This window comes from Microtus pennsylvanicus, chromosome 11, assembly GCF_037038515.1.
Source record: "Microtus pennsylvanicus isolate mMicPen1 chromosome 11, mMicPen1.hap1, whole genome shotgun sequence".
NCBI classification, from domain to species: Eukaryota; Metazoa; Chordata; class Mammalia; order Rodentia; family Cricetidae; genus Microtus; species Microtus pennsylvanicus.
The window spans coordinates 997,938-1,250,266 of record NC_134589.1 but is presented as its reverse complement, the minus strand read 5'-3'; the positions used below and the strand labels follow the sequence as shown (position 1 = coordinate 1,250,266).

At 50.7% G+C, this 252,329-nt stretch overlaps 8 protein-coding genes across 27 annotated transcripts; 3 read left to right on the top strand and 5 right to left on the bottom strand.

Annotated features, from left to right (window-relative positions):
- The first annotated feature begins 26,026 nt into the window (after positions 1–26,026).
- Positions 26,027–27,873, top strand: LOC142831744 (carbonyl reductase [NADPH] 2-like). 3 transcript variants are annotated; one of them, XM_075942126.1, is made up of 9 exons: positions 26,027–26,078; positions 26,468–26,565; positions 26,669–26,823; positions 26,907–26,949; positions 27,046–27,108; positions 27,151–27,160; positions 27,223–27,314; positions 27,545–27,662; positions 27,753–27,873. In XM_075942126.1, exons 1-9 carry the CDS (start codon positions 26,027–26,029, stop codon positions 27,854–27,856), a joined length of 735 nt encoding a protein of 244 aa, XP_075798241.1. In that variant the 3' UTR covers positions 27,857–27,873. The 3 variants fall into 3 exon arrangements, with proteins under 3 accessions (XP_075798241.1, XP_075798240.1, XP_075798239.1); XM_075942125.1 differs by lacking the exon at positions 27,151–27,160 and having other exon boundaries at positions 27,046–27,145; positions 27,250–27,314; XM_075942124.1 differs by lacking the exon at positions 27,151–27,160 and having other exon boundaries at positions 27,046–27,145.
- A 9,673-nt stretch (positions 27,874–37,546) lies between these two features.
- On the bottom strand, positions 37,547–40,824 carry Rfng (RFNG O-fucosylpeptide 3-beta-N-acetylglucosaminyltransferase). Of its 4 annotated transcripts, none has more exons than XM_075989783.1 (8): positions 40,473–40,824; positions 40,018–40,066; positions 39,599–39,701; positions 39,346–39,499; positions 38,971–39,059; positions 38,724–38,889; positions 38,354–38,439; positions 37,547–38,264 (listed from the first exon to the last, which is right to left on the bottom strand). In XM_075989783.1, exons 1-8 carry the CDS (start codon positions 40,728–40,730, stop codon positions 38,183–38,185), a joined length of 987 nt encoding a protein of 328 aa, XP_075845898.1. In that variant the 5' UTR covers positions 40,731–40,824; the 3' UTR covers positions 37,547–38,182. The 4 variants fall into 4 exon arrangements, with proteins under 4 accessions (XP_075845898.1, XP_075845897.1, XP_075845899.1 ...); XM_075989782.1 differs by having other exon boundaries at positions 37,867–38,156; XM_075989784.1 differs by lacking the exon at positions 38,354–38,439 and having other exon boundaries at positions 37,923–38,156.
- Gps1 (G protein pathway suppressor 1) lies at positions 40,803–45,638 on the top strand. Of its 8 annotated transcripts, none has more exons than XM_075989777.1 (14): positions 40,803–40,913; positions 41,582–41,674; positions 42,139–42,320; positions 42,804–42,968; positions 43,054–43,189; positions 43,272–43,349; positions 43,523–43,583; positions 43,930–44,015; positions 44,228–44,322; positions 44,410–44,515; positions 44,590–44,670; positions 44,815–44,952; positions 45,028–45,162; positions 45,230–45,638. In XM_075989777.1, the coding sequence occupies exons 1-14, from the start codon at positions 40,881–40,883 to the stop codon at positions 45,302–45,304; spliced, it is 1,464 nt and encodes a 487-aa protein (XP_075845892.1). In that variant the 5' UTR covers positions 40,803–40,880; the 3' UTR covers positions 45,305–45,638. The 8 variants fall into 8 exon arrangements, with proteins under 8 accessions (XP_075845892.1, XP_075845889.1, XP_075845893.1 ...); XM_075989774.1 differs by having other exon boundaries at positions 42,792–42,968; XM_075989778.1 differs by having other exon boundaries at positions 43,526–43,583; positions 45,230–45,441.
- A 202-nt stretch (positions 45,639–45,840) lies between these two features.
- Positions 45,841–51,837, bottom strand: Dus1l (dihydrouridine synthase 1 like). 2 transcript variants are annotated; one of them, XM_075989780.1, is made up of 15 exons: positions 51,773–51,837; positions 51,404–51,434; positions 50,962–51,208; positions 50,360–50,468; positions 50,186–50,236; positions 49,725–49,837; positions 48,993–49,079; positions 48,675–48,774; positions 48,426–48,570; positions 48,135–48,231; positions 47,964–48,052; positions 47,372–47,517; positions 46,449–46,486; positions 46,264–46,339; positions 45,841–46,169 (listed from the first exon to the last, which is right to left on the bottom strand). In XM_075989780.1, the coding sequence occupies exons 2-15, from the start codon at positions 51,409–51,411 to the stop codon at positions 46,030–46,032; spliced, it is 1,446 nt and encodes a 481-aa protein (XP_075845895.1). In that variant the 5' UTR covers positions 51,412–51,434; positions 51,773–51,837; the 3' UTR covers positions 45,841–46,029. The 2 variants fall into 2 exon arrangements, with proteins under 2 accessions (XP_075845895.1, XP_075845896.1); XM_075989781.1 differs by lacking the exon at positions 51,773–51,837 and having other exon boundaries at positions 51,404–51,766.
- Positions 51,838–65,290: 13,453 nt separating this feature from the next.
- Fasn (fatty acid synthase) lies at positions 65,291–83,226 on the bottom strand. Its single transcript, XM_075989770.1, has 43 exons — positions 83,024–83,226; positions 81,709–81,844; positions 81,086–81,238; positions 79,913–80,086; positions 79,514–79,714; positions 79,227–79,349; positions 79,020–79,135; positions 78,795–78,929; positions 77,838–78,300; positions 77,536–77,723; positions 77,128–77,317; positions 76,528–76,622; positions 76,227–76,361; positions 75,946–76,149; positions 75,721–75,836; positions 75,374–75,546; positions 75,108–75,299; positions 74,959–75,039; positions 74,688–74,867; positions 74,388–74,567; positions 74,110–74,313; positions 73,693–73,979; positions 72,951–73,337; positions 72,698–72,862; positions 72,497–72,615; positions 72,262–72,416; positions 71,950–72,153; positions 71,634–71,784; positions 71,373–71,551; positions 71,179–71,298; positions 70,949–71,071; positions 70,644–70,867; positions 70,000–70,201; positions 69,741–69,892; positions 69,554–69,645; positions 69,252–69,403; positions 68,925–69,170; positions 68,512–68,700; positions 67,938–68,165; positions 67,637–67,857; positions 67,417–67,515; positions 67,010–67,261; positions 65,291–66,929 (listed from the first exon to the last, which is right to left on the bottom strand). Exons 2-43 carry the CDS (start codon positions 81,833–81,835, stop codon positions 66,792–66,794), a joined length of 7,515 nt encoding a protein of 2,504 aa, XP_075845885.1. The 5' UTR covers positions 81,836–81,844; positions 83,024–83,226; the 3' UTR covers positions 65,291–66,791.
- Positions 83,227–86,300: 3,074 nt separating this feature from the next.
- Ccdc57 (coiled-coil domain containing 57) lies at positions 86,301–185,606 on the bottom strand. Of its 2 annotated transcripts, XM_075989767.1 has the most exons (19): positions 185,431–185,606; positions 175,121–175,535; positions 173,165–173,273; positions 157,670–157,771; positions 157,391–157,548; positions 157,185–157,259; positions 155,778–155,978; positions 152,656–152,814; positions 149,726–149,888; positions 149,085–149,219; positions 139,619–139,832; positions 138,894–139,046; positions 135,861–135,961; positions 132,844–133,017; positions 127,894–128,107; positions 121,716–121,828; positions 114,679–114,810; positions 113,992–114,208; positions 86,301–86,642 (listed from the first exon to the last, which is right to left on the bottom strand). In XM_075989767.1, the coding sequence occupies exons 2-19, from the start codon at positions 175,525–175,527 to the stop codon at positions 86,434–86,436; spliced, it is 3,036 nt and encodes a 1,011-aa protein (XP_075845882.1). In that variant the 5' UTR covers positions 175,528–175,535; positions 185,431–185,606; the 3' UTR covers positions 86,301–86,433. The 2 variants fall into 2 exon arrangements, with proteins under 2 accessions (XP_075845882.1, XP_075845883.1); XM_075989768.1 differs by lacking the exon at positions 185,431–185,606 and having other exon boundaries at positions 86,302–86,642; positions 175,121–175,847.
- Positions 185,607–198,710: 13,104 nt separating this feature from the next.
- Slc16a3 (solute carrier family 16 member 3) lies at positions 198,711–208,507 on the top strand. 5 transcript variants are annotated; one of them, XM_075989760.1, is made up of 6 exons: positions 198,711–199,078; positions 204,473–204,560; positions 205,468–205,717; positions 205,826–205,969; positions 206,232–206,999; positions 207,651–208,507. In XM_075989760.1, exons 3-6 carry the CDS (start codon positions 205,495–205,497, stop codon positions 207,920–207,922), a joined length of 1,407 nt encoding a protein of 468 aa, XP_075845875.1. In that variant the 5' UTR covers positions 198,711–199,078; positions 204,473–204,560; positions 205,468–205,494; the 3' UTR covers positions 207,923–208,507. The 5 variants fall into 5 exon arrangements, with proteins under 5 accessions (XP_075845875.1, XP_075845876.1, XP_075845877.1 ...); XM_075989761.1 differs by having other exon boundaries at positions 198,712–199,078; positions 204,473–204,521; XM_075989759.1 differs by lacking the exon at positions 198,711–199,078 and adding an exon at positions 199,510–199,614 and having other exon boundaries at positions 204,473–204,521.
- Positions 208,508–211,404: 2,897 nt separating this feature from the next.
- On the bottom strand, positions 211,405–240,066 carry Csnk1d (casein kinase 1 delta). Of its 2 annotated transcripts, XM_075989764.1 has the most exons (10): positions 239,668–240,066; positions 232,899–233,009; positions 223,427–223,575; positions 222,550–222,778; positions 221,934–222,104; positions 221,183–221,331; positions 218,745–218,916; positions 217,345–217,484; positions 214,480–214,542; positions 211,405–213,432 (listed from the first exon to the last, which is right to left on the bottom strand). In XM_075989764.1, exons 1-9 carry the CDS (start codon positions 239,741–239,743, stop codon positions 214,510–214,512), a joined length of 1,230 nt encoding a protein of 409 aa, XP_075845879.1. In that variant the 5' UTR covers positions 239,744–240,066; the 3' UTR covers positions 211,405–213,432; positions 214,480–214,509. The 2 variants fall into 2 exon arrangements, with proteins under 2 accessions (XP_075845879.1, XP_075845878.1); XM_075989763.1 differs by lacking the exon at positions 214,480–214,542.
- Between the last annotated feature and the right edge of the window lie 12,263 nt (positions 240,067–252,329).

The following is a 252,329-nucleotide window of genomic DNA, read 5'->3' as shown; positions in this document are numbered from 1 at the left end:
ATGGATCTTCACGGGGCACCACGCAGTTTACTCTGTGTGCTCCTCATTGACTTTGTGGCCTCGCATCCTACAGTCTCCCCCCAACACCCGTGGTCCTTCCACCCAGAGTGCTAGCCATTGGGGACGGCCTGGGAGGTCCCTTGCTGTTGAAATATGAGCAGCAGGGCTGCGTCCCCAGCACCCAGCCACCCACATGGCTAGCTCTAGCTTATGCCCCAAAATAATTACACGGAAACTGTATTCTTTTAAACACCGCTTGGTCCATTATATCTAGCCTTTTCTTGGCTAACTCTCGCACCTGGACTAGCCCATTTCTTATAATCTGTGTAGCCCACGAGCTGGCTTACCAGGAATGATCTTAACCTGCATCTGCCTGGAGTGGGAGAATCATGGTGACTCCTCGACTCAGCTTCTCTCTCCCAGCATTCTGTTCTGTTTACTCCTCCCACCTATGTTTTAACCTATGAGGGCCAAGCAGTTTCTTTATTGCTTAACCAATGAAATCAACAGATTGATATATGACACTCCCACATCACCTTTCTGGCCCCTGCAGAGCTGGCTCAGGCTGTGGGTAAGTTGTGTAGCTCCTCCAAGTCCTTTCAGCACTGAGCTAACCAGGCATAGTGTCCTACCCTGGCTTCCACGGATGAGGCTTCCGTGGAGGGTAGGATGTACCGTGACAAGCCTGGGGCCGCCCTGGAGAGGGGACACCGTGCACCCCTGTGTGTGCACCTGTGAACAGTAGGAAGAGCTCTCAGAAGGGGCAGGGAAGTGGGGTAACAGGTGTGCTGCAGATAGTCCAGCCAGCAGGCAAACAAGCAGATCCCCAGGGTCAGTGGAACTTCTGGGCGTGATGTGTATGTAGAGGTATGATCCCTCCTGAATACATGAATGAGCTATATCTGGACAAAGGACAAAATCCTTCTAGAAGCTTCTAAGCCTCTCCCTCAAATTCCTTCTTTGGACCAAAAAAAAAAAAATCATTCTTTGGGGCTCTGTAGGGGGAAGTTCTTCCTGCTCCCAAGACATAAGAGAGAGCCCTTGACAAAACACCTTGAAACTAGAATCTTGGTTCACAAGGAAATACATCAGCCAGGTTTAGACCAAGCTGAATCGGAGTGGTTTTGAGAGGGAAAGGGAGGGAGCCTCCAGGCACCTGTGTGGACAAGCTAAAGTTCCCACTGCTAAGCTTAGGGTCTGGAAAAGGACAACGTGGGGTAGGACAGAGGTCCCAGTTAGTATCCAGGCTTGTCCTGGGTATGACATACTGCAGGAGGGTCAACACACACAGGGAGCAGAATCCTGGGTTCCCGTTACTCACCAAGCTGAATCGTGTGTGTGTGTGTGTGTGTGCGTGTGTGCGTGTGTGCGTGAGTGCATGTTGGAAATACAAAATCAGAGCTGAGTATGGTACTTAGAAGTCAGAGGTAGGCAGATCTCTGTGTTTGAAGCCCAGACTTCCAAGTGAGTTCCAGGCATCTAGGGCTGCATAGAGAGACCTTGTCTCAAAGCAACAACAACCGCTTAAAAACAACAACAAACAACAAAAAAGAAAATACAAATCCAAAGATGGGCCTTCAGTCAGCTTCTGCTTCCTGGTCAGCTGTGGTCCCCTCATATCCCAAGGTTCCCTGGTCTGTGGGTGGTCCCCTGTTCTTAGCCCAGACAGATGGGCATCCAGGCCCGGAGCTGAGCTAACCCTGGAGTCTTTAGGAGTGGCAGCAGGCAGAAGCAAGGCAAAGGCCTTTGCCCTGGGATGGACACTATGTATTGGGAGCATAGCACGGAGGTCCTTGTGCCCACAGATCTCCAGAGAAGCCAGGAATGGTAAGCACATAGGATTTTCTTTCCATTAGGAAAGATGAAAAACCTGTTCTTCCATCCAGAGAGCTGAGAGTCGGAAGTGATGAGCTGCCTGGTGGTCTGTGTCATTTGTTGGGCCAGGCCATATCAAGGTCCCACAGCCAGGACCAGAGGTGGCTAATAGCCCAAATGATCTCTACGCTCTCTGTATGATGAGAGCAGCCCAGATCCTTCCCTAGACCCTTGAGCTAACACAGGTAACCTATCTCCAGAACCCACCTTCTTGGAAGAAATGACATGGACCCTGAGTAGAGTTCCAATGTAATTACACTTCCTTGTGCAATGGGATCGTATTACACAAGTAAATTTTTATAAACTATGTTGGGCTTAGATACATTGGGATTAAACGGCCCTTTACTGGACCTCTGGAAGTTGGACCCAGGTTGACAAAATCGATCTTCACTGGGTTTTTACTCCTATCTCTTCGTATATAGGACACCTGCAGGATTCCTCTCAACCCAGGGTCACCCAAGGTTGTATCTTACTATTATTGCTTGGACATTAATGGTCTTCTTAGGACAGCTAACTGCTCCTGCTGGCTCCTGTACACTTCTTATTACATGATTAGATTATGAAAGGACTCACGAACAACAAAGAACTTTCTAAACTTGAACCTTCCCAAAAATCTAAGCTCTTTTGAGTTGGGCAGAGCAGGATCTGGTGGAGAGGCTTATGTAAGGAGATACAGCTGGGAAAACCCTACGCGGGCATTCTCCAGATTAAGAAATGGACAGGCAAAGCTGCGGTCAGGCTATAGTGTATGAGAGAAGAAATAAAATTTACAAACAGGAAGACAGGTAAGTTCCAGGACAGAGAAGAAGGGAGGATATCAAATTTCCAGTCCCAGAGAAGTTCCCACTTCTGACTCTGTCCTCTTCAGGGTGGGATGAAGAGGGAATCCCAGTTTGTGGGCCCCTGTGAAGCAGAGCTGAGGCCCGGCTGCTGGACCCCGTGTCCGTGAGGGGGTTCTCTCCTCTGCAGACTCAGTCACTATGTTGTTAGCTCCCTGCTTGCTTCCTAACACAGCTCCTACACTCTGTCGGCGTCTGACGTCCCAACACAAACACTTTTCCCTCTCTGGACTGGCGTGGAGGTGCAGGAATAATTGAGACACGGTTCACACAGCAACATCGGGAGGGAGATTCCTGAGTTCATATCCTGAAGAATTCCTCCTGCGAAAAAAAAAAAAAAAAAAAGAATTCCTCCTGCTTTATTCTCCAAACAGCCTTATATATCAAAACATAAACTGAGGGGGGGAATACATTAGCGTTCTGTCTCCTAGGTAACCAGGTGACTATATTTTAGTCACGTCCACAACTACCTGTCTGCTCTGTATGATAGCTGGCACATAGGTTTGAATTAACATCTCTATCAGGCATCCTCCGATAGAGAAACCCTGTCTTGAAAAACCAAAAAAAAAAAAAAAATGGTCACCAAAAGAACACATAATCCAATAAAAAAAATGGAGTACAGACCTAAACAGAGAACTCTTTAAGGAAATGTTCAACATCTTTAGTCATCAGAGAAATGCAAATCAAAACAACTCTGAGATTCCATCTTACACCTGTAAGAATGGCCAAAATCAAAAACACTGATGACAACTTATGCTGGAGAGGTTGTGGGGAAAAGGGAACACTCCTGTATTGCTGGGGGGAATGCAAGCTGGTACGGCCCCTTTGGATGTCAGTGTAGCAATTTCTCAGAAAATTAGGAAAGAACCTTCCTCAAGACCCAGTAACACCACTTTTGGGTATATATCCAAAGGATGCTCAATTGTGCCACAAGGACATGTGCTCAACTATGTTCATAGCAGCTTTGTTTGTCATAGCCAGAACCTGGAAACAACCTAAATGCCCCTCAACCGAAGAATGGATGAGGAAAATGTGGTACATTTACACAATGGAGTACTATACAGCAGAAAAAAAAGCAACATCTTGAATTTTGCAGGGAAATGGATGGAGCTAGAAAACATTATTTTGAGTGAGGTAATGATGGAGGAGGGTCATCTTTCTATCTGTTGATTTCATTGGTTAAGCAATAAAGAAACTGCTTGGCCCTCATAGGTTAAAACATAGGTGGGTGGAGTAAACAGAACAGAATGCTGGGAGAAAGAAGCTGAGTCAAGGAGTCGCCATGATTCTCCTACCGGACACAGACGCAGGTTAAGATCTTCCCTGGTAAGACACCTCGTGGTGTTACAGGGATATTAGAAATGGGTTAGATCGATATGTAAGAGCGAGCCAATAAGAGGCCAGGCAGTGTTTAAAAGAATACAGTTTCCGTGTAATTATTTCAGGGCATAAGCTAGCCATGTGGGCGGCTGGGTGGCGGGAACACAGCCCTGCCGCTCCGATTACAACAAGGTAACCCAAACACAGAAAGACAATTATCACCTGTACTCACTCATAGGTGGTTTTTATTTTTATTTATTTACTTATTTTTCTTTTTTTAAAATTTTATTTATTATGTATACAGTGTTCTGGGCACCAGATCTCATAGATGGGTGTGAGCCATCATGTGGTTGCTGGGAATTGAACTCAGGACCTCTGGCACAGCAGTCAGTGCTCTTAACCACTGAGCCATCTCTCCAGCCCTCATAGGTGGTTTTTAAACATAAAGCAAAGAAAGCCAGCCTACAAACCACAATCCCAGAGAATTTAGACAACAATGAGGACACTAAGAGAGACATACATGGATCTAATATACATGGGAAGTAGAAAGTATAAAAAGACAAGATCTCCTGAGTAAATTGGGAGCATGGGGACCATGGGGGAGGTTTGAAGGGGGGAGGGGAGAGGAAGGGAAGGGAGGAGAGAAAAATGTAGAGCTCAATAAAAATCAATAAAAAAAAGATGGATTTAATTCTAACACAGTAAAGCTATGTATAATAAGAACAATTATCAGGTAAGAATTACATTCACAATTGTTGTCCATTTGTATTTGGCAATTTTGGAGAAAATACTTAAACTTATCTTGGTGAGTTCAAAGTTCTGTACCTAATTTATTTCTATCATAACTAAGAAAACAGCTCTCTAGTCTTCAACTTCATCAAAGACCCCGGGAGGATAGAATATCACCTGAATAAACAGGAAGTACAGAGCAAACAAACTTCCAAAACTAAAACAACAGACCCAAGATTCCTCTGCAACATTTGGGGCATCCGTCTTTGTCCTACAGGCCTAGAATGTCTGGCAGACTCTTCTGTGAAGCAGGAATCTTTGAAGGACTGTCCTACCCTGTCTTTGGAAAGTCCAGCAGTCACTTTTCTTTGACTGCTTTGGTTTCGTTTGGACAGCAGACTGTCAGCAGTCGAGGTAAGGGCAATTTCTTGCCCAAACGGCTAACTTTGCCATAAAGAAAGCAGACGCCATATGGAGGTTCTTTGATGTCCATTATCCTTTTTTTTTTTTAAAGTAAATTGGTGATGCCAGGAGCAGATGTGTTTCATTATCATGAAAAACCTTGTATTATTAGAACATTTTAAATGTCATATGCTGTAGGTCTTTGAAGTATTTGAAGATGACCTATCTAGCTAAAATATATTTCTTTTTTTCTTTTTTTGTCTAAAATATATTTCTGTAAGACTTTGAAAGCATACCTGCTGAGCAGTGGTGGTGCACATCTTTAATCCTAGCACTTGGGAGGCAGAGGCAGGCGGATCTCTGTGAGTTTGAGACCAACCTGGTCTGCAAGAACTAGTTCCAGGACTGGCTCCAAAGCTACAGAGAAACCCTGTCTCGAAAAAAGGAAAAGAAAGAAAGAGAGAGAGAGAGAGAGAGAGAGAGAGAGAGAGAGAGAGAAAGCAAGAAAGCATACCTAACTTGACTACAAGTTTGATAGTTATAGATGGCTATTTTTGGTTTTGTTTCTTTAGATTTATTTATTAAGTACAGCGTTCTGCCTGCACCTCACTCTCCTACAGGTCAGAAGAGGGCACCAGATCTCATTACAGATGGTTGTGAACAACCTTGTGATTGCTGGGAATTGAACTCAGGACCTCTGGAAGACCAGCAAGTGCTCTTAACCTCCTAGCCATCTCTCAAGCCCCTGATAACTAACTAGTAACCTGTATTTATTATGCTAAATAGCTTTCAAAGACTAAAACACTGCGTAACCTTTTAAAATGAGCTGCATAGCTACAATACCTTAGACAAGAGTAGAAACATGTATAAAGTAGTGAAACAAAAATAGCCTTAGATGTGTATCAGTATACAAAAATTCATACCAATGTTAAATATCTGAGGCTGGTGGCTGTTTAGAAGTGGACTCGACAATCCACCCTTTTACCCCATCATTCCTGTACCCTATCCCCCTTTTCCTTCAGAAAGAGACCCCTGTTTAGTGTTCTCCCGACCATGACCAGGAACAATTTGTAACCAACCCCCTAAACAATGACAAACATCTATAACCCGTCGAATGACCAAAAGCCACCCCCCCCACCTCTTGGGAATGTGTGTGTGTATTATTTGTTGTCCAGTGCAGTGGGAAAGCACAAAGCTTCCCTGAAGTCCTGGCTGTAGTTGTCTGTGAGGCTGGACCAGTTCAGCCAGCAGCCTTGACTCTGTTCCAGGTGTAGAACTTTAAGGAAGCTATACAGAGGCACTCTGAGAGGCTGGGTCACCTGGGCCACCTGTTTTCAAGGTGTCTGGTCCCCCTGCTCTCAAGTCACATAAACTTTCAAGGTAACATACATATCTGCATTAACACAAGTGTGGACTGTGCCTTGTACACAAGCCAGCCAAAGATGATTCCTAGTTTTATGGTTGAGCAGATAAAATATACATCACGACGTTGCCTGTCTTGCAGGGTTTTTTTGTTTGTTTGTTTGTTTTTGCTTTTGTTTTTTGGTTTCCTCCTCATGCCTATAGCCAAAATACTCAGGAGGTCTCCCCTGCTCAAATCTGATCTCTATTAATCTGGAAGGAAACCTCTACAGGAAGGTGGGACTTGAACTCACGATCTCCCTCCACAGGGAGGTGGGACTCAAATCCACAATCTCCCTCCACAGGGTCCAGAAGACGTTCTCAGGGTCCTCCGCCCTCTCCGCTTATCCGCTGATGATTTCAGCAACCCGCGTGGGACTCTAACCAGCGTGGGACTCTAACCCACTTTGCCTCTGACCTCAACCGCTCACCCTGGATCACATCACACAGTCAGTGTGCTTCAGAAGAGAAAGTGCCAACACAAAGACAGAGGCGGAGACAAAGACAAAGAGACCGACTGGCCTGTTTGAAACCCCTTGGGTCAAGCTCTGGGGGTCTTAGGATATCCAGGACGAGCCCCCAAATGTTAGGTCTGTGTCACGGGACCCCCAAACAAGACCACCACAGAGCCGTTATCCAACGCAAACACACTAGGGTTTATTGATTACAACTTAGCTTACTCTCTCACTTTGTTTTGTTTTTCTGGTTTTTCAAGAGAGGGTTTCTCTGTGGAACAGTTCTAGCTGTTCTGGAACTCGCTCAGTAGATAAGGCTGGCCTCGAACTCACAGAGATCCGCCTGCCTGTGCCTCCCGAGTGCTGGTATTAAAGGTGTGCGCCACCACTGCCTGGTACCTTACTCTCTCTTTTAAGACTTTATTATTTTAAACTATTTATATTTTTCTATAACTGTCATTTTTTAAATGCATGGGCAGCCCGTACATGGCGGCTCTGTTGAACTTGTCCATATTGGGTTTCATGGTCTAAGTTGATGAGGACAACTGACCAGGTCTCTGCCTATACCCATTTTTGAAGCCTACACACATTTTGAAACACAGTTACCTAACCTGTTTTACTGCGTCTTTGTAACCTTTTCTGTCTGCTTGAGCAAAACCTTAAGCTGGCCATATGACTTAGTAATGGCGCACTGGCGGTCCAAGCAAGCAGGGAGCTGTGGGGAGATGTGTCTCTGTACCACAGTGAGCAAGACAGACACAAGACTAGGAGGCCACGTTTGGTTCTGTTTTTAGAACTTTTTTGGTTCTCCAAGACAAAGTTTCTCTATATAACAGTTCTGGCTGTCCTGGAACTTACTCTGTAGACCAGGCTGGACTTGAACGCTGGAATTAAAGGCATGCACCACCACTGCCTGGCCTTTAGACCCTTTTTTTTTTAAAAGCTTTCTTGGGTCTTATGTGAATATTTATAGGTGGATTTTTCTGTGCCACCAACCAACTCCAAATCACTACACAGATACTAATTAATTATAAAAGCTCTCAGCCAAGAGCTTAGGCTTGTTTCTAACTAGCTCTTATAACTTATATTAGCCCATATCTTTTTGTCTACGTTATTTTACATGGGCCGGTTGCCTTTACTTTGTAATGCCCATTGCCGCCTCCTCTGCATCTGGCTGGTGACTTCCCCTTTCTTCTTCCCAGCATCCTGTGTGTCTGAAAATCCTGCCTAGCTATTGGCCGTTTAGCTTTTTATTAAACCAATCAGAATGGCACATGTCACGGTGTACAAAAAGATTATTCCACAATATTTGTGTGGCACAGATAACAGAAACCCAGAGATAGATACTGGGGTTCAAGCAGATGATCAGAAAAGCAAAACAGCCAAGCCACTAGAGAAGTCTTATGTCCACCAAGGCTGGGCGACTGCAGACTGAGCCCTGAGCCTCTGCCTCCTCTTGGTTTATATTCCCCTTTAGTGCTGAGATTAAAGGTGTGAGCCACCACCACCTGGATCTGTTTCTGCATTGATCTTGTGTACCCCGGAGTGGTCTTGAACCCACAGAGATCTATCTGTGTCTGTCTCCCAAATCCTGGGGTTAAAGGTGTGTGAAATCACTGCCAGGCCTCTAGTGGCTTAGTTTTACCCTCTGATCTTCAGGCAAACCTTATTTATTAAAATATAAATAAAATGTCACTGTACACGTATTTCTATGTAAAGCGTTTGCCTTTCTGAGTTTCATGTATAAAAACAATGTAACGCACCATCTTGTAGCCCCAGTTATGGGGAAGCAGACAAAGTCTCTGGTGTGGTGGTTTGGATGTAATTGGCTCCTATAATCTCATAGGGATAGCACTATTAGAAGGTGTGGATTTTTTTTTTTTGGAGTGGGTATGGCCTTGTCAGAGGAAGCGTGTCACTGTGGGGATGGTGTTTGAAGTTTCTATGTTCGGGACACCACCCAGTACCCAGTCAACTTCCTGATGCCTGCAAGAGAGGATTCAGCTTCTATGACAGCTGCTTAGCTTCCTGCACATCCTCATGCCCCCGCTGTGACAGTAACGGACAGACCTCTGGACTGTAAGAGAGCCTCTACAATTAAATGCTTTTCTTATAAGAGTTGCTGTGGCCTGGGTCTGGAGAGATGGCTCAGAGCTTAAGAACTCTGACTGCTCAGAGCTTAAGAACTCTGACTGCTTCTTCTTCCAGAGGCCCTGAGTTCAATTCCAAGCAACCACATGGTGGCTCACAACCTCCTGGATTGAGATCTGGTGCCCTCTTCTGTTCCTCAGGGACATACGCTGGCAGAACACTGTATATATATGAAATAAACCTTTAAAAAAAAAGTTGCGGGGGGCTGGAGAGATGGCTCAGTGGTTAAGAGCATTGCCTGCTCTTCCAAAGGTCCTGAGTTCAATTCCCAGCAACCACATGGTGGCTCACAACCATCTGTAACGAGGTCTGGCGCCCTCTTCTGGCCTGCAGGCATACAGACAGAACATTGTATAAATAAATAAATAAATAAATAAATAAATAAATATAAAAAAAAAGTTGCGGTAGTCATGGTGTCTCTTCACTACAATAGAAACCCTAACTAAGACAGAAGTTGGTACCAGGGACTGGGGTATTGCTGTGAAAGGCCTGGCCATGTTTGTGTTTGGAGGAATTTGGACTTTGGGACTTTGAGTTAGCAAAGCAGTGGAATGCTTTAAGCACTGCCTAATGGGCCATAGCAGTAGGATCGTTGAAGCCAGGTGCTAAGAGTTATTTGAACTATAGGGGGCTGGATTAAGAGGTTTCAGAGGAGAAGAATCTTAATATGTTGCCTAAAGATCATTCTTGTGATATTGTGGTGAAGAAAGTGGCTGCCTCTTGCCCTTGCACAAAGAGTCTGCCTGAGGCTAAAGTGAAGAGTTTTGGATTAATTCTCTTGGCAGAGGAAATCTCAAAACAGCCTAGTCTAGACTGTTGTGTGGTTACTGATGTTAAATCTAATGAAGATATATAAATATGAATGAAAAGGAGCAAGATAAGCAAGGAAAAATATTTGGGGGAGAAAAAGAGCACAAGAAACTGGAATGGAGCTAAATTTTGTGTTTAAGGAGATAAACAGGGGGCTGGAGAGATGGCTCAGAGGTTAAGAGCAGGGGCTGCTCTTCCAGAGGTCCTGAGTTCAATTCCCAGCAACCACATGGTGGCTCACAACCATCTGTAATGAGATCTGGCGCCCTCCTCTGGCGTGTGGGCATACATCAAGGCAGAATGTTGTATACATAATAAATAAATAAATCTTTGGGGGAAAAAGGAGATAAACAGATTAAGAAATTAAGAAATGGAATAAAGAGAGTGGTGACCTCTGGCAAGAGTCAACCTTTGAAAAGGAACTAAAGAAAAGTTTAGAGCTGGGTGTGGTGGGGCACACCTTTAATCCCAGCACTAGGAAGGCAGAAGTTGGCAGATCTGAGTTTGAGGCCAGCTTGATCTACAGAGCAAGTTTCAGGATAGCCAAGATTAGTCAGCGAAGGACAGAAATCTGGACATGTTAACTGAACAAGGGGGCCACATTCCAGTCTCAGTAAGCAGCGAACTCAGCAACTTCGGTCACACGGTTCTGGCTTTAGAGTTAAGGGTAGAAGAAACAGGCTAGGGAATTTGTCTCCATGCCTAAAGAAAGCCAGTGGCTGAGGCCGTTATGTGTCAGGATGTCTCCAAATGGAGGCCGAGTAGCAACGTCATTTCCGGAAGCTGTGAAGTTAAAGCCTGGATTTCCTTGGAGAACCCACGATGTTAGAGATGCCAGAGTCGTGGACACCTGCTGCAGAGTGTCTGACAGGAGTGGAACCAGCCCAAGAGAAAGAAGTGTGTAGGTGGGGTTTTCTGTCTAGACTGCTGATGAGTTCTGTCCCCACCAGACGCTCAATAAATCACAGACTTGTCATCAACTATAAATGCTTGGACAATGGCTTGGACTTGTCTCCGACCTCCTCCTCCTCCTCCTCCTCTTCCTCCTCCTTGTTTTGAGACAGGGTTTCTCTGTGTAGCTTTGGAGCCTATCCTGGAACTCACTCTGTAGACCAGGCTGACCTCAGACTTACAGAGATCCGCCTGCCTCTGTCACGCGAGTGCTGGGATTAAAGGTGTGAGCCACCACCGCCCGGCTCCAGATAGCTCTTACAACTTAAATTAACCTTTTTGTTTTGTTTTGTTTTTTGTTTTTTTTTTTCCTGCCCTTTTGTATCAGACAGGCTACTGTTTTTTCTTTTTTTTTGGTTTTTCGAGACAGGGTTTCTCTGTGGCTTTGGAGCCTGTCCTGGAACTAGCTCTGTAGACCAGGCTGGTCTCGAACTCACAGAGATCCGCCTGCCTCTGCCTCCCGTGTGCTGGGATTAAAGGTGTGCGCCACCACCGCCCGGCCTTTTTTTTCTTTTTTGAGACAGGGTTTGGCTGTAGTTTTTCTTTTCTTTTCTTTTTTATTTTTTTTATTTTTTTTTAAATTTTTTTAGAGCCTGTTGAAAGACCCGGATAAATTCAGACCCCTCTAGCAGAAAGAGTAGAGAAAAAAAAAATCTAGCAGGGAGAGAAGAACCAAAAATCTAGGTTAGCCGGTTCAGTGACTGTTCCAGGAACTAGCTGACCATAAAGTTAGATTACAATCTTGAGAATAATCTTGAGAAACAGGGAGATAACCCCTGTGATTATCACTGGTATTTTCGGAATTTTCCAATGACGCCCTCCCTATCCCCCTTTGGATTACTGGGTTGTGGTTTCTGCCCTTAAATACCCCTTCTCCCAGCTACTTGGGGTTGAATTCTCTACCCCTGTGTGGGAAATGAGTTTTGGCCCCAGTGCTCTGGTTCCTGTCCTGTCAATAAACCTCCTGTGATTGCAACAAGGACGGTCTCTCGTGAGTTCCTGGGAGGTCGGGTTATCCCGAGACTTGAGTGAGAGCCTCCCCACTCCAGGGGTCTTTCACTGTCCTGGAACTAGCTCTTGTAGACCAGGCTGGCCTTGAATTCACAGAGATCTGCCTGCCTCTGCCTCCCAAGTGCTGAGCTTAAAGGGGTGCACCACCACCACCAGGCTAAATTAACCCATTTTTATTAATGAAAGGTTTCTGCACCCTGATGAACCTCTCCACCAACACAGTAATCCAAATCAGACCAAATCAGACCAAATTAGAAAAGCCCAGGATTAATGCATACAAATGCTCCCAGATGACTTTCCAGCCCCCAGAATGGAGACAGGAAAGGAAGACTGGGAAACCAATGTTTGGTCTTTGGGGAGCAGTTTAAATACCCTGTGTGGATGGTCTTGAGCATCTCTGGGAAAGGGTTATCATTTGATGGGTTTTCTCAGGGGTGGAATCTGGACTGAGGCAGCTCTAGGGGAGGGGGCTTTGGTGGAGTCTCTACCCAAACAATCCATGTACCAGGTTACCTTATCTATGAACTTCCGGTGTTGATGCTTACAGTCTGGCTCAAGACTCCTCTGATTCTGCCCTCCTTCCCAGCATTCTCTCGGCACCAAACATGCTGCCTAGCTATTGGTCAGTCAGCTTTTTATTAACAATGAGAACAACACATCTTCACGGTGTCAGAAGTGCGTTGCAGTCTAGAAAGCTGGAAGAAGCTGGAGCTCTGGAGAGCATTTTGACATCAGACACGGAGATGCAGAGTTTAGAGTTTGCCCACCTGGTTTTCAGTCTTGCTTTGGTCCAGTATTTCCTTGCTATGATCCCATCCCTATGTTTTGGAATAGTAATGTATATCCTGTGCCATTGTATGTTGGAAGTATGTGATCTGTTTTTTTAATTTTGATTTTATAGAAGATTACAGTTAAGAGATTGCTTGAATCTCAGAAGAGACTTTGGACTTTAAAACACTGTTGAGACTGTGACAGACTGTAGAGACTTTTGAAGCTGGACTAAATGCATTTTTGTTTTTTTGAGACAGGGTTTCTCTGTAGCTTTGGTACCTGTCCTGGAACTAGCTCTGTAGACCAGGCTGTCCTCGGATTCTCTACCTCCCAAGTGCTGGGATTAAAGGCGTGCAGCACCACTGCCCAGGTGGACTAAATGTATTTTGTATTATGATATTGTTACAACCTTATGGGAGTCAGGGAGTAGAATGTAGTAGTTTGAATGCAATTGGCCCCCATAAGCTCAGAGGAAGTGGCACTATTAGGAGATGTGGCCTTGTTGGAGGAAGTGGGTCACTGTGGGGGTGGGGATTTAAGGTTTCCTATGCTCAGGATCAGCCCAGTGTCTCAGTAGACTTCCCTTCCCGTTGCCTAGGACATGTAGGACTCTCCGCTGCTAACCCAGCACCATGTCTGCCTGCGTGTCCCCATGGCCCCCCACAGTGATGATAATGGTCTGAACCTCTGGTGAAGTGAGCCTGTACAGTTAAGAGTTGCTGTGGACGTGGTGTCTTTTCATAGCAATGAAGGCTCTAAGCCTAGCTGATCTGATGTTCACCAGCAGAGACCCTGCCTGGAAACACAAGGCAAATGGCTCCCGAGGAATGATACCCAAGGTTGACCTCTGACCTCTACATGTCTCCACACATGCATGTGTACCTACAAATACAAGAGCAGGCACACACAGATACATACGAGCACACAAATGCAAACCATATGATAAGTGCAAGAATCGTTGCCATTTTATAGTTCATCTTTTCTGCTTTTACATTAATCATCAATTAACGTGTGTGCACATACATGTGCATGTATGCACACAGTGCCCATGTGCCTCTGCACACACGTGAGAGTGTCCGAGGACACCATGTGTGGTCTAGGGATAGCGCTCAGGCCTTCGGGCTTGGTCAAGTGAGCCTCCTCACTTCCTCAGATACACTGAGGATCCTTCCCCTTCCCCCACCATGACCACCTTCTGTCTGTGTCCTTTACAGCAACCGGTGTGTCTTGGCCTTACTGGGACTAGCCGGCTATGGCTTTTCCCAACAGATTTGAACCCAGCCTGAACCTCTGACCATCCCTAGGTCATGACACTGAGATCCTGGTGTGACCCTGAGCCAGAATTCCCTACTCTCTCACAGAGGTACCATCCCCAAACACCTCCCTGGATCAACCAGGTGACTCATGGTTTCCCCTGGTCATCTGATGGATGAGCTCACGCTCTATGTCCTATAAAACCTGTGTCACACACACCGGGGCTTAATTCTTCTTTCCTTGTGATCTCAAAGCCATTCCGTCTTGGGAGAGCGTGGGACGCCCCCGTGAACCCTACCCTGCCGTGACCACCAGAAGGAATATTGACTTACCATTCAGTGTCGTTGCTAGGGAACACACACACACACACACCTCAGCAGGCTCTCATCCAAGGACTCTATTCTTTACAAGGAGAAGATCACTGCTTCACTGACTTTCCAGAGGTGGACCCAGCCCCAGGTGCTGGAAGGACTTGGAACAGCAACCACTCTCTTCTGCCCCTAGACAGCGGCTCTGTCTGTGCTGCAGCGCCCCCTGCTGTCCGAGTGCCTGGCGTTCCTGGAGCTGAGCCTGAGCCTGTGAGGTTCCTGGTGCATCAGCCGCTGCGCCAATTTTTCTACACTCTGGACATCCGCACTACCGTTGAGGGAAGTGAGTTTTCAAATCGTCCGCGAATAGCGGGAAAGGGCCAATTAGGACCTCCTCGCTCAGCACCACTGGCCTCCCATCCCCAGCCTGACATGTCTGTTCCACTCCTCTGATCGGAGAACCTGCCAGGTGACCAGGCAGGTGCAGAAGTCTGGGAAATATTCTTCAAAAACATGGTGTGAGCCAGGCGGTGGTGGTGCACGCCTTTAATCCCAGCACTTGGAAGGCAAAGGCAGGCGGATCTCTGTGAGTTCGAGGCCAGCCTGGTCTAAAAGAGCTAGTTCCAGGACAGGCTCTAAAGCTACACAGAGAAACCCTGTCTCAAAAAAACAAAACAAAACCAAAATCAAATAGGTGGGAAATGCCAATCCAAGTATACCTTGTTAGTTTTTTTCTTTTGTTGCTGTTGTTTTTGTTTGTTTGCTTGTTTGTTTTTGGTGACTTGTGTGAGACAGCTAAACCTCCCAGCACATTCAAAATTTAACTTTCATGTATAATATCTCAAGATGTGTGATTACATATCAACCATATGCCCATCATATCTATTATTGGTAATTTGTAAACTAAGATGAAGAGAAAACCATTTTACTGACGTCTTGCTTCTCAGAGGCAATTGCAGGACAGCAGTGCAGTCTCCCCCTAACGCTTGGCCTTTCCTACAAGCCCAGCTGCCACCGTGCCCCAAACGACAATCACACATGGGTCTATTGTCTGCCTACCCTCTCTCTCAGAACGGCCATGGGACCCTCAGAGCATCCAGCCCTCCCCCGACCAGTTGTATGCAGTTCTGCCCCAATGACAAGGGACTTGGGGTAACCTTGGGAGAGGAGCTAGATGACCAGGGAGGGGGCTCCCTCTAAGCTTCCTGGGGAAGCCATTATTCCTGCTGGGCACAGGCCTTCCAGTGTGGTTACTTTAAGGCCAAGCGCCCTGTGCTTCTGGTGGGAGACCCTCAAGCATTGCACTGTAAATCTAATAATCCCATTGGCTCCCTTAGGCGAGCTGGGTGGAGTCTCACTCTGTTTGTCAGCTAGGACCTTAGGAGTTAGGTGTTATAGATGACTCCCCAGGGAAGGGATTTGAGCAACGCCAGCTAACCAGCCATCCCGGCAGTGTGCACAACCCTGCACTGCCATCGTGACAGAGGTCATGCCGAACCTGTGTGGAGGGTCTCAGTTCCCATTCGGTCATAGCCACTCTGTCATTAGGCTGGGGCGGAAAGATGACTCAGCCCTTCCAAAAGTCCTAAGGTCAATTCCCAGCAACCACATGGTGGTTCACAACTGTCTATAATGAGATCTGGTGCCCTCTTGAGGAAGAGACCTATCCGGTCAGTTACCCCCATCAAACTTAGACCATGAAACCCAATATGGACAAGTTTAACAGAACTGCCATATATGGGCTGCCCATGTATGCTTCAGCATTGCCAGGGCATAAATTTCAATTTCATTCTGTCATTAGCCTGGTGAAAAATCCTTCCTCTTGGGACTTCCCCTCCTACCCCTGCAGCGGAGAAGCAGGACTTGAAGAAGCAGGTGTAGGGTTTCTGGAATGCTCAAAGACTAGTTAGGAAGTGAGAAGAAGTCACCAAAGATCACAGATGTATCCTTGGAAGCTTCCAGGACACCCCCTACTCTGTGGCTCTCTTGCTGCCTTGGGGTCTACCAGCACCTACTTACAAGATTCCCTGGCTACTCTCGCTGTGCCAGCCGGAGTCCCGGTTGTCCGTCTCTGGGTGCTACCGCTGCTTCTGAAGTGGAGAGACCAGCCTTTAGTCTTCCTTCTGCTGTGCTCCACTGCAGCTAGCCAGACATCAGCGACTCCAGTCTGAGATGATTACAGTCTCTTCCCAGAATATCTAAGCTCCGTGAGTGACTGGATCAAAGCAGAAAATGACTGGTTAGAAAAGCCAGTAATCCTAACCGAAAACCAGACAAGAGTTCACAAAGAAACACCAAGGTTTTACAGCTTCCTCTCTGAATCAGAAACAAAATATTCAAGGAGCCCTGGAAGACTTTGTAGTCTTGTAGTCTCTGTCTGTCTGTCTGTGTCTGTCTGTCTCTCTCTCTCATACACACACACACACTCGACTCACATACATACACACACACACACTCGACTCACATACATACACACTCACACACACAAATACATACACACACTCACACAATACACACACACTCACACACACAAATACATACACACACTCACATACACACTCACACACACACACACACACACACTCACACACACACAGTCAGAGAAGGGCCAGCTATGTAGGTGGAGCTTTAGGATCTCCCAATAGCAATTTTCCTTCTTTTCCAGCTGAGTTTGCAAGTGCGGCTGGAAACTCAGGAAGCCAGGGGACTCAGCCAGCACTCACACGGCCGAGGAACGAATGCAGAAAAGAACAAGGTTATCTCACTGTGCATCCTAAAGAATCCAAAAGTGGGTCTGGGGAGGTAGCTCAGTGGGTAGGAAGCTTGCTGTGCAAACATGACTTCAGCATGGACTTCCGGCATCCGTGTCAGGAGAACAGTACACATCTCTGACCTGAACTCTGGGGACAAAGACAGGAAGAACCGGGGGCTCACTGAGCAGCTGGTCTAGCTGAAACGGCAAGCTCCAGTTCACTGGGAGAACCTATCCCAAAAAACAGCATGGAGGATGTCTTAGTATTCTATTGCTGTGAAGAGACACCATGACCAAGGTAGCTCATAGAGGAAGACATTTAATTTGTGGCTTATGGTTCCAGAGAGGAAGTAGAATCCATGACTGCCATGTCTGGACGCAGGTAGGCATGGTACTGGAGCCGTAACTGAAAACGTTACATCCTTCATCCACAAACAGCAGGCAGAGAGAGACACTAGGCCTATCAAGGGCTTTTGAAACCTCAAAGCCCACCTCAAGTGACACACCTCCTCCAAAAAGGCCACACCTCCTAACCCTGTCCAAACTGTTCCATTAATTGGGGACCAAGCATTCAAACAGATGAGCCAATGGGAACCACTCTCCTTCAAACCAACACAGAGGGGCTGGGGAGAAGACTCACTGTGAAGAGGACCAGAGTTCGGATCCCACTAGGGGCAGTTTCCAAAAGCCTGTATCTCTAGCTCCAAGGGACTTAATGCCCTCTTCTGGCTTTTGTGGGAACCTGCACACACACACATAAATAAAAATAAATCTTATAAGGTGGAGAGGCCGAGTGGCAGTGGTGGCGCACGCCTTTAATCCCAGCACTCGGGAGGCAGAGGCTGGCGGGTCTCTGTGAGTTCGAGACCAGCCTGGTCTACAGAGTGAGTTCCAGGACTGGTTCCAAAGCTACAGAGAAACCCTGTCTCAAAAAAAGAAAGAAAGAAAGAAAGAAAGAAAGAAAGAGAGAGAGAGAGAGAGAGAGAGAGAGAGAGGAAGGAAGGAAGGAAGGAAGGAAGGAAGGAAGGAAGGAAGGAAGAAAGAAAGAAAGAAAAAGAAAAGAAAAAACAAACAAAGGTAAGGTGGGGAGGATGCAAAGATCTCAGTGCTGGGGGCACAGAGGTCTGCACCCACAGATCACTATGGAAACCAGGAATCTTAAACACACAGGTATCTATCTCTCATTGGAGGAGATAAAATACGTGATTTCCCTCCCAGAAGGCTGGGAGTGTATTTGTTATCGACCTGGTGACCTTTTTGCTATCTGTGGAGGCAGACCTCACTCTAATTCCCCCTCTTCCCTCCCTAGACTGTCACCTGTCCTTAGAGGAGACATCACGTCTCTCTATGCTGTCAGTCAGAGACCACACTAGATTTTCGACCTTTAGCTACAGAGCCCACTCTGAAGGTCACGTGTGCTCTTTGTGAGAGTCTCTGTGTAGTCACACTGTGAGAGCCTCTGTGTAGTCACACTGTGAGTCTGTGTAGTCACACTGTGAGTCTGTGTAGTCACACCTCTCTGTGTAGTCACACCTCTCTGTGTAGTCACACCTCTCTACGTAGTCACACCTCTCTGTGTAGTCACACTGTGAGAGTCTCTGTGTAGTCACACCTCTCTGTGTAGTCACACTGTGAGAGTCTCTGTGTAGTCACACCTCTCTGTGTAGTCACACTTCTCTGTGTAGTCACACCTCTCTGTGTAGTCACACCTCTCTGTGTAGTCACACTGTGAGAGTCTCTGTGTAGTCACACCTCTCTGTGTAGTCACACTGTGAGAGTCTCTGTGTAGTCACACCTCTCTGTGTAGTCACACTTCTCTGTGTAGTCACACCTCTCTGTGTAGTCACACCTCTCTACGTAGTCACACCTCTCTACGTAGCCACACCTCTCTGTGTAGTCACACCTCTCTGTGTAGTCACACCTCTCTGTGTAGTCACACCTCTCTGTGTAGTCACACCTCTCTGTGTAGTCACACCTCTCTGTGTAGTCACACTTCTCCGTGTAGTCACACCTCTCCGTGTAGTCACTCCTCTCTACGTAGCCACACCTTAAGCTTCATTGTGCACCTACAACTGGACTGATTGGACCAATTGTTGCCCAGAAACCTTTCCCCAAATTGTCCTGTGCTTTAAATACGCTGACAACGAACACCCCACCAAATTATACTTCCTGAAGTCTGACCCAGGTTGACCAAGTCTGTTTGCACCGAGTTTTCCTTCTTCAAGGGGTTTGCTTCCCTGCCTGGATACCTACAGGGAGTCCCTCATCTCAGTAGTTAAGGGCACACTGGCTGCTCTTCCAGAAGACCTGGGTTTGATTCCCAGAACCCACACAGCAGCTAACAACCCTCCCGTGCACAGACATACATGCAGACAAAACACTCCACACATAAACTAAATCTCAGGGTGGTGCATACCTTTAATCCCAGCACTCAGGAGGCAGAGGCAGGTGAATCTCAGTTAGTTCGAGGCTAGCCTGGTCTACAGAGTGAGTTCCAGGACAGGCTCCAAAGCTGAGAAATCCTGTCTTAAAAAAATAAACAAACAAACAATAATAACAATATAATATATAAATAAGCCCAAGGAACCAGGATGCTCTGCTGGCACCTGGCCATTTTGATAGATCTTGCACCAGGCTCCCCACCACCACCGGTAGCCACAAGTGTTCAACTTGGGAATGGCAGCAGAGGAAGCAAGTCTTACTCAGAGACTGTCCCATATCACTGGACACAGTTCCCACCTCACAGACTAGGCTGTCAAGATCTTCTCATGGCCTGCTTATGAACTAGCTACTTGAAATGGAGCCTGGATGTTGTTAATCCAGTATCTGGAGGGGAGATCAAGGCTAAACGTAGGAATGCTCCCTACCCTACCCAGTCCCATACCCCCTGAGGCCCTAGGCTGTTGTCTTACCTCTGCCCACACTGGGCAGTGGTGGCACACACCTTTAACTCCAGGATGCAAGAGGCAGAGGAAGGCAGATCTCTGTGAGTTTGAGGTCAGCCTGGTCTACAGAGCGAGTTCTAGGACAAGCTCCAAAGCTACACAGAGAAACCCTGTCTCCAAAAACAAAAACAATTACTTGTGCCCACAAAAGAAACCTCAAGGTGTTAGGAATCCAGGGCAGAGTTTGCAAAACACACCTCGAACTCACAGAGCTCTGTCTGCCTCTGCCGCTGCCTCCTGAGTGCTGGGATTAAAGTCATATACCACCACTGCTCAGTGGCCATTCAGATTTTTATTAAACCAATCACAATGACACATCTTCATTGTGTACAAAAAGATTCTCCCACAGTTCTGTCTCCTAGGAGCTGCGGTCACGGGTGGGAACCACCACAAGTCTGTGCCTGTGTGGGTGCTGAAGGGACACTGCCCACTCAAGTGTGTGGCTCAGGCAGCCCTTGTCCCTCTCACCCTTCCCTCTGCCCTGCTGAAAACCATTAGATTAGGGGCTGGAGAGATGGCTCAGCGGTTAAGAGCACTGATTGTTCTTCCAGAGTTCCTGAGTTCAATTCCCAGCAACCACATAGTGATTCATAACTACCTATAATAAGATCTGGTGCCAACTTCTGGCCTACAGGGACACATGCAGGCAGAACATTGTATACATAATAAATAAATAAATTAATTAATTAAAAAACATTAGATTACTGAAGGGTACAAGACTAAGAATATAAAAGTGTAGATTCCAGAAATAAAAATGTAGAACTAAAGAAATATAAAGTTGGGGGCTGGAGAGATGGCTCAGGGGTTAAGAGCATTGCCTGGTCTTTCAAAGGTCCTGAGTTCAATTCCCAGCAACTGCATGGTGGCTCACAACCATCTGTAATGAGATCTGATGCCCTTTTCTGGCCTGCAGGCATCTCTCCAGCCCCAACATGGGCATTTTAATTCAGTCTAATCTGATTTGATTGGAGTTCTTTGTGCCAGAGAAGCTACTCTTATTAAGATTAAACCAAAAAAACAGCCTTACAGAATTCATCTCTGGCTGTGGTCTCAGCAAGCTGATAAGCTTTTTGTGCCCCATGGAGATTTTTTATTTTATTTTTTTGTTTTAATTTTTTCCTGGAATCTAGTTTCTGGAATAAAGTCTGGTTTATTAGACTTTGGTGGTCTGTCCCCATCTTTGTGAGACCCCTCTGGACCCAACAATTACCTTCCTAAATCTAGCCACCAACATCTCCTCCTGGCCACTTCCTCCTCCTGAGGCTGACTACCAAAGTCCAGAAATCAAAAGCCCCCTTTGGCTCACCCAATTAACATGCCCAACTAAAATCAACACCTCATCCTAGCACAGGGTTCCCCCTTTACTTTTTTGTTTGTTTGTTTGTTTGTTTGGTGGTTGGTTGGTTTTTTTCTTTTCTTTTTTTTTCCCGTGATATTTATTGAGTTCTACATTTTTCTCTGCTCCCCTCCCTGCCTCTCCCCTTCCCCCTTCAACCCTCCCCCAAGGTCCCCATGCTCCCAATTTATTCAGGAGATCTTGTCTTTTTATACTTTCTACTTCCCATGTATATTAGATCCATGTATGTTTCTCTTAGTGTCCTCATTGTTGTCTAAATTCTCTGGGATTGTGGTTTGTAGGCTGGCTTTCTTTGCTTTATGTTTAAAAACCACCTATGAGGGCTGGAGAGATGGCTCAGTGGTTAAGAGCACTGACTGCTGTGCCAGAGGTCCTGAGTTCAATTCCCAGCAACCACATGATGGCTCACACCCATCTATGAGATCTGGTGCCCAGAACACTGTATACATAATAAATAAAATTTAAAAAAAGAAAAATAAATAAATAAAAATAAAAACTACCTATGAGTGAGTACAGGTGATAATTGTCTTTCTGTGTTTGGGTTACCTTGTTGTAATCGGAGAGGCAGGGCTGTGTCCCCACCACCCAGCCACCCACATGGCTAGCTTATGCCCTGAAATAATTACACGGAAACTGTATTCTTTTAAACACTGCCTGGCCTCTTATTGGCTAGCTCTTACATATCGATCTAACCCATTTCTAATATCCCTGTAACACCACGAGGTGTCTTACCAGGGAAGATCTTAACCTGCGTCTGTGTCTGGTAGGAGAATCATGGCTACTCCTTGACTCAGCTTCTTTCTCCCAGCATTCTGTTCTGTTTACTCCACCCACCTATGTTTTAAGCTATGAGGGCCAAGCAGTTTCTTTATTGCTTAACCAATGAAATCAACAGATAGAAAGATGACCCTCCTCCATCATTACCTCACTCAAAATAATGTTTTCTAGCTCCATCCATTTCCCTGCAAAATTCAAGATGTTGCTTTTTTCTGCTGTATAGTACCCCATTGTGTAAATGTACCACATTTTCCTTTATCCATTCTTCAGCTGAGGGGCATTTAGGCTGTTTCCAGGTTCTTGTTATGACAAACAAAGCTGCTATGAAGTTTGTTTTTTGAGAAAGGGTTTCTCTGTGTAACAGTTATGGTTGTCCTGGAACTCACTTTGTAGACCAGGCTGGCCTTGAACTCACAGAGATTCTCCTGCCTCTGCCTCCAGAATGCTTCCCTTTAATTTTATAAACCGCCATTTGCCATGGGCCACGTTTGTCTCCTCTCTATCCAGAGGCCTGTAGCTTACACACTTCTTCCACTCACTCCGGATAGGAAGCCTGCAACAGACCAATGTACAGATACTGCTATAGTCCGATTCTGTGAGCCCTGTGTTTTATTGGGGTTACTTACAGACATATAGCTGAGGAGTTACACAGGAGCAGCAGTGACTCAAAGACTGGGAAGCTGGAGCACACTGTGCACCCCGCAGGCAACTTCACAGGCAGTCAGTTGGTCTAAGCCTCTTCCAGACAACCAAATGGCTGGTCTGGTTTCAGAACCTTGGCGTGGCTGAGAGTGACCCAGTTTTTTGGGGTTTTTTGGTTTTGTGTTTTGGGTTTTTTTGTTTTGTTTTGTTTTGTTTTTGTTACTCTGGCAGGAGGATCTTAGTGAATCTGGTTATTTTCAGGGACTTCCTGAAGCTATTTTGAACTGTTTGCCTTTCTGTTTAAGGAGTTTCCCTGAAGGACGCTTTTTATGTTTTGTTCGTTTGGTTGGTTGGTTGGTTGGGTTTTCCAGACAGGGTTTCTCTGTGTAGATTTGGAGCCTGTCCTGGAACTCACTCTGTAGACCAGGCTGGTCTCAAACTCACAGAGATCCGCCCGCCTCTACCTCCCGAGTGCTGGGATTAAAGGTGTGCGTCACCACCGCCAGCGCGGGTGGAATGTTAATATTGAAGGAAACTATTTTACAACACTTGCCCACATAACGCAGGAGTTAGGGCTCAGCGTGTGACTCTGGAAATCTTCAGAGCACACAGGTGGCAGAGGTAAGGCGAGAGCTATGGAGAGTGGAGATAGTTTCACCCTGAAGAAATGCCCCCCAAAGGGCTAGGCTAGCGGAGGACTACAGCTACAAAACCCAGGCGAGGACGCCCCCTTTCTGTGGGCATCAGCCATTCTCTCTGCAGCTCGGGGTTGTGGAGATAGGCTCAGAGGCAGGGACTCACATCTACCGGGTCCTTGATAAACCACTGTCTGATGCCCAACTGGCCGGCAATAGAGATTAGCAACAAACCCTGAAAGACCACCCTTTTCCCAGGGGATCCAGGAGTAACCCCATGGAAGGTTGATCACAATCAGCTGCTTTCATCATAGAAGGGGGAAAGTAGATCAGGCGAGACCCCTGCATTCAGCACCACTGAAGGTTGGCTGTAGGACTCGGGTGACTTGCTCCAGCTCGGATCAAGGACACAGTCAGTGAGCAGGTATGATCTGTCCCTGGATGTGGTGAGGAAACTCTACCAGGCAGCAGCAAATCTGGTGTCAACCTGTGTGTGCCCTGGGACAGACTCTCTGGCATGGCGCTGGCCCCCAGCTTCTCACGGTGTCTGTTGTCCCCCGGAGCCCCAGGACAATCACGGAACACCAGTGTGGAGGGATACTTGGTGGAAGGGTACTATTGCTATCCCTGCGCTAGTGAGGCTTCCTCAGCCTTCTCTGAGGGAGTCACACCCAAATCATGCCAGGGACCCTGAAATACACTAGAAAAAGAGCACCTGAAATACAGCTGACATCTTTAGAGTCACAAGGTCTCGGGGCTGAACCTGGCTGAGGAAGGGAGAGGCAGCAGGCAGGAGTCTGAGCTCACCTCTCCCTGGGGCTGTCCCTGAGATGGTCTGTGCGCCTGAGCCCCCTGCCTGGTGCAGATGCCATGTGACCATGACTTCCTGGACTGACCTACTTGTTCCTTGATCCCTGGTACACAAGACAGGAGAGCCTCCGGTGGAACTGAGGTGAACATAAACCCTCTGATTGTTTCTTCAAACTGTATCCCGAAAGAGCCACCTGTCTACTCTGAGAAGTAGAGACCCACAGAGGGACTCAGGGGTCACTACTGGGGCAGGAAACCCCAGAATCCATGCTTAGATTCGCAAGAGTCACCCCTCAGGGGACAGAAGGTGCCTCTGTGTGGTCACTACGGGCAGAGTCCCAGGCTAGTAGGGGCAGCAGAGGAAGGAGAGGTAAGAAGGACCCCACTGTCCTCACAGGACAGACAACAGGCACAGTGGGGTCCTTGGGCTGCTGGGCATTTGGGTTCAGTGCCCACGGTCTTCTTGCTCCAAGCAGGCATCTAAGTCACTTGCTGCAGCTAGATCAGGCCACTACCCTCATTTATAACAATAAGAAAGAACATTACAAGCTGGTGCTTCTGTCCAGACCAGGCGAATCCCAAACGCAGAATTTTCACTTCCCTAGGCTGAGTGTGGCTCAGCAGGCGTCTTGACCATTTGTGCTCCAGGGCCCTGGGTTCAAGATTAAGTGCTGGAATGCTGAAAACACAAATTAATTAATTAAACACAAATCCTGTCCCCAGTCTGCCACCTTCTCTCCCACTACATCGCTGTGTCAGGCCCTCTCACACGCACGTGTGTGCATGTGTGTGTGTGTGCGCGTGTGTGCATGTGTAGTGTGTGTGTGTGCGCGTGTGTGCATGTGTGGTATGTGTGTGTACGTGTGTGCATGTGTAGTGTGTGTGCGTGTGAGCATGTGTAGTGTGTGTGCGTGTGCATGTGTGTGGGGTGTGCGTGCATGCATGGTGTGTGTGAGCATGTGTAGTGTGTGTGTGTGCGTGTGAGCATGTGTAGTGTGTGTGTGTGCATGTGTAGTGTGTGTGTGTGTGTGAGCATGTGTAGTGTGTGTGTGCATGTGTAGTGTGTGTGTGTACGTGTGAGCATGTGTAGTGTGTGTGCGTGTGCATGTGGGGGGGTGTGCGTGCATGCATGGTGTGTGTGCGTGTGTGAGCATGTGTAGTGTGCGTGTGAGCATGTGTAGTGTGTGTGTACGTGTGTGCATGTGTAGTATGTGTGTGTGTACGTGTGTGCATGTGTAGTGTGTGTGCGCGTGTGAGCATGTGTGGTGTGTGTGGTGCGTGTGCATGTGGGGGGGTGTGCGTGAATGCATGGTGTGTGTGTGTGCGTGTGAGCATGTGTGGTGTGTGTGTGTGCGTGTAAGCGTGTGTGGTGTGTGTGGTGCGTGTGCATGTGGGGGGGGTGCGTGCATGCATGGTGTGTGTGTGTGCGTGTGAGCATGTGTGGTGTGTGTGTGTGCGTGTGAGCGTGTGTGGTGTGTGTGGTGCGTGTGCATGTGGGGGGGGTGCGTGCATGCATGGTGTGTGTGTGTGTGTGTGCGTGTGAGCGTGTGTGGTGTGTGTGGTGCGTGTGCATGTGGGGGGGTGTGCGTGCATGCATGGTGTGTGTGTGTGCGTGTATGGTGTGTGTGTGCATACATGTGTGTGTGTGGACTCTTTTCCCACGATGTTGTCAGGCCTTCTGCACGTGTGCACATACTCCTTTCCGTTGCTTCCTCAAGCCCCACAGGGAACAGGTCATCTGCCCCTAACCCCAACCCTGTCCCATCTTCCAGTTCAATCTTGACAACTTCAGCCCCTCCCCTTGCAGGAGGACACCGTGGATGTCAGCAGCATGAAGCTGAATTTCAAAGGCCTGCGGGCCCTGGTGACAGGGGCAGGGAAAGGTGAGTGGGAGAGGAAAGGGGCCCGAAGGTGACCTTGTCACAGCCCAATCCTACCGACCCTGACTCTCACTTCACCCAGGACGGCTTCTGTCGCCTGGCTGGAGACCCACTGCCCACAGGGATAGAATAGAATGCCACTCGGCTCCAAGGCAGCCCTCTAGATCCAGGCTGGGCAGATGGGCACCAGAAATATCCTTCTCTGGGATCATCAGGAGGGTACTGCCTTGGTGCCCCCTTCAGCATGGTACTAGTCAGTCTGACCTCTGCTCAGGGATAGTCCCGTCTAATCCTGGCTTATAACCTTTTGGCCAGCACCCTCTCTCCGCTGGCTGCAGGGACACGGGAGCAACAGACCCCGGGTGTGACCAGGCCACTCTCCATCCTTACAGGGATTGGGCGTGACACCGTGAAGGCCCTGCACGCCTCGGGAGCCAAAGTGGTGGCCGTGACACGCACCAGTGCAGACCTGGTCAGCCTCGCCAAAGAGGTGAGCATACAGCCCTGCCTGGCCTGGGCCTGCTCCCCACCCTCAGGGATACATCAGAAGCTGACAGGGACAATGCCTCAGTCACCAACTATGTCTCCCACAGTGTCCGGGCATAGAGCCCGTGTGTGTGGACCTGGGTGACTGGGAGGCCACGGAGAAGGCGCTGGGCGGTATTGGCCCCGTGGACCTGCTGGTGAACAATGCAGCCGTGGCGCTGGTACAGCCTTTCATAGAGTCTACCAAGGAGGTTTTTGACAGGTGGGCACTTGGGAGGCATGGGCAGGCTGGGGAGGGTTGTGGAAGTTGGGTGGTGCGGGAAGACGTTGTTCCTCTCCTGCCAGGTCCTTCAAGGTGAATGTGCGCTCTGTGTTGCAGGTGTCCCAGGTGAGATGGTAGAAGTTCTGTGACCCGGGGATGAGCACCTGAGGAGGGTGGGATGGCATAGGGCACAGTGAGCTACCCCTACCTCTTGGCTTCCAGATTGTAGCCAAGGGCATGATTAGCCGTGGAGTGCCAGGGTCCATTGTCAACGTCTCCAGCATGGTGGCCTATGTCACCTTCCCTGGCCTGGCCACCTATAGTGAGTGCACCATTCGTTGTGGTAGGAGGAGGAGGAGGTTCTGGGTGGGTCTCTCAGGAGGAGGCTGAATGATTAAGGGGTTCTCAGCACCCACACATTCACAGGTTCCACCAAGGGAGCAATAACCATGTTGACCAAAGCCATGGCCATGGAGCTGGGGCCACACAAGGTAGGCACAGGAGCCTGGGTGTAGTCAGATGATGGGCACCTGGGGCAGGGCTGGGGGTTGAGGGTGAGGATGGGGTGGGGCTCGCAGCCTGCACACCGCTCTGAGCAGCAGGGTCAGTGCTCAGCTGCGCAGAGTGAAACACTCTCATCAGGCTTGTGCTGGGCAAGTCCTGAGAGTGTGGGTAGGGCTAGCTCATTGGCTGTGCCACCAACTGTGGCTTCTGGCCCCAGATCCGGGTAAACTCCGTAAACCCCACTGTGGTGCTGACTGATATGGGCAAGAAAGTCTCTGCAAACCCTGACTTTTCCAAGAAGCTCAAGGAGCGCCACCCGCTGAGGAAGTTCGCAGGTCAGCTGGGGGCGTGGGTGAGGGAATCAGGGTTGGCTCCCAGCAGTCAGGTGAGCAAGCAGAAGCCCTGACTGCTCTGTTCTCCTGCAGAGGTGGAGGATGTCGTCAACAGCATCCTCTTCCTGCTCAGCGACAGCAGCGCCTCGACCAGTGGCTCTGGCATCCTGGTGGACGCTGGGTACCTGGCTTCCTAGACTGCCCGGATGCAGTGGATCCCTGAGGGCCTCTCCAGCCCCACCCTCACACCAGGAGGCCACCGCCTTCAACCCACCCCATGTCCGTCCCCAATTTTAGACTCCAGGATCCCCACTTCCACACCAGCTGGGCTGGGCTAATTTGCCTCAATAAATGATCATTGTATCCCAAACTGTGAAAGCTCGTACCCGAGACACGGGAGTGGTTGCCTTGCAAGGCCAATTTGTGGATTGTCACACGGCAGTGTCTTGTGCCGTCTGTCCCTGATTCCCCCTGTTGGATCCAGCTGCTGCCCTGTGTCTGCCCCTCACCTCATGGTCTGTGGTGGCCCTGTCTGACCTGGGATTGGGATCGAGGACAGTTGGCTTTTAAAAAGGAGGGTATAGTCAAACAAGACCGCCTTCTGTCATGGTTATTGGCTGAATGGAAGTGGGCGTGACAGAAGCGGCCCCCTAGCACCAGGGTGCAGTTTCTCAGAGTGCACTGGACTGATCCAGCTATGGAGAGTTAGCTGAATCTACTTATATTTTTTTAAGATTTATTTATTTATTATGTATACAGTATTCTCAGTATTCTGTCTGTGTGTATGCCTGCAGGCCAGAAGAGGGCACCAGATCTCATTACAGATGGTTGTGAGCCACCATGCGGTTGCTGGGAATTGAATTCAGGACCTTTGGAAGAGCAGGCAATGCTCTTAACCGCTGAGCCATCTCTCCAGCCCGTATCTACTTATTTAACCCTTGTGACACAAGCTAGAGTCATTAGAGAGGAGGGAGCCTCAACTGAGAAATGCCTCCATAAGAACCAGCTGTAAGGCATTTTCCAAATTGACGGTCAATGTGGAAGGCCCAAGCCATGTGGTTGGTGCCATCCGGGGCTGGTGGTCCTGTATTCTGTGTGAAAGAAAGCAGGCTGAGCCAGATGGTGGTGGCACATGTCTTTAATCTCAGCACTTGGGAGGTAGAGGTGTTAATCCCACCGATGGAGAATAAGACCACTACCACAGTTTAAAGTCAAATTTGGAGCAAGCTTTAATTAATTCTGGCCCGGTGAATGGGCTCTGGCCAGGTCCATACCCAAGTTCCTGGGAAATGGCCTACAATAATGGTTTGCAGAGGTTTAAGAAGGAAAACCCATAATTCATTGCTTTTCCCATCAGGTTCAATCAGGGGCAAGCACACAGCCTGATGTACCTCCAGCCTATATCCAATCACGGGCAAGCATACATCCTGATGTACTTCAGCCTACATCCAATCAGGGGCAAGCATACCGCCTGATGTATCGCCTGCCTGTGTGTGATCTAGCACATCCGGTGTAGATGGGTCAAACAAACTTGTTTAGGGAGTGAAAACGTGGCTCGTTATCTCCATAAACAGTAGCCTCCAGTATCTCAGGAACTGTTTGTCTTGGGCAAGGGGCTGCAGATCAGAGGCATTTTTGTTTCATGGGTCTCATAGGCGTAGTAATTAAAATTCTATATGTAACTTTGGCTCTCACAGAGGCAGGTGTATCTCTGGAATTTCAGTTACACAGAGAAACCCTGTCTCAAAACAACAACAACAACGACCAAAACCAGGCTGTGTAGGCCATGGGTCAACAAACCAGTAATCAGTCATCCCTGGCCTCTGAATCAGTTCCTTCCTCCAAGTTCCTGTCCTGCTTGAATTCTTGTCCTGATTTCCTTTGATTATGGACAGTGATGTGGAAGTGTAAGCCAAACAAACCCTTTCCTCCCCAAGTTGCTTTGTGGTGTTTCTTTTTTCTTTCCTTCCTTCCTTTTTGTTTCAAGACAGGGTTTCTCTGTGTATCAGCCCTGGCTGTCCTGGAATTCACTCTCTAGACCAGGCTGGCCTCGAACTCACACAGATCCATCTGCCTCTGCCTCCCGAGTACTGGGATTAAAGGCTTGTGCCACCACCGTCCTGGCAAAAGTGTGCTCTTTCAATCCCTGTGCTAGGGCAGTGGAGACAGGCAGATCCCTGGGGGCTCAGTGGCCAGCCTTTAGCCTAATGGTGATTTCCAAGCCAATAGGAGCCCTGCTCTCAAATGAAGTGGGTGGTATTGCTGAAGATGGCCGACCCAGGGCTCTTCATGCCCACAGTTATGCATCTGCACACGTGCTTCACATGCACACACACAAAATTAAAAAACCAAAGAGAGGGCTAGAGACGCTACTCCATAGGTAGAACGCGTTTGTCAAATCCCCGGGTTTGTATAAAAGGAGTCTTGTGATGAAATCCTGGGATCCCTGCTCTTGAAGTGGAGGCAAAAGGATCAGGAGTTCAACTACACAGCAAGTTCAAAGTCATACTGGGCTGTGTAAGAGCCTGTGTCAAAAATAAGCAAACACGGGGGCTAGAGAGATGCTTCAATGGTTAAGAGTACTGGCTACTCTTCCAGAGGACCTGAGTTCCATTCCCAGCGCCCACACGGCAGCTCACAATCTTCTGTATTGCCAGTTCCAGAGGATCTGACACTCTTATGCAGACATACATACAGGCAAAACACCACTGCACATGAAACAGAAAATAAATCATTAAAAGAAATAAGCAAACACATGTGATAGCACTCACCTTTAACCACAGCATTCAGGGAAGCAGAGGCAAGTGGATCTCTGTGAGTTCAAGGCCACTCAGGTCTTCATAGCAAGCTTCTTTAAATATTTTGTAGCCATTTGGTAACCTGCAACTCAGAGTTGTTACCTATGACTAAAGTAATAAGGTAAAACCTTGCTTGCCTACAGCCAGGCCATCAAAGGAAGTTGAAATTACTTGTAAATTGTAGCAAACCAAAGTAGCTTGTGAGTTTTCCTTTACATAATACATTCTGACATTGTGGAAAGACGCAAGTGTATCCTATTTCTGACATACTGTGTTCATAACACCTGGTCAGAGTAAAGCAGGTTAAACCAGCCTGAAAGATGCCACCCAACATGCCCTGAGTCAACTAAACATGCCCACACGCAGTCCCCTGGGCCAACTAAACATGCCCACATGCTGTCCCCTGGGTCAACTAAACATGCCCACACGCTGTCCCCTGGGTCAGCTAAACATGCTCACACAGTGCACCTTCTGAGCAAGTTGCTGGAGTTCCTGCCAAGCCAGGACCAGGTGTCTTTTTCTTACGTGGCTCCCTACAAGATTACTGCTTGTCATGAAGCTTCTGGCGTCCCTAATGCCTCCCCTAATACCCTAGTCACCTAGAGTCACTGGAATGGGCTGGAAGAGCGTGCAGCTAGATCTCTCAATGAGACAGCTGCCACCGGATTGCCAGCTCCCGTCAAGCCCACTGCTATAGACAGACAGGCAGTTATGCCCTGATGAGTGGAAAGGGTAACACCAATCCAGAGAACCAGCTTAGGCCCTGGAACCCTCACTGGGGCAGGGAGGGAGAAATAGAAGTGACAAAGGCATGGACACAGGAAACCAGGGACCAGGTGGTCTGCACTCAGCGACAGAAAGGCCACAGTGCCCCCCCCATCTCAGTGTGTTTATGACACATGGTTGAACAAGGGAGATGGACTTACTGTATACCACTGAATGAGGAGCCAGGGCTAGCTGACCTCCATAGGAGAGCAGACTTAAGGTCGTCCAGTGTGGGTGCAGAAAACTACACTGAATGTTTTCTGCAAACACTGTCACCTTCCAGTCAGACCAGAGGCAGCAGAGGAAGGCTCCGCCTGCCCTCAGACCAAGGGCGAGGCTTTGCCACTCCCACAGGACTGAGGCAGTGGTGGTCCTTGATGCGTCCACGCCAACAAAACATTCGCTAAGGACTTCACGCATCCCTACAGTTCCTTGAGTCATAGGTTCGCAACAAGAGGACCAATCGGCTGGAGTTCTCCCTTGGAGGCACCTTGATAGCGCATTCAACATTTCCTAGGGCTCTTAGAGTAAAAACGGAGATCTGACAACACCCAGCCCCTTAAGGTACCTTGAGCCGTCTTACTTTCTGGATTTCAAGTTTCCTATCTAAAAACAAACATAGAGGCAGAATGTTGTATACACAATAAATAAATAAATCTTTAAAAAAATAAATAAAATAAAGTAAAATAAAATAAATGGCCTAGGTTTAAAATAGTGTGAAAAGCCCACACAGCAAAGAAATAAAGAACAAGCCATGGTCCCTACAAAATTTCAAGTTTCCCTGCCAGGGGTGGGAGAGATAGCTCAGTGGTTAAGAGCACTGACTGCTCTTGTAGACCTGAGTTCAATTCCCAGCACCCACTTGGTGATTCACAACCATCTGTAACTCCAGTTCCAGGGGATCCGATGCCCTCTTCTGGCCTCTGTAGGCACTGCATGAATGTGATGTACAGAGTAAACTTACCCTTACACAAAAATAAAAATAAAACTCATTTACCTGCAAAAACCAAATGGCCTAATCATAGAATATTCCAGAAGACCTCAAAGAAACAATAAAAGCAAGGTCCAACATGCTCTGTTGGGAAAAGGGCTAGTGGAGATCTTTCTCTCAGGCCTAGGAGGGCAGGCGCTAGTCTTTGCCTGGAGATTTGGCTGGGGTGGCCTTCAAAGGCATGCTTTCTCCTGCCCTGGGTCATAAAGGTTTGTTACTGGAGTTTCCAGGCAGACGCCTGGCCCTGGAAATCCCAACAGGCCAGGCTTGTGTGTCCCCAGTGCATTAAAGAGAAGAGAAATCATGAAGCGGGGGGGGGGGGTTAATCAATGTGGCCACACTGGGGAAAGAAAGGGTTTAGTGGGCTCTGAGCCCGCTGTCTGGGTACTGATGTGAGGCATAGGGTTGAACACGGAAAGTTGTAGCCAGGAGTCCAACAAGCAGTCTGGCCTGGGTGGGTCTGGTTCTCCAAGGTCGTCTAGCCTTGCCTCACAGAAAACTGCAGGTTTAGGAGCCTTTGGGGGGCTCAAAATCAATAGGAAGATGTCTAAAGGAGAAAGACGAAAACAGATGCAAAGATGTCAGGTTTTCCATCACTGTGTGGGGTCCAAGAGATTTAGAAAAAGCAGTGTAGAAGATATTGTTCAAGAAATTTTATTGGGGGCTGGAGAGATGGCTCAGTGGTTAAGAGCACTGACTGCTCTTCCAGAGGTCCTGAGTTCAATTCCCAGCAACCACATGGTGGCTCAGAACCATCTGTAATGAGACCTGGCGCCCCCTTCTGGCATGTGGGCACACAGGGAAGGAATGCTATACACATAATAAATAAATCTTTAAAAAAAATTAAAAAAAAAGAAATTTTATTAAGCCAGGCAGTGGTGGCTCTCACCTTCAATCCCAGCACTTAGGAGACAGAGACAGGTGGATCTCTGTGAATTTGAAGCCAGCCTGGGCTACAGAACTTGTTCCAGGACAGCCAGGACTACACAGAGAAACCCCCTCCCCCCCCAAAAAAATTACATTTTTATTGATTTTGTCTGCATGTATGTGTGCAAGTTTGCCGTATGGCATGCGGAGACTAAAGAACAACCTTTTGGGAGTTGGCTCCAATATGTGGGCCCCGGGACTAAATTCAGGTTATGTAACCTGATGGCAAGCACCTTTTTATCCACTAAGCCACCTCACCAGTCCTTTACTAACGTCAAGTAACCCTGAGGACTCCCTAACTTCTAAACATCACTACTCCATTCTTCCTGTGTCCTGAACAACCACCAGACCCGTTGGCCTTGCTGTGACTAGCCGGCTATGGCTTTCCCCTGCATACCTGAATTTAGACCGTGACACTGAGATCCTGGTGTGACCCTGAGCCAGAATTCCCTACTCTCTCACACAGGTGTCATCCCCAAACACCTCCCTGGATCAACCAGGTGACTCATGGTTTCCCCTGGTCATCTGATGGATGAGCTCACGCTCTATGTCCTATAAAACCTGTGCTACACACACCTGGGGCTTAATTCTTCTTTCCTTGTGATCTCAAGTCACCCATCTTGAGAGAGCGTGGGGCACCCCCGTGAACCCTAGTGCCATGACCACCAGAAGGAATATTGACTTACCATTCAATGTCGTTGCTAGGGGACACACACACACACACCTCAACAGGCTCTCATCCAACGACTCTTTTATTCTTTACAAAGGAGAAGATCACTGCTTCGCTGACTTCCTAGAGGTGGACCCAGCCCCAGGTGCTGGAAGGACTTGGGACAGCAACCACTCTCTTCTGCCCCCAGTCAGCGGCTCTGTCTGTACTGCAGCGCCGCCTGCTGTCCGTGTGCCTGGCGTTCCGGGAGCTGAGCTTGTGAGGTTCCCGGTGCTTCAGCAACCAACCTTCAAGCTCGTCCCTAGGTGCCCTTGCTGCCCATCTTCACACTCCACCCCTGCTCCTGAGGTGTATGCGCCCCTTTAGTCTTCCTTGCATGATGTTCCACTGTTGCTTACAGACCACCAGGGGCTCAAGTCTGAGACTCAAGTCTCTTCCCAGAACAGCTGAGCTGCAGGAATGACCAGATCAGAGTAAAAAATGACTAAAATCTGCAGCCACAGCCAAAAACTGGACATTAGTGCATGGCTAGTCACCCAAGAGAAACACAAAAATGTTGTGCAGAGCCTTCAGCTTGACCAAGAGTGAGAGAATTGACAGTCACACCTCCTTGACAACCCAGCTCAGAGCTCAGCTTCTCCAGAGGAGAGGAACCTTACCCTCTTTCTGTCTGTTTTACAAGTTTCCGTCAGGATTAACTCGGCCTGTTGCAGCACCCTCCCTGAGAGCTGTGGAGATGTGGAGCTCATGGTAGCTCCGGGTCTCTTGCTCTTTGAGTAAAAACCAAACATCTAGGGCTGGAGAGATGGCTCAGAGGTTAAGAGCACTGGCTGCTCTTCCAGAGGTCCTGAGTTCAATTCCCAGCAACCACATGGTGGCTCACAACCATCTGTAATGAGATCTGGTGCCCTCTTCTGGTGTCCAGGCATACATGCAGGCAGAACTCTATACTCATAATAAATAAATCTTTAAAAAAAAAAATCCAAGGAGCCTTGGAAGGCTTCCTGGCCCCAATGTCAATCACACAAATATCAGAAATATCAGAGACTAGCCAGCTGTGTTGATGGAACCTCAGGCCTTTCCAAAGACTTTCCCCAAGAAGTAGAGAAAGGCAAGCTTTTGAGAGCCGCTGGAGGCTATGTGAGCCAGAGGGACGCAACCAGCGCTGTCACAACTTAGGAACTAATGTGAAAAAGAACACCTCTCACTACACATCCTAAAGTGGGGCTGGGGAGATGGCTCAGTGAGTCGTGTCCTTGTACAAATATGGCCTTAGCTTGGATCCCTAGCATCCAGGTAAAAAGTTGAGCAAGGAGGCAGCAGACATCTGTCACCCAAGCCTGGGGAAGGAGCAAGAGGATCATGGAAGGAGGGAGGAGGGAGGAGGGAAGAAGAAGGGTGTTGACTCTCTGACATCCAGTCTAGCTGAAACGGTAAGTTTCATTTTCACTGAGAGACCCTGTCTCAAAATAGTGTGGAGATCAATTGAAGATGACTGTCAACCACCTCAGACCTCTAGATGAACACAAATATGCAGAGGTGAACACACTCACAGAGACAGAGAGGTCTGTCTTATACATACACACACGCGGCGTGTGCGCACGCGCGCGCACACACACACACACACACCAACAAACCGGAAACTGTGAACTGTGGACAGGAAAACATGACATAGCTATATCCAGAAGGTCATGCATTTGGAAAATATCAGTTGTGTACTTGGATGGTCTCAAATTCATTAGGAAGTTTTGACTCCTAATCCTCTTCCTCTACATACTGAGTGCTGAGATTATAGGTACTCACCGCCACACCCAGACTGATTTTTCTTCTCTTTTGAGATCAAGTTTTTCTGTGTATCAGCCCTAGATGTCTTGAAACTCACTCTGTAGACCAGGCTGGCCTCGAACTTAAAGAGATTTGCCTGCCTCTGCCTCCTGAGTGCTAGGATTATAAGTGTGTACCACCACCACCCAGTTAAGAGGGCATTTATTAATCTGCTTTCTCCTCATGATCTAGAGATCCCAGGATGGGGTGGGAGCTGCTCTTTCACAGATATAGTGGGCTATGTGATGCTTAGGTCACGGGATCAGCCTTGGCAGGTGGAGGTACTGGGGATACAACCACATAGTCTTTATCCTTAAGTAAGCTGCATTAACTCTGGAAAGGCCCTGGCAGTCCCAATCTGGTCGGCTCTGGGTGGTTACCACCCTTGCAGTCTACAAACACCCCTCCTGTTGGTGTAGACTGCTCTTGTCCTTGGTCCTTGCAATCCAGACACTGTGTTTACTGGTGGAGCCCCTGAGAGAATACACTGCAGGCTAAGGAGGAAATCAGAGGAGGCTTCCGAACTCCAGGTGCTGGGTGGGGTGGTGACTTGCCACGTGCCCACATTAGGGTCCCAGGCAGGTGACTAGGTCATAGCTGCGTTGGCGGATACAAGGGACACCTTTCCTCCCTCATATCTCTATGTTGCTGAGGACTCTGCAGCAGCTTCCACGCTCCATCCTCCATGCTTCAAGCTCATCCATCCGACTGTGTGCCTGTCTCTCAGCCTCAGCTCCCACGCTCCATGCTTCTAGCTCATCCCGTTCAACTATTTCCCAGCCTCAGTCTTTGGCCTTCTACCAGGAACCCGACTGTGCAGAACCAGAGCTTTTCCCTGGAACCCAGCAGGCTAAGGACCCCAAAGCCTATAGGGTTTGACCCAAGATGGAGTTTCCTCTTCCTTGTGTGTATGACTGTTCATGTGTAGCCTACCCCCAGGTGCCATTCTGTGTGTACACGCCTGTTCTTCATGTGCAGCCTACCCTCAGGTGCGACACATCTTGTTTTATTCTCTCTCTCTTTGGTTGTTTGAGACAGGGTTTCCTTGTGTAGCCCTGGCTGTCCTGGAACCAGCTCTGTAGATCAAGTTGGCCTCAAATTCACAGAGATCTGGCTGCCTCTGCCTCCCGAGTGCTGGGTCTAAAGGCGTGTGCCACCACCGCCCGGCTTGTTTTCTCTTAATGTGGGTTTTGTGGCCCAAATCCATATCCTCAGGTTTTCAGGGTAAGCCCTGCAGTGACCGCACCATCTGCTAGCCCCCGGTGTCTTAATGCTGGAGCCAGATCTGCATAGCGCAGTCTGGTCTTGAATTCTCCATCTTCCAGAGCTGAGATTACTGGCTTGCACCACCATGCAGGGCTCTGAGGTGAGTTTCACTTCTGGTGAGCACAACCCAGTCACGACTTACTACTTCCTGCCCTTCACACACACAAGCCCCTCCAGTGACACCGGGAAGCCGTAAGCCCATCTCAGGTTGAAATCATATGCACCAGCACACACAAGCGCACGTGGGCCAGGGACCACCGATCACATCTCTATGCACCAGCACACACAAGCGCACGTGGGCCAGGGTCCAGACCCTCTCTCAGCCACGTTCACACAAACACTACCCATGTGCCTATGTACCCAGGCACAACCACGCACACAGCAGCTATGCCTATGCTCTCCCATATCACCAGCGTACCCCACGCACAAAACGCATAACTGCCATGCTCACGTATGTGTACCGGTGGTTCCATCCCATGTGTTGAGAAGACCACTCTCTAGTCCTGTTTGGCCTCACAGTATGGAGGGTTAAGGAGGTGGCTGGTGCTGTAGGAGCAGGCCTTCCTGGAGGAATAAGCGGTTGTGTGAACATCTGCAGAGCCAAGCTGCCAGGTGTCCAGCTCGCTTACTACAAGAGGAGTCAAACTAGGAACGTCACAGAAGCCTTTACTCAATACTGCAGTTGCTTCCCGCGGGACACCCCTGTAAAAGGTGCTAGGGCTGCATCTTGCTCCTGAGGGGCCAGAGGAAAGGCTCTGGCTGTTGATTTCTGGGAAGCTCAGGAAAGAAACCCCTAAACCTCCAGTTAGAGGAAGAACATCTCCTGGTGGTGATGGGAGGCCAGGGATTGAGGTAACAATGAACAGCAGCGTGGTTGGGAAGCAGGGCCTTGGGCTGACCTTAAGCATCCAGCGGCCAGGTAGTCTGCACATTCTGGGTTTGGATGGCGGCTCTGTGAGCAACCCAGGAAGAGTCTGTGGCCAGGCCTGGAGCCCACCCTTTCACGACTAGCCCACCAGGCACCATCTTAAGCTGCAGTTGTGGGAGGTCGGGGACCCGTCCCCTCCTGGGCCTTCGGGCTGGGCCAGCAGCATCCGTACACAGCTCGGCGGCATTACTTTTCTTGTTGCTCTTGGATGATCTCCGCACGCACAGTCCAGCTGTCCTCACGATCCCGAGGAACCTTGTGTCCCAACTGGAAGAAGGATTGTGGGAGGCCTTCGAGCAGTTTCGTCTTCTGCTGCCGATTCCAAGGCCTGAGGGAGCCACCAGGGGTCATCAGTTACTGAAAAGCTACCTCACCCCTGTTCTTCATAGGGCACCAGTGGGTGTCTGGGTAGAGAAGGCAGTGCACAGACTGGAACCTGCCAGGGGAAGAAGTGAGGTCAGCTCTGCTGGGCAGGGGGCTGACACCAGAGCCCTCCGGGGCTGAAATACCCCGGTGCCCACTCACCGTGTAGGGTCCTGCTGTATACTGAAACCTCCGGCTACGTTCACCACATTACGTGGGTTCTCAGGACCCCCATAGCTCAGGGTGACCTGGGAGGGGGATCGGGGAGATTGGGGGGTCAGTTCTTCCTCTTGGGTACTTTACCTGCTAAAGTAGAGGCTTGGAGAAGCAAGACAGTGGCCCTTCATAAAGAAGCCCCTCTGAGACTTGCCATGAGCTTCTGCTCCTGAGGGCCTGTCCCAGGGCTCACTCCCCAGGGACAAGGACACCCTGCGGCTAGCCCTCTCCTGAGCTCTACATGACTGGAAGACCCCCTGGGAGAGAGGCTGGGTCCCCATAGGAGTGGACTAAGACCCAGGCTTGGGTGTCTCACCTGCTGCAGAACGGCATCGGACGGCAGTCTCTGCAGGTTCTCCAGGTGGGAATGGAAGAGGGGGCTGTGGCGCAGACGGGCGCCCAGAAGCCCCTCCACAATGTAGCCTACCGTGCAGTCATCAGGGAGCCGTACCCGCTCGGCTGTGCTCATGAAGCTGCCTAGGCTGGAGGGTTAGGGTTAGTCAGCACCTAGTATCCCTTACTCTCCCCAAGCCAGGCCGCTGGGCTCCCAGCCTCCCACTTACCTGGCCCATGGACTCATTTTGAGAGCAAGACCTCTGCTCAGGCAGAACCCAGCCCCACCAGTAGCAAACCAGAACTTCACTGTGTTTGACTGGAAAAAGGGAAAGCTCGGTCAAGGCTGCCCAGGAGAGGGCTCCTCACCGTCAACCCTCCGGCTGAGTCGTGTCATCCTGGGCCACCGTACAGGAGAGTCTGCAGAGGGCACAGGTCCGAACAAGTCACCGTGGTCTCTGGACCCTTGTTTATCACTATGCTTGGTCTGCTAGCTCCAAGGGCCTGGAACTAGGCCACCCGGCCCATGCCTGTCTTAGCCCAGTCTCAGCTCCTGCAGCTTTCGCTAGGTCAACCTGGGGGAGGATGCTGGCCCCAGCACTCACGGCGCCACCACCCTGGACTCTCTCGGTGGCCTCGATGGGGTGGTCCAAACTAGGTCGCCCCAGGTAGACGTCCTGGTTGGAAGAGAAGGTGGAAAGCAGGTGCAGCAGGCTTTCGGGGTTCACGTAGTTGTCGTCATCCACGTGGCAGAACCATCTGCAGGTGGAGGGAGAGGTCTATGCACTGAGGCCCCCCGTTTGGGTGAGAGCCTCCAGCACGCTCAGCCCTGGGTTCTCTGAGGGGTGAGGTACTTACTTCCGTCCGGATTCAATGAACTTATCGTATTCCACCGACATTTTACAGCACAGAGCTTGGCGCGTGCGCACGGCCGAGCAATTGGTGTTGATCAGGCGGCCACCTGCACGGTTGGAAATGGGAAATTTCAGGGTTGACTTTCAGCTTGCCTCCTGGTTTAGACTGCAGCCCAACCACACTTAGAACAGCCCAGGTGGGAACAGGTGACTGCCGACGGGGCTTCCTCAAGGAAAATGGGTGCCAGGGACGGGGTGAGGAGCTGATGGCCCGAAGGATGGGCACTGGAAGGTGGACTGGCTATGGATGGGCATCCCATCCCGGCTCTGCCCTCCACTAGCTCTGAGAACCCAGCCAGGTGCCTGACACAGGAACACAATTGCCCCTGTAGCTACAACTCAGTCCAGGGGGGGGCATCTCACCTGCCAGCAGCTGGAGCTCAGGGTCCTCTCCATCAGTGAAGATGAACGTCTGAAGGAGAAAACACCATGAGGCACCAGAGGACCCAGTGAGTAGGTCTGGGAGCAGGCGCGGGGACCCCGGGACCAGAGGTGCGGGGAGGGGGCCGGCCTGGGACCAGAGGTGCGGGCAGGGGGTTCCAGCCAGGGACCAGAGGTGCGGGCAGGGGGTTCCAGCCAGGGACCAGAGGTGCGGGCAGGGGGATCCAGCCCGGGACCAGAGGGGGAGGGGAGGAGAGGGAGGTCCATCCCGGGACCAGAGGTGCGGGCAGGGGGGTCCAGCCAGGGACCAGAGGTGCGGGGAGGGGGGCCACCCCGGGACAGAGGTGCGGGCAGAGAGTTCAGCCCGGGAGCAGGGGTGCGGGCAGGGGAGTCCAGCCCGGGACCCCGGACCCGCGAGGCAGGGGCGGGGTGCGCACCTGCCGCGGGGCTCGTGAGATCCAGGTGCGCAGCAGCAGCCGCAGGCGCGGGCTGTGGTTCTTCCGAGTGGTCTTGACTGCGATGAAGATATCGTCGGGCTGCAGGCGGGAGACCTCGAGAGACAGACCGGGAGTCGGGATCCGGCCGGGGTCCGGTGCGGGCGCGCGGGGCAGGGGCAGCGGCAGCAGCAGCAAGACAGCCAGGACCGCGGCCAGCGCGAGGCAGGCCCGGCACAGCAGACCCCGCACACGGTTCATACGCTCGCCCCGGCCCGGGCGCTGGGCGCCCGCCTGAGAGTGAGGCGGCCCCTTTAAGAGCGACCAGCGCCCCGCCCAGAGCCGCGACCCGGAACTGACGGCCGCGCCGCCCCGGAAGTGAACGTCGCTCTGCGGCGCCGGGGGTGGAAGATGCCGCTGCCGGTTCAGGTGTTTAACCTGCAGGTAGGGGTTGGCGGCTGCGCTCGCCGCGCGGCTGTGCGGCCCGAGTCGGGCTCGGTGGGCGGGGCTCGCGGCGGGCGGGGCGGGGCTCGCGGCGCAGGCCTGGGCGCGCGAGCCCCGCCAGCCTCGCGGGCCGCCCTGGGCTCCGGCCCCCGCCCCGCCCCCGCCTCGCGCGCCAACGCTTCTCCGTGCGGGCGCTGGCGGCCCGGGAGCGGTCAGGATGCGGGGCAGCCCGGCGCCCAGCTCCGCGTCGTCGTCGGCGTCCGACCTGAGCCGCAGCCCTGCGCACAGCAGGTCGGACTTGCGGCCCGGGACGTCGGGCGACTACAGCCTGAGCGCCAGTCTCTCGGCCTGCACGCTGCTCTCCGAGGTACCGGGCGCCCTGCCTGCGGGAGGCGGCCCTCGGCGTCGCCCGAGGCCCTGGCGCCTCTTCCGCACCGTGGCCGGCCTGCTGTGGCTCTCCTGACCTCTGCAGAGAGGGTGTCAGTCAGTTTTATTATCTGTGGCCTGGAGGCTTCATAATCTGTCAGAGAACTGTGACCCACACCAGTGTGGGAGAGCAGAGGGGGGCGCTTGGCCACCAATGCCCGAGGGAGCCCAGGGCAGTTGTGCCTTAGGACGTCCCTGCTCTCCCCGGTGCTGTGTGTCAGGGAGCTTTTTCTGTATTGCAGGGGGCTGTGGAACCTATGCAGATTGATGTCGATCCCCAGGAAGACCCCCAGAACGCACCTGATGTCAACTACGTGGTGGAGAACCCCACCTTGGTACGGATCTTTGTGCGGGGAGGACTACCGTCACTTGGGTCTGTTGAGGGGTCCAATCAGACTCTCCACTGTAGTGGATAGTTTTGGGAGATGGCAACGCCTAGCAGCCACTTTAATGAGATCTTTCGGAGCCACGAAACTGGGTTTTCATGTGCCCGCCTGTGTTAGCTTCTCAGGCAGTTTTAAGACTCGGCACCGTCTTAGTGGGAACACCTCCGTTAAAGTCTGTTTCTAGCCAACACACTTTTTTTATCTGTTCTCACCCCAACTTCCATCACTTGGCGGGTGTGCCTGTGTTCCTGCTTTCCAGTGCAGAGCTGGACCCGAAGGTCCTTAATCCACACCAGTGGCCTCTTCCCAGAATCTGGGACAGCAGTCAGTTCTGTAGGCCTAAGGGAAGGTTTGGTATCCGTGCTCAGGCTGTCAGGTCCTTGCTTACCTACTCCCCCATCCCCCCCCCCCAGGACCTGGAGCAGTATGCAGCCAGCTACAGCGGCCTGATGCGCATTGAGCGGCTGCAGTTCATTGCTGACCGGTGTCCTCCACTGCGGGTCGAGGCCTTGAAAATGGCCCTGTCCTTCGTACAGAGGACCTTCAATGTGGATATGTATGAAGAGATCCACCGGAAGCTCTCTGAGGCTACCAGGTAAGGCCCTGGAGGGGGCAAGTGACCACCACATTCTGTGCCCGTCATGCCCAGCATCCTACCTGTGGTGTAGCAGTACCCTGCACACGTTAAGTCCTGTGGTGTAGCAGTACCCTGTAGTTAAGTCCTGTGGCAGGGAGGTGGTAGCAGGCCCTGTTCTCTCTCTCCTGGCTTCCTTTGCCTGTGTGTACACAGCTAGGATCCTAATTCTTCAGAACCTGGTGTAGCTGTCCTTCTCTTACCCCCGAAAAAAAAAAGGGGGGGGGGGTCAAAACCCTTTATCCTCCATTAAAACTTCCCTATCTGACTATGGGCTCCTAGGTCAGGAAATGTCTCTGTAAAGGGCCCCTGGTGCGGGTGGGCTTCTTTGGGTGGGGCAAAACAAAGGCCTCTTGAAGACCAGCCTGTGGCTTGTTATGTCTTCTCCCCTTCCTCCCTGGTTCTTGTGGTTGTCGCTGTCCTCATGGCTAGGTTATCCTTCAGGGAGCTGCAGAACGCACCTGATGCCGTTCCTGAGAGTGGAGTAGAGCCCCCACCCCTGGATACAGCCTGGGTGGAGGCCACTCGGAAGAAGGCCCTGTTGAAACTGGAGAAGCTGGACACAGACTTGAAGAATTACAAGGGCAACTCCATCAAAGAGAGCATCAGGTGCGGCCTGCTCTGGGCAGGGGAGGCTGTGCAGCTGGGCCTGGCTGGCTCCTCTACCAGTATCCACTCACTCCCGGGCCTATAGGCGCGGCCATGACGACCTGGGTGATCACTACCTGGACTGCGGGGACCTCAGCAATGCCCTCAAATGTTACTCACGAGCCCGGGATTACTGTACCAGTGCTAAGCATGTCATCAACATGTGCCTCAACGTCATCAAGGTGACCTAGGGGACAGTGGGTAGGCATGGAGGGCCCGGAGAGGCCACCAGACTTAGCTTGGCCTTGCCTACTCATCTGCCAGGTCAGTGTCTACTTGCAAAATTGGTCTCATGTGTTAAGCTATGTCAGCAAGGCTGAGTCTACTCCAGAGATTGCTGAGGTAAGATCCACCACCATGGGGCCCCCTGGTAGCCCCCATACCCATTCCTAGCCTCAACCTCCGTTTGAGTTTGCTCTTGACCCTTCCCTGGGTAGGCTGGGGGACAGGGAGCAGAGCCCCTTGAACAAGGAGGGCAGGGTAGGGCCTCTCATATTTGCTGCCTTCCCCTGTAGCAGCGTGGAGAGCGGGACAGCCAGACCCAGGCCATCCTCACCAAGCTCAAGTGTGCTGCAGGTGAGGCTTCCGGCCACCTCAAGCCCTTGTAACCTTGGGGAAATAGCTAGAGGTACAGTACTGGCAGGCTCCAGGGCTTCCGTGTGTGTCTGTGTTCAGGCAGAGAAGCCGGTGGGGTGTGGGAAAGTAGATGAGCTGGTTTCCAAGCCTGGCTGTATGTTACGGCATTTGAGGCTTTCCTGCAGACATACTTACAGGAATGTCTCCAGTTAGATGCTGTTACTAACAAACTGAGGGATACTGAGGGCAGGAGGCCAGTGGGCTGTCCACTGATGACCAGTCTCTTAGGGCTCCAGTAGCCTCCTCTAATAGCCTGTCTTCACTGTCTCCTGCCTGGTCCCTCTAGGCCTGGCTGAGCTGGCTGCACGAAAGTATAAGCAAGCTGCGAAGTGCTTCCTTCTGGCTTCTTTTGATCACTGCGACTTCCCAGAGGTGAGGAGGCACATGTAGGACTCTTGAGCTTGTCCAGGTCCATAAGAGGAAGTGAGGGCTCATGGATTGAGGTAACCTCTCCTGAATGAGGTCTAAGCATGTCTGAGTGGGTAGTAGGAAGGCCAGGCCCCAGCTCTGGGCTTCCTCCTTGGTGTGTGCACCCGTGACCCAGGACCCTAGGTCTCTGGCCTCACCTCCCCTTCTGCCTTCAGCTGCTGTCCCCCAGCAATGTGGCTGTCTATGGTGGCCTGTGTGCCTTAGCCACTTTTGACCGTCAGGAGCTGCAACGCAATGTCATCTCCAGCAGGTAATTTGGGTGGTGGCTCCTACCTCCTGTTCCTGCCCAGGGTCAGGCCCTTAGTCCCTTCTTAGCTGAGCACTCTGGTATCCTCAGCTCCTTCAAGCTGTTCCTGGAGCTGGAGCCACAGGTCAGAGACATCATCTTCAAATTCTATGAGTCCAAGTACGCCTCATGCCTGAAGATGTTGGACGAGATGAAGGTAGGAGACAGGAACAGTTGCACTGTGACTGGGCTAGCCTGTGCCTCAGGTCACTGACCAGTTCTCCTCTGCAGGACAACCTGCTCTTGGACATGTACCTGGCCCCCCATGTCCGGACGCTGTATACCCAGATTCGCAACCGGGCTCTCATCCAAGTAAGTGGGGGAGGGGAGTGGCAGTTAGAGGCTGTGTGGGGTGCAGACACTGGGGACAGTGGACAGCTTGTGGCAGTCAGAGGCTGTGTGGGGTGGGGTGCAGACACTGGGGACAGTGGACAGCTTGTGGCCTCCATCCTGTAGTATTTCAGCCCCTATGTGTCAGCTGATATGCACAAGATGGCTGCAGCCTTCAACACAACAGTTGCGGCTCTGGAGGATGAGCTAACACAGCTCATCCTGGAAGGGCTCATTAATGCCCGCATCGATTCACACAGCAAGGTACGTAGTTAGGGCTGGGATTGCTGGGGGCGTGACCTGCTGGGCCATTCTGAACTTCCTCTCCTACTTGTACAGATATTGTATGCTCGAGATGTGGATCAGCGCAGCACCACCTTTGAGAAGTCCCTGCTGATGGGCAAGGAGTTCCAGCGACGTGCCAAGGCCATGATTCTGAGGGCAGCTGTGCTGCGCAACCAGATCCATGTCAAGGTGAGCAGCTGGGGTGAGGAACGGGCAGCACTCACACAGCTTCCACTGACCCCTCTGTCCACTGCAGTCTCCGCCTAGAGAAGGGAGCCAAGGGGAGCTGACGCCAGCCAACAGCCAGTCACGGATGAGCACCAACATGTGAAAGGCATCCCGACCTGCAGAGACCGGTCCGCACTCCTGCCCAGCCCATGGAAGCAGCACCTGGGCCTCTTGCCTGCTTTCCTCAGAGGAGGCTCCAGATTATGTGTGGTTCATTAGAGCAGCCTGGCCGCTTGGATGCCAGTTCACTGGCCTTCCACTCTGAGGTTCTCTCTGCTGTGGTAGGCAAGCTGCCCACTATGGTCACTCAGGCCTGACTCTAGGTTTCTGTCCAGTGAAACAGACTGTGCAATGCCCAGGTAGGGGACCCCGAAACCCTCCTGTCCATGTAGTTCTGACTGCAGCCGTGTAGCCATTAAAGTACAGATTGATCACTGCCCCAGGCTCTGCTCCTCTCTGCTTTGGAAGATCTCACCCAGGGCAATCCCCTGGATGTTCTGACCACTCAGGAAAGGCAGGGCATGCCCACTCATTTCACACTGCTTTCCTGGCTCCCAAGGTCCGCTGAGCCAGAAGAGCAGCCTCCTTGGGTGTGGGCTGGAAGCAGCAGCCATTGGCCAGTATTAGATCTCTGCAAACGAATCTCTGAAATGGTTTATTGTTCAGTCCTGGAAACAGGTTGTGGGAAAGGGGCAAGTTCAGCCAAGGTGCCTGAAGACACCAACTGTCCTTCTGTGTCAAGTAGGAGATTCCCTGAGTAAAGGCATTTCCTTAAGAGTGTCTAGGCTTCAGTGGCTGTCCTGGAGTAGAGAGGGCCCTTGCTGGCTCTCAGGCCAGGGCACTACCCATGACTTCGGAGAAACCACCTGGTGTTCCGGGCCTCCCCTGCTGAGGTTCCTGCAGCCCAGGCTGGGTCTCTTTCCAGGCCAGAGACTTCTCTAATTTGGTCTTAAAAAGCAGTCCATGGCCTGACAGGGAGAACAAGAGGAGAATGATTGTCAGGAAGCCAAGGTTCCCACTGCTGTGGGGGTGGGTGGGCTGGTGCAGCAGGCGTCTGCTCACCTGGGCAATCTGCTGTCTCTCTGAATGCTCGCTTCTTACAGCAGCCACGGCACAGGTTAAACACACATCTGTTGCCCTGTGTACGAGAAAGCTGGTGAACTGAGGCCAACACCCATGCCTAGACCCCAGCAACATCCATGGGGACTGCCCTGCCCACCTGCACAGCAACAGAAGAGCCAGCTCACCTTTGGATTTCCACACTGGTCACACTTTGCATATTTAGCTGAAAATAAGGAGGAGCTGTTTGAATGAGATGAGTATGAGGCAAGCCAGGGTGACTGGCTGCCACCTCTACAAGTCTTGCTGTGACCGATTGGTAAGGATGGAGGATGTGGCTAGTTATGACAGGAGATGGTGGACACAGGAGAGTGAGCATGGTCTCAACTGGGAACAAACAGGAAGCAGATGGGCTGCCCATTCAGTCCCAAGTGTTCCAAAGCCCTAAGGTCTGTTAGCATGTCACCCAGTGAGAGAAAGTACAGCCAGGTACGGTGGCTCACGCCTGTAATCCTAGCACGTGGACTGCTGCTGAGGAGGAGTCAGTGTGGACTACACCGTGAGATCCAGGGCAGCCTGGGTTACAGCCTGAGACATATCCCAAGGTCCCTCCTGCAAATTCCCCAGGCTTGCAAAGCTACCAGCTGCCACCAGACTGCTGAACCCCTAAGGAGCAGCTGAGTGTGAGAGCCCAAGTTGCTGAAATGGCCAGGGCACAGAGGACAATGCACTGGACTGAGACCTCAAAGCTGCACACCTAGGAACCATAAGAGAGGTTAGCCACCTTCAGCTCCATCTATTTGGATCAAGATTGAGCAAGCCAAGAATAGCCTTAGTAACCCAAAGCCCTGACACAGGCAAACTCCTCTGTGGTCACCTGAACAGCACCTAGGTAAGGAGTTTGTACAGTGGCCTTGTCTGATACATCACACACAGATGAGATTTAAAAGCTTTCACATGTTCTTAGTGTCAAACCCCAAGTCTGGTCTGGGCACAGGACAAACGTCCCTAGGCATCTGTTTCTGAACCCGGGCTCCTACCTCCAGTTAAGACAAAGACAAGGGGACTGACAGTCAACCAGTTAACCTGGCCTGAACAGAGCCGCACTCACGTTTCAGGGAAGGGTCAAAGGTCTTGTGAGGGTTCCTCAGCTGCTTCTTCAGCTTGTTCTTGGACAAGCCATCTAGGCTGCCCTCTTCCTCCTCCAGAGCCCGCTTACTGCGGCCACCACTATTCTCCTTGCTCCCTTCCCTGGGCCTGAAAGGAGAGGGCACACCAACAAGATACGGTCAGTTCACTGCTGCCAAGTTGGGCCGATCTCAGGTGTGGTCCCGGGCAAAGGGGGCTGTATAGGACACAGGACACACGTGCAGCCCACACAATACAGGGGGTAAATCTAAAGTTCAGGGGCCCAAGGTTCGTACCACTGAGCCCAGGCAGGCTGTGATCACAGATCAGCCTGCCCAACTTTGGAAATTCCAGCCCCAGGGTCCACCCAGTAACCCCAAGGACAAAGTCACAGAGAACCAAAGGATCTTGGGTAAGTACCCAAAGCACTTTCTCCACACAAAGCCTCTCCTCTCCCTCCACTCAGAACAGGGACTTGCCTTAGTGACAATGGGCACCTGTGTGTGTATTCACACTGCAGGCTGGCGTAGCTCACCCCCGTGTTTGTATTCACACTGCAGGCTGGCGTAGCTTACCCAGGCCTGATGTAGGGCTGGCAGATCCAGTGGAAGGCAGGTAAGTTGCCAGGTGGCCTCACTCCTTCTTGCTGCCTGGACATGTCCTCCTGCAAAGGCCCAAGACGCGTCAAAGACCTAAGCTGCTGGCCCACGACAGAGCTTGCTGGGCTCCCACAGCCCTGCACCTGCCTGACACCGAAGCTTTAGTGCCTGGCTCACAGCAGCCACGCCCTCCAAGGTCTTCACTTTGGCCAGCTCCTCTCGAAGTTGCTGATGAACCTGCAGCCTGAGGAAGATGCCTGTCATTCAGTCACCACCTGAGCCATGACCAACTTCTTCCCACCCAGGTTCTGGCCTCCCTCACTGCCAAGCCAGCAGCCTCAGCAGACTTGGTTGTCTTGGGGAGAGCACAGAGCACTCCAGAGGACTGACATTGCTTAGAAAGACTGACTATCAACTCCTATCCAAGGAGCAACTCACGTGTGGTGCCACAGCTTGAACAGATGGGCCCGGACGTAGGACAGTGGGCAAGGGTGTTGCTGCACAATGTCCAGGTACTCCTCAGCCAGCTCCCACACGGCAGGGCTCCGGCCCTCAAAGAGGGCAGGGTTGTGCAGGTTGCCCTCTGGGAAGTGGGGAGGGAGGAAGGCCTGGTCAGGTCACAGGCTAGCTATAAGGGAGCAGGCAGGACAGTGAACACTGTTCACTAAACGGCCATCCATTGCTCACCTGCAGTCATGACCCCTTGCACACCCGTGTCCTGGATACACTGCTCCACATCCTGCAGGCACCGGATATTCCCATTTGCAAACACAGGGATTCCCACGGCCTTCCTGTGGGGGGCAGGGAGAGAAGCCTGACCCTATACCACACCAGGGCAGTGCTTAGCAGGAGGGACAGAGACCAGCCACCAAGTTCCACCCTGTTGAGACACCTTGCCTGCTATGGTATTGCTGCCTTCCCTCCTAGACATAGGACACCAGGTAAAGCTGAACACACCAAGGTGTGGAGCTAGGACAATGACTGTACCCAAACTACTGTATCCACTTGCCTGACTGCCTTGATGTGCTCCCAGGAGGCTGTCCCTGCCATGGGCCCCTTCTGCTCCTTGGTGCGCCCATGTACAGTCAGGAGCTAGGACAGATCAACACATGGTTCAGCATTCTCTAGGCCAAGGTCCCAAACCAATCACAAAGGACCTGCTTAAGTTCCTCAGCTTTCCATCCAGGAAAGAAAAATGGCCATCCGGGCCAGATCTATCCCTGGACCCCAGGGTCTTGAGAGCCCCGCCCCATGAAGGAGCCCCAGGCTGCTGAGGGGTGGCTCCCGCTCTTCCAGAAGCTACATGTCTCAGAGCACACTTGACCAGGCTCAACATGGAGGGCTGGGAAGAGTACCAAGTCTAATGCCCTGTGGCTTACGCCTAGTCTTCCAGAGAGGATGGACACTGAGCTCACCTAAGAAGGCCATGGCTGATGTCTGGAGGGCCTGAGACACGGTAGTAAACCCAATGTTACTCCCCATAGTCAACACCCTGGAGCTGGGATGGCAGTTTTAGAGGCTCTGAGACCAAGGTAGCGGGTCTTAAAAAAAATGGGGTCAGGGGGGACCCACTGTTAAGCCCACAGAAAATGACTTGGACACACCCTCCACCCAAAGCTGCAGGAGGATCAAGAGCCACCTCTGGTCTTGGAAGGTTGTCAGGGAGAGACAGTGTGGATGTGAGCCCAGACTGCCTGCTGAATCCCAGCAACCACCCCTGGGAGCCACGGCCCTCACCTGACAGCCGGCCTTCTCCAGCATCTGGGCATACCTCACCGTCCTGTCAATCTCAGGGAAGACACGGATTTTGCACGTGACAGGAACAGAGAGTCTCTCATGAGCCAACAGAACTGAGAAAGAAAGGTGGTTTCTAAGGGAACCATGGTTCTATTCCAAGGTGGAAAAGTCCCTATATGCCAGGCCCACAGAACCATACTAGCTTTTCCCAAAAGCAGATCTAGGGGCATATTCTTGGCCTTTTCCTGTCTTCACATGTGATGTCGGCCTGTGCTGGTTTCCAGTGAGAAGTAGCACCCAACAGACCTAGCTGTCCCCATGGGGCTGTGGGAGATAAAGGAAGCCCTAGAGGGATGACCGTCGTCCTGGCCTGAGCCCCAGCCAAGACGTGTGTGATTATGAGCCCTGTCAGAACGTTCCGGGGCTGCTCCAGCTGACATGGTGGTGCGCAGCCAACTTACCCATTCTCTGAAGCAGATCCCACTCCTCCTGCAGAAAGGCGCCATAGTGACCTGCGGAGGAGAAGGGTGGCCCGGTGTCACTCTCGGACCCACTGTCACGAACCCACACAGAGCCTCCACCTGAACAAGCCTGGCCCGGACAGGTGTCAACACAGGACTGTGGAGTGACCTCACCTCGCTTGGCTATCATCTGTGGGCAGCCCAAATTCAGGTCGATGGCATCACAGTAATCTTGTGCCAGGAGACCCGCCTGGACAAACACCTCTGGGTCATTGGCACAGAACTGAAGAAGACATGAAAGTCATCCATGGTCACATCAGGCTAAGACTCTCTGCCTAGGCCTCCCTGCCCTGTGAGGAGCCCCATGGCGACCCCATTTACAATACGATAAAGCGGGGAGCATCTCGTTCCACTAGGAACGTGAGTTATTACATGTATGTTACACGGATGTGTAACAGCAGCCAAGGGCACAGAGTTCCACAGAACTGATAGCTCTGAGACAGAAGGGCACCAAGACCGAAAGGAAGTATCACGGTGACAACGGGGCTTCAAGTCCCTCACATCATCCAAGCCGTCCCTTCACCAGGGCGCAGGCTGGCTCCCAGGAAAGAGCCCAGTCTTGGGAAAGTTCACTCAGCAGCTGTGTGTCAATACAGGAATGCAGCCTCCCCCTGCCCCGCAACCCTCAACCTGGGTACGAAAGCTTGGAGACGCTGTCCTCATATACAGGGTCTAGAACTCGGCTGCTACCTGGTAGCCATGGTCCCTCTGCCCACCTGCACAATGAGAGGCCTGTCCTCAGGGCACACTTCACAGTACAGGTTCTCCTTCCGGTAGTTAGCATCTCTGACGAAGACCTGGGCATGCAGCATAGGGGTGTAGCATAGCTGGGCTCCATGGCGGCGGCTCAGCAGTCTCCAAGCCAGCTCACTCTGGTCCACCATGGGTGCCACCACATGTCGAGCACCTCCCAGGGTGCGGCTCCAAAATTCAAAACCCTGAAGTTTGGGCATCCTCTCCACACTAAGGGCAGAAGGGGACCAGGCTCATTTTAGCCATAGTATGTATACCACCATACCAGGGAGGGTACAAGGTTCATCTGAAAGGAGCTGACCACACACACACGGTGCAGATACCACACGATGGTGACAGGAGAGGCGTCAGCAGGCACAGGATCGAGCCGCCCCCACCCCAGCCGTGACCCTGCCCGGACCTTACCCCCTCATTTGCTGCTGGATTAAATGCCAGCCTGGTGGAACGGGTGTAGAGGATAAACAGGTCAGTGCCGGAACAACGGATCTGCGCCCCTGCGGGTGGGACCTGGCCAGGCGAGATCCCGGATCTCGGGCAGTGAGAGCAACGAGCACATCAGCCCACCGGGCCCCCTTCCTCGTCTGGCCTAGAGCCTCCTTCTCTGACCCGGTCCCTTGGGCTGGGCAGGGGGCCGAGGCTGCCACCGAACGACGGCGAAGGGCTCGGATTAGGACGACTTCCCGCACTGTTGGGGCCGGCCGCGGCTCCAGAAGGCCTGTGGCTGCGGGCACGCTCCAAAGAAAGGGACACAGGGCCCCGGAGCCTCCACCTTACCCGCAGCGCCGCCACGAGGACCCGCAGGAACGCGGCGAGAGCCGCACAGCACCTTAGCTCAGACTCAGCGCACCGCTACCGGAAGTGTCGGTGCCGGAAGCGCACCGTCAGGATCTCCGCGCGGTCTACGGTGCAACGGCGAACAAAATCCTCGGAAACGGCGGCTCGGCGCCGAGGGGACCGGCCTTGTAGAAACTGGAGCTGACCAGGTACAGACTGCGCACGCCCGGAGCCACGTAGCGCTTTCTAATTATCCCTGGGAAGCCGTTCCTCCCACCTCTTCTCCCTCTCCACCACGCCTTCCCAGAGCAGCTTAGTTCTTCAGACACAAGATGTAAATTCAGTATAATACACAATAGTTCAGATCCTGGATAGGAATGGCTATCAAAAAACAAAAAACAAACAAACAACAACAAAAAAAAACAGACTGTCAAATTCCAAACCGGGACAAAGGGCTAAGATACCTATCAAAACGGACCTAGCCTCGGGTTCTCCTAGCGTCCACAAGTCACTTCCTCTTACAGGATAGGACTGGTACACTCGACCCCTACCCTGGACTCTACAGCCCAGGGGCTGGGCTTCCTTTAGGTAACCAGAAACTTCCTAGAGCAAAGGAACAAACACTCAGTGGTCTGGTCACTCAGTTCTCAGGCTAATGTTGGTCTGTTTGTTTGTTTATTTATTTATTTATTTCTCCTCATCATCATCTTGAGACAAGGTGTCACTGTGCAACCACGGCTGGTCTGGGACTTGCTATCTGTGTGTGCACCTTAACTCTCAAGGGTCAGTTCTCTCTCTCCTTCTGCTTGTGGATCCCAGAAAACTAACTTAGGTGGTCAGGCTTAGTGACTGGGGAGCTATTGAGTCTCCTTGTTAACCCACTATTTTATTTTATTTTCTTGCTTTTCCAGACAGGGTTTCTCTGAGTAGCTTTGGTGTCTTGGAACTCACTCTGTAGACCAGGCTGGCCTATTAAAGGCATGATCACCACTGCCTGGTGCAATAGCTTCCTTTTATTTTTATTTTTTTTTAAATATTTATTTATTATGTATACAATATTCTGTCTGTGTGTATGTCTGCAGGCCAGAAGAGGGCACCAGACCTCATTCTAGATGGTTGTGAGCCACCATGTGGTTGCTGGGAATTGAACTCAGGACCTTTGGAAGAGCAGGCAATGCTCTTAACCACTGAGCCATCTCTCCAGCCCCTCCTTTTATTTTTTTTTTTTTATTTATTTTTATTTTTATTTTTTTGGTTTTTCGAGACAGGGTTTCTCTGTAGCTTTGGAGCCTGTCCTGGAACTAGGTCTTGTAGACCAGGCTGGCCTCGAACTCACAGAGATCCGCCTGCCTCTGCCTCCCAAGTGCTGGGATTAAAGGCGTGCGCCACCACCGCCTGGCTAATAGCTTCCTTTTAATCAGAATATTTGGTCAGTTTGTATTTAACTCTGCAGTGACAGAAGTGAGTCTTTCTGCTTGTTTTCAACGTGTCTCCTCTGCGTGGTGTCCTGTGTTGCTTCTTTCCTGCAACAGACTGAAGGAGGAAAATAAAGAGCAGACACAGCTGTTTTTGTTGTTGTTTGAGACAGGGTTTCTTTTTTAAAAAATATTTACTTATTCACTATGTATACAATATTCTGTCTGTATGCCTGAAGGCCAGAAGAGGGTGCCAGACCTCTTTACAGATGGTTGTGAGCCACCATGTGGTTGCTGGGAATTGAACTCAGGACCTTTGGAAGAGCAGGCAATGCTCTTAACCACTGAGCCATCTCTCCAGCCCCCAAGACAGGGTTTCTTTGTAGCCTTGAAGCCTGTTCTGGAACTAGCTCTTGTAGACCAGGCTGGCCTCAAGCTCACAGAAATCCACCTACTTCTGCCTCCCACGTGCTGGGATTAAAGACGTGTGCCACTACCGCCCGGCACACTATGTTTTTGATAGATAAAAATGAACTTCAATATAAAAGAATTAGGTCAGGCATGTGGTTCATGTCTGTAATCTCAACAGTTGAGAGGTGGAGTTTGCCACAAGTTCAATGCTGGGCTAGGTGATGACACAGTAAACAGTTAATTGTCACTTGACACACCTAGAATGACCCATGGAGGGAGTCAATAAAGGATTGTCCAAAGGTTATCAAGATGGCTCAGTGGTTAAGAGCCCTGGCTGCTCTTGTAGAGGACCGAGTTTCCATTCCCTCTGCCTCCATGGTGGTGGCGCATAACCAACTACCCTGAACTCCCGTTCCAGGGATCCAAAGCCCACTTCTGGCCTCCGTGGGCATCAGTCATGCCTACGTTGCGCAATCATGCAGTCAAAACACTTATGAAGTTTTTAAAATTAAAGTTTTTTTTTAAAAAGGTTGTCTAGATTGGGTTGGCCTGTGAGCAAGCCTGTGGGGAATTATCTTGATTGGTAGGAAGCCTTACCTCCTGTGTGTAAATTGGCACGGGATCCCGGGCTGTGTAAGAGTGGAGGAAGCAAGCTGAACACCAACACCGGCACACATGTGTTGGAGGAAGACCGCTTGTTCATCATGGCCACCCAGAACCGAAATAACCACACAGAAACTGTATATTTAAAACACTGCTTGGCCCATTAGTTCTAGCTTCTTACTGGCTAACTCTTACATCTTAATTTAACCCATATCCATTAATCTGTGCATCACCACGAGGTCGTAGCTTACCAGCAAAGTTTCAGCACGTCTGGCTCCGGCTGCGGCTCCATGGCTTCTCTCTAACTCCTCCTTCTTTCTCCCAGCATTCACTTTAGTTTTCCCCACCTAGCTCTTTCTGCCTTGCTCTGCTATAGGCTCAAAGCAGTCTTTTATTCACCAATGGTATCCACAACATACAGAGGGGAATCCCACATCACCTCCCCTTTTCTGTTTAAATAAAAAAGGAAGGTTTTAACTTTAACATAGTAAAATTACATATAACAAAACAGGTATCAAGCAAGAATTACAGTTACAATATTTATATCTACTTTATCTTTTATCATAACTAAGGAAAACTATAACTATAAATTCTTCAACTCTATCAAAGACCCCAGAAGGATACAATATTACCTACGTTAACAGGAAGTGTATTGTAAGCAACTTGCAAAACTCTAGAAATGACAGAGACATCTCACTGCCTGGACAGTCACCCAGAGTTCTTCTGTACCATTGGGGCATCTATCTTCAGCCTACAGGCCCAAGAATCTAGCAGATTTTTCCATGAAGCAGGAAATTTCAGTCACTTTCTTCTGTGTCCTGCACACATGTGTCAACTCATGGCTCTCAGCTTTGACTGTGGATGTAATATAATTAATTGCTTTAAGTTCCTGTTGTTTTGACTTCTCCAAAGTAATAGACTATTACCTGGAATTGTGAACCAATTATGACAGTCATGGCAGTTTGAATGTAATTGGCCCCCATAATCTCATAGGGAGTGGCACTATTAGGAGGTATGGCTTTGTTGGAGTGGGTATGGCCTTGTTAGAGGAAGTGTGTCATTTTGGACATGGGCTTTGAGGTTTCCTAAACTCAGGATCCCTCCCAGTGTCTCAGTCGACTTCCTGTTGCCTGCAAGATGTAGGGTTCTATGTCTGCATGCCGCCACGCTCCCCACCATGATGATGATGGACTGAACCTCTGAAACTGTAAGTGAGGCACCCCAATTAAATGTTTTCCTTATAAGAGTTGCCACGGTTGGGCCGGGTGGTGGTGGCACAATTCTTTAATCCCAGCACTTTGGCAGATCTTTCTGAGTTTGAAGTTAGCCTGGTGTACAAGACCTAGTTCCAGGACAGCCAGGGCTGTTACACAGAGAAACTCTGTCTCTAAAAACAAAACAAAAACAAACAAACAAACAAACAAAAAGAGTTGCCGTGGTCATGATATCTCTTCATGGCAATAAAAACTCTAAGACAACAGTAAGTTTTTTCTTCTTTTTTTTTTAATTTATTTTTTTCATTGAGAAAAGAAAGAAAAAAAAAAACAAGTTTCCACCTCCTCCCAGACTCCCATTTCCCTCCCCTTCTTCCCACCCTTCTCCCCCTCCTCCCACCCTTTTCCCCCTCCTCCCACTCCTCTCCCCCTCCCTCTCCAGTCCAAAGAGCAGTCAGGGTTCCCTGCCCTGTGGTAAGTCCTAGGTCCTCCCCCCTCTGTCCATATCTAGGAAGGTGAACATCCAAACTGGCTAGGCTCCCACAAAGCCAGCACAATGCGTAGGATCAAAACCTCGTGCCATTGTCCTTGGCTTCTCATCAGCCCTCATTGTTCGCCATGTTCAGAGAGTCCAGTTTAAAAACAACAGTATCCCAGCACTCGGGAGGCAGAGGTAGGCGGATCTCTGTGAGTTTGAGGCCAGCTTGGTCTACAAGAGCTAGTTCCAGGACAGGCTCCAAAGACTACAAAGAAATCCTGTCTCAAAAAAAAAAGGCAGAGGTAGGCGGATCTCTGTGAGTTTGAGGCCAGCTTGGTCTACAAGAGCTAGTTCCAGGACAGGCTCCAAAGACTACAAAGAAATCCTGTCTCAAAAAAAAAAAGTTTTTTTTTTAAATTTGTAGTGTTGCTTTACTTTATTTCCTCTATTGGACTCGTACTACTACTTCCTCTGATTTTTTTAAAAGATTTATTTATTGTATATACAGTGTTCTGTCTGCATATATGTCTGCACACCAGAAGGGGGCAACAGATCTCATTACAGATGGTTGTGAGCCACCATGTGGTTGCTGGGAATTTAACTCAGGACTTGTGGAAGAGCAGCCAGTGCTCTTAAGCCATTGTGCACTGAGCCATCTCTCCAGCCCCCCTTTATTCCATTTCTTTTGTTGTTGTTGTTTGTTTTTTTCGAGACAGGGTTTCTCTGTGGCTTTGGAGCCTGTCCTGGAAGTAGCTCTGTAGACCAGGCTGGTCTCGAACTCACAGAGATCCGCCTGCCTCTGCCTCCCGAGTGCTGGGATTAAAGGCGTGCGCCACCATCGCCCGGCTTTATTCCATTTCTTAATCTGTTTATCTCCCTGAACACAGGATTCGGCTCTGTTCCACTTCCTGGTGCCCTTTTCTCAATCTGCACATTTTATATTTTTATTTGCTCAGCTTCTTCCTTTTCACTATAAATCTTCATCAGAGTTACCACTAATAAATACATGACAGAATCTATGCTAGGCTGTTTTGAGATTTCCTCTGCCAACAGACATAATCCCAAACTCTTCACTTTAGCCTCAGGCCGACTCTTTGGACAGGAGCAAAAGGCAGCGCTTTCTTCACCAAAATATCACAGGAATGATCTCTAGGTAACATACTAAAATTCCCCCCCCCCTAAGAGGAGCAGCCTCCCCATAGTTCAAATCACCCTAAGCACTACTGTCTCCCACTGGTATGGCCCATTAAACAGTGCTTAAATCATTCCACTGGTTTCCTAAGTACCAAAGTCTAAATTCCTCCAAACACAAACATGGTCAGGCCTTTCACAGCAATACCCCAGTCCCTGGTGCCAACTTCTGTCTTAGTTATGGCTTCTGTTATTGTGAGGAGACACCATGACCACAGCAACTCTTATAAAGGGAAATATTTATTGGGTGGCTTGCTTAGATAAGTCCAGAGGTTCACTCTGTAGGGCCCAGCCATGACAACCTCAATAGAGGTCTGAGATTCAGTAGTTTATCCTAAGGCAATACCTGGTTTCAAGAAAGACCACAAACTGAGACCACCCAGGCACCACCCAGGAACAGGTCATCCAAAAGAAATTCCTAACGTTCCAACTGTTGTACACAGGAAACCTGATGTCCCTTAGTCCAGCACACCCAACCCCCTTTTACCAAGACACCCCTAGACAAATGTCAGCCAATCAGAGGTCCTGAATCTTAGACATCCCTCACCCCCACCTCTGCTATTATAAAAAAAACCCTGTTGGACACTTGGAGGGTCCAAGTTTGAATTTGAATAAGAATAAAGGCTGGGCAGTGGTGGTGCACGCCTTTAATCCCAGCAGAGGCAGAGGCAGAGGCAGGAGGATCTCTGAGTTCAAGGCCAGCCTGGGCTACAAAGCAAGTTGCAGGAAGCGGTTACCCAGAGAAACTCTGTCTCGGAAAGAAAGAAGGAAGGAAGGAAGGAAGGAAGGAAGGAAGGAAGGAAGGAAGGAAGGAAAGAAAGAAAGAAAGAAAGAAAGAAAGAAAGAAAGAAAGAAAGAAGGCTCTTTGCTTTTACATACAGGATTCAGTCTCCTTGTTGGTTTTTTGGGGGCTCTGCAATCTGGACATAACAGGCCGTGATCATCATGGTGGGACATAGTTGTGTGCAGGCAGACATGGTGCTGGAAAAGAAACTGAGAGACCTACATCTTACAGGCAACAGGAAGTGGGCTGCAGGCAACAGGAAGTGGGCTGTCTCACTGGGCGTGACTTGAGCATAGTTGAGACCTCAAAGCCCACCTCCACTCTTCCACAACAAGGCCACACCTCCTGATGGTGCCACTCCCTTTGGGGTGGCACTTCTGCCACCCTGCTCTTCCAGGGGTCCTGGTTTCAGTTCCCAGCACACACAAGGCAGTTTACAAATGTCTATAAGAGTAGTCCCATAGCTGGGCGGTGGTGGTGCACGCCTTTAATCCCAGCACTAGGGAGGCAGAGGCAGGTGGATCTCTGGGAGTTCGAGGCCAGCCTGGTCTACAAGAGCTAGTTCCAGGACCGGCACCAAAGCTACAGAGAAACCCTGTCTCGACCCCCCCCCCCAAAAAAAGAGCTGGGCAGTGGGCGTTACACACCTTTAATCCCAGCATTCAAAAGGCAAAAGCTAGGGGTCTCTGAGTTTGAGAACAGCCTGGTCTACAGAGTGAGTTCCAGGACAGCCAGGGCTACCCAGAGAAACAAACAAACCAAACAAAACCAAAAATGAAAAACAAGGTGCACATCCCTGACATTTATCCAGCGCTCCTCATCCTTCCTACAGATCTAAGCTTCTACCTGTTTTAACTGCTCCTTGGGCTAAAGTCATCAGTTAGTCCTTATCGGTCGGATCTGAGCATCTGCAAGGCCCTCACTTTTGTTTATTTGTAAATCTCTGAAACTCTATCATCTCACCGAAAAAGGAAAAAATAAAGAAGGCAAAGAAAACAAGGTTAAAGAAAGCAGTAACTTTCTTTCTTTCTTTCTGTCTGTCTGTCTGTCTTCTTTCTTTCTTTTCTAGACAGGGTTTCTCTGTGACTTTTCTGGTGCCTGTCCTGGAGCTAGCTCTTGTAGACCAGGCTCTCTGTGAGAGCCTCCTGCCTCTGCCTCCCAAGTTCTGGGATTAAAGGTGAGCACCACCACTTCCAGGCTACGTGTAGCTTTCTTTGGTGCCTGTCCTGGAACTTGCTGTGTAGACCCTGCTCCCGCACGGCCTCTACTGCCCAGCTCTGTTTTCTTTTTCTTAACAGGGTCTTGAACCAGGTTCCTGCAGATTGGCCTTGAGCCAGGTTTCTAGCTAAGGACCTGAGGATGACCTTGAATTCCTGCTCCCCCCCTTCCCCACAAGAGGTAGTTTATCCTGTGCTGGGAATCAAACCCCAGGCTTCGCGTGTGCTGGGCAAGCACTCTACCAGCTGAGCCATTTCCACAGCCCCTTTCTACTCCTCCCTTGTTCTTTAAGCGACAGCCCACGTTTCTAGAGTTTGTTGACGACTTGGGTTGGAATTTCTTTCTGCTTTGTTTCCTGGGGTCCCTTTATCTGAGCTAGGGCGTTCCCTGCCCTTAGGCTGGCCTGCCCCCTAGTGGAGCCTTCCAGCACTGTTGGTCAGCGGAGGCAGCGCGCGGGCCAGCCCTGCAACTTACAGATCTGGCATCTGGGAAGGGACAGCCTGTGACCGTGACCCTCACTCACCTCTCTTGGCAGGGATCCACTACCTTACCGTAAGCCTGGGCAAAGACACCGAGAGTAGATTCCTCTTCCTGCCGCTCTGGAGCTGGACTTCCGACCTCCAAAGGGGATTTGGTGAGGAAGGACCCCGGGAAGCAGTCTGCAACGCAGCACACAGAGCTGGGTGGAGAGCCTTTGGTAGCCTGTGTGGTAACCCTAGGCTGGTCCTGGAGGAGGAGCCTGTCCTTAGCTGCACCCATCATGTGGGCAGAGGGGGACGGGGCCAAGACAAGTGCCCCAAACTCACTGCTGCTGCCAGGATTTGGTAGATTTTCCTGAATACTGTTTTCCCTTTGGCCGAGAGTCCTCAGAACAACTTCCAGGACTTTCAATGACTTTCTGGAGACTTTTCACCAGAAAAGGCCGCTTTTCTGGGAGCAGTCCTCTGAACCCTTCCGGCCACCAGGAGCACGGGACCCTTTTAGTTCAGTGTGACTCACACGATGCTCAGGTTCTGCCAATGTGTTCCTGCTTTGTTCCGTTTTATTCTCTCTCTCTCTCTCTCTCTCTCTCTCTCTCTCTCTCTCTCTCTCTCTCTCTCTCTCTCTCTCTCTCTCTCTCTCTCTCTCTTCCTTGGACAGGGTCTCCTTAGCTGGTCTGAAATTTTATGTGTAAACCAGGCTGGCTTCAGACTCACAGAACTCACTTGCCTCTGCCTCCCAAGTGCTGGAATAAAAGGGCATGGGTAGCATGTGCCGTCATGCCTGGAAAAGAAATCTTAAAAAACAGCTGAACCAAACAGCATATTCTGAAGAATACCCCTCCACCACATTTTCCCTCTTCCTTCCTTTCTAACACACAAAGCAGCATTACTGTTAGACCCACATATATTGTTATAACCATATCGACTCATGGTCTTCCTGCTTCAGCTAGCTGCATGCTAGGATTACAGATGCGCTCCACCGTCCTGGGATTGATTGCCTGTCTCTCCCAGTTGTTGTCTTGAAGCTCACGTCAGGTTTCCTTGCTCACGGCCCTCCTTTGCACACACGGACATTCGTTCTGTCAGTCATCCAGGGGAGATGGTTAGGTCATGTCCACTATTTTGTGATTTGACACAGTGTTAGTGTGTGTGTGTGTGTGTGTGTGTGTGTAGGCGTAGTCAGGCCACTTTCCAGGAAACTTGAACACAGAGGTCGTTTTTCTGTGTGCGGCCACCTCTCCCCCAGACCCTTTGTTCTGTGTGCATTTCCCACTGGCGCTGCTTTGGTGCCGGTTCCCCTGCAGCCCCCACAGCACGGCGAGGAGGCCAAGTCTGCAGTTGTACGAGCCATCCTTGTTGTGACTATCAATCTTTATTTCCCTCATAATGAGAGGCTGAGCATCTTTTACTATGTTTAGAGGTCTACCCAACTATTATTTTGTTTATAAATCCCCCCTTAAACGGCTTCACGGAGGGATAATTAGTGCTTTGGAAGTATGGGTAAAGTGACAATTACACATCTATAGATACCCATATACACAGCCGAAACTGTTACAGTGAGATCATGAAAGTGTGTATCGCCACCCCCAGTTTCCCTGTGACCCCCCCAACCCCCTTTATCCATGACACTCCCGTTGCTACTGACATGTGTGCTTTCCTAGGGCTTTATACGCACAGGAGTGTCTCAAGTCTTTGCTCATTCTTTCCAGGGCTCAGTCATGGATATTCTGAAGTATTCATATTATGGGATGTCCTGAAATGCGTCTCTCCATTCCCCTGCTTGTGAGTCTGGAGTGGTTTCTGATTCAATCTGTTGCTATGGATGTTCTTGTCAAATCTTTATACGGACGTAGGGTGATTCATGTGCCCGGAGCAGGACAGCAGAGCCTACGTTAGATGCACATTAAATTGGTTTTTTGAAAGTGGCTTCAGATTCCCTCTGCAGCCAAGTACAGACAGCCTTGGACCTCTGATCCCTGGCCTCTTACACTCAATGAGTAGAGGGTTACAGGTACACACCACCACACCTGGACTCCTGTGTGCCAAGGAAAAGGTTTATTTGGCTCAGTCACATCCACCATGAGCCAAGGGAACTCAGGGCAGGAACCCAAACCGAAACTGGGAGTCAGGAACTGAAGCCGAGGCCATGGAGGAACACTGTTTGCTGCCAGGGTGCAGCCCTGAGCTATGGCCACACATCTGTCTGTGCCTTCTTTGGTGGCTGCTGTGGGCTTTGCATACAAATTAAAAGCACCTAGTCCCCGAGTCACTTCACCCATCCCAGTGAGGCCTGCACACCATTTCCTTTATTTATTTATTTATTTAGGTTTTTTGAGACAAGGTTTCACTGTGTAGTCCTGGAACTCACTCTGTACACCAGGCTGGCCTCGAACTCATAGAGATCTGCCTGCCTCTGCCTCCTGGGTGCTAGGATTAAAGGCGTGCGCCACCACCATGTCTTTAATTTATGTGCATTGGCATTTTGCCTGCATGTATGTCTATGGGAGGATGCCAAATCCCCCGGAACTGGAGTTACAGATGGTTGTGAGCTGCCATGTGGGTGCTGGGAATTGAACTCAGGACCTCCGGAAGAGGAGTTAGTGTTCTAACCACTGAGCCATCTTCTCAGACCATTTCTTCTTTTTTAAATTTAGCTTTATTTTATGTATGTGACTGCTTTGCCTGAACATGCATGTGTACCATACGTGTGACAAGATTTACGGAGTTCGAAAGAGGCCACAGGATCCTCTGGAGTTGGAGTTAAGGATGGTTGTGAACCACTGTGTAGGTGCTGGGAACTGAACCCATATCCTCTGGAAGAGCCATAAGTGCTTTTAACCACTGAGTCATTGCTGCAGCCCCTAGCAGGTTCAGATTGAGGCGATTTCCATCATTTTATTTATTTGTTTATTCATTCATTTACTACTACTAATGCGTTTTTGAGACAGGGTTTCTCTGTAGCCCTGGCTGTCCTGGAGCTCACTTTGTAGACCAGGCTGGCCTCAAACTCAGAGATCCCGCCTGCCTCTGCTTCCTGAGTGCTGGGATTAAAGGCGTGCGCCACCACCACCTGCCTTTACTATTGGCTTTTTGAGACAGGGTCTCTATTATACAGCTCTGGCTGTCCTGGAGCTTGCTGTGTGGGCCAGGCTGTACTGAGCTCAGAGACCCACTTGTCTTTCCCTCCCAAGTGCTGGGATCAGGGGCATGCACTACCACAACCAGCTTAGTTTTTGAGGCAAAGTCTCATAGCTGAGAATGATGGAGTCGCCACTCAATGCTGGTTGGGGTTACAGGTGTGAGCTGCCAGGCACAGCTTGGGCAGTGTTGGCGCTACTGTTATTGCACCTTCCGCTAAGTTTTTTTCTTCTTCTTCAGTAGTGGGTCTCTCGTGTCTAAAATTCATTCTGTGTCCTCTTTCTTTGCGGAGACTATCTTTACTGCCTTAATAAAAAAACAGCTATGTTCTTTACTGTTTACTGCAGCATAATTCTCATTGCTGGGGTTACAGGTGCATTCTACCCAGCTTAAGCCTCCCTCCTCTTCCCCTCCTCCCCTCCCTGACTTTCTAATAACGGAGTCACTTCGGTGTCTATATCCCCTCGTGGTTTTGCTCTTCCCACTCATGTCAACAATTTTCTGGTTCTCATGTCTTGATTAAACCTTGCTGTTCAGTGTTACTGGGCTGAGTCATATTCAACCCCTCAGTTTGGTTGGTCCGTCTCCTACCAGGACAGAAAGGTAAAAGACCTGGCTGCTGTTGCCTCAAGGGATCTTCCTTTTTCTTCAGATCAGGGCATGGAGGGGTCGCAGTGAATGTCTCTGGCACCCCCTCCCCCAGCCTTTCTGACACCACTAGAGGGAAGGCGGTGGGGCTCCCTACGGTTACGGTTTGCTATGCTAGCTCTCCTGGCCAGAGGCCCAGATTGCCTACCTTCCTGCTCTCTTTTTCTGAGGTTGGAACTCAGGGCCTCGGAAATTCTGGGCAAGCCCTCTACCAATTGACCCACACTCCCAAATCCGTTGAACACGCATGTAGCTGAGGTTCTCGTTGAGCTGGTAGCAGCAATCTTCTTGCCTCAAGTGTTCAGGTCGCAGTTGTACACTACATGCCCTGGAGACCTTTATGGGATTGGGGCATCTAGTCTGTGCCCTTAGACTCTCCAAGCTCCTCCTATCTCGTTCCCTGGACATTAAAGGAAACACACATTCAACAGTGGCTCTCGTATTTAGGACTTAGTATTTGGTTTTATTTCCACGCCCACGCTCAACAGATACCATGTACTATGTGTAAACTCTCAGCTCTGGGGTGACGGGGAGCACCACTCAGTCCATCTTCCCACCGCTCAGGTTTTTGCTTCTTGTTGGATTTTGAGCAGTTTGACTGTGATAGACCGTAGCATACGACCTGTTTGCTTCCTGAACCTGCAAGTTTGAAAGTGAACCCCCACCCCGCTTTTCCAGTTCTAAGGATTGAAAGCAGGGCCTTGTGCACATTAGACAAAGACCACTTTTTCCTCTCAAGCTGCGCCCCTGCCCTCTTACTCTGGGACTCCACATTACCCACAAGGTCCTATCTCTTCCTGGGCTCTGTTCACTATTTAATAACAATAATAAAGATTTCTCTCTCTCCCCGGGTTCTCAGAGTCCCTTCTCTTGCTTACATACTTTTCTATTCTGAACACCTGAAGTTACCAACTTACTTCTGTTGGTTGGTATCCTAAGTTGGTGTCTATTCTGGGTGTCTTGATAGGGTGATCTTGTGACCTTGTCTCCCCGTCCACCCCCCACTCCGCCCTGCCCCAGGTAGGTTTGTGTGTAGCCCCGGCTGTCCAGGCTAGTTTTGAACTCTGCGATTAAAGGTGTGCCATCATTGCCAGGCATCCCCCTGCTTCTTATCTAGAGCCCAGTCTGGCCTTGGCCTGCTGGGGGCACAGGTACCCAATGCTCCAGAGTCTTGCTGAGATTTGTAGGGAGCAGTTTAGTTAGAAGCTTTGACCCTTAGGCCAAGAGGTGGCGTGAATGCCTTTAATTCCAGAACTCAGGAGGCAGAGAGAGGCGGGTCTCTGTGAGTTTGATGCCAGCCTGGTCTATAAAGTGAATCCCAGAACTGCCAGAGCTGTTAAGAGAAACCATCTTCAAAAACCAAAAAGAAATTTTGAGCCTTATGGTCTTGGGGCTTTTGTTCATTCTTTTAGATTTAGTTTTATGTATGTTAACGTCTTGTTTGCATGTATGTCTATGGACTGTGTGTGTGACACCCTCCAGAGGGTGAGATCCCTTGGGACCTCAGTCACCAATGGCTGTAAACTGGCCAAGGTTGCTGGGAACCTGATCTGGTTCCTCTGCAAAATCAGCCAGAGTTCTTGCCCCTTGAAGCCATCTCTACTGCTCAAGTGCACAAGGTAAACTCACACCACTAGAGCAGGGGTTGCAGACGATTATTTCTGACCGATGGCAGGACTCAGTGCCAAGCCACGAAGCCAGATGTTAAATTTTGCCCTCTACCATCTCTCAAGACGCCTGTGAATAGCGACTGCTCTTGAATTTTTTTCCCACTTATTTTAGTATTGTTCCACTTGACACGCATGGTCAGAGGGCTATTAGTTTTTCCTACTTTTATGTGGGTTCCAGGGATAAAACTCGGGTCACGGAGCATGACTCTACCCGCTGAGGGGCACCACCAGACCCAGCACTGCTGAAATCACATGGAAGACAGAGCAGGAGTCTCAAGATTTTATTGCTGGTCACAAAATGGACTTATACAACACCACGTGAGTCCCTAAAGGTCCCACGGCAGGGTGAGGGAGGCAGGCCTTTCTGGGCTGGTGTAGAAATCCATTCCTTTGTCTAACCAGACACTAAAGACAACACAGAGCTTTTAAGGAACGTTCTAGGGTGAATGAGAGCTAACCAGATGCTTATCAGTCTTGGGCTAACCACCGACTGGGACGAGACCCCTTCTGAGCACCCTATTTGCACCCCCACTGGGAGGTTCTCCAGGCTGGCCAGGGTGCAGCTGTATGCAGCCACCTGTGGACAGACGCTGAAGATACCACTGCTGAGTCTCTGCTGGACACAGGTTTAGGGGCCTTGACCCCCAAAAGGCTGCCTTACAAGATCCACCATGGCTTATCCCCAAGCCCATACATACAAGCTAGCTGCCCTCTGGGCCCATGAGGCTGTGCCTACATTCCCCAGGGACCTTAGAGACCTCAACTTTTCTGTGTTATCCTCTGTTCTGGCCATGTCACCTGTTTCTCACACCAGCCAAGTGCTGCTGAGGTTTTGCTCTAGTGTCTGGTTTGGCACCAATTGAGCTGATGCCCAGAGCGACGTGAAGGTGGAGATATTCTGCTCACACCGCAGCTCGCGGTCTCCAGCGGCCCCACGGCTGCTCCCTCTAGGGTGTGGTGCTGAACCTGAAGCCCAGGGCAGGGACTGCACAGAGGGAGCAGAGCCAGTGCTCACACGTGGTTTAATGTGGGAAGGGCACAGCATCAAGAGCAGCACTTTTACCATTGGTGTAAAAATCAGTCCAGACGTGGTGCTTTACACTGACAGTCGCAATAAATTCAAAACCCAAGTAGCAATTTGAATCTTTTCTTGGAAAACAAAGTCAGTGTCCGGTGCGGTCCGCAGGGTCAGCATGGCCCTGCATCATGGGTGCAGCCGGGGTACTGGGGGCCAAAGGCTATGGGCTACAGTGTCTGCTGGGGTCCTCATCCTCCAGGAACCAGCCCTCTCCATACCCTGCCCCGCAGTGGGCAGGGCCAGGATAAAAAGGGGCTCCAGCCAGCAGCCTGTGTGTAGTGGGTCTGGAAACCTCACCAGAAATTTGCCCCACATGGCTTCTGCCATTTTAAGGGGTTCTAGAATGAGCAATGGGGGTCTTTCCCAGCAATGCAATAAATATGAGAATTTATGGAGAAACAGCCAGCGTGGCAGAGGCCACAAGGCAGAAAAGGCTCAGTTTGGCTTCTGCACGTCTCCACTGACTCTTCACAGACCAGGGTGTCTCCAAGTCAGTGGCTCTGGGAACCCCACTGGGTAGCTGGGACACGTGATGGTCCTGTTTCTAGCAGCCACCAAGGGAGGGGGTGGTGCTGGGCCACTGGGAGCAGGGGGTCCCACCAGCAGGACCCTCCCAGTCCCTGCATTTAGGGTGTGGTGGGGATTGGAGCATCTCTGATGGCGGGTGTGGAGCGTGGCTTCATGTAGGTCTAGCCCTCCCGCACACTCACTCGAGGCTCAGCCAGGGAGCTGTGGATGATGTTGATGATGGACTCCAGGCCGCTGCCCTCCAGCAGCGTGCGGTGGTCTCCCTCGATGATGTGTACAGAAACCTTCCCGTCGCACACCTGCAAATGTGGACATCTCACTGTGACGCCACCAGCCGGTGTGCCTCTGCAGATGCGTCTGCCTCACCCGCCCCACTCACCTGAGAGAGGTTGTAGTCGGCACCCAGGTCCTCACCGTAAGTACCGCCTGTCTTGGCACGCAACAGTGTCACATTGCCATGGTACTTGGCCTTGGGTTTATACTGATCGGCTGCCCGCAGCTTGTAGTAGAAGGACAGGGCAGCAAAGCTTAGCTCACGGCGGTCCAGGCTGTGGTGGCTTTTGGTGATGAGGTCAACAGCAGCAGTCACCCGGTCCTCCAGGCTTTTCAGTGGTAGCAGGGCCTCTAGCATCTGGAGGGAACAGTTCTGAGTATCGGGGTGGGACTAGTGTGCCCCGCCTTCCACTGGGGAGACAGGGATCTAAAGAAGCACCCCATCTCTCTGGTCCATGTCCTTCTCAGCTCCAGCCTGCCTTTCCTGCCCACTCCAGGTGTCTCCTGACCTACCTTGTTATGCTCTGCATCAATGAACTGCTTTATGAAGAAGCATATGGCCTCAGCCTCGGCCTCGGCCTCACAGCCTGGGGTCATCTTTGCCCGATAGCTCTGTCACGGGAGGAGACAGTGCTGCACCAAGTGTCAAAGTGACCAGGACCCTCCCGGAAGAAATGCGTTCACATCCAAGACACAGGCGGCAGCACTTAGGACCAGTTGGCCCAGCTCTTACCTGGGTGTAGGCCAGCACGAAGGTGTGTGAGCCGTCAAACAGGAAGAGGCTGTTGTGGGTGGGGGCTGAGCCCTGCTGGGCCTGCAGCTGAGAACACATCTCAAAGGCTACACAGGCCCCGAAGGAGTACCCAGCCACTCGGTAGGGCCCCTCGGGCTGCACCTGCTTGATGCAGTCGATGTAGTAAGCAGCCAGGTTCGGGATGCTGTCCAGAGGAGCCGCTGCAAGACAGCACAGGGCTCAACACTTAGTGGGGAATGGAGTCCCCAGGCACGAGCGCCGCCCAGCACATGTGCGGTACCTTGGGTGCACTGCAGGCCGTAGGTGGGCATGCTGAGCTTGGCAGCCAGGTTGTGGAACACAGTGGTAGAGCCTTCAATGGGGTGCACCAGGAACAGAGGCCGCTCAGAGCTCTGCACCGAATTGAGCCGAGTGAGGGTTGGGCCCTCGGGGTTCACAAGCAGGGTGCTCAGGTTCAGCTGGATCTGCTTCAGGGCCGAGTCATTCTTGGACTTGGGGGCTGTCACCTCTGTAAGGACAGAGTATGATATAGGCTAGCCTTGGTATGTGGGTTCTGGTACTACACATGTACTAAGCAAACACTCTTTGGTTTTTTGTTTGTTTGTTTTTTCAAGACAGGGTTTCTCTATAGTTTTGGAGCCTGCCTGTCCTGGCACTCACTCTGTAGACCAGGTTGGCCTTGAACTCACAGAGCTCCAGCTGCCTCTGCCTCCCTAGTGCTGGGATTAAAGACGAGCGCCACCACCGCCCAGCTCCAAGTGCTCTTTGGAGAAAGGATGGTACTGTTGCCCGGGTGCTGGAAGCTCAGACGGGACACACGAAGACCCTCTCATAACCTGCTGCCGGGTACGCACCACTCGCTGAGTCAGTCTTGGAGGACAGTTCTTGCAGCTTCCGAAGCGTGAGTTGCCGCACTTCACGCATGGGCAGCACCAGGTCATGTTCACGTTCCAGGATCTGGCGTACTTCTACACCCATGAGTGAGTCCAGGCCGAGATCTGCCAGCGAGCTGTCCATGTTAATACCCGCCAGGTCTCGGATGCCTGCCAAAGGGGATTTTTTATTTAGAAGGGGAGGGGGATGAGGACAACCTGGACATGGGAACCAGGCACAGGCTGGGAGTGCTGGCCTAGAACAAATCTGATTTTCTCTATAAACAAACATCACTGTGGTCATAGCTCCCCGGGCCACGTAACCCTGTCCTCTGCTTCTATAGATGGGGAAGCTAAGGCTCGGAGAGCTAGGCGGGTTCCTGAAGCTGGCTCACCTAGGATGTGTGCTATGGCCTTCACCAGATCTCGTTGGGCATCGCCATCACCGTGGGCCACAGCTTTCTTCTCAGCCAACACAAAACTACTCAGGACCGCATACGGCTGGTTCAGGAAGAGGTCCAGCACCTCCATGCAAGAGGCAATACGCTGTGGCAGTGTGCCACCAATGACGGTGTCATTGGTACCCATCGCTTCCAGGACGATGCCCACATCACCGATGGCACCCCACTGTACGGCAAGGCCTGTGAGCAAGGGAGGCAGTGGGTGAGGAGCTTTGCGGAACGTGTGACGTCACAGCATGGGTGGGCTGGGCAGAGGCCCACCTGGGAGGCCATCGTGCTGGCGCTGCTCGCATATACGCTCCATGGCAGAGTTGGCGAAGCCATAGTTGGTTTGTCCAGCATTACCACGTCCACAGCTTACAGAGGAGAAGGCCACAAAGTAGTCCAGCTCAGGGCAGGCTTCCCGGGTTGCCCTGTGGGTGGGTGTTCGTATCACTTTATCATGCCCATAACCTCTCCAAGGCAGTCCAGAGAAGGCCACAGGTGGCACAGATTTGCTCCCCCCAGACTCCCAGGCCCGGGGGGGACCAATGCAGGTGGGACCAAATGGAGGTACTGCCTACCTGTCAAGGTTCAGGGTACCATTGTATTTGGGCTTGTTGACATCCTGGAAAAGCTCTGGCGTCTGGTTCTCTAGCATAGCGTCTCTCAGGACCTGGGAGAAAAGGTTTTAGTGCTTGCTGCAGCTCTGGGGTTCTACCCTGGGTCTTAGGCTTTGGAGGTATCTGGAGCCCAGGATGCCTTTCTCACCATGGCCAGGTTGAAGACACCTCCAACAGGCCCAAGCTTTGTGGCTTCAGTGATGAGAGCACGGGCCCCCTCCAGTGAGCTGGCATTGCTTGTTGACACTAGCACGTGTATGCCCTGGCGCCTCCACTCTCGAACCTGCTTGGCTTGGTAGCCTGTGGGACACAGGGCTGTGAGGCTGCACCGGAGGAGAGGGAGTGGCCTACAGCCCCTCCCAGAACACCTTCCACCAAAGGGGCCCCAGGTGCCCCTATTTCCTTACCTGTGCGGATTCCAGACCGGGAAGTTAGCACAAGCCTCTGGGCCCCCCGGAGCACAAGCCACCGGGCCAGCTCCAGGCCAAAGCCACCTAAGCCACCAGTGATGATGTAACTCTTGTGGGCTGGGCAGAAGGTCTTGGCGATAGCAGAAATCAGGGTGGGCTGAGCCCCTGGGAGCACAGCCTCTGGCTCCTCCTCCCGCACCTGCAGATAGAGAGCGGTGGCTCAAATCAACCCAAGGACCAGTGAGATGAGGAGCAATGGTGTGGGAGTCCTTCTGTATACGTGGTGCTCATAGTCGCTAAGGAATAGAGCTGCTTTGGCCTATGGGAGGGCAGAATATAACCAGGCTTGAAGAGTAGGTGGAGCCAAAGAGAAGCCATGAGAAGGAAGCTGCTGGAACCTTAGCAGTAGGCAAACAGCCTCACGGTGGTACACAGACGAACAGAAACGGGTTAATTTAAGATGTCAGAGTTACTTAATGGGACTGGAGAGACGGCTCAGTGGTTAGAAGCACTGGCTGCTCTTAGGTGTCCTTTGTCTCTACATACGTGCTGTGGCATGCAAATATCATACAGAAGTGAGAGGAATCAGAAAAACTAAATTCTGCCAGCCAAAGCCAGCGCGGGTACCCAGGGCTGCCTACCTGGACAACGACTTTGCCAATGTGTCTCCCCTGAGCCATGTAGCGGAAGGCATCCTCCACCTGGTTCTTGGGGAACACTGTGCACTTGAGGGGTTTCACCACCCCATCCCGGATGCCAGCCTGCAGCAGGGCTGCCACCTCCCGCCAGGTCTCATTGTTCTCCTCAAAAAGTGCGTCCAGCAGGATCCCGTGGAAAGTGACATTCTTCAAGAAGATGGCCATGCCTGAACGGGAGAGTCACGGTCACCGGTGGAGACCCCGGTGACCCCACACTAGCCCCCACCCCTGCCCCCAGGACTACTAACCCAGGGGGTGGTTGTTGGAAAGATCAAATTTGCCAATCTCTAGGAAGCGGCCATGCTGAGCGAGGCACCGGACACTGGCCTGGAGCTTCTCTTCTGCCAGGGAGTTGAGTACCAGGTCGACCCCTAGGGTGATAAACACAGATTCTCTGGGTCATGCGGGCTCAATCAGTCCAGAGGGCTAGACTGAATGCGTGAACCACTCCCTGGCAATGGCCCAGGTGGGCACCTACCTTTGCCTCCAGTGTGCAGTAACACATGCTGCTCGAATGACGTGTCTCGTGAATTAGCAAAGCTGGTGTCATCGAGCTGAGGGAACCTGGCCTGGAGGTAGGCTCGCTTCTCAGCTGAGCCTGTGGGGAGAGAGGCTCTGGTGAGCCTGGATCACAGAGCTCAAGGTCTGGGGTTCTAGGGGCAGGGCCCTTACCCACAGTGGTGAAGACTCGGCAGCCCAGACTGAGGGCGATGGAGATGGCGGCCTGGCCCACCCCACCGGAGCCAGAGTGGATGAGCACAGTTTCTCCGCGCTGCACACGCCCTCGCACCACCAGGGAGTAGTAGGCAGTGGTGTAGACGACGGGCACAGAGGCGGCCTCCTCCAGGGTCCTGAGGACACAGCACAGGATCACCTCAGCCTGGCCACCAACTCTAAGATCATGTCACCCCCAGCTGCAGCCGGCCCACTTACCAGCCGGAGGGCACTTCCCAGAGGAAGTCCGGTGACAGCAGGACGGAGGTGGCCAGGCCCTCTGCGGGCACCAGCCCCATCACACGCCGGCCACTCCTATCACGGCCTGAGAACTCCATGCCCAGCATGCAGTCCCGGTTGGCCCATTTACCTGCAGGGAGACAGAGGGGAGGCGCATGCAGTGCTAAGGGTCCCCTCTTTGGGTTGTCCAGGGTATGGGGGTGCAAGTGTAGGCGGCCCTGGTGTGGGGAGCCCTTTCCTCCCCAGGACTTCTCCCTGGGTTGCACATGCACTACCCCTAGCCACTCAGCCGCACCTGGGATGGCATCTGGGGACAGCTTGCCCGTGGCGAGCATGATGTCGCGGAAGTTGAGTGAGGCATAGTAGACAGTACAGAGCTGTGCTCCTGGGCTGGCGGGCTGGGCATGTTTCAGGGGAGAGCAGACCCAGCGAATAGAGGCAAGGTCTCCTCGGGTAAGGACGTTTATGAAGGCATGTGATGTCTGCTCCTCGGGCTTGTCTGAAGACAAAAGGAAGCAAGAATGTCACAGGGCCTACCTGGCCGGGCTCTTTGTCCCCCACCTCTTCCTTGGCCTGGTAAGTGCAGGGCAGGCAGCGATGGGCTCACCCTTCTCTAACAGGAAGTGGCGGAAGGCACCCCAGGCCCCATCACGGTACACGTTCATCACCAGGTCAGTCTCTAGCACCTTCCGCAGCTCTGGAGAGCCAGGGTCCAGCTTGGGGGTATGAGACGTGCTGCTGAGGTTGGACAGCAGGATGCACCTGTGGGAGGAAAGGAAGGACAATCAAGGGTGGGTGGGAGGGCGTGAGGGCATGTGGGAACCTCTCAGGGTCTCTCCTACCGAATCCGGTGTCCACCAGGCTCTTTGCGGAGACAGTTCACCAAGCCTACAACACCTGAGGTGGGGCAATCCATGGCTGTGAGCCACACAGGTTGGGAGGATGATGTAGCCAGAATGCTCTGCAGGACAAAGAAGGGTCAGCCTCCAGGAGGGTCCCATGCCAGGGAGGGCAAGGAAAGGTACCCAGCCCCAGGACCTGACCTTCAGAGAGTCCACCCACTGGAAGCTGGTATCTTCCACAGGCAGGAAGAGGGGGTTGTCCTGCGGCGTAGCTCGGCGGTATAGGAAGAGTGCAGTACCATAGAATGACTTCTTAAGGGCCACTAGGTGCAGCCCCTTCTTTGAGAACAGGCTCTCCCACTCTTCCTGTGTGACGGCATGAGGTCTGACGTAAGTGCTGAGCTGGTCGGGCTGTACTCAGCCCTCACCTGCCCTGCACACCCAGCAGCAGTACCTGGCTTAGGAGGCTGGGCCCAGGCTGCACCGCAGAGGGGAGGCTGGCCAAGATCTCCCCAAGAGAATGACCTCTGAGCACCGTGTGCATTAGCAGGAAACCACCTTCCTTGAGGGCATCCACCATGTTGCTCAGGGCCGAGGCTGGGTTGGCCAGCCTGGCCACTGCACAGTTGCAAACCAGAAGGTCAAATGCACCCAGGCTGCTGGGAGCAGGATCCTCAGGGTTCCATTGGCCCTGAGCAACATCACACTGCTGCAGCTTGGCCTGAATATCCTGTAGGGCCTGGGGGTGCTGGTCGGTGGCTGTATATTCCAGTTGTAGCATAGGCTGGGTGTTGAGCAGTGCCGGGATGTAGGAATACAAGTGACCTTCTCCTGCCAGCACCTGGGGTGGGGGAACATCTTAGATCTGCTGCCTTTAGGAAACAGCAAAAACCTGGGGGCTGGGTAGGCATCCCTGGGCCTGTGGTAACGCCAGCTAGGAGGCTCTTTCTACCCTCCAAGCCTGTCAACGAGGTCCCATCTTGGAGCCCAAGGCATCCAAAAATTCTTTTTTTTTTTTTGAATTTTTTTTCAGGAATTCTTTCCTAGAAGCTTTCCTTCTGGTATGACGTTCCTGGGCTGGTAGGGGTGATTTCGAAGACCACAGAAAGCAGCTGCACCATGACTGCCTGCTTTCAGGTCTGAGATCACCCTGGATCCATGCATATATACGGCCTGTCTACCCTTCTGGCACCCACCTCTACCACCTTCATCTTGAGGCTAGGCAAGTTCTCCAGGGCTGTGTCGATGCAGGCCTTGAGTGCCTGGGAGTTAAGGAGACCACTGATCAAAGGGTCTTCTGGCAGCAGGAACCTTTCTTGAGCCAGCGCCTCGCCCAGCTCCAGCTGCAGATTCCCATTGAGCTGCAGCTGGCAGGCAGCTGCTAGCAGCCGAGACAGTCCATGCTGTGATGGGTCCTCCAGCCCAGGTGCTGCCATCTTCAGTCCTTGCTGGGTGGCCTTGGTCTGCAGAGCCTGGGCCAGACCTGAGAGGGAGAAAGGTCTGTTTTCCAAGGCCTCCAGCCAACTTCAGGACCCATTCCCCAGCTTGTCCTTTGGCCAGAGGACGAAGGGATGCAGCAGAATGCTGTGCCTAGACATGGAGAGCGGCCTTACCCTTACACAGCTGCAGCTCCCTCTGTAGGGCAGGGCTCTCAGACAGGCACCCAGCCTCCACGTGGGGCGTGAAAACGAACTTCTCCAAGGTGGGAACCAGCTGTTCCTGCTGCCGCCGTGGGGCTGCTGTTGTGTGTATCCTTGACATGTGGACCCCACCAGACACCGTGCTGCCCAGACAGAGGCTCGTCGTCACATCGGCCACTATGGAGACACACTGGTCAGCATCGGCAGTGCCCAGCAAGGACACAGATGCACAGAGTGAGGGTCAGAGCTACCTTGAGTCTCCCCCTCCAGCGTGTACACCTTCTGCAGGTGGGTTGCGGGGTCAATGTGGATGGACGTCACTCGGGTAGGTAGCCGCAGACTCTGCTGACTGTCACCCAGAATGGAGATCTGTAGCATGGTGTCCAGGAAGGTCACCCAGTTGTCTTTCCAGAGCAGCTTGCCCTGTTCGCCTGTAGCAGAGGGGCCGGGTCAGGACTCCAGATAGCACCTGCTCCAGGGGCCTCTACTTCCCCCCAGTGGGAGGAGATGGTCCTGGCAATTGTGCTCAGACTCTGGATGCTCCTGCCCACCTTTAAGGCTGGCCTCAAAGATGCCCTGGAAGTGAGGGCCATAATCATATCCACGCAGCCTCAACTCCTTGTACACTTCTGTCTGGGTCAAGCGGGAGGCAGGGGCAGACTCAGGGGCGTTCAGGTCTGCAGGGTGGTCGAAGAGCTTGGAGTCAGGGTCTTCCCACTGGTACACTTTTCCTGTAGGAGACGGAACAGCAGGAGGACCTGAGCACAGGGCTGGCTGGGATCGGGATCCCAGGCCCCACAGGTCCAGCCAGGTCCCACTTACCACTCACTATCAGGTTGCTATTGTCAGACACTTCAAAGGCATGGGAGGCTTCTAGCAGCCGCACCTCCAGAGACACAGTCCCTGCAGAGAAGAAAGGTCAGAGCAGAGTCCTCAACATCCCAGCGGCCCCTGCTGAGGGTGTCTCTTACCTGTCTTGGGCAATATGGTGGCCTGATGAAGGGTGACATCCTCAAACACCACGGGAGTCTCTTCTAAGGACAGGCCCAGGCTGCGGGCCAGTGTCTTCCACACCAGGCACAGGTAGCCAGTGGCAGGGAAGATGACCCGGCTATCGATGCAGTGGTCGACCAGGTAGTGGTCAGGAGACTCAGGACCGGCATCTGTAAGGGACAGAGACCTCAGCACTGGCCAGTGTGCCTGGGAAGGAACCTCCCCACCATGAGACCCAGCTCACCAATGTTGTAGACTGTAGCAGAGGAGGAACTGGAGCCATTGGGGAAGTCTTCAGCAGCTGGGACATCCCAGGTCTGACTGTGGTCCCACTTTATGTGAGGGGAGATCAGAGGAGTCCCTCGGGGTGCCGGAAACTCCACAGGCGGGAACAGGGCATTAGGGTTGACATCGATGCTGGTGGAGAGAGCCGAGTGACACACCTGCCCCAGGTCTGAGACACTTGTGGCTCCATTTGTTTCAAGATCCCAAGATGGCCAAACAGGGCCAGAACTGTGCGAGGCCCACAGTAACCCCTCTCATGGAGGGTGGAATGGGCCCCCAGGAGCAGCAGGGAGCAGGGGAACCTACCCTGTGAGGTGCACCTTGCCAAGGTTGGTGAGGAAGAACTCCAGGTTATCTTTATGGTCCCTCTTCATCAAGGGGATGATGGTGCAGCTAGGCTTCACGCCCCGCTTCAGGACAGCCTGTGCATGGCAAAGGAGGGCTGGGCTCTGACCTCCTGCACACCACACTCATCCTCTCCAGTGACTGGCAGGCTGCTGCGCCCCTTCCCCGGGCAGACCCCGTGCTCACCTGCAGCAGTGCATGGGGAGCAATCTCCAGCAGCACAGCATTCTCGGGGACATGCCACAGTGCTTCCTGGAAGAGCACGGGGCTCACCAAGTTGTTGACGTTGTACTCAGCAGAAGATGTGCGGGCCAGGCTGCTCTGCCACTGGGCCTCAGGAATGGAGGTGCTGAGCCAGCGAGCTGAGCGTGGCCGTGGTTCCCGGATCACCTGAACACAGGAGCTTGGTTAACAAGCGGAGTCAAGTTACCACACCCTTAGGTCCACATATGTGGCCAGGCACTCACCTTCTTAAGAGCCTGCAGCAGCATGGGAGCAATGCCTTCCATGAAGTAGGAGTGGAAGGCAAGGCCACCTGTCCGCACCTCCTTGGCAAACACACCCTCTTGCTTCAGCTGCTCCACGAACTCACTCACTGCAGCCTGCAGGCAGCAAAGCCAGCGGTCAGAGGGGTCTGAGCAGGCTGTCCCTTGTCAGAAACAGTAGGGATGGGGACAGGTACAGCTCACCACTGGGCCCTTTAGCCTCCCGTGTAGGGCCAGGGCAAAAAGCAGGGGAGAGAAGTCCTGCTATGGTTGCAGGGCCCACCTGAGGTCCAGAGATGGTCACAGTGTCCTCAGAGTTGTGACAGGCAGGCACCACACCAGGGGGGCAGCGCTGTTTACATTCCTCCCAGGACAAACCTGCAATCAAGAGTGGCTGGCCTCAGAGCGGGTCCCCACCCATACCCTGAACCAGGATTCTGCCATGAGCACCACCTGGGGCCAAGGGTGTTGTGGAATGAGATGACAAATGACAGCCTCAGAACTGGCCTTCCCAGGGCACTTTCACCCTCCGCTGCGTCTGATCTCAAGAGGAGGTGTCATTATGGAGTTAGCATGGGAAAGGGGCCAGGTCTCACCTCAGAAATGACCCTTGGGGGGTGTCAGGGGTAAGTAATGGAGGAGCTGGGCAATGACCACCTAGGGTCAAGTAAGTAGCTCTCTGCCCCTCATCTCCCGTCTTGCTCAGGTCTGTGGGCTCAGAAGAACTGAAGCCTCCTGTGAATACAACCCGAGCAGAGTGGCCTGTCCCCTTGTAACCGCACTTCTTCCTCCAAGGCGGCAGCTCATTGTTTTGAAGAACCCAGAACTTTGCCCTTTCAAGAAGATCCCGGTGTCTGAGGTGGGGCCCCGAGAGGATACCTACCAACAGCTGCCATGGACCCAGCTGGGAGGTGGGCGTCCTTGATGCACTGGCCTCTCCAGTAGGCAGCAAGCACAGCCTCCCTCTGGGAGAGACAGCCATCGGCATAGCCACAGGCAACTTCTCCCAGCGAGTGCCCAATGATGCCATCAGGTTTCAGCCCCACAGAGGTCAGCAGGTCTATGAGAGCAATCTGGGGGTTGGAGACACAGGTCACGTCACTCACACAGCCCTGGGACCACTAGCCTCTCTCTGATGTCAGGACTCCTGGGAAGCCCTACTCTTCCCCAGGCTTGCTCTGCCCAGGGAAGCATACATGTTGGTGCGCACATCCTGGACTGTGTGATCCCGGAGAGTATAGCTCCTTGCTTCTGAGTGTCCCAGGACCCCACCATTATGCTGGTGACCTACCTGGATGGCAGTGAGGCTCACAAAGGCGTGCACGATGTCATCGAAGGTGCTCTCATCTGTGCTCAGCAGCAGGTCGGACACTTTTACTCCCAATGGTTTCACAGCCTCATCAGAACGCAGAATAGACTCGCGGAAGCTGTCCAGGCGCATGAGGCTCAGCCCCATCCCGCGCCATTGCGTGCCCATCCCTGTCCCAGAAAGCTTATCAGGGCCACAGCATGGAACCCTACCAGCCTTGCCCTCAGGGAAAGGTAGCCACCCCCCCCTCCGAGGGTTAGCCTGGGAGCAAAGGGCAGGCTCACCTGAGCAGATGAACCAGAGTGGGCGGCTGCTGGTGGGCACTTGCTGCACTTCCTGGACGTCTCCCTCAACGCCCAGCACCGTATAACCCCTGAAGGGCATGGCTGCTGTAGGGGTGGCTGCAATGTCATTGAGCATGCTCACAAAGGCCAAATCCTGGCTGTGCTGGCGGCCTTGTTCCAGCAGGCCTTGCACCGCCTCTACAGTTCGTCCACTAGCGTGCAGCAAACGGGGAAGAGCAGCATGTGGGGCAGGAACAGGGGCCTGCCGTGTGTTGGGCTGGAGGATGATGTGGACGTTGGAACCTCCAAAGCCAAAAGAGTTGATGCCCACATTGCCACCACGGACAGGCAGGGGCCTATCCACCACCTGCAGCCGCCCATCAAGAAGGGCTGGGATTTCAGGGTTGGGGTTGTGGAAATGCAGGTTGGGGGCCCAAACCCTATGTTCCAGGGATAGCAGCACCTGCAGCCAGAACACATGTTAGTTAGGGGGGAGCAGACCCCAGCCAAGTGTGCCTACCCACCTCCCTAAAACACACCCCCTCCCCAGTCAGGAGCAGCCCCAGAAGGCATGGAAGTTCAGAGGTGGGTCTTGCAGAAAACTGTACATGTCTCCCAATATAGAAACGGGCTGAAGGTCCCTACAAACGGACAGGCAGGTGTGAGGGTCACCCATCAGGAAAGGGCACACGCCGGAGCATTTGCCGGCTCACTCCTCCTTTGCCATCACAGAACAAGGCGTTCTGCTGAACCTGGCTGCCCAGATGCGTCCTCAGAACTGCCCATCCTTTTCGCAGGCAAGGGTTTCCTCTGTCCAGAAGACCACAGGGTAGCCCCGTCCTGCCTGCCTTCTCGGCCACGGTGCAGGCAGGAACCCACAGGTAGGTAAGTGGTGGTCACAGTACACAGCTACCCACATATCGGAGACTTCTGACTCACAGAGCCCAGCCTGCTCACCTTAGCCAGGGCTGCAAGTCCTGAGGCAGGCTCAGGGTGCCCCATGTTGGATTTGGTGGATCCGATTAACAGAGGGCCCTGGCGGGAGGCACACAGGGCTCGCACAATGCTATTCAGCTCCTGGGGGTCACCCACCTGCAAGGGACACAAGGAGGTTAAGGCTGCAGCCAGGAATCGCTCTAGTAAAGGTGCAGGGGTCAGGTACGGGCTAGAAAGGGCTGTCACCTTGGTGCCCGTGCCATGGGCTTCAATGTACTCAAGGGACTCGGGGGCCAGGCCGGCTGGCCGATACAACGACTGGATGAGCTGTTCCTGGGCTTCTCCAGAGGGGAATGTCACACCTGGTGCAGACGGGGTAATGGAGGTATGAAGCCTTGCACACTCCACCTCTGCATTCTTGAGACCCATGCTCTCTTTGCCCTCTGTGCCCACCTTGCTCCTTGCAGCCATCTGTGTTGGTGCCAGCATTCAGTACAGTGGCATAGACCCGCCGGGCCAGGGACTTCTTAGTCAGCAGAACCGCCACCACAGCCTCAGAGCGACAATATCCATTCCCTAGGGCAGATCAACATCTAAGCCAGGCAGGTACTCTGGGACGATGGTGTGTGTGTGTGTACACTCACACCCCATATGCCTCAGCGGGAGTCAGGATGCCATACTCTGTGTACAGACTGGAACCCTGCATAGGAAGCCTAAAGACCACCCCATGCCAACCTCACCTGAGTCATCAAAGGACTTGCAGGTACCCTCTGGGCTGAGCATGCCCAGCTTCATGAACTGTACAGAGGTGTTGGGTTTCAGCAGCAAGTTGATGCCACCCACAAGGGCAGCAGGGCATTCCCCACTACGGATGGCATGATAGGCATTCTGTAGTGCCAGCAGGCTGGAGGAGCAGGCTGTGTCCAGGGCAATGCTGGGCCCTGCGAGCAAGGGCATAAAGCAGGTGTTGGTACCCCAAGGCGGACACTGGCCTACCCAGATCTCGAGCACCCCTCTCAGCTTTCCTCAAGAACAAGGAAGCCTGAACCCCAAAGGGTTGCCAGGATGGATGGACACATGCAGGTGAGGCCTATGCCAGGGCTGGTCTGTCCACCCACCAGGGCTGGGAGAAAACCAACCTTTGAAGTCGAAGAAGAAGGAGAGCCGATTGGCCATCATGGCTCGCTGGCAGCCCACCATGCTGTAGCCCAGGAGTGTCTCAGGATCTCTGCTCAGGGCCTCCGATGCCTCGGAACCACTCACACCCACCCAGACACCAGTGTTTGTTCCTCGGAGCGAGGCTGGGTTGATGCCTGCCGGGGGCAGCAGTAAGGCTCAGGTTTGGCCACACAGGTTTGGGTGAGAGGGGTACTATCAGGGGAAACAGTGGGCCTCTAAGGTCTGGGTCAGTCTGCAACCACAGGAGGGACAGAGGACACCATTGTCCCAAAGGCAACTCCTTTGGCCTCTGGTGTCACTGGTGGGTCCCAAGGGCCCGTTAGCCAATGAGTTCTCTAGGGCCAAGGGCAGCCTGCCACAGGACAGGCTGAGATAAGGAGATACAGGCAGACAAAGGCCAAGTGTCCAAGCTGGGAAAGTAAACCCCCAGAGAGCTGTGCCCAGCCTTTGATAGGGCATGGGTAGCCAGACAGGCCCAGTTAGGAACCTCCATGTTCACCATGGAGGCTACCAGGGTCCTGCACCCCCTGATCTTAGACTGTACGCCAGGGTGGCTGCATATCACGTGGAGGGCTAGTTAGCTCCTACCAACCTGAAGCTCACTCTTCCCACCACGACACCAACCCACAATGGCTGCCCACTGTGGGGTCTTCTAGGCCTAGGAAGGAACACGTCCATGTCCCAAGCAGTGGGATCCAGATCTCTGTCTCCACAAGAGACAGCCTGTTGGGCAGGACTGTTGCCAAAGCTGGAGGCCAATCCCCTGCAGAACTACCTGCTGTAAGCCCCGCCCTCAGCTCCAGAGCAGCCAGAGATCAGGGAGTGAGGAAACTGGGGTAACAGGGCGCGCCTGGGACACCACTGGTGTACAGTTGTGAAACTGTGACCTACCCAAGGCCCCCGCCTCCTGAGCCACTGGCCCTAGATCAGGGCTGGGGACAAAGCCAGAGGCCTATGCCAGGCTTTCTTGATATCTCAAAGCCAAGAAGATACTATTGTTATATTTCCTCTTCCTTTCCACAGAGCTGGGGATGAGACCCAGGTTCCTGTGAACACTGGACAAGTGCTCCACCACCGAGCTACCCCCTCAGCCCTCATGTTCTCCGAAGGGCAGGAGCACCCCAGTGACCCACCTGCGTCCACAATAGCCTCATAGCTGACTTCCAACAGCAGCCGGAGCTGGGGGTCCATTGTGTGAGCCTGCTTGGGGTGGACCCCAAAGAAGGAGGCGTCGAACTTGGACAGGTCCTTCAGCTTTCCAGACCGCCTGGGCAGACCATAGAGCCCTGTGGAACATCACAGCCCCTGAAGCCAGGGAACAAGGAGCTCCTTCTTGGGGAAGGCTCCAATAAAGAAGCAAACCAACCTCACTGTGAACGAGAGGTCCCAAAACACCTGCCAGAGCTGAGGTTGGCGACCACCCCGTCACCTCCATCCTGACGGGATACCCGCTGCTGATACGGTTGGCCAGGCCAGCCTCACAATGCTGACTCACACCTGTCCATCAGGTAGAGCCACTCTTGGGCTCTATGTTAGAGCCCGATGGGTGTGAGGAGTCAAATCAGCATCTTAAGACACCGGCAGCTGGCTCAGAGTACAGGCTGCAGAAGGGACTTTCAGAAGGACCCAAGCAAGTCATCTGTCCTTTTTCTTCTGACTGGTTCTCAACCTCACAACTATACAGGAATCTCAACGGGCGAGCACTGTCTCCAGGAAATGCCTTGGCAATTGACTCCCGATCCTAGGGGACACTCACCAGCCTTCCATCGCCTGTCATCGTCTGTGACCATGTCCACACCGCCAATGAGGTTGGCCCAGAATTCCTGCAGGTTCTCTGACTCAGGCAACTTGCCCGACATGCCGGCTATCACCACCTCCTCCATGGCTCTTTTCTGTGGGGAAGGTAGCATGGTGGGCCCCACACAGTCATTCCCAGCCACGGCCACAATGTAGCCATCGTTGCTCAATTGGTTAAGATGGACCCTGATCCACAGGTAGCATCCTGAGTGTCCTGCACTGACTTTCTGAGAGCCACGGCTCAGAAAGCCCCTAGCAGTACCCAGCCTGGATGAGCCGAGTGCTCAGGGCTCTGAGCACCGAGAAATCTACTTCTAAGGTTTTGATCCCTTCCTTTCGCACCGACATAACATGGCCTGACCCTACCATGCCTCGCTGGAGTTACATGGGACCATATGACCTCCAGGCAGTGCCTACTGGGTACTGGTCAAATCAGGAACTTGCAAAGTGAGATGGGTCTGGAACGCTGGCAACCATGCTCTCACTTCAAGCCACGGGGAAGCCGGCGCTTCCCTCTCCAGGTGGGGATGGAGACTAGGTTCTGCTCAGAGCCAGCAAGGACGCCAGGCTTGCTGAGGATTCAGAAGGAACAGGCCCGACTACTATGGAGTGCCCAGGTCTGGCGGGGCAGAGGCAAACACAGCCCCTGCCCATGGACCCAGCAAGATCCGACCTGGAGTACTAACTACTCCCCGCTAGGTGCGGAGCAGGGACAGTCCAAGCCTCTCGCCACCTGGCCGAACACCTTACAATAACCTGGCGGAGGCAGCAGCAGGGGCTGCATGAGGTCCTCGGGTCCCAGGACCCAAGGCCCAGGACAGTCCAGGCCTTGCAGCCGTAGGTCTAACGTGGAGGCTTCCGCGCCACCCTGCCGGCGAGGCCTGGATAGTCCGGTGACTTCCGCTGAGGCCCCTGAGGCCTCGTGCGCACCCAGACCCTGCATCTGGCCTCTCCGAGCTGGCCTCTCCGAGCTGGCGCCCACGTCCCACTGCCGCGGGCGAAGGCCCCGGCCCCATCCACGCGGCGCCCAGCCTCCTGCACCGGGGCTGGCGCGGGGCCCACGTGACAGCGGCCCGCCGCGCTGGCCCTCCGCACACCCCTCCCGCGCCCCTCTCGGCCGCACCGCACCGAGCATCCGGGTGGCTGGCCGTCGGAGGGGAGCGGCGGCGCTTTTGTGAACGCAAGAATACCGGGGATCGGCGCCCGCCCGTCCTCCCGCAGGAGCCACGGCACTCCCGGCCTGCCGCCCCGGACCCCGGAACGGAGCCGCGTACCTGACTGGGCTCTGGAGGCAGACGACGAGCGCGGAGCGCGACAGGCGAACTAGATGGGGACGCCGCTGCCGTCTCTCTGGCTCCCTCTAGGCCGCGCCGGCGCTATTTAAACCGCGGCCATCCCCGCGCGGCCACGCCACATGGGCTGACAGCTTGGCTGCGCCGCCCAGGCCAATGAGCGTCGGGGCTGCGCCCCGGGACCCGGCGCGCCGCCGCCGGTGGGGTGATGCCCGCGCGCGCCGCCCCCAGCCGGGACCCTGCGCGGGCGCGCGCCGCCGCCGAAGGAGCGCGCGGCCCCCACCCGCTTCCGTCCCCCGCCCCCGGCCTCGCGCAGGCCACGCGGGCCCGGGCCCGACGCCCTCATCTCTCCCGCCCTCCCCACCCCCGGGGCCGGGCCAGGTGTGCACGGTGCGCGCGCGCGGCGTGGAACGGGCGTGCTTGGTCACATTGGGGACTGCGCGGAAGACACCGGGGCCACGCGGGGCCACGGGCCCGTGTCGCCACCGACTTCACGCCGCGATCGTAGCGCGCGCGGAGCTGAGGGGCGTGGCCTGCTCCACATCGAGACCAATGGGTTGCCGAGGCCGTCCGAGACGGCCCAATGGCGGCGCGCGGGTGGGCGTTGCTAGGCAATAGGGTGACGGGCCGGGAGCGGCGGCGAGGCGCTTCGCGGGCCCCCGCGCAAGCGCGGTCGTTGACCCTGGCGGAGGGCGCCTCCGGCGGGGTTACTACCGGTCATCGTGGCTCAGCTTTCTCGGACACCCTCTTGGTGGCCACCTTGGAGACCAGGATGCGGGCAGGGACGGGTAGAGTGAGCAGGATCAGGAATACTGACAGACTGCATGCCGCGGTCTCCGGAGTCCGCGCACGGTCCAGGCGCGGCCATCTGGCGAGCGGGATACCACCCCTCCCCCGCACGGTGGGAACAAAGGAGCTGCTGAGTGCCTCCCTGAGATCCTCGTTTCCGGGACCCTCTCCCTCTCTCCCTCCCTCAAATTCCTCTTTTGAAAGGGTTAGCAAGTTTGGGGGCGGAAGATGACAAACCCACCGACCAAAAAGAGACGAATTGCTCAGGGGGCCGCCGGAGCGCCCAGAGAGGTGGCTCCCTTCCCTGCTGTCCTTCCCCTTTAGGCCCTGGTCACCAAAGAGACACCTCCTTATGGGGCAGTGCTTTTTGTTTTTTGGCGGCGGGGCGGGGGTGGTGGTGGTGGTGGTAGTGGTCTAGGCTTTTTCAGACACCAAGCCTAGATGCGAACGGGTGCCAGAGCTTCAGCCTTGTTTGTCAACCCTGGTTTCTAGCTTCCCCAACTTGATTGTCCACCCAGGCTGTCTGCGGAAGGTCAGCCTACAGGACTGGCAGGTGTGTTCTGCCCGCATGCTGGCTTGCCCCCAAGTTCTCCAGCCACTGCCCCCATGTCTTTAAGGCCCATTTTATGCCTCGCTGTTGGCATCTTCCGCTGTCGTGTGTATTCTATAGAGACCCAGGTTCCGTACCTGCACCGCCCCCATTCAAAGGTCTTCACTTTGGTGTTCGTTTGGGTGTCTCGGTTTTCGGGCCAGTTCAAAACGCTTGTGCCTGTGCCAGCCAGAGCTGCCCAACTCCACCTCCTGGTGCTGGTCATCAGGAAGTGGTCAGCAGAGGTCTGCAGCTCTCAGGGATTCAGGTGGAGGGGTTGTAACCAGGAGAGGGTGAATGCAGGGTCTGGGCCTGTCCATTGTAGGGTGCTGAGGTCAGAGCAGACATCTGCTCCTCTCCCTCTATCCCTCCATGCATGTTGCAGGGCTACATCTCACATACGTGTGGCCTAACCAGCAACGTGCAGCTGGCCTGTGAAGGAGCCACATCAGGATGGCCTTCCATTGCCCCTGCTGATCCTGGAAGCACAGTGTGCCCAGGTGGGCTGTTGTTGGTACATCCCATGGCTCTTGGTGTATGCACCTGCAGAGAAGCCTACTACAAACACAAGAATGATGTGCAGATCTCTGCTACCTAGGCCTGAGGTTCTCTCGTGACACCCAAGACCACATAACTCATGTGGGCTTTCCTGTGATGTTTGTCTGGTCCAGACAGAGAGTAATCACTGTTAGTATTTTTTTAAAGATTTATTTACTTATTTAATCACAAGGGTGTTTTGCCGGTCTATACTTTGTGTGAGGGTTTCAGATCCCCTGGAACTGGAGTTACAAGCATTGTGAGCTGCATGTGGGTGCTGGGAATTTAACTCAGGACTTTTGGAAGAGCAACCAATGCTCTTAACCACTGAGCCATCTCTCAGTATTTTATACATGTGCAAAATGAAGCTGCAAGATTCTCAAGACTAGGGGCTGGAGAGATGGCTCAGAGGTTAAGAGCATTGTCTGCTCTTCCAAAGGTCCTGAGTTCAATTCCCAGCAACCACGTGGTGGCTCACAACCATCTGTAATGGGGCCTGGTGCCCTCTTCTGGCCTGCAGGCAAACACACAAACAGAATATTGTATACATAATAAATAAATAAATATTAAAAAAAAAGATTCTCAAGACTAGTCATTGTCACAAAGAAACCTAGACCCGGGAGAGACCTGCACTCCGAAAGCCCTCCACATCTGTCTTGGAGGAAACCCAGCAAGGCCAAGCCAAAGCCATCCTTAAGTTCTACTTGGGGCCGGGCGATGGTGGCGCACGCCTTTAATCCCAGCACTTGGGAGGCAGAGGCAGGCGGATCTCTGCGAGTTCGAGACCAGCCTGGTCTACAGAGCTAGTTCCAGGAGAGGCTCCAAAGCCACAGAGAAACCCTGTCTCGAAAAACCAAAAAAAAAAAAAAAAAAGTTCTACTTGGGGCAGGAATTGGCCCTAAGACAGTTCAAGTCAAGGCAGGTCTCATGATGAGGTTTTCAGAAGGGCATATGGAGGCCGGGCGGTGGTGGTGCACGCCTTTAATCCCAGCACTCGGGAGGCAGAGGCAGGCGGATCTCTGTCAGTTCGAGACCAGCCTGGTCTACAGAGCTAGTTCCAGGAGAGGCTCCAAAGCCACAGAGAAACCCTGTCTCAAAAAAAAAAAAAAAAAAAAAGAAGGGCATATGGATATGTTCCTGCGGTACTTAGGGTGATGGGGCCCCCACCAGGCTCGTACTGGGAGGACCTCTCACACAATGTTCTTTGAGAACATACTTCGTAGGTAGCTACTCTACTCTCCCCCGCCAGGTTCTAGAGAACGACACGGTCAGTGTGCAGTGGCTGTCAGTGGCCATGTAGGCAGGTGGCAGTGGGACAAGATCGACAACTTTGCAGGCCAGGCAGAAGGAGGAAGGTTTTAATGGCTTGGTGGCATCAGGAAGGCCATCATTGGGAGGCTGTCTGTGCTCACAGCCGCCTGCGTGCTCCAAGCACCGAGGCAGAAGCACTCTTGGGTCCCCTGCAGGAGGTTGAGGCTTAGTCCTTGAGGTTATAGTTGCGGATCCTGGGATGCCGCGGCTGCTGGCAGTTTGTAGGTTTAGCTAGACGAGACTTGCTGGGTCTGGGATGTGTGGCTTTAGGCTGTGCTTCCATCTTTAGCCCTTTGACAGCAAAGGGGTTTGGCATGGTGACAGGGCTCTGGTCGACCTTCTGGAGACAGCTGGCTCCTGGAGATGCTGGGCACTCTGTAGGGAAGAGGCAGAAAAAGTGCAGGTCAGGGGCATAGGAAGCGGGGGCGTGCGTGCGTGCATGTGTACCCAGAGCTGGTCATACACCTGTGAGGACTCAATCTGTTTCCTCCCCCCATAATGACCTAGCCCTAGCTAGTGGCAGCAATTGTGTTGGATCCTGACTGGGGTGCAGTTTAAGAGGTCTTTGTGGGCATGGGCTCCATATATTCTTGGCAGATCCTGGGCCTGCCTCTCCCCCCAGCACACAGAAACAAAACAACAAAAACATCCTGACCTGCTGTGTCCATTTCCTAAGGGGATGGGGCAGGGGGCCCCACCTCCCGTTCATGACAGATCACCCCATGGAGAGTCCAGTCAGTTGACCCGTGTCAGGACCTGAGTAGATAGGGGGTGTTCATGAACACTTCCAACATTCGTGACAGAGCCAGGCCAGGGACCTGGGAGCTGCACTGTGCAGGTAAACACAGCATCCCTGCTGTGCCCACTTACGCCATGGTATAGCGAGCATTTTCCTGCTGCTGCCAGCACCCAGACTTAACGGGCAAGCCACATCTAGGCCTCGTAGGTGACCATCTGTATTTGACCTTTTCTGTCTTTTGAGTCTTTGACACTAAAAGTGCATTTCTTGCCAGGTGGTGGTGGCACACACCTTTAATCCCAGCACTTGGGAGGCAGAGGCAGGCATATTTCTGTGAGTTCGAGGCCAGCCTGGTCAACAAGTTCCAGGATAGGCTCCAAAACTACAGAGAAACCCTGTCTCAAAAACTCATAAAAAAAACCCCACAAAACCCCCCAGCATTTCTTTTGTGAGACATTATTTCACTTCCCTAAAGACCTGTCCTTTCTCTCTGGCGGCCTGGCCCAGCAGACAGGAAACTTCTGGTTTACTTGGAGCTGGGGCTTTTGCATTTGGGGGAGCGGGGAAGATAGGGTTTCTCTGTAGTTTTGGAGCCTGTCCTGGAACTCGCTCTCACAGACCAGGCTGGCCTCGAACTCACAGAGATCCGCCTGCTTCTGCCTCCTGAGTGCTGGGATTAAAGGCGTGTGCTGCCACCGCAAGCTGGGACTTTTGCATTTTTATACTTTTTTTCTTTTTAGGCAGGCTCTTACTGTGTAGCCCTGGTTTACCTGGAACTCACTATGTAAACTGCCTGGCCTAGAAATTGGGTATCCAGCCAGCCAGGTGGCGGTGGCTCACGCCTTTAATCCCAGTAATCAGGAGGCAGAGACAGGCAGATCTCTGTGAGTTCAAGGCTGGCCTGGTCTACAGAGTGAGTTCCAGGACAGGCCCCAAAGCTACAGAGAAACCAAGTCTTAAAAAACAAAACAAAACAAAAAAATTGGAATCCACCTGCCCCTGCCCCCCAAATGCAGAGATTAAAAGCAGGCAGCACCATGCGCTTGGCATTTTATAACAGTCTAGTGGTTTGGGGACCTAACCCCACTGCTTGCCAGCCTTGCAGGCAGGGAGGTGATAGGCACGGTTTGCTCAGCATTGATGAGTTCACCTCTCTGACCCCCATGGACCTGGCACATGCTGAATGGGTATTGAGTAGGTAAGAGTCAGTTCAGCCACACAGTGCCCAGTTTAATCCACTGTGCAGTGGGCAGGGGCTTCAGGGAAGTGACAGGCAGATGAGCCGCCCTCTACTCTGCATTCGTTTCTGCTTTGGTGTGTGTGTGTGTCTTTTTCTTGTGTCTGTCTCTTAAAATAGGGTCTTGCTTTGTAATCCAGGCTGGCTTTAAGCTCACAACAATCCTCCTGCTTCAGCTTTTTGAGGGCTGGGGTTACAGATAGGTCATACTATGTCCAATTTTCTGAGGAAACTTTTTTGTTTTGTTTTTCAAAACCAGGTTTTTCTGTGTAGCCCTGGCTGTCCTGGAACTCACTCTGTAGACCAGGCTGGCCTCAAACTCACAGAGATCTGCACGCCTGCCTCTGCCTCCTGAGTGCTGGGATTAAAGGTGTGCACCACCATCCAGCTTGAGGAAACTTTGGAACACCTAGAACCAGCAACCTCATTAGGGCCTTTTCTGTTCTAGCTCCTGATGAACCAGGCTCTGCTACCTGACTCAGGAGCCTTCTGGGAGCCTGAGCACTGCTGCTGTGTCTGGTTCTCCAAACCCAGATACACAGATGCTCCCACCCCATCTGTCTCCCAGTCACTAGCTGCCATGTCACCTGGTGAGTCTCCCAGAAGACATCATGGAGGTACAGGAATCACAGACAGGGCTTCATGCTAGAGCCTCTTGCTGCCTCTACCTTTGCAGGGTTGGCCAAGGAAGGAAGCAGCCCAGCCCAGCTAGGGGTCACAGTGGAGCTGTGCACGGCTCATGCCGGTGTCACTGAGAGCTGAGCAGACCCAGAGCTAGGAGGGTTGACTTGAACTGTTCTGCACAGGTCTGCTTAGAAGAAGAACAGAACACTCTGCTTTTCAGAGTCCTCTCTGTGGGAGGGGAGGAGGTACCTGGCCTAACTCCCAGGCTTCCGGGGCTGGGGGCCCCAGCCTGCTACTCTGTAGGGGAGGCATGACAGTAGGTAGCATGTCCAGCCTGTCTGAGGCCCTAGTGCCTGTGACCAGAGGTTGATTCCATCTGTGCTGACCAGTAACTTGCCTGTAAAACCCACTCTGCCTCTCTGGGATTCTACTTCTTTACCTGGGCAGCTAAGTAGACACCAGGGAGAAATCTGGATGGAGACTGCCAGGCAGAGTCCCCTGCTCATCAGCCTCCTGATAGATCTGTCTCTGCCTGGCACTTGCTTGCTGAAAGTTCTAGTTTGTGGCTCTTAATTGAGGGAGCGGAGTTGGAGCCTTACGAATCCGTGTGTGGGGTCACTGCAGCTCATGGCATGTCACCAGTGAACACTGGATCCTGGGGTCTGGGGGGGGGACCGCTGACCGTGTTTGGACTGGAGATGGGCTTGGCTCTGTCTGCACTGGGGCACCGAGATGTCTGACTACCAAGGGGCAGTACTTTCTGAGCCTCAGCTCTGGCCCCAGCAGCCATCTTCAAAGCTACTATCCCAGCTGCTTGGCTCCAGGATGTCATGTGACCTCCCAGCTCTATGGTTGCCCTGATGTGGCTTTCCAAAGGACAGGACTCAGTGAGGTCTCCAGAACCTGTCTTGGGGCTGAGGAGGGCTTGCCCTGGGCCCTGACTGCAGCCCAGGACTCAGTCCAAGCTGTGTTCCTGGGCCCAGTTGACAATTCCAGTTTGTCCTGAGCTTGGCTGCTCCAGCCAGCTTGACTTTAGGGGTTAACCAGCCCTCACTGCGACCTCTCCTGTCCCCATGGGACCTGTGTGCACCCCAGATCTCTTTTTTCAACATGAGCTCCTCTTTCCATCCTGCTTATCGATCAGGTCGCATTACACCCTCTGGCCCTTCGAACGCTCGGAGGCTCCCTACCACAGTTTGGCCTGCACGGGTGAATACAGCCGGCGTTCCCATTCCTGTCCCAGACCCCTGCCTCATGCCTCACCATGGGGAACCCAACGCTGCATGGCCAGCACTTGGGCTCCGTTCACAGGACTGCTGACCACCATGTCCCCTGAGCTCTGTACAGCAGAAGAGCAAGGACCTCAGCTAAAGCCACTGCCATGGAGTTCAGGAAATGGAGCCTGGGTGGTGTGGTCCCACCATCCCTCCTGAAGGTTACTTTGCCAGGCGTGGACACTGGGCCTCTCTTTCTTGCTGTTCTGCCTACAGCAAGCCATCGTATAGGGAACACCTACAGAGAGTGGCTGTGCCTACCAAGTACTTGCCTATATAACAACCTGTTCTGATTCTAATTCTGCCTCTGCAGGGGGTGGGGGACAGGACTTTCTGCCTCTGCAGGGGGTGGGGGACAGGACTGAGGACAGCAGTGACAGCTGCAGGAGGAGCTGTACTGTGAGATGGCCTGAGAACTGGCTTGGGAAGACACAATAGTGTGGGCAGAGAGCGAGAGAGAGAGAGAGAGGTGGGGAGGTGTCTGGGCATCTGTGAACCTGCTTCAGGACCCTCACGTGTGGAATTCCATGTGTGTTCAGGTGCTGTGTAGCTCAGATTTCTCTGCAGATGGCTGACTTGATGAAATGACAGGAACTTTTGCAGGGTCTATCAACTTGAGACTCCTGAGCATCTTAGGCTATGTCAGAGCAGGTCAAGGCTGGTGAGGGACTGTGAGGCCCTCGGTGATGGCTACACTGTGGGCACCTCAGGGTTGTGGCATCTCCAGGCTGCTGTGTCTTAGCTTTTCTCTGCTTTCCTGGCCCAGGACAGCTGAATGTGGCAATCTTCCCCTCATCTACCAGTGTGGCCTTATGGGGAGAGGCTGTGCTGGCCACGTTGACACAGGCTGCCCAGCTTGCTCAAGACATTATGGGCGTCTGGCCAGGTCAAAGGCCTCCTCTGAAATCATTCTCTGCAGTTCTGGCCAATGACCCTTTGGACCCCATGAGCTGATTTCTGTCCCCCCAGGAAGGAGAGGCAGAAGGATGACATGCCTGTAGCACATGCAGGGAGGGTACACTCACCCAGGCAGCAGGCCTGAGGGCCAGGGCCAGAGGCACAGGCTGTGCTCTGGGACCTGGGAATGCCTCTGCCACCCTTTCAGCCCCCAGCTTTGGCATGCCACTCTGTGAAGGATGGACGGGAGACCTACTTCCAAGACGGAACGTGGGGGGCACCTCAGGGAGAGGCCAGCTTTATCCAGCCTAATGCAAAACGTCCTGGGTCCACAGGACCAGTGGACAGGATTGCTTTGCAGTTTCCAGGACAAACGGGCTTTGCCGAGCTGGGGGAGGGGTGCTCAGGGACTGTATGAAGGTAGCCATTGTTCAGTGTTATGCTTCTCTGGTTTAGGGATGCAGGATCAGTACTACAGATTAGTGAGCCAGTGTCTACACTGAGGTGAGGGTCCTCCTGGGAGCACTGAGGCTCCCTCCACACCAGTGAGTGCTCGTGATGTTTCAAGGACAGGCAGGATAGCTACAGGGCCTGAGTCACCGTGAGGAGAGGGGAGGTTTCTGGATCCACAGGCTGGGCCCCTGCGTCAGTCTCAAAGATAGGAATTCACATCACAAGATGAATAGGTGTTCCCAGGCAGTGGCCTCTCCCTCCCTTCCTCTGTACCTTCTTAAGTCAGGCGCACACTGGCTTAGGGGCACTCGATGCTTCCACGTGTTTGGGTTTTTGTTTGTTTGTTTGTTTTGTTTGTGTGTGTTTTCTGAGACAAATTTTCTCTGTTTATGTAACAGTCCAGGCTGTCTTGGAACTCGCTTTGTAGATCAGGCTGGCCTCGAATTTACAGAGATCCACCTGCCTCTGCCTCCCTAGTGCTGGGATTAAAGGCATGTGCTGTGTGTTTTGTTTTTTCTTTCTTTCTTTCTTTTTTTTTTTTTTTTTTTTTTTTTGCTTTTTCGAGACAGGGTTTCTCTGTGGCTTTGGAGCCTGTCCTGGAACTAGCTCTGTAGACCAGGCTGGTCTCGAACTCACAGAGATCCGCCTGCCTCTGCCTCCCGAGTGCTGGGATTAAAGGCGTGCGCCACCATTGCCCGGCTTGTTTTGTTTTTTCGAGACAGGGTTTCTCTGTGTAGCCATGGCCATCCTGGATGACCAGGCTGGCCTCAGACTCACAGAGATTCATCTACCTCTGCCTCCTGAGTGCTGGGATTGGAGGCGTGCGCCACGAAACTGGCTCATGCTCTCCATGCTGGAGGCCAGAGGCCACTGTCCTCAGAGCCGGGTCAGATTCCTTGACTGTGGCTCTTGGGGAGCACAGGCCACTGGGGCCTCTGGTCACTAGGACACTGCAGGGAGGTGGCATCTGCTGGGTTCCAAATGTCTGACCCCCATCTGTCTCCACCCCACTATAGGTGGCAGCAGGGTCCATGAACTTTGCAGATTATTTATAGTTTAAGCCATAGAATGAAGTTTGCTGTCAGCCTGTTACTGGTGTTCCATTTTAGACAAAAGTCAACGGTGCCACAGTGTACACGGTGTCAAGTCTTTCAAGAACACAAGAAACAACACTCAGAAACACCAACTCCTCAATTCTCAGTGACAAGCCTGACAGGGAACGTGGCCTTCTAGATGCATCTCAGTGACAATGACTTGGACAGGGAACTTGCTATTAGGCCCTTTAGATCGATGAGTGAAATGATTTCTATCGAGAAATTTATGGACTGCCAGGGTACCCAGCTAGTTACCCGAGAGCTAGCTCCTGTTGCCTGGGCTGTGAGGAAGTCAGGAAGCAGGTAGGTGCCTGGTTGTGTGTGTGTGTGCGTGTCTGCGTGGTGTGTGTGTGTGGTGTGTGTGTGTGGTGTGTGTGGTGTGTGTGTGTGGTGTGTGTGTGTGTGGTGTGTGTGGTGTGTGTGTGTGGTGTGTGTGTGTGTGTGTGTGGTGTATGTGTGTGTGTGTGGTGTGTGTGTGTGTGGTGTATGTGTGTGTGGTGTGTGTGTGTGTAGTGTGTGTGTGTGGTGTGTGTGCGGTGTGTGTGTGGTGTGTGTGTGTGGTGTGTGTGGTGTATGTGTGTGTGTGGTGTGTGTGGTGTGTGTGTGTGGTGTGTGTGTGTGGTGTGTGTGTGTGGTGTGTGTGCGGTGTGTGTGTGTGGTGTGTGTGGTGTATGTGTGTGTGGTGTGTGTGTGTAGTGTGTGTGTGTGGTGTGTGTGCGGTGTGTGTGTGTGGTGTGTATGGTGTGTGTGTGTGTGGTGTGTGTGTGGTGTGTGTGTGTGGTGTGTATGGTATGTGTGTGTGTGGTGTGTGTGTGGTGTGTGTGTGTGGTGTATGTGTGTGTGGTGTGTGTGTGTGTAGTGTGTGTGTGTGGTGTGTGTGCGGTGTGTGTGTGTGGTGTGTATGGTGTGTGTGTGTGTGGTGTGTGTGTGGTGTGTGTGTGTGGTGTGTGTGGTGTGTGTGGTGTATGTGTGTGGTGTGTGTGTGTGGTGTGTGTGTGTGGTGTGTGTGTGGTGTGTGTGGTGTGTGTGTGTGGTGTGTGTGTGTGTGTGTGTGGTGTGTGTGTGTGGTGTGTGTGTGTGGTGTGTGTGTGTGGTGTGTGTGTGTGGTGTGTGTGCGGTGTGTGTGTGTGGTGTGTATGGTGTGTGTGTGTGTGGTGTATGTGTGTGTGGTGTATGTGTGTGTGGTGTGTGTGTGTGGTGTGTGTGTGTGTGGTGTGTGTGTGTGTGGTGTGTGTGTGGTGTGTGTGTGTGGTGTGTATGGTATGTGTGTGTGTGGTGTGTGTGTGTGTGTGTGTGTGTGGTGTGGTGTGTGTGTGTGTGTGTGTGTGTGTGGTGTGTGTGGTGTGTGTGGTGTGTGTGTGTGGTGTGTGTGGTGTGTGTGTGTGTGGTGTGTGTGTGTGTGTGTGGGTGTGTGTGTGTGGTGTGTGTGGTGTGTGGTGTGTGTGTGTGGTGTGTGTGTGTGGTGTGTGTGTGTGGTGTGTGTGTGGTGTGTGTGGTGTATGTGTGTGTGGTGTGTGTGGTGTATGTGTGTGGTGTGTGTGTGTGGTGTGTGTGTGTGGTGTGTGTGTGTGGTGTGTGTGTGTGGTGTGTGTGCGGTGTGTGTGTGTGGTGTGTATGGTGTGTGTGTGTGTGGTGTATGTGTGTGTGGTGTATGTGTGTGTGGTGTGTGTGTGTGGTGTGTGTGTGTGGTGTGTGTGTGTGGTGTGTGTGTGTGTGGTGTGTGTGTGTGTGGTGTGTGTGTGGTGTGTGTGTGTAGGGAGACAGTGGGAAGGAGATGTGCACTCCTCGCTCCTCCAGTGCTGACTCCAGGGCGCAGTTTTCAAGGGTAAGGATGAAGGGCAGCACTGTTGACCTGGGGTCAGACTCAACCCAAACTCTCCTGCATCTTCGTTTTGAATTGTAAACAGAACTTTTCAGGTACTACAGGTATATAGGTTCTTATAGGTGGAGGGAGGCCGGGCGGTGGTGGTGCATGCCCTTAATCCCAGCACTCGGGAGGCAGAGGCAGGTGGATCTCTGTGAGTTCGAGGCCAACCTGGTCTACAAGAGCTAGTTCCAGGACAGCTCCATGCCTACCGAGAAACCCTGTCTTGAAAAAGAAACCCAAAAAAACAAAACAAAGCAAAAAATGTGGAGAGAGAATTCTCATTTACGTTTTTTTTTTTTTTTGTCCTGGCTGTCCTGAAATCCACAGCTCTTGAGCTCACTGAGATCCACCTGCCTCGAGTGCTGAGATTAAAGATGAGCTCCACACCAGAACTGTCTCAGAGGCACTTCTAGAGCAGGGAGCAGTCAGGTGTGATGGTGCACACGTTTGAACCCAGCACTGGACAGGCAGAGATAGGAGGATCTCTGAGTTCCTGGCCTGCCAGAGTTACATGGTGAGACCCTGTCTTTTTGTTTTTTGTGACAGGGTTTTTCTGTATAGCCCTGGCTGTCCTGGAAGTCAGAGATCTGCCTGCTGCCGCCTCCTAACTGCTGTGAGTAAAGTCGTGGCCACCACCACCTGGCAGAGAGATCCCAGAGAAAGAAATGTCAGGAAATAGTCAAGTCTTACCTTCTCCAAATTATCTGTAAGATTAGAAAAGGACTGAGAGCTGGCCTGATGACACATACCTGTAACTCAAGAACTTGGGAGGCAGAAGTAGTAGGGTCATGAGTTCAAGCCCAGCCTGGCTTAGATAGTCTTAACTCAAAAATCCAAAAATAGCTGGGAAGTGGTGGTGTACCCCTTAAATCCCAGCACTCAGGAAGCAGAGGCAGGTGGATCTCTGTGAGTTCAAGGCTAGTCTGGTCTACAGAGCGAGTTCCAGGACTAAACTCCATAGCTATTGAGAAACCCTGTCTCGGAAAAACAAAAATTCAAAATTGGAGGACTGAGAAATGGCTCAATGGGTAAAAGTGCTAGTTGTATAAGTCTGCAACCCGAGTCCAATCCCCAGAGCCCATGTGAAGGGGGGAGCTAACTCCACCAAGTTGTCCACGTGGGTGAGGGGTATGCAAGCTCTGTGCCCCCAGACACACACATACACATACCACCACCACCACAATAATAAATACATGAACCAGTACAACTGTACATAGGTAAAAAAACAAACCAAACAACAGAAAAACAGGCATGGTGGTGCCTGCCATAATCACAGCCCTGTGGAGGTGGAGGTAGGAAGTTGCGAGTTCAAGGTCATGGCTATACAGCAAGCTCAAGACCATCTTGGGGGGTATGAGAACCTGCCTCAAAACCATAAAACATATACAGGCAAAAACAAACAAAAAAACCAAATCAATACTAAGAGCATATCACAGCAGAGTCAAGTTCACAGCGGCCTCACACCAGGTCTGCAGCGGCTTCGACCCTCACTTGAGCGTAAAGTGCTGGGCAAGGTTTAAGACCTGTCTGTGATGACATAGCTCTATAAACCAGGGCTATAAAGTACCATTTTACAGTGCTGGGGGCAGAACTCAGGCTTTGTGCATGCTGAGCACACACTCTGGCCCAGCTAGGAGAAACGCTCAGCTGATAAAGGTCCCATTGAGAAGCAGACAGCAATCATCACATTTAGAAACTTCAGCCTAATCCCCTTCGTTTAGGACACAACACAACTACTGTGGCCACCCCTGTTACCATGGTGTTCGGAGGCCCAGCCAGCTCTGCAAGAAAAGGAAAAGGAGTGTATGGATTGGAAGGAAGACATCATCATCCACTCAGGAGAAAGACTCAAAGCCAGATTGTAAAGGCCTATTCAGGGGCTGGGCAGGCGCTCCACCCACACTCCAGAACCTCTCTGCAGCAGTTGTAGGAAGAACAGGCCTGCCACCACCTTGCAATAAAATTTTCCTGGCACAGCCCCAGGTGTAGCGTCCGGGCCTGGATGGGAACACACCTCAGGGCCGGGTACCTGCTCACCAATCTAGGAAGCTAATTCTGATGCTTGCTTTATACCCTGGTTTTTAAAGTTCAAGTTCCCATTTTTTTCAAGCTGAATCTCCAGACCAGTTTTTCACTTAAGCTGTTCTGGGGGGGAGGGGGCTTAGGATCCTCCACTGGCTCTGTCCACAGGGCTCTACTAAACTCCCAGGATGCTGGGGCTCCTAGCCTGCTCGTCTGCAATAATGACCTCCCTTGGTGTCCCTAAGTGCCACAAAGGAAAACAATTAAGAAATCTCTAGTGGCTTGATGAGAATTATAAGCATCCTGTTAGGATCTGCAGTGGCCACCAAACAACGCACTCGGCAGGATAAGGCACTTCCTACACAGACTTGTCTGGATTTTGTCTGCGGTGGTGAGCCATCTCTCAGGCCCCTTAAGTCATTTTTATTAAGGAGTAATTAACATACAATAGTGGGCATCTTTCTAGAACTTCCTGGCAATTAATCTACTTTTTTTTTTTTTTTTTTTTTTTTTTTTGGTTTTTCGAGACAAGGTTTCTCCAGAGCTTTGGAGCCTGTCCTGGAACTAGCTCTTGTAGACCAGGCTGGCCTCGAACTCCCAGAGATCTGCCCGCCTCTGCCTCCCGAGTGCTGGGATTAAAGGCATGCACCACCACCGCCTGGCCCCAATTTATCTATTTTGTAAAGTACGTATTCAAACACTTCAGTAAGTTTTGTTTTCCTTTTTCTTGAGCCAGAGTTTCATGTGTCCCAGGGTGGCCTCACACTTGTGATTCTGAATTTCTGATCCTCCTGCCTCTCTCTCCTGAGTGCTGGGATTATAGGTGTGTACCATCACTCTCCCTTTACCTAGTACTGGGGATTGATTTTTTTTTTTTTTTGGTTTTTCGAGACAGGGTTTCTCTGTGGTTTTGGAGCCTCTCCTGGAACTAGCTCTTGTAGAGACCAGGCTGGTCTTGAATTCAGAGATCCTTCTGCCTCTGCCTCCCGAGTGCTGGGATTAAAGGTGTGCACCACCACCGCCCGGCTGTTTTTGTTTTTTGTTTGTTTGTTTGTTTGGAGTACTGGGCATTGAATCCAGGACTTTGTGTATGCTAGGGCAAGCACTCTACCAACTGAGCTATTTATCCAAATCCCTTTTTATCAATTCAGATGTTCCAGATATGAGTCTAATATGTTTTTGTTTGTTTACCTGTTTTGAGACAGGCTCTCACTGAGTAGCCAAAGCTGGCTTCCAATTTGTGATTCTTCTGCCTCAGCCTCTTGAGTGCTGGGAGTACAATGTACGCTGCCAGGCCTGGTGACTTTATTTGCAGTGTTGGGGATTAAACTGGGGCCTTCCAGGGCAGATGTAATGGCTCAATGGCTAAAAGTACTTGTTGCTCTCGCAGAAGATTGGATTCACTTCCAAGCACCCATTTGGTAATTCAAAACCCTAACTCCAGTTCAGGGGAATCCAATGCCTTCTGTCTCCCGAAGGCACCAGGCACACGTATGATGCATTCACATGCAGGTAAAACACTCTCACATAGAAATAAATCTAAAAATAAAAAATTAACTGGGGCCTTCGACAGCAGATGAGTGTGCTGTCCCTGAGCACACACACACACACACACACACACACACACACACACACACACCCCGCCGGCCTTTTTAGTCTGTTTTTGTTTTAGAGACCGGGTCTCCCTAGTAGTAGCTCTGGCTGGTCTAGAACTCCCTATGCACACAAGCTGGCCTCAGACTCACAGATCTCCCTGTCTTGCTTCCCAGGTGATGGAGTTAGAGGTGTGTGCTACCATGCCTGGCATTCTCCTTTGTTCTTGATGTGTTCCTGGGAGTGGACCATGTGATGCTGGAATAGCAGTGCTTCCCGCCGGGCGTGGTGACTCTGGGGAAGCAGAGGCAGGTACAAGTCCCCCTCTCGTCCCCTCTCTTGCTTGTTATGTGGTACGTTTGCCAGTGTAGGTAGGTGGAGGGATATGGGGATCAGGCTACCACCAAAAGGTGGCAGTTACAGGTTCTTCCTAGGGGCCTTCTCAACTTGCTGAATTGTTTGGTTTTGAGAGAGTGTCTCTGTTGCCCCAGCCAGCCTAGAACTAAAGTCTCTCCCACTGTCTCAGCCTCCTCGATGCCAAAATTACAGGGCTGAGAAATCAGACCCTGGTTGAATTTATTGTTTTTTAATTAATTAAAATTTAAACATTTAAAAAAATCTTCATGTGTATTTGCATGAGTTTATGTGCATCACACGCACGCGGAGGTCAGAGGGTTCTGCATCCTGGCACTAGAGTGGAATTACAGGCAGCTGTGAGCTGTCGTGTGGGGGCTGGGAACCCAGTCTCAGGCCTGTGTAAGAACAGTCAGTGCTCTTAACCACCGAGCCATCTCTCCAGCCAGCTGTGTTTCAGTGATCAGATTATCACCATCATATTATCACTATTGTTGTGCGGGCATTTGTATACATGTGTGTGACTCCAAGTGCACACATGTTCTCTCTCTCTCTCTCTCTCTCTCTCTCTCTCTCTCTCTCTCTCTCTCTCTCCGTTTGTTTTGGTTTTTGAGACAGGATTTCTGTGAGGCCTGGCTGTACCTGCCTCTGCCTCCAGAGTGTTGGAATTAAAGCCTTACCACCACTCCTGAGACGTTCTTACCATCGCGGGCTTGGGCCATCAGGCTAGTGGGGCAGGCACTTGTTTTACTTGCTGCCCCAACTTGAAGTTTTGAATGGCTGTTGTTTTCAGACCACGGCTCACAGGGATTACATGTGCCACAACGCCCCATTGATTTTTTTTTTTTTTTTTTGTTTCAGACAAAATCTCACCATGAACTCTGCCTGTCATGGAACTTACTCTGTAGACCAGGCTGGCCTCAAACTCACAGAGATCTACCTGCCTCTGTCTCCTGAATGCTGGATTTTTTTCCTTTTTGGGTGGTGGTTCAAAACAGGGCTTCACTGTGTAGCCCTGGCTGTCCTGGAACTCGCTATATAGACCAGGCTGGTCTCAAATTCAAAGAGTCACCCGTCTCTGCCTCCCAAATGCTAGAAAGGACGCATTACAATTGACTGCACATTTAAAAAAAAAATCATGAACATTTGTGACTTTTTTTTTTTTTACATCTAAGCTTTCAGGAAAATGTTTACGACAAGGCTAGTGTGGTGGTTCACACACTTAATGCCAGCACCAGAGTCAGAGGCAGGGAGATCTCTGTGAGTTTCAGGTAAGCTGAGTCTACACAGTGAGGTTCAGGACAGCCAGGGCAAACCACGTCTCAAAAAAGAAAGGAAGGAAGAAAGGAAGGAAGGACGGAAGGGAGGGAGGACGAACAAATGAGAGGCTGGGTTTGGTGGCTTACACTGTAATTTCAGCACCTGAGAGGCGGAGATACAGGAGGATTACAAGTCAAAATCAAATTAAAAGAGAGAGGCAATGTGGTTGGGCAGGGGTGAGCGTTGAGTTGGAAAGATCCTCACCTTCCATCTGATTCCCTCAGTACTGGGCACAGGGTCACTGTAATTCAAACCTCCAACACATCCGGCTGTGGGTGACATCACAACTCCTGGTCAGCCCCCTACGGCTTCCACCTCAACTACTTCCCTGCCCATGGGCCTGGGAGGAAAGCCCATGCAGGTTCATGGACCTTACCTGTTTTCTTTGATGGCGGTGTCTGAATATCACCTCCATCGGGAAGGTAGCTGAGACCTGGATTCTCTTTACAGATTCTTCATGCGTTTTACAAAAGTCTTGTTTCCGTGTATTCATGAATACAGTCAATTCGATTGAGAAAATTCTGCCTTTGGCCTCTTGGTCAGCTTTACAAGCAAAATGCGTGTAGGCTCCGGTGCAAACACTGGAGTCAGCATGGCTGCGGTACCCAAACTCAGCCACACGTCTTGTGGCATCATGGCATTGTGAGTGCTTTGGTCTTTGTCCCTATTTCCTGGTGCATAATTGCTAACATCATAATGGAGTCATGCCTTAGTATCCACAGGGGCTCAGCTCTAGGCCAACTCCCTCCCCCACACTAATATATGCCCTAGTCCCCATACAGAATGTCCATGTGTTTGCCTGGAAGTCTTGAATAAGCCCACTGACTCTAAATCAGCTCTCTTGAGTTCATATAATCTCTTTCTTTTCTGAGACAGGGTTTCTCTATGTAACCCTGACTGTCCTGGATGGAACTCGCTCTGTAGACCAGGCTGACCTCAGACTCAGAGATCAGCCTGCCTCTGCCTCCTGTGTGCTGGGATTAAAGGTGTGCGCCACCACCATCGGCTCCATAATTTCTCATACAATATAATGTTCTCCCAATAAATACCTGCTGTACTGTATTACTGGAGATGATAGAAAAAGGTATGTACATGTTTAATAAAATTCAGCTTTAAAAAGCAACTTTTGCTTTATGGTGGTGGTGCAGGCCTTTAATCCCAGCACTTGGGAGGCAGAGGCAGGAGGATCCCTGTGAGTTCCAGGCCAGCCTGGTCTACAGAGAGAGTTCTAGGACAGCCAGGGCAGCATGGAGAAATCCTGTCTCTAAAAAACGAAAAAATAAAGAAAAAAGAGAGAAAGAAAGTATTAAGGTGTGGTGTATGGTCCCCGGAGATAAAGCTTGGGAAGTTGTTGTAGCTCAGCATGGTGGCTCACACCTGTTTTTGCTTCAGCACTTTGGAGGCCAAGACAGGAAGACTACTGCCTAAATTGGAATTACGGGCCTTAGCTAAAAAGGTTATTTCAGTTACTTTCCTTGCTGGGGATGTAGCTCAGTGGTCGTACCTGCCTATAGTGTACATGATCCTGGGCTCAATCCGCTCAGCACTGCAGAATTAACTGACTAGATAAAATGACTTTCTTTGTAAGGTTGACCTTGGCAGCTAGAATGGTGGGAAAGTAGCTGATTACATAGCACTGGCTTGCTTCAGGAAGGCTGTTTGGAGGAAGGATTAGGGCTGAAAGTGGCCTGTTTGGGAATTATTTGGGAAATAGGTCTGGGAGGCGAGGTAAACATCTTGGCTTTACGTTGGACAGGGACCGTGGCCTCAGCAATTCCATGTTGACATTTAGCTTGGTCTGCAGGACCCATGGCGAACCCCAGAAGTGCCCTGTTATTTCTGCACACCTGCTTTGCCACTGGGTCCCGAATCACCACCAGTTGGGGCAAGGAGCCGTTTCCTCCGTCTTGGGCTATCGCTTCTGGGCTCCTTTTTTCCCTCCAGAGATTTTATTTTTATGTGTGTTTTGTCTGCACGTATGTAGACACACCAGGTGTGCTGTGCTCTATTTTTGGAAGCACACCCAGGACTGCTGTGCCCTGCCTGCCTCACAGACAATTTCATCTGGAACACTCCTTGTTGAGATGTCTACTTTACCTTAATCCTTCCACAGAAAAATTAGCCTAAAGCAGCTGTGTTAGCCGGTCAGTTATTTTTCCATTGCAGGATTCTTGGTTTTCTTTTTTGTTTGTTTTTGGAGACAGGGTTTCTCTACGGAACAGTTTTGGCTTTGTAGACCAGGCAGACCTTGAACTCGCTGAGATCTGCCTGCTTCTGCCTCCCAAGTGCTGTGATTATAGGCGTAGACCACCACCATAAAGCAAAAGTTGCTTTTTAAAGATGAATTTGTATTAAACATGCCACCACCACCCAACCTGATTCTCGGCTTTCTTAATCTGTCTTTAGTTTTTTTTTTTTTTAAAGAGAGGTGTGTGTATATATGTGTGTGTGTGTGTGTGTGTGTGTGTGTGTGTGTGTAGGGGTCTCAGTGGTGTGGTGACCTACTTCTGTGATCTCAGCAGACAGGAGGGAGAGTTCAAGGTCACCCTGGGCTGTTTTAGACCCAGTCTTAGAAAAAAAACTGGGTGTGGTGGCGCACACCTTTAGCCCTAGAGCATTTGAGACGTAGAGGCAGGTGGATGTCTGTGAGTTCAAGGCCAGTCTGGTCTACAAAGCCAGTTCCAGAACAGGCTTGATGGGGCTGGAGAGAGGACTCAGTGGTTGAGAGCACTGGATTCTCTTCCAGAAGACTCAAGCTCTATCCTCAGCTCACAACTGTCTCTGACTGTAGTCCAGAGTGTATATGCTCTTTTCTGGCCTCAGACATACATGTAGGCAGAACATCCATGTGTACAAAATATACGTGCTTCCTGTGCTGGTCAGCAACTTCTTGGTTCATTTGACCCACCTGCCTTGTTCTCAGGAGTAGCTGTGACTACACAGGTGTGTGTCACCGCCATGATGTGTAGACTCCTGAGAACTGGACATAACTGAATCTGGGCTCTTTACTCCCAGTTAGTTAACAGAGTGTTGTTTTTTTTTGTTTGTTTGTTTGTTTTTTTTTGAGACAGGGTTTCTCTGTGGCTTTGGAGCCTGTCCAGGAACTAGCTCTGTAGACCAGGCTGGTCTCGAATTCACAGAGATCCGCCTGCCTCTGCCTCCCAAGTGCTGGGATTAAAGGCATGCGCCACCATCGCCTGGCAACAGAGTGTTTTGATCATGACATTAGATATACTTTATTGCGTGAGGTTGGAGATTATTCTCTTACACATGCCAGGCAAGACTTTTTTTTGCTTGTTTTTCTTTTCTTTCTTTCTTTTTTTTTCTGTGTAGCCTTAGCCATTCTGGAACTCTTACCTTGGCTTCCCACATACTAGGATGACACACGTGTGTCTCCGTGCTTACTTATGCGGTGTTGGCATGGATGGAACCAGGGACTCTAGGTAAGCACTCCTATCAAGTGAATGTCCTCAGCCCCCTGATGTTCTAACACTGAGCTACATTCAGGCCACAGTGGCTTCTGTCTGTCTGTCTGTCTGTCTGTCTGTCTGTCTGTCTATCTATCTATCTATCTATCTATCTATCTATATCTATATAATTTGATTTTTTTCCTTCAGAGGCTCTAGCTGTCGTGGAACACATTCTTTTCTTTTTTTCTTTTTCTTTTTTTTTTTTTTTTGAGACAGGGCTTTTTTGTCCTGGAACTTGCTCTGCAGACCAGGCTGGCCTTGAACTCACAGAGGTCCGCCTGCCTCTGCCTGTGGGGTTAAAGGACTGCACCACCTCACCTAGCTGGGCATTTTTTTGCATCACTGAACTTCCCTTCTGTTTCTCAGAGAAGCCTGGGCTGCCATCTAGGCACCTGAAGAACTCCTGCAGCGGCTCCTGCCGTGCCACATTCCCTGGGAATGTCCCTTGCGTTGTCTGGAGCCTGAGCACCCCACCCTGGCAGAGTTCTGGAGACTTCTTTTTATTAGCATTTTTTCTTCTTCCTCCCCTTAACTCTTCTTTAGGTCTCTCTCCCTGCTTCTTGAGGTCTCAGCTATATACCCTATGCTGACTTAAAATGTTTTTTGGGGGGGTCGTTGGGACAGAGTCCCACATGTGGTCCTGGCTGACCTCGATCCTGTGGCGTCCTCTTGCACTCTGGACAAACAGAGCCCTGGGCAGGCCCGACAGGGCTCCACCACCCAGGGAGCCTTCAGCCCCCAGCCTCACGTGTGGATGTGTTGTAGGGTATTGAGGGCTCTTGTCTGCATAGTTCCTCTCTTTCTTTAGACTTGGCCTCAACCGCCACCCTTCCCTGCCTCTCCAAGTTCCGTTCTCCATCTCCTCAGCCTGTACCGCCTGCTCACCACTGTTCCTTGCAGCCCAAAGTGGCCTCCATTCAGATGACCTGGTGACCTGGAATTGGCCTCTGCCCCTCTACCCAGGGTGCTGGCAGTGATGCCCATCCTCCTATCTGCACACAGCTGCTTGGTATCTCGGCGAATCTGGTTCTTATCACCACAGCTTGCTAAGCAGGAGTGAGTGCCAGACATTCTATGGCCCTAGAATAAATACCACTAAAAAGCAAGCCGATGTGATTATTTCTAAACGTATTTGCTTTGTTTCAGAAGTGACTTCAACATGTTGCTTTCCTGAGTGGCTATCATCATTTCCTCATAACCATTTCAAAAAAACCAACAGATCTCTGAGGCACTGAGCCTCAGCATTGTGGAGTCTCCTTCGCCCTGAAGGAATTCAGCGCAGGCAGCAAACAGGCTGCTCGTTCGCTTCAGGATCTGCACGGTTTGCTTGATTCATTTTTTCTAAAGCATTTCCCCCCCCCTTTTTTTTTTTTATAAAAAAATACTTTTATTGTATGTGAGATTGTGTTGGAACCCCTGCAACTGGAGTCCTGACAACTGTAAGCCGCTATGTGGGTGTCTGGACTCAAACTCGGGTCCTCTGGAAGAACAGCCAGTACTCGTAACTACGGAGCCACCTCTCCGGCGCTTGCACTGGTTCTGCAGAGGCAGATCCGAGACGCGGTGGGGTATGCACAGGCCTCAGAGAAGTGTCACTGGCAGAAGGCTCCCATCCAGGAGCAGGGACCAGGCTACAGGCAGAGATGCCAAGAAACAGGGAGGAGCCTTGGTCTCTTGGCTGTGGAGCAAGGCCTCTGTGAGGGTGGGCCGGGGGACATGACCCACGTCTGCACAGGGCTCTCTGCCCTCCCAGAGCTGTTCCCAGGCTCTTCTTGGTCTGTATAGCTCATCCTGGCTACCAGGCCGTATGTCCACCTTCCCTGGGTTACTGAGACCTAGGGGACTCTGTCCATTCTCCTGTGTGAGGAGCAGGCGGGAAAGGAACGCGGTGTTCTGGATTGGCTTACACAGTCATGCGCTGTTCTTGGAGGCCCCGTCCCCAGCTCTTCACTTGGGTTTCCTTATCACAAATATGCATCACACCAGTGCATTACCGTCTCCCACGAGGACGTCTTGGCTGCTCTCCTGAGCTCTCCTGTGTTTCACAAGAGACACCAAGCGCCTGTGGAGGCCAGACAGTGGCAGGTCTGGTAACAGGGACTCCAGGTTAAGAAGCGTCAGAGGAGGGCAGGTTGGGGCTAAGACTAACAGATCAGGAAAGCATCATCCTGACAGCCACACCAGCATCCTGAGGCTAGCCTGTTTGCCTGATAGGGTTAGAGCAGAGACTGCCCCGTCTTCGCTTTCCTTTAGGCCTTTTCATTACTTTCCTCCCTGCTTCCTCTTTCTTTTCTCTCCTGTCTCCCCTCCTTCCCTTCCTTCAACAACTTTTATCTTTCGTGTGTGTGTGTGTTGCCCACCTGTATAACATATGTACCACGTGCATGCCTGGTGCCCATGGAGGTCAGAAGAAGGTGTCAGAGTGTTGGAGTTTCTGGAACTGGAGTTATGGATGGTTGTGAGCCATCATATGGGAGCTGGAATTGACCTCAAGTCCTCTGCAAAGCAACAAGTGCCTTTAACCACTGACCCATCTCTCCAGTGCCTGCCTCTGCCTCCCAAAGTGCTGGGATCAAAGGCGTGGGCCACTGTGCCTGGCTATAGCCACTACTCTTAACCGCTGAGTCATCTTGCCAGTGCTCCAGGCAGGCCGGTTTCCATTGACAGTGAGAAGGAGGCCAGCCTGGCTGCAGGAGTGTGCTGCTTCCCAAAAACTTCTGGGATTAGCCTGTAAATGGTTTAACTCATGAAGTGCTAATGTTCAAACATGAACATTTTAATTTAATTAAGTTTTTAAGTTTAAAAAAAAAAGATTTATTTGTATAGATATTCTTCCCTGCATGTTAAGTGTGTGCACTGGATGTACGTCCGGTCAGAAAAGGGTGTCGGATGCCCTGGAACTGAAGTTAGAGACGGTTGTGAGCAGTGGCGTGAGTGTTGGGTTGGGAATCAAATCCAGGTCTTTGGTAAAAGAAACAGGGTTGGGTTTTTTTTTTTTTTTTTTCTAAGCTATCTCTCCAGCCCTCCCCCCCACCCCCACTTCTTTGGCTTTGTGGTGGCTGCACAATTGTCTTAGCAAGCATATGAAGGTTGGAGGTCAATCTGTGGTAGTTCTTTTCTTACCAAGTCCCAGGGACCAGATTCTAGTTGTTAGGTTTGGCAGCAAGCACCTTCATCCACTAAGTCATCTTGTCAACGTGTTACATTATTTTATTTAGTTAGGGTTTTGTTTTGTTTTCCGAGACAGGGTTTCTCTGTGTAGCCCTGGCTGCCCTAAAACTTGCTCTGCAGACCAGGCTGGTTTCAAACTCAGAGAGATCCACCTGCCTCTGCCTCTTGAGTGCTGGATTACAGTATCTTAATTTTTATTGTATTTTATTGATGTTTTGCCTGTACGTCTGTGTGAGGGTGCTGGATTCTGGAGTTACAGACAGTGGTGAGCTGCCATGTGGGTGCTGGGAATTGAACTTGGGTCCCCTGGAAGAACAGTCAGTGCTCTTAACGGCTGAGCCATCTTTCCAGCCTCAATATCTTAATTTTCTTTTGAGACAGGACCTCTCTGTTATGTAGCTCTGGCTGTTCTGGAACTCCATGTGTAAACCCGACTGGCTCCAAACTACAGAGAGCTTAGCTACCCCCCTCAGCCTCCCAAGTGCTTGGTAAAGGTGTGTGCCTAATTAGGAACTAAGGGTTCCTAATGTTTGAGACGAGGTCTCTCACTGAGTCTGGAGCATCCTGTTTCAGCTAGACTGACTTGCTTATGCCCAAGATCTGCCATGACAGGTACATGTTGCCCATCCCCACCCCCGGCTTATTTGGGTACTGGATCTGAACTCAGGTCCTCACGTTTGATCTGCAAGCACGTTCACCCACAAAGGTATCTCCTCAGGTCCCAGAAATAACTGTTTTACAACTGGCACACACCTCTAATCCCAGCACTCCAGAGGCAGGTAGGTAGATCTTTGAGTTCAAGGCCAGCATGGTCTACTGAGCAGAGTGAGTTCCAGGAAGGCCAGGGCTTACACAGAGAAGAAAAACAAACAAAAGAACTGTTTTGTTTTTGTTCTCAAGGTGAACATTTTAAAGAAATGTCTAGTTTCTCTGGAAACAGAAGCTTATTGGGTCCACAGAGCCAGGGAGGAGCCACTGTGGGTGTGCCCAGGCCCAGCCCAGTGCCCTCTTCCTGACTGCTCCCCTCTCCCCCGCTCTCCTTCCCTGCTGGAAACACTCAGGCCTGGAGTGCTCTCCTGGTGAGGCCTGAGGTGGAGGGTCTGGGACAGGGCAGCTCTACAACAGGCCAGACAAGGAGCAGTTGTTGAGTTCTTTTTGTTTTTTCCTCCTGGATCTCTAAGAGAAGCTTGGTGAAAGAGTGGCCACTGTTACTGTTAGCGTCTGCACAGACGCTGAGCTGTGTAAGTAGGATTTAAGAAATGGCTTTGAACTACAGGGTATTTTATCTTAATAATTCAAATGACAAACCATTTTTTTTCTTTTGCTTTTAGACTCAAGAATGTAGCCCAGGCTAGTTTTGAATTCACTGCGTAGCCCAGGCTGGCCTTGAATTCATGATGATCCTCTTCCCTCAGCCTACCAAGGGCGAGAATTATAGGCCTGTTCCATGAGAATGAGCTAAAAAAAATCACAACATTTTAAAGAAATAAACCAAGCCTCCCATTGCGCTGCATGATGTCCAGCCATTAGCTTGATGAGAGGAGCAGACCAACTGCAGGAGCCCGCGCTGACGGGGAGGGGCTGGGCTAGGCCCAACTAGTACCCACATTCCTCGGCGCTTCCACGCCCATGACCCTCTGGCCTTGGGACAACCTTAGCCCTCCTGCTACACCACCCTTCGCGCCCAGTTCTGGTTGGGTCTGTGTTTTCTGGAGCTTGGGAGATCTGCCTGCAGTCAGAAGCATTGGGCAGCTATCCGGTGACTGTGATCTGGCCTCAGTTTTCACTTGAAAATGGGGACATGGTATCTGCACACCCTGCACACCTCAAACCAAGAACTTGCCTGGTACTGAGGGTCAGGCCACTCCCTCCTGGGACCCCCTCAATCCCTGGCTCCTGCAGGTACAAACCTTTGGCCCTGCCTCTTGCCTTCCAACGCCTGTCCCTTTCCTATTAGAAGGTTCCTGTCTAGAGCACCTGTCTACCTTCCCAATTGCCCTCTGTGGCACAAATCCACATTAAACCCAACCATGAAGCTTCATCACTGCTGGGAGGGGCGGTGCCCACCTTTAATCTCAACACTCTGGAGGCAGAGGTAGGTTGATTTTTTAGTAAATTCAAGGCCAGCCTGGACTATCTTGTACGTGGTTCTGGGTCAGTCAGTGCTATGAAGTCATACCCTATCTTAAAAGCAAGCAAACAAAAAACTAAACCAGCAACAAACTGAACAACAACAAAACAAGTGATTGCTAATTAAGGAGCTGGAAGCAGGAGGACCAGAAGTTCAAAAGTCATTTTACGCTACACAGAGTTTGAAGCAAGCCTGAACTACAGGAAACTCTGTTTTAAAAACAAAACAAACTGCCAGGCGGTGGTGACGCACGCTGTGATCCCAGCACTCGGGAGGCAGAGGCAGGCGGATTTCTGTGAGTTTGAGGCCAGCTCAGACTAAGGAGTGAGTTCCAAGATAGGCTCCAAAGCTACAGAGAAACTCTGTCTCGAACCCCACCCCCAAAAACTGTAGACTAAAACCAAAAATGAAGTATCAATTTTCATTTATCGGACTGAGAAAAAGACATGGGACAAAGTCCAGGGTGCTGGATGGAGAGAGAGTGGCTTTCCACCCTGCAGGCAACTGTAGGCACAGGGCCAGGTTTTTTCAGAACAATTTGGTAACATTTCAAACCACTCACACCTTTGACCCAGCTATTTCCCGTCTAGATAATTGTCCAACCGTGGGCTCCCACGAGCACAAGGACACACACCACACCACCGCATCTAGTGCGGAAGACGACGTAGGGGGGACCTTGAGACAAAGGAGCTTCGCAGTGCTGTGGACCACTGAAAAGATCTGCTAGCCTGTATACTGTGAAAAGACCTTCAGAGACAATAAAGAAGCAGGCTGCCTAGGGCTACGTGCTGTAGGAAGGAAAAGGGCAAAGGCGTGTGTTTAAGGATGGTGCACCTGGCCCTGGCAGCTGGGTAGGTGGAAGGGAACTAGGCAGTGGGCGATTGGAGCCAGGCAGAGGAGGCTGGTGCTCCAGCTGAGCCTGCACAGGCTGTTTTTCGACTCAGGGAGGTGGAAGGCACAAGACAGTTGTCACTGGAGCCCCTCTCTTCTGGGGATGCAGTCTGTCCTTGGACATGTCTGCCACTTGCATACCTGGGTCAGACACCAGGGAGGCTGGACTGTACTAATTCTTGGGGAAAACATTTGGAGGCACCACTAGCTGCTCTTCAGTAAGGCAGACTGCCTCAGATCTGAGCTTTGGGAATAGGTCCTCTGGATGGGGGAGGTTTTTCTGAAGCCTCTGGCTGGGACCTGTGATCTTCAGAAGTATCTGGCCAGGTGAACAGATGGAGCAGCTGTTTTGGCCTTTGTTGGGATGCATAAGGAACCCTCCCAGTTTGATCTTTATGCTTATGTTTGGTGTTGCCGATAACCCAGGCAAGTGTCTGCCAATGGGCTAGTCTGCTCTGAAAGAGTCCCACAGTGTTGCCGGGGCTGAAGTAGATATCCCCATCTCAGAACTGTGAACAAGTTCTGTTCTGGTTTTTCCTTGTTGTGTTAGTGTCTTCTACTCCCAGTGGGTGCGTGCGTGCGTGAGTGCGTGCGTATGTGTGTGTGTGTGTGTGTGTGTGTGTGTGTGTGTGTGTGCGCCTTGCGCAGGGGAGGGGAGCCTCTGTCGCTGCTATGCCGTAACCTTGCATCATCTGTCTTAATGCTTAATGTGTGGAAGGCTGCAGCAGGCTGACTCCTTCCCCAGGCATTTCCTTGCAGTGGAACTTGAAAATCCACTTGTTTGGCTTCGAGAGAAAGTCTGTCCATATTTCAGTTAGGATTACACCAAAGGTTTCTTCACTATGGGGAACACCGCTGCCCTGATCATATTTAATACTTTCATCTAGGAAGAACATGTACTTTTAAAGCCTTACTTTTCTTTTCTGTTTTCCTTCCTTGAACAGGGTCTTGCTATGCACTCAGTCTGTCTTGAAACCTTTTTTTCTCCTGCTCCAGGCTACTGGAGTTGTAGGCGGCACCACCAAGAGGGGCAAGCCTTCGCTGGCGGGAGGTGTGCTGGGGATGCGTGGAGAACTTCCTGCGTCAGCCATCAGTCTTCCTTCCTGAAACTCTCTCTACCCTCCTGCCCTGCACCAGGCTGCAGCCCCCCTCCTCCCCCATCAACTCTTTATCCTGCATACTGGCTGCTTGGTATTAGGAGTCCAGCATCCAGTGCAAAGCCTCAGGTGTCCCCACCCTTGGGGACATTGCTGAAGAGATAGAAGGGACTCAATATAAATATGAGGAAGAGAACAAGGCCTGGGGTGGGGCAGTGCTAGGGTGGGCGTGAGGGACTCCAGCAGTGGGAAAGCCGACTTGTGTCTGCTGTGGGCGCTGGGCTCATGGGCTAAGCAGTAGCACAGGGAGCAGGAGAACGGGATCCAGTCATTGGGCCAGCACTGCTCAGACAGCCTTGAGGCTTCTGCAAGAGTGAAGGTGAGAGAGGAAACCTAGCTTGCGGGTGGGTAGGTGTGTGTGTGGGATAGAAGTCAGGGTGTGTGGGGGGATAGAAGTCAGGGTATGTGGGGGGGATAGAAGTCAGGGTATGTGGAGGGGATAGAAGTCAGGGTATGTGGGGGGGATAGAAGTCAGGGTATGTGGGGGGGATAGAAGTCAGGGTATGTGGGGGGGATAGAAGTCAGGGTATGTGGAGGGGATAGAAGCCTGCACAGGCTTCTGCTTCACCCCTCCCTGAGCTGCGGCCTCCTGACTGCTCTTCCGAGTTGTCCATACCACTCTCTGCTGAAGCCACTCAGCCAGAAGACTAAAGTCCTCATCCCACTGAGACCCCCCTTCAAGCCAGCAGTGATGTACACCAGGCAAAACTCAGGGGTTGTGGGCATAATGGCTCGTGTTTATAATCCTAGCACCGAGGGGCAGAGGCAGGAAGACTGGGGCAAGTTTCAGGCTAACCAGGGCTACAGGGTCACTTCTCACTTCTCTATGTGATCCTTGATGCACCTGTGGGGCTGACCACTTCCTCACTCTTTACAGCAACCAAGGTGTGGTTCCCGTAATTCTTGTAATCCTAGCACCTGGGATATCACTGGAAATTCAGGGCCAGACAGAAACACCAGTGAGACACAGTCTCAAAAACACAAAACAAAATAAAACAAACAACAAAAACATTAAGCGCACGTAATATACATAGTTGAAAGGACAATAAAAACAAGATAATTTAAGTAATCTAGTTTAAGGAACAGGGTTACTGCCACTTGCTTCTGTAAGTTTTGCACACACCAGCCGTGTCTGCTGCCTGTCAGGACTCTGTGTGGCTCTTCTGCTTTTGTGCTGAGATGCACAGATGAGGAGGGACAGATGTGTGGTTGCCAAACCACACACATTTGTATTTGGGTAACTATGAGCTTATTTCAGGTGAGAGGCAGCTGGTGGTGACGTTGCTCAGGCTTTGTCATTCTGTCACTGAGCGCACTCCCACCCTTCCCCAGGGCAGCGGGCCTGTCTGTGCGGCCTCTCAGCTCCCCGTGGTGAGAAGTCTGGTTACTCTGTCCACTGCTACCTCATTCAAAAGGACGCCCTGGTGCTGGAGAGATGGCTCAGCAGGTAAGTGCTTTTCAAGAGGACCTGGGTTCAGTTCCCAGCACCCACTTTGGGCATCTTATAACCTTCTTGTAGCTTCAGTTCCAAGGGGATCCAATGCCTCTGGCCTCCTGGGTACCTGCACTCACCCAGACCCATACCCACCTCCTTTGGTGCTGGTAGCATTATAACTTTCTGGGTGTGGGTTTCAATATTCTGTGTGTGATTTGCTAGGCTTCCTGAGAGCCCTTTCTTCCTTGGTCCTTCTTTCTTGGATCTATTTTCTTGTTTTGTTTCTTGAATGGAGTCTCACTGTGTAGCCTTGGCTGTTCTGGAACTTCCTTTGTAGGCTAGGCTGGCCTTGAGTTCTCAGAGATCTTTCTGTTTCTGCCTCCTAAGTCTGAGTGCTGGGACATTTATTTACATCATCTTATTTGTACTGGCAAAGGACTGGAAATGACTGAAAAACAATTGTGAGAACACACCAGAACATAATTATCCAGTGGAGCAGACTGTGACCAGGGCTCACACCAGATGGACACCAGACTCATTCTCTGTCACTGCTGTGGGACCCTTCAGCCAACAGCCTTTAAGATACTGATCCACTTCAAGGAAGACCCCCTGAGAAATCTCCAGTAGGAACAGATGGCCCAGATGTCAGAGTTCTATATCCAGAACAGATTCAAGACTGCTGCCTGAGATGATCAAGACTCACAGGATACTACAGTCAGGACTTGATGATAATTATAAATTTTCTTTAAGTCCCCATAAGATTATCATCACCCCCAATCAGCAGGAAGTAGCTTGGAATACTACGTCCACATTTCCCAAAAATGGACTATGGATATTTTCCTTTGTTTAGAATGTTGGTTACAAGTTTTTATGGATAATGGTCAGGAGAAAAGCTAAACAAAGAATATTAGATTCAGAGTTCTTGTTCCTTAAAAAAAGGAGGGGAGGGAGTGCTGTGGAACAATGGTTTGTAGCCTGTCAATTGTATTTTAATAAAACACTGATTGGCCAGCAGCCAGGCAGGAAGTATAGGTGGGACAACCAGACAGGAAGTAGAGGCAGGTTAATGAGAACAGGAGAATTCTGGGAAGAGGAAATCTTGGTGTGCCACAGAACAAGCAAGATGTAACTGCCTCTTTGAAAAAGGTACCAAGCCACGTGGCAAACATAGACAAGAATAATGGACTAATATAAGTTTTAAGAGTTAATAAGAAGCCTGAGCTAATGGGCCAATCAGTTTATAGTTGATCCACTCTGGACGTGGTCTCATGTATTATCAATGCAGATGAAAAGCGTGCATGGGCCTCTTGGAAGCTGGATTCGGTTCCAGTTCTCAGGGCATGCAGAGAACTGCTATTGCCCCCTTTCTGTGAGTTTATCCCCAGATAAATAAACCTTTGCTATACTCCCTTTTGGGCGATTGTGGAACTCTTATACCCCAACATGATGTCACTGACTATGACTTTTTTTTCCCTTTTTGAGTCAGGGTCTCTCTATGTAGCCCTGGCTGTCCTGGAACTCACTCTGTAGAGCAGACTGGCCTCAAACTCACTGAGCTCTGTCTGCTTCTGCCTCCTGAGTACTGGGAATGAAGGTGTGCACAACCATGCCAGGCTTTTTGTTCATTTTGTCTGGCTTAGATTTTGAAATCACTTTTCCTCCCTCCACCCTTTTTGCTTGGTGTCATCTCAAATAGTTCCCCCAAAGAGAGCCTTTAGAGAAGTTTTCCTAATAATTTCACCGCGACCATCGCTGGCTCTTCTAGAGAAGCAGAGCACTCTCTCCTAAGGAGCCCTGGGGACACGGCGTGCGACATGATTCCTGACCAGCAGGGCTCTATGATCATGGTGTGGGACACTCTGGCTCCCCACAAGAACTAAGGTATGCGGGCCTAGGAGATCGAAAGGGCGGAGAGAAGTCACTTGAGAACATGGCGGCCTGCTGTTCCCGCTCCCTTTGGTACCCACTCTGTTAGTCAGGAAGCAGCTCTCCTACCTGCTGCAGCTGAATCGTCCTGAGAGGGGACTCCCGAAAGGCTGGATCCCAGGTCCAACAGCTTCCAGGTGTCCTGCAGGGAACTGCTGGCCAGCGAAGATGACCTGTGGTGGTCACTTTCCTCGGGGACTTCGTGAGCCTGTGCTGGCAGCTTTGGGGACCTGTTTTCTTTCTGATGCGCTGACTTCCAGGTCTCTGTGGGGACTCTGTGCTGTCTCTGTGAAAGTTAGGAGGACAGTTGTCTTTGATAGCTACCCTCTCTTCAGCCCTGGGAAGTTCATAAAGGAGACCAGGACCCTCCTCAAGATGGGGATGGGTCCCTGGAAGGCAGCTGAGTGTCTGAAGCCCAAGTGAGTCCAGGATAGAGGTGTGGGGACAGAACCTTGAAGGCGGTAGTTCCTACCAGAATGTGAAGGGCGGGGTAAATGTACAAGGGCTGTCCTGGTGTCTGTCCCTCCCTTGCCCCGTCACTCTGCAATGAAGTACCCAGTGGGAAATCCATGGCAGACACACAGGGGTGAGACCTTTCCTAAGGTGCACAGAGTCTTCAAGTTCCCACAATTTCCACACTCGAGTGTGTGGGGACACCAAGCTCAGTCATATCCCAATACCCACAGAAACCTATGATTACACTCCAGCTCCCATAAACACCCCCAGAAAACACCGCACCCCAGAATGTGGCTGTACCTGAGCAGGCCTTGGTGCCATGCCCGCCTGGGAGCCTCGTGTGGTGCTGCTTTTGCTGACCGCGTGGGCGGAGTGTTTTTGATCTTTCCCTGAGTATCCAGAAACACATTTTCTCTTGGTGTGCCTGGGGTCCTGCCATGAAAAGTCAAGAGAAATTCAGGAACTGATATCTTTGCATAGGAGCTTCCCCACGAGATTAGGAAGAAACATTCCCCAAACCCTGGGACTAGGGACTCTTCATTTGGTGACGGCCCTGCTTGTTTTACTACGTAGAACAAATTTAGTCAGCTTCCTCCAGTTGACCTAAGTGCTTCTCACACTTAGGGAAGGAAGCTGTGAATTCCAAGCAGAAGTCTCTTCCCCAAGACCAGGGCAGTCTGGTCCCTGACTGGATAACTCTGCCCATCACACAGTCTGAGTGTTTGCTTCCATCCACGCTCTGCAGACAAGTCAACGGGAAAAGGGGGGGGGGGCATCAAGGAGAACCACATACATGGTGTGAAAGGAATTGTGGAAGAAAACAGGAAGGAAAAAGCGGCTGGGCCTTTGTAGAGCTCAGAGCAGTGGGCACCGGCTGTCTCCAGCGGACACAGTAGTGAGCACACCCAGCCCACACACTCTTGGGCTTAACTTAGAGCTCTGGCTGGCAGTGGTTCTGAGCTCCATCACTGACCTCTGCTTTCCTATAATGAGCATAGGTGTTTTGTCTGCGTGTGTGCTCATGCCTAGTGTGCACAGAGGCCAGAAGAGGGCATGAGATTCCCTGTGACTGGAGTTACAGATGGCTGTGAGCTGCCATGTGGGTGCTGGGAATCAAACCTAAGAGACCGGGAAGAGGGGTCAGAGCTCCTAACACTGAGTCATCTCTCCAGCTGTCTTTCGCTTGTTTCTTTCTTTCTTGTTTTCTTCTTCATTTTAAGGCAGGGCTTCAGTATATGGCCCAAGCTGGCTTTAAATCTCCACCCTCTTGCCACAGCCTCCAGTGTTGGTAAGAACCACTGTGCCCGGCTTCTTGTCTAGAGTTTTAAATTATTTCAGTATGTGTAATAAGCAAATGTAGTTTTACATGAGAAGTCGTCAGATAACAGGCGTGTCTTATTGCCATGGACGGCAGCCTTGTTTACTGAGTCTGACAATACCTGTTTGCAGTTTGAGCACTGACTGACTAGCGCAAGTGATTGAGAATTCCCACCCGGTTAGGGTGAAAACTGGCCATTGCAGACGGCCTTTGGTAGGTCAGGAGCAGGAGCGCACTTGGGAGCGTGTGCGTGCCTGTGTGGTCATGGAAGGTCTGGAGGAGGTGGTGGGACAGGGAGCAGCGCCCTTCTGCTCTGAGCCAGGCCTCCTTTCTGGGCTCAGCCACCCTTCTCAATGCTTCCTTTATGGTTTCCTCCACGGGGAGCGTGGTCTACTGGGGAAACACCTGTGCCTGCCCTACTTTCTTCGGCCAGTCCAGCTCAGTTTCTTCTTGGACCAAACAGCTGACCTCCGCTGCTCGGCTCTTCTCCCCAGGCCTCTTTCATGGGTGGCCTTGCTCTGTCCTTGCTCTGTGCTTTGTGTGTGTGGCCTCGGGCTGGCCGCAGGTGTGAACGAGAAGGACCACCTCCAGCTTGTCCCCCGGCCCTGCTTCCCCACCCAGCTGCTCAGGCCTAAGCCTTGATGATTTTTTTTTTGATGTCCCAATATTCTTTTTTACCTTTTAGCTATGCCCTTGCCCCTACCATGCCGCACAGGCTCAGCAGCCTCCCCAGTGGTGGTCAGCATGTCACTCCCTGACCCAGAGCTGGCTCTTCCCACCAGGCTGGGAATAAACTTAGAATCCACATCACCCCAGGGCAAAACCATCACTATTCTTTTAACTTATTTTAAGTGAACTGAAAAGACAAATTGCAGATTCCTTCTGGGAGGACACAATTTGCAGTCATTCAACAAATATGAATCAGTACTGAGATTGCAAAAAAACCCCAGCTGGTCCTGACTGGTGGCCTGTAATCCTAGCACTTTAGGAGCCCAGGCAGGAGGACTGCAAGACTGTCTCCACTATGCACACACAGCTCCAAGGTATAGGTTTGCTGGAACTGGATTAGCTTGTGGGAAGGACGAGGTGGAATGAACATTCCTGGGGCAGAGACACAAGACCTCGGCTCTTAGAAGACCTCCTACCCCCAACCTCAGCTAAAGGTGGGAGTGAACGGTGCTGGACACTGGAAGGCCCAAGGATGGATAGCTTGCAGGTCATGATGCTGTTCTGGGTAAAAGCTGCAGACAGAACTTCTTGTTTGTTTGAGACAGGGTCTTACTATGCAGCCTTGAATGGCCTGAAACGCACAGGCTGGCCTCCAACTCACAGCAATCTGACAGTTTCTGCCTCCTAAATGCTGGGAGTAAAGGTGCGCGCCACCACACCAGAAGAAGGTACTTCTTTGAGTGATGGAAAAATCTCCATCAGGGCAAAGGATTAAAATGGCTGGAGTTGACCTTTTAACGTTAGGGTAGGAACCCAGGGCCTCAGGCACACGCTACACGAGTGCTCTACAACTGAGCTACACCCCAATCCTTGACCATAACCACTACGTCTGGCTGTAAGAAAATTTAAAAGTTGGGTGTGGCAGAGCAGGCCTTTAATCCCAGCACTTGGGAGGTAAAGGCAGACAGAGCTTTGTGAGGCCAGCCCGGTCTAAATTGTTCCAGGCCCTTCTCAGCTACAGAGAAACTTTGTCTCAAAAAAAAAATTATAAGAAGGTTTTAAAGATTTATTTTTATTTGTGTGTCTGTACTTATGGGTGCATATGCCCTGTGTGCATGGGCACTGGACCCTGTGCTGCGCAGTTTTCTGCCACCGTTACACAAGCTAGAGCCATCTGGGAAGAGGGAGCGCGGCTGAGAAAATGCCTCTATTAGACTGGCCTATAGAAAACACCTCCATTAGTCCGGCCTCTAGAAAACGCCTCCATTAGACTGGCCTGTAGGAAATGCCTCCATTAGACTGGCCTGTAGGAAACGCCTCCATTAGACTGGCCTGTAGAAACGGCTGAGGGTTTCTTTTCTTTAATTAATGGTTGATACGGGGGGGGGGGCAGCCCACTGTGGAGAGCACCACCTCTGACAGAAGAACGTGAAAGAACACTGAGTAAGGTCTGGGAACAAACTAAACAATCAGCGTTTCTCCACAGCCTCTGCTTTAGTTTCTTTTTTCTTCCTTCCTTTCTTCCTTCCTTCCTTTCCTTTCTTTCTTTTTTTTTATTTTTTATCTTTTGTTTTCGGAGACAGGGTTTCTGTGTGTAGATAGGCAGTCCTGGAACTTGCTCTGCAGACCAACCTGGCCTCAGACTCACTGAGATCCACCTGCATCTGCCTCCCGAGTCCTGGGTTTAAAGGTGTGCGCCACCACTGCCCTGCTCCCTTCTGCAGTTTCTAGCTCCAGGTTACCGCTCCAATTTCCTTCTTTCGTGAAAGACTGTGATTGAGACATGAAAGTCAAATAAACCTTTTCCTCTCCAACTTACTTTCTGTCATGGTTTATCACAGCAATAGAAAGCAAACTGGCAGGACTTAGTGCCAGGACAGTGCTATTGCTGTAACAGACCTCGCCATGTTGCTTTGAGATAACTGTGGAAGGGGTTTGGAACTTTGGGCTGGAAAAGCCTTTGAGTTCTCAGAGCTTAAGGAGCTGCTGTGGGAACTTGGGAGGTAGGCATGCTCAGAGCAATGACAGAGGTTTGGAAATCTGAGAGTCCTTCAAAGACTACCAGGGACATTCATGCAATTCTTTGAATTAAGAATCTCTGTTTTTTCTTTAGTTGGGGCTTAGGATCAGCTGTGACTAAGAAGAGATCAGTGCCTCTGAGGTAAAACCTTTGCTTTATTTATTTTATTTATTCTGGCTCAGCTGTGATGAAGAGACCAGGACCAGGCAGTGGTCCCGTCCCTGCACTCAGGTGGCAGAGGCAGGCAGATCTCTGACTTCAAGGCCAGCCTGGTCTACAGGGCTACATGGAGAAACCTGATCTTTTGGGAAATTGTTTCCTATGGGTTAGCACACAGACGCGATGGCTCAGGCTCAGTGGCTGGCAGGAAACTTGGTAATGTGTAAAAATCTTCCACATAGGACTGGTTTGGGCAGCACGAAGCTGCAGGATTAAAGGGGTCATAGAGTGTTGAGGAGGCTTGACCCTGTGAGAGGGCGGGGAAGCCATTGGTGAATTGCTGCCTCAAAAGCAATGAAAGCTTTAGGGCTGGAGCTGTCAGAGGAGCCGCTGAGGCCTGATGACCTGAAACAGGCCAGAAAAGGTCACTATCAGAGATGCAGGGGCTGTGGGATGGCCGCAGGGAGCAGGCAGCTAAGCGCAGCCATTCCGACTTCAGACTCCAATTTACATGTAGGGCGAAATAAAGTTCAGGATCCGAAGCCCTAGGAGAGCTGAGAACTCTCCGGTGGCCCACTGCCTCCTCCTTAAACCACAGAAATAATTGTTATGCACCTTCAGTTCTCTAGAAACATCATGGCTGTTCCTAACAACAGAAGGAACAAATCAGTCTGGTTGGCTGGACTGAAAGGCTTGCATTGTGTGGCGGTTGACAATAGTGGAAGGCATAGAGAAAGCCCCTAACCTTTGACTCCCGATTGGTGAAAAATGTAACTGTAACTTGGCAACAAGTATCTGTGATTTTTGTGCTTATGAACCCCTCTTCTGCCCCTGCTTGGGGCTCAGGAAAAACAAGGCTTCCCCGATTGATCAGTGACCCCACTTATGTGGTGATTTGTTAGAATCTTTGGAACCCCTCTTGTGGCTCACAATGGAGTGGGTGTAACCTGAGCACCAAGACAGCAGTGGGCGGACTGGAGCCGCCTGAGCCTATGGACCAGCTAGTGTGACAGACAGGGCAGAGCTGGGGAACTTCCCAAGCCTTTTAAAGCCCGTCAGGTTATGAGTGGACCCCAGACATTGGCCTCAATCACTGGCACTGCTGAAATTCGGTTTTGCTTTGCTCTGACTGTGAACCCAGGTTCTTCACTCTTGGAGTAAGAGTATTTTCTTTTTAATTGTTTTTATTGAGCTATATATTTTTCTCTGCTCCCCTCCCTGTCTCCAACCTCCCCACCTCCCCTCTCCCATGGTCCCCATGCTCCCAATTTACTCAGGAGATCTTGTCTTTTTCTACTTGCCATGTAAATTAAATCCATGTATGTCTCTCTTAGGGTGCTCGTTGCTCATTGTTGTCTAGGTTTTCTGGGATTGTGAATTGTAGACTTTTTTTTTCTTTATATCTAAAAGCCACTTATAAATGAGTACATATGATATTTGTCTTTCTAGATCAAAAAGAAAGTACTTAACTTGTTTTTTTTATTTTACAGGATCCCATAGTTGATAGACTTTGAATTTTTAAAAGAAAAATTTGAACTTTTAGTGTTTAAAATTTTGTTTTTCAAGATAGGGTTTCTCTATGTAACAGCTGTGGTTGTCCTGGAGCTCACTGTGTAGATCAGCAAGCCTTCAATTCAGAAAGCTGACACGGGATTCCCCTCTGTATGCCATGAATACCATTGGTTAATAAAGAAGCTGATCTGGGCCTGTGATAGGGTAGAGCAGAGCTAGGTGGGGAAAACGAAACTGAATGCTGGGAGAAAGAAGGCGGAGTTAAGCTATGGAGCTGCTGCCACAGACAGACATGTTGGAACCTTGCCCCCCTCATGGTAAAATATAAAATAATGGAAAATGGTTAAATTAAGATGTAGGAGTTAGCCAATAAGAAGTTAGAGCTAATGGTACAAGCATTCTGTGTGGTTATTTCGGGGCTGGGCAGCTGGGAAACAAACAAGTGGTCTCCTACTACAGAGAGCCACCTGCCTCTGCCTCTGCCTCCTGAGTGATGGGATTAAAGACTAAAGATGTTCTCTACAAGCCTAGCTGAAGCATTTACATTTTAAACACTGAGACTTGTTTTTTTTTTTTTTTTTTTGAGACAGGGTTTCCCCGTAGCTTATTTTGGTTCCTGTCCTGGAACTAGCTCTTGTAGACCAGGCTGGCCTCGAACTCACAGAGATCCGCCTGCCTCTGCCTCCCTAGTGCTGGTATTAAAGGCGTGCATCACTACCGTGTCTGGTATCAGTTTCTGCCTCTGGGTTTCTGCCTTGACTTCTCTTCATGATGGATATGATTGGGTAAACCAATTAAACGCTTTTCTCCCCAAGTTGCTTTGGTTTCAATAGAAAGCAAGCTAAGATAGATCCCCTGGAGCTGTGGTTACCGAGGCTATAAGCTGCCTGACACAGGCACAGGGAGACAAACTGAGATTGTCTGGAAGGCAACATAACTCCCAAGTAATCTCTCCAGTCCCAAGACATTTTTATTAAAAATTAAATTTAAAAATTTATATTGAGCCAGGCAGTGGTGCAGTTTGAGGCCAGCCTGGTCTACAAGAGCTAGTTCCAGGACAGTCAGAACTATTACACAGAGAAACCACGTCTCGAAATAAACTAAATAAAATTATATTGGTAAAGATGAAAAATATAGTAACAGCCAGGCAGTGTGGGTGGTGCACACCTTTAATCCCAGCACTCAGGAGGCAGTGGCCATCCTGGTCTAGAGAACAAATCCAAGGCTGCTACAAAGAGAAACCCTGTCTTGAAAAACAAAGAAACAAACCAACAAAACAAAGTAAAAATATGATAGCCATATGGGTAAAGCTATAGTACATCATATGTATGATTAATTGTTTAAAGCCATAAACAAATCCAGGAGCCAGGGACGGTCGGGCACTTCTGTAATTCCTGTTCTTAGGAGGCTGAGCAGGAGACCCGGGGTTCAAGATAGCCTGGGCTACACAGTGAGACTCTGTCTCCAAAAAGCAAAACAAATAAAAAGCAAAGGACCTGGAAGAGTGTGAGCGTGATGCTACCAGCACCACGGGGGGCGCTGGAGACGAGGCTCTCCCTGTGTCTTCTGCAGTTTGTCTAACGGGAACCTATACCCACCACGGTGGGCGCTGGAGACGAGGCTCTCCCTGTGTCTTCTGCAGTTTGTCTAAGAAGTTACCTGAGCTGTTGAGTGTGGCTGCAGCTGTCCCAAAGGTAGGCCACGGTCCAAAGGCACCTCACGGGGGTCCCGGGACTCAGAGGTGGGAGGAAGTGGGCAAGGAGTCAGTTTCCCTGGAAACAGGAACAGGAAAGGGTTGTTCCCCATGCACATCATACAGGATTTCTTGAACACAAGAACAGCAAACGACTTTTCAAAACCAAAGCAATTTCTGCTTTCGAGAACTGGGGAGTACAGGTGAAGTGTGAGAGGTGCCACACCACCCAGCAGAGCCCAGCAACACACGCGGTTTCCCAGCCTAATCCTAACCTGCAGACAGCTGCACAGATAGCAGGAGGGATTCATTTTTACCAACAGTCACTAAAATTGGCCTCGGGGCAGTGCATCAAAGTACATATCTGCCTATACAGGACACACATGCACACACACATATACACACCACACACACACCACACATATACACCACACATATACACCACACATACACACACCACACCCCCCAACACCACACACATACACACCACACACTCCTCCCCCCACACCACACACTCACACACACATACACACCACACATACACACCACACACTCACACACACATACATACACCACACATACACACACCACACCCCCAACACCACACACATACACACCACACACTCCTCCCCCCACACCACACACTCACACACACATACACACCACATACACACCACACACTCACACACACACACATACACCACACATACACACACCACACCCCCAACACCACACACATACACAGCACACACACACTCCTCCCCCCACACCACACACTCACACATACACACCACACATACACACACACATACACACCACACTCACACATACACACCACACACACACACATACACACCACACATACACACACACATACATACACACCACACACACATGCACCACACATACACACATATACACCACACATACACACACCACACCCTCAACACCACACACATACACAGCACACACACTCCTCCCCCCACACTACACACTCACACGCACAACAGACCACACCCCCAGGAGTCCCTGATGCTCTGGATGCTGAGGAGGAGGCCAGCCTGGACAACACAGCAAATCCCCCTTTTTAAAAAAATGGGGGTGGATGGGGCTAGAGAGAGAGCTCAGCTGTTTGGAGCACTTGTTGCTCTTAAGGAGGCCCTGTGTTTGGGTCCCAGCACCCACACAGTGGCTCACAACCATGTATAACACCCTCTTTTGGCCTCCTCTGGCACCAGGAACATATATGGTACAGAGACATAAATGCAGCCTGAACACTCATACATATAAAATAAAATTAGAACCTAAAAGAGAGGGAAAAAATTAATGTGCATTAACTTAAAGCTAGGGCTGTAACAGATGGTTCTGTGCTCTTTCACGGAGGAATGATCTTAAAAGCAAAAGAACAATTTGATTTATTCATTTAACTTGATTTGTTTTAGGTTAACCTAAACAACTTGGAGGTCTCTTTGTTTTTTTTTTTTTAAGCAGGTCTTGCTCTGTAGGCCAGGGTGACCCAGAGTTATCCATCTCCTGTGGCCTCCCATGTGCCGTGACACCCAATCTCACATAAGGACAATGGTTACCAGAGACACCTGGAACTTCCTCTGTGTAGACCAGGCTGGCCTTGAACTCACAGAAGAAGAAGTAAAGCAAAGGAATGAAGATGAGGTGGCAGCTGATGGCCCCCCAGGAACTCAATAGCCACTCTAGAAGGCCCTGGAAAGTGACAGAAACACACACCCTACCACGGCGAGGTACACAGGGACAAGAAAGAAAGAGGAACAGCATTTAAAGGAACAAAGGCTGGAGTTTGTGTTTTTTCATCTTTCATGTGTGTACACATGGTTTTATCTTATGTGTGTAAAGATTATTTATGTGTGTGTGGAAATGCACGCATCTGTCCAAGGATGACCTCAGAAATTATTCTTTTATTGCCGGGCGGTGGTGGCGCACGCCTTTAATCCCAGCACTCGGGAGGCAGAGGCAGGTGGGTCTCTGTGAGTTCGAGACCAGCCTGGTCTACAAGAGCTAGTTCCAGGACAGGAACCAAAAGCTACAGAGAAACCCTGTCTCGAAAAATCAAAAAAAAAAATTATTCTTTTATTTTATTTTTAAATTTATTTATTTATCTATTTATTTATTATGTATCCAATATTCTGTCTGTGTGTATGTCTGCAGGCCAGAAGAGGGCACCAGACCTCATTACAGATGGTTGTGAGCCACCATGTGGTTGCTGGGAATTGAACTCAGCACCTTTGGAAGAGCAGGCAATGCTCTTAACCACTGAGCCATCTCTCCAGCCCCTCAGAAATTATTCTTGATGGCCCATCGACCTTATTCCTTGAGGCAGAGTTCACTGACACAGCCAAGCTCCATAGCTAGCTTGTTCTGGGGATTCCCTGTCTCTGGCCACCACATCCACTGGAACTGGGGATTCAAGTCCCAGTCCTCGTGCTTACTCACCAAGTACATAACCACGGAGCCGTTCCTAGTTCCTGTGGCTAGGTTTCCAAGAGGATGGAAAACAAACAAATCAATGTATCCCAAGATCAAAAACACATGGACTTTTATCAAGACAAACCAAACAGCCCCAGCTGCACGGAGCAACATAGAAGGGGAAGACAACAGACAGCAGTGGCCAGTGGTGTGCGGCAGACCCTTCTCCAAGGAGGACCAGACTGTGCCTGTTTAGGAGATGTGAGAAACTTCTCTAAAAAAGGTTGCAGGAACCAGGTTTGGCTTATTTATCTGTGACTCCAGCACGAGAGAGGCTGAGGCAGAAGGATTTTGGCCTGGGCTACACAGTGAGACCCTGCCTCAAAAGCAAAACCAAACACCGAAAGTTCTAGGTCCAGCTCAGCCGTGGTTCTGGACAGCAGCTGAGCCAGGATCCCTTTCAGACATGGAGACTGAGGAAGGCTCTGCCCACAAGGTTTTGCTAAAGCAAGAGCTAAAAGAAAAGCCTCAGAGGCTGAAATGCAAGTCTGGTTTCCTCCAAAGGAGGCAGCTGCTTTAGTGGAGTCTGCAGAGGCCAAGTGAAGAAGGCTGCCCCAGGGTCAGAAGATACACAGCAGCAGGACACAGGGTTTGTAACAGTTCATTCAAGTGGTCCATGTGGTGAGATTCTGTGCTGAGGCTATTTCTTCATAATTAGTGTATTTCTGCAGTAGGCTTCCGAATGCCATTGTAATCACTAACCACGTAGATCTGACAGCGTGTGCAGGCGTGTGTTAGGGAGCAGAACCACACCTATGTAACCACAGGGAAAAGCTAGCTGAGGCCCCATTACCGTCACTAAACTTTTTGACTATGGCTGGTCTTGAACTCCTGACCTTCCTGCCTGGGCCTTCTGAGTGCTGGGATCATAGGCATCACTGCCGCCAGCATGGAAGGCTTTCCCCAGATCATTCATGATGAATCACATTTTCATCAGCAGGGCTGGGGATGTAGCTCAGAGGCAGATTGCTTGACTGGCATGCACAAGGCCTGGGCTTGATACCTAGTAGATAAATCAGAAGTATAATAAAAATATAACAAAATAGAATGGGGAAAACCCCACAAAAACTGAAGATACACACGTAAAACAATGAGATGCTTTACTTATCCTGATTTCCTACTTTTTATGGGGCTGTGGTCAAAGGGGGATTCTAATTCTCTCCAGAGGAGTGGAGAGAGCAGGCTGTGGCAGACAGACACTAAGCTGCTGCCAGACAAGGAGAAACCCAGACGCCACCAACAGGCCACCGGAAGAAGGAAGAAATAAATGATACCATTGTTCCATCTCTTCTAGGAATCGGCTTGCTAAGGACTCCATGGGCACAGCATGCCCTGCTGGGAGGAAAAGCAGGCTGTGTACATCGTGTGCCTGTTAAGTCTTGGGATGAGGATGTGAGCTGAGCGTAAACAGACGTGGTGTGCACATGGACTGGTAGGGCAAACATACAGCAAACATACAACACATAACAGAGACAAAGAGGGGCTGACATCTTCAACAACATACAACACATACATACAACACATAACAGGAGACATACATACAACACATAACAGAGACAAAGAGGGGCTGGCATCTTCAACAACATACAACACATAACAGGAGACATACATACAACACATAACAGAGACAAAGAGGGGCTGGCATCTTCAACAACATACAACACATAACAGGAGACATACATACAACACATGACATACATACAACACATAACAGGAGACAAAGAGGGGCTGGCATCTTCAACAACATACAACACATAACAGGAGACATACATACAACACATGACATACATACAACACATAACAGGAGACAAAGGGGCTGGCATCTTCAACAACATACAACACATAACAGGAGACATACATACAACACATGACATACATACAACACATAACAGAGACAAAGAGGGGCTGGCATCTTCAACAACATACAACACATAACATACAACACATAACAGGAGACATACATACAACACATGACATACATACAACACATAACAGAGACAAAGAGGGGCTGGCATCTTTGCCAAGATGTAGACTAGCTCATTTAGGTTTTCTTATAATTTTTGTTTTGTGTTTTTTTTAAATTTAGATTTATGTATTTATTTTATTTATGTGTATGAGTGGTTTGCTGCATGTATGCACACACATGCCTGGTGCAAAGGGATCAGAAGAGGGTATTAGACTAAAGTTATAGATGGTTGTGAGCCATCCGGTGGGGGCTAGAAGCAAACCCAGGTTCTCTGCAAGAGCAACAAGTGCTCTAAATGCTGAGTCATCGCTCTAATCCCTTGACTCAGTTTTTTATGTAAGGGTCTCACCCTGTAGCACAGTCTGGTCTTACTCACCATGTTCCTGAATTAGTCTGCTTTGTGCTGGATTAAAACACTAGCTACCAGGTCTAGGGATGTACCGTAGTGCAGTGATTGCCCAGCATGTGTGAAGCCCTGGGTTTGATCCTCAGCTCATAGAAACTTGAGTGTGTTAGTGCAAGCTGGTAACCCAACTCAGTACCTGGGAGGTGGAGGTGGAGGCTGAGAAGTTCAAGTCATTCTTGACTACATAGAGAGTTCTTTTGAAGCCAACCTGAGCTATATGAGACCTTGTCTCAAAAAAAATAAATAAATAAAACAAACAAACAAAAACCCAAGGGATTTTAGAGATGGCTCAGCAGTTAAGAGCACTGGCTGCTCTTTCAGAGGACCCAACTTCAACTCCAAGTACCCACATGGCAGCTCACAATTGTCTGTAATTCCAGGTCTAGGGGATCTGACATCCTCACACAGACATACATGCAGGCAAAACACCAATGCACATAAAAACTGTATCTTCAAACAAACAAACAAGCGAACAAAGGCAGACGTCACAGACATTTCTAGAGGCCGGGAACACTGCTGGGCAGACACAGGGGAGAGAGTAGGAGGGAAAGGAGCCCCGTGTATCTGCTTTGCCTGGCCTGTAGTGACAGGCCTATATTTATAAACATTTATATATCTGTATTCCCAGGGCTGTGCTCCTTGGCTGATCTTGGCCTGGACTCTGCAGCGGGTACTGGGATCTGCACTTCAAACTCTGCTAGCTACTGAGTCACCTCTCTAGACCGTGTTTGGTTTTAAGATAGGTTCTCACACCACAGCCCAGGCTGCCTGGAATTTGTGGTCCTTCTGCTTCAGTCTTTGGAGTGCTGGGATCATAGGCATGAGCCACTCTCCCCGGCTGTTTTACATTTAAAACAAACAAGCGAAAAATCCTGGGACTCAAGTATGGCTTGGTTTTTTGTAGGAAATCAACCGAGTGTCTGTAGACCTGGGGACACCCGCAGAGGGCTGGCCTGGGGCCGCTTGGTGCTTGCCTCACAGGACCTCAGCTGCTCCGTGGCTGTTCCTTCCAGATGTGGCCAGAGCAGTGGGTCAAGGGACACCCAGTGCTGAGATGAAGCCCTGCCCTGTGCCTGAGGCGTCTGGTTGGCTCTGGTCCACCACCAGTGGCCACTGTGAAGCCTGCCTGCAGCCCTCCCTCTGGCCCCAGGCTTGTGGCAAGCAAGCCAGGAAGCTTTTTCTTTTGGCCTCCGTGGCAGAACCATGGCTCCAGCTTCCCCTCTCCATTGGCATGACCCCAGTGTGGCCTGGCCCACCAGCCTTGCCCAGGTACCTTTAGGGAGGCCCTGCTCTGCTCGGAGTCTGTTCCCCATTTCCAGGAGCTGCTCCTTCTCGAGGCTGAGGCTGAGTATCTTCTTAGCTGCGACCTTCAGCTTCCTTTGCAGATGTCGCACGGATACGGACTGTGGAGGCTGAGCCCCTTCCTGGGGGAGACTAGGGAACTCCGTCTGGTCCTTTGTGACCATGGGTCTCCAGTTAGTCAGGCCCTGTACACAAAACCCAACCAAGAGACAGTCCTGAGGAGAGCCTGCTGGACATCACACAGGCTGGGAGATGGTGAAGTAGCCCACTGTATGGCCCACCGAGCGGCCCACCTGCCCTCTCGGAATCACCATGGCTGGGGGCTCGCTGGTGCCACCTTACAAAGGAAAGTCAGTAGAGTGAGGACTCCCATGCTTTAACTGAGTTGGGAGTTGGGAACAGCATCTAGGTTTCAGTGAGCTACTTCTCTCCCAGGGGGAGGGTTGCATAGTTCTCAGCCTCCCCACCCCCTGCAAGCCCACAGCATTCTTTTTCCCATCAGCTCCTGCTGAGCTTTGTGTCTTTCAAGTGGAGACAATGAGAACTTATACTCAACCAGCACAGGGCCCTGCTCTGGAGGAAAGAAGGCCCCGTCAGCCTCCAGCAACACCCAGACCTGGGAAGCCTGAACCCTGTGTGGACACAGGAACCTGTGGCCAAGCTACTTCTCACTGCTATGGGCCCCATCTGTGTCTGCCCTCTGACCTGTGCTGACTGGACCTTCCCAATGTCCTCCTCCCCTGTTGCCCAAGTGCTGGCATGCCCTTCCTTCTCCTCTGGCTCACCCCTTCTCCACCTGCCTGTTAGAGTCCCCTTTACCACCCCATGGGTCGGCTGTGGTCTCCCTTCCCGGAGAAGGTACAGGAGGAAGCAAAGGCTGCTGGAGAGGAGGTCAAGCAGACATGAGCCCTTTGGAACCATGTGTCCCTCACTCAGCCCAGCCTGGACTTGGGGCCAACCCACACACCACAGAAATACAGTCACAACATTAAGGGGATACAGGCATGGGAGAACCAGGTTCTGAGATGGCCACCTAGTCTTGACAGTTATGAGACGTCATGATGATCAGCTGCTATTCTGAGTGCTAGAGCTCCATGTCCCGGAACATCCTGCACGCCCTGCTCTGGTTTCCCGGTCCTTGCCAGGGCTGGCATGTGTTTGTGCCCTCTGGGTGCTACTGTTCCTCAGGTAGCCTGGAGTGTGTGGGTGATTGCACCTGTAGGTGACTGCATTCAGGTGCTTCTGGCAGATGCTGCAGGCCACAGGGGACTGAGGGGCTGGCAGAAAGACCCAGCAGAGGGGTCAGAGAAGGTTCTGTGGACCTTCAGGACCAAGATAGGTAAGCAGAACACGGTGCTCCCAGAGTGTGCTGTTCTAGGCCCAGGCATCCCACACCTCAAGTGGCCTTCAGAACACAGAGGATTTCAGGTCTGGAGAGGGGGAGGCTGGGGCTCTACCTTGCAGGGGCTAGTCTAGTAGGAGGTTCCTGTCACTTCGAAGGTCGGGTGCTCTATAAAATACAAAGCTTGTCAGAAAGTGACAGCCCTGGTAAGGCGCAGCCCCTGATGTTCCCTGGGTCTAGAGCCCTTGTGTGTGACCACACAGGAGGCTCAGTGTGGCCTTGTTCCTGAGAGCACACTTGCCTGGAGGATATGGAATGATTTCCCTGGGCGCAGCTGTTAATAATTTTTATTTGGGCCAGGTATGGTGGCACATGTCTTTAATCCCAGAACTCAGGAGGCAGAGAGGCAAGTGGATCACTATGAGTTCAAGGCCAGCCTATTCCACATAGAAAATTCCAGGACAGCCAGGGTTACACAGAGAAACCTTGTCTTGAAAAACCAATCCACAAAATAAGTATTTTACAACATGAGACACATTCAGAGATGTCTTTGACCCACAGCACTCAAGTAAACACCATGGCAACCCACTCCTTGGCACTTGTCCCAGGGCTGCGGACCCCACCCTGCCATCCATGACACTATCTTGGTATGGTGACAATCTGGACAGTACAGAAATCTGCAGAAATGTCTTTATGAGATTTGCCAAGGACTAGACTGAAGCTCTTCAGGAGGCTGTGGTCAATGCCAGTGGACTCCATGGGTCACAGAGGCTCCTTCCCAGGCCAAGGCCAAAGCTTCCAGCAGCTAACACTCCCTCCAGCACAGGAGAGGAAGACATGGGAGTGGAAATGAGTTGATGAAGGTGGCAGACGTGGGAGCAGGAGATACCCGGGCCTAAGCCCTGACTACACAGCGGGCCTGGCCAAGGTCAGGCATGGAGGACCATGGCATCCTTCACAGGTACCCATGTGCACAGTGTCACAAAGAGTGGACAGCTTCACAGGCTCTTTGGTTGGGCAAGGGAAAGAAGACTACCCTTCCCCGTTTGTTTTTTGAGATAGGGTTTCACTTTGTAGCCCTGGCTGTCCTGGAACTCTCTCTGTAGACCAGGCTGGCCTTGAACTCACAGAGATCTGCCTGCCTCTGCCTCCCAAGTGCTGGAGTTAAAGATGTGTGCCACCACTGCCAGTTTAAGACTAGCCTTTGATAGAAGCTGAAAGGACAGTTGTCTCAGGCTCCTGCCTTGGGAACTGCCACTGCCCTGCTCACTACCCACCCAGCTCTCTGCACATAAGCTCTTCCTGAAGAATGGAGGGTGGGGGGAGACAGTGTGCCACACACTGCGGTTCTGCACGTCCCAGTGTGCTCTTCTGCTACACACTGCAGTTCTGCACGTCCCAGGAAAGATTGGGGTACACTGATGATCCTGGTGGACCTCCCCTGGCCTTCTGAGCATGTCCCTCCAAGTGGACTCCTGTCCAGAGCCCGGGACCCCCGGAGTATGAATGTGCAAGGATTTGCCCATAGCTGGAAGGTTCCCTGGTCGTCATTTGTATTCGATGGCACTGACATCTAAGTGTCCAGAGGAGCTAAACCCCAAAAGTGCATCTTGGGTGTTCCACTTAGGCGCAAATGCTAGTGTCCTGGTGCTGATGTTGGTTAAGATGGGTGTCCTTAGGTTTCTCCAGTGAGTTTTTCACCTTGTGATCAAGGTCAGCTGGACACTGTGGCTGGAGACTGGGGCGCCGTGGTTCTCAGCAAGCCGCTGCCTCGAGTTTCACATCCGCACTCCATGGCCTTGTCTGCTGTGTCTACGCACTGATGTTCTGGTAGAGGGCCCACTTCACGTTTTCTTTATAAAGATTGTCTTGTTGTACCTGTACCTGTACAAAGTTTGTCTGTCTGGGGTGCTGTGTGTGTACGCACGGTGTGCACATTGCAGAGGACAACTGTGGAAGCTGGTTCTCTCCTGCCATGCGGTTCCAGACTGAGCTCGGGTCCTCAGGCTTGGCAGCAAGGGCCTCTACTGATGAGATCCTTTCTGGCCTCCATTTCTTCATGTACCTGCCCACTTGGCCAAGATCACTTGAGGATTTCCTATGAACTGGTGGACTGTAGTCTTTCCTGGCTGAGACGGTCAGTTGGAACCCTTCACAGCTAGCATCTGTATTGCCCTAATATATCTATTTGGAACTGGCGTTGTTCCCCTGATCCTGGGACTGGAACAGGCGATTCTGGGTCAACCTCGGGACACGGGGAACGGGCACGTGCATATCCTCTCCATTTATCTATACATCGGCAAGGATACCTGAGGACATCGTTGACTAGGTTCCAGCTTCCCTTGGAAGCACTGACTTCCTGGCCTCTCCTGCACACACACCTAACATCTGGTCCAGGTCGGGGACAGGCTGTGGCAGCGGCTGTCACTTGGGGTCTTGTCCAGCAGGGGGGCCCAAGCTTCCTTGCTTCCTGAGCTTCACGACCTCACCGTGTGCCAAAACCATAGGTATGAAGACCCAACAGGAACGGGGAAGCCCGGTAACTGCTTTACACGCTGGGCCCTGGGCCTGCTGCCTTAACTTAGTCTGCCACTATTTACATTCAGTGTGTATTATTCAGTGCTGACCTACCTGTTCTCCCTGGACTGATGGATTGTGGAGAAGTCTGGGGGCTTGGGGAGGCCTAGGAGCAGAAGCCCTTAGGGACTAGCACTGCTCAGTACTTCAGTCCTGTGCTGGAGCCTCAGGCTCCCTCAGCTCCCAACCCTGCTCTGTTTCTTTCTCTGTTCCCAGAGGCTATCGACTGTGTTCCTGTTCTTGTAATGTGGTGTCAAAAGGGCACACACTGTCTTCAGCTTCTCAGCTGAATGCCTTAAGACCTCTGGTGATTAAAGTCACCACTGACAACCACAGTGGCCATGGGCCACTATAGGTCAGCACAGGTAGTCAAAGGTGACCGTAAGTCATCATTGTCACTGCAGGTCAGTTGGCAGAGAGTCATATCACAGGTCATTCACTGCAGATTACAGCAGGTCAGGGCAGGGGCAGAAGGTCACCACAAGCCAGTACACATCGCCCCAATTACTGCAGGACTGATGGAGTCTCATGGGCACAGTTGGGAAAGTAGGGATGTCACCCTCCTACCCATGGTTCCACTGGGGCCTTCAATGGGAAGGGTGGGCTCTGTCAGAGGATTCCAGGGGGTCTCTGTGCTGGTCACAGTACCGACCAGATGCCGAGTGCCCTGGGGCCCCTCCTCTCACAGGCAGGCAGGCCAGGTCTGTGCACCGTGCCTTCTTAGCCATCAGCCCAAACCTGTTTATGGAGAGAAATGCATTCTCTGCAGGAAGCCAAAGAGAGCATGGGCTCCAATCCAGCAGTAGTATGTCAAGTCAGAAATGAGCAGAGGTGTGAGTAGGCTCACAGAGGAAAACAGCGGAGGAGAAGAGGAGGCGTCTGCTTAGTCATTTCTCAACACCACCCTCTGGCCTCACAGATCAGGAATCCAGCCTGTGCCAGCAAGCATGTGACAGCCAGGATGGAAGGAAATGGGGGCACTCATCCATGTCCAGCACCCACCTCTCTCTGTAGCTGCTCCCTGAGAGAAGGCTCTCCTTGGGGCTGGGGCGTCTTGAGATGCTTCCGTAGCTCAGCCACCTGCTTCTGCAGCTCCAAAACCTCCAGGTGCACCTGGTCCACTTCACTGGGGAGCTCGTGCAGGACAGTGACCGACTCCAGGGGTTTCTGCCACAGCTAGGCAATCAGTTCAGAAGGCAATGTTAGGAAGGGGTGGGGGCCTGTCCTAGGAAGGTGCAGGGGTGGAGCAGGGTCAGTGACCGGTTTCTGCTCTGGCTGGACGTGATGATCTGCAAACCTGCCCTGTGTGCTGCACTTCTGTGCAGTTGATGCTAGACACCAAAGCTCACTGGCAAGCATGTGAGAGAAAGCGGGTTACCATCCTCTCCCGAGCCCTAGTTCCCACCACAAGGACAGATGGCAGGCGGATCCCTGAGAGATCAAGCCCAGCCTGGCCTACATAGTAAGTTTCAGGACAGCCAGGGTTCTGTAGTGAGACCAAGAAGGAGATGAGAGGGAAGTGAGCATGATGGGAAGCTACGAAAGGCAGTGCCGGGCTAGGAACGCGATTCAGCTGATAGCGCTAGCCTAGCACACATGAAGCCCTGGGCTCAATTGCCAACACCGCATAAGCAGGGTGTAGTGGTACATGTCTGTAGTTCTGGTACTTGAGAAGTAGAGGCAGAAAGACCAGAAATTCCAGGTCATTCTCAGTAAGTGTGAGGCCAGTTTGGGTTACAAGAGAACCTATTTTTTAAAAAAATAAACAAATAAAAGACAGTGAGAGAAGTGGCTGTGGTGGAAGGGGGGGTTCAGGAGGAGCGGCTGCCGTCCACGGGTACCACAGAGGTGGACGTGGGTACAGGAGGAGCAGCTGCCGTCCACGGGTACCACAGAGGTGGACGTGGGTTCAGGAGGAGCGGCTGCCGTCCACGGGTACCACAGAGGTGGACGTGAGTTCATGAGGAGCGGCTGCCATCCACGGGTACCACAGAGGTGGACGTGGGTACAGGAGGAGCGGCTGCCGTCCACGGGTACCACAGAGGTGGACGTGGGTACAGGAGGAGCAGCTGCCGTCCACGGGTACCACAGAGGTGGACGTGAGTTCATGAGGAGCGGCTGCCGTCCACGGGTACCACAAAGGTGGACGTGGGTACAGGAGGAGCGGCTGCCGTCCACGGGTACCACAGAGGTGGACGTGGGTACAGGAGGAGCGGCTGCCGTCCACGGGTACCACAGAGGTGGACGTGGGTACAGGAGGAGCGGCTGCCGTCCACGGGTACCACAGAGGTGGACGTGAGTTCATGAGGAGCGGCTGCCGTCCACGGGTACCACAGAGGTGGACGTGGGTACAGGAGGAGCGGCTGCCGTCCACGGGTACCACAGAGGTGGACGTGGGTACAGGAGGAGCAGCTGCCGTCCACGGGTACCACAGAGGTGGATGTGGGTACAGGAGGAGCGGCTGCCGTCCACGGGTACCACAGAGGTGGATGTGGGTACAGGAGGAGCAGCTGCCGTCCACGGGTACGTTAGCAGCAGCAGGATGACTGTGAGGATCCATCCTGAACCTTTAGCACCACAACACCAGCACATGCAAGGCCCTAATGTGGCCTGGGCCAGGTAGGAGGAGATCCAGGCAGATGGGAAAACACACTTCTTTGTATTCTGGCTTCCCAGGCTAGGTGAAGGGAATTAAAATAATGCTTCTGTTCCAGGGATGCCTAAAGTTAACTCTGTGTGACTATCTTGTTTGGACAGTCACATACACACAGAAGAGGTGACCATTAGATAAACAGACACTGTTAAATAAAAATGCAAACACTTGAAGGTAAACCTGTTTTATTTAGACAGCGTCTCACTCTGCAGCCCTGCCTCTCCTGGAACTCACTGTGTAAATCAGGCTGGCCTTAAACTCACAGAGATTCACCTGTCACTGCCTCTTGAGAGCTAGGATTAGAGGCGTGTGCCATCATACTTGACTGGAGGTAAATATTTTACCCAGCTTATTCTAACTGTCTCTAATTATCAAAGTGAAATTAAAATGCTTTAAATTAAATTATTTTTTAATAGTTTATTTAACTTTATTTTATGTGCTGTTAAGTTGGGAGCAGAGCCCTAGTCCTGGCCTGGGAGTTGCATTGGTTTGGACTCCAAATCCCAGCATGCCAGGTCCTGACTCTCCCCCAGGGAGGGGTCAGGACCACTCCCACAGGGTATTTAAGGCGGCTCCCAGAGGAGAAACACGTGGTTTTCGGGTCTGCTTGGGCTCCCTGCTTTTCTGTCTCCCTGCCATGCACTTGGCCACCCGAGAGCGTCTTACTTAATAAAACGATGGGCATTTTGATTTGGTTTGATTTGACCTAATTGGATTTCTTGCGCCAGCAGAGCTGCCCTTTTCTTATTATTTTTACTTAACAGTGCATTGATGTGAAGGTATCAGATCCTCTGGAACAACAGTTACAGATGGTTGTGCGCTGCCATGTGGGTGCTGGAAATTGAACCTGGGTCCTCTAGAAGAGCAGCCAGTGCTCTTAACAGCTGCTCTTTCTCTCCAGACCCTAAATTAAATTCTTATTTCTTGTCTACAGCATTGAAATGTGTGTGTGTGTGTGTGTGTGTGTGTAAGTGGGTTTACATGTGTGTGCATTTGTGGTTGTTATTGTTGCTGCTGTTTTGAGATAGGGTCTCATGTATCCCAGGCAGGCCTCTAACTCTCTGTAGCCATGGATGACCTAGAATTTTTGATCCTCCTGCCTCTATGTTATGAGTGTTGGGACTACAGACACTTAGCACCATATCAGGCTTACCTGCGAACAATCCATAGCCACCCATGAGATAAACCAGCGACTGCACAGCACAGTCCTTTGTTCTGAAGGAAAGAGAAGTTGGGAAGACACCCAAAACACCTAAGGTCAATGAGGTCACTCCTGGCACCTCTCAGAAGCTGCACCTGTGTCCAAATCTGGACTGTTCCTCAGTAGGAATGCTTGCACAACCTGAGTGTTAAGAGCTAGTCTCACCTTCTTTTTGAGCTGTGTCACCAGCAGGTTCAAGAGATGCACTCTGTCTCCGAGTTTTCTGAGTGCTAACGCGACAGATGCCTGGCCTGTTAAAGCTGCTCCTGCAGAGGAGAACACTTGCAGTCAGCTCAGATCTCAGAAACAAAAGCAGTCTCCCTGGGGAGCTGAGCCTCCTTTCCCACAGAGGCTTACTGAAGCTTCTAACTGACTTCAAGGTAAATACGCCCATCCCTGAATCAAAGGGCTGGGTCCCCACAAAGACCAGAGATGCAGGGAGTATGTAGTACATCCTTAGAGCGAGAGGAGGACTAAGGGATGAAATCAGCCTGACCATGTCACAATGACTTTCCCTAAAATCCAGGACCATTTGTTTGGAATGGGCCGGGGGGGGGGGGGGAGTTGCAAAGAAGTAACACTTATATTCCAAGCTGTTTCGAGCAGAACGGTAAAGCGGCTTTAAGGAATTTATGTAAATCTGTCTTTCAAGGCAGCTCACAGCTCCTAGGCCTGGTGACTCAGGAGTCAATCTGCAGAGTGAGTTCAAGGCCAGCCTAAGCTACTTAGTGAGAATGTTTCAAAAATAAAAACCTGGCTGTGGGGGTGGGGGTGCTGGAGAGATGGCTCCGGGATTATGAGCAGTGGCTGCTCTTCCAGAGGACCAAGGTTTGGTTCCCAGCACCCATATGGCAGTTCACAATCATCTGTGACTTCAGTTCCAGAGACTCTGACACCCTTTCCTGGCTCCTGCAGTCACCAGGCACACTGTGGTACAGATACACACATGAAGGCAAAATACCCATACATGTGAAAAAAAAAAAGCCCCTCCGAAAATCAAACTGGCTGCGGTTAGGGCTCAGGGGCAGAGAGCTGGCCAGTGTGTGCCAGGCTCTAGGTTCCATTTCTAGCACTGCATAAGAAATGAAAAAGCACATTTATAGCATTAGGTGCATATCTTAGAAATAAAAGATCAACACATGAATCTAGAAGAAAGACAGAATAAAATTAACATTAAATACTGAGGAAATAGAAATAACGTGTCCTCTAATATCAACAAAACCAATGATCAGCTTTTGTAAAGGTAATAAGCGAAGAAATAAATAACTACACACTCTCTAGTAGGACACCAAGAGAACAGAAATGTTCAGTATGATGCACGGTGAAAACTCTATGGACATTGAAGACTCAGGAGAGACTGTGCAGTTATATGGTCTCAGCTACGCAGAAAGCTGAGGCAGGAGGATCACAGTCTCAAAGAAGAAAATGAACAAAACATATAGGATAAGAAACTTCATCGCAGAAGTTTGAAAACTTGAGGAAATGGATAATTTCTTAGTATAATGTAACAAATATATATAGAAAGAAAATATGGCCATGTGGTAGTGGCGCAGGTCTTTAATCCCAGGTCAGCCTGGTCTACAGAGTGAGTTCCAGGTCAGATAGGGCTACACAGAGAAGTCCTGCCTCAAAAATCAAACAAAACAAAACAATGGCCAGGCGGTGGTGGTGCACGCCTTTAATCCCAGCACTCGGGAGGCAGAGGCAGGTGGATCTCTGTGAGTTCGAGACCAGCCTGGTCTACAAGAGCTAGTTCCAGGACAGGCTCCAAAGCTACAGAGAAACCCTGTCTCAAAAAAAAAAAAATGTATGTGAAGAGTCCCTTAACTACGAATAAACAAATCAAGTTTCAAATCTTCCCGTAAGAAAAACTCTGGGGCCTGGTGATTTCAAAGTTGAATTCTACAAACAGTTTAAGAAAGACTTATCTGGTCACTCCTATCTCTCCGGCCAGAGCAGTCCTGGTTCTAAACTGTGACCCAATCGTTGCAAACAGGAATGAGATGACAAGCCTGTCTTACTTCTGACCCCAACTCTGGCCGTTCTCCATGAAACGCTGGCAAGCCAGGTGCAGCAGCCATCAGGAAGCTGCACCAGTTTCTGGGTTCCTTCCTGGGAAAGGGTGGTGTGACAGGACAGAGGGGCACCCACACTATCTGCTCTCTATCACCACCCAGCACACAGACGACTCTGGGAGGTGAAGCTGACCCACAGAAGCTTCTATCCGTCCTTGCTCAGGTACCAGGGGAATGCACCCTGTACCCACGTCCCCTCCTTCTTACTAAAGAATGGAGAGAAGGCCCAAGGCAAGCCTGTTCCAGGAAAGATGCCTGTCCTCCTGCCCCACGGCCACAGCACTCCACACCAAGGACAGAACACTCCTGGGAAGGGCCTGTGGACAGAAGTCTGTGGAGAGCCCCGAGGGGCCCAGGGACATCAGACAGCTAGCACTTGGCAGTGTGAGCGCTGTTCAGAACTCCAGGGTCTCTCCGAGGCCATAACTGGCCACCACCATCTGTTTACGGCCAGTCTGGAGTATTTCATCGTAGACGTTTGATGCTAATGTCCCTCATAGGCTAAGATATTTGAATACCTGGTCCCCAGTCGAGGGCACCGTTTCCATGCAGGTTTAGGATACGTGACCCTTTCTCGGTTGCCGCACCCGTCTGCGGCCTCAGCCTCGTCTGTACAGTCTCTAAACTCTGCAACTGCAGCCAGAACAAATGCTTTCTGCTGTAAGGCCCAGTTCTTGGGGTCCTGTCACGGCAGCAGAAGAGCAATGGATACATTCACCGTGACAGCCAGGGCAGACGAGGATTCCAAAGGCCCGGGGAAAAAAGATGTCCATGCTCTCCAATGCACTAGGGACAGAATGTGCCCGACAGCCTCTAGGATGGCCAAACAGGGAGAGGCTGCCCTGCAAACTGCACGGAGGGCGAACGGCAGAAGCACTGTGAAGTCCGGCATTGTCCACCGACACACAAGATAGGCCAAATGCGCATGCGCACTTCATTCCACTTACACGAGGAAACAGCTCTCACCTAACACGGGGACTTCGAGGGACCCCTGGTTCTGGAGACGGGGTGTCTGAAGATGATGAACACTGTGGAGCTAGGCATGCATTTGTAAGATCTGCCTCAGGGATTCACCTTAATTTCACACAGTGAGCACAGGGTTTGGGTAGCCAGGGGCTCTCACCAGCTGCTTCTGCGGAGCTGTGGGCACCAGGCTGTGGGTCGGCAGTGGGCAAAGCCACCGTCACTGGCTCTCCGACACCTCGCTGCTGCTCTTCCAGGGCTTTCAGCTTGTGCTTTAGGTTCTGCATTTCTGCTTCAAGCGCCAGAACATAATCTGCCGAGACACCAGGGAACACGGCACACGCTCACCGGCACACTCTCGTCACTGGCCTATAGTTTCGGCTGCAGGGCTTGAAGGCAGCCTCCGACCCTGCCCTCTCTTGCCCCAACTCTCAGCCTAGCCCCTGTATCCTCCAGGAAGGTTCTGGGGCCAGGAGGAAGAACTTGCCTGTCTTCCATTGGCTTTGGCCATAGAGGGCACAACTCCCACACCAGGGATCAGACCCTTGGAAGCAGCCATGGTGCCTGCTAGGAACTAGGCAAAGGTGGGACTGCCAGCTCAGATCCACCTCAGGATGCTCCTCTTGCGGAAGGTCTGGCCCCCAGCCTTGCCCCCAGCCTCATTCTGCCCAGTCTGATGGCTTCCCAGGTCCATCAGATATGTGCCCTGCACTTTCTCCTCCATGTCACCAAAGAAACACTGTTTCTCTTGGAGGACCAGCAAGTGCCCAGTTTTGCAGTGGTTTACGAGAGGGTGGCTACTGTGAGAGACTGGGGTGAGAAGCTTGTCTGGGGCTCCCGCTCTCACCACACCACCCACCCCTCCTTACAGCTACATTCTCTCACCTGGAGGGGCCGGATCTCCTCCAGCCTGGGGATCAGGGCTTGGCTCCGAGCACTCTTCCGGTTGAGCAGAAGGAAGATGGCCGCTCAGCATTTCCATCTCTCGCCTCATCTGTGCAACAGCGTTCCGCAGACCCGCATTCTGCTCCTGCAGCCTCTGGATCTCACTAGATGGAGACTCTTTCCTCATTTCTCCTTCCTGCTGCTGTGGAGGTACCTGCCAACCACACACACCCAAGGAGAATAGTTACGGACACAAAAGAGGAGGTTCTCTGCTTAAATCCAGCTTGGAGCCAGGCTACTCCACACCTGTCCTCTAGACACTGTCCTCTGAGTGTAACGGCCACCATCTTTATCAGAGAAGCTGTTATTTGCAAGAGCCCCTCTCCCCCGCCAAGATCAGGCTTGCCGACCGCTGACACCCCACAGGTGGGAATGGTGGCTCACTGGGCTTCCCCGACATTCTGGCCCCCACTCCTGCATTCCCCACCCACCACTATGCGATCTGGCCTTCACTACTCATGGTCTAGAAGTGTGTCAGGGTATATATGGACCGTGGAAGGTTAACTGAAGGGAAGGGGTCCATCTGTACAGCTATGGGAAGTCAGTGGCCACACTGGGGCAAAACTGGTACTAAGAAAGCCATGGCTTTCCCTGTGTTCATGGAAGTAGCTCATTCATGATCTGTGTGTAAGCCCCGCAAACTCTTTGGTTTCCCAGGTTGGGTCAATAGAACTGTACTTTAATTTGTCATCAAGCCTAAACAGTGGGGGTAGATGGTTGGTTCCCACGACACAATGATCCTCCTCACCCACAGGCACGTGCCTCGAGAGGCATCGGTTCGTGATGCACCATGATAGAGTCTTTCAGTAGCTGGAGTCACAGGGGCTAGGGAGGAGGGAGGGGTTGAGGAAACTCTGGAGGTGGATGGTGGTCCAGTCTCATGCCCGTGTTCAGTGCGCCAAAGGCTTTAAGGGGTTTATGCAGCTTTCATACAGCACAGAGCACATCTGAGGCGGAGCGTGGGAACTATGCACGCAGCAGAAAGCATCCAAAAAGGATCAGATTTTAGAGCTCCTGGGCCTGGGGAAACACGAGGTGCAGCAAACCGACACCCAGAACAAGAAGGGAAAGAGATGAATTTGGCCAGAGGTATTTCAAAGTCCCCCTCAGTGCAAACTGAAACTCAAGAGTGACCTGTTAGCAGCTTCTCTGGTCATAAGCCAGGCAAGACCTGGCACAGGTGGTCCTAGCTGGTCTTTTGAGGAAGAGACATGAATGTGTCTAACAGCACATCTTTAATATATATATTTATTTTCATGTTACATGCATGACTGACTGCAAATATATATGCATATACATACATACATACATACATATATATCACAAATACACTACTTCTGTGCCAGAAGAGGGTGCTGGATACCTGGAACTGAAGTTACAGACGGTTGTAAGCTGCCATATGGTGCTGGGAACTGAATCTGGGTCCTCTGTAAGAGCAGCAAGAGCAAAAAGAGCTCTTGACTGCTGAGCCATCTCTCCAGTCTCCCTCAACCCCACCCAACCGCAGCATTTTAACTGTGCTTGTGAACAATCTAACACCCTGGTAGGAAATGATCCCAAAATGGGCAGGCCTCCCATGTATGTCAGTCAGCCGCGGCATATCGAGTTGAGTTGCAGTAAGATTTGGAGGAGGAAAGGGTAGGAGGAGGGGGAAAAAGGGAGGAGGGAAGAGGAAACAGATCAGGCTGGAAAAAATTAATAAATAATAAAAAAGAAATTAAAAAAGAAAATGAGGGGGCTGGAGAGATGGCTCGGCGGTTGAGAGCATTGCTTGCTCTTCCAAAGGTCCTGAGTTCAATTCCCAGCAACCACATGGTGGCTCACAACCATCTGTAATGAGATCTGGTGCCCTCTTCTGGCCTTCAGGCATACACACAGATAGAATATTGTATACATAACAAATAAATAAATAAATATTTTAAAAAAAAGAAATAAAAAAGAAAATGATTCAGGAAACTAAGGCATGTCATGTCTCCATTTAGATTGTGTTTCTGAGAATCTCTATGCAGCGGAAATATTTGTGGTAGAATTTAAGGAAAAGATGAACTTCCTAGTAAAATGCTCAGCTCTGCCCCCTCCAGCTACAGGTCCCCCACCCATGCTCAGCCCACTCCATCCCCTGTCTGTCTGCCTACCCCCAAGCGCGTGGCGTGGATTTCCGGCAAAAGTACCGCCCTCCAGGGACAAGTGCAGACTTCCCGAGGCTGAGAGACTGAGCTGGGTGTGCTCTAACCCTGTGTGACCTCAAGCACTGTGCTGCTAACTACAGCCACCCCCACTTAAAAATTACATTCTCTGTGTGTGTTTGTGTGCATTTATACACACGCCATAGCCTGCATATGGAAGTCAGAGGAAAACCTGAGAAAGGTGATCCTCTCCTCCCACAGTGGGTCTTGGGGATCAAACTCAGGCCTCCACGCCGACCAGCAAGCACCCTCACCCAGGGAACCGTCTCACCGGCCCAACTGCAGCCTTTGAAGTTGCTGTCAGCTCTCTGACTCCTAGAACAGAACTTTTAACCCTGGTCCTGGCTCACCAAGGCTTTTCTTCAGTCAGGCTGACTGGATGTGTGGCCCATGGCTCCTCTTAGGCCAGCTCAGCTCTCAGCAGCACTCAGTCTCTTCTTTATTGACTGTGGAGACCCCTTTTCTCTGGGAAGCAGAGACACACTACAAGAGCCTGGTCACCTCTGTGTCACCTCACATCTGCGACACCGGGTTGGCTAAGAGCCTGTTCGGGCTTCAGGCTGGCTGCATCGCTCCCTCTTGGGGTCCCCAAGGTGACAACTCTGGAGCACAAGGGCCACCCTTTGATCTGCTGCTCCTGGCGGGGCCTGCAGAGGGCCCTGCTCTGTAATACTCAGCAGCATCTCCAGTCCTGACGTTTGCAGCTCGCCAGTCAAGGCAGGCTGGAAAGCCTTCATTCAGTCCAAACTTATGTAATGCTGCCAGTCAGGAGCTGGTGAGCGCTCTCCATGCTGAGCTCTGGTCCATCACTCCACTCCACTCCAAAGTTGTGCCTGAGTTTGTGCATGCATTCAGATTCTGGAAACTGTCGTGGTCACTTTGGCTAATGGGACCTCAGCCAGATACTCTGTCCAAGATCAAGGGTGCACTTAAGGGGTGGGTGGGTGTGGATTGTTCCTGACTACAGAGCACACTTCTAAAGTTTATTGTTTACTTAACAAAGAAACTAGCCAACTGATAGCCCTTGCTGACCTGCTTAGCTGGTACTTGGAGACAAATGTCTTTTTTTGATTGCCAGCCTAGGGGAAAAGTACAAGAAAGTTTCCAGTAAGGGACCATTGATGAAAATAAGCACCCTTTTCTTGTCATTTTCTAGAGCTTTCCTGTGTTCATACTGGGGAGCACTTCATATATGATTTCATGAAAGTCTGTGGGATAAGAGGTCATGGCTACCAAAGATATCCACTCCCTCACTGTCTCCTTCCTCCTCCTTTTTCCAAGACAGGGTTTCTCTGCGTAACAGCCCTAGCTGTCCTGGAACTTGCTCTGTAGACCAGGCTAGCCCCAAACTCACAGAGATCCACCTGCCTCTGCCTCCCAAGTGCTGGGATTAAAGGCGTGTGCTAACATGGCACGGTTTTGAATGGCGTTCTCTTAATTAGTGATTGAGAGGGGAGGGCTTAGCCCATTATGGGTGGGGACACGTCTGGGCTGGTGGTCCTGGGTTCTATAAGAAAGCAGACTGAGCAAGCTAAAGGGAGTAAGCCAGTTAAGTTGCAACCCTCCATGGCCTCTGCATCAGCTCCTGCCTCCAGGTCCTGCCCTGTTCGAGTTCCTGCCCTGACTTCCTTCAGTGATGGACTACGATGTAGAAGCATAAGCCAAACCCTTTTTCCCCCAACTTGGGTCTGGCCATGGTGTTTGATCACAGCAATAGTAACCTTACCTAGGACAGAAACCGGTACCAGGATGAGATATCACTGTGACAGACCTGACATTGTGTTTTGGGGAGGGTTGTGGAAGGACTTTGGAACTTTGGGCTAGAAAAGCCATTGAGTGTTGAGAGCTCAGCGGGCTGTTCTGTAGAGCTGGGAAGACGAGAGAGGAGAATGTTGGGAGCAGTGCAGACCACGGAGGCCTGGCCTGTGGGAGTTTAAAGACTCTGCTGGGCCATTTGTTATTCTAATTAAGAGGCAGTGTTTCTGGTCAGCTGGGGTTGAAGAACTGGGATGATTAAGAGGAGACCAGCACCTTTGCTTCACAACTGATGGGATAATTGATGCTGGTCACCTGATGCTGAGAACTGAGAGGTTAAGAAGAGACCAGCATCGCTAAGGTGAAACCTGGGAAGTGTTTCCTGAGGCCACAGAGAAGCTGTGTTCCAGAGTCAGCCAAGGTTGTACCTTGTGCTGGCGGCCTGATGTGGTCATGTGTGAGTGTCACCGAGGTGTGACTGGATGGCAGGCATGGAGGGGACAGAGAGCAGCTGAGGTGAGGCTGAAGGTGAGGCCCCAGCAGCAGTCAGTGGCCCAAGACTAAAGGGGTCACGCCACGAAGACTGCAGCCCAGGTGCAGCAGAAGGTTCAGGAGTTTAGAGATGTCAGAACCATGGGACGACCACAGTAGCAATGGAGCGGAGCCTGCCCCAGCTTAGAATACAAGTTGTGTGTGGAGCAGAGGGTGGGGCTGGAGAAGCGACCCAAACCCATAGTTGTGAGGCTTTGGACTTTTTTTTTAGACTTTGGATTTTAAATGAGGCTTGGGATTTTTAAACAGGCTGAACTCTTTTTTTAAAAGATTTATTTTAATTGTGTGTATGTATGTGTGTATCTGTGAACAAAGCCGTACAGGTATGTTAGTGCCTGTGCTCTCTGGGGCCAGAGATAACAGATCCCCTGAAAACGGGAGTTATAGGTAGGTGCTGGGAATTGAACTTGGGTCCTCTGTAAGATCAGGATGTGCTCTAACCACTGAGCTATCGCTCCAGCCCCAGGCTGAACTTTGCTTTGTTTTTGTTTTTCAAGACAGGGTTTCTCTAGCTTTGGAACCTGTCCTGGAAGTAGCTCTGTAGACCAAGCTGGCCTCGAACTCACAGGGATCTGCCTGTCTTCTGAGTGCTGGGATTAAAGACGTGCACCACCACCGCCCAACCAGGCTGAACTTTTAAAGTGTTTGAATTTGTAAGACTAGCGGACTTTTATACATATACACATACATATACATACTTATATGTGATGTTTATATTAATGTTTGATTTTGGGGATGAACAAGGAAAGGTTAGGTTTGTGGCTTAGCAGTGATGTGTTTGTGTGTCAAGCTGGCAAGGGATAGTTGTGCTGGGCAGTTTTATGTCAGCCTGACACAGACTAGAGTCATCAGGGAGGAGAGAACCTCAATTGAGAAAATGCCTCCATAAGGTCAGGCTGTAGATACACCTGTAGGGCATTTCCTCAGTGATTGATGGGAGGTCCTGGGTTCTATAAGAAAGTAGGTTGAAGCTGGGTGGTGGTGGTGGCATGTGCCTTTAATCCCAGCACTTGGGAAACAGATGGATCTCTGAGTTTGAGGCCAGCCTGGTCTACAGAGTGAGTTTCAGGACAGCCAGGGCTACACAGAGAAAACTGTGACTCAAAAAAACAAAACAAACAAAAGTCCTGAAAGAGTGTCATCCTAAGAGCAGCCTTATCTTCAGATGGGCACGATTAGGAGAGCCCGATGGGGCCTGCCGGAGGACTAGCCCAGGCTTGGCTCTACAGAGTCTGCGGGAGTTCCTCACAACTTCAGGACAGACGTCCATGAACTAGGTCCAAACGGATTTATCCTCTCCTGCTATGCAGGCCCACGCCTGACACTGCGCTTCCTGTAAATGCCTGCAGAGATCTGTGCCAGGCCACGTCAGGCCACGTCAGGCCACGTCGGCCTCTGATGTGTGCTCCTGGTGCTCCTGGTGCTCCTGGTTGTAAGTCTGTCACTCCAGTCTCTGGTGTCCCTGGTTGTAAGTCTGTCACTCCAGTCTCTGGTGTCCCTGGTTGTAAGTCTGTCACTCCAGTCTCTGGTGCTCCTGGTTCTAAGTCTGTCACTCCAGTCTCTGGTGTCCCTGGTTGTAAGTCTGTCACTCCAGTCTCTGGTGTCCCTGGTTGTAAGTCTGTCACTCCAGTCTCTGGTGCTCCTGGTTCTAAGTCTGTCACTCCAGTCTCTGGTGTCCCTGGTTGTAAGTCTGTCACTCCAGTCTCTGGTGTCCCTGGTTGTAAGTCTGTCACTCCAGTCTCTGGTGCTCCTGGTTCTAAGTCTGTCACTCCAGTCTCTGGTGTCCCTGGTTGTAAGTCTGTCACTCCAGTCTCTGGTGTCCCTGGTTGTAAGTCTGTCACTCCAGTCTCTGGTGTCCCTGGTTGTAAGTCTGTCACTCCAGTCTCTGGTGCTCCTGGTTCTAAGTCTGTCACTCCAGTCTCTGGTGCTCCTGGTTCTAAGTCTGTCACTCCAGTCTCTGGTGCTCCTGGTTCTAAGTCTGTCACTCCAGTCTCTGGTGTCCCTGGTTGTAAGTCTGTCACTCCAGTCTCTGGTGCTCCTGGTTCTAAGTCTGTCACTCCAGTCTCTGCCATCACATGGCCACCCTGTGCATCTGTGTGTCCTCTAAGGCTGTCTTACATCCCAGAGTACAAACAACCAGCCAGGCTCCCGTGGCTCCCATGGCTGGACGATTCCCACGCAGCAGGGGTGGGGTCCTCACAGATGCACTCTGGCTTTGTGTGCTAAGAGTCAACGTGGGGAAGAAACTGTTCCTGGGCTCTGTGTGCCCCGCAGAATGACTGTGGGGATGAGTGTGTGCAGGGACGGATTACCATTATTTGTGGTATTGGGAATCAAATCTGGGGCCTGGATCATGCGAGGAAAGTGCTCTCTGTGTCCTTGCCTAGTAGCATTTTTTTTCATTTGTTTTTGATAGAGAGCCTATGTAGTCCATGCTGGCCTTGAACTCACGATTTTCTTCCCTCAGTTGCCTGAGTGCTAAAATCACAGCACGTGCCACACACCTGCCTAAATTTTAAATACTGTGTGTGTCCATGTGTCTTGCTTGCTGGTGTGTACAGGTGTGCCCATGTGTTTTACATGCTGGTGTATACAGGTGTGCCCATGTGTATTACATGCTGGTGTGTACAGGTGTGCCCATGTGTCTTACATGCTGGTGTGTACAGGTGTGCCCATGTGTCTTACATGCTGGTGTGTACAGCTGTGCCCATGTGTATTACATGCTGGTGTGTACAGGTGTGCCCATGTGTCTTACATGCTGGTGTGTACAGGTGTGCCCATGTGTATTACATGCTGGTGTATACAGCTGTGCCCATGTGTCTTACATGCTGGTGTATACAGCTGTGCCCATGTGTCTTACATGCTGGTGTATACAGCTGTGCCCATGTGTCTTACATGCTGGTGTGTACAGCTGTGCCCATGTGTCTTACATGCTGTGTGTACAGGTGTGCCCATGTGTCTTACATGCTGGTGTGTACAGGTGTGCCCATGTGTATTACATGCTGTGTGTACAGGTGTGCCCATGTGTCTTACATGCTGGTGTGTACAGGTGTGCCCATGTGTCTTACAGGCTGGTGTGTACAGGTGTGCCCATGTGTCTTACATGCTGGTGTGTACAGGTGTGCCCATGTGTCTTACAGGCTGGTGTGTACAGGTGTGCCCATGTGTCTTACATGCTGGTGTGTATAGGTGTGCCCATGTGTCTTACATGCTGGTGTGTACAGGTGTGCCCATGTGTATTACATGCTGTGTGTACAGGTGTGCCCATGTGTCTTACATGCTGGTGTGTACAGGTGTGCCCATGTGTCTTACAGGCTGGTGTGTACAGGTGTGCCCATGTGTATTACATGCTGGTGTGTACAGGTGTGCCCATGTGTCTTACATGCTGGTGTGTACAGGTGTGCCCATGTGTATTACATGCTGTGTGTACAGGTGTGCCCATGTGTCTTACATGCTGGTGTATACAGGTGTGCCCATGTGTCTTACATGCTGGTGTGTACAGGTGTGCCCATGTGTATTACATGCTGGTGTATACAGGTGTGCCCATGTGTCTTACATGCTGGTGTGTACAGCTGTGCCCATGTGTATTACATGCTGGTGTGTACAGGTGTGCCCATGTGTCTTACATGCTGGTGTGTACAGCTGTGCCCATGTGTATTACATGCTGGTGTGTACAGGTGTGCCCATGTGTCTTACATGCTGGTGTGTACAGGTGTGCCCATGTGTATTACATGCTGGTGTGTACAGGTGTGCCCATGTGTCTTACATGCTGGTGTGTACAGGTGTGCCCATGTGTATTACATGCTGGTGTGTACAGGTGTGCCCATGTGTCATCGTGTGGAGTCCAGGAGCAGCACTGGATGACTCTGTAGATTTAGGTCCCCGTGGTCACACGGCAAGCACTTTGCCAGCCGAACTGTAACCCTATCCCTTCAAATATTCTTATGTTGGAGGTGGATGGGGTTTGAGGCAGGGTCTCAATATATAACTCTGGTTGTCCTGGAACTCACTATGTAGACCAGGCTGGTCCCAAACTCACAGTTCTTCTGGGATTAAAGGGAGGAACTTTAATTCTTTACCATGCCCAGTCCTTGAAATATCTGTAACTATGGCCAAGCCCCATTGCATGCGACAGAGGGAATCCTGCCCACCTGGTCCTTCATGGCAACAGACGCAATAGGCAGAGAAACGAATCAATGAGGACTATTGGGTAAGGAGGTAGAACCAAGGGAAGTGTGTAGGGACTTTATAGGGTGGAAAATACTTGCCGGAAGTGGACATGGTACAGTCTCTCATCAATCTCACTGCTCAGGGTGCTATGACCTTCACTTCACCACACTGAGGGGTGAGGACACCTCAAAAAAAAAAACCCAGCAAGGGAAACAAAACCATCTGCAGGCCTGGGAAAATGCTATTTTCTGCCTCTCTCCATCTAAGGCTGCAAGTCCAGAAGTCTGAGTGAGGTCCTCAAAACCCACATAAAAGTGGAAGGGGAGAACCAACTCCACAAGTTGCCCTCTGACCTTCGGATGCTTGTCGTGGCTCCTCCAACAACAATAATAAATAAAGATAAAGTTAAGAGACGGAGTTAGCAAATTAATGGTCTCGGGAGGTAAAGTCTGAGCATTTAACTATGAGCGGTTCTGAAGACTCAACAGTGACTTGACACTGCCCCCTAGTGTCGAGTGGCGCCTTTGGATGTAGGGGTGGAGCCTCGAGGGCTAAAGAGCAGGGAACTCCTCGCACTGGAACGCCCACTAATGCTGTAAAGCTCTGGACTTGCCCTCGTTGGGGCAACTGCCATTGAGAGGGGCTGGACCGAGAAAGTCCTAGCCGACCTAGTAGACACGGAAGTCTCTTCCGCAGCTGTGGACGGAGGGAAGGAAGGCTTTTCAAGCCAGCAGGGGGCTCACCTGTGCCTCCTGTCCGGGGACTAGCCCGTGTGTCCGCAGAGTCTCCACGGCCTGGTCTCGTTCCAGTGACACAGCCTTCAGCAACGTCTCCTGCTGACGCAGCGCCTTCTCTGTCTCCTGGAGCTTAGCAGCAACCTGGGGAAACGTCCATCAGTGGGCGGAGACCAGCACCCTCCTGCTAGAGAGTGGACAGCAGGAGCAAATGCACAGCCACAAGACAAGATTTACAAGCAGCACTTGGAGCGCTAGGGCCACCTAGTGGTGGGGCAGGACTTTCTGTTCAGCCATGGTACCAAGTTTGCCCTGGTCAGCACTCTCAAAACCATGCCACAGCTAAAGGAAACAGCTCATACAGTGAATACATGTGGAGATAGGGCAGAGACTTATTTGTACTCAGATTGGCCTTGAACTTGGGATCCTCCCTCTTCCCCAACCCCAGCAGCTGGGATTACAAGGCCCCATCACTGCACCAGTGTGGCTGTGACTCACTGCTATAAATTAACTGGTATTTAAGGCTTTGTGTTTTCTGAGTTAAAAAATAATATGGCAAGGGCCACACCCATCTTCTACAGTACTGCATAGACGCCACACCATCTTCTTCAGTACTGCATGGTTGCCACACCCAGAACTAGCCAACGCACCTGGTCTCTGGCCTTGGTCAGCCCTTGGATCAAAGTCTCTGACTTCTGGATCTGGTCTCTCTCAACATCATCGCAACGGCGCTGCCAGTCTAGACCCAGCTGCACCTGGTCGCGCTCCAGGCTCTGTTCCCTTTCCACTGCCAGGGACAGTTGCTGCTTGTACCTATAGACACAGTCCAATGTCCCAAGTTGTGAAATATTTTAAGAGGTGTTACATTTGTTTATGCTGTGGAACATTTGTTTTAATGATGCAAAGATGTGTTACATTATTTTATGTTGCATTTGTTTAACTCTGTGAATCTGTGTTACTCTGCCTATCTAAAACACCTGATTGGTCTAATAAAAAGCTGAATGGTCAGTAGCTAGACAGGAGAGAGGATAGGTGGGGCTGACAGGCAGAGAAGATAAAGAAGAGGAAAAATCTGGGAAAAGGAGATGGAGGAGCAAGAAAAGGAGGAGGGACTCCTGGGGCCGGCCACCCCGCTACCAGCAAGCCACGAAGTAAGAAGTAAAGAAAGATATGCAGAATTAGAGAAAGGTGAAAGTCCAGAGGCAAAAGGTAGATGGGATAATTTAAGTTAAGGAAAGCTGGTTAGAAATAAGTTAAGGCTAGGCATTCATAAGAAAGAATAAACCTCTATGTGTATTTATCTGAGAGCTGGGAGGCAGGTCCCTCAAAGAGCAAAGAACAAAGAGCAAAAAAAATCAAACTACACCATGTTAACTTTCTTTCCTGAGGTCTCTTCAACATGAAGAGCAAAGGCAGAATGCAGGATGAGGGGCTGACATGATGCTCTTCCGTGTCCTTCCCATCTCAAGTGTAGCTTGTGCTGAGGTACGGGGAGAAGCTCGCCTATGGGAGACCTGGAGGAACACTAGCACCTGGGGACAGGTGAACATAATGGGCAGATATCAAAATTCTCCAAATGCTGGAGAAAACGGTGCTGGAGGGAGGTGGCCACACTCAGCAGAGAGAACCAGTGTGCAAGCAGGGAACTGAAGGTGTCACAGCTAAACCAGGACTGTACTGTAAAAATCCCCTGAACAGAGAAAATTGGAGCATGTGCCACTGGAACACGAAAGCTGAAAGAGCAGGAGGAGCCGAGGGTCCATGTTAGACAGCAGTGAGGACAAAGGGGGCAAAGGGGCCTGGCTATACTGGTACAGAACCCAGCACGACCAGAGAGCAGCCGGCACAACCCTAAATGCAGCCGCACTCGACATCTGAGCTAAAGACAGAGCTGAGAGGGAGCCATGCCTAAGCACAGTTATTCTCTAACTGACAGATCCAGTGGGCAGATCACAAGGACATGGGAGACAAGAACACTGTTAGCCACAAGAGTGGTACAGGTGACATTTTCAGAGCCCAGACTGCAACAAGAGCATGCTTTATCCTTTAGGGCTACTTAGCCAGCCATCAGGGCAGAGCGCATTCCAAAGCCACGAAACAGATCGCAGAGGAAATCAATTGTGCAAGGTGCATTCCACATGCACGGCCAGGTTAGGTCAGAATCGCGGACAAATGGAACCTGGGACTAGAACATCTCCTGGCCTGAGAAGAACATACAAGGAGACTCTGTATTTCTGCTGAGCAGACCAGGATTCATTGGGTGTGGCTAAGCTGTGTTTGAAAAGAAACTTATACCACGAATCGTATCTGATGGAAGGAAGGATGCTCAGAGTAAATCATTGTGGCTTCGCTGTCAGGATCAACCAGAACAAATAACCAGATCCAAAGGAAATAGAAGAAAGTAGTAGTAGAACTGAAAACAGTTGAAAAAAAAATCAAATCAAAAAGCTGGTTCTTCACAAAGATTTGAAGATCGATAGACCCGATAAGCCTGTAGTGAGGCTGGTTGGGAGTAAAGGGAAGGCCCTAAAATGCCCAGTGCGTGAGCAAGAGGGGCACACACAGCAAGGTAACAGGAGCCAGGGATGTGCGACAGTGAGATGAAGTGGACAGACAGACACAAAGAACAAAATGAACAGAAAAAGTATCAGAGAGGAAAAAAATCTTTAAAAAAAAGAGAGAGAGAGAGAGAAAGAAAAAAGAGGCAGCTAGTTGGGTGGTGGTGCACACCTTTAATCCCAGCACTCAGGAGGCAGACGCAGGCGGATCTCTGTGAGTTCGAGGCCAGCCTGGTCTTGAGAGCGAGTTTCCGACATCTGGAACTGTTGTCACAGAGAAACCCTGCCTTGAAACCTGTCCCCCTTCCAGAAAATAAAAGGCAGCTACAAACTCAAGCATCACAAGACTACTGAGTATCAAAAAGAATCCTAACCTCAGTGATGAAGACACCAGAGTCAAAAGTCACACTTACACTTAGACGCCCAGTCCGGGCGGTCAGCATATGGGAGTGGGGGCAGTGGGGGCTGCAGACCTGCGGGGGTCTGGGTTAGAGGGTAGGGTGCACGTGTCTGGTTATCCAGATCCGTCTCGTGGACAGGGCTTTACATCTGCCTGAGTCCTTACAGTGAACAGGGAACACATTTTTAAATTTAAATGTATTTTCTTTCTTTCTTTCTTTCTTTCTTTCTTTCTTTCTTTCTTTCTTTCTTTCTTTCTTTCTTTCTCTTTTCTTTTTTTTTTTTGAGACAGGGTCTCTCTATGTAGCCTTGGATGTCCCAGAATGCTGTGCTGTCATTCAACTCATGAAAGTCTGCCTGCCTCTGCTTCCAGAGTGCTGGGGTCAAAGCTAAAACACAAGCATGTTGAAGGCAGAGGAAGTGGCCACTCCTCAGCACCCACCATCCCTTTGGCTGCTTTCCTTGAAGCCTGAGATTCTTCATCTCAAAGGTGTCTGGGCATGCCCTCTTGGCTAGGATGTCTGCTCTCATGACCACCACAATCTGCTTACGTCTCTTTTACTGATCCTCCCAAGTTTCTTTCCCTGCAGTTCCAATCCTGAGGACCTGCCTTGGGACAGTACCTGTCTATGTCCTTCTGGAACCTGGCCACCTGTGCCTTGAGCTTCCCCTCTTCTTCCTGTAGCATCTGGACCTGAAGGTCTTTGGAGACAGCCTCCTTGGACATCTGAGTGATCTGGGCATCCCAGGCAGCTTTCAAAGCTGCCGCGTCTTCATGAAGTCTGCACGGGAAGAAGTGTGTGAATCCAGCTAGGTTCCCTTATACTCCCTGAGCTTCTATATAGACTAGGAGGAATGCACACATAGCTGCCCAGTCCACGCAGAAAAGCCACAGCATGGTTCTACTCAGTAAGAAACATCTAGCAGTCAACCACGTGAATGTTAACACCATTGACTATAGAGGGTTAAATTACGCAGAGTGGAGAGCTGATCGGCACCCACAGCCTATGGGACTGAGGATTGAGGAAGTGCCCAGCACAGCCCCCAACACATTTTAGTGGCAAGCACAAGTAGATTCCAGAGGCTGCTCATTAGCTCGGTAGTAAGTGTTGGTGGGACATTTTCCTCGGGAACACAGGCCCTCTTTAGGGAAGGCATTGTGCTGATCTAAGCAAGACCATCCCTCCTCAGAGGGACAACTCTGTTCCTGTCACAGGATTCACCAGGGATCACATCCCTGAGCACAGACCTCTTGAGCCAAGCAGACTGTGAGTAGCAGCTGCTTGCCATGCAGCTGCTCCAGAGTGAGGCCGCCCTCGATCACGGAACCCTGCATCGGTATTTCAAACCTGGTCTGTGCCAACATCTCTACACATTTTGGGAGTCTGGCTGTCTGTGCTGGTTATCTGGTACCGAGCAGACGGACCTAGAAATGCATACCTTGTCACATCTTGCCAACATCCCCAGCACCAGCACAGACACAGCTGGCCAGTGACCTGTGTCCACTGTAGCCTCCTCTTCACACTCTACCTCACTCCCCAAGCACTCGGCCCAGATTGGGTGCCAGGCTATGACTGCCACACCCTTACATGGAGACCAGTAGACACTGACCATTCCAAGTGAAGCAGGCGGGTCACCACTAAACCCATTTTTATCCTAATCCTACGTGTTTACCCAGGGGTCCTCGAGCAAACCCACTGAGCAGAAAATCTGCTAAGCTCTGAGGTTGTCACTGAACGCCAGTGCGTGCTCCGGATAGAGATGAGAATGGTATCTGAACTCCCAGAAGTGAGAACAGTGCCCTGTCTGCGTAGTAATAACTCTTAATAAGCAAAAAATACTTAGAGATAGAAACTAAAAGATAGTTAAAACTGGGTGTGGCGTATAATTCCAGCACTTGGGAGGCTAAGGCAGGAGGATTATGAATTCCAGGCTATCCAGTACTATATATGTGTGTATGTATATATATGGGTGAGACCCTCTCTCCAAACAAAGACAAACACATGTAGTTTAAGGCTTCAAGAGGAGGCAGGAAGCAGCCAGGCTCCATGAGGTCCCAGCGTTGCAGCTACACTGATAGGGGGAAATGCAACAGCAATGATACAGCACCCCACACCCACAGCGCGCTGGGGCATCGCTGGCTCATCGAGATGGCTGCCTTGGCTCTTACCTCACTGATCGATCAAGAGCACGCTGGACTTAACCAAGTAACGTGGAACGAGCATTTTAAAGTACAACATAAATTTGTTTTTTGTTTTCGTTTTGTTTTGTTTTTGAGATAGAGCTTCTCTATGTAGCCCTGGGCATCCTGGAACTCTGTAGATTAGGCTGACCTTGAACTCACAGAGATCCACCTGCCTCTGCTCCCTGTGTGTTAGGATTACAGTGTGTGCCACTATCATCTGGCCAATTTATAATTTCTTATTTTTCTGTTTTGTGTATGGGTATTTTGTCTGCATGTGAGTGCTGAGGGTTGAACTCAGATCCCCTGGAGGAGTGGTTAGCACTCTTAACCACTGAGCCATCTTGCTAGCCCATGTGGAATAAACTTTAATTTCCTGAAACATCGTAGTTCTAAGATCTACTTCTTCCCCTAACAGAAATGTAATTTGGCAGTCATTTTCTGTTAGAAAAAAAAAAGATTGAAATACCCCCGTCGCAAAGACACACCCAGCTGCTAAGTCTGAGAGCATGACGTCAGTGTTTCTACTGAACACGGTGTCCCCATGGCCATTTCCTCACCACCCAGGATGGGGGCGCAGGGCTGCACGCCCAGCGCTGTTACGACAGTCTCCCAGCTGACGAGGCACAGGTGGAGCAGATTGCCCAAACACTCTGGCCTGGATTGGATACTGAAGCACTGGGAAGCCCGAGGGAGGAGAGCAGAGGTCTCCCACACAGGCAAAACAAATGTAAAACCCAGAGCTGTGTGGTCCTCAAATTCCAGTTCTGTTCATATCCACAAGAGTTGAAAGCGAAGTCTATAAGGGAGGTTGGCCTGCCCGTGCAGACAGCAGACAATAGGCCAGAGGTTGACCCTGGGTGACGCCCCCCAGGAGGTCTCTCAATGGGACCTGTGGCTCAATATTATGAGAGGCTAGCTGGCCCATGAGTCCCCCACTTCTGGCGATGGATGGTTTGACACAATCACAGTGATTTAAAAGAGAGTGGCAATCTACAAACGTGGGTGAACGCACCTTGGGGACTCGAGTCTCTGTGACAGGCCAGTCACAGAAGGGCCAGTGTCATACGATTACAGCATGTGCTGTTCCTAGGGTAGCAGATTCACAGAGAAAGCAGACTGGAGGCCACTGGGAGGCTAGGGAAGGGGGAAGCCAGCGCCGAATGGGAACAGTCCCGCCAATGACTGGCATCCGACATGGTGGCACACACTTGCAGTCCCAGCACTTGGGAGGTGGACGCACAAGGATTATAAATTCAAGGCCAACTAAGGTTATAGGGCAAGTTCTGGACCAACTTTGCTCAAATGAGACCTTGTCTTAGAAAAAGCAAAAACTAAAGACAAACTTTGTTATGTATACTTTACCACAAATAATCATAAATATAAAAACTACATAATTAAAAAGAAAACATTAAGAGAAATGGTTAGAAAAATTAGCCAGAAAGTTCCAAAGTCCCTCCCACCTATTGCATGCAATTTTCCTTGGTCTAAAATGGCCCATGCCTGGCCAGGGCACAGGCACGCAGGGCTGTTGGGCCAGGCAGGCCAGAGGGAGTGGCTCACTTGTCAATAAGGGCATTCTTTTCTTTGGCATCATCAGCTCGCGTCCACTCGGCCCTGCGCAGTTGCCCCTCCAGGGTTTCGCAGTGGGCTTGCAGCTGCAGCACCCTGGCCTCCAGCGCTCGCAGCTGCTCTGCATGGGCGCTCTTCACTGCTGCCAGCACTGCATCTTTCTTCCTGGCTTCACGGTCAAGCTCTTCGTGTCTGGAACACAGGGAAGGGCCCCACCAGGGTTCACTCAGTGCCCTGGAGTCTGCAAAGTGTCTGCCATCTGTTCTCACACTACAGGATCCCCGACAGGATGCCGGCTTTACAGGAGTGACTTGGGGGTGAGCTTGCTCTTCCTATGTAAGCAGCTATTCTCAGATGCCAGGCTCCTGGATGCTTCCCAAAGCTCACAAGACAGACACCAAAACAGTTCACAAAGCACTCTTAGCTCACCACCGAGACCATGACCAGCCCATGGAGGGCACAGGAGCACTCTCAGCTCATCACTAGGGAGGTGTGTTATCGCTACAGTTACTGTGTTTCCTTTGGAAGAGAAAGTAAATGATTCTTGCCCTGGGGGCTAAAACCCTAGAGCTGGAGCTTCCAGCTGAGCTCACTCATGGGGCCTCTCACCCCATCCCCAACCCACTCCATGGAGCTACCTTGTTGACTGTGCTGTTCCAGCACCTCCTGAACCCCACAATAGCCTGGAGGAGGGGCAATGTTTCAATGGCCCTGCTGAAGTCCCCACCTTGAGCCAACACACCACCTACTTCCTGGGTGTCCCAGGAAGCACCTGCTGCAGTTGGCTGGGTCCCAACCTACTCTGGTCACAGGCTATGTCAGCAGGAAAAAGAGAGCTCAGAGAATCTACATCCATGAGAATAAGAGGTGACTGCATCAACATGGTAAAGTTTGGGGCTACAGTCTAAAATTTATAGTTAATAAAACATTCAAGTTTTAAATGTTAACTTTCAATTTTTTAAATATTTATTTACTGGTGGGCATTGTGTGAAGTCACGTGTGTGAAGTCAGTTCTCTTCTTTAACCGCATGGATTCCAGAGAGGGAACTCTGGCCACTCGCTCGCTATGGTGGCAAAGATTTTATGTACAGAGGAAGCTCACTCACCCATAAAAGTTAACTTTTAACTAAGGCTATACTTTTTAAAAGCGTGTTTTGGCACTGGAGATTAGATCCAGAATTTCAGGCATGCTAAGCTTGTGCTTTACCAATGACCTGGAGTCCTGGCCCTTAAAGAATTTTAAATTTTGAGATGTTGAAAGTCTAACCCTCTCTGAGGAAGTAGAGCATGGAGCCAAAGCATCACGTGAGCACAGGCTACCCGTCACAGGGCCCTTGTCGTCAGTGACTACAACCCAGACTCTCTCCCAGAGCTCCCCACCCAGGCACAAATACTCACTTCCTCCTGACGGTGTCCTCGGCTCTCTTACTGGCCAGCTGTACAGAGTGAAGCTTCTCCTCCAAGTCCTTTATCCTGAACAAAAACTGTATCAGTAAAGAGCAGTTACAGAAGAAGCCGAAGCAAAGAGCTGGCATAGCTAGGAAGGCAGGGCCACCAGGCTCTAGCCCTGATGGCCACAGTGCCCGGGAGGAGAACCCACGTACCGACCATCCTTCACGGCCTCCAGATTCTGGAACTCCAGGGCACGGCCCTGTAGCCTCCTCTCCAACTCGATGTGCTCTGCCTCTGCCTTCTGCAGACTCTCTGTGGCCTGCGCCCCAGCTTCTCTCAGAGCCTGCAGCTCTTTGTTCAGTAGCTTCACCTAGGAAAGTACGGGGGAGCAGCTGTGGGAGGATGCTGAGGTGCTCGCAGCTCAGATCAAAGCTGGCAACAGTGAACTGGAGAGCTAGAAAGCCCGCCAAAGCCCAGACAGGGACGGTTACCTTGAGCTCATGGGCCAAGACCACATTGCTCAAGTCGTCTGCCCTCAGCTGGAACTCGTGCTCCCGTCTCTGCATCTCAGATTCAAACTCCAGCAGCAGCTCCTGTGAGTGGGGAGTGAAGGAGGGCAGCGACCTGAGACACCTCGGGTCAGGCTTGAGACCACGGTCCGGCGTGAGCCGCAGTGCCTTTACAGCACATACAAAGTTTGTTCTGCACGCATGATAGTTACCTACAGAAAACAAAGGCTTCGTACCACCATTCTTCAATATGTATCCTTATAGACCTTTGGTTTTTATTACGTAAGAATGCTTAATTTTAAAAGTTTCTGTCTGTCCGGGAAGTAGTGGCGCACGCCTGAGGCAGGCGGATCTCTGTGAGTTTGAGGCCAGGACAGTCAGAGCTGTTTCTCACACACACATTTTGCTTGTGTGTATGTCATTTGCCTGCATGTATGTCTGCACTACAAGTGTGCCTGGTGCCCTTGGAGGCCAGAAGATGGCATTAGATTCCCTAGAACTGGAGTTACAGTTGGTTGTGAGCTGCCACATGGATGCTGGGAATTGAACCTGGGACTTCTGCTCTAAACCACCAAAACATTTCTCCAGACCACAGACAAACTTCTATCACTTTGTACTATATTTAAGTAAAGCAATCTTCTCATCATTGATATCAAAATATCAACCAGCTCTGAAAAAAACTTGAAGATGCTTGATGTTCTAAGTATCAAGTAGTCAGCCAAGATTTCACCATTTTTGTAAAAATAAACAAGCACATCCAATTTATTAGTAGGCAAATTTGCTTTCTTTGTTAATAAATGGTCAAATTAAATGTAAACTAAAGTTTTCTTTGTCTTTGTTTTTGATAGGGTCTTACTGTGTAGCACTGCCTGGCCTGGAACTTACTATGTAATTAAAATTTTTTAAATATGTGCGAGTGTTTTGCCTGCATGTATGTCTGCACACTGCATGAGTGTCTAGGGCTTGCTTGCATCAGATCCAATGGAACTGGAGTTACAGTTTTTAGCCCCCACGTGGGTGCTGAGAATTGGACCCAGCTCCTCTGGAAGAGCAGCCAGAGCTCTTCATCGCTGAGCCATCTCTCCAGCCCCAGTAACTTGCTGTTTAGACCAGACTGGCCTTGGATTCAGAGATCCACCTGCCTGTGCTCTCAGGTGCTAGGGCTAAAGGTGCGCACCACCATGCCTGGCACCACCATGCCTGGCGCCCAAAGACTGTTTTATTTCTCCACATTTATCCACTTAAATGTGTGTGTCTGCATGTGTGCACACTGTGGGGAGGTCAGAGGACAACTTGCTGGAGTCGGCTCTCTGCTTCTACCACGTGAGTTCTAGGGACAGAAATCAGGTTGGCAGGCTTGGCAGCAAGTGCTTTTACTCAATGAACCATCTTGCCAGCCAAGAAAGATTTTAAATTAACTTTATCTATGATTTATTACCAGTAACTGTGTGATTTACATTTCTATTTTATATACATATACTAATATATATCAAGCTACATAAAAATTTCTCAGGTAAGTGGGGCAGTGGTGGTGCACACCTTTTAATCCCAGCACTTGAGAGGCAGAGACAGACAGATCTCTGATTTCGAGGCCAGCCTGGTCTACAAGAGCTAGTTCCAGTACAGGCTCTAAACCCATCTCAAAAAACAAAACAGAAAAAAGGAACCTCTCTCTTCTAAGGGAGAAGCGGCTCATGGGTGCCACCCTCAAAGGGGCTGGTGTAGCTCCCTCAGTTGGGTCAGAATGCGGGCTGCACAGTCACCTCAATCAGGGCAGCACACACAAGCGGGCTGCACAGTCACCGCAATCAGGGCAGCACACACAAGCGGGCTGCACAGTCACCGCAATCAGGGCAGCACACACAAGCGGGCTGCACAGTCACCGCAATCAGGGCAGCACACACATGCGGGCTGCACAGTCACCTCAATCAGGGCAGCACACACAAGCGGGCTGCACAGTCACCTCAATCAGGGCAGCACACACAAGCGGGCTGCACAGTCACCTCAATCAGGGCAGCACACACAAGCGGGCTGCACAGTCACCGCAATCAGGGCAGCACACACATGCGGACTGCACAGTCACCGCCGTCAGGGCAGCACACACATGCGGACTGTACAGTCACTGCCATCACCGCCGTCAGGGTAGCACACACATGCGGGCTGTACAGTCACCGCAACCAGGGCAGCACACACATGCGGGCTGCACAGTCACCGCAACCAGGGCAGCACACACATGCGGGCTGCACAGTCACCGCCGTCAGGGCAGCACACACAAGCGGGCTGCACAGTCACCTCAATCAGGGCAGCACACACAAGCGGGCTGCACAGTCACCGCAATCAGGGCAGCACACACATGCGGGCTGCACAGTCACCTCAATCAGGGCAGCACACACAAGCGGGCTGCACAGTCACCTCAATCAGGGCAGCACACACAAGCGGGCTGCACAGTCACCTCAATCAGGGCAGCACACACAAGCGGGCTGCACAGTCACCGCAATCAGGGCAGCACACACATGCGGGCTGCACAGTCACCTCAATCAGGGCAGCACACACAAGCGGGCTGCACAGTCACCTCAATCAGGGCAGCACACACAAGCGGGCTGCACAGTCACCGCAATCAGGGCAGCACACACATGCGGACTGCACAGTCACCGCCGTCAGGGCAGCACACACATGCGGACTGTACAGTCACTGCCATCACCGCCGTCAGGGTAGCACACACATGCGGGCTGTACAGTCACCGCAACCAGGGCAGCACACACATGCGGGCTGCACAGTCACCGCCGTCAGGGCAGCACACACATGCGGACTGCACAGTCACCGCCGTCAGGGCAGCACACACATGCGGGCTGCACAGTCACCGCAATCAGGGCAGCACACACATGCGGACTGCACAGTCACCGCCGTCAGGGCAGCACACACATGCGGACTGTACAGTCACTGCCATCACCGCCGTCAGGGTAGCACACACATGCGGGCTGTACAGTCACCGCAACCAGGGCAGCACACACATGCGGGCTGCACAGTCACCGCAACCAGGGCAGCACACACATGCGGGCTGCACAGTCACCGCAACCAGGGCAGCACACACATGCGGGCTGCACAGTCACCGCAACCAGGGCAGCACACACATGCGGGCTGCACAGTCACCGCCGTCAGGGCAGCACACACATGCGGGCTGCACAGTCACCGCAATCAGGGTTGCACACACATGCGGGCTCCACAGTCACCGCAATCAGGGCAGCACACACATGCGGACTGCACAGTCACCGCCGTCAGGGTAGCACACACATGCGGGCTGTACAGTCACCGCCGTCAGGGCAGCACACACATGCGGACTGTACAGTCACCGCCGTCAGGGCAGCACACACATGCGGACTGCACAGTCACCGCCGTCACCGCCGTCAGGGCAGCACACACATGTGGACTGCACAGTCACCGCCGTCAGGGCAGCACACACATGCGGACTGTACAGTCACCGCCGTCAGGGCAGCATACACATGCGGACTGCACAGTCACCGCAATCAGGGCAGCACACACATGCGGACTGTACAGTCACCGCCGTCAGGGCAGCACACACATGCGGACTGCACAGTCACCGCAATCAGGGCAGCACACATATGCGGACTGCACAGTCACCGCTGTCAGGGTAGCACACACATGCGGACTGCACAGTCACCGCAATCAGGGCAGCACACACATACGGACTGCACAGTCACTGCCGTCACCGCCGTCAGGGTAGCACACACATGCGGGCTGTACAGTCACCGCCGTCAGGGCAGCACACACATGCGGACTGTACAGTCACCGCCATCAGGGTAGCATACACATGCGGGCTGCACAGTCACCGCAATCAGGGCAGCACACACATGTGGGCTGCACAGTCACCGCCGTCACCGCCGTCACCGCCGTCAGGGCAGCACACACATGCAGACTGCACAGTCACCGCCGTCAGGGCAGCACACACATGCGGGCTGCACAGTCACCGCCGTGACCGCCGTCAGGGCAGCACACACATGCAGGCTGTACAGTCACCGCCGTCAGGGCAGCCCACACATGCGGACTGCACAGTCACCGCCGTCACCGCCGTCAGGGCAGCACACACATGCGGACTGCACAGTCACCGCCGTCAGGGCAGCACACACATGCGGACTGCACAGTCACCGCCGTCAGGGCAGCACACACATGCGGACTGCACAGTCACCGCCGTCAGGGTAGCACACACATGCGGACTGCACAGTCACCGCAATCAGGGCAGCGCACACATGCGGGCTCCACAGTCACCGCAATCAGGGCAGCACACACATGTGGGCTGCACAGTCACCGCCGTCAGGGCAGCACACACATGCGGACTGTATAGTCACCGCCGTCAGGGCAGCACACACATGCGGACTGCACAGTCACCGCCGTCAGGGCAGCACACACATGCGGACTGCACAGTCACCGCCGTCAGGGCAGCACACACATGCGGACTGCACAGTCACCGCCGTCAGGGTAGCACACACATGCGGACTGCACAGTCACCGCAATCAGGGCAGCGCACACATGCGGGCTCCACAGTCACCGCCGTCAGGGCAGCACACACATGCGGGCTGCACAGTCACCGCCGTCACCGCCGTCAGGGCAGCACACACATGCGGACTGTACAGTCACCGCCGTCAGGGCAGCACACACATGCGGACTGTACAGTCACCGCCGTCAGGGCAGCACACACATGCGGACTGTACAGTCACCGCCGTCAGGGTAGCACACACATGCGGGCTGTACAGTCACCGCCGTCATGGTAGCACACACATGCGGACTGCACAGTCACCGCCGTGTGGGTAGCACACACATGCGGATTGCACAGTCACCGCCGTCAGGGCAGCACACACATGAGGACTGTACAGTCACCGCCGTCAGGGCAGCACACACATGCGGACTGCACAGTCACCGCCGTCAGGGCAGCACACACATGCGGACTGCACAGTCACCGCAATCAGGGCAGCGCACACATGCGGGCTCCACAGTCACCGCCGTCAGGGTAGCACACACATGCGGGCTGCACAGTCACCGCCGTCAGGGCAGCACACACATGCGGACTGCACAGTCACCGCCGTCAGGGCAGCACACACATGCGGACTGCACAGTCACCGCCGTCAGGGTAGCACACACATGTGGACTGCACAGTCACCGCCGTCAGGGTAGCACACATATGCGGACTGCACAGTCACCGCCGTCAGGGTAGCACACACATGCGGGCTGCACAGTCACCGCCGTCACCGCCGTCACCGCCGTCAGGGTAGCACACACATGCGGACTGTACAGTCACCGCCGTCAGGGTAGCACACACATGCGGACTGCACAGTCACCGCCGTCAGGGCAGCACACATATGCGGACTGTACAGTCACCGCCGTCAGGGCAGCACACACATGCGGACTGCACAGTCACCGCCGTCAGGGTAGCACACACATGCGGACTGTACAGTCACCGCCGTCAGGGTAGCACACACATTACGCACATCTTCTCGTTTCTCTGACATGGAGAGGGCAGCCATGGGGTCCTTGGCTGATGAGGGTGTTCACTGGCCTAATCTCTCTACTACCTAGTGTCAGTCATCCTTCACCTCATTCTTGGAGCCCTTGGGAGGACTGAGTGCTCAGGAATGTGTGAGCCCCTTTGGACCTGGGCCCTGCCCTGCCCACCACCAGACTGGCCCTGAAAGCAGGGCTGAGGGGGCACAGACGCAGCTGTGAGGGAGCTGCCCCCCTCCCAGTCCTGTGGAGCACACCGTCCAGCCCGGGCAGACAGGCCCCATACAAATGTGTGCACCATGAATTCTGCCCCTGCTGCTCACGTACCTGTTTAGGAAGCTGTAGAAAGCATGACTGAAAAATCACATTTCAGGTTTTCAGTCCCTTGAAAGGTAAATATGAAATATGAACGGTCACATGAGCAACCTTACTGGAATCAGAATACTACAATCATTATTATAAATTACAGAATCATGGGGTTATAGCTTAGTGGTAGGATGCTTGCCTGTCATGTATGATGCCCTGGATTCTGTTCCAAGCATAGAAACAAACAAAAAAGGAAGGAAGGAAGGAAGGAAAGAAGGAAGGAAGGAAGAAAGGAAAGAAGGAAGAAGGGAGAGAAAGGGGGTGAGAGAGGGGGTGGAGGGAAAGAGGGAGGGAAAGGTGGGAGGTGAGTTGGTGGAATATACCCGTAACCCCCGAACTTGGGAGGCAAAGACAGACAAGTTCTAGTCAGCCTGGGCTACACGGTAGGAACCTCTCTCAAAAGATCCACACCAAAACCAGCCAACTAATCAATGGCAGCAAATCCACAAATCATGAAACATTGTTGTTTTTTTTTTTTCTGAACAAAGCCCACAAGGGAAGTTCTGCAGGCTGTGGCTACCAGAGAACAGGGATCCACACTACTACACGAGCCAGTGCTGCCACCTTCTGGTCCTGCTGGTCAGCCAACATGACAAGTCACTGTCCTCCTGGTGCCCTTGTCTCAACAACTAGCGGTCACCCTGTGTGCTCAGACCAAACCGAGGCGTCCCTGGCAACCGCCTCTTCATCAGCCACGTCAGAAGTCCCACAGGCTCCTCTCTAAGCATATCAAAAGCTGGCCTGTTCTCATCCGCTAGGGCCTACTGTCCAGGCATGTCCCATCAGCCTGCTGACGACTTCTCCCACTTCTGGACCAGAGATCCTCAATCTTGTCAGTGCTCTGCACAGAAGCCCAGGGCTCCCCATGCTGCTCCCGTTCCTGCAAGGCCCTGCAGGCCAACATTCATTCCTCACATGAACATGAACTCTAGTTTTTAGGTATCCCTGTGCACACAGGCAGGTGCTTGTCCTCCTCCTGATGATTCCCCCACCCCGCCCCCAATGCTTAATGGCCCTTCTTGACCGCTCACTCTACCTGAAAGCGAATCCAACCAAACCCCACACCTGACCCTCCTGTTTCACCACATCCACGCTGGGAAGGCTAGGATCTTGCTCAGGTTAACTGCTCCAAGGATGTTCTTTGCTCTGTGAGGGCAGGCAATCTAGGTATGCCAGGTATTCATGCCTGACCCAGAGTCTAGAGAGCTACCAGCATGTAGCATGCATTCAAAAACATTTCAGCAATGAATGGGTAAATTTCCTCCAATGTCTTGTGACCCTGTGACTAACCGACAAGAAGGAAGATTTTCTTTGCGCACAGTATGTGATGAAGGTGAGCAGGCCAGTTCCCAGCCATCAGTTTGTTTCATTTTATAAGAGAAAAACCATTGTTTTTAATCTCAATTTTTTAATTGATATTTATTGAGCCCTCCCTACTTCAATCCTCCCCCAAGGTCCCCATGCTCCCAATTTACTCAGGAGATCTTGTCTTTTTCTACTTTCTATCTCCCATGTGGATTAGATCTATGTAAGTCTCTCTTAGTGTTCGCATTGTTGTCTAAGTTTTCTGGAATTGTGGTTTGTAAGCTGGCTTTCTTTGCTTTATGTTTAAAAAACACCTATGAGGGGCTGGAGAGATGGCTCAGAGGTTAAGAGCATTGCCTGCTCTTCCAAAGGTCCTGAGTTCAATTCCCAGCAACCACATGGTGGCTCACAACCATCTGTAATGGGTTCTGGTGCCCTCTTCTGGCCTGCAGGCATACACACAGACAGAATAGTGTATACATAATAAATAAATATTAAAAAAAATAAAAATAAATAAATAACACCTATGAGTGAGTACATGTGATAATTGTCTTTCTGTGTCTGGGTTACCTCACTCAAAAAATGTTTTCTAGCTTCATCCATTTTCCTGCAAAATTCAAGATGTCATTATTTTTTTCTGCTGTGTAGTACTCCATTGTATAAATACACCACCACATTTTCCTTAACCATTCTTTGGTCAAGGGGCATTTAGGTTGTTTCCAGGTTCTGGCTATGACAAACAAAGCTGCTATGAACATAGCTGAGCACATGTCCTTGTGGCACAATTGAGCATCCTTTGGGTATATACCCAAAAGTGGTATTACTGGGTCTTGAGGAAGGCTATTTCCTAATTTTCTGAAAAATCGCCACATTGACATCCAAAGGAGTTGTACTAGCTTGCACTCCCGCCAGCAATGCAGAAGTGTTCCCTTTTCCCCACAACCTCTCCAGCATAAGTTGTCATCAGTGTTTTTGATCTTGGCTATTCTTACAGGTGTAAGATGGAATCTCAGAGTTGTTTTGATTTGCATTTCTCTGATGACTAAGGATGTTGAATATTTCCTTAAGTGTCTTTCAGCCATTTAGATTTCTCTGTTGACAGTTCTCTGTTTTAGGTCTGTACTCCATTTTTTTAATTGGATTATGTGTTCTTTTGGTGTCCAATTTCTTGAGTTCTTTGTATATTTTGGAGATCAGACCTATGTCTGATGTGGGGTTAGTGAAGATCTTTTCCCATTCTGTAGGCTGTAGTTTTGTCTTGTTGACTGTGTCCTTTGCTTTACAGAAGCTTTTCAGTTTCTGGAGGTCCCATTTACTAATTGTTTCTCTCAGTATCTATGCTGCTGGGGTTATACTTAGGAAGTGGTTCCCTGTGCCAATGTGTTCAAGTGTACTTCCCACTTTCTCTTCTATAAGGTTCAGTGTGGCTGGCTTTATGTTGAGGTCTTTGATCCATTTGGACTTGAGTTTCGTGCATGGTGATAGATATGGGTCTATTTTCATTCTTCTACATGTTGATATCCAGTTACGCCAGCAGAGGAAAACCACTGTTTTACTGAATCAGTTCAACTGACAAGGCTGCCCAACACGTGAGACTGTGGCCTGACCTCTCCTCACAGCTACCTCCAGTGCCAAGACTGCTCCAGGCCACACCAGGCTGGGCCGACTATTCCAGCCCACACTGGGCAGACAATCCCAATTCTCTTGCAGCAGATATGCCGGTTTCTTCTTCCTGAGATAGGGATGCCACTGGAGACAACAGAACCCATGCTCCCCGATGTCGAAAGGACCACGCGTACATTCTGCTGAGTCTGTGCAAACCAACTACTTACCAGACCTTCCTGCTGAAGCCCTTCTTGACTAAAGCCCCTCTCATACTACTTTTGTGGCTCTGGTACCATCAAAAAATGGGTCATTTCTTGCACATCATGGCTGTTTAGCTATTTTTGGTGGTTGTTGACTTTCTGAGTCTGAGTCTCATTCTGTAGCCCAAGTTGGCCCAGGAACTCATGGTGACCCTCCTGCCTGTCTCCCAAGAATTAAGACTGCCAGCTCGAACCATCACATCTGGCACAATTAGTCTTTTCTTTTTTTTCTTGTTAGTTTTTTCAGACAGTTTCTCTGTGTATCCCTGGCTGTCCTAGAACTCACTCTGTAGACTAGGCTGGCTTTGAGCTCACAGAGATCCTCCTGCCTCTGCTTCCCGAGTGCAGGGATTACAGGCATGTACCACCACCACCCAGCCAATTAGTCTTTACTTGGACACATATTTCTGGCTCTGACTTAATGTGTAAGACTCCTGGCTGTTTCGGAAGTCAAACCCTCCCACAATGGACAAAGTTCTTGGTCCCTAAAAGAAGTGCACTGGGGGCCATTCCTAGTAGATGACAAGGAAGTCCTGAGTCTTGGCGCATCCTGAGTATTCACCCCCAGAGGCAGTGAAGAGCGACAGTGGACTCCACTTCCAGGTTGAAGGTCTCGAGAATTGCTCTTTTCAGTGCCCAGGACACAGCTGATTCTCTGCAGGTGCCCATATACCTCTACATATCTTGCCAAAGGCACCCTTAGCCAGGGGTTAAGAAATGTGGTGGTTTGAATGAAAATGACCCCCATAGGCTCTTATATTTGAGTATTTAGTTCTTACCTAGTTGATGCAACTGTTTGGGAAGGATTAGGAGGTGTGGCCTTGTTGGAGGAGGTGTCACTGGGGGTGGGTTTTGATCCCAGTCTTTCCTTCTCTGCCTAGTGCTTGTGGATTAAATGTGAGCTCTCAGCCACTGCTCCAGCACCAAGCCTGCTTGCTACCGTGCTTCCCACCATGATGATCATGGTCTCACCCTCTGAAAATGTAAGCAGGGCCCCAATGAAATGCTTTCTTTTGTAAGTTGCCTTGGTCAGTGTCTTTTCACAACAGAAATGTAACAAAGGCCAGAAACAAACAGATCAAAACGGCTTTCACAGTCCCACACTCTGGGAAAGGGCGGATGTGGAGGCAGCAAGGCTGACTTCTGGCTTCACTTCTCCAGTGTCTTAAACACAATTCTAGGGGAGCACACCCGAGTCTGTGTTCTGTACACTGTGGACGATGCTATTATGTGAAAGGCCCAGCTTCTAACAGAAGTGGAGGAGACCCTGTCCACCATCATGGACACAGTAGCAGCACCACTGAACGTGGACTCTGTGTGTAAATCCTCAGGCTATGCTCTCCCTCATCCCAGCTTGCTGAGGCTCTGGGTGGTACAGGCTGGCCTGGAATCACAGAAATTCGCCTACCTCTGCTGACATTAAAGTTGTGCACCACTAAGCCTGGCTTCTAGATCCTTTTTGTGAGAAAATTTTTGGTCAGCCACTGGGTCTTGGTATAAACTGAACACCTTGGCCATAAGCCCTCAATTTACCATGTGACTCCAGCTGGTTCATCATCTGATCCACTAAGCTATCGTTTGGTATTTGCTGCAATACACCATAAGGAAAACAAGGAAAACTGTAATCTGCAGGACTGGACGTAAGCAGACCCAAGATCACAAAGGCTCCTGCTCTCACTCCTGCAGCTGGGCCTTCTCCTCCCAGCCTCCATGGCCTGGGGCCCTGAACAAGCAGTTCACACGGGAAGATAAGACAGGCACCACCTGAGGGTGCAAGGCTGTGACACACAGGCCCGCCCTAGAACATTCCTGAAGGACAATCGCTCTTCTTAGCAGGCAGAACTTTGGGCAATGAACCCAATGATACATTTATTTTGAAAGAAACAAAAATGGACAAATATGCAATTATATACTGATTCCTGTGCTGTAGCCAATGGCTTGTCTGGACGGTTGGCTCCTTGGAAGGACTTGAATACTGGAGAGAAAGACAACCGAGGAAGTATGTGGACGGCTCTCTGTGACCTCAGCAGAGGGTTTCAGTGATCTGCTCTGCAGACAGTCAACAACCCCAATCTCCTTCTTCTCGTCCTCCTTCCTCAGTTACCCCTGTAATTGCCCAATGGATTCATGAACAATGTGGCCATGGTGGCAGGGATGGAGGTTATGCAAGGCTTCAGTAACACAGACTTCTCACTTAGCAAGGCTGATCTGGCTGCTGCTCCTGCTAAGTGCCCATCTGCCAGCAACAAACCCAAGACTGAGCTACAATATGGCAGCAGTCCCTGGATGACCAGCCTGAGGCCTGGGGGCAGGTTGGGGACACCGAATTGCTGCATCATCACATCCTTATGGGAACAGACACTTGTTCTGAGTGTGGCTTTCCCAGCATGGAATGCGTCTAATCAGTACTGCGCTGTATGGACCACAGGACGGAATGCGTCCATCAGTACTGCGCTGTATGGACCACAGCATGGAATGTGTCCATCAGTACTGCGCTGTATGGACCACAGGACGGAATGCGTCCATCAGTACTGCGCTGTATGGACCACAGCATGGACTGTGTCCATCAGTACTGCGCTGTATGGACCACAGCATGGAATGCGTCCATCAGTACTGCGCTGTATGGACCACAGCATGGAATGCGTCCATCAGTACTGCGCTGTATGGACCACAGGATGGACTGTGTCCATCAGTACTGCGCTGTATGGACCACAGGATGGAATGTGTCCATCAGTACTGCGCTGTATGGACCAGAGCATGGAATGTGTCCATCAGTACTGCGCTGTATGGACCACAGCATGGAATGCGTCCATCAGTACTGCGCTGTATGGACCAGAGCATGGACTGTGTCCATCAGTACTGCGCTGTATGGACCAGAGCATGGACTGTGTCCATCAGTACTGCGCTGTATGGACCAGAGCATGGACTGTGTCCATCAGTACTGCGCTGTATGGACCACAGCATGGAATGCGTCCATCAGTACTGCGCTGTATGGACCAGAGCATGGACTGTGTCCATCAGTACTGCGCTGTATGGACCACAGCATGGAATGCGTCCATCAGTACTGCGCTGTATGGACCACAGCATGGACTGTGTCCATCAGTACTGCGCTGTATGGACCAGAGCATGGACTGCGTCCATCAGTACTGCGCTGTATGGACCAGAGCATGGACTGTGTCCATCAGTACTGCGCTGTATGGACCAGAGCATGGACTGTGTCCATCAGTACTGCGCTGTATGGACCACAGCATGGAATGCGTCCATCAGTACTGCGCTGTATGGACCAGAGCATGGACTGTGTCCATCAGTACTGCGCTGTATGGACCAGAGCATGGACTGTGTCCATCAGTACTGCGCTGTATGGACCACAGCATGGAATGCGTCCATCAGTACTGCGCTGTATGGACCACAGCATGGAATGCGTCCATCAGTACTGCGCTGTATGGACCAGAGCATGCCTCATCCACAGGAAGGGTATTCCACAGAGCATGGCTTTTGAGCAAGGACTCACTCAGTAGGCTTATGACTGTTAGATTAATGGGTCTTACCATGGTCTCATCATCATGAGAGCTGGCTTGACTAAGCAGTGAAATGGCCTTTTGAGATTAAATCACAGTACCAGGTGGGTGGCATTAGGTTTCTGGGCTGAAACAAGGTTGTCTAGAAAGTTGAGTCTACTCTGAATTGGAATTCGAAAACCATGGAGACCAGTCATGGGCCCAGGAATTGAGGGGTGGAATTAAGAATTGCATTACTATCACATCTAGTTTCCAGGACACTCTGCTCTGCTGTCCTAGAAGCCTTGATTTCGGGGAGGGGAACTCTTCCATCAGGACCACTACAATGGCCCCACTGGGCAGCTCAGATACTGTCTGTCATTTGGGGCCCTCAAGCCTGTAGGTCAGCAGGTTAGGGAAGAAGCTATGGTGTTGACTGAGGTGAGCACCCTACACTACCAAGGAGGACTGGATGATCAAGCCACAGTGGAGGTTAGGAAGATCCGGGGGCATCTCTAACCACAATGGAGGTTAGGAAGATCTAGGGACATCTCTAGTAACATTCTCTGATTACAGTCAGTGGAGCCAGATATGGTAGAATATTAAGTATTAATTTCCTTTTTTAAAAAATACAAGAAATGACATTTTATTTTTAAATTCAAATATATTTTTAGTGAAAACACATGTCCCTTTACTGAGCACTTACAGACTCTTATGTTCTGTATAAAATGACAAAAGTTTAGCCAGGAGGTGGTGGTGCACACCTTTAATCCCAGCACTCAGGAGGCAGAAGCAGGCGGATCTCTATAAATTTGAGGCCAGCCTGGTCTACAAAGCAAGTTCTCAGACAGCTAGAACTAAACTGAGAAACTGCCTCGAAAAATTGTTTATGCTCTTCTAGAGCAGAATCTACTGCTGTTCTCCACTTGTTTTGGGTTTTGGTTTTGATTTTTCGAGACAAAGTCTCATTGTGTAGCCCTGGCTGTCCTGGAATTCATTCTGTAGACCAGGCTGGCCTCTAACTCACAGAGATCCTCCTGTTTCTGCCTCCGGAGTGCTGGGGTTGCCCTGGCCTCCACTTGTTTTCGCAGGAAACTGAGGAATGACATCTTCAAGGTTGCTCAAAACAAAGATTTCTAACCGAGGGAGAGCTATCGAGCTGTCGCAGTTAAAGCAGAAGTCTGTCATTGTTGTTTCTAAAGTCACTACTTCCTCTTCTCCCTCCAAAGCCACCACTTTACCTCCCCTGCTCTTCCTGGACTCCACCTGCCACTGCCTCTAGCAGGGCCTTTCTCACATGGAGAATAAGACGGAAATCTCTGCAGTGGCACCAAATTTTAGGGGTCTATACAAAACTGCTGTCATTTTTAAAAAGTAAGCTATCTTTAAGTTTTCTAACAATTTAACTGAAAAAGAAATCAGAGTTTTTTCCATTTGTCCTTTGTTTTCTACATAAACAGAAGTGTTGAAATAAGGCACCTTGAGCTTCAGAGAAGGCTCAGTGATTGCGAGCCCTGGCTGCTCTTCCAGGGGACCAGGGTTTGATTCCCTGCAACCACGCAGTGGTTCACAAACATCTGTAATGGCGGTTGAAGGCCCGTGCCCTCTTCTGGCCTCTGTGGGCACACAGGTGGTCCAAAACACTCATACACATAAGATTTTTAAAAAAGAAAAAAGAAGCCAGGTGGCGACGGCACACGCCTTTAATCCCAGCACTCGGGATGCAGAGGTAGATGAATCTCTGTGAGTTTGAGCCAGCCTGGTCTACAAGAGCAAGTTCCAGGACTCCAAAGCTCCAGAGAAACCCTGAGCAAAAAACCAAAACCCCAAAACAAACAAACAAACAGAAAGAAAAAAAGAAAAGGCACCTTATTTTGTCTTCTACTCTTCTGTCAGATAACATAACATTGGCTATGTATCACCAAATCCAGATTAAAGTGCTAAAGTTATGGACATCAGAAGAATGAGCACCAATTAAAATGTCACCTGGGCGAGGTGGTGCAGGCACTGGGAAGGCTGGGGCAGAATCGCAGTTGCAAATTTGAGGTAAGAGTGGGCTGCAGAACGAGGCCTTGTCTTCTCGTTTGGTTTTTGTTTTTCTTCAGACAGGGTTTCTCTGTGTAACAGCCTAGAACTCACTCTGTAGACCAGGCTGGTCTCAGACTCACAGAGATCCGCCTGCCTCTGCCTCCCACTCGACTGCAAGGTCTTGTCTTGAAAACAGATCAACATTTGTGTCCTTTCGTACTTGGGAAGAGGGGCACAGCTGTTGTTACACTGACCTTCCTGACATCTTTGGTGCTTTAGAGTAATGGGGGGATGTATACTGGGCTACAATGACGAGGGTGGGTTTGTGACGGTCAGCTTTATGGGTCAACTTTACTGGCCTAAAGGCTTTCCAGCTAGTTGGTAAACATTATTCCTGGGTATGTCTGTGAGCAATTTCCAAACAAGCAGGGCATCTGAATCACCAGACCAACTAAAGAAGACTCAAGTCTCCCCAGTGCAGGTGGTGTCAGCCAATCCGATGAAAACCCAAAAAACAGGAATGCTCTTTCTTTCTGAGTCCTAACTTCATCTTCTCCTGCCCTTACAGGGTGTGGCCCCAGTTTCTTAGGCCTCTGGGTTCAAGTTCCAGGTTCTCTAGCCTACGTGGTAAATTGCGGGGTGGCCTCCAAGACCTCCAAGGTCAAGTCACATAATAAATGTTTATGTATCTCCATTTCCCTGGAGACTTCTGACTGGTGCGTGAGAGAAGAGTACACGGCAGTGACTTCCAGGGAATTCAGACACAGCTCACAGCATCCAGCAGACCCCTATGCTTCTATGTCTCCTAAGATAATACCCTCAATGAACACCTCAGCACCCGATTTCACACTAGCTGGCAAGGCATGCCGCTAAGGAAGAACCAACCCCCAACAAGGTTCTACCTGTCTTTGAAGAGCAAGTTCACCGTCGAGTTCCCTCAGTTTTCTCTCCAGCTTCCACTTCAGATTCTCATACTGCTCCTGCTGCTGGTCGATTTCATTCCTCCTGCCACTGTGGCGATCAGACATGGTATTCAGAGAGCCATACTGAGTGTTCATACGCATGCACGCTTATACTCTGAATGTATACCCTGCTGGGTGCGCTACACATGGAGCTGCCTGCAGCAGGGGCTTGTAACAGGCCTCCAAGAAGTAGAACTTTTCCTGACCTGAATCTGCTGCCGCCCCTAAATGGAGTGTCCAATTGTGCAGCAGAAAACACAACACAGAACCCCAAACTGATGGACTAACAAGAACCAGGAAAGGGCCAGGAACACACCTTTAATCCTAACCCTCAGGAGGAAGGTCAGGCAGAGCTCTGAGTTCAAGGCCAACCCTGGTCACAAAGTGAATTCCAGGACAGCCAGAGCTAAGTAGTGAGACTCTGAGGGGAGGGCGAGAGTTCAGCATCAAACTGCACCACATTTAGAAAATCAAATAGAAACAGAAAATCTCAGCAAAGAAAGAAGCAACAAAGAATCAAATAGAAACTTGATAATTAAAAAGTACAATGACTCTCAGGTCACCGCCCCTCGAGCCTTTAATCAGGATCCCAGCATTCCAGAGGCAGAGGAAGGAGCCTTTGTGATTTCAAGGCCAGCCTGGTCTATGTAGTGAGGCCCCATTTCAAAACAACAAAAAAGATTTAAGAAGTCCAATAACCTAAACAAAAGGCTCAAATTCTGGGCATGATATCACAATAATTTGACAAAGGAGGGAATGGTGAACTGGTACAGACATTAGACACTACACAACTGAACACAGAGAAAATAAACTAAAAACAACAAAGGGAGCCCCAAGGATTTGAGGAGTAGTGACAACTGATACTTGTTGAGCCCCCGGGTTTCAGGACAGGAGGCAAGGGCAGGGGCCTGACAAAGTATCTGCATATGACTGAAAGGTTTCAGGTTTGTAGAAGAAGGGAAAAGACAGAGTCACAAAAAGACACAAAGTAGCTTTAAACTGTGGGCAGAGGTCGGTGACATCCTCAGGAGCCCTTCCTGACTGCAGATGGCAGGTGCTGCCGGCCTCCAGGTCTGACACAACATCTCTGCCACTAGTAGGTGGAACTCGAGGAATGTATTGCGGAAATTTAGCAGACCAGGAGCCTCCACCAACTCTAAAGGTAAGAATGCCACGGATAGCACCTGACATGCTGGGGCAGTGATGCATGCCTTCAATCCCAGCACTCTGGAGGCAGAGGCAGGTGGATCGTTGTGAGTTTGTGGCCACCTTGGTCTACAGAGTGAGTTCCAGGACAGCCAGTGAGATCTTGTCTAAAATACAAAGAAATCTTGGACTGAGATCTAAGGGAAAAAAAATCATAATATTACCAAGTGTCGAGTGGAACATGCATCACTCACTGGGCACCAGAAAAAATCATCGTAGGGGTAAACTAGTTTTAAAAACCACTTCCATACAAGCAGTAGGGATAAATCCTGGTGCCACTGCCAGTGGCCCTGCAGTCTGCCCTAGCCATGCAACACACCTTATTCAGCCTAGAAGTAGTAGGGAGGGCCTTGGGCCTTCCTCAAAGCATGTGCCTTACCCTCTCTGAGGAGTGGATGTGGGTGGGGATGGGAGGAGGGGAGGGAGTGGGAACTGAGATTGGTGTGTAAAATGAAAAAGATAGTTTGTTTTCTTTTTTCAAAAATAACAATAGCAAAACTCCCCAATAGTAGCTCAAAAATTATATTCAAAGTATCTTATTTGTCCCCACATAATCTTGGAAAACTGCTTCATGGACCACAGGGACATTTCCTTTTACTGAACAGGAGGCCCAGGGTGAGGGCACAGTGGGAGTGGGTGGCTGCCAGCCTGTCAGGAGAAGACTCCAGGACCCTGACATGTGATGCTCACCTGCGGACACGCTCCAGCTCCAAGTGATGCTCCTGCAACGTCCGCTCATGCTGACGCTGCAACTCCTCCACGTGCCTGGCCTCCCTGGAGAGTGCCTGCTTCAGCTTGGCCACCTCTATCTTCAGCTCACTGGCCTCTGCTTGCTGGGCCTCCTCCCGCCTGCGGGCCTGGGTGAATTCAATGTCGTAGCGCTCCAGCTCACGGTCCCGCTCCTCCAGCACTTGAAGGTTGTACACGAAATCCTCCTGCAGGCGCTGCAGCTGCCCTCGTGTCTCCTCCAGATGTTTCTGCGTCATCTGTAGAGCTGTCTCCTGCAGCTGGGCGCGATGGGCCTGCAGAGCTCGCCACTCCTCCTCCTTGCGAGCCAGCAGCTCACTCAGTTCCCGATCTGAACACGGTGGCAGCATGGCGGTGGCTACAGCAGAGACGGCAACAAGGAGCCACCGTCAGGGGCTGTAACTTCCTTCCCCGGTGCCACCTCAGGCTCTCTACCATGGGGGGCATGGTCACCCCCAGCTTTAATGTCAGGGAGGTTCAGAACCATGAGGCAGCACCAAGCCTGAGGCCTCCAGGGTTCACATGTCCCTCATCATGGGCTGCTCCTTTCTGAAGCTCACTCTACAGCAGGAGAACCAGGGAAGGCAGAAGAAGGGAAAAGGGGAACCATGACTTGAACACCTCCAGGAGTTATGTTCTGTCAAGCAGCTTTGTGTAGCTCTTACTCCATCTGCACATTAGACATTGAGGTGGCCATATAAGCAAAAAGGTCTTGGAGAGAGCAGGGATACAAGGAACAAACCTAACATAATAAAGGCAATATACAGCAAGCCAACAGCCAACATCAAACTAAATAGAGAGAAACTCCCAATGATCCCAGTGAACTCAGGAACAAGACAAGGTTGTCCACTCTCTCCATATCTATTCAATATAGTTCTTGAGGTCCTAGCTAGAGCAATAAGACACCAAAGGGATATCAAGGGGATACAAATAGGGAAAGAAGAAGTCAAACTCTCACTATTTGGTGATGATATGATAGTTTACATAAGCGAACCCAAAAATTCTACCAAGGAACTTATACAACTCATAAACACTTTCAGTAATGTAGCAGGATACAAGATTAACTCAAAAAAAATCAAGAGCCCTCCTGTACACAGATAATAAATGGGCTGAGAAAGAAATCAGAGAAATATCACCCTTCACAATAGCCACAAATGCTGTGGGAGGTCCTCTATGTGTTGCTTTTATTGGCTAATGAATAAAGAACTGATTTGAGCCTATGGCAGGGAAGAAGAGAACTAGTGGGGCGGGAGGGGGGACTAAGCTAAATGCTGGGAGGAAGAAGGGCTGAGTCAGAGAGATGCCATGGAGCCGAGACATGCTGAAACTTTGCCGGTAAGCCACTGCCATGTGTCGATACACAGATTAATGGACATGGGTTATACTAAGATGTAAGAGTTAGCCAATAAGAAGTTAGAGCTAATGGGCCAAGCGTGATTTAATTAATGCAGTTTCTGTGTGGTTATTTCAGTTCTGGGCAGCCGGGACGAACAAGCAGCTGCTGCTACACACGAATAGTATAAAATATCTCGGAGTAACTCTAACCAAACAAGTGGAAGACCTGTGTGACAAGAACTTTAAATCTTTGAAGAAAAAATTGAAAAAGGCACCAGGAAATGGAAAGATCTCCCATGCTCAGGCTGGAGAGATGGCTCAGCGGTTAAGAACATTGCCTGCTCTTCCAAAGGTCCTGAGTTCAATTCCCAGCAACCACATGGTGGCTCACAACTGTCTGTAATGAGATCTGGTGCCCTCTTCTGGCCTGCAGACAGAGTACTGAAAATACTGTATACATAATAAAGAAATAAATCAAAAAAAAAATCTCCCATGCTCTTGGTTAGGTAGAAATAACATAGTAAAAATGGCAATCTTACCAAAAGCAATCTACAGATTCAATGCAATGCCCATCAAAATCCCAGCAAAATTTTTCACAGACCTTGAAAGAACAGTACTCAACTTCATATGGAAAAGCAAAAAACCCAAGATAGCCAAAGCAATCCTGTACAATAAAAGAACTTAGGAGGCATCACAATCCCTGACTTCAAACTCTACTACAGAGCTACAGTACTGAAAACAGCCTGGTACTGGCATGAGAACAGACAGGAGGACCAATGGAACCGAATAGAAGACCTGAATATTAGTCCTGACACCTATGAACACCTGATTTTTGACAAAGAAGCAAAACATATAAAATGGAAAAAAAGAAAGCATATTTAACAAATGGTGCTGGCATAATTGAATATCAACATGTAGAAGAATGAAAATAGATCCATATCTATCACCATGCACAAAACTCAAGTCCAAATGGATCAAAGACCTCAACATAAAGCCAGCCACACTGAATTTCATAGAAGAGAAAATTGGCACAGGAGACCATTTCCTAAATTTAACCCCAGTAGCACAGACACAGAGAAACAATAAATGGGACCTCCTGAAAGTGAAAAGCTTCTATAAAGCCAAGGACATGGTCAACAAGACAAAAACGACAGCCTACAGAATGGAAAAAGATCTTTACCAACACCACATCAGACAGAGGTCTGATATCCAAAATACACAAAGAACTCAAGAAATTGGTCATCAAAAGAACAAATGATTCAATAAAAAATGGGGTACAGACCTAAACAGAGAACTCTCAACAGAGAAATCTAAAATGGCTGAAAGACACTTAAGGAAATGCTCAACATCCTTAGTCATCAGAGAAATGCAAATCAAAACAACTCTGAGATTCCATCTTACACCTGTAAGAATGGCCAGAATCAAAAACAATGATGACAACTTACGCTAGAGAGGTTGTGGGGAAAAGGGAAGACTTATGCATTGCTGGTGGGACTGCAAGTTGGTACAACCCCTTTGGATGTCAGTGTGGCGATTTCTCAGAAAATTAAGAAACAACCTTCCTAGCCGGGCAGTGGTGGCTCATGCCTTTAATCCCAGCACTTGGGAGGCAGAGGCAGGCGGATCTCTGTGAGTTCGAGACCAGCCTGGTCTACAAGAGCTAGTTCCAGGACAGGCTCCAAAACCACAGAGAAACCCTGTCTTGAAAAAAAAAAAAGAAAGAAACAACCTTCCTCAAGACCCAGTAATACCACTTTTGGGTATATACCCAAAGGATGCTCAATTGTGCCACAAGGACATGTGCTCAACTATGTTCATGGCAGCTTTGTTTGTCATAGCCAGAACCTGGAAACAACCTAAATGCCCCTCAGCTGAAGAATGGTTAAGGAAAATGTGGTACATTTACACAATGGAATACTACACAGCAGAAAAAAAATAACGACATCTTGAATTTTGCAGGAAAATGGGGGGAGCTAGAAAACATCACTTTGAGTGAGGTAACCCAGACACAGAAAGACAATTATCACATGTACTCACTCATAGGTGGTTTTTAAACATAGAGCAAAGAAAACCATCCTACAATTCACAATCCCAGAGAACCTAGACAACAATGAGGACACCAAGAGAGACTTAAATAGATACAATCTACATGGAAAGTAGAAAAAGACAAGATCTCCTGAGTAAATTGGGAGCATGGGGACCTTGTGGGAGGGTTGAAGGAAAGGGGAGAGGCAGGGAGGGGAGCAGAGAAAAATGTAGAGCTCAATAAAAATCAATAAAATTAAAAAAACAAATTGAAATGGGTAAGTAGCCAAGCCAGGCCTGAGACTGGCACCTGATTCTTTGCACCATTTTACCCCTGCAGCCAGGACTCAGCCTCCTGGAAGAGTTACCTCATGAGAAGTTCATTCTTTTACTGCCAAGCTATCATGAACTGTTATTTTTATAAATAACAGAAATCAGAAATAAATGTTATAAAAATAAAAATTAGAAAACAAAATACAATATATAAGTCCCATGGACTTTGAGATGGAGTTTTACTAGATTGCCCACATTGGCTTTGAACTCTCAATCCTTTGCGTTAGCCTCCTAAACAGCAAGGGTGAGTGCCACCGTGCCTAGATAAAGCCTGAATTTTTAAAAACATTAGATCCAACACTATAAAACTACTTTTTCAAATAGCTGGTACGTCTTTAAACACCTCTTGCTGGGGACTGAGGACTGAGGACCAGGGACTGGCCCCAGAGGGCAGGGACCGCAGTGACCGCAAACACCGGAAAAGCCTGTTTCTTATTGAGGCACAGTGCAGACTGTTCCTGGTCTAATGCCCTGCCGTCAGCACTCAGCAGAGGAGGGTTCTTCTCTGGACACAGTCAGTCTGAGGTTACTCACAGGGAAGTACTAAGGCCAACAACGCCGGGCGTCATCACCTTGGCCCCACGTCCAAGGGTGTGAAAGCAGCGGCAGGAGAGGCCTTGTCACCTTTGGGAGGCAAAGATGTCCGACTGTCGCCCTCTTCCAGTGGTGCTTTCCCGGGGCGCATGGAGGCGCCTAGCAGTTATATTTGTGTATCGCTGTCACCTCAAAGAAGGCAGCTGTCTGACTCTCTGCAAGTGGGTCTTCTTTAGGAGGAGAAAACACGCTGCCCCAGGTCACCTCAACTCACTGTCTTATATATATTTACACAGAAGGTGAAAAATGACAGTCAACACACTGAGAGAGAGCCCAAAGTGAAGAACATGTAGGTTGCTTCACTTCTACTCAAATCAACAACAAGCAAGAAACCACAGACATAAAACTCAAAAAACAGGGACAGGAGGACCACAGGGGTTTGCTTTTGTGTTGTGCTGTGTGTGTGGTGGAGGGAAGGGCATGGGGTATGTGTGGAGGGTGTGGTGCTGTGAAGGTGTGTGTGTTGTGTGTGGTATAATGTGGGTGAGTGAGTTCGTGTGTCACGGTGTGCTGTGTTACCTGTTTACATCAACTCCCGAGAGCCCCTAAGCCAGCAGCTGCTCTTTATTTAAGCAAGAATACTACTTGGAGAAAATTTCATTCATAAAGTTACTGATAGCAAAAACTAGTTACAGTTGGGCTGGAGAGAGGGTTCAGTGGTGAAGAGGATTTGCTGCTCTTGCGGAGGGCTTGATTCCTTTCCCAGCACCCACAGGGCAGCTCACAAGCTGTAACTCCAGGTCCAGGGGCTTTGATGTTTTCCTCTGGGGTCTACAGGCTCCTTTGTTATCCATGTCCACAAGCACACACACAGACATAAAATTAAATACAGATTTCAAGTGTGGTCACAATCATCTGGACTAAAGAGCCAACAGTGTTTCACTGGCTGGTGGCCGCAGCTTTGTGGCAGGTCTTCCTGTAAGTTCCAAACACCTAGAGCAGGGCCTGGCAGGTAGTGAACCAGGCAGTACCTGCCAGGAGCTTTGGCCACACAGCAACTCTACAACTCCAGCCCCATCCTGCTGCTCCACACAGAGGCTCCTATCAGCGCCTAGGTGACAAGCATGGCAAAGCCTCTCAAGGCTGGTCATGGGGAACCCCAACTCTTTAGGGGTCCAAGCATGAGCTGTACACTGGCTGTACAAAGTCCCTGGTCCTAGTGCTCCCCAGGTGACTGTTACTGTAGGTCCCAGAGCTCCAAGTGTCTGGACTGGGGTTTTTGGAGCAGATGACAAACAGGCAGCCTTACTCACCCAAGTGCACAGCTGGCACGAGACCCAGCTTCCCATCAGATCACAGCAGCCTGGCCTCTCGGAGCTGCCACGCAGCATCCTTCTCCAGAGCTCAGGAGATCCCTCTGCCTGGCTGAGTGCTATCCACTCCACAGCTCTGCTGGCTCCTGCAGCCCTCTCACCAACAGGCCTGACTCCTCACCTCAGCTGCCTCACGGTCCGGCCACCATGCCGTCCCAGCCACAACATACTGCACCTTCAAACTGTGAGCCAAACAACCCCTCTTTCCTTAAACTGCTTATGCCAGAGTAATGAGAAAAGCAACCAACATGCACCTTTGGACACCAGAAAATCACTTTAAAATGCCTAAGTAGGGTTGCTTGCTCCACTAGAGCACAGGGTGCCCCACGGCAACCAGCTACCGTTTGCCTCTTCGGTCACGGGCTACAGAACTTCAGGTTGCTACTCTTCCAACATGGGAACCTGATTGTGTGATACTATTCTATTTAACATCTGCTGTGGCCCCTGGACATTCTCAAAAAATAAGTTTCAGTTCTTGGGGCTGCACACAGAGACCTGTGGGTTGGAGCCGGTTGGCACGGCCTGCTGCAGCGCTCTCTGATGATGGCCTGCTGCAGCGCTCTCTGATGGCCTGCTGCAGCACTCTCTGACGGCCTGCTGCAGCACTCTCTGACGGCCTGCTGCAGCACTCTCTGACGGCCTGCTGCAGCGCTCTCTAATGGCCTGCTGCAGCGCTATCTGACGGCCTGCTGCAGCGCTCTCTGATGGCCTGCTGCAGCGCTCTCTGACGGCCTGCTGCAGCGCTCTCTGACGGCCTGCTGCAGCACTCTCTGATGGCCTGCTGCAGCGCTCTCTGACGGCCTGCTGCAGCGCTCTCTGATGATGGCCTGCTGCAGCGCTCTCTGACGGCCTGCTGCAGCACTCTGACGGCCTGCTGCAGCGCTCTCTGATGATAGCCTGCTGCAGCGCTCTCTGATGATGGCCTGCTGCAGCGCTCTCTGACGGCCTGCTGCAGCGCTCTCTGATGATGGCCTGCTGCAGCGCTCTCTGACGGCCTGCTGCAGCGCTCTCTGACGGCCTGCTGCAGCGCTCTCTGACGGTCTGCTGCAGCGCTCTCTGAGGGCCTGCTGCAGCGCTCTCTGATGGCCTGCTGCAGCGCTCTCTGATGATGGCCTGCTGCAGCGCTCTCTGATGATGGCCTGCTGCAGCGCTCTCTGATGGCCTGCTGCAGCACTCTCTGATGCTGCAGCACTCTCTGACGGCCTGCTGCAGCACTCTCTGACGGCCTGCTGCAGCACTCTCTGAGGGCCTGCTGCAGCACTCTCTGACGGCCTGCTGCAGCGCTCTCTGATGGCCTGCTGCAGCGCTCTCTGAGGGCCTGTTGCAGCGCTCTCTGACGGCCTGCTGCAGCACTCTCTGGACTTCTAGCTGCTTCCAGAAGGCCAGAGGGCTGATCCTTTTGTCTCTGGGTGTACATGCTATTCTTTGCTGAGGATTTTCTTACTGCTAGGTCTTCAAAACTCAGCAGGTCACCGTCTATGAAGCTTCTGTCCACCAAGCCAGGTAGGTGGTATTTATCCCTGTCATTTCTTCTTTGTTCTCCTAACCAGGTAGATAGTGTGGTGCCCTGTGCTCTACAGTAAAATGGGGTCTCCCTGCATAGACAGCAACACAGTAAGCAGAGAACAAAATGATGTAACCCCCAGCTAAGAAATGCAGGAGTAATGGAAAGAGAAAAATATTTGGCAAATATCACAAAATTATTTCAGGTCTGAGGCTGCCAGGGGCAGAAGTCACCATGTCTTAGCACGCAGGCGCTCTGACTCCACTGGAGGTCAATGTAAGTGCCAACTCTCTATCAGTTTCAAACCAGGCCTTGTGGCTTCAGAAAAAAGAATCCTAAGTGAAATAACTAGAAATACCAGAGTGCCTAAGGAGGGATAAGAGACACAGAAAAGCCACCGGATCACTTAATTAGACTGCTGCCTAGCCCAATCGTCATCAGAGAGGCTTCATCCTGTAACTGACAGAAACAGATACAGACTCACCCACAGCCGAATATTAGGTGGAACTTGAGAAATCCCCACAGAAGAGAGGGAGAAAGGGTTATAGGAGCCAGAGGGGTCAAGGACACCACAAGAAAACCCACAGAATCAACTCACCAGGGCTCACAGAAGCTCCAAGAGACTGAACCGACAACCAGGGAGTCTGCATGGGACTGAGCTAGGCCCTCTGCATATGCTACAGTTGTGTAGCTTGGTCCTCTTGTGGGACTCCTAACAGTGGGAACAAGGGCTGTCTCCAACTCTTTTATTGGCTTTTGGGACCCTACTCTTCCTATTGGGTTGCATGCCCAGCCCCAATACACAGGGAGGTGCTTAGTCTTACTGCAACTTGATAGGCTGTGTTTTATTGATACTCATGGGAGACCTGACACTTCCTAAACAGAAATAGAGGGGGAGTAGATAGTAAAATGGGAATAGGGGGGACGTTGGGGTGAGGGATTGGGAGGGGAGGTGGGAGGAGAAACTGCAGCCAGGATGTAAAATAAACAAACAAATAAATAAATACAATTATTTAGAAATGTGGCTGGGAAATCTGCAGCTTTCTGCAGAAAGTAGAATTCTTCCCCTCCCTCCAGACAGAGTTTCTCTGTGTAGCTTTGGAGCCTGTCCTAGAAAGAAATTGGAAGTCTTTTTTTTTTTTTTCTGGTTTTTCGAGACAGGGTTTCTCTGTGGTTTTGGAGCCTGTCCTGGAAGTAGCTCTTGTAGACCAGGCTGGTCTCGAACTCACAGAGATCCACCTGCCTCTGCCTCCCAAGTGCTGGGATTAAAGGCGTGCGCCACCACCGCCCGGCGAAATTGGAAGTCTTGAAGGTAAAGTATATCAAAGTGAGAAAGAAAAACAGCACAAACCAGCCTCTGCAAGCCAAGATCACAGAGAAAAGCAAAACTATTTCCAAAAGCTGCTACACATGCGTGGTGGTCTGAATAAGAATGGCCTCCAGAGGTGCACTTATCCGAAGGCTTAGTCGGCACCGGCACCGGGAGTGGGGCTGTTTGGAAGGTTTACAAGGACTAGGAGGTGTGGCCTTATTGGAGGCAGTGTGTCACTACCAGCCTGGCTTGCTTTGTCTGTTTCTCTCTGTGTGGATCGGGAAGTAACTCTCAGCTATTGCTCCAGCATCATGCTTGCTGCCGTGATGGTAATGACCTTAAGCCTCTGAAACTGTAAACAAGTCCCCAGTTACATGCTTTCTTTTATATGGTGTCTCTTCACAGCAAGAGAGCAGTGACTAAGACAATGGGTTTACGTTGGACTATTCCAGAAGCCAAGGAATAAATCCCTGCCTGATCCTCATGGAGGAGTTTCATGACAGATTCTAGGATACAGGTGGAAGGACAGGGACCTTTGAGGTCTGACCTGTGGGGACATCAACAATCTCCATCTCTTCATGAACAGCCTCAGGCCTGGGCCATCCCCAACCCCTTGAGGAGCTGCTGCGTCTCCTCATGGAGGACTGGCCTGTCCCCAGAAGCAGCCTGTTTTCTGCAGCTCTCCTAGGGCCGCAGCTGCCAGAGCAGTACTTGAAACCTACTCTGGTCCAGATTCTAAATAAAGACTTGGAAACTGGATCCCAGGTTAGTCTGAAAGGTCTGGATGGTTTGACTCAGCTAACTTGTGATTCCTGTTCTCCACCCAACACAGCAAGAATAAAACGTGGCTGGATGGTGGTGGCACACTCCTTTAAACCCAACAGTCAGGAGGCAGAGGCAGGCAGATCTCTGAGTTCGAGGCCAGTCCGGTCCACAGTGTGAGTTCCAGGACAGCCAGGGCTACACACACACACACACACACACACACACACACACACACACACACACAAATCTGTCTTGAAAAACCAAAAAACAGCCGAGTGATGGTGGCACATGCCTTTAATCCCAACACTTGGGAGGCAGAGGCACGAGGATCTCTGTGAGTTTGAAGCCAGTAATCTGGTCTACAAAGTGAGTTCTAGGACAGCCAGGACTATTACACAGAGAAACCCTGTCTCGAAAGGCAAAAAAAGAAAGAAAAAAAGAAAACCCCAAAAAACAAGCAAAAATAAAGCACGAAATCAGGACGTTTTTGCTAATGTATCCTAAAATTAATAACTGAAAATATGGTTAGAAGCAAGACATTTACACAGTCAAGCACTCATCCACAAGGTATTTATCATTTACAATGGGAAAATATTGGCATAACTTTATTTATTTAGGTTTGCTTGTTCGTTTTTGTTTTGTTTTTGAAACAGCGTCTCTACTTAGACTTGGCTATTCAGGAACTATGCAGACCAGATTGACCTCGAACTCAGAAATCTGCCTGCCTTGCCGGGGATTAAAGGCGTGGGCCACCATGCCCAGCAGAAAATAGTAACTTTAGTGATGTCGGCACTTGGCAGACATCACTGTCTTCTGGGAGGCACAGGGCGTAATGCTAAAAACGAGTAACTTAATCACGTTAAATATCGGGCCAGCCCAGGATGAGATGCAATCTACAAAATAACGGACTCATGAAGTCAACGAGGGACCGAGGCTCTGTTCCTGGCTGCGGTTCTGTGCTGATTTGAGGGAACCCTGCACGCGCTGCCGCTGCCGGCCGCTGCCTCTCGACGGTCGCCTGGGGCGAAGCGACCTGGGAGCAGGAACCTGATGCGAAGGCCGTGCCACTTACCGCGTGCGCCACCCGGCAGGACCCAGGGAAACCCGCTTCGCCTCCCGGCGCGCGACCGAGAACCCGGCCAGCTAGCACTGGGGTCCCCCGGATTCCAAGCGCCGATATTCGCCCGCCACACCTAGAGCGCGGGCCACGTTGCCATAGCGACTGGAGTCCGCGGCCTGGGTCCGGGTGCACTCTGAGCGGCGCTCCGGTCCCTCCGGGCAGAAACAGGAACCCCAATACAGAGTTCCGACTCTGTACATGCTGGCACTGAAGGAAGAGATTCCTTCAGTTTGTTCCGTTTGGTGACCTGTGGGACTCCCTGACTAGTGCAAAAGCCAGTGATCAAGGTCCGCACCTATGGTGTCCTGTGCTCTCCCCACAGGTGGCCTGAGAGTTCCCAAGGTGCCCATCTTGTAGCCTCAAAGAGTGGCAGAGTGACTAGGAGCTTAGGTGGAGAGCCTGAAAGTCGGGCGTGGAGGGTTATTCCGGGGATGCTGATCTTTCCTGCATTAAACTGGTGTAGACTGCACATGGGACTGTAGCAAGGATGCACTGGACTGCACATGGGAAGGTTGGAGGGAGGTTGCAACCGGGGCCAGTCGCCAGGCAGAGGAGGCTAAGTTGGTCCTACTTCAGAGCCCTGGTGAGGAGGGACCACAAGAAATCCTCCCCAGGGTTTCCCCTTATATTTCAGGCATCAAAGGGCAAATGTTTCCCCAAGAACCCCAGCTTTCATGGAGCTTGTCCGGTTGTACTAAGAAGTGTTGGATGGAGAGAGGCTGGTTACTGGGAAGAGCCTGCATGGGCCCCACGTCAGACTCACCTCTGTCTCTTTCTTACCTAGTCATTTAAATCTTCAGTGTATCTGAGGGCCAGGAAGATGGTTCAGTGGGTGAGTGACCCACATAGTGGAAGGAAAGATCCAACTCCCATGAGTTTTTCCTCCGACCCCCACATATTGTGGTATGCATGTTCACACAATCACAAACACACGAAATAAACAAATAACAAATAGAATGGAATTCTGATCTCCTTTTCCTAAAGAGGTGAACTGTGGTCTGGCCCTGGGTCAGAAGCCAGCATTGGCTCACACACCTCAACCAGCACAATTCCTAGGGCATGGGGAGTGAATGGGAATCCCCTGCTCCAGGAGGGCAGCACCCAGAGGTCTAGCATCATTCCTGCGTCCCTGCCCTACATTCTGTCGTCTCCCTCCACCCCGTCAGTCTTTGCCTTGTACTTTCTGTTCCTACTTCCTGACAGCATACTCTTGGTGCTTGACCTGACCCCTCACCCAGACAGCTTGTCTAGCCTTAGTCCTGCTGCTGTCTTCTCGGTCACATCTGGATCTCCTGGATCCCTAAGGGCCTTTTGTTCTATGCGAATGTGACACAGGCCCAGCTGTCAGTTCTTTGGTATCTAATGCAGAGCCTTCACTAAGGAGCCCAAGAGTCAACCTCAAGCCAGACGTATCCACAAATATGCTCACACCCTTGTCTCTGCCTCACCCGGTCATATTCCTGGGAGCTTCCCAAGGTGATGGGGGAACTGGGTCCCCACGTACATACAAATGTCCAGAGAAGGCTGGGAGGACCCAGCCTAAGCTGGGTGCTCAAAGCAGGGCTAGACTACCCACAGGGGAGCCAGAACATGTAGCATTTGAGTTCTCTGAGCCTTAGTTCCCTTATCTGTGAAGTGGGGGTCTGTAAAGGCCTTCATGTTATGGATGGAAGCGGGTTCCCTGGAATCCATATTTTAAATTCCTATTCCCCAAACTGACTACATTTGGAAGTTAGGGCTTCAAGGAGATAATTACTGAAAAATGAGGTCATCAGGGTAGGACCCCCATCCCATAGGACAGCCATCCCTTATAAGAAGAGAAAGAGACACAAGGAACACAGTGAAAGGCCAAGTGAGGACATAGGAAGAAGGGGCCATCTGCAGGCTGAGAAGAGAGGCCAGAAGAAACCAGCCCTGTTGGCTTCCGACCTCAGACTTTCCTCTCCAGAAATGAGAGAAAGGAGAGTCTGTGAGGCCCCAATCCTTGGCATATGACTCTGGCAACCAGAGCGAAAACACCACATCACAGGAAATGTGCTTGGAACAGTGGCTGGGTAACCCAGACGTTATAGTGACTATGGTCATTCTTGCAGCTCAGCCACATGCCCTGGTACCTAAGAACAGAAGCAGGGGTGCCATCCAGGTCTAGAAGCTGTGGTAATGACCCACAGCCTTCATTCTAAACTGGGGTTCCCTGGCTGATAACTCCCCCAATGGCTCGGACTAAGGCTGTATCCCCTTCAACAATTCTGCCCTACCAGATACTCCTTGCACCCCGAAATTCCTTTCAATACTTGGTGAGGGTCCTGGCTCATATTGTCACACCCTGCAGTCTGCCAGATGGCCACATCCCAGTGTTTTGGCATTTCCTTCAAGGCAGAGGATGTGCTGGAGCCCTTGACACCTCCAGGCTGAAGAAGGTTGTCCCCTGAGCCCTTTTGCACTTCACATATCACTTTCCCCGTCAAACCCTTCTTAGCATCACTATCCAGGAGATGGCTAAGGATATGACATTTACCCCACTCCCTTGGAGGACAATGCAGCTGGGGCTCATGGGTGGAAGACAGACCGATAGATGTATGAAAAGATCCTAAAAATTTTTTTTGCAGTATCTTTAATTTTCAACATTTTTTTAGTATGTTCTGTCTGCATGTATGCCTGCCCACCAGAGGAGGGCACCAGGTCTCATAGATGGTTATGAGCCACCATGTGGTCGCTGGGAATTGAACTCAGGACCTCTGGAAGAGCAGCCAGTGCTCTTAACCTCTAAGCCATCTCTCCATCTCCTGATACTAACCTTTTTTTTTGTTTTTGTTTTTGTTTTTGTTTTTGTTTTTCAAGACAGGGTTTCTCTGTAGCTTTGGTGCATCTCCCAGAACTAGCTCTTGTAGACCAGGCTGGCCTTGAACTCCCAGAGATCTGCCTGCCTCTGCCTCCCGATTAAAGGCGTGCGCCACCACCGCCCGGCTCGATACTAAACTTTTTGTTGTTGTTTTTCGAGACAGAATTTCTCTATGTGACAGCTCTGGCTGTCCTAGAACACACTTTGTAGACCAGGCTGGCCTCAAACTCATCGAGATCCACCTGCCTCTGTCTCCCAAGTGCCAGGATTAAAGGCGTGCTCCACCACCGCCCAGCAAACGATTTCCTCTCACCAAACCAGGGTGCCGTCAGGGACACACCCACACCAGAGGCTCAAAGGGACCATCCTCCTAGGGTCTTTTAGCTGCTACAGGTGGCAGTCATCCTTGACATCCTTGACTGCAGGTGCAGCGGTGGTCATGTGACTTTCTACACTATGACTCTCTTCACTGACTGCTCTGCTTAGGATGGAAGTCACATTGGATCAGGATGTACTCGGTACAGTGTAACCTCATCCTAACCAATTGCATCTTCAGGGATCCTGTTTCCAAGCAAAGCCACTTTGAGGCACAGGTGTCCAGTGCCTGTCTTTTGGGGAGCTAACATGTATCACAATACAGACCGTTGTGACTGGGCCTGTGCTGGGCTCCAGTGGCCATTCTGCAGATGCAGAGAGTATCTTAGGCTAAGGAATACTGCCTTGGGCCATCATGAGCAGTGCAATCGCACGCTGCCTGTGCTCCTGTGCACAGACCAAGCCCCTGTCCAGGTATGGACAGAAGCCAGCTGTCCTCTCAGACCACCTGGCATCAATGCCACCGTCCCGCGCAGATGTCAGCACCGTCTCTGAGTGGTAGGTGCGTGGGTTCCAGGGTGGTATGAATAAGGACGGGTAGGAAGGCTGAAAGGCTAGAGTTGAGCCAGAACTCTGGGATGCCAGAACACAGGCTTGTTGGACACTTACTGACCACTGAGTGAGCAGCTTAACTCGGTAGCTGGCAGCCTCCTAGGACAATACCCTGGGGACGAAAGCAGCACCAGAGCTGCCCGAGGACTCTTGGTCGTGGCCATTGGCAACTTGGGAGCCCTTCCTTTGACTTTTGGGTGTAGGTCAACCTTGTCATGGCACCTATCCCGACACACACACACACACACACACACACACACACACACACACACGCATGCACACACAGAGCTGTCTGCCTTAGGACTCTAGGCCTTTTGGGGGCCACAATAGCACAGAGATCCGGAACCGGAAGTAATGTAGGGCCTTGCCTGGGCACGGACCTGTATGGCCTTGAGCAAGCCACTTCCCTTAGGTTCAGGAAATGGCTGTGTCAAGCTTGCTGAGGCAACTTCCCCATCTGCCAGAGGGCAGGAGGTGAGCTGAGAAATGAAGGAGATGGAAGCCCCCTGTTTCTTGGACCTTTGTCATGGTGACAGTGGGTGCAGCTATTTGGCCATGTTCCCTACAAGGGAGTACCAGCTGCTGAAATAGTGCACCTTCTCATGACATTCTGACCAGAACTCCAAATAAGAACTTTGAAAAAACAAACAAACAAAAACCCAATTGACTGCTCGGAAATTGTTCGCAATTATACTAGACAGTAATTGTGGAACTTAACCACCACTTAATTTTTGCAGGATCCCATTAAAAGACCATCATCCCATGACAGTGGGAAGCGATTCTAAAGGACGATGCCCCCTATCCCAAAAACGTTTGTCCTTAGGGTTGGGAACACTGTTTACGGGTTGTTGATTATTACTTGTACTAGATAAAGGGTTGGGGTGAAAACTATGTTTGTTAAAAAAAAGGTTAATAATAGTGGGTAATAGAGTGAATACTTGTGAGCTATTATTCATGGGTAATTTACATTGGTATAGTTTTTGTATATTGATACAAGTTCAAATTATATTTGTTATTTTTGTGTACATTATTTGTACACCTATGCAAAGTTATTCTGTCAGATTGTATAGATGTATGTTTTTTATCTCTGTTTAGGACATTTTGTATGTTGATGCAACTTTTAGGATATATTTTCTTTCTTTTTTTTTTTGTTTTTGGATTTTCGAGACAGGGTTTCTCTGTAGCTTTTGGTTCCTGGAACTAGCTCTTGTAGACCAGGCTGGCCTCGAACTCACAGAGATCTGCCTGCCTCTGCCTCCCGAGTGCTGGTATTAAAGGCGTGCGCCACCACCGCCCGGCTAGGATATATTTTCATATTGCATTATATATTACTTCTACCACCTCTGATCAAGATACTTATAGATTGTTTACAATTTGAGGTCATTGTTCTCATTTGTTGCACATTTGTTTACAGATTATTTAATATTCTGACATGAAGTTTTAGTCTTTAAGTTATACAGGTATTGATTATTATAGGTCAATAGTTGTTCATGTTTGTTGTACATACAGTCAGATCAATTAGTTTCCTTAGACTCATAGAGATTGTATTCTGTCTAGATAGGTAATCTTCAACCATTTCTAGGATCTGTGGAACATGGCATTTAAATGACTTAGGGTTCTGTTGACATGAGACATGACTGCTTCTGACAGCACCAATCTATTCCTAATCTCTTCTAGAGAATGTTGAGCACAGAAGACACTCCATTTGGAGCTTGTTTTCTTCTTGGCAAAACTGGCTTTTGGGCAAGGAACTGACAATGCCTCAACTACTGACAAGGTACATGCTGTCCAGAAATGGGTAAGCAGGACTGCCAAATCTTGCCAAGACAGGGTAAGACGGTTTTGAAAATTTTCCTGCCTCTGAAAATGGTCTGTCAGTTATGCTAGGCCTTAGCCAAAGTTGGTTGCTTCAACATTGCAAAATGAGACTTTGGGTGATTGCTCAGGTAGCTAATTGTCTCTGCCATATACTACTCACTTTGGAAGCTGCTTGATTGTACTTCCTGCCTGCTCAATTATCTTCCTTCTCAGGCCTTCGATGGGATTGAAGATTGGATAGTCATAGTTACTGTACTCTTAGGATCTAGCCAAGCCATTTCCTATACAAGACTTAGACTCCATAGGATAGAATGTTTATTAAAACATTTAGTATTTGTTCCTTGCTTAATATTGTTTATACTGGTTGTAATACTAATTATACTTGATATCTGTCCTAGTGTACATAGTTTTGTATTGGGTTTGGAACTCTGTTATTTAAACAAAAGGGGGAGGTGCTGTGGGAGCTCATTCTGTTCCTTCAGCCAATAGCCTTTAAGATACCAGCCCACTTGGGCATGGTCTCTTATATTGTAAAAGCTCCGGCTGCCAGACTCTGTTCCTGTTTGCACAGAGGGCTGTTGTCTAGGACAGTGATCTGTAAGTTTTCCCCTTACATATTATTTAAATAACCCATTTATTATTCATAATTCTGAACTGGTGTGGAATTGTTTTGTGACTTACGTCATCAGAAGTGGAGACAGGGGATCTCTCCAGCAAACTAGGTAGGCAGATTAGCCAAATGGTGAGCTCTGGGTTCAATGAGAAATTCTGCCTCAGTGAATATGGTGGAGAGCAACCAACAGAGACATCTGACATCTGTCAACGCTGGGCCTCCGCAGACACATGCACATATGTGCTTAAGCACTCCCCACACATACCACACACACACACACACACACACACACACACACACACACACACACACACACTACGTGACAGAAAAGCAAACAAATGGGACTGGAGAGATAGTTCAGAGTTATGAGCACTTGTTCTTGCAGAGTCTTGGTTTCGATTCTCAGCACCCAAATAAAAATAAATAAATAAAGCAAAGTCATGATGTTCAGATTACTAGTCCCTTGAGAAGTGCAAATCAAAACTATGTGAGCTGCTGCTCCATACTCATACGGATGATTTTTAATAAAAGTTGAAACAGAAAACCTACAACCAGAGAAAATGGGTGTTGGCAAGAGCATGGAGAAGTTGGAAGTCTTCTGCTCTGGGGTGGGAGTGTGACATGGGCAGGTGGTGTGGAAAGCTGCTTGGTAGTTCCTCCTGAAGCTAAACACGCAATTCCTGTTCTGTGTGAGCCAGCAATTTCACTCCTACGTGTATCTCTGGGAGAGATGGAGACATATGTCTATACAAAGACTCGACTATCGTGACTAACACTCTTATGGGCATTTACGTACAAGAGATCGTAATGGCCCAAATGTCCATCAACGGGCGAACAGATGCACAGAATACGTCCTGTCTGAATAACGGGGTAGAATTCAGTATAAAAGAGCGGAAGTACTTGACGGTCAGGGAAAGAAATCAGTCACATAAGGCCACTTACTGAGCCAGGCCTGCAATCCTAGCTGCTTTGGGAGGCTGAGGCAGGAGGATTGCAAGTTCAAGGCCTGCCTAGGAAACTTAGTGAGACATTGTCTTAAAATAAAAAGGAAGAAAAATATCTGGAAGTGTGGTCCAATGGCGGATCACTTGCCTGGTACAAGGCCCTACGTTTGACACACACACACACACACACACACACACACACACACACACACACACACTTTCCATGAACATCAAATGTCCACAGAGGAAGAGGCAGAAAATACAGTGGGTGCAGAGTGACTACCTAGTGGGTGCTGTAATGGCGATGGAAAGACTTTGAAACCAGAGAAGACTGGCGGTTTACATAACACTCGGGGACACTGGACGCCACGTTTCTGTATAAGTGCACGTTACACGGATTTCATTTCGATTTTAAACATGAGTGAACCACACACGAGTAGCAAAATATCCTGCTGGGGAAGAGGGTGGTCTGGGGAAGTAGGAAGGAAGACGTGTGAGAGGAGCCACACTGGGGTGTCCTTCTGGCCACTTGGGCTTTGCATGTGGATGTGCTACGTGAATGTGCTCCCCTATTCCGATGTATATGGGGTTATGGTCAACACCAGGATGTCTCCCTCAATCACTCTGCCTTTTTAAAAAGCAAGTTATTGTGTGTGTGGGAGAGAGAGTTTGGAGTTCGAGGGTGCCATGACAAATGTACAGAGGTCAGGGACAACTCCTAGAAGCCACCGTCTGCTCTGTTTCGTTGAGACGGAATGTCTCCTCTTGTTTCTGCTGTAGTACCACACGCTTCAGGCTAACTGTCCTGAGGGTTTCTGTAACTCTTCAGTCAGGCCCCACCCTTCCACAGGAATGCTGGGATTGCAGGTACTCACCTTGGCATCTTTTTGTGTGGGTTGTGGGGATGAAACAGGGGTGGTCAGGTTTGTGTAGACCACGCCTTTACCCACTGAGCCATCTCTCCAGCCTCTCCCTTGTGTTTTGGGACGAGATCTCTCACTGAACATGGAGCATTCTGGTTTGCATAGGCTATGTAGCCAGGGCTCTACCTGTCTCTGTCTGCCACCACTCCCTTGCTGGGGTTATAGGCATAAGCTGCCAGCCCTAGCTTTTACATCAGTCCTGGGAATCCTGATGTTAGAAATGGGTCCCAAACTGGGCAGTGGCGGTGCATGCCTTTAATCCCAGCACTAGGGAGGCAGAGGCAGGTGGATCTCTATGAGTCTGAAGCCAACTGGTCTACAGAGCTAGTTCCAGGACAGCTAGGGCTGTTACACAGGGCGAAAAAAGGGTGTGAGAGTTCCCAAGAAAATGTCCAACTATCCAAAGAAGTTCAGCGATGCAAAAAATTTTTACTTGTGCAGAAGGATGCAAAGCCATGCGAATCCAGCAATGCAGTGTGCTTAGGAGTTTCCACTGGGTTTTTATTCCCAATGCAAAGGGGCCGTGCACCTCACTCTGAGTGGTCACAGCTCAGCCCCACATTCTTCTTCTTTTTTTATTTTTGGTTTTTTGAGACAGGGTTTCTCTGTAGCTTTGGAGCCTGTCCTGGAAGGAACTAGCTCTTGTAGACCAGACTGGCCTCACAGAAATCCGCCTGCCTCTGCCTCCCTAGTGCTGCGCCACCACTGCCCGGCAGCCTCACATTCTTTAAAGGGTGGGCTCACTTCAAATGGCACAGCTGATAAGCAAAGTGTAACCTTTGGCAGTGAGCTGCAACCCTGAGCATATATTTTTATCTTAGAAAGATGCTGAGTTGGAGAGGGAGACTGGCCAGATGGTGTCTTTACAACTCTCTTTTTAGGGGCTGGAGAGACAGCTTAGTGGTTAAGAGCACTGACTGCCCTTCCAGAGGACCTGAGTTCAATTCCCATGAACCTACATGGCAGCTCACAACTGTCTGTAGCTACAGTTCTAGGGGATCTGACACCTTCACACAGACATACTTGCAGGCAAAGTACCAACACACACAAAATAAAAACAAACCAATTAAACCTTTTACAGACTATATTTTATTATTTTATGTCTGTGAATGCTTTGCCAGCATGCACTATGTGCATCAAGTGCGTGCCCGGTGCCCTTGGAGGTCAGAGGAGGTCATTGGTCTCCAGGGACTGGGGTGTGAGCTAACAAATGGCTGCTGGGAATCTAACCTGGGTCCTCTGCAAGAGCAACTGCTCTTAGCCCCCAGGCCATCTTTCCTGATCTAAGTTCTTTGGAGCCTGTCCTGGAACTAGCTCTGTAGACCAGGCTGGCCTCGAACTCACAGAGATCCGCCTGCCTCTGCCTCCCAAGTGCTGGGATTAGAGGTGTGCACCACCACCGCCCGGCCTGATCTAAGTTCTTTACAGATGGAACTTGCATGATCTCATTTAACCCTTCAATAGTGAAGGTAGCATATTTCATTTACACTCGTGCTTGCTCAGGAAGCATTTTACCCACAAAGCCATCTCTCTTGATCTGATTATTTCAAGACAGGAACTTGTGTGTGTGTGTGTGTGTGTGTGTGTGTGTGTGCGCACACACACATAGCCCAGACTGGCCTCACGCTCCCAATCCTCTTGCCTCAGCCCCTGGGTTCTGAGACTGCTATGTGTGCTATCACACCCTTCTTACATGAGCAATTCTTACAGGAAAACAAGGCTTCCCTCTGCCCTCAAGTCTGCATCTTGCTTTGTCCTGGATGGCCTGCTCAGCTGCAGAGCACATCCTGCTCATGCATTCAAACGCTTGACTATCTCAAACGATCCACACCCAGCTGCTTCCTGAGGCCACGGCCTGTGCGACTGTTGTTCCTTCCCTCACCCTTGCTGCTGCCTGTTCGTGGAGAGCCCCGGAGAGCATCAGAAGCTGGCCGGGGAGCGGTCAGTCCCAGATGGGCAGAAGTGGGAGGAGGGGAAAACTGATGTATTTGAAATCCAGATCAGGGTTACCCACCTGGGTCCGAATAGAGTCAGATGAAGGTGAAGTGGGGTGGCTAAGAAGGAAATGGAGACTTTCCTACAGGGTGCAGGAAGGCCCGTGGAGGTCCTGTGGGACAGTCAAGTGAAGGGACCCTGGAAGTTAACCCCTAAGGAGCTTCAGATGGTTCTGCCAGGTTCACATCACAGACCAGGGGCCTGAGGAGCAGAGGGACCTTGCTCTTCCGTCTTCTCTGCTCTGCTTTCGTGTCACCATGACCCTGCAATCACTGCCTGGGGTCCTAATGGCCCTAATGAGTTCCAGGAGTGCTGTTCTTGTCCAGTTCTGGCTCTAGAAGATGTGGAATAGGGGTTGTTTTTGCTACCGATGGGAAGGTCTGACCAGCAGTTGGTTGTTTCTGTTAGACTACACACATCCAACCGTCCCACACATCCACAACCCAACATTCACACTGGACCATGAACGTACATACAAATAAACACCCTAGTTCTCACCCCAACTCCCACCCAAATTACACGCATAAAACAGACACACCACAACATCCAATGCCCAGCATCCTCTCCCACCGCACATCACATGCACACATATTAACACACCAACACCCAACCACTCCATCTCACACCTCCAACACCCATACACCCACACAGACACGGACAAACACCCAAGACCCATGCTTACCCACTGCCACCTCCATACAAACACATACAACAAACGTACACCATATACCCACACGCAGGCACACCCACGTGCAAATACCTACTCACAGCACACAAACACACCAATACCTCCAACGCCCAGGAATAACACCTACCCAACACCCCCAATACCCAGCCAACACTCATACATCAATGCCCACACCTATACAAACATATCCAACACCTCTGCAGTTAGTGCTCCTACCCCTACCACAAACCCAACACTCATGCACAACATAGCACACACACACTCATTCAGCACCAACACCCATCTACAGTGCAGTGCCAAACTCCTTACCAAACACACACCCTCCCATGCATGCATGCATGCATGCACACACACACAACACACACACAACACACTCACTCATCACCTAAGAGCAAACACCCAACAACAACAGAGCACAGGTGTGTGTGTGTGTGTGTGGCAGGGTGGGCTGAGGTTTCATTTCTTCCAACTGCCCACTCTCTGGGGAAAGTTTGGCAACCGCCAGGCTAATCTGTTTTTTGTTTTTATTTTCTCCAGAAGATTTGGGAAGGAAAAAACCCTGGGGAAAGCGTAGAATGAAGGAATGGGTTGGTCCCAAACCCATGGTCTTGGGTCCAGGCTATGTCCTGTGAGAGCTCTGCTTCTGTGAGCCTCACACGGCCATCCTCCTTTCCAGTCTGGGCCTGGGAAGGCTGCATCCCACTGCACCGGCAGAGCCTGGAGGAAGAGGGCCCTAGGTGTGGGGTAACAGCTTCAGGAGTGTGTCACTAGATCCCCTGGACAGGGAACACTCAGGGAGCAGGGGCAGGAGCCAGGCAGCTGGGGACCCCAGGAATGGGAGCTGTGGTTGGGACAGAATGTTCCAGCAACTTGGCCTTCTTCACCTGACCCATCTCGTCCTGGCCTCAGTCCATCATGGGGTAGCAACTGGCACTGGGTGGTTTATGTGGACTTGGCTAGGCACTGCGACTAGGCTATAATCTGAAGGATCATGAAGAATCTCCACGTCTGTACAGCTCTGCAGAACCTGGACGATTCCCGACTCCTCAGTGGACATACTTGATCTTTCACCCATTGTCCATGGGGCAGCTGCCAGGTGAACCTTCAGAAAACTCTTTCCCTGTTTCTAAGATCATTTTGGAGACAGGGGAGAAGCCTGGATTCCAACCTGTCTGGGAGACTGGACGACTGGATGCTTGCTCAATACTGGTGATAAATCCTTCACGTCCCATGGTTCCCAGGGGCAGGGATCTTGGGAAAGTCCATGTCCCCCAGGCTTCCAGCCACTCAGTCTCCTCAGAGCACATTCCAGGGCCTGATAGGACCTGAAGCTGTAGACTGGAATGGGAGGAGGTGAGACAGATGGTAGGGCGCCTGGAGGGACATGGAGGACTGTGGAGGGCAAGGCCGGATCTGGCTGGATCACTGGGCAGTGCTACATCTTCCCAGGTACCTTCCCTTCAGAACAGGGCATCCTGAGCTGGTGCAGCCCACGGTGGGCAGACTGGACACTGGTACAGAGACGGCTCTCCCACATCATTGCTACAACAGTAGCGGCTGTGCTGTGGGAGTTTTGCTCTTGGGTTCTAGGCCCTAAATGCTCCTAGATTCACCCAGAAAATGGAGTATTGGGTCCTTTAGGTCTCAGAGTCTGCAGAAATCTGGCTGTGGAGGGTGCAGCTCCTGGCCTTTGGGAGATAGGAGAAGACAGCGAGACCTTGGATGCACTGGCTTGGTTTCTGTTTCCTTGCTGGCAGCCCTTCGTTATTTGGGCTGAAGGAAGGGTGAGGTGTGGCAAGCTCCTGCCACACTGAACTGTTAGCCCAAGAAGAGTACGTGACGAGTCCCCACATCTGTGGGACGGTGTCTGGGTATCTGTAACGTATTCAGTGACGGAGGTTGGAAATTTGGCGAACCTGCATCCCAAAAGTTAGTAGCCTATAATTATACATTTCATTCCTTAGGACCGAGGTCCCATATGCCACTTGTTGGTGGCCATGAGACTCTTACCATGAAAGCTCATGGTCTCTGGAGCATCTTTGGAGTAATAGTCAGGTTCTAGGCAAGGGCGGAGATCAGACCCTGAATGACCCTTTTCGCGAAGGGTCCATCAGAGCAGTGGGGGCATCTCGGTAGGTAAGGACTCAGGATAGTGGACTATGGGGCCAAAGCTAATGCCTCCAGTTACCATGACCAAAAGAGTGGACAGCTGTGACCTTCTGGACTTGGGAGTCACCCTTTCCCATTCTGGACGTATGCTCTAAACTTCTAGCCTCAGGGACTCTGGGGTTGTTTAGGAGCCTCATTAGAAGTGGATGGAGTGCTTCTTTAGCCAAGGCTGGGTGCCCGGGAATAGCTGCCCTGGCCCTGTCCATCAAAGGTCATGCTCCCTGGTGCCTCCTCAAACCTAGCACCCAAAATGTCAGTTATTCCATCATATGGAAGAGAAAAAAAGGGGCTGAAGTTGCCCGCCCCACTCGGAGCACTGGGAAGAACCCGGTCAGAGGCTCTGCTTTCTCCCAATCCTGATCCTTTCCAGGCAGACGGCATTTGTGGCGTAGGATGGAAAGGTTCTCATCACCCGCACTGGGCTAGGCTGGGTGACAGAGCAGGGCTGTGGTGTCAGTGTCTGGCTTTGCAAGGCCCCAACCACAGGGGAAAGCGGAAGTTCAGAGAGGCTGACAGCCTTGCCCAAGATCCCCCTGTAGTTCAAGGTGCGCGGGTCTTGCTTCTCAAGCAGGGGAGACAGCCCCGCCACCGCCGTGCGATAGCCCAGGCTTAGGCACCGGCAGGATGTGAAGGTCTGGACGGAGCGAAGATCGGAAGGAGCCCTAAAGACTGAGAGCTGAGGCAAGTGGTGGGAGCCCATGGTAAATGGGGTGTGGTGGGGCGTGTGCCGACCTGGTAGAAGACGCGGGCCTGAGTATGGAGGGCAAAAAGGTCCGGGTTTCGGAGGTAGCCACTCTCTTGCCAGAATCATTGAAGGATCCCACAGCCTTGGAAAGGAATAAATGGAGGGGCAGAAAGGGGTGCCGACGGGGAAGTGAGGCGGTCAGCCCGGGTCTGAGGGCGCGGAAGAGACCAGTGAGAAGGTCCGTGTTGGGTGGGGTCCGCGCCCGGGTCGCCTATAGAACGGGATCAGACCCGGGCTCCGCGGTAAGTGGAGAACGGCAGTGACCGAGCCGTCGGGGCGCAGGGGCTGGGGCGCCCCCTCTGGCAGCAGCGTGGGGTCCGGACGGGGAGGGCAGGGGCGGCGCCAGGCAGCGGTGACGTGCGCGGGGGACGTGCCGCGCGAGGGATGAGAGCACTTAAAGTCGCCCCCGGCTCGGCGCCGAGCAGCCGAGGCGGGCAGAGGCGGACGCTGTAGCTGGCGGTGGTGGTGGCAGGTAGGCGCGGCGGGATGCGCGGTGGGATGCTTGGCGCGCGGAGCCAGGCAAGGACCCTCCAGTCACCTAGGGGTTGGGCCTTCGTTCATCAGGTGCCGGATCCGGGCCTGGAGCTCCTGGCTCCTGGTCCTCTCCGTTCTTGGTTCTCCAGCCCTGGGTTTCTCCTGACTTGGAGAATCCTCTCACCACTGCAGCTCCACCAAATTGCCCGGAGCAGCCAGTTGAGCGTTTGCATCCTGCCTCCCTACCTTCACAGAAGCCTATCCATCCGGCAGCCCTCGGGGGCTGGGCTTCATCCAGGAGGCAGCTGCCCTGGACGACCAAACGTCCACAGTATAAATAGCTCGGCCCAAGAGGGTTTGGAGGGTGGCCGGGCGGCTGGAGAGCCTGGGCTATATTTGGTGGGAATGATATAGACTTCTTGGAACCCTGAACCTCCAGCGGGCATCAGCAGGCCGCCAAGTGAGAGAGGAGCACGTGCGCTTCGGAATGGTTGGGAAAAGGAATGCCCTCGGATTTCTTCCTCCCGTCTCTTTACATTTTACTCTCACCTTAAAGCCGTTAACCCTCAGCCAGCCACCACCACTAGCCCAAACTAGGCACATGAAAATGTGTTTTCCCCTCATAATGGCGTAATTTGCTCTATCCTCATTTCGTGGGAAAACCAGGTGCACAGCCTTGGCTTTCTTACCTGAAAAGTGGGTTTTCTGGATGCTGGTCCAGGTTTAAGTGCAAGGGAAGCCGCTAACTCTGTACTGATGATCCTTGGAGTTTGGGTGGCGGGTAAGGGCGGTAGCAGAATCGAGTCTGCTCTACCCGACGTACAGGGCTGCATGTCCAGGCCGACAGGAACGCTTTCTGTGATGGTCAGAGCCATAATGGCAAGGCTCCCTCATACTACACAATAGCTTGTCCAGACCTGGGGGTGGATTCTGCAGGGGGCAGGAGGTTATCTCCCGGGGCTCTCAGCTTCATTCCACAGGCCTGAGAGTTGGCTGGTGTCCAGTGGATGTTGGGTCTGTCTGTGAGAAATGGGGACAGTCCCGAAAATGTGGGGGCTCCCTCAGGATGGGCAGGGACTAACACACAGCTAGGATGTGGTGCAAACGATGGGTCTATTACCTCTCAAGGGGCACCGGGGCACTAAGTATGTATGGCGCCTTCTTGGCAGGGACGTTGTGGTGTCGACAAAGCCCTGAACAACCATTAGTTTGGTTCCAAGATGGACTTCCCCACACCACCAGTGACCTTGGGGCAGGGCCTGCCTGGAAGTCTAAATTTGGAGGGGTAGCAAGGAGAAAGCATTGTTGAACATAAGAGCCATCAAGGAGCGATATGGAAGGGGTCAGTTTGTGGGACCCCACAGTATGCTGGTGTGCCAGGATTTCTGACTCTAGGGCCAGTTCTGCTGTGAACTGGCCAGGAAAGGGCGGGGGGCGGGGTGGCTGGTGAGGAGCCACGTGCAGGAGGGCACCTTGCCCCCCCCCCCCAGTCGGACGGACCTTCTGGATGGTGGTGCTTAGCAAATGGAGACCCCTCTAGACCAGGCCTTGGTCCACCTGGCACTGGCACAGGGGCAGGGCAGTTATGGAGACCGCCCTAGCGGCAAGAGTAGGCCTCCGGCCTCAGTTTCCATTAGCGGAATGGGCCATGAGAGGCAGATGCACTTAATGAACTATCTGCGAGACCGAAGTTCATCGGTCAGCATCCCAGAGGCTCGGCCGCGCGTCCCGGCTCGCTTTTGCACAGGGCAGAGGGAAATGGCGCGCCTGGAAAGCGAATCTGTGGGTGAGTCGTAGGACTCCCCCCCCTTAGGGCATGTGGCGCCGCACTCTGAAAGTACGGTAGGAGTGGAGAAGGACCGCCTACTCCAGGCAATACGGTGGCGGCTCCTCCCTTGGCGCGGTCACGTCCCCCACGTCCCGAGGCCGCTTGGGCGGAGCTTCCTTCCCTTCCCGACCCTAGCCCGACCCACTGAGCCCCGCCTAGGTTTGCTGGACCTTTACCTCCAGTCGGCAGATGGAGTGAGGCTGGGCTGGTCGGTTGCCGCCACTAACCCAAGCCCCACCCCCACCGACCTCCTTGCCAGACAATGATGGGAGTTTCGGGGGCACTTATGACTTCTGAGCCTCCCGTTAGCCTTAAATCCTGGCTTTGTGGAGGAGTGGCCATTGCAATGTCCAGCAGGCCTAGGTGGAACTCTGTTGGAAAGTGGCCTAGAGAGAGCCCCACACGCTGACCCTAACCTTGCAGAGAAGGGGCTCCCACGGCAAGATGGAGCGGGTCCCTAGGGCTGCCCCATTTTGTGACAGTCAAGCGTGGAAGGTTCCTCACACGATGTGGGACTCTGAGCCCAACTATCCTAGGACAGTCCTGCAGGGATCTCTGGCCTGGGGTGGGATGGGGTGGTGATTGGCAAACAAGACCAGTGTTTCTGCCCTACTGGTCCCTGTAGAGTTGATGTGAGCTGACGGGACAACCTGGAGCCTGGGCAGGCCAGCTGAGATGGGGCGGAGGACCAGGCAAGCCCGTGGCCCAACCTCTGCGGCACCATAGCCGCCTCTTCAGAAAAAGCCTTTCTTCCCATGGCATTCTTTACATGCTGGTGGGCTCAGGGCTGAGGGCCCAGAAAGGAGAGCACACTGCTATCCCTGTTTGTATGATGGTAGGGGAAGGGAGTGAGGAAACGAACTTGGAAGGAGGTCTTTCAGCAACTTCTTCCCCCCCCACCACCATGGTACTGGGTGCTAGCCTCAACTAGCTGCTTAGTTGTTTTGGGAGGAAATCTGGAATGTTAACCAAGGAAGATAGATAGTTGCCTTAGTTCCTGTCACCTACTTAGACCACAAAGGCAGGGCCAAGGCTGGTCCCTCCTTGGATGATAGGCACTTAAGGGGCCCTGAACGGACCACAGACCAGAACTCGGGGCTTGGACCACCATGGGTACCCGGTACGCCTTCTTTGGACTGATAGTCCAGGCGCTTGAACCCAGAGGGATGTTGCAAGGGACTCCCATGTACCTATGCCGTAGGCAGCAGCCTGTGGTGTTAGACCTTCCAAGGGCCTCTAGGGACCAACTTTTGGGAGCACCCTGGAGACTTTCCTGACCCAGTCCCCACCCCCAGATCGGTTTTCTGTGACCTGGAGGCTGAGTTATTTCTGGGCTGCTTCAAATGCTTCCCTGGGAGGGTAAAATGTCACTGAAAGGCCAGATGGCTAGGGTGTGCCTGAGGCTATCCTGTTGGAGGTGGGGAAGCCCTAGGGTTAGGGCACTGGCCTGCATTTTGGCCCATCCGTGCTGTTACCCTGCAGATCTCAACCTCAAAGCAGGCTGGAAATCCTAACCTTTTACGCAATTGGGATGTGTTGAGGCCTGGGCGACCAAATGCAGTCTAAAGGGCAGGCTTAAACTGTGCCCCTTGTTGGGACATTTGATCTCCCTGAGAAGTCTTTCTCTGCCGGGTCTCTGGTGACCAGCTGGGGTGGGCGCTGGTGAGGCTCCATTAGGGTGGTTAGTGCCAGACTGGGTAAGGACGACTCTGGTGCGGGGCCTTGGCGGAGAGCTTGTCTTGGTGCTGTCAAATCCTTGGCACTGAAGGTGGCCCTCCCTGTATTATCAGCCTTACATGGCGGCCATGGACCCGAAAAGCTCCAGAACATGGACCCTTCTGACCTTGCTTGCCCAGTTTAGAGGGTGCCTCGTCTACAGCTGGGAATTATGTTCCCATTTCTCTCCTCCTTGGACTCTGAGAGCTCCAGTGAGGGCCCAGCCTTTATAATAAACAAAAGTGAAGAAGCTTCAAAAGGCTGGAATTCTTGTTAGTACCTTGACAAGTGCTAGGCAGACCCGAAACTGCCCAGGTGCTCAGGTGTCCAGAGTTAGGTTCGTGTTCACTGCTGGTTCTGGGCATGTTCTCTTTGCTTTGTATGGAAACTGGGTTTTATTTATTTTTTTACATTTTATTTTGTTAACACGGGGGTGGGGGCACAGGCATCTGTGTGCCTGTGTGTGCCATTGCTTGTGGAGGTCAGGACAACCTGTAGGAGTCGGGTTCTCTCCTTCCGTCATGTAAGTCATGGGGATCAAGCCCAGGCTGTCAGTGTAGGCGGCAGGTGCCTTTAGCCACTGAGCCACCCTGGCCACCCTGGATTTATTTTTAAAAGTGCAACAGAAAGCTTGGCATGGTGATGCATGCCAGTAACCCCAGCACTCAGGGGTTAGAGGCAGGGGAGTTTGCCATCCTGGGGGCTCCATCGTGAGATAGTCTCTCTCTCTCTCTCTCTCTCTCTCTCTCTCTCTCTCTCTCGCATGCACGCACCTGGTAAACTGGGCCTGGGATCCTCCTCATGCTTTCTGCCTTAGCTTCATCTCTAAATGGTACGGCCCTAAACTGTACTCCCCCACTCCCGGTACTAAGTTTCCCTTTAAAACTCAGGGCTGATGGATAAGAGGTGCCTGGCACCTGGGGCTCCCACTGAGCATGTCCTGATTGTGGCCACGATACTTCTCCTTTGGGTCGGAGTGCGGAGGGTCTCAGGCTGGGCCATGGCCAGAGGTCAGAAGCAGGGTGAAGTCCTCGAAGGTTGGTGTGCCTTCCTATCAGAGCTGTGTGTTGACTCTGAGCCTTAGGAAAAGCCTTGGTAGAGTCCCGCCAAGCTTGGACTTCCTCGGACAGTCTAGTTTAACACGTCTGTGTCCCAATCATGGGACTGTGCTCATAGGAAGACGGCAGCAAAGGGGCAGGGCTGGAGCCTAGAGACCCAGGGTGAGCAGCCAAGGTGGGAAGCTCTCCTGGTCGGGGGTTTACATTCCAGCGCAAGCTACCCTTAAACACCATGGATTGATCTTTCTCCCCAGAGTACTGGTTGGCAGCACAGCATTTGAGGAGACTGGACTGAAAACTCAGGTCAGAGGCTGCCCCCACCCTGCTGCAGCTCAGTTCTTGGTGAGATGGGGGATGAGGCCAAGCAACCTCTGGGATTAGGGGAATAGTGATTGTGGGGTCAACAGCCAAACAAAAACCTGGTCCTAGACTTGTTCTGTCTCTCATCAGCTAAGCCCCTGAAATTCATGAAAAGGGAAGTTAGTGTGTGTGTGTGTGTGTGTGGTAGGTGTGGGTTTTGGGGCACTCCCTGCTTGCTTACGGCTAGGGGCCAGAAGATTGGTCCTTGTTACAATAAGTTTGTTATGAGCTGCTGCCATGGCTGATGTTTCCCCTTAACCCCCAGGCCTTCCTCGGGGAACCCATCGGGATCTTCAGCCTCTCCTTCATGGATGGTTCTAGGCAGTTACAACGACTGAGCTCTTCCCAGGGGAAGTAGGAAGCCCCCCTCAGATACCATGGCCTGTGTTTCCATCTGCCTCTGTTCCAGACCCACGTCCTCCCAGGCAGTCAGAAAGGGGACTCCAGAGTGGGGAAAGGAAGAAGCATAGCTCCTCAGGGGTAGGAGAACAGGGCTGGGTACTCACCCCAGATATCCTGGGGGAGGACTCCAGAGTGCGCCTCCTCAAAGGGATGGGCACAGCCTCTGCCCGGCACAAGTTCAGAAAACACCAGCCAGGCTGATTTCTTGGGTCTGCTCTTCCTAGGAGGTAATGTGACTCCTGGTCCAACCCTAAAAAGGTCATTGTACTTTATAGCCACCTGTGTGGGAACAGACAGCTGAGTGAGGGGTCCAGACAGCTTCCCAAAGTACCCGCCGGGGAGGGGGAGCCTCCAGTCGGCAATACCGGGCTGTCCATGGCCCGCTGCCAATGCTGGGGCCCTCCAGGTGTCCCCACCCTCCTCTGCTGGGCTGCCATTGAGATGATCACCCTGGCAACCTAAGTCAGCTCTGTTTCTTTTTTCTCAGGGCGAGGCGAAACCAGCCCTCCAGGCTATGGGAGGTGCTGTGGTGGACGATGGCCCCACTGGCATCAAGGCCCCCGATGGGGGCTGGGGCTGGGCCGTCCTCTTTGGCTGTTTCATCATCACGGGTTTCTCCTACGCCTTCCCCAAAGCGGTCAGCGTGTTTTTCAAGGAGCTCATGCATGAGTTTGGGATTGGCTACAGCGACACGGCCTGGATCTCCTCCATCCTGCTGGCTATGCTATATGGCACAGGTGAGGGAGCGCCGAGGGATGGGGGCGAATCCTTGAGGGGGTGGTGCCTGGAGAGGGCAGAGCCCAGCTGGAGGCCTGGCTGCTCCCTTAGCTCCCATCTCTACACAGGCCCCCTCTGCAGCGTGTGTGTGAACCGCTTTGGCTGCCGGCCTGTCATGCTTGTGGGCGGCCTCTTTGCATCCCTGGGAATGGTGGCCGCGTCCTTCTGCAGAAGCATTATCCAGATCTACCTCACCACAGGGGTCATCACAGGTGAGCTGGGGTCGGGGGACCTGCAGACCTGCTCATCTGAGCACTGTGGGACGTCTTGGCTGGACCCTTTCCTCCCGTCCTAAGAGTTTGCTGAGATAAGTGGCCAGTTCTACTCTGGTCCACTAAATGCTCACCACCATTTGCAATGGAGCCTGTGTCCAGGGAAGCGGGGGCATGGATGAAGGTGTGGGGAGGCACGGGGCCCCACACCGCCCTCCTTGGACGTCCTGCGTTTGAGGTCTTCCACTGTCCTCTCTTACAGGCCTAGGTCTGGCTCTCAACTTCCAGCCTTCCCTCATCATGCTCAACCGGTACTTCAACAAACGGCGCCCTATAGCCAACGGGCTGGCCGCAGCGGGCAGCCCGGTGTTCCTCTGTGCGCTGTCTCCACTGGGGCAGCTGCTGCAGGACCACTATGGCTGGCGGGGTGGCTTCCTCATCCTGGGGGGCCTGCTGCTCAACTGCTGCGTGTGTGCTGCGCTAATGCGGCCGCTGGTGGCGCCCAAGGCGAGTGGAGGGACCGAGTCCCAAGCACCCCAGCGGCCATCCAGGCGCCTTCTGGACTTGAGTGTCTTCCGAGACCGTGGCTTCCTCATCTACGCTGTGGCCGCCTCCATCATGGTGCTGGGGCTCTTCGTGCCTCCGGTGTTCGTGGTGAGCTATGCCAAGGATCTGGGTGTGCCCGACACGAAGGCCGCCTTCCTCCTCACCATCCTGGGCTTCATCGACATCTTCGCCAGGCCCACGGCTGGTTTCATCACGGGCCTCAAGAAGGTGCGGCCCTACTCTGTCTACCTCTTCAGCTTTGCCATGTTTTTCAACGGCTTCACAGACCTCACAGGCTCCACGGCCAGCGACTACGGTGGCCTGGTGGTCTTCTGCATCTTCTTTGGCATTTCGTATGGCATGGTGGGGGCTCTACAGTTTGAGGTGCTAATGGCCATCGTCGGCACTCACAAGTTCTCCAGTGCCATCGGTCTCGTGTTGCTGTTAGAGGCTGTGGCTGTGCTCATTGGACCCCCGTCAGGAGGTGAGTGCTGCTGGCGGGGACACCAGGACAGAGCGGGCAAGGGCTGTCCTCCCTGCTTTAGGACTGGGGCCAGCAGAGGTCAGCAGTGAGCTGCTGGCTCTGAGCCAAGACAGGCATAAACTTGACAGCCCGACCCATAGGGTCTGGCAGCTTCTTTAGGCGTCTGCATGCCACGTGGGGGCAGCTTTCAAGGGAATGGGGCAAGATTTGTTACTTTGGTCCTTTTACTTTCTGAAGGCCAGCCGAAAAACACTCCATTGAAATTGAGAATGGTTTTGGCTGGCAAGGACAGCTTAGCCATCCTGGACCTGGGTCTCTTACTCCACAGCCCTTTCTGATCCTCTTATAGCCTCTGGCTCCTTCTTTCTCCAAGAATGGCCTTGGGGTCCTCAGTTACTGGGCAGCTAAGGCATGTTTCTTCCTAAGGGGTCTGTGAATGGGAAGAGGGGTAGAGACTTCAAGGCCACTTCTATCTATTCTTTGCTCTCATGGGGAGGAGGAAAAGGAAGAGGAGGCTGGAGAGGGCTGAGAAGATGCTGCTGGGGATGGAGGAGTGTGAGGCATTTCCTCAATGCCGGGAGAGGGAGCCCTGGCCCCGGGTGGAAGCAGGGTACTCCCAGGAGCTTCTGGTGACCTGAGTTTTCTTTGCAGGCAAGCTGCTGGATGCAACCAAAGTTTACAAGTATGTGTTCATCCTGGCCGGGGCTGAGGTGCTCACCTCCTCCCTTGTGCTGCTGCTGGGCAATTTCTTCTGCATCAGGAAGAGGCCTGAGGTGACACAGCCTGAGGTGGCGGCCTCAGAGGACACGCTCCATAAGCCCCCTGTGGACGTGGGGGTGGACTCGAGGGAGGTGGAGCACTTCCTGAAGGAACAGCCTGAGAAAAATGGGGAGGTGGTTCACACCCCAGAAACCAGCGTGTGAGTGGCCTGGCCAGGCGGACAGGGAGCAGGGAAGAGGTCCAGAGACTGGCAACGCTCATATTTATTTCACGAACAGGACCAGCTGAGGCGGGGCCATCGGCTCAGCTCTGGCTGCCTGGTCAGCGGGTCAGTGTTTTGCGGGGAGAGGTGGCGGGTGGGAACCGTGTCATTCCAAAGTGGATCTGCGGTGAAGCCAAGGGAGTCCCACGGTTACCAGCCGCCTACACCAGGGACGAGGGACCCAGCCTGCTGAGCCCAAGCGGCCTGTGCCTCCCCCGCCCCCCACTGTGGCCAAGGACCTAGAAACCCACACTTAGGAGACAACACGACTTTAATCAGATGGCAGGGCTGGGACAGGTGGGTGCTGGCAGGTGGGTGCTGCCGGCAGGGTCCTCCCTGATCCTATCCCCATCTCCAGCCCTCTGTTGTCTAGCAAAGAGCTCCTTCTGTCTGACATGGTGGAAATAGTCCTGTGTGCAGGAGGAGCGCCAGAGGGCTTGTCTCCAGGAGCTGTCTGTTTCTGGGCAGTGGTCTGTTCACCCTAAGTCCCACCTTTGTTAAATAACAAATCGCTGATTCTTAAAAAGTGGTTCTGACATCTTCATTAGCTCTCCCAGTTTTGCCTGCTGTCACTTTCTCTGCTGCCTCTGGGGTTTGTTCAGCAGCCACAGCATTCGTACGGCAGGAAGAAAAGGGGTGAGGGGAATACCGAGGGAGGGAGAGCCCCATGCTAGAGAGGGGTGCCTGGGTGGCACTTGGAGGCCATGGGGAACCCCCAGGGCTGAGGAGACTGAGCTGAGATGTGGCATAAGCTACGTTCACTGTGGGCTTCCAGCGTGAGTTTCCTGCCTTTCCGTTTATTCGCCCCTCTGGAGGGCTGGTAAATTTCTCTCTGTGGTCAGCGCCTGCTGATCTGTTCCCCGTCCTCTTCTGTCCAGCCCATGCTCAGCACTCGGGTTCGCCCGGGGCACCTCGCACCCACCTGCCCTGTGGCCAGTGGCGGCCTGCGTGGCTGGAAGCCCGGTCAGAGGCCGCTGGGGCCGCCTCAGTAGGTGGTTCGTCGTGGGCGCTGGGGACGGCAGCGGGTACCTTGGCGGGCCGCATGCAGCCGGAGAGATGACACGTCCCTGCTCCTCTGCAAGGAAAAGGAGGCGAGTGCTCATATCTGGGCCCTGCCTCCCATACCCTCTGGTGGGTCTGGTCCTGCTAAGCCCCACATGGAGGTCAAGGCCTTGCAGCTCTGACCCAGTCTCAACACTCTGGGGTGCCTCTCCCATTTGGTGTTTCTGTTCTCTCTAGGAGGTCAGCTGTGGTCACATGCATTCTGGAGTCTCTGATTTGCCAACCACCAGAGCAAGTTTGAATGGCAGGACCTCAGGCTTCCAAACAGGCTAAGCTCCGACTGGCCATTAGCAGCTGCCCCTGGAAACTAGAGGGAAAGAGAAAGTGGTGGGGCAGAGGCACTGGGCCTCAGGGAACACAGCTTGCTCTGCCCACTCTCAGTCTGCCTCTGGGCGAACCTCAGCAATTACACTGGTGGAATCACTGGCTCAGAGTGGCTCTTGGGGCTGGGCACAGGGAGGACTTGTTTCTAGAACCATCTGCACTGATCAGACCCTCACTAAGCTGTATCACCCTGGGGGAGAGGTCATGCTGCCCCTCCCGTTTGTTCTTCCCACACCTGCGCCCAGGGCATGTGGTCTATGAGAATAAGCAGTCAGGAAATGGCAAAATGGTCCGGCTTCATGCACACAAGCAATCACTGTTAGAATGTTGGGACCATTTTTTTTTTTTTTACAAAGACACTTCTTTATAGGGAAGAGATCCCAGTGATCGTCTTCGTAAGGAAGATGTTAGGTGACCAGCCCTGAGGGCCCTCCCAAGCCTGTGCTAGTGGGACCCCACTTGCACCCTAGGATGGCAGCTTTGGGCCCTGTAATGAGCAGGCAGTTTTATCTGTGTTTCTGCACGGAGATATTTTCCAACTGGACAGAAGGAAACACAGTCCTCAAAGTATTGCTGCTGGGGAACCTAGAGCAGTGCCCAGCCCAAGCAGGTGATGTGTGAGGCCTCTGAATGCAGCTGGAGACACCAAAAGACACAGACTGCCCTGCAGGGGCTGAGTGGAGTGCCAAGGGAAGGCTGTATTTAGTATCCCGTGATCCATCCAGGCCCACCCATAATTGGGCTTGCAGTAAGGGAAACGGATATCCCATCACCCCCAACTCAGAGCCAAATGAGCTAGGCTCATAGGCCAGCATTGCCAACCTCACTGGGCCCGTCCCCTCAATCCCGTCCCCTACTCCTGGCAGAGAATAGAGGTCAGGGTGTGAATCAGTAGGAGCCTCATGGCCAGTGGCTACTGATCCTGTGCCATCTGAGGAAGCTAGGCTGGGCCCAGATGCACAGCCGTTTGTGGGACCCCAGTCTCCAGTGCAGTCTACCCAGACTTCACTTCTAGCACAAAACCTTTCTAGGAGAGGCGAGAAGTATCTAACAGTGGAATGTTCATAGGGACCCATGCCAGGCTGCAACGGGGGGGGGGGGGGGGGGCGCTAGGCAGAGCTGGCACTAATACTTCACCTCCCATTCAGTGGCTCTTAATGCCACAACCCCTTAATATAGCTCCTATGTCCCAGCTACTTCATAACTAATTTTGCCACTGTTATGTATTTTTGGAGAGAGGGTTGGCAGTGGGGTCATGACCCACAGGTTGAGAGCCACTGCCCTAGCTAATGAGGGACAGAATCGAGCAGTCCTGGGATCCACCAAGCAGGCCAGAAGCCAATTTGGGATGCTCAGGGTACAGACAGAAAGGCTGAAGAGCAACTTGGAAGAGGATGGGGGTTAGAGGAGCAAGAACTCAGGCATGATTGGGGGAGTTCCCCTCTCTAGCAAGTCAACACCTGTCACATACAGAGAAACATGATTGGGGGAGTTCCCCTCTCTAGCAAGTCAACACCTGTCACATACAAGTGGGTTTTGGCCATAAATCCTGGTAGCATTTGATTGTTAAAACAGCCTCCAAGTAGGACACAGATTAGAATTCCCAAGAGGACAGGTTTCCACAGCAGGAACAGACCTACTTATAGCAGTCTGACAGCTTTTCCCTGCCCCTCAAAAGGGGCACCAACTCAGAGGGCTATGTAGGGTAGGTGAGAGGAGAAGGGCTCACAGAACTGTCACAGTATCCCTGAACTGCACACCAGAGTCCAAGTGGGAGCCATCTTTTTGACACCTACTCCAACTAGTTTTCCAATACCCACAGGCTGAGAAAGAACGAGGAGGACATCACCCTGGACCTAGCTCTCCTGGGTCTCTAACACCAATAGAAGGCTGAGGCAGGACTGTTCCAGGACAGCCTGGTCTACAGAAAGAGACTGTCTTAATCTCAGCTGTCACCCACACCAAGTTAACTTTCATGTGGCTTACACATTCTGAAAACTCAGTTGCTGAAAGAAAAACCACACAAAGGGAAGGAAGGAAAGGTAGAAGTCATTATGAATTTATTATTTACACAATTGTTAAAGTACACAAATACAGTGGTAGTACAAACGCACAGCTCAGAGACTGGTCACCAAGACACAGGTTGATACACACATTCTAACTACGCTTCCTGCGAGTGATGATGGGATTAAATATTAGGCAAGAACCGTCAGAGCCACCCCCTGGAGGACTTTCAATGGGCTTGGCTGAACCTGGATCAGTCTCAAGGCCACCCCGATACCCCTTCGGCACCACAGGTATCTACAAAGAACACTCGCCAGGCAGGCCTGCCGCTGGAGAGAGGAGGCCCAACTCTAATAAAGGATTTGCAACAAAAATCTCAAACTTGCCCAACCCCCCCAACCTCCCTCTGCACTCCCAGACACAGTCTCCCACCCCGTCAAGTCCCTGCACCCTAAAATCCTTGCAGAGTAACCAGCTCAGGACTCAGAAAGAAGCACCCACAGGCTCAGATGGCTGGCTGGCACAACTAACAGCCGCATTCTGGGAGGCTATCGCACATCATCAGTGTGTTCCCTGATCTCAGACCAGTGCTCAGTACCAGGGAATTCTGGGAAGAAACCACGGTGGCACCGTTAGAGCCCAAACCCAAACAGGGAACCAGGTAGAGCCAGCATAACTCTCTCCACAGGCTGACATCCAGACACACGTACTGCACCCCATTCCTCAGATGGGGAGCTCAGGGCCTGCTGTCTCTTCATATCTGGTGCCCATGGTGGGGACAAACATGTTGGCATCCTGACCGCCAGCGGCAGAGCAGCCCAGCCCTCAGATGTGTCCAGCTGAAGACCACCAAGCGTGTGGCACCACGCCTTTCTGGAGGCGAAGGGTCTTGATTCAGGTAGGCAGTTGCCTGCTTCTTGGCACTTCAGGGTTGATTCCCTTTGGCCACTGGTTCTTCTGGGCAAATCCTGGGCTCCGAGCAGAGGCGACGATAGACCTAAGTGGCATCTGCATGATAGGACTCGGTCTGTTCAACTTCTCAAGTTCAAAGGCATAGAGGCAACCAGCACTACCAAAACCGCAGTCCTCTTCCCAGAAACCAGAAACACAAGCTCAGCTTTGAATCTCGGAATTCTCCAGCAAGGTCTCTCCACGTGAGTTCTTCAGTTTGACTTCCTTCTCGCCTCCTTTGGGAAGAGCGTCAGGCCACGGCCACAGTGCTCTGATGAGCGTATGCTCTGCACCCTCCCTGCTCTGATGACTGCAGGTGGATCAGCTTACAGTGGGGAGGGGTCAGCAAGATGCCCACAGGAGGCTGATGGGAGCCCACAAGACACACGCACACAACTGATGAGTATTCCTTCCTAAAGTGAACAGCACAACACGAGAAAACAAAACAAACAAAACACACACCCTCGACACTCACATGTGCCCCTCTTTTGCCTGCCTCCATTGTACACAGAAGCTCCAAGCCAGCATGTCTTAGGATTCTTTAAGGTCAACATCTTTTTTGTTGTTGTTTAAGACCGCAAAAACAGACAAGAAAGAAACAATAAAAAGACAGATTTCTTTACACAGATTTAAGCCAGTAATTTTTAGCAAAATGATACAAAACTGTCTTAACCAATAGAAGACTGGTAGCTGCGGTGGGATCGTCAGGGAGTGCAGGTCCTCCACCACTGGTGGGAGCGGAGAGGCTCTTCACAGGGAGTCGTTCTCTCTGCAATGGTCTCCCAGCCTCTGCTCTTCATTCCAGCCCCATGATAACTGAGCTCCATGGGGCCGTGGTGGCAGCCCCTGGTGGTGGCAGCCCCTGGTGATGGCAGCTCTTGGAGCCTGTCCATTTAGTTTGTGTTTGATTCCCCATGAGCGTCGCTGGGTGAGTGGCCTGGAGAGCTCCCGGCGTTAACATTTCGGGTTTAGACCGGGGGGCGTGTCACTAGTAAAGCCATTGGTAACAGAGTAGATCAGCCATGCATTGTCTGCCCTTCACAGCAAAAAGGAGAGTTCTCATCGGTGCACGACAGACTGAAGACCACTGGAAGCCACCCGACCGGGAATCTGTCGGAGCCAAAGCACAGGACAAGGTCAGCATGGGGCCAGAGGAACAGGCCAGCCAGGCAGTTGGGCGTACATAACACAGTAGAGCCTGGGAGGGAAGGGACACAATGCCACCTGGCTTCAATCTAAACACGTTCACCCCTGGCTGCACAGAAAGGCCTCTGTAGCCAGGGCAGGCGCTGAGCAGAACACAGGACAGGAAGATGGGGAAGAGGAGGCATGCAAGCAAGGAGACTGCAGAGCTGTGCTCCTGTGGACCTTCCTGGAAAGAACTCGGAGCTCTGAAACGCATGTCCCTTAGGGAGGACAGGAAAGCAATTCTTACCAACACATCTTCAAGAACGCACATACGTGTTAAACAGAGCAGATCTCCCAGCAGCACAACCCCACCAAAGCTCAAGCCTCTGATGGAAGGAACCACCAAGTGCCATGTGGCCAACAAGAAAGGAGCTCAGCGTGGACACCGAGCCATGCGGACGGCAGGGTAGCAGGTGGCTGTGGCTGGATTAATACAGACAACAGCTGCATGGACAAGATGGCCGGCAGGTACCAAGTTTGGAAAGAAACATAAAATGAGGACAGCGATAAATGAGAGAGAGGAAGAGGAATGACTGAAAAAGCCAGGATGGGCACAGCAGACCACTCGGAGTCTGCATGAGCTCAAGAAAGCCCAACACCAAGCGCGGCACCACTCAGCCGAGTACAACAGACACAGGTGCCAGCACTATGCCCAGAGCCACAGGCCTGAGGGCAGCTCAGCACACCAAATGCAGTCACAGGGAGGCAGGACAAAGGCACAGCAGGATGGCTCCCTAAGATCACTTGGTCCAGAGATGCTAAGAATGCCACTAACCCCCCAGACTGGGCAGCTCACCACAGCTACTCCATAGCCCACACGTGAAGAAAACCAAGCAGAAGTCATCTCACTCTACCTCCAGCACTTGGCATGCAAGCCCAGCCCACCAGCGAGCCCAGACGACGGGTGGGGAGTGGCTCCCACCTTGCCTGGCACCTGCTACCTGCAGAGCCCACCGTGAGCACACTCACCCAGTGCTGCCTTCCGATGGAGACGAGCAGCTACTTGCCGTGGTGTTCGAAAGGAATGCTATTCTGAGGTGGGGAAAAGACAGCTGTTGGTAAGTGTCATGCTGGTCAGACCAGCACATGAGATCCTGGTCCCCTGGCTGCCTGTGTTGAGCCTGAGTCTTGATGTGTCCCTTGCTTTCACCAGGTCAAGACACCAAGAGACACTAGCTAATGGCAAGTCTCTTCGTACAGGGCACGAGCTCATCAGTCTCTCACGACCCTTGATAAAAGTGGCCACTGCTGTTCCAGCAGGAACCTTCTACTTTCATGCTCTGGAGAAACTGAAATCTAGCGGACGGCGGGGCTGAGGAAGCCCTACAAATCGGTTCTGTAGCACTATGCAGTAGGTGGAAGGGATAGCACCTCCCAGGATACACCCACGGGACAAACTCTCTACTAATGACAGCAGCAGAATGATTTTATTTTAATGCAGGCATGGAGTAAGTGAAGTATCAAAAGCAATAACTAACACATTTTGAACTGTGCTAGACAGGAGACCTTTCTTTTCAACAAAGGAAAAATAGAGATCCAAAGATCAGATGCCCTGCAAAGCCTATGTTCTTTTGGCTAATGAGAGCAAATGCACAGATACCAAGAAACATGGTCTCCCCAGAAGACATGTTCAAGTGCCCTTTAGGGAAGTAAAGATGCTGAGGAAGAAGCAGCTGCTTGTGGGCAAAGCTGGAGCAAGGCTGAGGTCCTGCAGAAAACAGGCCGCCTCAGGGACCTGCACCACACCTTATCATCAGAAGAGGTGAACAAGGGCTTTAACTGGGTGCAAGGACTTGTGGGTATCACACTGTACCTCACAGGATGCACCAGTTATGAGGAAGCTCAGCAAAAGATCATATGCTCTTGCTCCAGAGCTTACACATACGCATGGTGCCCTCTAGCTCACTATGCTAAGCAGATGCCACCACTCCTACCTGGACTCCAACTCTCTAGGGACAAGTTACTACTGTCCTGCCAAGCTTGGAGAGGGAAGGCCATCACACAAAGGACAGCGCACTGGTGCTGGTGGTACTTGCTACGCAGTGAATGGAGGCTCTTAAGGAGCACAACTCCCCCAAAGCTGCAGCTGTGGAGACAGACAACCACAACACAGGCAGCATCTAGGAAACCTCCAAGGTAGCCCAAGGAAAAACTAAGGAAATTAGGAAGGGAGCCTCTGAACCATGTTCAAGCCTGTTAATAGTTTTCCATGCAGAAACAAGAGAGACCAAGCAACCAGAGACCGGCTGAGGCCCAAATCACCAAATGGAGAAAAATGCTATTCTCTACCACAGCTTTGGAAAGAAGCAGCTGGGCTGTACCCCGTGTCCTCTTGGTAGCCATAGAACTTCCTGACTCTTTCATTTCCTTCCTGGATCCAAAACTACCAGATGCTTCGTTTTTGTATTGAACTAAATCAAACACAAAACAAAAAAGACCACTTTGCCATCCCTTCATTTGTCTCTGCCCAGCTACTGGCATGAAAATGTCCAAACTCAGCCAGGGTCCACCACATCATGGGTTGTAGAGGCAACAGGCACGGGCCACTTCCTAGGCGTCAACACAATGTTTTATGTAGAAATGCATTCCCTCCTCCCCCTCAAAAAACAAAACAAAACAAAAAAACCAAAACATCTTCCATGAGGGAGCTGAGCTCAGAGTATACAAACCCAGGGACTCAATCTCCTCATGATGTCAAACCTCAAGGCCTACAACTTAAGTTATCCCTTGTCAAACTCCCTACATCTGTTGTCTCTTCAGGAGAAAATTATCATACAAACAAAAGCAGTCATTTCACACAGGAACATGTTTCAACAGTCTTGATTTCCATTAGACCAGTCCTAGGGTGGCCCCAGCCCAGGAAGCCCCAGGGACTTAGTACTGACTCAACACACATTTAGTCCTTACCCATTCAGACACCATGCTAGGCCCTACTGTAACCAGAGAGAGGTTAAAATGAGCTCTTGGTGAACAGTGGCACTGGCTGGTAAGAGCCTCCTCAAACACAACCTTGGCCCTACCCACTCTAAGAGGGAAACTCTAAAACTCACGTCAGAAAAAGAAGCCTAATGTAGACCGAAGTTATTCTAATCTGTTGAATAAAGCAGTTTTGAATGCAAAACAGAAGCAAAAGCACATTAAGAAGGAGAACCTGGATGCGGATGAGGGAGTAGCTATGAGGAAGGGCCTGGAAACTAGTCCAAACTACACTGCCTTCCCTGAGCACCTCCCTTAGTAGGGACAGACAGGACGACAGAAGAGAACACCTTACAGTCTGGCACCTCCAAGGATTCCCCCCAGGGACCCTTCTTATGCAGCCACTGCCTTTCCTGGTTTTTTTGCTAAGGAGATCCTTGCTAGCAAACACAGTGGAGTTGTAAAAAGACTGGGTGTGCCTATAACAGACCTCTCCCCAACAGGAGGAATGAGCAAGCAGGCATATGGTGCTTCCCCTGGTGGGGAAGGCAGCGGGGTAGGAATAGGGATGTCCCTTTGAAATCCAGCAGAAGTGAAAAAGTTTTACACATAGTTCACAGCCCATTATAGTCCCAACCAGGAAATAAACCCTTTAGAAATCCAGCTAGTCAGAGGCTCCGACCAAGAAGCAAAACATAACTAGAAGCCTAGCTGGTTAAATACCCTCAAAAATGAGGAAGAGAGGAGAAGGAAGGAAGACACTCTTCACAAGTGCCACCCACTCCTGACTGTGAACCGTAAAGTCAGGCTTTAAGGAAAGGTAAGGGAGAGAGCCAGTGCCTATACACAGTGACAAGGACACGCATCCCCACCCTGGGGTCTGGCGCAACCAGGCCTCAGTGAGCTCTACATGCATACCTGTGAGGTGGACATGCGAGAGGTATCTTGTCGGCCCGTGAGATCAGACGAGGAAACATTGACTGGTGCCCCACGGTGCAGCCGCATGCTCACTTTCCGTTCTCGTTCCATGCCAGAGACGGGCCTAGGAGAGGTGTTGGCTGGAAGAGAGGAAGAGAAGCCACAACCACTGAGTACCCTGAGCTCCTTAACATCTCCGTAGCTGAAGCTGGAGAGACTGCTCCGAGGTCAAGAGCACTCGCTTTTACAAAGGACCCAATTTGGGTTCCAGCGCCCGCGCGGCAGCTCACAATCATCCACGACTCTAGTTCCAGATCTGACGCCTTCTCCCTTCACAGGCACTAGGTACATATGCAGTACATACACACACATGCAGAGCATTCACACACATACAATCTAATAAGTAAATAAGTAAAGGCCCCAGTTAAGGCTCTGGGTGGAGGTTTTCAGAGCGGAACAAGAACTCATCAACTAACTGGCTCAGGCTACACACACAACCAACTCAAATGCTCAGCAACCCCAAGATCCCTGCTGGTAGTGGGAATGCATTCTAAGACCTCAGCAATACACGTCAGACCTGCGTAGTTAAGGATTTGAGACAATCTGTCTTATAAAAGCAAAATAAATTTTTTTTTTGAGACAGGGCTTTTCTGTACTGGCTGTACTGGAACTCGTTTTGTAGACCATGCTGGCCTCGAACTCAGAGATCTGACTGCCTCTGCCTCCCAAGGTCTAGGATTAAAGGTGTATCCTGTTATACCCAGCACAGCAAAAAGTTTTTAAAAACTCGTATATATGTGTGTGTGTGTTTTGCCTAATCACGTCTGTGTACCATGTGCACACAGTGCCCAAGGAGACAGGAAGATGGTGCCTGTTCCCTTGGAACTAGTTAGACAGTGTAAAAGCTGCTATGTGGGTGCTGGGAAATGAAACAAGTCCTCTGAACACCAAACAGGGCTCTTAACCACTGAGCCATTTCTCCAGCCCCATCAGAGTAAATAAAACTTTACACAGGAAACAGCCAACACTAGCAACAATTTCAGGGAACTCAATCTTTAGATTAGATCTTGTGAGAGGGAGATTTCTTTCTTTCTTTAGGAGAAGATCTCACTATGTAGACTGAACCGGCTTTAAACTCACAAAGTCACCTTGCCTCTTGCTCCCTAAGTTCTGGGGTTAAAGGCGTCTGTCACCATCACCGTGCCGTTTCTAAGGTGACATCATAGGTTGTGCCCCAGTCCTATCTACACTTCAGAATGAGGACTGACTGAAATGGGGACACAACCCTCAACTGACTGGCCCCAAATCCTTGAGAGGCCACATACTGGGGTGGCCCGTCAAGTCATAGAACATAAAACAGAGGCCCCAGCCTGGTGGAGCAAGCTAAGAGGTGTGCTCACCCGTGTGTGAGGTAGGGGTAAGGGGCGTTGGGGGAGCCACTTCCTGGGTTCCCCGCAGACGGCCGGAAGCTGTAGAAGGGAGGCCGCGGGTGGCTTGATTCCGGGAGTGTCTTAACCGCTCCTCTCGGTCCCGGCGTTCCCGCTCAGCGTCGTCTGCAGCTCGGCTGGCACCCTGAGGGGAAAGAGCAGGATAAATGGGAGGAAGTGGCCTCGGCTTTAAAAAAAAAAATAAAAAAGCAAAATCCCCCAAGGCTTTTGACTTGGTTTTGCCCCTTGAAAAAACACCAAAGGGCACTTGGGACAAACCTACCCCTTGAAACCACCCACACCGATAGCGAAATCAGAAAGATGACGCCTGCAGAGTATCCACAAAGGTCAGTCTCTCTTCACACCCCTCCATATTGGAAGTCACAAGTACAACCTGTCATCTTAATCCCTACCTATCAATGTTGTGCTGGCATATTAGGGAAGGAAAGAGAGACTGCCTGAGACAGGAAGAACAAAGTAGAGGCCTAAGCAAGCATTGAGTCAGAAGGGAGGGCCTAAGCAGAGTCCAGACTCCGTGACAATTCTGTGCCATAGCAACGCCAGTCGTTGGCCTGTGAATAGGACTGGCGTCGCCAACGAGAATGGGAGTCGGGTTTCTGCTGGATCAGAAATCAGAGTCCAAGTCATTCTAATCACTGTCAGCAGGAGTCTGCAAGCTTAGGCAACTTCATGAAACTACTGGTCCCCAGCAGGACCAGGCCTCTCCTGAGCCAGCTCACCCCGTAGGGTAAGTCTCCTTCTGGCCCTGGCTGGTCTACAGAGACATAAACAGTGCTAGGCCCGGGCAGGTAGTTCTAGTTAACAGCACTCCCCATGAGTTGGGACAGGGCAACCGGCAAAGTTCTTGATATACACCCTAAGAAGCTGTTCTTGCTACTTCTTTCACTAGATACATTACCTATAAAGGTTCTAATTTCTAGTTCAAATTACAAAAAATTTCTTGATTGTTTAAGACAGGGTCTTGCTTTGTAGCCCAAGGCTGGCTTCAAGCTCATCACCAGCCTCCCAAGTGCTGGAGGTAATGACAAAGGTGAACAACCATGCTTGGCTCAAGGAATAAATTCCCATTTTTATTTTATTTTTGTCTGTTTATTCTGTCTCACTTTGTAGACCTGGGTGGCTTGGAACTATGTATTCTGGGCTGGTCTCAAACTCAACAAGAGACCTTTGTCCTCTGAATGCTTAAAAGTATGAACAAACTCTCAATGAAAATAGACATAAAAGTTTCACAAAGCCTTGAATGGTAGCAGCAAATGCCTGCATCAAATTCAGACTGAATACCAGGCACTGTAACCCAAGAGGCTCTTCTGAGGCCTGTGAGATGCACACTGGATTAGAGACAGAGGAGGAAGAGGAGGACTGGATGACAGGGAGAGGCAGGGTTTAAGGAGACCACCAGGCTTTCTAGCAGTCCAGACTATCATGCCATGCCACCACAGGCAGCTGAAACCACAGCTCATAGAACTGGTGATAGAAATCATAATAAAATGATGTTCACAATGGGATGGGGCAGCAGTACACACAGCACTCGGAAAGACAAACAAAACATGAGGACAGCTTAACTGTGGTTCAAGACTGGCCTAGGCAACAACAAACTTCAAAAATAAAATCCTCAGGGTTGGAGCAATGGTTCAGGGATTCAGAGCACTTGCTGCTCTTGAGGACCTGCGTTTGGCTCCCAGCATCCACACAGAAGCTTACATTAGCTTCTAACTCCTGCGCCCACCTCTTCTGAGCACCAGGGACACACATGATGCATGTACAGGTGTGCATGTACGTACACACATATACACACACACACCTACCTTAAAAAACATATTCTCTCAGAAGTAGCTTTACTCCCTAAAATTTAAGGAAAAAGAGAAAGGAAGGGAGGGGAGGGAAATAAGAAGGACAGCAGACAGGCCTTTCAACTAAGGAAGACTTACCAATCCATAAGAAGCTGACTCTGTGCACAGCTTACTGGGTTTATTATACATATTTGTAAGTGCCCGAGGTTTTTATTTAGTGTCTGCATGTAAGTAAATGAACCATGTGCATGCAGTACCCACAGCAGTCAGAAGAGGGCATAAGGGGAACTGGAGTTCTAGATGGTCCTAAAAACTGTAGAAAAAGCAGCAAGTGCTCTCTAAACCACTGTACAATCAATCTCTCCAGCACCATATGCTAGAGAGGTTTTTGCCTTACTCAGCATCTCCCCCCTCAGTACTCTGAACCCACAGGCAAAGTGGTCTCTAGGCCCCCAGTTCTACCAGGTGGGTTTGGCTTTCACCATTTCCACCATGCCTTACCACTGTGCCTTGCAGACAGCATAGCTTTCATAAAGAAGCCCAACCCAGCCTCCTAAGGACCAGGCTACTGTCATCCAACGCTCTAGCAATTCCACTTACAAATTTGAGCATGTTCCAGTCGAACACATAGTCGTAGGAGAAGCCCTGGCGATGGAACAGATTTCGGAAGAGCTGTCTCAGGTAGGAGTAGTCAGGTTTGTCATCAAAACGTAAGGAACGGCAGAAATTCAGGTACGTGGCAAATTCAGCTAAAAACAAAAAACGAAAAACTCAAAGCTAGCAAGGATCTACCAACGGTGGCCCAGACTGGTATTCATTCACCCAGCTCACCGTCTACAGTGCTACATACCAAAGACATCAAAGATGACATTTGAAAACTAGTCATATTATTTAAGAAACCAGGCCTTGGGAGACTGCTTGAAAAAAAAAATCACCATCTAGAAACTGGAGAACAGTGGTAGAAAGCTCGCAGAGCTAGCAGTGTGAGGCCTTGGGTTCCACATCAGCCCCCTCTACACATCCCAGAGGTCAACACTAGAGAGCAACGTCACCAAACAGGGTAAAGGGTGGTCAGTTTAAGGAGTAGTTAGGTCTCCCCTACTTTCCTCCTTTCCTATCCATGGAGGTCACCTCTCAAAGCTCAGTCTTACATCATTTCAGTCTCTCCTGGGCCTCAAAGAACATCTTTTAGATAAAAGAGCTCAGGGATGGAAAAACAAACCAGGTCCACCTTCTTGTGTGAGAAAGTGCCCCTTTCACACAACTCCTCTGAAAGCACAGCCAGAGCGCCCGACACAGGAGTCTGTTAACACTGGGGTGGGGGGCGCAGTAAGGGTGGGAGGGGACTCACAAGGATAGCCCTTGCACAGCACTTCAATGGGGGTGGACATCTTCTTCTCACTGATCCTCTCATACTTCTGCCTCTTGGTGGCGGCCTTCAGCCCCTGCCAGGGGAGAGAGCCCAGGTTGAAGTACATCAGCACGTACCCCAGAGACTCCAAGTCATCCCTTCGAGATTGTTCTGGAAAGAAAAGGGAACTATGTCAAGGATGGCACATCTATCTGTGTGTGCAAAAAGCAACACCCGGCAAACAAGAAAATGGAAATACAACTTCAAGAATAATGTAAAAATATACCTGCAGAATTATGTCACCAGAAGTTGTCCCTAACATGATATTAAAGAAACCTCCCCAACACTTCAGGCGTGTAATATGTAATAACCTTGGAGAAGTGCTGGAGAAGCCAGCTTCTGCCTACCCCACTGCACCTGGCAACCTAAAGACTCCCAGCGGCTGTGCAAACCTGCTTGTCTGCTATGGAAGTTGGCTGACAGACTCCAGGCTTCTCTCATCACCAAACTGGCTCATAACCCCAGGCTGCTGAACAAGTTGGACTCTCCCTAAGCTAAGGACGGGCATGTTAAAGGCACACTAAGTCAAGGGTTCCACCCCTATGTCAGGGCTCACCAATGCCAAGATGTGTGTTGATGGAGGCATAGCGTGCCGTCCCTGTGAGGTTCTTGTTCTCTCGATAGGGGATATGCTGGTGGGTGCGGGCATCCCGGTACTTCTTGGCCAGACCAAAGTCAATGATGTAGACCAGGTTGCCTTTCTTTCCCAGCCCCATGAGGAAGTTATCTGGCTTTACATCTCGATGAATGAAATTCTTCGAATGAATGTACTCAATACGACTTATCTAGAAACAGAGAAAAAGGTGATATGAACCCCTTTTTTTCCATATGCTGGGAAAGCACACAGCCTCTGCTTTCTGGAGATCACAATAGGGCGGTCATCCCTCAAGGTATCTTCAGCCCCCCCCCCCCCCCCCAACACACTGGCCCAGACATCTCTTATCCTTGGTTCCCATGAAATAGAAACGAGAGCAGGCTGAAGAGACCACGCACCACTAACGATGGTCTGCATCAGCTGAACTCTGCATGAGCTATAACCAAGCGTTTTCATGGAAACCACCCCAAAGTTGCTACCAGTAAAATGTGGGCTCCCTGAAAGAACTGGGAAGTCCATTCAACATGGACACACTTGGAAAGCTAAAAACTGGTCTCTAATCTTGAGGCCAGGGTTAAATAAATTCCCCTTTCTATGCACAAATGGGTATAATAATGGAGAACTGGCAACCAAATAACTATTTTTTTGAGACAGGGTTTTACTATGTAGCCCCTGCTGGCCTGGGACTCACAAAGATCTGCCTGTCTCTCTGACTCGAGTACTGGGATTAAATCATGTACCACCATGCCCATCATAACCCACTAATTTATTCTGTCAAGCCAGGAAGCACATGCCAAGTACCTACACTGCCTATGCAGCTCAGGAAAAGGGTGCTTACCATTTGGTCAGCAAGCAACAGGACAGTTTTCAGACTAAACTTCCTTGAACAGAAGTTGAAGAGGTCTTCTAGGCTCGGTCCCAGTAGCTCCATCACCATGACATTGTAGTCCCCCTCAGCCCCACACCATCTGATGGTGGGGATGCCCACTGGAAGAGAAACCAGACACAGCCCTTCAGCCTGGGTACTGCATCAGGTCATCAGATCACCTCTTTCAACACGACAGGCGTTCAGTGGACTGAGCCTGTGGGTGTTCCAGTTCAGATGATCCTGGCAATGTCTCCTTCACATATGCTCACTTGTGCTTAAGTCACATATAGTAGTAACACATGACATGGAACAAACTCTGCTAAGTCAAGCAAGCAGTAGAAGCAAACGAGACGATCTCATAACAGCAGTCAGCATCCATGGAAAGAAAAAGCAAGTGAAGCAGACAGGTCCAGATAGCCAGCTGGAAGTCACAGCTGCACCAGTGAGAGACTAGATGAGAACAGACTACCGCCGGTTGTAGAAGAAAGAAAAAAGTTTCCGTTTTTTATAATACTGATAAGAGAAAAGCAAACACAATGAAAACTTCTTAGAGATTCACATAGACTTTAAACACATCAACCAGCAGAAGAGAGAATAAGAACAGGACAACCTCAACATAAAGAAACCAGTAGGGTGAGGTCCTTGTGTGATGGAGCTATAGAGTCAGGAGTTTTGCACCTTGCACTACACAATGAGACCCTGTCTAAAGAAAACAACAACTACAAAACTAAACAATCTAGAATGCCAAAGGGGGAAGGAACTTAATGATGCCTCCAAGATGCCAGATCTGAAAACAGAAGTTAACACTAAAGCAGACTCTCTACCTTTGAGAAATGGGTTAAAGACCAAGTATCTCACCTAAAAACATGACTGATAAAGATGCTCAGAAAAAGCTGAGGGCTCTTGCTCATGAAGACTGCTTTGCTCAGGTCAAAGAGCAAGCACTGCAGAGAGGCGAGCTTTACCAGATGCCCATACTCCCCTCTGCCTACCAGAGCATGTGGTCTAGGGAGCTGCACACACTCACTGGTCTCTGCCATGAACCGAAGGCCTCTCTTTCCTTCCATGTGAAGAACCATTTAGTGGAGCTTCATTGTGAGTTTAGATGTTTGCAGGGAGATCCTACCATTTGGGGGGAAAAAAAGCTTCTCAAAGTATTTCACATCTTACTTGAGAACCCATACAACAAATAACTAAATATAAAACTAATGCTGGGCGACGGTGGCGCACGCCTTTAATCCTAGCACTCGGGAGGCAGAGGCAGGCGGATCACTGTAAGTTTGACACCAGCCTGGTCTACAAGAGCTAGTTCCAGGACAGGCTCCAAAGCCACAGAGAAACCCTGTCTCGAAAAACCAAAAAGAAAAACAAAAATAAGTATAAAACTAACAGACTTGGACCTGAGACAGACCTAGTTATTCCCAGCAGCAGCTCCTGTAACCCTGCCACCTTTTGTCACCCGTGCTCTGCAGGCGATCACGGCTCAGCCCTCCCTCACAGGTGCTGTGTAACATCTCACACCAGGTCCCCACAATCTCTACCTACCTTACCTGTCATCTGGATGGTGGTTTCAATGAAAATGGCTCTCACAGGCCCACAGGGAATGGCACTATTAGGTAAGGCCTTGCTGGAGGAAATCTGCCCCTAGGGGTGGTGGGCTTTGAGGTCCTAGATGATTCCAGGCCCAGTGTCTCCCCCTTTTCCTGCTGCCTGCCAATCCTAGATGGGGACCTCTCAGCACCCTGTCTGCCTCTGCTCATGTGCCCCCTTGCTCCCCATCACGACAACCGTAAGCCAGCCAAATTAAACGCTTTCCCTTGTAAGATTGCCACCTCTTGTCTCTTCACAGCAACAGAAACCCTAGAACAGATAGTTTAGGTTTGCTTTTCCTATTATAAATGGCACTGTGAATTATTTCTTATGTATGCCCACTCTAACACATGGAATTCCTTTTATCTCTGAACGTATACTCACAGACCCACGAGATGCTGGACGTCATCTACTGCCCAGCACTGTCTATTCCCTACATGTACCGAGGGTGTGAAATCAATCTCTCTGACCACTGTGTCTTTTATGAACACAACTATTACATCTGTTTCTCTTTTCTGACACACTCAAGCATACTTTGTGGCAAAAAAGAGAAAGAGAGATTTAACGGTTTTACGTGAGACAAGTCTCTTACAGTGAGCAATGCTTTCAGGTTTTTGTTTTGTTTCTGAAATAGGGTCTCACTATGTACCCCAGCCTGGGCTTGAGTTCCAGGTTTTTCTGCTACCTCTCAAGTGCTAGGATTACAGGGACACGGCATCATGCCTGCCCAGCCTGCTCTCAGTATTTTTTTGTCTATGAAATTAGTCCTGACCCCAGAGTCATAAAGAGATCCTATTATCACCTTGTAAAAGTGCCAAAGTGCAATGCTACATATTGAGACCTTGTCTTAATAATAACAAATGCTTATGTGCAGAAATCACTTTTGCTTCTAGCAGTGATAAAGAGACCCAAATGACCTCTGTACTGAAATAACTAAGGAGAGGTAAGATAAAAAGCATGAACCTCAGGAAGACAATGTTGAAGCCTGAAAGACCCCCATCACATGCCCAAGTGTCACCATAAAAGACAGAACCAAGCTGGGCGGTAGTGGTCCACACCTTTAATCTCAGCTCTTGGGAGGCAGAGGCAGGAGCATCTCTCTGAGTTTGAAGCCAGCCTGGTCTACAGAGTGAGTTCTACAGCTACACAGAGAAACCTTGTCCCAAAAACCCAAACAAAGACGAGGTGGAAGAATGTGCACGACAGAAACACTGAACACAGGGGATGAGATTCTCAATGTCTAACATTCAAGTTATGAGACGTATCAGGGCATGTGGGTCCACAAATTAGAACTGGTAGAGAAGGGCATTAAAAACTAAAGCATGCCAAGGGACTGCAATTCCAGCTGCTTAGGAAACGGAGACAAGAAGATCACAATTACAAGTTCAAGACTTGTCAGAGCTAGAGAGAGTTCTAGGCCAGTCTGCGTAACTTACTGAGATCCTGTGTCAATACAAAAACAAAAAGTGGAGTGCCTGCTTGGCACGTGAGGGACTCTGAGATCAAAGCCCAGTAATGCAGAAGAAAAAATGTAGTCCTTCTTTGTATGTGTTACTTTTATTGGTTAATGAATAAGGCTGCTTTGGCCTACAGCAGGGCAGAATATAGTCAGGTTGGAAGAGATATACGAGTGTAGGCAGAATTAAGGAGACGCCATGTAGCTGCCAAAGGAGAAAGACAAAGCTGGTAGTCCACAGCCTTGTGGTGATATATACATGAACAGAAATGGGTTAATTTAAGATGTAAGAGTTAGTTTATACAGACCGTGCAGCAGGCCCAGCTGAAGCGGTCAGACATCTGAAAACAAATCCAGACTCAGTTCAAAGAAGTCAGGTGTAAGAATCATGAAGGCAACTACATTAGTGCACAACAAACTGCCCGAACAAATGGTGCTCCATCCCCAGTAGTCCTGCATAAAAGCTCCTTCCTGAAGAGTGAGATCCATATCTACACAAAGATATGACCAAGTGAGATCCATATCTACACAAAGCAATCAGCGGCACTTCTTAGCTGCAATATTCTTTGGAGAGAAACACGGCTATATTCAGGAGCAGGGGACTCAACTGTTGCAGAATATTTGTTTACACTGTATGAAGATGTGTCACTGTGACTGGTTTAATAAAGAGCTAAATGGCTAAAAGACAGGCAGGAGAGGGGAACTTGGGATGAATCTAGGGGCACTAGAGACACCAGTAAGACACTTAAGAAGTCAGACATACGTACAGCTACATGGCAGAATGCAGAATAAAAATAGGTTAACTTAAGTTATAAGAACCAGTGGGACAAGTCTAAGCTAGGTCAAACTTTCATAATTAATAAGTCTCTGTATTTTTATTTGGGGTTGGCAGCCAAAAAAGTCTGATTACAGATGGCATTCAACATCGGGCACCAGATGAAGCAATTACTTATATTGTCCTATCACTAAATAAAACTTGGGAGTCAGATACTGGGGTTAAAAACCTGACAGATCCAAAGAGCAATGGAGGAAAGAGCAGATGACCCCGCCTCTCCACACTTCCAAATCAGAAAAAGCCCTGGAAACCTCTCCAACCGCTCCCTCCCTGTACCCCTCTATCCACTTCCTTGGTTCTCCAACACATCTATGGCTAACTAACCCCCACAGCTCCAGGGCAAGCAGTGACATTCCCAGGCAATTGCCCCTCTTCCTCAGAGCACTGCCATTAATCTTGGCCATTCCCTCTCCTCTCTCAATTCTAGTCATCCTGTTCTCTAAGCCTTTGGACAAGACCTAAACAGGTTCAAATCCTATGAAGTCCCAGCAATGAGAAGGGAAGCTGACACAAATTCCCATCCCTATCCAGTACCTGCTGGGAAAGGCAAAACCAGTTTACGCCTACGCAGTGTCACGAGGTCTGTCAACCACACTGTCCAAGGGCCGGCCTTATAACCTAACCAGTCAACACCAAACTTTGAGAGACAGAGAAAAAGAATATGAAATTGTGTTGGTAGGGAGGTGAGAAAGATCTGGGAGGAGATCAAGAAAGGCAAACAATACAAGCAAAATATATGCAAACAAAATTGGAAAGAGCTGCCAGTGGTGCGGAGGAAGCTGGAGAGATGGCTCAGCAGGTAGAGCACTTGGTTGCTTCTGTAGGAGATCCAGGTTTGATTACCAACAGTCACAGAGTGGTTCACAGCCACGTAAAAATGACTGCAGCTCCAGGGATCCACAACCTCTTCTGACTTCTGCAGGCAGCAGGAACAAATGTGATGCATACAAGCACCACACACACACACACACACAAATATCCATATGTAAAGATTAAGAATAAAAAAGATGGGAATAGTGGTACACACTTTTAATCCCAGCTGTCAGGAGACAGGTGGATCTCTGAGTTCAAAGACAGCCAGAGCTACACAGACAGACCCTGCCTCAAAAAAGAAAAGGAGATTGTTATGTTGAGTGGAATTTCATTTAACATTAAAAAAAAAAGTTTTAAAAATTACACTGTGACAATATTTAAGGTGTACACTACCATAAATGGCATTTGGGGCAGGGGGGTGTTTCAAGACAAGGTTTCTCTGTGTACCCCTGGCTGTCCTGGAATTCACTCTGTAGACCAGGCTAACCTTGAACTTTTGAGATCGAACTGCCTCTGCCTCCCAAGTGCTGGGATTCAAGGTGTGTGCCACCACTGCCTGGCCATAAATGGTATTAAAATTGTATTTTATAACTAATTATTGCTGATCTTGTTTGACTTCCCACACTATATAGGCGTGCTGGGATCACAGAAACACACTACTACATCCTGCTTGCACTTTAACCCACTGAGCCCTCTCCCTAGCCCAACTGCTGATATTCTGATCTTAAGCTAACAAAACTCTTTAATTTTTTTCTATGTTTATTCAAGGAGAGTCTATCATATGCAAACAAGTTCTAGGAATATACAGTAAAAAGACTGTGAGATGCAGATAGCATGAATGCATTATATACATAACAGCAAACTGATATTTAGGAGGGATGTATTCATGGCTTCTTGATGTACTTAACAGCTGGAGGGGGGGATCTTCCTTTTCAATGGGCAACAATAGTGCTATTTGTTAAACCACAGCATCAGAGACGGGATAAAATACAGTCACTGCATAGATTCCTGAGCTCACAGATCCCTGGCTGGAAAAGATGAAGAATGTCTTTTGTGGCACACTTTACCTCAGCAAACTGCCAGAAACTAGTGGTGAAGCCTAGGAGGGAAGTGATTATCAATTAATTAGGAGAAGGTTCCTGATAAAGTATAATGAAGAACCTTCCAGTTACAGGCTCTTTGCTACTCTGGAGTCAGACATTCATACTAGCAAAATCCAGAAGCCAATGCCTGGAAAGTGTGCTACTAATCTTTTGTTTATTTGTATTGCCAGGAACAAATGATGCTAGTGGTTTAAAGAAAAAACCTGAGTGCTGTCTGTGCCATGACTTGGTCTAAGATGCCAAAATAAGTAACTGAGGCCAGACACTAGAATACACAGGTATTTACAACTGCTTTCCATTGTGATTTGACAAATATTTCAATGTAAATCTGGGCACTCAGAATTAATTCAAACAGAAGAATTCATTATATTTCCAGTAATTCAGTTAAGAATAATTAAACCTGCCAAACATTTCTAAATGATGTTATTTAGATTTTGAAAACCAAATTCCTCATGGGAGGAAAAGAAAGAGAAACAGAAGGGCTGGGGCTGCAGTTCAGCGGCATGGTGCTTATCTAGCCCAGACAAAGTCCCAGCTTCATCCTAGCACCCCAAAACAACCCCAACACGCCCCAAATCATGGCAAACAGAACAAAGACGCAAAGGCGAGTGGAGATAGACTAGAGAGACTAGGCAGGCGTGTGACTTCACAGGGGAGGGAGGGCTCACAGCTCTGCTACTCCAGCATCCCCTTCACCACACACTGCATGCTCTCTAGCTCCTGACTGACACGTGCCAGGCAGGGTGGTCCACAACATCGGCAAGATTGTGAATGTGAGATCTTGACAAGAAGCCAAAGACAGAAGATACAAAATACTGCCGGACATGCTGGTTTATCTGAGCACTTGGGAGGCAGAGGAAGGAAGTTCACCAGCCTGGTCTACAAGGTGAGTTCCAGTCCAGTTATGGCAACACAGACTGTCTTGTTTGTTTTTTATTGCTGTGAAGAGACACAATGACCACAGCAACTCTTTACATCTAACATCTCGTAGGCAACAGGTAGTCGACTGTCACACCGCAAGAAGTGTGAGCAGGAAGAGTCCTCACAGCCACCTCCACAGTGACAGGCTTCCTCCAACAGGATACACACTTTGGGGACCATTTTCTTTAAAATAAATAAATAAATACAAAAAAGTGAAAAAAATTACGGTGGTGTATATTTTCCTACCCAGATCCTATCACAAAGAGCCATTCTCCCATCCCACAGTGTCTGGTAACATTTACCAGAAGCATCTGTAAATACACTAATGCTTTCTGCTGAGGAGCCACTGAAGGAGGGTGTGGTCTGAATCTACTTTGGGATATATCAGGAATGCAATAAACAGTTAAAAAAGCTACCGGGTCTTATCTGGCAGCACCAGCTGTTGTTGAAAGTCACTACTCAAGACTTTTACTAACACTGAATTCTAGTTTATTTCTAGTATTTCACCTTTAACCTATTGTGCTGACCAGATTTTGGGCTGGTGAAGTGCTCAGGGCACACTGTTGCAGGATATTTGTTTACACTGTATGAAGATGTGTCACTGTGATTGGTTTAATAAAGAGTAGGTAGAATCTGGTGAAAGAGAGGAAGAGGAAGAATCTAGGCGCGCCCAGATTAGGCCAGAAAAGCTGCTGGGGGGACTCTGAGAAGTCAGCTGTATGGTACAGAGCAGAGGTAACTGAGCCATGTGGCAGAATGTAGATTAATAGAAACAGGGTAATTTCAGTTATAAGAGCTAATGGGACCAGTATAAGCTAATGGCCAAGCTTTTTTAATTAGTAAGAAGTCTCTGTGTAGTTATTTGTGGACTGGTGTCCCAAGAAAGCCCGATGAGAGAGAGAGAGCACGTCCTGGGCTGAGAGCTCGGGTTCCAGTCTGTACCCTATGGAAAGCCTCCTGGGCTGATTCTCACGTGCAGCATCCACTGCTCAGAGCTCCAAAGCTGCTTATCCCTCAGCATGGAGCTCATAACAAGGCACCATGACAATACCAGCGCCTGCAAGTCTTCCAGATGGGTCATGGTGCTGCCAGCCACTCAACTCTATGCCAGAGCCAACATAAACAAGATCAGGACAACGAAAGAGGTGTTTGTTCCTTTCAGAAAGTAGCAAAGCAATCCGTGTTCATCTACATACAAAGAACATGACATGACAAGGTTTCTCCAGAGAGCAAAGTGTATCTCCTATCCTGCACCTGCCAACCTCCATTTAGTCTCAGATAGCAAACACTGCCAAAACTGTTCAGTCTTTGCCTGGACACATTACGCTTCCTAAAACAAAGACCTGTAGGGCACCCCACAGTCAACAAGAGTAAAACCTTACCAAAGCCTGAGGAACAGCCTTCAAACACCAAGAGAGGATAATACATTTCTGAATCTTGTCTGGATCTATGGGCAACGATGACTGAGGGCCCAGCACAGGAAGTAATGCTCTCCACTAGCAGGTACCCAGCCGGCATCTAGGACGCTCCACAGCACAGGGCAGTTTGGGGCACTATACTTGTTTCTCATCACTATCTGGCTGCCTTTCCACTTAGGCACTCTAGGCTAGCACAGTCAGAACTACAACCCTTAATATACTAATCTCAAATGCTGACACTCCTAGGAAAGACCAACCCCATGTCACTTTGTTCTACTCTCTACTTGTTACAAACTACGCAGCCAGTCCCTGATGCTCCCAAGAAGGCTGTCTTACAGAGGACGACGCCAAAGGGCAGGTGTGCAGGATTGGGTCTCTGCTGACCTGAGACAACAAGAAAAAAAAAAAAAACCAACAAAATTGGATAGAATGAAACAGAAGGAAAAGGGTCAAAGAAAGAGCACCTGAAACACATATACAGAGACCAAACAGAAATCCCATAAAAAGGTTTTAACATCAGAAACCATACACACACGCAAAATATCTGAAAGAAAATGCAAAAGAAAAAAATTTAACGACCAGACAAAGCATTATGAGGCAGTTTCCCTTTTCCTGCTGACAACAGGCCATAAAAGTTCCGTCATGGGGGTTGGTTGGGGGCATGGAGGGGGCTCTCTCTCCTCCCTGCTCTAACTACCACGGCACCATGGAGGCTTCTGCTAGAGATCATGAGGTATGGCCACAAGCAGGCTCTTATTCTCCAGAAGAACCCTGACCCTGACCCCGCGAGTCAGCTCTATCATCTAGGAAGGAGCCCTCACAACGCCGCTGTGTCTCCAAAGCCTTGAATAAGAACACCTGCTCCATCAGTCAAACTATTTCCAAGTTCCCAGAATTCTAGAAGTGAGACTGGCCTATCACTGGCTTCAGTACTCCAAGGTGTTGGGGTGAGGTTTTACAGAACTGAGAACAGTAAGTGGCTGAGCTAAGAGAGTCGGAGAAGTCATGTTCAGAATTCCTATCCAAGAGAAAGTGAGTGTCAGAGTCAAGTTCTAAGGAAAGCATGGCCCAGAAGAGGCCGACTGGCAGGAAGCCCCGAGGTATGACAAGCAGCACCAGTGGGGGCACCAGAGAGAAAATGTTTACTTCAAACCTTTCATAAAACCCAGATTTCAAAGACATTATCATCGAACGGGAAGCTAAGAAAAGTAGTTCTTAAGTAAAACAAGTACGACTATGCTTCTTTTTCTTGGTAGGGTACCTGTAAGCCAGGCTGTGGGCAGAATCTGACCCCAATGAACCTTACCTCCTCCCTGCATCATTTTGTAGATCTTGCTCTCGATGTGGAGCTGAGGATGTTTGGTTTTGACACATTCAAGCTTGATGGCAACTTCTTCTCCTGCAGCAATATCCGTACCTTAGCAAAGAGAGAAAATCATTCATTACCAGATAACCCAGAGCTGACTACAGAAAGGACAAGCGCTATTTCTACCCTTTACATCTTTCTGAGGCAGGAACGGTGCTGGGGATGGAATCCAGCACCCTTGGACATGGCTAGGCCAAAACCTGCCACCAAACCACACCCTTGCTCTTAACTGAGCTAAACTCCCAGAGATGGACAAATGACAGATGCGCTTCACTTCCTATCAGAGACTGCCCTGTACTGCACAGGAAAATCCATCTCTACCTGTACCCACTGCACAAGTCGGTCACCGGAGTTGAAGGCCCCAGTCTTCTGCCCACTCAGGCACCTCAAAGCAGAGTAACAGGACGCTTCTGTGCTGCCCGGTCTCCCGAGAACAGCAGATGGCTTTTACTCTATTCATCCTGCAGCCTGAGGCCAGACAGGCTTGGCATCCACCCACACATCCCAACAGTTTCTCACCAGCAGTTCTCAAGTGGGCTCAGTCCCCTCATGGCTGCAGGAGTCATCTCTAACAAAACCATCCAAGGCCGGCAAAGGCCTCAACTAAACCGAGAGATACTCTCCCGGGTACCCCAACGTTGTTTGTAGACCAGACTGGCCTTGAACTCAGAGATCTGCCTATCTGTGTCTCTCAACTGCTGGGATTGAAGGCAGGTACCACTCTTAGGGCTAGGAGACTAGAACTGGCCAGCTCTGCCTTTGCAGTACAAACAGGACACGTAGCTTTTGTCAGTTTGTGACAGACATGATGATGACTAGAGCCCAGGAGCTCGGAGGCAAAGACAGTTTCCCGTGTGAGCATCCCTCTTGTGCCTCACTACACCACCTCCCTTCAGGCTCCTGCCCCCAGCTGCTGGGGATTTTCCTCTGCTCCCTCATGGACCATCCAGCCTACTGCACCTCACGGGCCCTCCTGCCTGACAGGTTGCTTCTGAATAGAATGTACTTCCAGGAATGTGGTCAACTGAAAAAGATAACATGGCCTTCTACAGAGCCAGCCAGAACCAACCACACATGACCAGGGTCTGGGCTGGGTAGACAAGTTGTAGACTGAACAGCCTAGCTACTTTTCTTGGTGACTCAATTTCTCTTGTCAACTGAGATGGGAGGGGTCAGCAAGAGTTTCCCAGGGAGCTGAGGAAACAAATGGTTAATGTGTCACTCAGAGAGAAGGTGGAGCAAGACCTGTAAGCACAGGGACGATGCTAACAGCTGTGTCTAGTGCCACCAAAGAACCAGAGACAAGTCATTTTGTCTGTCAGATGGGAGCTTCCAGAGCTAATTTCCAACGCTGCAGTTCTGTAAGAATAACTGGATCCCAATAGTTGCCAGTAACCATTCATTCTGGGCTTAAGAACTTCACTATTTATCCCACAAAACTCTTTGGAACACTAGTAATAAGCAACTTATCTTACTCTTCTTGCCTGCAGCAGGGCAGCCTATCCATTTACACAAAATGTGACTTCATCTAGAAAGTACCTACAGATGAAAAATGACCTCTGAGTTCTTTTAAGGACCTGGACTTTGAGCTGAACTTGCCAGCCAGGAGGAATGGTGATTCATTCCACCAGTGACGTCAGTGACTCCCTGCACCCCAAAGCAGTAGTCTCTGGGGATAGCATACCACCCTCCACAGGGACAAGACAGACTGGGGCTGAATCAGGACCTTCAGGAAGGTGGAAAGTGCCTCTAGCTTTACTCTTCTGTGGCCACTATAGTTTGTGTCTTGACAATCACCCCTGGAATACTCTCGGTCTTGGGAACAATGACCACTGACAACTGTGAATTACACCTTCTCAAGGAGCCAACGCCATGTACTGTATCAAGACAAGAGTCTGTAGAACTATGAAGAGGCTGCAATGAGTCTGGTAATTAGTAGGAGAGGAGCAGCTGGACAGAGGACACCCAAACACGAGGACAGCACAGGCCTCCTCCATGGACTTCCTCACCTGGGAAGAAGGACTAAGCAGCTTCTGTCTACCTTATGGGTGCCAATGCAGACTCACTGGTTTGAGTCCTGTAGCTCTGGCCCACCATCGCTGCAGACTACATCTCCTGAGCCCCACTAGCATGCTCATCTAGTCCAGACTTTACACAGGAAGGACGGACCTAGGAGCTCTGGTAGTGATTTAATACTACTACAAAGATTGGAATTTATATTACTTGGTTCTCTACTATACAGAAGTTTGATAAATGCCACCAGGAAGGACACTAGTACCTAAAAGATGCCACTGTCACCAGGGGCCAGCAAGACAGTTCCGTAGCTTTAAGGGTGCTTGCTGACATGATTGACAAAGGGGTTTCAGCTCCTACAATCAACATGGCAAAGCCAGAGACCCTCCACAATCTGCCTTCCCGACCTCTGCATGTACACGCATGCCCCACGTTCACACACAGATCTAACTAAAATCATTAAAAGCCAAAATCAACCGCACAGAAACAATTATTGTCTTACTACCTGCACAGTATCAGTATCTGTATGCAGTTAAACAATGCTGGAACTGAAGACAGGGACCCCGCTGGGCAGAGACTGGACTGAACTGTGTGTAGATGTACAATAACATTAGGTGATGGCCCACAGCCATCTGTAACTCCAGTTCCAGGGGACACGACACAAAAATAATTAAAAAAAAAAAGAAATAAAGAAAAACAAAGTTATGTCCCTCAGGTTGAACAGTCCATAAAGGTTGATGAATCACACAAACCTAACCCAGAACATCACTCTGTCTAGGGACAGGAAAGGAACTCTGAATGACAAGCCCAGATGCTGGTCCCTCCAAGGTTTCTGGAGGATCTGGGTTCATTTCCCAGTTTCCACATGACAGCTAACAACTGCCCCGCAACACTAGGTACAGGGGACTGGACATTTTCTTCAGGTCTCCTTAGGAACTGCATACATGAGAGCAGGCAAAACACATCATATAAAAATACATCTTTTTTTTTTTTTTTTTTTTTTTTTTGGTTTTTCGAGACAGGGTTTCTCTGTGGCTTTGGAGCCTGTCCTGGAACTAGCTTACTGTAGACCAGGCTGGTCTCGAACTCACAGAGATCCTCCTGCCTCTGCCTCCCGAGTGCTGGGATTAAAGGCGTGCGCCACCATCGCCCGGCTAAAAATACATCTTAAAAATAAAACAAAACATACAGTTGGGTGGTAATGGTGGTGGACACCTTTAATCCCAGCACTCGGGAGGCAGAAGCAGGCCTCTCTGTGAGTTTGAGGCAGCCTAGTCTACAATCCGAGTTCCAGGACAGTCAAGGAAACCCTGTGAAGTCCTCTCTTGAGAAAAAGAGAAAGAGAAAAACAAAAACCCAAGAAACAATCTTGTTAATAGCGAAGTGGGGAGCCACCTCCCAACAGCAGGGCAAAGGTCATCTCACAGGGCGCTGTCGGCAGAGTAGCACACAGTGTCACTGCTATCTGTCAGAATAACACTCGTCCAAGGCAGAAGCAAGCCATGGCCCACGGCACTGCAGGATAGGAACTCTATAATTACAATGGTGCTACCACAACTTTTAGGGACTAAGCCTAGATCACGGTACCCTCAAATACCCAGGTTCAGTCACCCATCTCCAACACATCAGTTAGAACAAAAAGTAACAAAGCACAGCAGAGGAGATTTATTCAACATAATCACACTAGGGAGAACTGCCAGGCGTCCTCGTTTTTGATCATACGACATCTAAACATGCTGGGCTGCTATACTTGCATGAATGCCAAGCCCAGGTCGGACCCTCCTGGAACTTCAAACAAGGGGCTAAAGTAGGTATACTTAAGCAGACCTGGTTAAGGCATGGTCCCACCATTACTGTCTCAGTTCCTATCTGTCCTGGAAGGTATATACATAAACTGTCAGAACTATATGGAATCTTTCTGAACATCAAGTTTGGGGGTAGCACAAGGATTTCAGCCTTGACTTTCCTCCAACATGGGTAATTTTAATTCCTTGATGTCTGGCTCAATATCCAAGCATGAGGGTCCGAGTTTGGACCCCCAGCACCTATGTAAATGCTAGGTAGGTCTGACACCCCACTTGTTATCCCTATCCAGGAAGCACAGACTGGGTTTCTGGAGCAAGTTTGGTTAACTTGCCTCAGTATATAAAGTGAAAAGGGACCGCACACAGCACTCAGGAGGCAGAAGCAGGCAAATCTCTGAGTTTAAGGCTAGCTAGGACTACATGGTGAGACCCTGTCTTTTTTTTTTTTTTTTTTTGGTTTTTTTGAGACAGGGTTTCTCTGTGGTTTTGGAGCCTGTCCTGGAACTAGCTCTTGTAGACCAGGCTGGTCTCGAACTCACAGAGATCCGCCTGCCTCTGCCTCCCGAGTGCTGGGATTAAAGGCGGGCGCCACCACCGCCTGGTGAGACCCTGTCTTAAAACAAACAACAGCAACGAAAAACCCCACAAACTATGACAGACAGGTAAGCCAGGAACTCTAACCCTAGAATCCCAGTGATCCATTTTAGAACACATCAGAGGAATAATCAAAATAGAACTCCCTGGAAAAGGTTAGCTCACGTGATCCAATGCTGTGTGCCCAGTCCTCTGTCTAAGCTAGTCAGATGTAAAAGTCCCACCACCCACACGCCTGTGGAAGACCCTGGGCATGTTCAAGACAGTCTCTCATCCCTCTCCTTTCCCTGTGCACCACTGCTCTGGATGGAAAGAAGCTGCGGGAACTGGGGGGGTGAGGTGGGTGGGGTGCTGAAGGGCTGTGATGTGGTAAGCCACACCCCTGACAGAGCCTGAACACTGAGAAGAGTTTATATCTCTGAGTGGCATGTGACACCACATCACAATTTGGTTGTTAGCATCAATCTTCAGAAAGCACAAAACTGCTTGGCAAAATCTCAGGGAACAAAAAGTTTCAAAATACCTTTTTTCTGATGCCCATGAAAGGGTGGCTAATGGATTGGCTTCAGTGTAGCTCCTATATCCTGAGGTAAACTTCTGCCAAAATCTATTGTTCTATAAATAAGCCAAACATCTCCATTTACCCAGCACTCTGACCCCCAAACACTGCCGAGAAGGCATCTGGCGGACTACTTGGTTATAAATATTTAAATACGCAAACCCCAAGCATCTCTAAAGTATGTTTTACTAATCAGGCCACGATGGTAAGAAGTACAGGTACTAACTACTTCTGATGTACTACAGTACTGACGTGGCACATAGCAGGGTTGCCAGGCACCACAAAAAGAACGAAGAACTACCTATATCCTATATGGGTCAGTTGTTCACCCCACACCACCAGCTGTCAAGGTCCCAGAAGTCAGAGTAGGAAGTTCTTGGACTTGCGTAGCCTGAGAGGCAAGGCCCAAAGCTCTGCTTCTGCCTGACTCTATTACAGGTACAACAGCCAAAGGAATGCAGAAGCTGGGCTACTCAACAGAGCACACTTGCCTCTCCCAGGCAACAACCCAGAAGGCTGGCAGACCTCAAGTTCAGGGGCTGTGCAATGATCTACAATCCCACTCATTTTAAAATGCCCAACAAGAGGGTTTAAGCAAACCCGTAATTACATGGATGTATGTGCATATTCTTTCACTGTCAAGTCTGACGTAAGCCCGGATAGTCTAATCCTCAGGGTAGGATTCTCAAGTCTGCCTTGACAATTCTGAGAGTCAAGTCATGAGAACTTCCAGGCCACTGCCTCCCCTCTCTTCTGCCAACCTCTTCACACCGACTGTGCCCACATCGGCCACAATTTCATTCCTGTTGACGTCCAGGAGTCCAGCAGTCAACTTAAGATGCTCACCCTACACTGCAGACCCCCACCAACCCAAGGCTCAAGGGCCAGGAACTGCTCTAGCTCAGACCTTCCCAGCCCTGGGCTGGAGTAAGGTGGCAGCCATGAGAGCACAGACGATCCCTCCCGGCAGGTCAGTTCACTGGAAACACCACTCGAACCCGCAGACACCGGCCCGTCACCTCCCCATTTCGGGGCCGGGACACTCCCCACCTCCACGCTACCCTTCCGATTGTTCTGACATTTCTCCCCCACACACCCAAACACGCAGGATGACCCTGCAGGGGTGAGGGGCAGGACCGGAGCCTCGGAGGAGCACAGAGAGCGTGGCCTTTGTTTACTGCGGTGACCTTAGGTGGGGGGAGGCTGCTGACGCCGGGCCCCGCAGCCCAGGCCCGGCCTCCTTGGGGCCCCACCCCCAGCCCGCTGCCCTCCTCCCCCCCCAACGCCCCGCTCTCCCCTCCCCCGCCCCACGGTCCCGCTGCCCCTGGCCGAGCTCCAGCACAGCCCCCCGCCCGGACCCGCCGTCCTTTTCCCACGCCCTCCGACACCCCACAACCACTCTCTGAGCCCCGCTGCCCTCGCCTCCGGAGCCTGCTCCCCACCTCGCTGGCTCCCGACCACTCCCCAGGCTCTCTCCGCACTCTACCCCCACTGTTCCGGGGTCCCCCCAGACTCGCTCTCCCGACCCTTCCCCGCCCTCCTCCGCAGCCCGCCGAGCCCAGCCCCCCTGCCGCGCTCGCACGGCGGCCGTTGGTGTCGGCCGCGGCCGGTGGTCCGGACCCTCGGACTGCGGGTATGCAGAGCGGCCGAGCGTCCTCTCCCGCCCTGGCGGAGGCCTCGGCCCCGCCGGGAACCCCGCCCGCCCGGCTCCCGGGAGCTCGATGGCGCCGGGCCTCACCGAGATAGATGTCTCCGAAGGAGCCGCTGCCGATCTTGCGGCCCAGCCGGTACCTGTTCCCGACCCTCAGCTCCATGGCGGCGGTGCGGCTCGCTGCTGCCCGCCTGCCCGGCCGCTTCCTGGGTCTGCGCTCCGGGAGGCGGCGCCGCTGCTGCCGCTACTGCGGGTCCGGTCCGGCTCCGCCCCCCTCACGGCCCCGCTTTCACCATCGCTTTCCGGTTGCCCCGTCGCTCTCAGCGCCTCAATACGGGGCGGATGGGACAGTCCGAGCGCCGCCGCCGCTGCTCCGGCCCCTGCCGGCCCCGCTCACGCTCTCCCCGCCGCGGATGGACTCGGATCTTCCGGGCCTAAATCCCCCTTCAGCTGCCTAAAGGAGCCGCCGCCATCGCGCTGTGACGTCACTTCCCCTAGCAACCCGGAGGGGCGGGGCCATGGTGCTCGGGGGCGGGGCTTGGCCACTCAATGGATTGCGCAGCCGCAACCGGGCTAGTTTCTCTGTCCCCTTAGCCACGGCGCTCCCGCAGGACGGCTATGGCTGGTCTCTCTGGGCTTTCCATTTGTCTTCAACAGGAATCTGAGGAAGCTAAACCGTGCGTGGTAGGATATGGCCTGTAGGGAAAGGGTAGTCCTAGCTCTCGGGAGGACGAGTCAGGAGGATCATGAGTTCTAGACCATCCTAAGCTACAAGAGACCCTGATTGTAAACACACCACATGTACCAAGCAGCAGTTCTTTCTGCAAAGCCCGGGAGAGGTCCTGAAGAGCTGCTCTTTGCAAATGAGGGGAACGGGGTAGAGAGGAGGCTCCAGGCCCGGCTATGGGGGTCACAGATAGGCAATTTGTTTTGTAGGAATCAACAGTCGTAGGCTTTGAATGCTGCAGTTGCGGCACCTTCTTGCTCATCAAGGATGAAAGGAGAGTGGTCCTGGGACAGTAAGGTAAAGTTGAATTCACTGAGGGTATAGAGGGTATGACCCAGACCCTAGTCTTTCTCCAGTGCCATCTGCCTGGAGACCACATCAACCTTTTTTTTTTCTGGTCTGTATTGGATCTGAATGTTCTTCCTGGAAAATGCATTCATGAATTCTGAAGTCCAGGCCGATGGCCAGATTCCAAGGCTTGGCTGTCTGTTCCGACCACTGAGGACGGCCTTCGGGGAAGCCACCACACAGGAGGTATACCCTACACCCCACCCAGCTAGGAACACAGAGCCGTGGATCAACTTAATGCTTTTTATTTGAATAGCTAGCACCCATACCATGTTGTACACAAGGTATAGAGCTTCATGACACCTCAGAGTGACTCCTGGCGCGTGGGCAAGCAAAGCTGTCATGCAATTGTCCCCCAGGAACACACAGAGCTCGTATCTCTTCCTTTCTGGTCTCCTGGCTCCACCACCTTCCTTTTGGGGGTGCCGCAGGGCCTGCCTACACATAGCTAGCGGTCAGGTTGGAGAGCGTTACACAGCGTGGCTGGAGATAGAAGACACCAGAAGACAAACAAACCAGTAGCCATTGAGTGGTGGGTAGCTGGGAACTGCCCAACTTCTCAATCCAGGAGACAGAGCCGGACTTGACCAGAGTAGGAAAAAGAATCTCACTGACAGAATTCACTTACAATTTTTCTAATGAAAAATTAGAAACGTATGAACAACACCTAGCTTCCCCATCAGAGAAACCCATATGTTAACCTGGGAACAGAACTGACCTGGTAGCTGGACCAACCTCTACCTTAGCAGCCTTGGGCTGATTCAAGCCCGATCTTAGGTACTAATCCTCCCTCTTGAGGCATCTGCTCTTTCTCGAGTAGGAAACCGAGGATGTGATCTGCTGTATGCCCAGGGTTCTGCCTGACTCTCTCCTGTCTTAAATACGTCAGGACAGTCAACTGTTAAAGTGACCAAATTTTTTGCTATATTTAGATTTTGATAGCCAAAAGGAGGCAATACACAGAAAGGGCCCCAGGCTAAGGGTTAAGCACAATTAATAAAAACTCAAGAGAGGGAAATTGGGGTTCAACCTGAAGGTCTGAAAAGTAAAACAGCCAGCCATTGGCTCTTATCTCTAGCTAAGTCCAAAATGGCGATCCTGCCTCCAGGAATCTCAGAATTGAGATTGTGTCTGGGAGCTGTCTCCTCCTGTTTTAAATTCCTCTCTAGGGCTGGGATTAAAGGTGTGCACCGCCCGGTTTTCTAAGACAAACTAGTGTGGCTACTGGGATTAAAGGTGTGTGTCACCACTTCCTGATCTGTAAGGCTGACCAGTGCGGCTGTTTTACTCTCTGAAGTTCAGGCAAGCTTTATTTATTAAAATACAAGTGAAATATCGTTGTAGGCAGGAGCAATCTCTTGCTTTTGAAGGTCATTTACAAGTGGCTTGTGCTGGGTCTTTGGCTTCCCATCACATTGCCACAGGGATGGCAACCTTACCATGCTGCCAAAGCCTTGAGCATCCAGGACTTGCAAAGGCTCAGCTCACGACTGGTGCTCACACCCGCACCTCTGAAGCTCCGGTCCTTTCTGGACCCACGCACCACCCCCTCACTGCTCTTTATTTGAACACCCTTGAGGAGGGGGCCAAGTATCAGACCTACAGACCCTCCTCATACAGTGACAATGTCCACACAAAGGCCCACATGGGTGTTTAGCAAGCATGCTGTGTTCTTTCGGAAATGGCTTTTTTAGCTTCCTGGTTCATGGTGATTCTAAGAGATACACCACACTAAGCATTCAATAAACTTCAGCTTTGTGAATGACCCCTGTGAATGGATGTTTAACCCAGTGTAGGGTGCAAAGTCAGGCCAGCCCAAAACAAGACAGCAAGGTACAGATACTGCCTTGAGGACCTGGGGTGACCTCTGTGGGATCCTGGATATCCCTCTCTTAGCCTCACTTACCAACAAGGGTGCTGATCTGGGGGCCCTCTCCTCCTTCAAAACTCATACCTGGACTTCCTAGGTATGTCTAGAACAAGGCACGCCTCCCCAAGCAAAGTCTATTTTAACCCCAAACCTCCCCAGAAGCATAGTTTTCTCAGGAAGGTTTGTGTGGCCTCTGTTGGGGAGCTAGAGAACTTCCTGGCAGCCCCAACAGAACCTGGAGCATAGATTCATGGCTTTGCTGAGCATAGCCTGACCTCCATGCGACAGGATTCACTGCCAAGGTTGTGTGTGTCTGCAGAGCCTCCAGATACACGGAAGACCACTTCAGTCCAAATTCCCCAGTCTCCCAGGCACAGGGCGAGGTTCCCTTTTCCGATCCAAGATGGAAGCTGTGTGAGGCGAGCCTAACCTCCATCCCGTGCCACCAGAAAAGAAGTGAGAGAACAGAATGACTATGTCCTTCCTCCTAAAAGCATGAAAGATGTCTCCTGATGAGCAGCCTGTATGAGGTGTATAGCCTCATTTAAATAGAGCTCACCTTCCACAGGCTCACCTGTATCCTCAGAGGTATGCCACCAAACCCCCACAGATTTTGCCACTTTTTATTCAATTTTTTTCTGTTTCGCCATGGACGTCAGGTCCTTTGGAACTTGAGTTACAGACAGTGGTGAGCTGCCATGTGGGTGCTGGGAATCGAACCCTGGTCTTCTGGAAGAGCAGCCAGTGCTCTTAACCCTTGAGCCATCTCTCCACCCCTTTCTTCATTTTTTTTATTTATTTTATGTGTGAATGTTTTGACTGTGTGTGTATCTGTGTACCACGCTTAGTGCCCTGGGAGCTCAGAAGAGGGCACCAGATCACTAGAACTGGAGCTCCAGATGGTTGGGAACCACCATGTTGGCATGGGAATCCAGTCTGCTCCTCCGCAAGAGCCGCCATGTTTTCAGCCCCTGGATTTTTCCTCCTTACTCCCCACAAAGAATCTCGAAGTCACAGCATCCCCCACATCTCGGGAGTGTTCACAGACAGGCAGGGCTTGGGCCCTGATGGTTCAGAGTTTGTATTCCTGTGTGGCCATCGGAATTCAAGGTGATGACCCAAAGGGCACACGCTTCCATTCAGTCCTGGTCAGACAAGTGGTAGACCAGGACGGGTACTGTACGTACTGTGTGCTTGTGTCCTGGGAAAGACCCGTGAAGGTCTGATGGGGTTGGACACAATGAGAGCTGCTCTGGGGGTTCCCTCTCCGCTACCTCTCACCGTGGCCCTACTCTTACTTGTAGTTTTTTTTTTATTCTTTGCTCTTTGGGGGCCCGCTACCCAGCTCCCAGATAAATACATGGAGACTTATTCTGATCTGTGAATGCCTAGTCTTAGCTTGGCTTGTTTCTTTTGGCTTTTCTTTTTCTTCTTCCTCCTCCTACTCTTCTTCCTCTCTCTCTCTCTCTCTCTCTCTCTCTCTCTCTCTCTCTCTCTCTCCCCCTCTCTCCCTCTTTTTAGGTTTTCAAGACAGAGTTTCTCTGTGTAACTTTAGCTTTGGAGCCTGTCCTGGAACTAGCTCTTGTAGAGCAGGCTGGCCTCCAACTCACAGAAATCCACTTGCCTCTGCCTCCTGAATGCTGGGATTAAAGAGGTGCACCACCACCGCCTGGCTAGCCAGTTTTTCTTAATTTAGATTAATCTATCTAAATTAAGATCGAATTTTTTTTAACCTCTGGGCTTTTACCTTTCTCTATTCTATATACCATTCTTTCCTTCTTATTCTATGCCTGGTTGTGTGGCTAGGTGACGTCCTCTCTCCTCTTTTTTTTCTCCTCCCTTCTTCCCTCTTTCTATTTATCTCTCTGCCTGGCAGTCCCGCCTATACCCCCCCCCCCCCGCCTAGCTATTGGTCATTCAGCTCTTTATTAGACCAATCAGGTGTTTGAGGCAGGCAAAGTGACACAGCTTTACAGAGTTAAATAAACACATCATAAAGGAATACAATACACCTTTGCATCATTAAACAAATATTTCATAGCATCAACAAATGTAACACATCTTAAACTAATATTCCACATTTCCCGCTTTTGGTCTAAATAAAAATGAAAGGTTTTAACATAGTAAAACTATGAACAACAAAATAGTTATCAAGTAATAATTACATTTAAAAATAATGCAGTCCATGTGTATTTAACAAATTCAGAGAAGATACTCTATTACCTATTTCATCTTAGTGATTCCAAAGTTACGTACCTAATTTACTTTGTATCATAACTAAGGAAAACTATAACTCTAACTATTTAGTCTTTAACTCTATCAAAGAGCCCTGAAGGATATAATATTACCTAACAACAGAGACATCTAACTGCCTGGACAGCCGCCCAAAGTTCCTCTGCAACATGGGGGCAAATGCATCTTCACCCTACAGGCCTAGACTATCTGGTAGACTTTTCAGTGAAGGAGGACATTTGAAGGATTATCCCACCTTGTATTGACAAAGTTTGTCAGTTGCTTTCCTCTGTCCTGCAGAATGTCTGGCAGACTCTTCTGTGAAGCAGGAATCTTGGACTGTCCTACCTTGACTTGGCCAAGTTCAACAGTCTTTTTTTTTTAAAGATTTATTTATTATGTATACAACATTCCTTCCATGTATGCTTGCATGCCAGAAGAGGGCACCAGATCTCATTATAGATGGTTGTGAACCACCATGTGGTTGCTGGGAATTGAACTCAGGACCCTTGGAAGAGCAGTGTTCTTAACTTCTGAGCCATCTCTCCAGCCCAACAGTCTTTTTTCCTGTGTCACACTTGTGCAGTTGGTGCAGCATGTTGTCAGCAGTCAAGGCAAGAACAGTTTCTTGCCCAAAGGACTATCCTTGCCACATTGAATGAAAACTCCAAATGGCGATTCTTCAATTCCCATCATCTTTTTATGAAGTAAATTGGTGTTGCCAGGAGCAGATGTGTCTCATTGTCATGAGAAACCTTAGGTTACTAGACATCTTAAATGCATATTCTGTAGGTCTTTGAAGTGTATGAAGATCACCTATCAGTCTAAAATATTCCTGTTTAACCTTGAAAACATACCTAATGTGACTACAAGTTTATTATAGATTAACTACTAACCTCATTTTTTAGTTATACTTTGCATTTTCAAATGAGCTGTATAAGCACAGCACTCCAAACAAGAGTAGAAACATATAACACATTATAACAATAATAAATTTAAAGTTGTATCAATATACCAAATCCATGCCAATGCAAAATATCTGAGATTAATAGTTGTCTTTTTATCCTATATTCCTGTAGTCCCCTAAATGATAGCAAACACCCACAATCCACCAAATAACCAACAATCACCCACCCATCTCTTTGGAATATGGGTATCATGTTCTCCAGGCTGCTTCCTGTGGGTAGGGCATCTGTAGGGGTCCCTGAGAAAATGGAGATAATTCCCAAGTCCTGGGAAGACCAGCTGTAAGATTCAGGAGGTCTCCCCACTGATCAACCCTGAAGGAATCCACAGCCTCTTGTTTCCCGTGGAAATAAAGAAAAGCCTGTTCTCCAAAGCAAGGTATCTTTTGAGCTCCATTTTAAAGTTAGGGCATTCATAAGATATCTAGGTTGGTTCAATTTAGCGGTCCTGTTCACAACCCCTTGTCTCTTGGCGGCTGTCATTTGCTCATCAGTATCAAAAAAGTTAAAAATCAACACAGTACCATATAGGATCCAGACTTACACACACACATACACATATAGGATCCAGACTTACACACACACACACACACACACACACACACACACACACCTACCATATAGGATCCAGACTTCCACATACACACACACACACACATATAGAATCCAGACTTACACACATACACACATGTTTTTTTTACTTCTCTCTTTAAAGATTTTATTTTTAGTTTTAGTTTTTTGAGAAGAGTCTCTTATGGCTTTGGAGCCTGTCCTGCCACTCGTTCTGTAGACCAGGCTGGCCTCGAACTCACAGAGATCCGCCTGCCTCTGCCTCCCGAGTGCTGGGATTAAAGGCGTGCGCCACCACCGCCCGGCGACTTTATTATTTTTAAATTACTTCTTTTCTTTTCTTTTTTTTTTTAGTTTTTCGAGACAGGGTTTCTCTGTAGCTTTGGAGCCTGTCCTGGCACTAGCTCTTGTAGACCAGGCTGGCCTAGAACTCACAGAGATCCGCCTGCCTCTGCCTCCCGAGTGCTGGGATTAAAGGCGTGCGCCACCACCACCTGGCCAAACTACTTCTTTTCTGTGGCTGTCTGTATCCTTTCTCTTTTCTTCCTTAAGCCTACGAACATTTTAAAACACTGGAACTTGTTTAGAGTTATTCCCCCCCCATCCCAATCTGGACCTGTCCTTACTGCTTATCTCTTGTTTCCTGACGGCAGGAGCCTTTAAACTGCTAAGTGGCATGGGCTAGGGCCTCTGCCGCAGCAGCTTTGGTGGCTGGTTCTGCCCTGCTTCTTGGGTCGTGAAAACCGATCCTAAAGCTCCCAGCCCAGGAAGTAGGTGACCAAGAATTGCGTTCAAGCCCCCAGATCTAGAATGCCAATCCTTGCACTGTGGAAGGTGTTTTTTACTTGACTTTTTGTTTCTACTTAGTGTGAAAAGGCTGTTTAAATGTTCTTCTGTACAGCAGAACTTCTTAAAGGAGCCACGTCGTTTGGTTTTTCTTTTTTGTTTGTTTTAAACTTTCTCAGGCCTTATGGAAATTCCAGCCTCATGCTGGACCACCAAAATGTTGTTGTTTTTACTCTTTTGGGGGGCCCCTCTCTCCTGCCTAGCTATCGGCCATTGGGTTCTTTATTAGACCAATCAGGTGTTTTAGACAGGCAGAGTAACACAGCTTTCCAGAGTTAAACTAATGCAGCACAGAAGAATGCAGCACATTCTTGCATCATTAAACAAATACCACACAGCTTAAAAAAATGTAACACATCTTAAACTAATATTCCACAACACTTCCTGGCCGCTAGACTCTTCCTCTTCGTCTGTCAGTGGACTGCTGTGGCTTCCAGAAGTTTCTGCTCTGTTATGAGCTTTCCTGGTCTCCCAACAGCCAGTCCATTCAGTTTGTTAAGAGATGATACCTGGAAGGTAGCCAGTTCTTTTTTTTTTGCATCAGATCATAGGTCATAGATGACTGGCTAACCCCAAACTGTTACTTTGGAGGGTACTGGGCCATTCACACAAATTGTGGCCACTTCTGGCTTCTCCTCTGCGAGTCCCTGGGGCTCTTGGGGTCACTGATAAGGCATTGTCCTTGGAGAGAAAGCCACCAGTTCAGCTCACAAAGGCTGGCTCCCTGGTGAGCAGCGAAGGTCAAAGGTCAAGGGTCCCCTTTTGCAGCTCCTATTATCCCTGCAGAACCACAGGGAACGTTGACCCACTCCGCCCAAAGTGGTTCAAGCCTGTCATTGCTGGTGGGGTGGGGGGGGGAGATGGATAAACCAGTTCACAAATGAACAGAAATTGCCAACTTAACAAAAGTTGTAAGATCTCATGAAAGCATCCGGCAACACAGGGTTTGCTCTGGCTACAGTGTCTAGGGTAGATGACTATGTCAGTCAATGTTCTCTAGAGGAACAGAACTGATAGGATGAACACACACACATGCACACACGCATGGATACACACGCTCACTCGCACACACATGCATGCACGCATGAATACACACGCTCACGCACACACACACAAAGGGTATTTATTAGAATGGCTTGCAGGCTGTGGTCTAGCTAGTCCAACGATGACTATCTACCAACAGAAGTTCCAGTAGCTGTTCAGCTCACGAGGCTGGATATCTTAACTGGTCTTTGGTGAAAGCTGTAATCCTGAAAGAAAGAGTAGACTCCAGTGTCAGTGAAGGAATGATTTGCCAGCAAGAATGAGAACAAGCAGGCAAAACGCAAAGACTTCCTTCTTCCATCTCCTTTATACAGGCTGCCGGCAGAAAGTGTGGCTCAGATTAAAGGTTTATCTTCCCAACCTCAAAAGATAGGGATTGAAAGTAGGTCTTCCCAGTGGGAGGGGGAGATGGGGGAGAGGGCCTGGGAGGGGAAGATGGGCAGAGGGAGGCTGAAGCCTGATTGTAAAATAAATGGACAAATAAAGAAGAAAGTGGATCTTCCCACTTGAAGTGATTTAATTAAGAAAAACGTCCTTCACAGGTGTACCCAGCCACTTAGGTGATAGTTCATTCCAAATGTAGTTGACAACCATGGAGTAGCCATCACACTGACCATTGGTGGCCCCTTAGGTCTGAAAGATGGGGAGTGACCTTGGCCTGAAGGAGAACAGACCCTGTGGAGGATCCACCATGGAACGTGGGGTTACTGCATGAGCGGCCAACAGCGTGCATGTGCACACGGGTGTGTGTGTATGTTGGGTATGTATGTGTGTATGTATGTATGTATGTATGTGTGTATGTGTGTATGTATGTATGTGTGTATGTGTGTATGTGTGTGTATGTATGTATGTGTGTATGTATGTGTGTATGTGTGTATGTATGTGTGTATGTATGTATGTGTGTATGTATGTATGTGTGTATGTATGTATGTGTGTATGTATGTATGTGTGTATGTATGTATGTGTGTGTGTATGTATGTGTGTATGTGTGTGTATGTATGTATGTATGTGTGTGTATGTATGTATGTATGTGTTTATGTATGTATGTGTGTATGTATGTATGTGTGTATGTATGTGTGTATGTGTGTATGTATGTGTGTATGTTCAGTCGCATGCTGAAGGTAATCCCAGGAAGTTCCGGGCTTGTTGCGCTCAGGTGAGACACGAGCACTTCGGACCTAATGACTCATCAGGCAGAGGTGGGAATCCCTGACCCACTCCAGAGTTTGTGTCCCTGCCCCTGCCCCCCAGCCCCACAGCGGCAAGGCCTGGCAGAGGCCAGCCAGGACCATTGAGAGTTGGCTCCAGAGGTTCCTTGTGGAAGGCGCCAGACACACGCGGCTACTTAAGTTAGACTAAGTAAAAGTAATAAAACATCTGCTAGGTACGTGATTCAGACACCTGGTGATGGCCACCCGCCTGGGGCCTGGGAGACAAGCTGGACACCGAGTGTACTCCTGGCTGGGCATAAGCGCTACGCTAAATCTTCACAGCGAAGCTCTGCAGTGGGTACCACTGCGTTCCACACTTAGGAGCTGGGTAACACTGCTCTGAGAAAGCCAGGACTCAGGCCGAGCCTCTTAATCTTGACTCCTGGCCTGACACAGCCCCTGTGGAATATCACTCAGACACAGACAGGGGTTTGTGTGTGTGCGGAGGGGGGTATCGCAGCGGCTCTGGGCCCACAGCTCTAGAGCTAGCTGTGTGGTTTGGGTCTGTCTTAACCTACCACCCTTCCTCCACATCTCTTCCTATCCTGATTCCTAGGCCTTCCTACCACGTACAAGTCCTGCCCCCAAGAAACCTCTTTCATAGCTCCTGGTAGGTGACCTAGTGATAGGGAACACCTGTCTGGTTTGAAGAAAGTCACAGCAGTCTCCAGATGTTCCCTCTCCGCTCGGGTAGTCCCTGCAAGACTAGGAGGGTCATGGTTGCCTCTAGCCCGGGGTCTTCCTCCTCTCTTGTGGATGTGGAGGCCGCCAAGAGGCCCATCTGGTACCTCACTGAGTCTAGGCACCAGCCAGGCCAGTTTGAGAGCTGATGCGAGCTCAGACGCCCCCGTTATCTCCGCTTATCTGCATCTCGAGCCTGTGGGGGCACTGACTGGGCAGTGAGTCACCAGCCTAGTTTCTCTTGGTGCCTCAAGGTGAGCACCCAGTGAGCTGGCAGTCGTGAGAACATCCTCGGCACCTCCTCCCCAAGACCTACCCACCCCAACAAGCTTGGGTCCCAGCGGAGCAATACACGAAGGGGTGGGTGCGGCAGCCTCTGATGTCAGTGCTCACCCTCCAGGCACGACATCACACTCAACTCAGCTGGCGGAGCTCTTAAGGCCAGGGAGCCAAGTGTGGCTCTGCTCAGCCTCGAGCTCGGGAAGGGTGCCCTAGTGCCGAGGGAGTTCTGGGTGAGGTCAGAGTAAGATTGTAAACTCTCAAAGGGGTTCACAAGCCCCGATTGGGAGGGCAAAATGGACATATGGGATTGGGGAGATGGCCACACACAGGTGCTGGTACAGAAATAATTGCTGGGCCAGGCAAGGAGACACAAACCTGTAATCCCAGCACTCAGAAGGTGGAGGGAAGAGGATCAGACATTCAAGGTCATCCTTGACTACCCAGAGAATTATTTGATCCTGTCTCAATACAAACAAACAAAACATCTTTGGGGAGATACAGTAAGTAATATGCTTGCTGTACAAGTATAAGAACCTGAATTTGATCCCCAGGCCCAAATTTAAAACAAAACAAAAGACAGACATGCCAGGCATAGTGGCACATGCCTTTAGTCCCTTTAGCACCCAGCAGGCACAGGCTGGCCTAGTCTATGTAGAGTTCTGGGACATCCAGTGTTGCTTAGGGATATGGTCAAAAACAAGCAAGCAAGCAAGCAAACAGCAACAAAAATAAAAGAATCGCTGTGGTAGCCCACACTCAACCGTGATTCTAAAAAGACAGAGACAGTGATCAGCCAGCTGTTGTTACTGCTCTCTGAATCAAGCAACTGGCATCTTGAATCCATCTGCATCCCCTTGCAAAAGGGTTGTTCCGACTGGGATTGTTGACTGTTTAAATTCCTTCACGGAGGCCCAGGGAGGGTCATGAGCAGCAGCTCCCTGCCACCTGTTAAAAGCCTGCAACTCTGCCTTAATTGCACAGGGCCTAGGGTAGGTTCTCAACCTTCCTAATGCCATGACCTTTTAATACAGTTCCTATGTTGTAATGATCCCCAACCATAACGTTATTTTCATTGCTATTTCATAACTGTCACGTCGGTAATGTTATGAATTGTAATGTAAATTTCTGTGTTTTCCTGTGGTCATAGGTGATACCTGCGGAAGGGTCCTTTGAGCCCCAATGGGGTTTCGACCCACAGCTTGGGAACCACCGGGTTAGAGTATATAGGAGAGTGGGAACTAGAGGAGACTCCATTTATGGAGATGTGGGCAAGCCCTCAGCCATGCTGGATGAAAGTTTCCTGAGTTTGGCTTGTTGTGGGGGAATAGCACCCAGACTTCTATAAGTAAGCCCTCACCAATGCTCTGTAAGGAAACTTGCTGGTTCCTCAGAGTGAGCTTTGGCAAAATCATGCCTGGGTTTGCCATCAGGATTTGTATCCCCCTGGGAAGGAAACTGAGTGACATCAGCATAGCTCAGGTCAGTGAGAGACCTGTTCTGGAAAAACAAGGTATCAGGACTGGAGAAACAGCTCCACCATTGAGAACACTTGCTGATCTTACCAAGGACCCAGGTTCCATTTCCAGCACCCACACAGTGGCCCACAATCATCTATAACTCCAGTTACGGGGGATCTGATGCCCTCTTCAGGTTCCCTTGGGACTAGACACACACGATGCTTACGCAGGCAAAACACTTATAAAAATAAAGCTAAATCAGGCGGTGATGGCGCACGCCTTTAATCCCAGCATTCAGGAAGGCAAAGGCAGGTGGAGCTCTGTGAGTTCAAGGCCAGCCTGGTCTACAGAGTGAGTCCCAGGACAGCCAGAGATACACAGAGAAACCCCGTCTCAAAAAACCAAAATAATAATAATAAATATAAATAAAGGTAAAAACAAAAGCAAAGTCAATGGTGTCTGAGGAATGATACCCAAGGCTGACTCTTGGCCTCTACACACATGTGCATACATATG

Coding starts and splice junctions, on each gene's coding strand:
- LOC142831744 (XM_075942124.1), top strand. CDS start 26,027: ATGAAGCTGAATTTCAAAGGCCTGCGGGCCCTGGTGACAGGGGCAGGG. Junction 27,315..27,544: donor TGGAGCTGGGGCCACACAAG/GTAGGCACAGGA, acceptor TTCTGGCCCCAG/ATCCGGGTAAACTCCGTAAA. Junction 27,663..27,752: donor CCCGCTGAGGAAGTTCGCAG/GTCAGCTGGGGG, acceptor GTTCTCCTGCAG/AGGTGGAGGATGTCGTCAAC.
- Csnk1d (XM_075989763.1), bottom strand. CDS start 239,743: ATGGAGCTGAGGGTCGGGAACAGGTACCGGCTGGGCCGCAAGATCGGC. Junction 221,332..221,933: donor GCTGTGCAAGGGCTATCCTT/GTGAGTCCCCTC, acceptor TTTTGTTTTTAG/CTGAATTTGCCACGTACCTG. Junction 217,485..218,744: donor TACCCCTACCTCACACACGG/GTGAGCACACCT, acceptor CCTCTCTTCCAG/CCAACACCTCTCCTAGGCCC.
- Ccdc57 (XM_075989767.1), bottom strand. CDS start 175,527: ATGCTGCCACCGTGTTCAGATCGGGAACTGAGTGAGCTGCTGGCTCGC. Junction 157,549..157,669: donor TCTTGGCCCATGAGCTCAAG/GTAACCGTCCCT, acceptor GTACTTTCCTAG/GTGAAGCTACTGAACAAAGA. Junction 139,047..139,618: donor AGGAGATCCGGCCCCTCCAG/GTGAGAGAATGT, acceptor GTGTCTCGGCAG/ATTATGTTCTGGCGCTTGAA.
- Gps1 (XM_075989779.1), top strand. CDS start 41,131: ATGCGGGGCAGCCCGGCGCCCAGCTCCGCGTCGTCGTCGGCGTCCGAC. Junction 42,969..43,053: donor TCCATCAAAGAGAGCATCAG/GTGCGGCCTGCT, acceptor CCGGGCCTATAG/GCGCGGCCATGACGACCTGG. Junction 43,584..43,929: donor CAAGCTCAAGTGTGCTGCAG/GTGAGGCTTCCG, acceptor TGGTCCCTCTAG/GCCTGGCTGAGCTGGCTGCA.
- Dus1l (XM_075989780.1), bottom strand. Junction 46,340..46,448: donor ACCAGTGTGGAAATCCAAAG/GTGAGCTGGCTC, acceptor TCTCGTACACAG/GGCAACAGATGTGTGTTTAA. Junction 46,170..46,263: donor AGAGACAGCAGATTGCCCAG/GTGAGCAGACGC, acceptor TCTCCCTGTCAG/GCCATGGACTGCTTTTTAAG.
- Fasn (XM_075989770.1), bottom strand. CDS start 81,835: ATGGAGGAGGTGGTGATAGCCGGCATGTCGGGCAAGTTGCCTGAGTCA. Junction 76,150..76,226: donor TGCTGCAGGCTCTTAAGAAG/GTGAGTGCCTGG, acceptor TCCTGTGTTCAG/GTGATCCGGGAACCACGGCC. Junction 70,202..70,643: donor TTGGCAAAGTCGTTGTCCAG/GTAGGCAGCCCT, acceptor CTCTATCTGCAG/GTGCGGGAGGAGGAGCCAGA.
- Slc16a3 (XM_075989760.1), top strand. CDS start 205,495: ATGGGAGGTGCTGTGGTGGACGATGGCCCCACTGGCATCAAGGCCCCC. Junction 205,718..205,825: donor GGCTATGCTATATGGCACAG/GTGAGGGAGCGC, acceptor ATCTCTACACAG/GCCCCCTCTGCAGCGTGTGT. Junction 207,000..207,650: donor CATTGGACCCCCGTCAGGAG/GTGAGTGCTGCT, acceptor TTTTCTTTGCAG/GCAAGCTGCTGGATGCAACC.
- Rfng (XM_075989782.1), bottom strand. CDS start 40,730: ATGAACCGTGTGCGGGGTCTGCTGTGCCGGGCCTGCCTCGCGCTGGCC. Junction 39,060..39,345: donor GAGTCCAGGGTGGTGGCGCC/GTGAGTGCTGGG, acceptor CCCTTTTTCCAG/TCAAACACAGTGAAGTTCTG. Junction 38,890..38,970: donor AAAATGAGTCCATGGGCCAG/GTAAGTGGGAGG, acceptor CTAACCCTCCAG/CCTAGGCAGCTTCATGAGCA.